General features: G+C 38.5%; 2 protein-coding genes across 2 annotated transcripts; both read right to left on the minus strand.

The window, feature by feature from the left end:
- Window positions 1-39,913: 39,913 nt before the first annotated feature.
- On the minus strand, window positions 39,914-228,757 carry LOC131038501 (RNA pseudouridine synthase 2, chloroplastic). Its single transcript, XM_057970948.2, has 7 exons — window positions 228,044-228,757; window positions 146,175-146,318; window positions 138,788-139,051; window positions 110,789-110,991; window positions 69,255-69,333; window positions 40,947-41,122; window positions 39,914-40,813 (listed from the first exon to the last, which is right to left on the minus strand). Exons 1-7 carry the CDS (start codon window positions 228,368-228,370, stop codon window positions 40,711-40,713), a joined length of 1,296 nt encoding a protein of 431 aa, XP_057826931.2. The 5' UTR covers window positions 228,371-228,757; the 3' UTR covers window positions 39,914-40,710.
- A 22,308-nt stretch (window positions 228,758-251,065) lies between these two features.
- LOC131859008 (uncharacterized) lies at window positions 251,066-251,746 on the minus strand. The gene has a single exon (XM_059212520.1). It carries the CDS (start codon window positions 251,744-251,746, stop codon window positions 251,066-251,068), a length of 681 nt encoding a protein of 226 aa, XP_059068503.1.
- Between the last annotated feature and the right edge of the window lie 36,612 nt (window positions 251,747-288,358).

Here is a 288,358-nt window from a genome sequence, read left to right on the forward strand (position 1 = left end):
AAAAAGCCTTGGTATGGACATCAGGCCTTCATGTCTTCATTTTTTAAGAGAAACTCAAAATTGACTACTTTTTACAATTTTGCAAGCCACATGACAACTTTTCTTGCTCCAAGATGCATTTTTCACCATCTGAACTTACCAACTTGTCTAAAAAACTTATACATGCCTAAAAACACCCACCAAACATGTTCCAGTGCTTTTGAAGACATTAAGAGACCTTTTTGGCAATTTTTCACATTTTGCCAGAAATTGTCAACTCAAGGCCTAAAATGCAAGATTTGATCTCTTAAGCCCAAAATGAGATCAAAGCCACTAAACATGATCCAAAACAACCTAAAGCAACAAAAAAAACCTAACACAAGACTTTAAAAACATAAAACATGAAATACCCAAAAATGGGAGTTTGACTCAACTAGGTGCTCCTGCACCAGTTTTGTTGTCTTAGATTACAAAATATTATTTTTTTGAGTCCTCATTTGGCCTTGGTGGTAAGGTGACTTGTAATAGTTTTCCTTTATAACAATATTAATATTTTATGTTAGTGGTCCTAGTTTGTTAGCATTAGTCTTGTCTTTTTGGGAAGGATTTGAAATAGGTGGCCCTTATAGTATTTTTCCTTGAATTTTTTCGATTCCTCTTTCCTTGACATTTCAATGTAAAGTCCTTTTTAAGTTCTATTGCCTTAGAAATATTTATTAATCTTCTTGGTGTTTATAATTCAACCAGAAACACAAACACAACCCCTTTTATAAATTACAAATGGCTTTGAATGTTATATTCTCCTATCCTTAGCTGTCATTCTTTAAGTAGTGAGGTATAAGTTTACATCCTTGAAGGACATATGCATTTCATGAAATTTGATTATAGCATAGAAGAGGCCTTTTAAGTTCATTAGGAAATGAATAGTAACTTTTTCAAAGCCTTTGTATTGGTCAATTGTTATATAAAAAATGCTTGTACACAATCTTTTAATTTTTGAATTTGGTATAGTATACCCATTAGTTGAGCTTCCCAAGGTCTAGATCTCTTGATAATAGTGTAAAAGACCTTTAAAACAATGTCTCACTGGTGTACGAGCATTCAACTATTGAGTGACCAATATTAACCAAAAAAAATTACTTCAATTTTCTTTTTAGTTCAATTTTGGTCATGTTTCATTCAATTTTTTTATGTTTTCCTTAGAAGGCATTTTTGGAAAAAAAAATCGGGAAAAGGCCTTAATGGTTACCTATAATTAAAATTTGGCAAAAAGAAAAGAAAAAAAATTGCCCTAGTCACAACATTTTGATAGTTTTCTAGGTTTATGAACTAGTTGGTTCACTAAAATTCATTACCAAATAATTTGCATGGTTGATTGTGTTGATGAACGAAAGACTTAAGATTTCCCACTTTCAATGTATTTTTAAGTTCGTGAACTCCTTACTTTGCCAAAAATGTGAGTTTGTTGAAAAAGGAAGTGGATGAGGTGAAAGGAAGGTTGGTTTGTGAGGAAGTGTATTTAAGTTCGTTGAAAAAGAAAGTGGATGAGGTGAAAGGAAGATTGGTTCATGAAGAAGTGTTTTGATAAAACGACATCAGCTACTTCTCAATTTGCCAAAACAACAAAACACTGAAACACTATTTCTTTTAACAACAAGGGTGCCTAAAGAGAGACGTTTTAGGGAGTTCAAAAAATTTAGTGATTTGTCAAAACATTGAACTATTGAATTTCCAAATTGGCTACGGAGGAAAGATAAATTTCACTAAAAAAATGAGAATATGCTTGACGTATCTAGAGATAGTGGTATAAGATGAAATAAGGAAATTGAAGTGATCGTTGAACTACAAAATATTAAATTTATTGCCACCATTTGGCACAAGGAGATTAAAGGTGATTGTTCAATTTCATAAATGGTGTGCGAATAGTTCAACTTTTACAAGAAAAAGGTATAAAAGGAAGAACGAAATGTTGAGTTGGGGTCTTTTTAGCCACAAAGAGAAGACAAAGACTAGGAAGGCTTTGGGAATTCGATTGTGAAAGTAGATTGCCAATAGTGAAGGGCAATATGGATAAGAAAGTGAAATTCAGAGAGAGGTAATAGTGAAGGGCAATAAAAGAAAGAAAGTAAAATTCTCATAGAGGTAAGGAAAATAAAGTGAAATAAAGAAGATGGCTATAAATAAAATAAAAGTACAACAGAAGATAGAAAATGAAAAACATTCCACTAGAGGATGTTGAAAAGATGTATGACAATGAGGTGGTGTGCATACAAGTAGCAGAAAACTTTTGGTGGAGAATGCCATTCTAATATGGCTTCATTTCATGAGGCAAAGAAGAGCAGTTGAAGAGAGCGAGTAGAATGGGAATGTTGTAAGGAGAGGTGTTTAGTGGAGAAGGTTGAGTAATAGTGGACGGGCCCATGAGGGGAAGAGTAAACGAAACACTTGGTGGAGGAGGGCAGTCTATGTCTTAGTCAAATGTTGAAGAAGCAACAACAAAAAAGTCTTTGATGTACTAGGTTGTTACAACTTGAAAGGGTAGTATTACTACTCAACTTCATTTGTGAATTATGCTCACAAACTTTTTACCAAATGTTTCTATTGAAGGAGCATCTAAATGCACAAGTGATCAAAATCAACCAAAAAAAATTACAAGTTCAAATTTTTTCAGTTCAATTTTGGTCATGTTTTAGTTGATTGTTTATTTTTACTTCAAGAGGCATTTTTGGGATGGTCTTTTTGGGGAATAATGAAAAATCCATCCAATGGGTACCTGTAGTTAAAATTTAGAAAAAAAAATGATGTTAATTAGCCAGGTCACATTGTTTTGATAGCTTTCCATAATTATGTACCAACCAATTCACCAAAATAGTTCATCATCTACTAGTTTGTTCCTTTGATTGAGTATCGATCAGGGGTATCCTTAAGTTTTTTTCATTTTCAACATATTTTTAAGTTTGTGAACTCCTTGATTCACTGAAAAGTGAGTTAACTAAAGAAGGAAGTGGATGTGATGAAAGGAAGGTCGGTTCACAGGGAAGTGTTTTTTATTAAAAAGGTATCGGCTAAACTTTTAGTTCGCAAAGAGTAGTTTAAGAGTTATATATCGAATTACAAAATATGACAATTGGAGGAATTTGTGTATAGTAGATAGGTCCTTGTGGTACAAGGTTTAATATTGCTTAAATAAGAGGAAAATTTATACATCTTTCTCTCTCAAAATCATAAACTATGTTCTTGGTTGCAATAGTGTATTAGGAGAATAAGCCGTCAAAGACATGCGAATTATTATATCTAAAATTTACCCATTGGTAAGCATACAAGTTGGTTACGTATGGTATGCATGTATGGATACAAGTTTTGACAATGAAGATAGAGTTGTTTCCTTAGACAAACCAATTATGAAAGAGCTAGGGCATTTTATTCATGCTTATTTATGCAAAAAAAAGAATGATAGCATTGATGGGTTTTGATTTCATTTTGTGTTACCTTATTACACCTTTTGAGAAACTTATAAAATCATTTGATTAGAGAAATGCGACACTTTTCCTTTCAATTGTTCTTGTAAGGTGATTTATAATAATTAGATGGAATATTATAGATTTGGGAGATAAAGAATGTAATGAGGATTCTATTACATAGGAAGATTAATACTAGACAAAATCTCTAATCCAAGAAGACTATAATTTGGGATCCAACATTTGAGTTCCCAATGGGCCTCGTCAAATCTTGATGACAGGGAAAGGAAATGTTTTAAAAAATTATCAATTTTCAAGATTGGGTGGTTTGACATCACGAAAACCTCCTCAAAATGATTACACCTATAACTTAAAACTTTGTTATCAAATAGAATTCCTTGGTGACATGAGAATATCCAGGGCAAGTGAACCTTCATTTAGGAATATACCTTAACATAGGGTCAAAAGAAAACATCCTAAAAAATAATTGAGAGAAAAATGATCATGTGCTTCCATATATGCAAATGCTCAATTACACAATAGGGTTATAAGACCTTAACTAACCTAAATATGTTGAACTAACAAGACATCCTAGTTTTCTAATTTTTAACCGATGGCTACCTTCTTTAGATGGTTGTAGTAGAATATCTTCTATAGGATTGATGAAATTTTAGTATGGATAGGTTTGTTAAGGATTTAAATGACACTAATTATAAATGAAATCACTTTTGACAATGGAATCATTATACCTCCTAGAAAGAGAAAAAAATACAATCATCTAGTCTAAAAGCATGCTTGCAAAGTTGAGGTAGAAGAGGATATGGTTTGTGTGTAATTGTAGAAATAGTGAAAAACAAGGAAGATAATATACACAACTTGTGGTTAAGGAAACCCTTAGAAAACCTAGGAATACTTATAAGTAATGGTCAATAAATGGATTTGTTGGTTGCAACCTAAGGAATGTGCTTTGATAGTCATCAACACTAAAAAAGTAACCCAAAGATTGATTGAGATGAGTTTTAGATGACTAATCAAGAAGTGATAAGTTCTGAATTGGTTGGGGTTGCCAATAGAAATGCCTAATTTTACTAATCCCAAAGATCATGACTAAAGCTAAGGTAGAAGACAATTAATTTGTAGTATTGGTCTCACATTTACACCTAATCATGGTGTTAGCAGCTTTGAGGTTTTGAATGTAATTTCATCATTATAAATAAGGGCTAACATAGCATGTTCCCATAAAGAAATTGATAGTTTTGTGATGTTTGGTTGTAGGAATAGGTGACAAATAGCTATCATCAATATTTGTGGCTAATACAAAACAAAAATATGAATATTGATGTCCTAGGAACTCCATGCTTTAGATCTATTTATATGCTTACATTGTCTTCAGAGAAGATTGCATAAGAAGTCCTAAAGAATGAAAAAATACCATCAGAGAATGGATTATATGTTATTCTACTATAGGGTGATTTAATCATGGATTATTGCTTCTATATTTGAGTTCAATTTATGGATTTAATGCTCTTATGTAGAATGTGCATGATTACATTGTTAATAGTTAATTGACATGGTTAATAGCTCATGTGCAAATTATAATCTCATTATTGTTTTTCTAACAAATGCTACTAAGGTTTTTGTGCCAAGATTATTTTGTGTTATGTATAGGTACTAGGAAAGGTGAACTAGGTCTTAGCATTAAAGGGTCTTGAAATGATCCAATTGTATGGAAATTAAATAATAAATTAATAATCCTCCTAATAGTATCATTTGAGATGGATTTTGAATCATCATTATCTATGACCTAGTTTGCCAAGTAGCCCACTAGATGGTTGATCTCTTAGTAGCAACAATTGAAGGAGTCTTCATTAAGATACTCCAATTTAGACCAACCTTGTTATGTCATGTTGTCAAGGTTCCAATTTTGGCATTTTGATAATGTGTGAAATATAATGAGAGAATTTATCCCTGAGGTAATCTTCCACATGCCCAATGGGATCATCATTTGGGTAGCCAAGGTGCCTGTCATTGGCTTAACCTCATTGTTTGTGTCATCTTGTAGCCTTTTGACCATTGTAATATGAAACCACCATTGGAAACACTAATGAATACTTTTATTAACATATCTAAATTATTTTTTATATTAAAATATAAAATATTTACACACACATACATACAGACATATCTATGTGTATATTCATATGTACTACATATATATACACACACACATGTGTGTGTACATGTATATGAATATATGTATGTATATATGTATATATACACACACATATGTGTGTGTATACATATGTGTACATATGTATATGTATGTGTGTGTATGTATATATGTATATATGTATATGTATGTGTATATGTATGCGTATATGTATATGTATATGTATATGTATATGTATATGTATATGTAAATGTCTATGTCTATGTCCATGTCTATGTCTATGTATATGTATTTGTCTATGTGTATGTGTATGTGTATGTGTATGTGTATGTATATGTATATGTATATGTCCTATGTATATATATATATGTATGTATATGTAGGTATATGTATATATGTATATGTCCTATGTATATATATATATGTATGTATATGTAGGTATATGTATATATGTATATATGTATATATGTATGTGCATGTGCATGTGTCTATGTCTATGTATATGTGTGTGTGTGTGTATGTATATGTATATGTATATGTATATGTATATGTATATGCCTATGTATATGTATATGTGTATGTGTATGTGTATGCGTGTGTGTATGTGTATGTCTATGTGTATGTCTATGTCTATGTCTATGTCTATGTCTATGTATATGCATATGTCTATGTCTTTATCTATTTATATATGTATATGTGTATATGTATATGTATATGTCTATGTCCTCTCTCTCTCTCTCTCTCTCTCTCTCTATATATATATATATATATATATATCTATATATATATATATATATATATATCTGTGTGTGTGTATGTGTATGTGCATGTGCATGTGCATGTGCATATGCATATGTCTATGTCTATGTCTATGTGTGTGTATATATATATCTATCTATCTATCTATATATATATATATATATATATATATATAAACTAGGGTTGGAAATAACAAAAATTGAAGATAATGGAGGATGAGAAGATGTCCCTAGATGTGCTGAGGTTGTAGGGGTGGATGTTGGAGAGTGTTGTTGTTGAAGATGTTGGTTGGCCACCAACTCTTTCTCTCGAGTTTCCTTCACCATGTAAGCAACCTCCATCAAGTATTTATTTGTCTTCTCTAGCTCATGTTTCTTCTACAATAACTTGATGTCCCTCTCTACTAATTGCCACTCACATTTACCAAGTTGGGTGGCCCTCTTTGTTAATTGTCTATCCCTCTCTGCTAGCTATCAATCCCTATCAGAAATTGTCTCCTCTAAAGCTACTACTTGTGTATGTCCTTAAGCCAATTGCTCCCAAGGCTTCATAATATGATGAGCCAAATCTCTCTGGGAATTCTCAACGTAGTGAAGGACCTAGTCTCTTGACTTGTGGCTTCCTCCATAAAATCCATAATATATGCAATCATTGGGAGTTCTTCATGTAGCACGTCCATTCTATGAAGTTCTCTTAGCACTCGGCCATGTCTGCCTCAAATGGTTGGTCATCGCGGGTGCTAGGTAGCCAACATATTAGGTGTCTCCATGCCCGACCATCCTCATGAGATGAAACATTTTAAGCTCACACCACACTTGCATGAATGCTATAATCTACTCTACCTCCCGTGCTAACAATAAATTATATGACCGATATCAAATTGGCCAACAATGTCCCCCACTGCATCTATAAACTTATTTATCAACTGCAGTTATCTAATGTAGCATTGCACTATGTCAATAGAATCATATGATTTGGTTAGCCAATCTCTAGAACAGTTGTCATATAACAACTCATGTGGCTAGCAACTATGTAGCGTTCAGAGGTGCTTATGGAACTATTACAGGGGTTGGATGTGTAGATGGCAATATTATCTCCATGGCAGGTGACTGAATAGATTGTGATTGTGAATGCTCAACCTCTTGAGTGTCAAATTTTGTATCAACCACCATATCATGTATCCCAACACTCTCTGTGAGTAATCCTGGTGACTCTACTACGACATTTGGTGGTACCCCTAACATGTCCAACCAATTGTTGATGGTGGTTTCCTTGGTTTCTGCAATACCTTCTGTATGTGGGAAAATGTGGTGATCAAAGCAAATAAATTGAGATCAAATGACCTACATACCAATGAGACTCTTAGTGCAAGTATAAACTAATTTAAACCAGTTTAACTTCCCAAGGGGTGTCCCATTGTTCTCTATCTCACAAGATCCCTAAAGTCAATGTTTTGCTCTCAGCTCATTGAGCAAATGACTTAGGAATGACAACTCCAAGAACAAGTGATATTGTGATCTATATGCATGAATGCATTCCAAGATCTATATGATATGTTAAAAGCTATGATGATTAAGCTAAGATGAAGATAGTGATATGATAAAGATATTGCTAAATTATCCTAACATGATATACTAGCATGGATATACTATTGATATGAAAATGCTTCTAAATGCTATGATGCTATTATAACAAAGAGAGGCTAAAATGCTTAATACAACTAGACTATAATGTAGATGCATGAAACTTTGATATGGAGAATGAAGAATGAGAGCTCTATTTATAGGGAAAATAGGGCAATGGATGGTTAAGATTGAATAATCTCAACAATGGCTAGGATTGAAAGTTACTCAATCCATGTTTACAATTTTCACCAATGAAATGGTGACAATTGTCAACAAGAGGTGGCTTGAGAGGAGATGCAAGAGGCATTAAATGCCTAAGGAGACATGAAGGTTACCTTAGGAGGTAAGGTTATGGTTAGGGTAGGGTCATCCATTGGATAAAGCTTTTACCCAAGGGGTAAACTCTTGTGCAAGGATTAATAGGATAACTAGGGTCAAAGCCATGAGTGCTTGATGAGACCCTTGGGTTAGATGAGGGTTAAGTTAGAGAGAAAGTCTCTAACCATGAGGGGAGGTTGAATTAACCATTAATGGTTTGGAAGACTTTGGGGACAAATTTGTAAGTGTCCTTCCAAATTTGGGAGAACTCGACAAGTTAGCTTGTTGAAGAAATAAAGTCTTTAATGCATTTAGAAGACTTTCTTCCAAATTTGAGAAGTGACCTCCTCAAATTTAGGGAAATGACATGATTAGAGGGATTAAAGATAAATGATTAAGATTAGATGGGTTCTAAAAGAATGATTAGGAGGCAAGTGAGAAATGTAGGAGAGGGCAAGTGGGAGAAAAATAATTTTAATTAAAATAAAATGTTTTATTTCAACTAAAATAGATGCAGCTTGCATAAATACAAGTGGGGGGATTTTTTATAAATAAATTAGATTTATTTATATGCAAGGGTCAATTTAATTAAATGTAAATTTAATTAAAAGGAATAAAGGGGGAATTAATTAAATAAAGTGATTTATTTAATTAAAGGCTAGAAAAGGTTTAGGTGAATTTAATTAAATAAATTGAGTAATTCACTTAATCAAATAGATGAAAATGAAGAAATTAATTAAATAGGATTTAATTAATAGGAGGGATGAGGTTAAAATAAATATTAAATATTTATTTAAGAAAGTGGTCAGATTTATACATCTACATTTTGCCCCTCTTTGAAGTGACGTGTGTGCACATGTTGATTCAAAGAAAATTGCTTGACATGCTGCCAAAATTTTATCGATACGCTATTGTGTGTCAAAATTGTTGATATGATGCCCCATATATGAATAATTGATTCAATATGAAAAGTTGATATGAGACTGATATGAAATTGATGTCGAGATTCTATATGATGCCCTAGATATGAAGAATTGATTTGATATAAAAAGTCGATTTGAAGTTGGTGTCGATATGAGACTGATATGAAATTGATGTCAAGGTTCGATATGATGCCCCAAATATGAAGAATTGATTTGATATGAAAAATTGATATGAAGTTGGTGTCGATATGAAACTGATATCAAATTGATATGGAGATTCATTATGATAATGCCCCCTCAGGAGATCATTCGTGCACTAAAGGCATGAATGATCTCTCGAAAGAAGAAGAAAGTTATTTGAAAGATAGAAGAGTGGATAGTCCATGACATGCATGGGTTTGACAAAATTGATTAGATTTATTGGATTGATAAGATTGATCAGATTGAGATTAAGTCTAGTTTCAAGAATGACACCTCCTGTTGTAGCGTCCTAAAATTGCGACACTTGCAATTTCGACTGCATTTGGGTCTTCACGATGGTGACGCAACACTAAACCTGAATGGAGACCCCGAAACTTGCTCATGACATCAAAAACTGCATTTTTCCAGCACCTTGGCCTGATCCTCCTTGCACCCTGCTGTCCCGGGAGGTGGGACCAGAGCACCCAGCGCCCTGGTCCCTGGCCCTATTTTGGGCCCGGTCTCCTATGGGACTTCGGGCCTTTTTGTTTGCAAATTGGAAAATAACATTTCCTGGTCGGCCTAAGGTCGGGAAAATTAGTCTTTTAACCCTAATTGGCAAGTATATAGACTACATTTCCTCTCCCATTTGAGGAGGAAGGACATAAGTGTACAAGACGTGGAAACGATATTCAAACATTCAAGCATTCAAGCATTCAAGCATTCCTTCAAGCAATTGATCATTCTAAGTCTCCATTCAAGGCTAAGTGTTGCATTCAAGACAAGGATTCAACCATTGAAGAGGAGATCACATACTACAACATACAACATACAACAAACAACAACATCTATACCTTCGCATATAAGGATACAAACATCCTTACAACAAGGTACTAGTACTTGTTTACATTACAGTCATTTACATTTACAAGCACTTCTCATTTCTTGGTTAATTCCAAAACCGGGGTTTGACCTAAGGGCAAACCCCTAATCCCTAACCCCCCCAATCGTCTTTGCTTTTCTGTGTGTAGGTTGTAGGTACACGGCTGAAATTGAAGATCTGGAATCCTTGTGCAGAGGCGAACGGATCCCCCTTCGTTTCGCGGATTTTTCGGAGGACCGTGTGCACGCCGGGCGCCATCCTCCCGTCAACTTTTGCTCAAATTTGCAGGACAGCGCCGTCTCGACATTTTACTGCTAATTCCAGGTCCACAGCTTCATATCATATCCCTATCTCTGTTTATAAGTGAATATTTCCCACTTTACATGCATTCCTAGTTCAATCTTTCTATCTACATTTCTTTACAAAAGAGGGTATCCTTGCTATCACAACCCTTGAAACTCATATAGAATCCAATCTCGCATTGCGTGGGATTGGATCTTGTGGGTTTCAACCCCTCTTTTGAATGTAAAGTCTCTCCTAAGTGAAAACCATCAACCCTAGTGAATCTCCCTTCTCTCTCCTCGGAGTTGGGGAGGGGAGAATGACTAGGGTTCGATTTTTCTGCTTTACACCTGTATAAGACAAAGATGATCAAAACGTCTGGTTTCAGGAAAGATACATCCTGTATAAGACATGATCAAAACGTCTAGTTTCAGGAAAGATGCATCCTGTATAAGACATGATAGAATGGATCAGATGAAATGGATTGATAGAATTGATAAGATTGAGATCAAGTCTGGTTTTAGGAATGACACCTCCTATATAAGACAAAGATGATCAAAACGTCTGGTTTCGGGAACAATATATCCTATATAAGACTTGATCAAAACACCTGGTTTCATGAAAGATACATCATGTATAAGACATGATAGATGAGAGTTGGAGGAACGATGAAGATATGAAAGTGAAGAAAGATTTCATGACGATGTGATAGATATGCATGAGAGGGATGCAATGATGAATGTGACTAGATGATGATGATAAGATGTATCTTGAAAATGAGAAGTATGATGTGAGATGTTTCTTGAAAATGAGATGTAAATGATAATGATAATGATATGAGATGTATAAATGTAGCTAAATGAATGCAACTGAGTATGAAATGCCAGTAAATGATCATTGTAATCTTGTTGTTATCATTCCTATTAGTCACTTTGTTTGTGCTCTTTTTGTCATCATTGAGCTTTTGATATGTTGAAATTTAATACAAGAATCATGGTATAATTAAACCATGATGACCTAAGTATAACTTGCATGATTTTTGGTATTGCAAGATGACACAAGCGTCGAGGTATAATTGAACCAAGACGACCTAAGTGTTGCTTGCATAAAACAGACAAGAGTCAACCATTTTTATGTGCAAAATGGAAAATGTCTTCAATGATATGTTTCCAATTATGTCTCGAGACAAATTTGCACCATACAAATGATCACCTCACAAACAGAAAACCAAAGAAAATATCAGATTCCTTCGTTTCTTCTCTAGTGCAATGTATCCTTGAGTAACTCGGGAGATCTAATGGTTCATAAATCAAGATACAAATAGTTAAAACTTCTTGCCAAATGTAAACAAATCATAATTCAGAATATATCATCCATCATGTGTGTTGCAGTTGTAGTTGGATAATGATCCTATTTTCTAGTCCGATAAGAAGGTTTGACATTGGTTTCCTTAGTATGTTGTGATCCTTGTTTGTTGCCTGAATGCTAAAGCGAAATGAGTTCTTCCCCCAGCTATGGACACTTGTCGATATGGATATATACATTGATCACCAAGCCATGGTAGGATATGATATGGATAACTGTTTAGATAATGAAGGACAATGACTACGCTAAGTATGTCCGGGATAATGTTGTGTGTATAAGTGTTCTAGGATGGCTATGGCTTAGATCAGATGGATTAAAGATATGATGTGAGTACCGATAGATAGAGGAGTTTCTCTCTCACAAATAGCACCTATTGCCAGGTTTTCACCATTTTTTTTTATTGCACTTTTTTATTTGTTTTTTCATTTTTTTGTGTTTTTCTGATTTTTTTTTTTTAAATTGTGTCACAAGGTGCCTGTTTGCCAGGTTTTCACCATAGTGATGATTTTTTATATTGTTTTGATTTTTTTGGTTTTTTGCTTGATCTGTGCATTGGACGACTCAAGTGTAGAAATTCTTCAGATGGATGTTGTTGGTTGGTTCATCGAGCACGTCCCCTTCTGAATTTGACAACTGATATGCTCTTGATCCGTAGGTTGATATGATGACAAATGGTCCCAACCAATTAGGTTCAAATTTCCCCTTCTTTTCCCGAGTTTGCTGATTTCTAAGATTTTCTTTTAGAACCAGATCACCGATTTTGAAAGCCCTTGGGATGAGCTTATGATTATAGATTTTGCACATTCTTTGTTGATATTCTTTGAGATGATCGAAGGCACATTGGCGATGTTCATCAAGCAACTCTAACTCTTGTAACCTGTTGACGTGATATTCCTCATCTGGAACGAGGCCTTTCAAGGATACCCGGAGTGACAGAATCTCTACCTCAATAGGTAGATTATATTCTGATCCATACACCAATGAATATGGTGTAGCTCCTGTAGGTGTGTGGATACTTGTTCTGTAGGCCCAAAGTGCAGGATTAAGTTGCACATGCCAATATTTTCCAACATCATTCACGGTTTTCTTGAGGATTTTCAAAATTGTTTTGTTTGAGGCCTCTTCTTGACCATTCCCTTGCGGATAATAAGGTGTCGAAAAGTGATGTTGGATATGGAATTGCTCACAAAGCTCTTGGACATCTTGATTTTTAAAGGGTCTTCCATTATCTGTAATAATGGAGCTAGGGATGTCGTACCGACAAATGAGGTAATTCAAGATGAAGGAAGCAATTTGTTTGCCAGTCACTGTAGACAATGAAACTGTTTCAATCCACTTGGTGAAGTACTCAGTGGCCGTGATGATGAACTTGTTCCCATTTGATGAGGAAGGATGGATTTTTCCCACTAGATCAAGTCCCCATTGACAGAAAGGCCAGGATGTGGTAAATGGTTGCAACTCTTGTGCTGGTGCATGTATGAGGTTGCCATGAATTTGACACTTAGGAAATTTTCTAGCAAACTGATAGGACTCTTTCTCCATTGCTGGCTAGTAACATCCCATCCTTAGGAGTTTCTTAGCAAGAGTAGGACCACTCAAATGCACACCATAAATAACTTCGTGAAGCTCATGTAAGCGGAGTCAGATTCATTATGATCGAGGCATCAAAGAAAAGTACCATCAAGACCTCGACGATAAAGTGTGTTAGCAATTAAAGTGTAGCTGGCTGCTTGTCGGATAAAGCTTATTTTTTGGTTGCGAGATAAGTTAGGTGGGAGGGTATTGTCTTTGAGATAATCATGGATTTTCCTGTATAGAGGGGAATTAGAATGGGCCAACGCACAGATAGCTTGGGATTCTAAATTGTCATAGGCCGAGGAAAATAATTTCTCCACCAGGAATTCATAATGATTTCTTTTATCTGGAAGTTGTAGGAGCAAGGCAATAGTGGCCATTGCATTAGCAGCTCTGTTATCAACCTTGGAATTTGCTCAAAGGTGATGTTCAAAAAATACTTCTTGAACCCGTCCACCATGCGTTTGTAGGGCATCAACTTGTCATCCTTTGTTTGATAATCATTGTTGACCTGATTGATGACTAATTGAGAATCTCCATAGACTTTCAATTCTGTGATTCTCCATTCCACAACTATTTTGATACCAATCACTAGGGCTTCATACTCGGCAATGTTATTGGTGTAGGAGAACATCAATCTGTAGGATCTTGGAAGTGTGTGTCCCTCTAGAGTGATGAACAAGATGCTGACACTTGATCCACGTTGGGTATAGGATCCATCAAAGTATAGGGTCCATTGCTTGGGTGTGGTAGTGAACACATTTGTATCTGGAAATTCCACCTGTAGTGGATTTTTGTCTGGTAAAGGTGCTTCTGCCAATTGATTTGCAATTTCTTGGCCTTTGATGGCTTGTCATTCCATGTATTCAATATCGAACTCACTTAGGATTATAACCCATTTAGCTAACCTCCTTGTAAGAGTGGCTTTGCTAAGTAGATATTTTAGTGGGTCAATTTTTGCTACTAGCTTGATTGTATGGGCTAGCATGTAGTAGTGAAACTTTTGAGAGGCAAACACCATTGCCAAACAAGACTTTTCAATTAATGTATATTTGAGTTCACATCCATTCAAAGTCCTATTGATGTAGTAGATAGCCCTTTCCTTTCCCGCTGGATCTTCTTGTGCCAATAGTGCCCCTAGTGACACTTTTATTGTTGATATATAGAGAATGAGTGGTTTTCCTTCTATTGGTGGTACCAAAACTAGTGGATTCATCAGATATTATTTGAGCTGGTGGAATGATTATGCACATTTGTCTTCCCATCTGAAATTTACATTCTTATGAAGTAGATGGTTGAATGGAAGACATTTATCTACTAACTGAGCAATGAATCAACGGATAGATTGTAGTTGTCCCTGTAGAGATCTCAATTGGCTGATATTTTTAGGAGGTGGCATTTCCATGATAGCTTGAACCTTTGTTGGATCCACCTCAATGCCCTTTTTTGATACTATGTATCCCAAAAGTTTGTCGGATGTTACCCCGAAGACACACCTCTTAGGGTTCACTCTGACATTGAATTGTTCCAGTCTTATAAAGATTTTATCCAAGATGTCCAGGTGTTTTGTTCTTGTGAATGACTTGGCTAGAAAATCATCCACATAATCTTCCATAAAAGTGTGCATCATGTCATGGAAGATTGTTTTTATGGCCCTCTGATAAGTTGCCCCAACATTTTTCAAGCCAAAAGGCATAACGTTCCAGCAGTATGTACCCCATGGACATGTGAATGCAATTTAATCTTGATCTTCAGGAACTATCTTGATTTGGTTATATCTAGAAAAGCCACCCATGAGGGATAACATAGCATGTCCTGTTGTTAGATCGATAATGCTGTCAATGCTTGGCAAAGGAAAGTCATCATTTGGATAAGCTTTGTTGAGATTTCTAAAGTTTGTACAGATGTTGATGCTTTTGTCCGGTTTAGACATTGGCACAATGTTAGAAATCCATTCTGCATAATCAATGGGTCAGATGAATCCTACATCTAGAAACTTCTTTAGCTCTGTTTTTACCAAGATGGCCACATGCGGATTCATCTTTCTTAATTTATGTTTTATAGGTTTATCTCCAAGAGCAATGGACAACTGATGCATGATAATATTTGGATCTACCCTGGCATGTTTGCATAAGACCAAGCAAAATTGATTTGCTTCTCCTTGAAGAACTAGACAAAGTTTGGTTTTTCCTTTTCTGTGAGTAATTCTACCAGATGTATGATTTACCTGTTGCTTCAGTGCCAATGTTTATTGATTGAGTTGGTTCAATCAATATTGGTGACCTATCCTAGTAATGTTCAGGAAGAGTGTCAAGTCTCCCATCCTTTGGTTCCTCAAAGAGGTTTTCACCATTAGATGCATCTTTTATTTTTACTTTTTTTGCGGTCTAATACTGCCAATAAATGGTTTTTCACTATTAGATCGATTATCAATTTTGTTTTTTTTTGTGACTGAGAGACTTGGCACTCCCCTGATTGCAGATATCATTATGTGATTCACTGGTGGAGCAAGTTTTCAGGTTAACAGAGCAGAGGTATTGAACAATGGCCTCATCATTTTGGAATATGGGTATATCATGTTCAGGTTCTTCCCACTCTACGAGGTTAGGATATATGAGCGGTAGGGAGTCATTTGGCGGGTCAAGATCAACCACTGTGAGGTTAATGATAGAGATATTTCCATAGTCGTCTATAGTAGCGGTAAGGTCTATAATAGTTTCAAGGTTTTTGATGGTACTCTCTCCGACATTGCTTCTTTCGTATCGAAGTTGTTCGTTCTCACTAGCCTCATAGATATGTTGTGGTCTGAAGTCAAACGATCTAGAGCTTGAGCCTTGTTCCTCAAAGGGAATGGGTGCATATGCATGGATTGTATCCACCTCAATATTCTCAATAATATCAGAACAAGTATACCACTCATACTCATTGGAACCTGTTTCAGAATCGCTATCCTAGGTGGCTCCATTGAATCTGATAGGTATGTTGTATGGTGAGAAAAGATCACTGATAATTGACACAAGTTTGGTAGCTTGTTCTAATTCGGGATCGATGCTTTCTTGTACTCTTTGAATTTATTCATACATGGTTTCCTTTCTTTGAGTAGCAATTTCCTCAAGTCATGGCTCGAACTCATCTTGATCAAGTTCTTGTGCATGATGTATTTTTTTATAAGAAGCTTCCTCCCTTTGGATAGCGAGTTCTTCTTATCTCTTCTCTTTTTCTTTGCGTTCTTGGTCTTTTCTTGTCTTTGTAGTTGCTTGATGTAGTGCTTCTTGCCATGATTCTTCGTTATGTTTTATCTTTTCTTTCCATTGAGGTTTTTGATGGTGATCTCACTTTTGCACAGGTGGAACATGTTGGCCATACCCAAGTCTTGTTTTGTCTTCTGCAAATTGTGAACGGGGTTGTATGGGTTCTATGATGCCTTCTTGATGCTTTCCAATGGGACCTTTTCCTTTGTACCCCATGTGTTGCATGATTATGAACCCATTGCCATACTGTTATGTTGGAACGACCACTTCTAGGGCAGCAACTTTGATTTTTTCCTCGTCTTTGTATAGCCAACTAAGGATGTCTTTGTCTTCTGACTCTTTTGCTAGTGTGCCTATTTGTATAAATTTACCATCAAACTTCTTGATGGGTTGTGCTGCCTAGTGTCTTGATGTGGAAGGTTGTCCATGAGACCTTGGTGAAGTTGGTAACTTAGATAGACACAGGGGTTCAAAAGAGCACTCCCCCATGCCTTGGTCCTTTATTTTCATCTTTTGCTCAAAGTTTATAGACAATGATTTGAGTTTTTCTTGATCTTGGGATGATGAGGAAGCTTAGGCCTCCCTGTTGTATGGAACCAGGCTATCTTAAGTTGCCCCCATAGCATTGCAGTACTGCAAAGGGTTAGTATCTGCAAATATTGAAATTTCTTGTCCACTATAGGGGAACTTGAGACATTGATGGTACGTGGAGGGTACCACTTTCATTTCATGGATCCAAGGATGACCCAATAGTATGTTGTATGTCAAGTCTATATCCAAGACTTGGCATAATGTGTCCTTTTGCGCAGGCCCTACCTGAATGGGTAGTACCATTGTTCCTTCAGATGACCTTTCTTCATCATCGGCCTTGATGGTGATCTTCTTTTTGGGATCAATGTCTTTCTCGGAGAATCCCAATACACGGATAATCTTTAGGGTACATATATTGAGACCAACTCCTCCATCTATGAGTACTCTTTTCACCTGATGTTTGTAGACTAGGACTTCAATATGGAGCGGGGTGTTATGTGGATGACTCAAAGAGACGTCATCGTGTTGAGAAAAGGATATGTTATGTGGCACCGTCATATGGGCCACCATGGCTTGGAATAGATTGACATCCAGATCATTTGGAACGGTTGTTTCGACAAGAGCTTGCTCCAAAATATCTTTGTGTTTTGGTGAGAGTTTGAGCAACTCAAGTATTGATATCTGAGCGAGTGTTCTCTGTAGTTGGTCGACCAAGTTATATTGAGTCTTGGGGAGGGTTGTTGTTGTTGATGTGTTCCCCTCCAAGACATATTTCTGAGCCCTTGTTGTCACATTTATCGACGGATGTTCTTGTTTATCTTTGATCTTTATGACATTTATTTGATTGTCATATGCCGATATGTGATTGATGGTGTTATCATATATGTGATTGATACGAGACCCTTTGTTGTTGTTTGACGTTGACGCTCCTCCCTTGCCATAATTAGGAAGAGGATTCTTGAAGGCTTCATGATCATCATGGGTTTTATGAACATCTATCATTATGTCACCATTATCGATAAGATCTTGAAACAAGTTCTTCAATCTTAGGCAATCATTTGTGGGATGCCCTTTGTTTCTATGATAATCACAATAGTGTGTATCGTTCCACCATGGTCGTTTGATTTGGGGGTCAAAATCTCTTGCATTTGGTAATGTAATGACCTTAATTTCCAATAGCTCTTGAAACACGGTTTCAAGGGTTTGTCCCAAAGGTGCAAACTTTCATCGATATGATGTTGGTTTCGAATTAGTGTTATTGTTATTCCCTTGGTTGATATTGCCTTTATTGTTTGTTCCTGGATTGTTGGTTCTTTGTTTGTTGTTTTGAGGATTTGTTGGTGGAGTAATGCCAGATAGGTTTAACACTGGTAGTTTTGTTTTAATGTTGTCTACCACACCATCATTAACAATGTTTTTATTCCGTGTCCAAAACTTGGACTTGTCTGAGTTGTTGTTGTTATTTTGGTTGTTGTAAGTGTTATTATTTGACGAACTAACACCTTCCTTGAAGAACTTCAAGGTCCCTTTCTTGATGGAGGCTTCCTCTACTTGGATGCCATTTTCAATCAACTTTGTAAAAGTAGGAAGACATTGCAATTTGAGTCGATAACTCATTTCACTATTTAAGTTGTCTATGAAGATCTCCATCTTTTCTTTTTCAGGTACATCGTGTGGGTACCTTGAGACCATACGTCTCCATCATTGCACGAATACCATGAATGTTTCATTGTTATTTTTCTTTGTGTTGCAAATGCCAAGCACGGTAATTTCATGTTGGATGTTGTAGGAGTATTGTGTAATGAATTCTCGGATGTGATCAGACTCATAGTACAGAATTCTCGGATGTGATCACGGGGATCACTTTTACCATTGTATTTATCATATTTTGGTATATTTGAATTTGGTAGGAAAGGTAACATGTTTAGCCTCCTGTCAAAAGGGTAAGGACAAATATCCTCCAAATAATACCTCGTTGTAGACCCTTGTTGCATATCTTGCATTTTTCGTTGGAGTGTTTAGAGTTGTTGTGTAAGAAGAGCTAGGGCCATATTTCCTTCTTCGGACCCTCGGTGAGGAACATCCCCTTGTTCACTAAGGTTGTCATGATCACGGGTATTGTCTTGGTTGCGTGTATTGTCTTGATCATGTGTGTCTTCCTCTCTCAAGTTCTCTTGATTTTCGGTATTGTAAGTATAGGTCCTTGACCTTGTTCATGAGATTCTCTCATTAGTATTCCTTAAATTGTCTATGTCAAAATCTGAAGGAATCCTGACTCCTTTACTAGTTAGCATGAGGAAATACTTTTGTTTATATGATTCTATAAGCCTTTCCATGAGTTTTTGGAAAGAGGCACTCTCGTGACATTGTTGGAGAAGGTCTTCGGTGATCTCTGTTTCCCCTACATTTGCATATTCATCAAAAGGATTGGACTCCATTTGTCGTGTACTTGATTTTGGTTGTGGATCATTTCCTTTGTTTCTCTAAGATCTAGTGATAGTGGGCATCAATATATCTCTATAGTAGTGAATTTCTCTTCTTCTATTGGGGTTCTTGGTGGGGTTGGTGGTTCAGGTCGAGCTTCGTTGTAGGTGATAAGAAATTTTGGAAACAAGACGAGATTGATCCTTCCTCCAATGTTAAGGAGTTGATTGAAGGCTTCCTTTTGAATGTAAGCCCTGCTTCTCAAAGGTTCTTTGTCAAACTCGTTGGTTTTTCCTTGGAGATACAACCGCATATGACGTAAGAAAACACGATGTGATTTAAAAAGTTGATAGTTGATATAGAGAAATTTACTCCTCTTGGTAAGTGCCTTAGAACTAGGTTGTCTCTTCTTCAACTTAGTCTTTTGATGAAGACTTTTTCTTCTCAAAATACGAGGAGTGGTCATACAAAATGATCAATGTTGATGTTGATGGTCTATATGGATACTTTGTTTTGGATACTCAAGCTTACTTGTCAAGTAGAGGTTTGGTTTGATTTGCCCCCACGACAAAGTGTGCCAAACGATATGAGTCAAGTTTCATGATATAGAAACTTAACTTGGCAACTTGTGAACCTAACTGGATATTGTTTTGATAAGATTCGTTGGATGGTGGAACCTTCGATCACTCTATTTGATACTCCTTAATTTTGTTGGATGAAATCTAATCTTAAGATAGTTGAAGATTTGATATCCCCTTCCAAGGTTGCTTTGTTGGATTTGGAAATTTCTCTCACTTATGATCTCTTTGTTTGCTACAAATTTTTCCTGTCTGTGTTGGATTTGTCAAAAGACCTAAAAGGGTATCCAAAACTATTGATAAAATTTTCAAAAAGTTGCTGGATTGCTCCTTGTTTTTTGCCAGTTTTGATCATGCGCTAAAGCAAAACCCTGATGCGCTAAAAGACGACCCCAAATCACTACAAAACTTTCCAGATGTGCTATGTTGTCCCTCAAATCTGCTATTTCTTATTGTCTAATAACATAAAAGTTGAATGTGTTATGCACTAGTATGTCTTTTAGAAGCGCTAATATTTGATCCGTATGCGCTATCTTATGGTTGAGATGCGCTAGGCTGATGCTCTGATGCGCTAAAATGATGTTTGCCAATGCTATCTGATTTTTACCAATGTTATACTGATCACACGCTATTTTGAGTCGAGAAAGCGTTAAGTTTTGGTTTGAATGTGCTATCTTATGGTTAAGATGCGCTATGCTGATGCTCCTATGCACTAACTGTCCTGATTCCTCTGTTTTGATGATTTTGTTGAAATTTTGAGAAATGATTTTTTGTGCTTGATGGATGATTTTCAAAAAAAGGACTTGAAAACATAGTAGACAATAGCAGTAACAATTAGCCTATGCTAACAAATAGTGTATGTTCTTGTGAGGATGTTTTCAAATCCCCGATGTTTTCACTGGTTTGGATTACAAAGAAGACATATCAAGCAGACTTTTTATTCAAAGGTCATCAACAATATCATATCCCACTAGTCTCGATACTCCGTCAGCTCAAGCAACCTTGTCACTCCATAGAGGGGGCCCATTTTTTTTCTTTTTTCTAGAAATTAACCCAAAGTGAATTGCTTCACAATCGAGTAGTTATCTTGGGAGATATATGGTGAGTAATCTTGGGGGTGGACCCTTGCACTACGATATTGCCAATGTTTGGCAACTGACTCAGCTCAAAGTTTCTAATGCTAAGGTTCTTAATCAGGCTTTCGTTCGGTCTTCAGTGATAAACTCCCTTGGGAGGCTTCCCAACCTTTAGAACAAAGGTTTTAAATATCTTAAAGATACTGGGGGAAAACTAATCACTGAGCAAAACCATTGGAAGGGATTTTCATGAGCCTCCACATTTGATTATAGTAGGATGGAATACTTGGCGATAAAGTCGTTTCCCACTTGGGTTGTACCCTTCTCACTAGCCTTTTCGAGGCTTCGGGAAGGCAGGCCCTCTAAAGGATTTAATTGCTTGAAAGTAAAAGAAAGCATAAAAAAGTGGTTTGGTTGTTTTGGTCACCCAATTAAGGGGAGAGCATATGCCTACCACTTCCGAGACACGGAATGCATACTTTCTTTTTATCCATTATTGCAGTTGTTTTCTAAAAAGCTATCTTGGATATGTTGCTCCAAAAATACATGTGGTTCTTTTTAACCCAAGATAGCAATGTGTGAAGGTAGTAAAACTTTGAACTTTTGAAAGTAAACCCTTGTCAACAAAATGAATCGCCAATGTAAACAACAAAGATCTTTAATTTTGAAAGTTTTTGAAATGGAAATGTGAAGGTCCCTTTTAACTTTCAAAACAAAGGTGAAGTTCATTTTAATAAGCACCAGAGGAATGTGATGTTCAATTTTAACTTGTACAAAAATTGGAAAGTTTGTTTTGTTCTTTTTAAATCTCAAAGAAAGATGATCATATCTTGCATAAAAGGAAAGATTTGAATTTGTTGTTCTTTTTATCTATGCAAGAAAGAAAGATGAGTTTTATTTTAGGCACCAAAAGAAAACATGAAGTTCATTTTAGGCATCAAAAAGAAAAGGTGAGATTCATTTTAAATTTTTGCAATAAAAGAAAAAGATGAGTTCTTTTTACTAACTTTTTAAAAGGAAGCAAAGAAAAACTAAACTAAATCCCCCTGTTCCTGCACTGAAAAATGTTAAAAACCTGCACACAGTTAGTCAAAAAAAATTAGATCCTGATGGTGGGCTTCACAAGCCTAAATTTCTGACTCGATTACAAAAATTTTGCCTCTGTTAGTACTATGTGCTAAACTGTGGACCGGATGCGCTAAAATGTGGTGCAGAAGCGCTAAAAGACAGAGCCTATGCGCTACACTATAGTCTAAATGCACTATACTTATACTCCTATGCACAAAAAAAGCAGAGAAGAATATGCACAAGAAGGAAAGTCAAATACGCTAAGGAATGGTTTCTATGCGCTAAAGAGTGCGATGGATGCGCTAAAGTTGACCACAGATGCACTGCAGAAACTCCTAGATGCGCTAAAAGAGTGTTCCAGCGTGATTGCAATCTTTACCTGCACAAAAAAATGATGTTATTTTCAAGTACGAGCCCCACGATGGGCGCCACAGATGTATGCGGGAAAATGTGGTGATCAAAATAAATAAATTGAGATCAAATGACCTACATACCAATGAGACTCCAAGTGCAAGTATAAACTAATTTAAACTAGTTTAACTTCCCAAGGAGTGTCTCATTGTTCTCTATCTCACAGGATCCCTAAAGTCAATGTTTTGCTCTCAGATCATTGAACAAATCACTTAGGAATGACAACTCCAAGAATGAGTGATATTGTGATCTATATGCATGAATGCATTCTAAGATCTATATGATATGTTAAATGTTATGATGATTAAGCTAAGATGAAGATAGTGATATGATAAATATATTGCTAAATTATCCTAGCATGATATATTAGCATGGATATACTATTGATATGGAAATGCTTCTAAATGCTATGATGATATTCTAACAAAGAGAGGAAAAATGCTTAATACAATTAGACTATAATGTAGATGCATGAAACTTGGATCTGGAGAATGAAGAATGAGAGCTCTATTTATACGGAAAATAGGGCAATGGATGGTTAAGATTGAATAATCTCAACAATGGCTAGGATTGAAAGTTACTCAATCCATGTTTACAATTTTTACCAATAAAATGGTGACAATTGTCATCAAGAGGTGGCTTGAGAGGAGATGCAAGAGGCATTAAATGCATAAGGAGACATGAAGGTTACCTTAGGAGGTAAGGTTATGGTTAGGTTAGGGTCATCCATTGGATAAAGCTTTTACCCAAGGGGTAAACTCTTGTGCAAGGGTTAATAGGATAACTAGGGTCAAAGCCATGAGTGCTTCATGAGACCTTTGGGTTAGATGAGGGTTAAGTTAGAGAGAAAGTCTCTAACCATGAGGGGAGGTTGAGTTAACCATGGTTTGGAAGACTTTAAGGACAAATTTTTAAGAGTCCTTCCAAATTTGGGGGAACTCAACAAGTTAGCTTGTTGAAGAAATAAAAAGCCTTTAATGCATTTAGAAGACTTTCTTCCAAATTTGAGAAGTGACCTCCTCAAATTTAGGGAAATGACATGATTAGAGGGATTAAGGCTAATTGATTAAGATTAGATGGGTTCTAAAAGAATGATTAGGAGGCAAGTGGGAAATGTAGGAGAGGGCAAGTGGGAGAAAAATAATTTTAATTAAAATAAAATGTTTTATTTCAACTAAAATAGATGCAACTTGCATAAATACAAGTGGGGGATTTTTTATAAATAAATTAGATTTATTTATATGCAAGGGTCAATTTAATTAACAGGAAGAAAGGGGGAATTAATTAGATAAAGTGATTTATTTAATTAAAGGCTAGAAAAGGTTTAGGTGAATTTAATTAAATAAATTGAGTAATTCACTTAATCAAATAGATGAAAATGAAGAAATTAATTAGGACTTAATTAATAGGATGGATGGGGTTTAAATAAATATTAAATATTTATTTAAGAAAGTGGTCAGATTTATATGTCTGCATCTTCCACCAAAGGTGTAAGTGTATTTGGAGGTGGTAGCATGGCCAGTATTAGTGGTTCCATGGATTGTGGTTAAACTATTGGTGGCAGTGGCATGGCTAATGGAGATTGGGCTATCACCGATGGGCCTGCCAATGATGCTCCTACTATTGTTGGTGATACGACTATGGTTGATACTACTAACTCCATATCCTGAACAAGGATGGCCTCCACATCCTCAAAACATGCCTCTATTGCGAATGACACCTCCTATGTACTCTCCCTCGCTCGAAGAAGATGGTTAAATTGCCTCACAGTTGTCTCTGCTCCTTGAATCCTCCCTTTACTTCCTAATTCTCTCTAATAGCATGCTTGCCCTATTGTACACATTCTCAATGCTCAATCCCACCATCAATTCTATCATCCAAATGGCAATGTCGGATGCCATAGTAACTCCAATGAGCAAGCACTTAATCAGATCAAGTATAGACCTCCATTCAATAGTGGCAAGGAAATTCTTCTTCAACCCCCTATTGCCACTACCTCCAGATGTTCTCATGTTCCTCCTTAGTGAGGTCTGATTGACACGCTTCAGGAAGGCCTCCTTATGTGGCCATGTCATCTTCCCATTGGGCTTAGTAGCTGAAGCTCCCCTCGAGGATATCCCTCATGAACTTTGCAAGAAAAAATGATATAGTCACCACATTGCCCATGTATTAGATGAATGACTTATGAGAATGTTGGTTATATTGGACTACCATAGCTCTAAGATACAACTCAAAATCTAAAGAATTGAAGAATGGCAACTAGGCCACTTTGTCTATTTGTGCATGGCGAAGCACCACCTTCAACATATAATTGTCCTTTGTGTCCTACCACTACATGCGACAATCATTACCACTTAAGCTCTCCTAGGTGATTGTGTTTGCAGTAATATTGTCATCTCTCACTGCCTTCATCGATGTAATGCAGGATCTGAATGACACTAGTCTCCTCCCTTTACTACTACTTGCCATGAAATTTTTTATTGATGCTACTCCCGACAATGAATAAAACAATGCCTAATGAACTTGAAATTTATATCTTCTTGGAAGGAAGTTATGATAATCGTCTTGTTGAGCATGAGGTCATACAATCACATCACATTCTATGAAGATATGCAATTTTGCTTATTTCTGTCAATGATGTCGTACTTGTATGCTAGAAACCTAATCACAACCTAGGGAATTGCAACCTTTGTACTATGTAAAACAGTGGTCAAACTATGTTGAAAAAAACATCTTCAGTACAATGCAATATTACAGAGTAAACAAAAATGTATATTTATCTATGTTCCACGATGTTTAAAGGATGGGGATGCATTTCCAAGACATCCCTTGGAGAGCCATTTTTAGGGGACGACAAGAGACGGTTACACACACACACACACACACATGTATATGTATATGTATGTATATGTGTATATGTATATCTATATATGTATATGTATATGTGTGTGTGTGTGTACGTATGTGCATATATATGTATATGTATATGTATATATATACATACATATATATATGTATGTATATTATACACACACACATATGTGTGTGTATATATATGTGTGTGTGTATATGTATATGTATGTATATGTATATATAATATACATACATATATATACATGTATATGTATGTATATATATCCATACATATATATATATATTATATATACATATACATACATATACATATATATATACACATATATATGTATATATACATATATATACATATATATATATGTGTGTGTATATATATACACACATATATATGTGTATATATATATACACACACACATATGTGTGTGTGTGTGTGTGTGTGTGTGTGTGTCAATAACTGATAACAACAATATCATTTGTAAATAAATCTTAAGGGAAGTAGTACAACACAATAAATTTCAATAAAGCATTATAACAGTAGCCTCAAAATCAAAAAATCATGGTCTATCAATATACAAAAGTCTCAAAACATGTATCCAGAATTCTCAAACATCAAAATACAACAATCTATGAAACTAAGCCTCGCTCGAGCTATCATTATGCAAAGACTTAGAACCGTCTGAGTCATTATCACCCTCTACTAGAAGTGGATCATCCAATAGTAGACCGGCTAGTCTTGAATGTTGGGTTAATGTTTTGTTTGGTTTTAACTCTTTATGTCATTTTAGGGTTCCTTTCTAGTTTAGAAGTCTTTGTGGGCCCCACACAGACCAATAGAAGCAAAGAAAATAAAATTAAAAAAACTATTTTTTTTGTTTTTGTAAGCCCAAAATCAGTCCCAGTCGCAAGGGACAACTAGCCATTTTGGGAACAGGGGAATGCCAAAGGGATGTCCCCTTACCATCTCGAGGACGACGAAACGTCCCCAAATGGTTTGGGGCATTGTTCGGGATTTTTGGTCAAGAAAAAATGACAAGGGGATGTCCCCTTAGCGTTCCCTGACCTTGAAACAGTAGAGGACGGGGACGTCGAGTTTTGAAGCAAGGGACGCATTCCCGTGTAACATAGATATTTATAGAACATAAGTATAATTCACTGCAATATTATCAAAAGATATATCTTTATTACCAATTCTCAGATGTACAATGAGCATAGTAACACCAGAGAGTTGTCCCGACTATAAATTACATATAAATAATATATCAAGTTGATTAAAGCTACCAACCATCGCTAACTACCAACTTCCAACTCACAGGTAGTTGAGAACTGCTCACCACAAATTAAAAAATAACAATTATTTATTTAGCTGATTATAGAAATGTAATTTTCTCAACTACATATATCCAAAATACCACGACAACCCTCCACATTGCAATAGGATATTGTTCTATTTTTAAAAAGTAAACAAGAAATTAAATAAACAATTTAAAAATAGAAAAAGAAGTTAGAAATCCATACCATCATAATACTCCTTGAGACCACATTTTGAGACATTGTATCAAATAATTCATGTGTGGTCTATGCTTCTATATTACTTGTGTCAACCAAGAGCTGCAACTTTAACATCTGATGCAATTTCTTGTTATTTATTTGTTGTAATATAAAAATATATATTAAAAAAATAAAAAATAATTAGGAGGCGTCATTTACCTTTTGGAAGATGCAACCCTACCATGAGAAGGTCGTGACTCCCATATTGTGAGGAATGTGCCCCTATGGGTGGTTGTGGCTATTAGAAGATTGAATCCCTTTCAAGAGTGCAGTTTTACTGGTGGACCTTGTTGTGAGGCATTCACACATGACCCCATTGCAAATGGGGACCCCCACTTTCTTTTTCTGCTCTCTAGGATAGTGTTAGAATCCATAGCTATTGGCCTTTTGTATTGAAGAGGTATAGATGGTTGAAAAGCCAGGAGTCATGTGGCTAGCCTTGAGTGGGGAGTGAAATGAAGAGTTTTGAGATGAGTAAGTGGTTGTCAACTCGAAATGGTAGAGAGGAGAAGTCAAATTGATCATACAGAGGAAGAGGTTTGATGGAGGAATTCTTAAAAAGTCTAAACCTAATCAGCAATGCAAGTGTTCCTTTTGTCATCTGAGTGACTTATATACATCCCGATGAAAGGTGACTTCTAGAGGAAAAATTTAACTAAGTATGCCAAAATTTCAAGTGCCCCTCTCTCAGAGCGAGTTTCACTTCTATTGCCCTAGGTTGAAGGTGAAGCCACAATCAAGGTAATTTTTTAAGGCTTTTGGTGTGAAGGAGAATAAAATAAGGCATAAAGTGATAAGATTCAACTCAAAAGTGCATTTTCAAGCTACTTCAAGTGCTCCCTAGTAGGAGCGAAATTCACTCCAATTGCTCTTGATTGAGAGCGAAGTTGACCCTAGAATGCACCATGAGCTTAGTTTGAAAAGCTTGAATGAATGGAATGAAGGAGAGTGAGTGAGAAATCACTAAGTGTCAAGTTTCAATCCACTTCATGTGCCTCTCTCTCAGAACGAAATTACTCCTAAGACCTCATGTTGAGCATGGTATGACGCATAGGATTTGAGAAAATGAGTGTAAGTGAGCGAAGGAGACTTGAAGTGTTGATTTGAAAGTAACTTCAAGTGCTCCTCTTGAGGAGCGAATTTTCGTATTAGGCCTTCTAGGAACTGAGTTTGACATGTTTTCATGACTGAGTGTTCGAAAAACCTAAGGTTTGAGTCAATGGAGCAACGTAAAGAGATTGAGAGCAAGTTTAATTTTGATTTGAAATTAACTTCAAGTGCATAGAATTAGGAGGGAACATAAAGGGCATAGCATTAGGAGCAAACCTCAAGAGCACACATTTAGGAGAGAACTTCAAGTGCATGGCTTTAGGATCGAACTTCAAGTGCATGGATCATGGAGCGAACTTCACTTCGGGTGCTCCTAGTTGAGAGCGAATTTGCCTCATTTTCCCAAGAGATGATGTGAGATTGCTTATAAGATCATTGCCTCAAGCCAATTTGATGCTTAGAAAGAATAATTTTGAGTTAACATGATGATGAAAGGTGAGATGTGAGAGTAACTTCCTGTGCATCCAATTTGGAGCAAACTTCATGTGCATCCACTTTGGAGCAAACTTCAAGTGCATCAAGGTTGGAGTGAACTTCAAGTGCTCCTTCCTTGGAGCGAAATCTACTTCAAATGCTCCTCTCTAGGAGCGAAAAATACTTCAATTGCTCCTTCATGAGAGCGAATTTTCTCTAAACGCTCTTATCAAACCTCTAAATCACATAAAATCAAAAATTATATCAAATTAAGAGGTTATAGAGGCTATATGTCATGTGTGTTTGATGCTCATTTGTTTGTTTTGTAGGAGATGAAGAAAGAAATCAAGGGGATCACGTTGGAGGAGGATCAGAACAAGTGTCGTAAGGAGGAAATTTCGATGTCAAGGTCAAGAAGATGTCCTCAAGAGGAAAACTTCATCAGCAATTACAAAAACATCAAGGATCGTGATTGCAAAGCAAAAGGAGGAAGATTGTAAGATCTACACCCCATGCAAAAGTGAAAACTTCATTTACAAGCACGAGAATACCCAAGAGGAACCTCAACTCTCACCGCACCATGGAGACATGAAGCATTGAAGAGATCAAAGGAGTGCGAAGGAGAAGTTATACAATCACCCCAAGGCAAGCAGGCGAGGATGGAGAAATGACTCAACTACATCAATGCTTCCCATCACCACTACTTTGAGTGAACTCGAAATGTTGAGTATCACGAGATACCTATCAACATCCCTTCACGGTGATGAATCAAGTCTACAAGTGCAAGCTGAAGTGGTGTCCTAGTCATCATCCCAGTCACTACTCCAATCAAAGAAGTTCCACATCGGCACGTCTAGATGCAATGTACTTGACTCGTCTATGATGGAACAAAATTTGAGGCACTTACCCCTATTATCTATTGGTTGTCTCAAGATGTTGTAATTATTTCATTGGCCAGAATTGAGTTTGTTGTAACAAACCCTAATTAGGGTTTCATTGTAAAATCTCAAATTGATCCGAGTCAATGAATTTTATTGAGATCATTATAAAATGCTCATGCTCTTCATTTGTAAGGGTTAATAGTGAATAGACAGTTTAGAAGAATAGTAATAGTAATAGAAGAGTTAGTAGCTCAAGAATAGTTTAGTGGCAGTTAGAAGTTAGAATAGATTAGGAGAAGAAGAAATTGTTGTTAAAGACTTATAAATGAGATACTCTTTTCATTGAAGTTGTGGTGAAATGTATTATTTCAACAAGTCTCATGGTTTCTACTTCTCATTTGCTTTCATGTTGATTAGATTGAATGGGGGAATTTGTTAATTGTATTTATGTGGAATTCGTTTAGTCCATACCACTAGCCTCTTGTTGATTGTAAGTGTGCCTTGTGTGGTCAACTGGAATGATATGAGCTTAAGTTCAAATTGTTATGCGCCCATTGTTTATGCATTAACTTGGATGGTAATCAACGTTTGATAATAATGATTTGAATATCTTTGAATTATCCCTTAGAAGATTGCACTAAGCTTGTGTCAAATTGTTCAAGTTGATGGTGATACCTTGCCTAGTAGGATTCTATTGAATCATTCACCCATTTTCTTGCATTCTTAAGATTAGAATAGGCTTCTTAAACCCGTTCCTTTTGCCCTTTTTTTAACTCAAGCTAGTTTAGGATAAAAAGCATTCCAAGATTACAACACCAGATGATCAAGTTCCAGGGATTCAAGCATTCAAAAATTCAGCGTAAGTCCCTTTGTGTTTTCAACATAATCACATCAACCAATGAGCTTATCCATATGTTGTGACCCGACATACCAGAACCTAGGAGTTATCTCTAGTGATCCTTAAGCTAATCTTCAACATTTGAGTAACTTTGTTCAAGAGAGGATATGATACTTTTGGGTATTTTATTTTGTGTTCACATGTGCATGAAAAACACATCAACAAAATTGGCGCTAGAAGGAGGGCAAACATTGAATTGTATATCAAAGAGGTCTCTTCAGAGTGAAGAGTCATTAAGTGGAGAAGCTGCCTCAAATCTCTCAAACTCGCATCCTCCTCTTCACGCTCAACAAAATTGAAGCAAAAGAAAGGCATGATTGTGGATACATGAATGTAGTAGATGATGTTGGAGTTTATCAAGTCATACTTTGAAGCAGGGCTCAACAGAATTTACTCAAGGAAGAGGGTGATTGCTAGATTATCAGTTGGACTTACAAAAGGAAAGAAGCACTTCATGCAGTTGAAACCAATTGAGCTTTCAATTTGAATTTGAGACTTGCAAGATCTCTCTTATTCCAAAAATAAAATTAAAAAAACAGAAATTTTTTTTTTAAAATCAAAAAATCAGAAAAGAAAGATTTCTCAATGGAGCAACAACAGTTTCCCAATGAGCAACAGGTTGATATTCCTCAACTTTGGTGGAGATTGAATATACAACTATACCCACGTCGCTTGTTCAATTTTGCAAGGCCAGGGCAGTGTAGGATCCATGAGACAAATGAACATGATGAAATGCATTGCTTAGCATACCTATCAAGGATGGAATCAGCAGTACAAGGAAAGGTCTTCTTTTGGGATGTTCCCAGGCCAGAAGTAGAAGAAGGCAATTTTAGTGTCCCAAAGAGAAGATCTCTTCCAGGCTTCTTATGGATGATCAAAAGTTAGCTTATTTTGAATGGTAAAATGCATTTAGAAAAAATATTGTTCCCATTGTGGTGTAGGATTCACAATTCACCCCCCTCTGAATTTACTTGCTGATTACGCAAAATGGCCATCAATCAAGTCAAATACCAATTTGGATTTCCAGCCTTATCTGAGGAAGAGTGTATTACAAATAGATCCTAGAGTGCATACTTAGTACTGAATTTAGAAGAACATATGAACAAGGCAACACTACATCACTCAACAGTGAAGAAATTCAATTGCAAGCAGATAACACAAATAAACTTGATGATCAATGTATTGCAGAGGAAAGCTCTCCCTACCTTGCACCTAGAGAAGAGTACAATGGAATGAAAGTTGAAGAAACGATTGAGAGTCTTGAATTAGTGACAGGTGATGATCAAAGTGTTGAAATACAAATCAAGGAAGAAGATGATTCCACAACCTTTCGAGAAGAAGAATTCCTTGAAGAATTTTCATTCCTACTACAAAAGGAGATCCTTGAGAATGAATTACAAGAAGTTTCAAATAGCAGCCTTTAAGGAGGAGACAATTATATAGAGATGTTGAATGAAGAAATGCAAATCATTATAAGTAAGCCCAAGTATGAAGAACTATTTAAGGGGACACTCAAAGATGTCACCACCATCATACTATTTGAGGGGGCGTTGAAATATCTCATGGAAGAAGCACAAGTGGACTCACTGTCAAGATTTTTTCCAGACAAACAAGTTTCTACAAAAGGCACAATACATCATCAACTTCAACCTCCCGAAATTTTATGGGATGAATTGCAAAAGGATAGTATAAATGAGACAAGTAGTCAAGGCATCACAATTGAAGATAACTTTGTGTCAAAGGAAAATGAATATATAGTGGAAGGCATTCAAGCAACCAAGATGCTAGTAGGTGAAGATCAATGTATGGAGACACCAAGGCATGAAAACTTACAAAACATGGATACTAGTGAGGATCATCAAGAGATTGAGAAGGAAAACGATGCTAGAGGTATATATGACTTGAGGGATTATCACACATTTGATGTTTCACCACCCCAAGAACAAGGAATTGAGTGTTATACAAATCAAGATGATGAAATCATTGGTGAGCATCCATCCTTACCACAAGAAAGGGAATCAAATGAAGAATGTCAAGCCATCCTAAAGGAAGAACTTTTAGGCATCCTTGAAGGTGAACAAATGGATCTAGAGAATGAAAGATACTTTGAGTTGGTGTTTCCATCAATGTCAGTATTTAAGCAACCACTAGAGGAAATTTTTGAAGATCAATCACTCATGGAAACTCTAATCTTTGAAGACATGCACATGGAATTACATGAGGGTGCATGGTTTATGCAAAATGTCACTATGAAAGTAAAGAATGTTAAGCTATTTGAAGGGGCACTAAGCTTATTCCAAGAAGAGATTACAAGTGAGGATCAACATGTTGTGTATGCTTGTGGAATGGTACATCACCAATGGCGACCTCCTGAAGCAGTTGATGATCTCGTTTTTGACAATGCATTGAATGACGAGAAAACACTTACATTCGAGCACGAACGACACCAGGTTGTCTCTTTCCCTGCTCTCAGTTTTGAATGATGAATTTGATTATGGGGGGTTAGGAAAAACAACTTGCATTTGGATTGATCATGGTCCTAATGAGTTGCCTCAATTGATTATCTTGTGTGAGGAGTTGATTGAGTATGAGAGTTGCCTTGTGAGAGCTTATTTTTCTATATTTAAGCATGAATTTTCTCAACTGCGAACTATCACTTTTGCCATGCTCATGTTGCATACCTTGAGAAATCATGTAAAGACATACATATTTCACTCCTTTGAGTCGTGTCAAGTCTAGGAGTCTTGTATATAGCGTTAGAGTAGTTTTTCCTTTCATGTGTTTTAGTTAAGGGTCTTGTTAAGCCATGTTCTTAATTTGCCTTGAGTCATTTGGCTCATGATTCTTAAGTGGTTCAAATAGTTAGTTGTTTGTTTGCTTTAGTTCAGGTGGGTTTGGTTTGCCTTAGTTTAGTTTTCTTTTGTGTGCTTTAGCCTAGTTTTAGTTTGCTTTGAGTCAATCAATTAGTCGTTTGCTTTATTTAGGTGTTCTAAGTGGGAACCTTCATTTGTGAGAAAGGTGTTTGTGTTGTTTTCTCACGCACTGGCACATTTTGGATCTTATGTTCGGTCCTTTTCTTGGATATCTATTCATGAAGTACTTTGAATATGAGGTTATTCCTCTCTAGCTTTATCATTAGGTTAGGACTTGTACCTGACGTGGAAAAGAATCACTTTTTGTATCTTGATACCGACATCTTTTGATTACTATATCTTTACACACTAATAAACTCTGAGCCATTATGGTTTTTAGGCGAAGCCGTGATTAGTGAAAAATCCAAAGTCTAGCTTCAATGGCACTGCAATCATCAAACCCTAGTAAGCTTTATTGCTTAAGTGCCAAAGGAATTGATGGAATATGGAAGAAAAGGAAAGTTATACTCAAAAGAGAGCAAAATGAGAAAAAAGAAAAATCAAGAAAAAGGAAAAATGAATGAAAATAAAATATCAAAATCAGCTATGGGAACATGTGAGTAACTTCATCGAGGCTATGGACGTCCGGCTAGCAATGGAGCAATATTCGTGAGATTGTGGCAATGACCTCGTCGGGGCTATAGACGTCCGACTGGCAATGAGGCTCTATCTAGGATACTTATGAAGTTGAGATAAACCATGTAGCTAATCATGAGGGAACCTGGAGGTCATAATTGTCTTGTTGAGAGGAATGAACTCAAGTGCACACACATGGGTAATCAAAGACAAAGTACCTTGATCCAGTTTGGGATTCTTCTTCCTTTCTGAGTATGTTTCCTAGTCTCTTGATAAGTTGGGTTGAATTTCCAGAGGTTCTAAGTATGGATTGAGTACTATCTTTGAAATATTTAGGAAAATTTATTCGAGGTGGCACTAGATGTTGTGAGGTATTCACACATCTCCCCATTGCAAATGGGTACCCCCACTTTCTTTTTCTGCTCTCTAGGATACTGTTAGAATCCTTAGCTATTAGCCTTTTGCATTGAAGAGGTATAGATGGTCGAGAAGCCATGGGTTAGGTGGATAGCCTTGTGTGAGGAGTGAAATGAAGAGTTTTGAGATGAGTAAGTAGTTGTTAGCTCGAAATGGTAGAGTCAAATTAGGCATACAGAGGAAGAGGTTTGATGGAGGAATCCATAAGAAGTCTAAACCTAATCAGCAATGCAAGTGTTCCTTTTGTCATCTGAGTGACTTATAATCATCCCGGTGAAAGGTGACTTCTAGAGGCAAAATTTAACTAAGCCAAAATTTCAATTGCTCCTCTCTCAGATCGAGTTTCACTTTTATTGCCCTAGGCTGAAGGTGAAGCCGCAATCAAGGTAAGTTTTGAAGACTTTTGGTGTGAAGGAGAAAAAACTAAGGCATAAAGTGATAAGATTCAACTCAAAAGTGCATTTTCAAGCTACTTAAAGTGCTCCCTAGCAGGGGCAAAATTATCTCCAATTGCTCTTGATTGAGAGCGAAGTTGACCCTAGAATGCACCATGAGCTTAGTTTGAAAAACTTGAATGAATGGAATGAAGGAGAGTGAGCGAGAAATCACTAAGTGTCAAGTTTCAATCCACTTCATGTGCCTCTCTCTCAGAGCGAAATTCCTCCTAAGACCTCATGTTGAGCATGGTATGACACATAGGATTTGAGAAAATGAGTGTAAGTGAGCGAAGGAAAGTTGAAGTGTTGATTTGAAAGTAACTTCAAGTGCTCCTCTTGAGGAGTGAATTCCACTTCAAGTGCTCCTCTTGAGGAGCGACTTTTCCTTTTAGGCCTTCTAGGAGGTGAGTTTGACATGTTTTCATGACTCAGTGTTCAAAAAACCTAAGGTTTGAGTCAATGGAGCAAGGTAAAATGATTGAGAGAGTTTATTTTTTATTTGAAATTAACTTCAAGTGCATTGCATTAGGAGCGAACTTCAAGTGCATAGCATTAGGAGCGAACTTCAGGTGCACACCTTTAGGAGCGAACTTCAAGTGCATGGCTTTAGGAGTGAACTTCAAGAGCATGGATCATGGAGCGAACTTCACTTCGGGTGCTCCTAGTTGAGAGCGAATTTGCCTCATTTGCCCAAGAGATGATGCAATATTTCTTGTAAGATTGTTGCCATGAGCTGATTTGATGCTTAGAAAGAATAATTTTGAGTTAAGATGATGATGAAAGGCGAAATGTGAGAGTAACTTCATGTGCATCCACTTTGGAGCGAACTTCATGTACATCAAGGTTGGAGCAAACTTCAAGTGCTTGTTCCTTGGAGCGAAATCTACTTCAAGTGCTCCTCTCTAGGAGCGAAAAACACTTCAATTGCTCCTTCATGAGAGCGAATTTTCTCTAAATGCTCTTATCAAACCTGCAAATCAAAAATTATATCAAATTAAGAGGCTATAGAGGCTATATGTCATGTGTGTTTGATGCTCATTTGTTTGTTTTGCAAGAGATAAAGAAAGAAATCAAGGGGCTCGCGTTGGAGGAGGATCAAAACAAGTGTCGTAAGGAGGAAGTTTCAATGTCAAGGTCAAGAAGACCTCCTCAAGAGGAAAACTTCATTAGCAAATAGAAAAACATCAAGGATGGTGATTGCAAAGAAAAAGGAGGAAGATTGTAAGATCTACACCACCATGCAAAAGGGAAAACTTCATTTACAAGCACAAGAATACCCAAGAGGAACCTCAACTCTCACCGCACCATAGAGACATGAAGAGATCAAGGAGTGTGAAGGAGAAGTTATATAATCACCCCAAGGAAATCAGGCGAGGATGGAGACATGACTCAGCTACATCAATGCTTCCCATCACCACTACTTTGAGTGAACTTGAAATGTTGAGTATCAAGAGATACCTCTCAACATCCCTTCACGATGATGAATCAAGTCTACAAGTTCAAGTTGAAGTGGCATCCTAGTCATCATCCCAGTCACTACTCTACCAATCAAAGAAGTTCCACATCAGCACGTTTAGATGCAATGAACTTGACTCATCTATGATGGCACAAACTTCGAGACACCTACCCCCTATTATCTATTGATTGTGTCAAAATGTTGTAATTATTTCATTGGCCAGAATTGAGTTTTTTGTAACAAATCCTAATTAGGGTTTTATTGTAAAATCTCAAACATTGATCTCAAATTGATCTAAGCCATTGAATTGTATTGCGAGCATTATAAAAGGCTCAAGCTCTTCATTTGTAAGGGTTAATAGTGAATAGACAGTTTAGAAGAATGGTAATAGTAATAGAAGAGTTAGTAGCTCAAGAATAGTTTAGTGGAAGTTAGAATAGATTAGAAGAAGAAATTGTTGTTAAAGACTTGTAAATGAGATACTCTTTTCATTGAAGTTATGGTGAAATATATTATTTCAACAAGTCTCATGGTTTCTACTTCTCATTTGCTTTAATGTTGATTAGATTGAATGGAGGAATTTGTTGGTTGTATTTATGTGAAATTCGTTTAATCCATACCACTAGCCTCTTATTGATTGTAAGTGTGTCTTGTGTGGTCAACTGGAATGATATGAACTTAGCTTCAAATTGTTATGCGTCCATTGTTTATGCAATAACTTGGATTGTAATCAATGTTTGATAATAATGATTTGAATATCTATGAATTATCCCTTAGAAGATTGCATTGAACTTGTGTCAAACTATTCAAGTTGATGGTGAGACCTCACCCAGTAGGATTCCATTGAATCATTCACCCATTTTCTTGCATTCTTAAGATTAGAATAAGCTTCTTAAATCCTTTCCTTTTGCCCTTTTTTTTAACTCAAGCTATTTTAGAATAAAAAGCATCCCAAGATTGCAACATCAGATGATCAAGTTCCAACGATTCAAGCATTCAACAATTCAAAGTAAGTTCCTTTGTGATTCTAGCATAATCACATGAACCAATGAGCTTATCCACACGTCGTAAACCGACATACCAGAACCTTGGAGTTATCTCAAGTGGTCCTTAATCTAATCTTCAACATTTGAGTAACTTTGTTCAAGATAGGATAAGATACTTTTGGTTATTTTATTCTGCATTCGCATGTGCATGAAAAACACATCAACAAACCCAACCCTCAAAAGGCACACCTTTACCATAGGCCACACAAAAAAAAATCCACCATTCTATGTTGTAATCTGCTCTATTTACTATGTCATCTAAATCTAATTTAAAAATTTATCAATAAAATAAATCCTTTCTCATCATAGCCACCGTTATTCTTGGATAGCGTGTCATTAATCTAATCTTTAGAAAACAAGAAAAAAAAAGAGATACAAATAAAACAATGAAACTCTATTTCTATATTATGGTTTTATCATTTCTATGTGAATAGAATTAACATATTAGGGTTTCATAATTAATAATTAATAAAAATAAACATCCAAATTACTTACATGTATAATATAATACAAATATATATTACATGCATAATATGGTACAAATATACATTCAATATATTTTAACTTAAATAAAAATTTATATAAATATTTTAATCTACTATTATAATTGCAAAGGTAAATTTTAATTATAAAGTATTCAGAAATATTTGAGTGGAGCATCTATTATTTAGGAAAAGGAAATAAGTTGTGAGAAAAAGGGGGGCTGGAAATAAATAACAACTGCATATTGTACATGCTTCACATATTTTTTTCCTTCTTTTTAATATTTTCTTTCTATTGTTTTTCCTCAAATTTTAATTACATAAATTATTATTAATACTATTAAATATTCATGGAGCCACCAGCTCCACAAATAATTCCTAAATAAGTTGAGCGGTGACTGCTAGCCAAAATAAGCTCAGCAGCTGCATGTGGTCCTTCCCTAAGGGAGATAAAGAGGGTCCCCACCCTTTACAAAAGCCTAACGACAAAAATCAAAATAGGTCTCCAAAATGGAGTTCACCAAAAAGATCATTACAGATGCATAAACAAAAAGGAGACAACCCGAACAACAAACAACATACAACACACAAATCAACAAACAACCGAACACTGAATTCAACACCAACACAAACTACCCTAAGGAAGAACGGCCCAGCCCTTGAAGACTTAGGTTTGTCTCCCTTCCCTCTAAAAGTTAGTGCAAAGCATCCTTCAGAGAATCCGTGTCATTGCTGGAATCATAAACGACCGATTTCTTTACCTTGTTCCTTTTGGTTCTAGTGAGTTCCTCCTCAAGAATTGCCATGCTGGAATCATTGTTCTCTAGACATTGTTTGCTTAAATTGATGACATTGGCCACCGATCCCTCCAGATCCCTAATCTTCCTTCTGAATGAGACCATCTTGTTGTGAATATCATTGATCATTTTATAGTTGGAGCAACAAGTAGTACAAGCATAATATTTATTATTAAATTTTCCTGTGAACAATGCTAATCTTTTCTTTACCAACCCCAATCAACTGATCATCCTTCCTCAACTCTTAGTCCTTTCTCTCATCTTTATTGTGCTTCTGAGGGGAGCTGTCAGTCTTTGTTTTTGCCTTTTTTAGGAATGGCCCTCTTTTCTTTTCACTTCAGCAGTGGTGGCCATATTTTTCTTCTCCCTCCCATAGGGACCCAATGAAGGTCTGCTACCACACAAAGTAACCTCATCATCCAACAGAGACTTTTGGGAAGGCACATATAACTCATCTTTGCTCTAATTTGAATCAAATACATAAAAATTATATTGTTTTGAAAAAATATAAAATGAAACAAAAATTATGGCCTCCATTAAGTGTCACTTATCTTTGTTGCTCCTTTTATTAAACTTGGAAAAGTGAAAAATCTTAGTAAGGTTAGATAAATTTCAACCAATATTGCCCAAGTGAATATTTGACATCAACGAAATGTTAATGGAATAGTCTGTCTCTCCTCTCTAATCTATCTCTCTCCCTAGTCATGTATTAATTGGATGTAAAACATTCAGCAACGTTGTTCATAATAACGTACTCTGTTTTGGAGTTGCTTTTTGCTGATTTGGAGCTGCTCTGTTCCATGTTACCCGACTGTTTTGAAGAAGAGTTTGGTCCTCTGTTGCTCTCAACGCCCCTCTTAACTGTTACAACAAACTTCGGATGTTGAATGCTTTAATTATCTCTGCTCTTTGTAACTGGTTTTTTGTATTTTCTGCATGTTAACAAAAAATTTTAAAAAGTTTATTCATAATGCGAACTTAATAAATTTGACGTTGATATACTTTTTAATCCATGTGCACTTATTTATGGTTTGTACAATTATGACCTTTAAATTAGATTTGTAAGAGCTTCACTTTTTTATTGCAATCTTAGGATAATATATTTAATAATATAGTATATACAATAATCCCATGTGACAATAAAACCATTTAAAGACTAGAGTACATTAGCCAATGTGAATATATTTAATAAAATACACCAACTCATAATGCCAATGTCCCGTCATCCTCTCTGGTTTTATGATATTTTGATCGTTTCTTAATACAAGCTGCAAATTGTTGGCACAAATTTTAATATCCAGAATTTTACAATGAGGATAATAAATTTCCCCTTAAAGTCATTAAATTATGTTTCCATATGACTATAATAACATTCTAATAGTCTCCAAACTGCATCATGTCTACGCATCCTAATCTTTTCCTGGTAAATGATTATATACCTATATGTATGCAAATTTAAATTCTTAATATTTCGTTCCCTACAGTAGCACAGATATCCGGACTCTTACACAGTGAATCCGTATTAGTTTAGGTTTATCATGTGCTAGATTACTATGCAGAGCTTGAAGCTTCGACAGAATATTTACTAGGCTGAGTTCAACTTTGATGCCTCCATCCACATATGCATACCCATTGATGCAAATCGGTTAATCTACAGTTTGCAGTGAAACTTCATCTCTGACACTGACCTTCAATAGGTACCGAATTCACAGTAGATCAGAGAATAGATGCTTTCAAATCGCTTCACATTGAAATTCAACAAGTTCATTCAAGCAATCACCTACAATGGAGGATGATTGAAACCAATACTTATATATTTTAGGGGATTTTTATTCCTAATCTAAGTTTTTCCATCACTTCATTTCGTTTGATGAATTAAACATATTTTTATAATGCATGCAGTAAAAGAACAAACCAACTTCCCTTATTCAAGATGTTTATCCCATAGTTTAAATAAAGAATGGGCTTGTAAATGTGAAAGCTTCAAAAGTTGAAAAATGTCATCATTTAGACTCCATGTTTCGAAGTTGGTGCAACACATCCATAAAATCAAGTGGAGGAGCGCATGAAAACTTCATTTCCTTTCCAGTTTGAGGATGTTCAAAGCTGCAATTGTAGGAGAAGGTCCAATCACTGATTAGCCAAATGTTAAAAACCAAATAGATTGTCCAGACACTGCTAAGTCTACCCATTAGTAATAATCTAATGGAGCTTCCAATTATGAAACAGCTACACTTACCCAAGAGACAAGGCGTGGAGACAAGGTCGCTGGAGATTGGAAATTAGTTTTGAAAGCCGACCATGATACTTTGAAGCCACTTTTGGTTTTAACCGAGATAATGCCATACCTGTTGTTCCTCCATACAAATCATCCCCAAGAAGTGGATAACCAAGGTATTGAGCATGAACCCTTATCTATAAAACACAAAAATGAAAATATAGATATAGATAAGAATAGAATTATTCCAAGCTGATTCCTGAGTATTACAGATCTATAATGAAAAGCAAACTAGAAAGAGATATCTAATACAGAATGAAACGTAGTTACTAGGCAAGAGGCATATATGTAATGCTGTTGTAAAAACACTATCCACTTGTAGTTGTTCCTTGCTTGGAAAGGTGGGGAAAGGCAAACAAATGAATCATAAGAATTGATCAAACCATAACTTAGAGGAAAAAAGTTAAAAAGATTTGAAATATCTTAAAAATTCTCTTTCTGGATAAATGTATTAGTTTCACGACTCAGATTATGAAAACATGAATTTAGAATGTACTTTACACCTGTGAAATAACCAAAATTTAGTAGTTATGATGTTTGTCTCCTTCTCGAAGTTTGAACATACAGAAGTCTTCTTCAGAACTCACTGACATTTTTTAATCTCCCATAAACTCAGAAAAGCTAATCCCTCCCGTCAGTCTCTTAAAGCTGGCTGCTGGAAGGACCAATTTCTAGAGCAATCTTCTTTCAAAATGGATTCACATGTACCTTCTTCCCAATCCCTTGGAAAAAGCATAGGTAAATGGGCTGTCATAGCCTTACTTCACATGTACTCAAAGCTGCCACAATATAACCATATAAAGTTATACTAACAGGATAGAAGAAAAAACTGTCATGTTGAGGAGGCAAGTCTAGACGTTAAGTTCTCTATGCACCGATAACACCCAAACCTTGCTTTCCTAGCAATTAAAGATGATAGATACATCAGGAGGCCGCGGCCTCCTCTTAGACCCTTTTCTTACTAAGTCCAAATCAAAATTTTATATTTGCATTCACCAAAGCCAACAAAGGTCTGTAAGGAGGAACTTAATTATTTCCTTCAATACAATGCACATACAACATTTCATAACTGGATTTTCCTAACAAAAAGAAAAAGGTTGCCACCCAAGTCACCAAGAGACTAGTAGCCTGATCCTTGGTACTTCTATCCTACTTAGGAAGTGGATCCCCATCTTGGAGACCCACGTGCAGATGTCTCCAGACATTAAGGATATTTTATATGAAGTTTCTTTGCATTTCTATACATCAGATATATCAAGTGTTGATACGCAGTTGACTAAAGCTAAAAAAACTAATAGACTAGTAATTTTCTGTTCATTACATACAAATTTACCAGAAAAGAAAAAAAATTGTAGCAAAAAGAAATTCTTATCAAATTGCAGAGAGATAATAGTATTAAGAGAATTTAGAAAAAATAATAAGGCTTAAGATGTGTACACACAGTAAAGTTTTATCATATGATTGAAAATGACCACCATAAAGGACCCCTTTTTTTTTTTTAAATAATGGCATTCCCTTACAAGTCTTTATTTGCCATTTCCACATGATTATGGTTTAAATTTTTAAATTATTTTTTCTCTATCATGATGATAATTATCAAATATCAATATAGTTAATCTTTGCCTTTTGTTAACATCTGGTTCAATACTATCAAAATTCAAATGTTAAGTCATTTTTTTTAATAATTTTTAAACATTTAAGTATTTTACATTCTTTAAAATTGCATATCCATTGTATGTTTTTACTTTTTTTCTAAATTAAAATTTAATATATATAGTATCCAGCATTTTTGGAAAACCGGTGTATCAACATCCATCCCCACCTCTTGATAAACTATGTTGCTAGCCCATGTTGGTGTGGACATGGTATATTACCTAACTAGTTTCATATTAGGTCTTACTCATACTTACATACTTAAGATTGCTTAAGCCATTTACTTTTTATGTCTCATCGTGGGATTAAGAAACTTCTTTTGATCTTATTATATATCCTAGGGTTTCATTCTTGTCTATATAACAAAGGTTTCTTCATTGTATATTACATCAATATCATTTTTATAATGAATTCTCTAGCTTCATAACATTTCCATTGCTTCTTTTTTGTGCGGAAACTTGTTTTGGTAGCAAATAATCTTTGGTTTAGTGTGGGGTTGATCAAAAACACTTAAATAGTATCATAACTCCAAATTTGTGATTCCATTCCCTCTTTTAAGAGAGTTTGGCCAAGATCTTTCACATGATGCATTTTGGTGCAACAGGGACTTCATAGTTGCACTCAAAACCCTACAAACCTATAAATCCATAAAGGCACAATAGAATTTGGAGTCAAAAATTTCAAACGTTTTTTGGGAAGGTCAGAAAAATGTTGCCTAAAAAATATGTATAATTGTACGGGTCTATTCAATTTCATACAGTCATTTAGTCAACAATTCCATACAATTATCTACAGTTATGTACAGTTGTATATTTGTCATACAATACTAGCTGCCATTGCTGTAGAAATCATAATCTAATACAGAATATTCCTTTATACTTTGTCCACCTCACATCTGGTACAATTTACAAAAAAGAGACTTTATTTTTTTAAATTGCCACTGTCAATGCAAAGCTAACATCTGCCAACATGGGCTTAGTGTGATGGTTAAGTTGTGGTGTTGTTCTTGCCATCAAGGTTCAAAACCCCCTGGTGTGTTGTTATTGAATATTCATTCCCCCATTTCTGACTTCATTGGCTCATAGCTCCGGGTCAAAAGCATTTACCTCTCTTAAAAAATTCAAAGATGACATCATCACCATGCCAGCCCCTAGTCTTAAGCATCTAGTCATGTGGCTAACAAGTGCCCAAAATATACCCTTGTTTCTTTCTTTAAGCCCCAAAAGAGTAATTTTATAAAAAAAATCCATAACTTGGGCATACGGTATTTAAAGTTTCGCAAAAAAATAGGCATTCAAAGCTAGTTCTAAGCACTACAAAGAAATCCACTTGATTTTCTTCATTTTTCCCCAAGTACATGTTATTTTAGTTTGATGCCCCTTTTTCTATTTTTACTTGTACTATAGATATCTTGCAAAATATATTACCATTTTTTATGCTGAGGGTTCCAATTTCATATATTTTAATCCCTCATCTATATACGAGGATTATATCATTGTAAAATCATGGGTTTTTCAATTAATCCTTTTGTAATCGCCCAAAACAAAGGGATCTATAAGTCTTGCCAAGACAACATCTTGAAAGATATTAGGTAGCTTCATCTCTTGCAACATCTCTATGGCCTTGTCTATGAACTAACTACACCTAATTAGAAGCAAACATGGGATATCAAGAACAATCATGTCCTTGGATTGATTGGTAGCAATGTTGATTTTGACAGTATGCAATCTATATCACATATTGAGTGCCTACGCACTCTTTGAACCAGAATTTGGGAGATCTTTGGAAACCCACATCTCTCTCCATTCCCAAATGGTCCTGTTATGGATTGTCTTCTACCCCTTAATGATTGTGATAACCTTGAGGCTTGATTATTTGGCCAGTCTTGATAGTTTTGATGATATCAAGGCTTAACTTGATGCTTCTCTTCCTACAGATGTATCCATTGGTTCTTAGGCTTCTATGACTTGTAATCCAAATTTAGAGGCTACATCTTCTTTTTCTCTAAGTCACTATCCTAAGGCTGAGGATTCTTACATTCCAACATTGGCACATACATCTTCAGGTGTTCATATTTAGACATCTTGTGTGGACATATCATCATGGGAAGGCCACAATAGTTGGATGACATACATCAAAATAACATCTCCATCTCTTATTGCTTCGAGTCATTCTTTGTAATAGGTACGTCATAGTCTTCCAAAATCTAATACATTGGGATGAGTACTTGACAAATATTATGAAATTGTTGTGTGTCCCAACATACAGATTCGACACACATATTGACATTTCATCTCCTCTTTGATGACAATCCCATCATCGTTGTTGTCACACCAATTTCATCTTTGGATCTTGTTCTTCATTTGTTTGCACATGGTCTTAGTTTGTCTCCTTCTTCATTTATTGAGCTTGTACTTGATTTGATTGGATTGTACTTTAATATTGACATAGAAACACCTGAGTAGAGTTCAATGACAACACCAACAACAACAATATCATCAAACATCCTACATCCATACTTGGTATTGTTTTTTTCCAAGGGGAGGAATGTTGTTCAACATTCATGGATCTTCATCATCATCCTTTGCCGAGCATTCACCATCAATGTAGAAGATAATACATTATGGGGGGGATACATGGTCTCTCTCTTTCTCTCCTATATGGGAGATATATATTGTACAGCCGTGACCTAAGTTACTAGTCTGGGTTCAGGTGCAGGTTCTAGTATGAGAACCTGGTTCGTGGCTACAGGCAAAAATTTTCTTGCCATTGGATTTGTGGGTTCGGGTTCGTCCATATACAAAAATTTAAAGAAATACACAGAATTATAAAACTAAATACATTATCAGAATTTCAATTGATAGTTCAGAATTTCAATATTATCATATTATATCATATGCCATTTAATATAATGTCTAGGTTCACGATTCAAATGAAAATCATTACAATTACAAAATTGACAATCAAAAATAATAACAAAAACAAGAATAAGGGCATTTCCATCGAAAGAATGAAACACCTGAGTAGATTGTACTTTAATATTGACATAGAAACACCTGAGTAGAGTTCAATGACAACACCAACAACAACAATATCATCAAACATCCTACATCCATACTTGGTATTGTTTTTTTCCAAGGGGAGGAATGTTGTTCAACATTCATGGATCTTCATCATCATCCTTTGCCAAGCATTCACCATCAATGTAGAAGATAATACATTATGGGGGGGATACATGGTCTCTCTCTTTCTCTCCTATATGGGAGATATATATTGTACAGCTGTGACCTAAGTTACTAGTCTGGGTTCAGGTGCAGGTTCTAGTATGAGAACCTGGTTCGTGGCTACAGGCAAAAATTTTCTTGCCATTGGATTTGTGGGTTCGGGTTCGTCCATATACAAAAATTTAAAGAAATACACAGAATTATAAAACTAAATACATTATCAGAATTTCAATTGATAGTTCAGAATTTCAATATTATCATATTATATCATATGCCATTTAATATAATGTCTAGGTTCACGATTCAAATGAAAATCATTACAATTACAAAATTGACAATCAAAAATAATAACAAAAACAAGAATAAGGGCATTTCCATCGAAAGAATGAATTCATCGTATGATGTCCAATATTGCTCGACAGGTTGCTGCAAAAATTATCAGGCTGTCAGGAAGTTCACATTCAACATAAAAAAGTACATCACAATTCTCTGTCTGACTTCCTTGCAAAGACTCCAATAAATCGACTCCTAGGATGTAACCCAAATATTTTGCAAAGATTCCAATGAATCAACTCCTGGGATGTAAGCCAAATGTTTTGCAAAGACTCCAGTAAATCAACTCCTGCAATATGAGCCAAATGTTTTACACAGACTCCAATAAATCAACTCATGGTATGTGAGCCAAATGATTTGCAAAGACTCCAATTATGTTAGTATTGGGTTGTTTTAATTCCACTAGATTTTCAAAATGAGGAGGAAGATCAGCTGATTAGAACCCTACCAAGGATGTTTACCTTGCAGACATGTTGGTCTATCTCACTTGATGCTCTAGATGGTTTTTGCACTTTGAGCTATATAAACGTTTCATGTTATATCTACAAAAATCAAACCTCCGTAATTGGTTCCACCTTGTTCAAGCAGACAAAACACAGTTGATAAAATTCTTACAGACTATATATTATGCCCAAAGCATACAAACAAAAACTAAATGAACTCAACAAATCAAATATTTACTAAAGCTACTATTCTTGTTCTTCCTTATCCTCGCTGGCATGTGCATAAGAATGCAATCACAATGGCCAAAGGCTGCTAGTACCATTGATCCGAATTATGGATTCGGATGACAACACCTGAGTGAGAACCTGCGGTATTGTGGATTTGTTTACACGAACAAGGTAAACACAAAATTGAAGCAAGCCAAAAAGTAATCCATTCAATTCGAAAATCCAACATATAACAGTTCAAGAGATTCCAAGGGTCACCCAAACCCCTTCAGAATCGAAACTCAACAGTCATATTTGTTTGTTACATAATAAAATGCAAAACTACGAAATTTTCAAAAAACTATATGAAATTTTGTCCTAACTTTAAGTAGACATAACTTTCTACTCAAAACTCAAAATTGCGAGCCGTTTCACTCGTTGGAAAGGTCTCCAAGGACAAGCCAAAGTTTCAAGGGCTGAAAATGCCCCGAAGACCTTCAAAATACCCAATTACTAACATATAGAAAAAAACTAGAAAAAATATGAAAATATTTTTTCAATATTTCAAAATTGTTTCTGATCATTACTTCCCCCTTGAAAAGCAATGGGCCCCATTGCATCAACACTCTCAATGAGATGAGGAAAACGGAGCTGAAGCTGCTCCCGGGTAAACCACTTTCCTTGTTGAGCAATCTGCCCTGCTCGAACCACTTTGTATAGATAGATCTGTTGTTGTTTGAGTGTTTACACCATGGTGTCTACAATCTGATCACATTGGAATGGAGAAGCTGCATCTGGATTCAATTCTGTAGTGGAAATTGTTTCTGCCACATCTGCAACATCTAATAGTGGAGGAAAATATGGCTTCAAGAGTTCTACATTGAGATTGGATGAAGACCCAAAAATGGGGGTAAATTGAGCTCAAAAGCATTATCACCAACTTGCTTGATGATTGTGTATGGCCCATAACGCAGAGGACGAAGCTTCCTATTGGCACCTTGCAATCGTTCCTTTTGGATATGCAACCACGCCTTGCCCCCGACTTGAAAATTATGAGGAGTACGATGCTCATCATGTCTCTCCTTATATTTATTATTGGTATGCTCCAAGATTTCATGAGTTTGTTGTTGCAAATGATGAATTCTATCAATGAACTGTGTTGCCTTATCTTCCTCCTTACCAACACGTGGAACCAGATCAAGTTGAATAAATGGTATGGCAACATCCATGGGTGCAAGTGGTTGATAACCAAGACAAACCTCAAATGGGTGAGGATGTGACCAGTAGAGCTGTGAATTGCCCTGTTGTAGCTATGTTGAACATATGGAAGACTTTCATCTCATGTGCGGGGATGTTTTGAGTGATACATGTGTAGGATGTGAATGATCATCCGATTCACTACCTCTGTTTGGCCATCTGTTTGAGGATGGAAAGCAGTAGACTTTGCTTATTTTGTGTCCATCTTCTCCCATAATGTAGACCAAAACTTACTAAGAAACCTGTTGTCCCTATCTGAAATAATAGCAAACCAAAATGAACCCAAACGTGTTCAAAGAAAAGCTTTGCAGTGTCCTATGTAGAAATTGTCTTTTTACAAGCCACTATTACTGCCATTTTTGAGAACCTATCTACCACAACATACACACAATCGTGGCCTCTTTTGGTGGCAGGAAGACTAGACATAAAGTCCATAGAAACTGAATGCCAAGGTTTTTCAAGAACAGGAAGTGGTGAATATAGTCCAAGTTTACGATTGGCAGGCTTAGCAATAGCACATGCGGTACAAGCTTGAATATATGAAATGACATCATTTCTCAACTTTGGCCAATAAAAATACCTTTGAAGTATAGCAATAGTCTTACCTATGCCAAAATGACCAACAACCTTACTATAGTGAGCTTCCCATATCAGCTTTTTGCGTTCTGCATTGGGCACACAGATTGGCCAAGGTGATAAAGCATTCCATCCTGCAAATAGAAGTCATTCACTTGATTTCCCCTCACCAATTGATTATAAACATCTGCAAACTCAACATCATTCTCGTACAAGCAAGCCCAGGCTTCAGTTTGATGACCACATGAGTCCAACACCATACTTATAGCTACAATCGGAGGCCTGCTCAAACAGTTTGCTACTTTGTTAGTGCTTCCCTTCTTGTGGTGAATATTGAGATGATATTGTTGAAGATAGGCTGACCATCTTTAATGTCGATCATTCTGCAACTTCCCTTGTGTTTGCAAAAATTGAAGAGGTTTGTGGTCTGTGTGGATGACAGTCTCCTTACCCAAAATATAATGTTTCCACTGCTTACAGGCTTGAACGATAGCATACAGTTCCTTGTCATAAGTGGCATACCGGCGCACTGTATTAGAAAAAGTCTCACTATGATATGCAACTGGGTGACCATGCTACATGAGGACTGCTCCTAGGGCATATTCTGATGCATCAGTTTGTATTTCAAATGACTGTTGCAGGTCAGGAAGAGATAAAACTAGTGCAGAACATAACCTTCGTTTTAACTCCTCAAATGCTTCTTGTTGAGCACCTGTCTATTTGAACTTTGCTTGTGTTCCCCCCCGTAATGAATGATTTAAAGGCCAAGACAAATGGGAAAATCCCAACACAAATCTGCGATAAAAGTTTGCCAACCCAAGGAAACTTCGTAACTCTGTGAGATTTCTAGGAGATGGCCAGTCCTTAATCACTTGTATCTTTTCAGGATCAACATGGACACCCTCACTGTCAATAACATACCCTAAGTATCTAATACTCTGCATACCAAAGGAGCACTTTTCTTTGTTTGCATAAAGCCCATGATCATGTAAAGTTGAGAGAATTTTTTCCACATGTTGCAAATGTTCCTCCCAAGTTTTGCTGAAGATGAGTATGTCATCCAGATATACCACCACAAAGGAATCAGTAAACGGTCTAAGTACATCATTCATCATTCATCATTCTCATGAAAGTCGTTGGGGCATTTGTTAGACCGAAAGGCATCACTAGCCATTCAAACAATCCCTCTTTAGATTTGAAAGTTGTCTTCCATACATCAGCTGAGTCAATTGGTACTTGATGGTATCCTGATTTCAAATCAATTTTTGTGAAGAATCGGGCCCCTCTAAGCTGGTCCAAAAGGTCATCTATCCAAGGAAGTGGATACCTTCTTTTGACTTCCACTATAAACAATAAAGTGCAGGGCTTTTCCTCCGACCCACATCTGTGAGTGGAACAATCTTTCCTCATCCTCTCGGGGCAATATCTTTGTAGTAGCTCTGTTGCATATGGATCAGCCTCAATGACCTATTCATGACTTTCTTCTATGCAAAATTCTGCCACCTTAGGTACTACCTTATCCTCATGTGTCTCCATCATTAAACTTTTTATGGTTCTGCAATCTTTTGTGTTATGAGAGGGACTTTTATGGAACTCACACCACATACCGTTCTCTTGTGCCTTCTTCATACCCCATGCCTTTTTCGGTGGTGAATTGGGAGAAGATTCCTTGGAGGTTTGTTTCCATGCAGTTTTGCCACCTTCACCCTTCCATTTGTTGTTTGCGAAGTTATCCCTCCTTCCTTTCTGTTTGAATTTCTAATCAATTTTTGTAGCAAATTTATATGCACTAGGTAAAGTCTCTATGTTCAGGAATTCCATTTCAGTTTGGATATACCTATGGAGCCTAGTTTGATATTTCAAAAATCGGTGCTTCTCACAATCTTTGATGCCAAGCTTTGTTGCTAAAGCCTGAAACATATTAGTATATTCCTGAACAGTTTGGTCCTTTTTCTGTCGAAGCAATTGCCACTGCATATATTTATGTTCATATGTATCTACAGGAAAATATTCTTCCTTTATGTGCTCCATGAATTCTCCCCATGTGGGTTTTTGATCAAAAATAAAAGTACTGCCAGTTTCTGCTGCCTTGGATACTAACTTTGCTTCCCGCAAATCTTTCACATGATTTTCAGCTTTGAGAAGAGCGAAAGTTATTTTCTCTTCATCTGAGAACTGGTTGACAGAGAAATACCTTTCCAGTTTTGAAACCCAATCATCAACAACATCCGCATCAATCTTTCCTTGAAACGTGGGTATATCGAAATTCACTTGCACCTTAAATGGTGTATACCCTGTGAATGGTGGGTTTGCTTGTGACCCACGACTTTCCAGCATTTGCTTGAACTGCTCCATCATTTCTTCACATTGTTTTGTTAATGCATCTGCAACCAACGCTTTAATGTCATCGTCGGTCTGCAACTTAGCCATCTGCGATCGTGTGCGTCTCAAAGGAAGGTAGTCTGAAGGATTTCTTGTTTCCAACCCCAATCTTTGATATGTTGATCGCGTGTGATATGACATACAGGAGCGAACTTGCTCTGATACCATTGATCCGAATTATGGATTCGGATGACAACACCTGAGTGAAAACCTGCGGTATTGTGGATTTGTTTACACGAACAAGGTAAACACAGAATTGAAGCAAGCCAAAAAGTAATCCATTCAATTCGAAAATCCAACATATAACAGTTCATGAGATTCCAAGGGTCACCAAAACCCCTTGAGAATCGAAACTCAACAGTCATATTTGTTTATTACATAATAAAATCCAAAACTACGAAATTTTCAAAAAAAATATATGAAATTTTGTCCTAACTTTAACTAGACATAACTTTCTACTCAGGACTCGAAATTGCGAGCCGTTTAACTCGTTGGAAAGGTCTCCAAGAGTTGAAAGCGAAGTCTTGAAAGAACGTGCCTACGACAACATTCTAAAGGACAGGCCAAAGTTTCAAGGGCTGAAAATGCCCCAAAGGCCTTCAAAATACCCAATTACTAACATGTAGAAAAAAACTAGAAAAAATATGAAAATATTTTTTCGATATTTCAAATTTGTTTCTGATCAAATTTTGATGGATGAAGAAACCACGGTTACAAACAAAAATGAAGATTGAAATGATCCAATGTCTCAGTAGTAATGCTACATGCTATCAAGCTTGCAAAAAACTTACCAACACACAACCATAATATGGTGTTTAGTCCTAAATGTATAGTTGGTGAATAATCAGATAACACAATATCTCCTACACGTACCAAGTATTCATGGAACAGAACAATTGTACATCATAACATAAATGACAAATGATAATAATTAGACCAAAAAGTTATATCTTTATTCCAATGTCAAGAATTGTCCATACATCATCTCCCCTGCCGAGGTTCCAACCAAACAATATAAAGACCCGACGGTTGGTCAAGTTGCCAACCGTCACCAACTCCTAACTACCCGACGGGAACCTCTCGGCGACAAACATAAACATAACACACTTATAAATATTATTCTTACTAACATACGTTATTTACCCCTAACATTAGCCCCTCCAAAAACGTAGTCGGCTTCCAGACGACTCAAACAAGAAAAACTGAATTATATAAAACATAGCTAAGATTGAGAAGAGGGAGGAGGCGTCCCAGTAGTGGCCGCACGAGGAGGTTGTTGTCCGGCTTGAAGTTTCAGGTTCTTTTCAGCCAGCAGCTGCTGTTCCCGTGCTTTCTTTACCATGTGAGCATCTTCCATTAGCTTTTTATCTTTCTGTTCCAACTGTAAGGTGAGCTCTGCCACTTGGGCTGCTAATGCCTCCCAGTCACCCGTACCAGTTTTTGCCTCCAAGTCACTCGTACCAATTTTTGTTGGTACCGTACCGGTTTTTGCTGGTACCGTACCGATTTCTGTTGGCACCATACCAATTCTTGTTGGCACCGTACAAGTTTCTTTCATACCAGTACATGTTGGCACTGTACCAGTACTTGTTGATGTTGTACCAGTACTTGTTGGTACCGTACAAATGTCTTCCGTACCAGAACCTGGATATGCGTACCAATTCCTTGCTCGGCCATTATGTCTTTTCCTGGTATTACCTCCCCTGCCCCTGTCTCGTCTACCGTACTGGTACCCTCCTTGGTTTCTGACGCAAGTACTGGTTTCTGTGGTAATGATACCCGCCGCTGCGCTGGTGGTTCCCCTGCATTGATTTTCCAGAACAACACCCCTACTGGTCGTACGTTCTCTACAGGGCTGACCACCGTAAGTGCTTCCTGTGGTACCAAGTGTGCCGAAGATAATTTCGAGGGTGTGAATTTTACCCTCGTATGAGCCCGCAATCCTCCCTGTTGCTCCTCCTCTTCCTCTTCTTCCTACTGCCACAACTTTGTTTCTTCTTCCTCCTCCACAGCTGTGTGTCCTGACAAATAGAACCCCTCATCAACGCTTTCCTGCTCTTCCATCTCTTCCACCTCCTCCGAATCCTCTGCGTTGCTAACCTCTTCAATCTCCATGGATGTGTCCAGTTTCCTCCTTTTTCTTGTCGGTTGCGCTGTGTAGTGTACCTACCAAATCAAATGGGGGTTTGGGGCAACGCCCCCAACGGGGTCAAGGGGCAGCGCCCCTTGCGGGGGTTTGGGGGCAGCGCATCAATTTTCTGCTTTTTTAAGACGTCAAGAACAAGGCCAAAGAAGTCAAAATTCTGATCAAGGTGCATTCTCCCATACAGGAATTGTGTTTTCTAACTTGTTCTTTCGTACAGACTTGTGCTTCTCTCTTGATTGTATGATGCATAGGTGTGTGGCTTGAGACTCCCTTCATCCAACTCAAAGCTGATGCCTTCGAGTTTTTGATATATTGCTTCCTTGACCATACGGTATTTCTCCTGTGGTTCGTACGGATTTCTCTTGGTTGTCATACGGCCTCCGCCTTTGGTTGTCGTACCTGTAGCGTGGTCGAACGACCTCTCCCTGATTGCATCCTTGTATACCGTACGATGCCTCATGTACGATGCCCGTACAGCAATCATGCATGTCGTACGATGTCTCTTGTGCCATATATGTCATACGGTTTCACCGTACACCGTACCCTTTTCTCTATGTAGTTTATGTCCTATGATGTACGGATCAAATGAACGAACTACACCGTACGAAATGGTTGGATGAGGTGCGTCGTACGGGTTGATGCTTTGTTGTGCGCCGTACGGAATGGTGCTCTGTCGTACGTCGTACGGACTCCTCGCCTTGTCGTATGGAATGGTGCTCCACGCCTGTGTTTCGACCGTACTTGTTGACCGTACAATGTACGGTATTTCTGCTTCTAACATTTTATTGATCTCCTCATTTACTTTGGCTGCGTAATTTTTGTTCATCCTATACGGCCTCCTTCGTACCGGTTGGGCTCTTGGTACGAGGGTTATGCGATGCACGCATAGCTCTAGCGGTACCCCCTTCAAGTCCTTGTAGGTCCAGGCAAAGACATCTTTATATTCCAGAAATATCTTGAAGGTTGCTGCCTTTATCATGGGATTCCAATCATCTCCTACAAGTATCATCTGTGGTTCTGCCTCATTGCCCAGATTAACCTTCTCCACACCCCGTTCCTCGTACTTGATGGGTTTATCCCGTTCAAACTGGTGGGTTGGCATGTCGTCCATCCGTGCCATTCCCTCTTGGTATCTACCGTACTCCGGGGGAAAAGATTGTTCTTCCATCCCGCCGCTTGATTCTCGTATCTCACATATTTGAAGCATGTGACACTCCGGGTGGAAGACCTCATTGTCCTCCATTTGCCAATGAAAAAGTCCCGCCAGTGAACTGGTTCCATCCTTGGAACATCCGTCCAGTTCCAACACTCCTTCCTCGTCGAGTTCTTTCCCTCCTCTGTCTCCCTTAGAACCCCACTCCCATCTATTTGAATCTTCTGAGTCGGAGTCCGATGACGCGAGCTCTTCGCTAACGGACTGGTTCCTTAGATCAATTACATACTTATGACTGTCACTCTCGATTGAGAGCGTATTCCTTTTCCAGTTATGATTAGCTTTGGCCATGATCAGCCACCCCCTTCCTAGAAGAGCGTCGTACGCTTTCCTTTCCAGCGGAATGACTACAAAATCCAGAAGGAATTGTTGCGTCCCAATTACCACCTTTTGTGCCATGAGGGTATTGAGGGGTTTGATATCGTGTTGATCTGCACCGACCAAGTGGAAGGTTGGTGGCCAGAGTGTAGGCTTGCCGAGGCTTCGCCAAGTTTCCTCTGGTAGTATGTTGACTCCAGACCCACCATCAACAATGGTGTTTGTAAGCTTTTGTCTCATTATATCCATCTCTACTACTGTTGGCTTCCGTCCGACGCCCACCGCGAGTAGCATAGGATTCATGGCATCCGTACCAAATTCCTTCACCGAATCCATACTACATGGTTCCGTCATCGTTAGGTGTTCCTAACTGAGGGTAGTATCCCGGGTTATATTTGTCATAGCCATCCTTAACTGTGGCATGGTCTGCAGAAGGTCAGACACCCGTACGAGTATTGTGGTTTGTAACATCTGCTTGATGATAGTTTTCTCCGGTTCCGACCGGACTGGTGCATCGGCAGCCAAGTGCGAGGCCCTCCGCTCTCCAGCCATCGCCCGCTCGATATCCACCCTTGCCTCCTGAAGCCTTTCTTTTTCTATGCGAGGGTCAAGGTACATGGCTTCCTTGTTTTGCAACCTTGTGATTGCCAGTATGTCTTCTCCTGATCCCTCCACATCGAGCATGTTCACCCCTTTTTGCCTTGGACAATCTATGTCCTCGTGATTTCCTGGACCACACCATCTGCACAGCAAACTTCCTGCATCACCTCCATTTGGGCATTCTCGGGCAAAGTGACCCCATTCGTTGCACTTTCTGCATTGAATCATGGGTTGCCCCTTCCCGTCGTATTGAATTCTGCTCCTTGGTGTGTTATTATTGGATCTATTGTTACCCCGCCGATTGTTTCTATACCCTCTAGGTGAGGCGTCAGAGTTTGTTGTTGGCTTCGACGGTGTGGCTTGGTCGGGTTGGGCGTAGAGCACTTGTGTGCTATGTGCTTTCAAGTTGTACGGACATTCCTTAGTGGAATGTCCCATTACTTGGCAGATGTCACAGAAAACTTTGTGGGGACAACTTCCTTTAGTGTGTCCTTCAATCTTGCAGTCAGTACACCATGGTTGTTTTCCTTCCCTACCACTTTCCTTGTCACCTTTTAACTCCTTCATCATCCTCATCATATCCTTCCGGAGTGCTTGCACGGTTTTGGATCCCCCATCGTTGTCTTCGTCCGTGCTGTCACCATCGCTGGCCCGTCGCTTCCCTTGGGATGTCTTGTTTTCACTTTCAATATCCATGGCGCGATTGTATGCTTCGTCGTACGATGGCGGAGGGACCACTTTCATCGTCCTTCTCAGGGATGGTACCAATCCTTCCATGAACCACCGCTTCTTAAGGCCATCCGCCGACTGGTTCTCCATTTTGTTAAGTAGTTCCCTCAGCCTTCTGTTATATGCGCGCACACTTTCGTTTTTTCCTTGTTTGGTGTTGTAAATTTCTGCCACAATTTCGTTGTCATCCCGTAGGAGTTTGAATTCTTCCTCGAAGGCCTTCTTCAGATTGCTCCAGGACGTTTTATGCTGAGCATCGAGGTCTGTGTACCAGTCAATAGCTCTTCCTCGCAGAGTGGCCGGAAATGCCTTCACCCAGTAGTCCTGGTCGTCCTCGCCATTTGCTTCCCAGATGGTGACGCATGTCTTGCAATGTCGTACGGGGTCCTCTAACCCGTCGCCCATGAATTTTGGGAGTTTCTGCTTCTCCAGAGTGTGTGCCATTTTCTATATGGTTTTATGCAGTGCTTGGAATTGGCTATATGTTGGGAAGGTACTATGTGTCCGGGAGGTACCATACGCTCCTGGTCTGGTCGGGCCCCTATCAATCGGGCTTTGGTCACCTTCACTTCTATAGTCCCTCCTTCCCGGGGTTTCCGGATCTGACCTTCCTATTTTGATGCCCTCTAACAAGGACAAATTTTTAATGCGAGACAACGTTGCTTCAAAAATAGTGGCAATTTCCTCGCACAAGTCTCGTACCGCCTCCTCTCCTTGTTCGGAAAATTCCAATTGGGTGCTTTGTGATTCGGCTCTGGAGTCTTCTTCACTTGACGTCAAGTGTGGGGCCTGGTCGGCGAGATCTTCTTCCGCTACGTCTGGAAGTGGCAGGTTCCTAGCGACCTCGGCCAACTACTTCCACGTACACGGTTTTTGCCTCTCCCGACTACGACTCCGACTCACACTCCGACTTCTATGGTGTTTCTCCGGACTCCTCGAGTCGGCAACCACCCTTAGTCGTCGTCTCCTGTCGGCCTGTTCTTTTATACGGAGAGATCTCCGTACCGTTCCCTCGTCTACTCATTCGATAGCAGTGGTACGTCTGTCTTTGTTCAGCCGTAGGGGCATCAAGTGCCATAGGTACGACGCCAACTTGCCTCGCTCTCCTCTTCCTCCCTACGACTTCGTTCCTCGTACCGTCGGAGAACTTGTTGCCGCCGAAGTTCCTTTGTCGTTTCCTCCCTTTGGTCTTGGAGTGCAATCAAATTTCTGGCGAGTAACCTTGGAATACTCCCGAGTAGGTCAAAGACGGGGTGCTGACGATGAGTTCACCACGTACCGTGCCTTCCGAGACGACTCTCTCCTGAGCCTCTCGCTGCACGTACTGTGTGACCGACACGTCCCACAACTCCACCAAGTCTGTCGTCAATTGATCCTCTCATTCCTCTTCCGTGGTACTCTCTTCGTGCGTGTCGCTGTCCACGACAATTAATTGTTGGTTAAATGGTCGGCCCATTAATTGCTTCCGCCTACCGCCATAGTTATCTCCAGGTTCGTTCAGGCAACGGCGCCAAAATGTTTAGTCCTAAATGTATAGTTGGTGAATAATCAGATAACACAGTATCTCCTGCACATACCAAGTATTCATGGAATAGAACAATTGTACATCATAACATAAATGACAAATGATAATAATTAGACCAGAAAGTTATATCTTTATTCCAATGTCCAGAATTGTCCATACATCATCTCCCCTACCGAGGTTCCAACCAAACAATATAAAGACCCGACAGTTGGCCAAGTTGCCAACCGTCACCAACTCCCAACTACCCGACGGGAACCTCTCGGCAACAAACATAAACATAACACACTTATAAATATTATTCTTACTAACATACGTTATTTAACCCTAACATATGGTAACACATTTAACATGTACATGTGTGTGTATGAAAGATCCCAATCCAATTTTTACCATGTCTGATCCAAAATTTAAGGTTATGTTCAATGTTTATCTGCTGATAAGTCTTTGGCCAGCGTATATTTGGATGTGTTTGATTGGTCTTTGTTTTTGTTTTGGTTGGTTTTGAAGTTTATGAAATTTTTTTAAATATTACATAAAAGAGATTGTTGATTTAACATAACAAAATGCATAACACATAAGGAAGATAATCAAGAAACTTTATTTTTGCTTAAAAGACCAATGAACATACCATTAACATGTGCCCATAGGTCTGATGTAAATTTCCAGCCAATACAAATATAGAAATCAGCTCCAAATAATGTTAAAACCCTAAATACACTCTAGGGTTTGAAATCATTCAACCCAAAATGGAGCGGTTGACTAAAATAGAGCTGGAAATAGATAAAAATGACCTCTAGAAGGTCTGCCCTGCAACCAATTATAGGAAACCTGCCCTCAAACTGATAGATCTGCTCATAAATCCCCAATGAAGGCTGCCATATGCACACTAAAGTTGTATTCTGATGGAAACTGATACCCGGAGAGATGGGTTTTCATCCAAATCCCCCAAATCTTCCAGAAGTTGGCGTTCCTGGAAACCCAAAGCTGCTGAAACCCTCATGCAAGCTGCTGATATGAAAATGGAGAGGTAAGAATGAGAGAAAATGTTATGAAAGTTACTTTTTATAACTCCCCAAGAAGTTCAATCCATGTGAGGGGTCACTTTTTGGCCTTAAAAACTTAAAATTGAACTTGAGGATCTATTTTCTCATTGGCAAAATGCCCCCCTTTAAAAAACAACTTGAGTTACTAGGTAGGGGGTCACTTTTCACTATTCATCCTTATGTTTTTCAGTTACTATTCACATAAGGCAAACATTAGAATTTCAATTTTAACCATAGAAATAACTTCCAAAAACCAACTGAAAGACCTGCGAAGCTCCCAAACTGGATCCCACAACCCCGGGTTGGGTCCCATATCACTCTACTAACCTATGGGACCCCAATAGCAGGTCAACCTCCACCAAAAAAAATCTGAGAGGAATAAGGAGGGGACATTACAGTCCTCCCTTCTCGGAATTGCTTGCCCTCAAGCAATTGCAGAGTTGGATGCTGAAGTATCCTCTCACTTTCCCATGTGGCATCCTCCAAAGGCAAGTCCTTCCATCGAACTAAATACTCCCCGCTGACTCTGTTCCTTAGCCGCCTCTCTCTCATGTCAAGAATCTCTGCATCAATTAGTATCAACCGGCCTTCTTCATCCAAGGGAGGCAAATCTGGTGATGAAGTAACATGTTGTCCCAAAGCCTCCTTCTTCAAACAAGACATATAGAAAACATTATGTATCTTGCTCTCTGAAGGTAGCTCAAGCTCCTAAGCAACCTCTCCAACCCTCCAGAGAACTCTGTATAGTCCATAAAATCTGGGCCTGAGCTTTTCAGCCCCACTCCTCTTGAGTGTACTCTGCCTGTAGGGTTGTAGAGGCAGGAAAACCATATCACCTACCTCAAAGGTCCTCTTTATCCGGTGTCTGTCAGCATAAAGCTTCTGTTGATTCTGAGCCTATTGAATGTTATCCTTAAGTTCCTCAAGGATATCTTGTCCTGAAGCCACTCATGAGCTCTAGGCGCTCTACTATCACCCAGTGCCAAATCCACAAACGATAGGGCATCATAATTGTATAATGCTCGGAAGGGAGTTATGCCCATAGACATATGATGCGTAGTATTATAACAATACTCGCCCAAGAATAACCATCACACCCATGCTCTCTGTTGGCTCGACACATAGTTACGTAAGTATCCCTCAACCCACTTGTTGACAACTTGTGTCTGCCCATCAGTCTGAGGATGGTAACCGGTACTGGGGGTCAACTCGGTACATAAAAGTCGGAATAGTTCCTGCAAAAATATACTCATAAATCTGCTATCCTGATCACTGACAAAGGTCCTCGGTAGTCCATGGAGACGGAATACCTCACAAAAGAATAACTCTGCCACCTGTGAGGCTATGAAGTCTACTGCAATAGGAAACAAGTGTGCATATTTTGTCAACCTCTCAACAACCACACATATGCTGTCCTTCCCCTAAACCCTTGGAAGACCTGTAATGATATTCATCGATATACATTCCCACTTCTGTTCTGGAATAGGCAATGGCTGCAGAAGTCCAGCTGGGAAAGTATGCTCTGACTTGTTCTGTTGATAAGTCACGCACTCTCGAAAATAACATAGGACATCATCCTTGAGTCCTTTCCATGAAAATCTCTCGCAAACCTGCCTGTAAGTTTTGAAGTACCTAGGATGTCTTGCTAGTGGAGTATCATGAATGGCACGTAGAATCTTTTCCTTCAACTTTGATCTAGGAACTAAGTAGATTATATTCTTATAGTATATCACATTATCAATCACCGCATACCTGTCATCCTGGACCTGCCCATCTATAATCTCACATGCAAACTGATTTTTGGAATACTCAACTGAAAGTTGAGACTTCCAATCAACTGAAATCTCACTTATGGAACAAAGGGCAGCAGCTGAAGGCCTCCTGGAAAGTGCATCGGCAACAACATTTTTCTTCCCCTTGACAAACTCAATGTCAAAATCATATGCCTGAATCTTACTGACCCATTTATGTTGGCACTCATTGAGTTCTCTCTATTCCAGGAAGTATTTCAAACTGTTGTGGTCGGTTCTCACAACAAACTTCCCAGCCACTAAATACTGTCGAAACTTCGCCAAAGCATGCATGATGGTGAGCATCTCCTTATCGTAGGAGGAGTACAATCTCTCATTGCCCCTCAATTTCCTGCTCTCGTATGCAATGGGATGGCGGTTCTACATAAGTACCGCCCCTATACCACCTCCTAAAGCATCAAACTCTAGAACAAAGGGCTGAAATAAATCTGGAAGAGCTAGGACGAGACATGTGCTCATAACCTACTTAAGCCTGCCAAATACACTCTGAGCCTCATCTATCAAGCAAAAAGCACCCTTCCGTGTAAGATCCATCAGAGGGCTGCTAGTTGTGAATACCCCTTCACAAACCTCCTGTAGTATGCACATAATCCAAGGAAACCCCACAACTCTGAAACATTCCTAGGTGGCGGCCAATCTAGCATTGCTTGTATCTTTTCCAGGTGAACCTTCACTCCATCTGCACCAATCACGTGACCGGAGTATAATATCTTTGTAAGTCCAAATTCACATTTGGACATTTTGGCAAACAAAGACTGAGCCTCCATAATACCAAGAACCTCATCCAAATATCTCATGTGCTCCTCCCAGGTTCTACTGTATATCAGGATGTCATCGAAGAATACAAGCACATACGCAACTGCTTATTGAATACATGATTCATGCATGACTGAAACATAGCAAGTGCGTTAGTGAGACCGAATGGCATCACTAAAAACTCATAATGTCCGTATTGGCATCTGAATGCGGTCTTATGGATGTCCTCCTCATGAATACGGATCTAATGATATCCTGATCGAAGATCAATCTTCGAAAAATACACTACCCATGGCGCTCATCTAGTAACTCATCTATGCGCAGAATCGGATACCTGTTCTTAATTGTTTTCTTATTGAGTGCAAGGTAATCAATGCACATGTGCATGGTGCCATCCTTCTTCACCAACACCACAGAAGAAGCAAAGGGGCTAGAACTAGGCCTGATGAATCCCATGTCCAGTAATTCTTGGATGGTCTTCTCTATCTCATCCTTAAATGCCTTAGGATGACGGTAAGGAACTGTAATCATGGGTTTGGCCCCCTCCTCTAGCTCTATCACATGCTCAAACCCACGATCAGGGGTTCTACCCGAAGGAAGATCTCCAAACACTATGTTGTGTCTGTCCAATATCGTTTGAACATCTCCATGCAATGCTGGTCTATCATCCGAAGAAGGTGACATGGACGAAATGAAACATTGTGTCACCCAAGAAACATCCCCATGCTTGAAGATAGACTCCATCCTGTGTGCCGAAACTACAATAGGTCCACCATCAGAGAGAGCTTTCAGCACAACCTTCTTGCCATCCGCTACGAACTCCAACTCCATCCGCCTAAAATCCTGAACATATCTGTCAAGCGACTGAAGCCACTGGATACCAAGCACTGTGTCAATCTCACCAAGACCCACCACATAGAAGTCATCGGTCAAAGTGTAATCACCCATATGAATACTGAGTTGTGGGACCCTCCTAGTGCAACGCATAGAAAATCCATCTGCCACTGTCACACTAAAACCCGAAAAATCCTCTGCCTGTAGCCCACGCTTAGCAACCAAACCCTCGTCAACAAAAATATGAGTGGCACCACTATCCACGAGGCAAATCACACGCTGTCCCTTAATCACTCCCTTTAAACGAAAGGGATGAATACTAGGGACTCCTGAAAGAGTGGCAATAGTGACCTTGGACGTATCCAAAGCCTCATCCTCTCCAATCTCAACCTGTGGAACCTCATGCTCGTCATCACTATGGCTGCCCTCAAATGTTGTATCCTGTGCGTGCTCATCATCTACATTTGAGTAAACCTCTATCAGATGTGCTTTGCCTTTCCCAAGGCATGTATGTCCAAGCTCCCAAGGTTCCTTATAGGAGAAGAAACGCTTCTTCCTCCTCAACTCATTTTGTGTCTCATGATCCATCCGAGGAGGTGGTGTACCCCTGTGTTGAGTAGAAGACCTTTGATTAGGCTTAGAGCCTCTGGAAAACTTCCTATCCGAGTGATAAGAAGTGGGTGGTGGTGGTGTGGTGTCTAGGTCCAAGGTAATTTGTATAGCCTTGTGAAGGGTACTAGGCTTAAGAGCCTTGACTGGTCCCCGTAGTCTGTCATGTAATCCCTCCACAAATAACATCACCACATGTCTAACTGGCATCTCAGGAACCATCATTGCAATGCGTTAAAACTCATTGATGTATGTTTCAACGTGGCTTGTCTGTCTCAATAGTGCTAGATCCTTGTAATATAACCCCACATCCTTGCAGTCAAATCTAGCAATCAGCCGCTCAATAAACTCAGTATAGGAGTGTACAAGTCCATGGTTTTGGGTGACCAAACCATGGTGCCACCAATCGTAGCCAACGCCCTCTAGATGCAACACTGCGAACTATATGGCCTCGTCCTCGGGCATAGGCTTGAGAGACAAGTATATATCCAACTTGTGCACCCAAGCTCATGCACTCATCGTCCCACTACCATCAAAAGTAGACAAAGAGAGCTTATCACTAACCCTCTGTAGGTCACCGTTACCCGGCTGACGAGGGCGTCTATCATCCCTCCTCATGATGTCTCTGCGTTTAGAACAATACTAGGGAAGAGGGAATGCCTCTCTCACACGAGCAGGTAGGCGACTCCACTCATCATCGATTGCCATCACCACATCCTGAAATGCAATGCCCTCCTGTGGGTGATCTGGAAGTGGCTCGTCTCTAGGAGGGAACTGAGGCTGCAGAGGTCTATCTATTGTCCGAGTGTGAGCCCTCTCATGTCTATGAGAACCACGTGCACTGTCAAATGATAATGGGGTTCTACTACTGCCACAGCTGCCAATTGCAGATACCGATCTGTCATGCCTGTCATGCCTATCCCTATGGCGCCCCAAGTCCAATGTGTCCAATGTATCCTGTAACATGTCAAGTGCCTACACAATCTTAGGCTGAGACTCCACAAGAGTTCTAAGTAGCTCATCGGGGTCTAGACGATTCTGCTTATGATTAGGGCTCCTACTACCCTCTTGATGATCACCCTTGTCTGCACCTGTTGGGACACCGAAATTAATGGCCAAATGACAGGGTCCTCTTCTGCGGGTGTAGTATCTGTAAGACCCAAATTGTCTGCGATGCATGTAAGAAGCCACAACACCCTTAGGCTCGCAGGGTCATCGCTTTGATACCACTGGAAGATCCCCAATCCAATTTTTACCTGGCCTGATCCAAAATTTGAGGTTATGTTCAATGTTTATCTGCTGATAAGTTTTTGTCCAGCATATATTTGGGTGGGTTTGATTGGTCTTAGTTTTTGTTTTGGTTGGTTTTGAAGTTTATGCAAGATTTTTGAATATTACATCAAAGAGATTGCTGATTTAACATAACACATAAGGAAGATAATCAAGAAACTTTATTTTTGCTTAAAAGAGCAATGAACATACCATTAACATGTGCCCATAGGTTTGATGTAAATTTCCAGCCAATAGAAATATAGAAATCAGCTCCAAATAATGTTAAAACCCTAAATACACTCTAGGGTTTGAAATCCTTCAACCCAAAATGGAGCGGCAGACTAAAATAGAGCTGGAAATACATAATAATGACCTCTAGAAGGTCTGCCCTGTAACCAATTGTAGGAAACCTGCCCTCAAACTAATAGATTTGCTCATAAACCCCCAAAGAAGGCTGCCATATGCACACTGAAGTTGTATTCAGACGGTAATTGATACCCGAAGAGATGGGTTTTCGTCCAAATCTCCCAAATCTTCCAGAAGTTGGCATTCCTGGAAGCCCAAAGCTACTAAAACCCTCATGCAAGCTGCTGATCTGAAAATGGAGAGGTAAGAATGAGAGAAAATGTTCTGAAAGTTACTTTTTATAACTCCCCAAGAAGTTCGATCCATGAGAGGGGTCACTTTTTGGCCTTAAACACTTAAAATTGAACTTGAGGGTCTATTTTCTCATTGGCAAAATGGCCTCCTTTTAAAAACAACTTGAGTTACTAGGTAGGGGGTCACTTTTCACTATTCATCCTTATGTTTTTCAGTTACTATTCACATAAGGCAAACATTAGAATTTCAATTTTAACCATAGAAATAACTTCCAAAACCCAACTGAAAGACCTGCGAAGCTCCCAAACTGAATCCCACAACCCCGAGTTGGGTCCCATACCACCCTACTGACCTACGGGACCCAAATAGTAGGTTAACCTCCACCAAAAAAATCTGAGAGGACTAAGGAGGGGACATTACAGTGTACACACGTATGTGTATATATGTATATGTATATGTATATTATATTATACAATGATTGTACGCTATGCCCTTATCCTACAGCATGTATTGGGATGTGATAACCTACTGTAGGCCACAATATCCTTAATTGAGTCTATTATGAGTCCATAAGGATAATTACTATAGGTAGGCTAAGTTGACCTCATTGGGATTAGGACACTAGAAAATCCCGATATTTCTATATATAGGAGGATGTAAGTAGTTGTTAATCGTCTTATTGTAAATTCTATTCATGTTGAAGAATTATGGAGGTTTGCCCCCTTGAAGTGGCTTATTGTTAGCAAATATTTGCAGCATATTTCCTATTACACTTTTCTCTTGTGTGAGTTATTTCATTACAAGTGATAGCAAACCAAGATGTTGGAATCCGGGAGGCAAAAAAATGGCATTTTTTCAGACTTGTGAAGTACATATCTCTCTCAAATTGGAATTCTTTTTCTTGATTTTTGTAGGGTTAATCAAGGACATACTGAAGCTGCTACAGTTCAGATTGGAGATCATTTGAAGCAATTTTGAATAAGTTATTGCAAAATAAGGGTTTTCACCAAATTCACTTCCAAGACTGCATCAACGGATATCTTGGGGATTTTGTTTTTGAAACTCACTGTCATGTCCCCTCTTGGATTGTTATATATATATATATATATATACGGAGAGAAACTATTATTATTAATTAATATAATAATTACCAATGAATGATTATTTAAAATTCATTAAATAAATATTATTTATGAACATGATTTAAATATTATATATTATCAACATAATTTATAACGAATACTAATACAATTAAAATACAAAGAAGAAAATAATAATAAAAAAAGTAAATATATACATATAATAATAATGATATAAATAATAATAAAATATAATATAAATGAGTCGAGATTATTTAAATACAACCCTTGGCTATACCATTACGTAGGCATGAAGAATGAAAGGAGTTGAAACGTCGATGTTTATTATTAATAATTAATAATTAACATAGAGACTATTCGGTGATAGGCGTCGTACAGTAATATGAAGAAATGAGCGATAACATGAAAGGAGGAAGAGACTATGCTTAAAATGTATTAAGCAATTCAGACAATGATTAGTCAAAGGGACGATAAATAGCTTGGAATGATAATTATATTAACAGCGACTATGATATAATAATTAAAGGAAGGAGCGGTATATACAAATCCATATTTGCAAATAGTAAAGGGGGTGACACCGATTAAGGGAATACAATAGTCATTTGTATATTAAAGAGATGCGATCTATTGTGGAGAGACACTGTTAGGGAAAGACATGTCTCTTACACATTTAAGGGTTACAGCCATTTGTATTACAAGATATATAATATGAATCGAATCCCATTTTGAAGTGGGGGGTGCTTAATACGTATGCTGGATATAGGAAGTTTGATAATGATATTATGCAGAATTTAATAATAATATTTATGTAGACTGCAATATGTATGACAGTCATTTAAGTTCCTTATTGTGGGAGACCAGATCTGACACATGTCAGGTTTGTCTACTCTTACAATCAGAATTATAATAACTAATGTTTTTAGGTAGTGGGATGTTAATAATGTATATAATAAGTTTTATATATATATATATATATATATATATATATATCAGAATAAGGAAAAATATAGATATTGTAAATATGGATATTGATAACAATAAATATTAATATCATAACTACTATTAATACAGTACTTTTAGAGATTAGTAATAATTCATATAACTAGTAAATAATAAATACGTAAATGATTTATAAATGAATCAAAACAAGATCAATTGTTTAGTATGGTAAGGGATGTCACAGAATATATATGTAAATAAATATAAGTAATAAATATTTTAATATATATATTAATGAATAAAAATAATGAATAGCTTAATATATATATTAATGAATATAAATAATGAACATCTGAATACATATGTTAATGTAAGGTTCTTAGATGTTAATGAATATATATGAACATAAGTGATTAATGCATATCAATGAATAGTAGGAATATATATGTTAAGAAATAAATGTGAATATTGGATAATGAACATTCTTATGAATATATGTTAGGAAATACATGTAAATCAGGAATATGTAAATGTGGATTGTGGAATGGAAAATAGTAATAAAATGCAAAAATGTATTATAAATGTGATTACATGATGGAGGCTATAGGGGGGAAACCCCCTTAGTCTAAGGGAGGGATTATGATAATCCCTAGGGCAGTATATATACTGAACATCTATATGCATATGTATGGCTTGGTTGACTAAATTCAACTAAGAAGAGACGGATCTGGCCGGTCCCCTCTGAGGACTTGGATGATGGGATGCATCATCCAAGGCGAGGAATTGACAAGGGTCTTCCTCGGATGGCTTGGATGTAAGACGTTACATCCAAGACAGGAATCGAATTAACCTTCGATTTCCTGGATGGCTTGGAACCAAGGTGGGTTCCAAGAAGGGCTTGGAATCAAGATGGGTTCCAAGAAGGGCTCCAAGAAGGCAAGCTTCATGGCCGCCTAAGGACATACTTTCGTATGGCATTCGTATCCTTTTTATTAGATAAAAATTATGATTATGTTAATTAAGTATTTTCAAGTTAGATTGCAATTCAGATCAGATATATATTTATATGTCTGTGGTATTCTAACAAATGTGTTTTGCAGGAACTTGATCTCTAACTAGTAGGGACATTACACTCACCATGGGAGATTTCATATTGGATTGTGTCCTTTTTTTGCTAATAGGGGAGATTATACAATAATTGAAAAATATATTGGATTAGAATTGAGGAGAGAATACAATAGTAGAGATTATCAAACTGACCACGGGAGATTACATATTGGATTGTCCTATTTTTGCCATCCCATAAAACTGGAATAGACATTGTTTTGGGAGTCCAATGGCTCAATACATTAGGAACAACTCGGATGAACTTCCAAAAGATTTTCATGCACTTTTACTCTTAGGGTGGGCAATTTGAATTAAGAGGATTGCATGCAAAGTGTCCACGACTAGTAAGCTTTCACCAAATGCAAAAGGCACTTAATAAGGGGGCAAACAAGGATGTGCCTCAATTGTTTTCACAAATTCCCATGATGCCCTCATAACATCTATCTTTTACACACGTTTATAGACATTGTACAAATGTTCTCAGATTTGTGATTTACAACTACTAAAGGAAACCCTTCCTATAATGGATTGAAACCCTACCTATTTTGCAAAAAAATATGCTTTTTAAGAACTTAAAGTGTTCTTTTAAGTTGCCAAGTTTTCACCGAGTACAAATTTTTTGGGTATGCTGAATCCAAGTGAAGTCCAAGTATGCAAACTATGAGTCAAACACACTCTAGGCCTATTGGAGAATTTGGGGCTGAGGGAATTATAGCAACACATGCATGCATTTACATACATGTGCAGTGCATACACAAATGCACACACACAGCAATGTTAGAGAGCGCACACACAAGTCATATTAGAGCATCTGTCAGCTCAGCCCCTCTGAATGATAATAAGATGACACCACATTGACTGAAATCACCAAATCAACAGAGGCTAAGGATTGCAAATGATAAGATAATCACATTATTACACTTACAAATTATGAAGTATACACATCCTGGAATTTGCAGCAGAGATCAGAACAGCTAGGAAAGGCAAATGACGATAATTCTCACTTCATTTGCAAGGAGCACCAAGATTAGATTGTTACTTATTATTTCATGGCCACATTTACGAAGGGATTGATCTCTCAATGTTCCTCAGACCCCAATAACCATCCATATTATAAATCAGAGCATTTGCATAGAACAAGACTAAAAAAGTTATTAAGTATACACATCCTGGGAATAGCAATAGAGATCAGGGACAATAATTCTCACTTCATTTGCAAGGACCACCAAGATTAGATTATTACTTATAATTTCATGGCCACATTTATGAAGGCATTTATCTCTGGTTCTCTCAAGGTTTCTCAGGCCTCTGTAACCATCCAATATCATAAATTGGAGTATTTGCAAAGCACAAGACTAAAACTTGATATGTGCTCAGAATGTGTGGCATACCTTTAAAAAATGTGTTAATTTACAGACAAACATAGCAATTTGTCCGTCAAAGCTCCAATTCATCAGATAGTATTACAAATTCCTTTTGTCGACCCAATACTCCTCATTATTCAGAATAATTCAAATCAAACAGAATCTTTAAGATATGAGTGCATACATAAACAGTCAACCTATCCAAACATGATACAAGATATTCCCTACCTGATGTGTTCGCCCAGTCTCCAATCGCCATTCCACAAGTGCAGCACCACCTCCACCAATAACTTCAATCACATTATACCTGTGTTTTTATATGAACAATCATAGTGGATCAACAATCTTGCTTATTTAGAAGTCAGCTTCTTTATTTTGATCCAACTTCAACACAAGATAACAAATGGCGCAGTCCACCAGACTTTTAATTTTTGCAAATGGTAAAGAAAAAAATGACATAAATGATTTAGGAGTGACAATCAGAAAAAACTACAGCATGATAACTGGACCACTCACAAGTTTATTATAACATATGTTTCTGAGTTTTTGAGATCAGATGTAAGGATACAGGGTACACCAAATATATAAAAAATATATATGAGAAAAAATTACAAAATTTATAGCTTTAAGCTTTCATTTACATATCTAAGCATCAGGTACATCCTAAAGAGCTGCAATGAATATATCAACATTGAACCTATGATACTGAAGAATGAAAATTGAGTTTGACAAATAAGAAAATGATATCTTAAAATACTCGGCTTATCATGATTAACAAGGGTTTAATTTTCAAAAGAGTCAATGACAAATGACAACTGAAAACATAAAACGAATGCATTTAAGCCATGACAAAATATTAAACTACAAGCAAGAATGGAGCAAAAAGCTCAATAGCTGTCATGTCAAATGATGAGTTCCCACATTTTTTGAGATGAAAATATTTCTAATGCTTGGTTTAAACTGACGTAGGCTTGTGGCGTATACCTCAAGCATCCCAGTGATGCCTAGGTGCCCTAGGGGGCAAAAAAATCCCAAAGAAAGCATGTCAAAATCTTGGAGGCTCACAACATCAAGGGATACCTCAGCCCCATCCCATGTCGCAAAATGTGAATGACATCACTTAAGGCTTCTGATGTCCACTCTAGATACATGTGGTTACAAGTTCAAATGGGTCCACATTCTCAGCATGATGTCTTCACTATGGTTTGCTACTTTCACCCTACTAAATCAGCATTCACCATTCAAGTTGATGGGAACCCATACTTAGACTCCATTTCAAGATATTAAAGTATTCCATAATTGGTCATGTCATTCTTGTGGGTGATTTCAATGTCCATATAGGGTACCTTCAAATGCCTATTCATGACCTTAGACAGGATGAGTTATGTCTTTGTGAGTTGGATCTTGATTTTTGGGTTTACATTGAGCCTCTATTGATAGGAATTCTACAAGTATGGCCTATAGGAGACACCTTCTCCAAATGGGTGAATGTTTAGAGCCTCTACATTCTCAATGAGCTCCCTCACTTCCCCCACTTTGGTAGTGTTAATGTGGCTAAAGTCGTGTTGCTACAACTCTCTCCAATCAACGCAGAATAGAATGCTAAGTATCCTATCCTCTCTTGAGATAAGGAAATCCCTAATGCTGTTTTAGTTGATCAGTGGGGACGACCCCAAGGTTTCGATTGTCAGGTCTTGACTGCAGGATAACTCAATAGTTTGATGTGTTTTGCTAGAAACACAAAGGGGACTTACGATTAGACAGAATTGGTTTTGGTTCGCACAGGTTCCCTAAGATTCTACAGTTTTGATTTCATCAGATTTTGCTTTAATACGATGCTGTTCGGACTTCAACTCTGGTAAAAAAGGGAAAAAGGAAGGGAAAAGAGGGAGAAAATGCCTAATTAATCTACCTAAAAATAACACCTTCAAGCTAATAGCTAGAAATCTTGCAATAATCAAATTTTTATTTCACCAGCAATTCGCACAACTACATAAAATTGATGCAATCTCCAAAGGGGAAACAGATTTTCAAGTTTTCAAACAAAAACACTGAATTTGAGATATTCATACATTCCATGTTCAAAAACCGAACTAAACATACTAATAAGTTCAGACTTACCATGCAGAGTAATTGGCAATCAGACAATCCTTAATGGTATGAACGAAGATTTCTATCAGATATCAACTTGCACATATTATTTTGTAAAGCAAAATGCATACATAAATTTAAAGAGTGAAGAAATAGACCATGCACTCACGTGAAACAGTAACAACTTTAATTTCCATTAATTTTGAATGTATTTTTGTAGAGCTTTTGCAACAATCCACAACTTCTTACCAAAAAGAAGGGACTATCCCTTATATAGATTTTCAAAATGGATGAATGGCCAGGATTTGATTCTACAAGTGACCCAGATTCATCCTATGAAACATGGCTTCCCATACCCATAAATGGAAAACAAAATATCACCACCAACCATAAAGTAACTAATAACTACCAACTACCAAACATAAAGCTGCTCCAAAAAGTGCACTTGCACGGAGCTCAAAAATTTACAATGACTTTGGTAGTTGGAAAGGAACTTTATGTTGAAAAAGTGCATTTAGAATTTAAAAGAAACAGATATTTTCAAGAAAGCACTTTTTCCTTCCCCGAAGTAGACTTTTTCTCCAAAAATTCAACTTCCTCACGCAAGTAACCTTTCCAGATGTCCCGGTGTGCTGCACGTTCTTCTCGAACATATTCCTAAAATTTTATACAAACATGGAACAATTCCTCATTAGAGGGAAAAGGAGGATTGCACATTTTGAACTGCGTGCCGTCAAGATGAGAGTCCGCTATCCCTAGCCGCTCGCGCCAATCCAATTGTTGATCTTCGAAGCGCAATATGTCTGTGTGCAGCTTGCTGATACACTCTATGTCCTCCACAGAGTATGCAGTTTTATCAGGCTTCAACCTGGCATTCCATCGTGACACTACATCAGCATCCTCCATGGTATCCATCCAGCCAATGGCCAATGCCTTATGGATATTTTCACTGCTATTTTCGATATTGGATAAGTCCTCGCATTCCTCCCGAATTTTCCTAACGATGTCTTCCATATCCATCTTCATGCTGACAATCTAATACCACTCTTTCAAAGTATTGACATCATAAGGATCCAGAATAGTGTAGTGTTTGAATCCGAGTGTGAGTCCAGAAAAGAGCCTTCACGAGTGGTTGAGCTAGGCCAACCGTTTCCAGAATTTTGGCGTACTCCCTTTGTACCTCCAACAACTTTATCCGTGTTGCTTGTATTTTGATTGTTACTTCAAACACAGCATTAATGATCTTCTTTCCTTTTACTTTAATGCCCCGGATCCATTCCTTGACGGTCGTGGCAATGTCACGCACCCCTTCAAATTCAGCTGTAGTCTTTTGTGCTAGTGCCAATGGGGGAACATGGGATTCAGCGGCATGCTGCAGCGGTCTCAATAGGTGATCGATGTACCCCTCAGCTTGCTCAGCACGAGCCCGGTACATATCTCTCTCAGCAGTCATTTCGTCGAGCTGTCTGAATATATTCTGCACGGAATCTTTGAATTCTTCCCTCTCCTGCTCTTTGGTTGCTCGCCATATTGGGATGGTCGTGACATTGTAATCAGCCAATGCAATCCGATCTGTTGGTTTGTCTGCATGTGGGGTAGCAATATGAATCGTGTGATTCCTTTGCTCATCTTTAGTGATCTTGGAGTAAGTCTTCGGCTTTTTCTTGCCTTTGGAATTTATTTCTCCTATTCGAGAGAAGATATCCTCCAGGTTAATTGGTGGTTTGACAGCCACTTTCCGTTGTGCACGAGCTATTAACCAGTCTTGAGGGATGGTCTGTCCAGATGTAATTGCTAGATTCCCACTCTGTTCTTTGAAGGCCTTTGCTGACTCACGGCTTATCCCTAACTGACCAAATATAGGAGGAATGGGAGCAATATCTAATCCTTTACTCACGGCTGAGTTCTCTCCCACTTCACTGAGCAACTATTGGGTATCCTCCAGTAATGGCTGCTCTTCAGTCCTAGTGGGTTCTTAAGTTCCACCTTCTTTCTGTTCTCCCTCAACCGTGGTGTCATCTTTGTTGTTGCCTTCCTGCTGCAACTCATGCTTGCTTTCTTGTGTGAGCTCTTGTTTACCAATCCCTTGACCAGGTGCAATCTCTCCCTCCTCGACCTCATTTCCAGGTCCATCCAAACCAATAATCCTCACCTCTGCTTCTTGCTCATTTTGTATTTGAGGGTCATTTGCCTCGAATGCAACAGGATCATTCTGCGAAGGTGGAGTGGGCATGTAATCAAGATCAACCACGTCTTCTTCCGAACTGGGGTCCTTGGATGAGGAAGTAACCTCTGGCCTCTTGATTGGGATCTTTTCTCTTCTTGTTCTTTTCGACGTTCGAGTCCCTCTATTGGCCCTTGCTTTCTTTCTCTTCTTTTCAGGTTTCTCAACCTCTTCCTTTGGCGCGCTTGAGGTGTTGTCGGGAATAATCAGTATGTTATGTTGTTATGTTTATGTTGTCGTCGGTAATAATGTGTTACGACAGTCAGTTAGTTAGCCGACGGGTAGGTAGTTGGAGTCGCGACGGTTGTGTCGCACCCCTTCGGCTGTCATATATTGTACCACCTCCGGGTGTTGGAGGACATGTAATGGTGACGACAGATTATAATATGAACATCCTTTGACATTAATGGCAAGCTTATTCTGGTACTTCTCTTGTATTTGCATTGTGCATTATTGTTCAGTTTCTGTATTCTTCCTGTTTACCCAGTGAGGTAAACATTTGGCGCCGTTGCCGACACGAATTCGGGAACAGGAGACACGGATGGCGCACAGACACAATGGGCCTACCCGTTGGTGAGGTGAACCCGGAAGTCGACGATGCCCAAACAGAACTCTACGTAGGAGAAGACACCGCGACGAGAGAATTTTCAATTCTACTCCAAGTAGCCATTCAGACCTACGTGCGACGAGAGGCGGCGGAGGCGGAAGTCCCACTAAGTGCCGTGTGGACAACGTTGGAAGTGAGTCCGGAGGTAAATCGGTTGATGAACCATCTCCCCCGATTGCTAGCACAAGCATCGTTGGCACAACAAGCTCGCATGGAGGAAATTGCCCGGGAGGAGCGACGCCAAGAAATTTTGCAACAGTACGAGGAACGGGAAGCAGAACGAGATGGTGCCAGGTCAGGGGCATTTGAACCGTGAGCCATACGGGGCGGAATAAGGAACACTTATTGTAATAATTATGTCATATTGTTGGCATAAACTTGTCTTCCACATTATGAATGAATAAAAGTGTTCTACTTTTTATGTCATTAAGTATATAGAAAGCGGTCTGGGAATTAATGCCCAATACACTGAATAAAGACAAAAATAAGCAACAATATATAGATGAACGTGCAGTAGCCCAACGTGCCTTGATCCTTGAACAGCAAGCGGAAAGGCGACAGAGGCATAAGCGAAGAGAGGAGGAACGCTCCGAAGGGGACGGTGAGGCCAGCGGCCACCCACGGAGTCGGGAGGAGTTACTTGCGGAAACCCGCCGTAGGATAGAGTGTACCAAAAATCAGTTGAGGGATTTGAGGGCCTTGCCACACACACCAGAGGCTAGGAAAACTCCAAGGAGTGGGGAGGAGGCAGAAGAGGGAGAAGACACCGGGGCTGCCAGGAGTGTCGGAGGGACACCGGGGCACGGCGGTCAAGCACCCCTTATAGGATCTGACCCATCCAGAGTAGGACAACAGCCACCAGTAGTAAAAAGGCAAGGTATGGCACAAAAACAAAAACTTCCAAAGTTCCATGGGGATGGGAAAGAAGACCCTGTCCGCCACTGTCGCACTTGTGAAACAATTTGGGGAGCGAATGGTGTTACCGATGAGGACGAGTGGGTAACACAGTTTCCCGCAACCCTGAGGGGCGTAGCCATCGACTGGTTTTCGGATACGGATAAGGCTAAAATTAGCACATGGGCAGACTTGAAGAAGGAATTTCAAGCAGAGTTTCGTCTCCTAAGAGACGATAATGAGATCGTAGCCGAAATCTACGGCACGAAACAGAGAAAGGACGAGACTGTTCGAACCTACAGTCGGCGGCTCAAAGAGCTGCTAGGAAAGATGGAGAACCAGCCGGCAGACGGACTGAAAAAACGGTGGTTCGTGGAAGGTCTAAAGAAATCCCTTAGACGAAAAATGAAGATAGTACCTCCTTCATACTCCGACGCCTATAACAGGGCAATGGATTTAGAAAGTGAACAGAAGACGTCCAAGAAGAAGAAAAATAAATCCTCCTCGGAGGATGATTCCTCTTCTGACAAAAGTGATAGCAGTGATGACGACTCTAATCGGAAGGTACGGGCTCTCCAGAAAGATATGGAGCGAATGATGAGAGAGATAAAGGCAACCAAAGGAAGCACAAGCAAAGGCGACGAAGGGGATTTATGGTGCACGGACTGCCGTACCGACGGACACACCAAGGGGTCTTGTCCGAAAAAAGCATTTTGCGATATTTGCCAGATTGCCGGACACCTTACCAAGGAGTGTCCGTACAATATGAGGACCCGTAACCAACAAGTTCTCTTTACAGAACCATCTGCGTCAGCCGGCACGTCCCAGCCTGCGAGCAACAACGCCTCGTCTGGCGGCTACCAAAACAACAGTCGAGGAAGAGGCAACAATAACAATAACAATAACGGAAGCCGTATCCAGTATGACGCCAAGGGTCGGCCAATTATCCAATGTAGGGCCTGTAATCAGTGGGGGCACTTCGCCCGGTGATTGCACGAAGGAAGCCACCCCTCAGCACCTCTGCCGTTGGTGTGGGCCAGGCAACCATGAGGACGCAAATTGCCCACAGGCAGGGGTTAATCTCCTCAACATTGAGAAGGCTGAGAAGACTGGTGAGAAAGAAGTACTGGCGATCACTCGCGCCCAAATGAAAAAAACCACTTATCCTGACCCCCGTATGGAGAACGAGAGATTACGGGAGGCAAAGGCCAATATTGAACGTGAGATGACGACCGAACGACGAGACAACAAGGTGGCGAGTACATCATCTCGTACGGAAGCGGAAAATAACATCATAAAATATCACAGAAATGATGCGCGCCATGGACTTTCGTGGGGTTCTGAAGGTTGTAAATTGGTGTTGGCGGCGGGGGCGCTGCCCCTCGACCCCGCCCTGTACTGCGACAGGGAGCGCACCTGGGGCGCTGCCCCAGGACCCCGCGAGGGGCGCTGCCCCTCGACCCCGCTGGGAGCGTTGCCCCCAAACCCCCAGTTTATTTTGAGCTACAGAAGACCAAGGGAAGTGTTGTGCCCGCAGCTAAGCATTGGCAGGGAAGCCATAAGCCGTAGAGGGAGACGGATTTGAAGGTTGGGAACAAACAGAGTTTGACGGAAGGCATTGCAAGTCCGTGCAGTTGTATGACACCAGGGAGTTATTCAGTTCAGTTTTTAGCCTTTAGGGAGTGTGATGGAGGATTTCAGGTGTCTCCTAGTATCTGTGCCAGCGGATTGTGGCCACCTCCAGGCATGACTGGTACGCTTTGAGGAACTCGGAGTATGTCTCGACTGGACGTGAGGTTGCCTTGGTGGATGCACAGAGGGCTCGGGAGGAGCTGACCACCAGGTTGGAGGCACTAGTCGCGTGAGACTTAGTTCAGCGTACCCAGGAGTTGGATGCCGAGAGAGCAGCACGGGTGGCTATCGAGGACAAATTGGCTAGGGAGACAGAATCATTTGAGTAGCAGTTGGTGGAAGCTGAGACTGAAAAACGTGTTTTGCAGACAAGTTTGGGTTAGGCCCAGGAGAACTGTGATGGCAAAGGAAGCAATATTGGTGAAATCCGCACTTGAGCATCAGATGGTAGCAGAAAAGGGTTTTCAGGCGAGGACGCAGCAAGTGTATAAGATCCGGGCCCGACTAGCGTCAGTAGTTCCTGCCGTTCATCTCTAATTTGTATTAAGTCGTCGGAGTCGACTTCTTTTCTTGGGGGGGATGATGTTGTCGGGAATAATCAATATGTTATGTTGTTATGTTTATGTTGTCGTCGGTAATAATGTGTTACGACAGTCAGTTAGTTAGCCGACGGGTAGGTAGTTGGAGTCGCGACGGTTGTGTCGCACCCCTTCGACTGTCATATATTGTACCACCTCCGGGTGTTGGAGGACATGTAATGGTGACGACAAATTATAATATGAACATCCTTTGACATTAATGGCAAGCTTATTCTGGTACTTCTCTTGTATTTGCATTGTGCATTACTGTTCAGTTTCTGTATTCTTCCTGTTTACCCAGTGAGGTAAACATGAGGTTCCTTCATCCTCTAAAGACTGGGAGTCGAGACTACCCATCAAATTGTATGTGAATTGGGTTCCTTCATGGGTCAGCCTCTCTATTTGTTGGGATAACCAGTTATCTGTGTACCTTCTTGGACCCTCCATGACTGCTTCAAAATCTGTGATTGGGTCCTGAGTCCAATCAATGGCTGGCAGGAGGTCCTTGACTACTTCAAATTCCTGGACTTGCAAGCAATTTCCATAGTCCGTTACTTGATCTGGGACCTAGCGGTACTCATAAAGTCGCATTTGTTGAACACTCAACCTTGAATATTCCTGCCGACGAACCTCAAAGTCATCTGAACAATTGCTCCAATAGTCCTCAATCGATACCTTGGCCCTGTAATGCTTGCCATAGGCCTTCTTTCCCAATCCATCATGGTCAAAGCATTTCCTGGGGGAATGCTCCTGTAAGCAATAGGATGCCAATTCAGCAAATGATTCTTCAGCTTGCACCGAATTCTGGAAGTGTGCATCAAGATAACCCAAAATCATGGGGAAGGTGAACCCTGATTGCTTTTTGTCTCTGAGTAAGCTACTTGCTGGGTGTGTCTGCCTTGCTACCTCCATGAGGACTAATATGTCTGATGGATAACGCGAAAGCCGGTATGGTATTCCCTCAAAGCCTGCTATTCTGATGTAGGTGAATCTAGGGAACTGGATGAACCATGCACCGTATTTCCGGATCAGGGTGGTAGCCTATTTTGACAACCTTATATGCAATCCTCCTTGCATTAATCTAACCAGGTGCATTGTAAAAGCATCATTAACACGCTCGTACTGACCAATTGCATATGCAATGTTATTCTTTTCTCTTTGGGCAATGCCATAGTAATGCAACTGAGGGTAGCAGTCGTATACTTTCACCTGATTCGGCCCGTTCCCAATCTCACCTTTCTTAATTAATCTCGGCAACGACTGGTGTCGAGCAAACATGTAGACCAAATAGGAAGTCATGGCAAAGTACCTTTTCTCTTCAAGCTCAACCAGTTGTGTCTGAATATTGTCGTTGATGATCTGAGCCCAGTAGAACCTAGACTTCCTAGCGAAGACTTGCTCAGTGAATTAGAACATCCATTCCTCAAAGAGATTGGATTGAGGAATTCCCATGACTCGACTGAGTAAGGTAACCATATCACCATACTCATCGTGGAAATCGCTTCTGAGGGTCTTTTTACTGATTCTAGTGCTTGGTGGTCTTCTCTCGCTGAACCATTCTTCGTTTATCAATGTTTTGCACTTATCAAGATTCATGTCATAAACAATTTGAGCCTCATCGATAGTTGTGGCAATGGGATCATCAGGAAATGGGATATCAAATGCTTCCCCAAGGGCTTCGGTCGTGAAGTCAGCCAGTACCATCCCTTTCAATACCACCAATCTAGTTTCCAGCTGATAATGTCAACCTCAACCACTAATTCATAATTCTGCATGGCCGGTGGGAAACCAGCTCCCTGAGCAATGCCACTCTCCATCATCCGTCTGGGCTTGCCATAGGCGTTAGGAGAGTACACTCTATTCCTGAAATCCTGAATATCAATATGTCCCAGGTCCGTATCACCTATGTTGTCCCACACACTCTGGACCTTTGACTCCTCCTCCCTGGTACTGGTACTTCATTTTTTCGACCTTGCGGGGAATACTAGCTTTGGAAATCCGTGATGTTCCAGTTGCGTCAGGTGCTTTTGAGGACTCTGTCGCTGATTTAAGCATTTATCTTGCACAATCGGACACAGATTACGAGATGAGATTAAGGCGGAAAAAACGGGTTAGCAAGGCCAGAAGACGGCGTTAGCATTAAAATCCTTAAATAGCCAGGTAATTTAAATCTTAAAAGCATTTCGAAGCAGGCTCTTTAAACAATTTAAATTTTGCGCTTGGGGAATAAATGCAATTTAAAGTTGTAAATCAGTTGGTTTGGCAAAGCGAATTTTCAAAATATCGCTGCTCCTTGTTTTGCTGATGTGGGAATTGTTGCAAACTTTTTGTCTTGCGCGACTCAGCTCTTCAAGCTTTTAGTTTTGTTTCGCACTAATAATTTTGAAGATGCTTCTGTGTTTGCAATCTCTGAAAGATGAGTTTATGTGTTTCGCAGTTTCGGACCAGAATTCGTAAATTTTACTAAATTGAACTTTGGCTGAATAATTGATTTTGACAATTGGTTGTTATTGACTTGCGTTGATATTTTCTCAAATTATAACTTTCAAAGTTTTTGCTCATTTATATTTTCATTCTAACCCTATGTTAACCATCATGACCATTTTGCTCAAATTTTAATCATTTGAGGGAGAAATTTAAACTTACCTAGCAATTTCGGTTTTTGAATGACTTCGCTCAATATATTCCCCCCGCACGATTATGAATCTGGAACAATCTTCAGCCAAAAGGATAATTTGGCGAATTTGAAACTTATTTTGCGCGATTTTTCTTCCTTTGAAATGGTTTCTTGGCTTGATGGTTAAAATACATGACTTGATTCTTTCAAGATTTTCGGCTTGATAAAGACCTTCTACGTGACTTGGGGATTTTACCGCTTTTGAAAAAAAAAAAACACACCTTCTGGACTTTCATTTCTTCTTATTTCATTTTCCGCCTTTCACTTTTTTGACGCGATCTGGTGTTATCATCTTCGGCTTGTTTGGGGATTTTGCGAATTTCGGCCCTTATGGAGATTCTACAAATTTGAAGCCTTCTCCTTTCTGGTTAAAAGTCTTTCCTTTGCGCGATTTTGAAGTATAATGCATAATGGAAGCTCTTTGTTTCATTTTCGGCTTACTGGTGAATAACGAGATCCAAAACCTTCGGAGTTTTCGGCCTTATAAATGATTTCGTGCGATTTCCACCCAATCTTCCTTTTTGGCCTTTAACGCGATTTTGTGAGATTTTACACTCAATGTCTTTTTCCTTATATTTTGGCCTATTGAGTCGATTTTGAACTTTTTGTTGTAACGTTTTGGTGTTTGGGGAAATATAGCACGATGAACTTTTGAAGTTCTCGGCTTGAAACAGAATTTTGCTTTCAACGACCTTGCGTTTTGGTCTGCAGGCCGATTTTAGGCCTTAGAGGTTTTGAACTCACATTCTAGCCTTAGAGGCCGATTTTGGCTCTCCAGAGGTCTTAAAGACATTTTCAACTCGGCTTTAGGATCATTTTGCAAACTTTGAATTTTCAAAACCCCCTCGGTAGCTTGATCATCTAACTTAGATGCAAAATTTTGCTTCTCATTTTCAAGATGTAAACACTTCAATACTCTCATCATTCAAATTCTTAGCTGTTGTATCACCTCTCTGTGAATTACCAGGCCTCCTACTCAGGACCTGAGTGAGGACGAGACGGAAAACCAAGAAAGGGGGGCCCTATCGGCGACGGGGAGTGTGTGCAAGACACGACAGGTAGATTCACATGTTTTTCTTGTGGCGGTGGTGTGAGTGTCATGGACTATGTTCACACTAGCAAGTTCCTCATACCCACTTTCTTTGACTTCCTTGTTTCTCAACTCCCCCTCACCAACCATGTTGTCTTGAGAATCACCCTCCATACTAGTTCTCACCCCAACTCCCTCTCCTATCCCACCCAGCCCACAAACATTAGACATACCATAATTCCCTTTGATGATGATTACACCATTCATTATGTTGCTTGTCTCTAACTTCTCATGTTTGGGTACTATTCCCTCCATTTTCCCACCACCAAATCCATGTAAGAATTCTTAGTCTAACCCTCTAGTACACTACCCTTGATTCTCATCCCCACACCACACATTACACAAGACCCCCTTCCCACCACAAATCCTATCCTATGAATTAATGGTATGGCAATGAGTGTAAATCCCTTCATTAGAGGCTTCAGCTTTTGCTAGGCCACGAAACTCCCTCCATATGAAGTATTATTATGTTGTTCGACGTAAGAAATAAGGGTTTCTTGCATCTAGATAGCCTCTACTCCTAACTGATCTCCACCACTCACCTAAGACCTTCTAGTGTACTATACTCTCAAGAAAAACCATTGTTTTCGACATCGCACCTAATAAATGGGTCTTCTATGCTAGTTCCCTCTATGATGTTCCCAACCATTTTGTTGTCACTCACCACACTACTCTACCATCCTCCTTTTTCTTCTCTACTTTTCTCAAAAGAGCTATTTTGAAGCTTTGCACTAGCAAGGCAACTAATTATGAAGGTCTCTGAGCTGAATTCAACAAATATGGTGTGGATTTGCTTGCCTTTTCCCTTGCAATCCTCTTTAATGATGTGGTGTGCTCAATTTTTCCTCAATTATGGTCCCAACACATCATTCACCCTATTCAAAAGACTAAGGATCTCTCTATCCCTAGCAACTAGAAGACCATTCTGATTGGGCATAAATTTGCTAAACTTTATGCCACAGTGTTGGACATGCAATTGTCAAGGTACTTGAAAATGAACAATATCAAAGCTAAGGGGCAAGCAGGCTTCCAAAAGGACTACTAGACTATTGATTGCATCTTTAGACTCCAAGCTATTATTGAGGGGACTCATCATAGATCTTCTAAAGTCTTTCATTGTTTTGTTGACATTAGAAAGGCCTTTGGCTCAATTATGAGACACCTACTTTTCAAGAAGTTGACAGATATCAACATCCCAAACTCTCTAATTACCAAACTTTGCAGGCTTTAGGAGACAATTACTAGGCAGTTTCATACTTCTCACAATCTCTCTAACTTTATAAAAAGTACCATTGGAGTCAAGCACAGTTATCCTCTCACCAACTTTATTTAGCATTTACATTGACGAGTTAAGAGAAATTTCTTCAATGGCATACCCATTTAGATGGCAACTGTATTACATGAGGCAGTTATAGCTATTCTTTTTGCCAACTATATTATCCTCCTCTCACATTTTGTTGAGGGATTACAATGACAACTTTATGCCCTTTCTCATTCCTATGAAATTTGACAACTAGTGGTCAACCTTAGTAACTAAGGTTATGATTTTCAATATCTCTAAGCGCTTTCTCTCTAGATTCCATTTTTCCTACAAAGGGGATCTTCTAGAGATCACATTGATTTACACATATTCAGAGGTCCAATTTTTGTTATATCCTTTAGTACTAAGTCAACCTCTCACTTGAGCCTTGGAAAGGAGTATGCCTCTCACTCTGTCTTAAAACATTAGTGTTTTCAAATCCACTTCCAAAACATCCCCTTGAAATTGCTTTTAACATCCTTGTGCCATTTTGACACAAGGAGTCATTTAGGAATTTCAGAAAAAAGTTCTACAACCTTTTTTTAATATAATTCCTAAAGGGACAAGCCATGTGAACTGAGAATCTTAGGCACCATTTTCTCAAAAAAATAAAAGTTATTCTTATTGTGTTATAATGCCAAGACATTGGGGAGTTAAGTTTTATTTGCATGCTGCAGACATTTGGAAGGAGATTTGGCATGTATTGTGGCACTGGAAAAGTTTCAGGCATTAATATTTCTACACCCACGTTGCAGGGTTACCCAGTTTTCTACATTTATCTGCCAGGTATGCCTTGAAACGTGTCTTCTGTTGTTTAAAATTTATTAAGGTGTTGAGACCCTTTAATGGCATGTGCGAAGTTCAAATCTATGAAGCTTAGTTCAATATCTCCAACCATATTGGCATAGAACAAGTCTCCTTGATGATAGAAAATTGTCATCTATGTTTTGGGTATTATGAAAGCCTATGCATATAATTGACAAAACCCAAATCCTTCTTATATTCTGCACCAATAGACATGACAGTGGCAAGGACTTTAAAAAATTACTTGTCGGGCAATAATGTATGGAGAATGCAGAATAGAACATTGAACAAGTCTTGAGGAAGCAATTTGTGAATGACTACCACGATAATGCTTCTGTATTTGATAGTCCGAGCACTTTGCTTTCCACTGACAGTGGGATTGAAAAGGAAAACAATATGAATGTTGAAACTACTGGCATAATTGTTAACAATTGTTTGCCTTTTGCCTAAAATAACCTTCACCGGGTTGCTTTTGTTGCTTTGTTATATCTTAGCTTTGCTCTAGAATTTCAACAGGGGCTTAAAAGGAGATATTTTGTAAAGAAAGGTGGTCACTCATAATGATGAACAAGCAGGGACTCAGAGGGTCACCCTATCTGAGCCCTCTGGTGGAGTGGAATCAGTGTCCATATTAAATTTGTTGATTGCTAGATTGCAAATTGAGGTTGTATTGTATCTGTGAATCCACTGTATTACTTACTCGGAAAACACATAAGCTCCAATGCAGTACAAAGGAATAGATATAGACTACAATGGTCGAAGACCTTTGACATGTCTAGCTTGTGTGGTACTCCTCGCCATTTTTGTGTCATGATCAAATGTCTGAATTCTCGGACAGAAACAACCATATCCACTGTACAGTTTTGTGAACAAAGGTGGATTCGTTGTTTGAGATCAGTTTTGGAAGGAGGATTTTTAATCTTCTCACTATGATTTTGGTGATGATTTCATAGGTCATGTTGCAGACAGTGATAGGTCCAAATTCATCAAGAATCTTGGCTTCGGCTAACATTGGGACTACAGCTGTTTTAGTGGCACTAAACTAGGCCAGCATTTTTTTTGTTAATTATCGACTCTTATGTCACCTACATGAGTTCACCTTTGATTAATTGCCAAACATGTTGAAAGAAGACAGCCAAGAAGCCATTGAGCCTACGTGCCTTGTCTTTTTCAAAAGAGAAAATAGTAGATTTGAGTTCTTTGTCTATGCCAGCAGCATTAATCATTCATTACCTATGATTGTAACAACCATGGTGATGTTAGGAAGAATCTCATCGTGGACATTTGAACTTAACTGTTGATGATTAGAAGGTTATACAAGGAGCTGTTCATATAAGTCAGTTGCATAATTCACCATCTCAAAGGGATTAGTGAGTAGATAACCCTCTAAGTGAAGCAGGCCCTAATGATTATTTATGAGCTTTTTATTCGGGACAGCTTTGCAAAAAGATTGTGTTCTGATCCCCACTTGTGATCCATTTATTTCTTATTCTCTATGTATAAAACAGTTCTTCCAGGTCATGTAGGAGGGAGAGCTCTTGTTCTCTTTATTTCATGCCTTTGCCCAGTTCTTTCTCAAGAATCTATCTTTCTAACATTCCAAAATCATTCATTGGCTTCATTGCTTTTGATAAAGATATTCCTAAAAATCAGATTTGTTCTATATAGAGATCTGGAGCTGGAAAACAACAAGCTTTTAGCTGAATTTAAATTAGCATGACCTAATATTCTAGGGGACTTCTTCTAGCATTCCACCATCCTCTCACTAAAACTAGAGTCCATAAACTACATTATTTCAAATCTAAAAGGACTTATTAGGCATTGGAGGGCTTTTTAGCACAAAGTGATTAACCAATAGTCCAATAGACTTGCATTTTGAACTAAGTTGCAGGGTTCGCAAGTTTGAGGGCCTAGTACTGGTCCGGTTCAGTTCGGGTCTGGGTCCTAGTCCGATACGCCTGTGGGTTCAGCCAGGGTTCATGCCAAGGCAAGCTGGTTCGTTTGGGGCGAACCTGGACACCTGGGCGCCCAAAGTTACCTTTTTTTTTGCAAAATTTTATAAACTTTTGATATTTGTCACTTGCAAAAAAGGAGTAAAAACCTAAAAGTCACTTTTAAAACACAAACTCTATTTTCTTATCCATTGAAATTCTCAGCCAAATATGGAGACATTCAGATCATGGACAGTATTTTTGTTTGCAAGCAGTGTCTTCAGATTTTAGTATTTAGAGCCACATAAGACAAAAAACTAGAATTAGACTAGGAGTTTGACACCATGTTGGTTGAAAATTGTGTACACCTCAATAGCTGTACAAAATTGTGGATTTCAGCCGCAGCATGTGAGTAAACACTCTCCTAATTCTAAGGGAAGGCTCCCCCTATCTAAACTAATTTAATACGGATGGGACAACAGTTTTCCTTCTTCTTTCAAGGAAAACTATATTCTTTCCTCTTCACAGAAAAGAATAGCAATTAAAGAAAATATTAGCAATAACTTGTACCATAAAATGAGAAACGAGAAATGAAGTTTCCTGAAAACCCAAAGATTTTCATCACTTCCTCCGGGACGGGAAAACAATATCAAGCACAAAGTCTTGAATATCTGCAATCCTATCAACCTTTTTGATGATAACTTTTCAGAATCAAATGCAATATATAGCAGCACAAAGTCTGCAAATAGAAAGCACTCTAAAACTAATCTATATGAGAATATATCCAAACACAAAGTCTTGAGATACTTCTCAACTCTAATTGTAATACTTAAACTAATTCCACTCCCAATAGCTGCAACACAAAGTCTGCAATTAGATGAAGTGAAGCTCTCTTTAGCAGCCTTCCACAATCTTCAAAGTAAGCACAAAGATATATCCCAAAATGACATAAGAACACAAAGGGATAGAGCAAGACTTCAACACAAAGTCTGAAATTCCTCACTTCTTTAATATTACTCAAAGATGGCAAATTTACAACTATAAAGCTCAAAGTCTTTATGAGTAGAAAATCCTGCAGAGTTTTCTTGCTTTCCAAAAAGATAAAAGATACAATAGACCCCCTCAAATATTTATAAGAGAGGGGCCTTGAGAAAAAGGTGGGAGGATCCCAGCTAACTTGAGAAATTCTCTCAACCACCATGACTTATTCCAACTACTAACTAAGAATTATTCAAAGTTACAGGTCCTATTCTAAATTGACTTGTAATCAGCTTACTTGTAATTACAAAAGTGCAGGTGATAAACTCGCAATTACAAAATTGCTTTTACAGGTGAGCTTGTCGAAAGGAAAACTACATTTCTGAAATATAAACTAAAGTGTTGAAAACACTTATACGGTAGCATGCTTGGCCATGTATCCTTCAAACTTCTGGATAATTCCTTTCAGCTCATCAGGATTTGGCTCATGGGTATTCTTATCAACAATCACTATTTTGACAATGGTATCACTGCAACTAAGAATCGTAGGACTATGTTTCTCGAGATTAGCTTGGATTTCGTACAGAAAGATTTGATACTTCACCAAGGCTTGTATTGATGTTACTGAAAATTGTTCATCCTTCCATTTCTGTTGAATCTTCCTTCTCAAATCTCAGAGAACATCTTCTTCTGACAACAACTCCCCACTCTGATTTACAATCTTACAAGAAACTTTCTCACAATGAGAAACAATATCTTGCAACACTTCCATGCGCAATCCCAAAGCATCATCAATATCTTCAATAAGCGCCTTCAGAACAAGGGATCTATTCTCCAAAAGTTCTCCAAATTCTAGATACATGGTTCTAGTAGGAATAATGTCACGCTCTTGTAGAGCACTCAGTTTTTCTTGTGGCATTCTGTGCCAAACTCTCAAGTTACTTTCAACCTTCTCTAGATTGTGTTTCAAAGCTTCAAAAGTCTGGTTCAATTTCTCTTTGATCATTTCCAGCTTAACCATTACCTGGAAAACTTCCTTCAAGACCTAAACACATAGATCAAAAATCTGATCTACCCAAGAATCTAGTGCTTGCACTTTCTAAGCAGCTCTTTCAAATTCCCGAACTGATTCTTTGGCATCGGAAGAAGTCGAAGGATTGGTCCCTTCTTCAGAAGACTTGATGATTTTCTCGATAACTGAGATGAGTTGCGAAGTTTCCTCCTCCATCTTCTCTTTCTTCGTTAAGAGTTCATCATACCGTTGCACTAATGAAGTTACTGAATGCTAAGCCTCATGCATGACAACTGCATGTGTTTGTTTACCTAGCTCTACCCTTGTGATTCTGTAGTTAGAAGCTTACATCTCTTCATGCGGCTTATCCACAATTGGTTCAATAATTTCTGCAATTTTCATCTTCTTGTTGTCAACTATCACTCTCAAAATGTCTTAGCTCTTTTAGCAGCCTTGGGTTTAGATCATTTAAGCTGCTGAAAATCAAAGATATTAGGAAAAATTTCCTGCTTCTTTCTTTTAGGAGTGAAAGAGCTTAGCCATGGAGGTAAAGCCATTGAATTTGCTTTAGAAGCAGCTAGCAATGAAGAAGAAGCAGATTTTGTTTGAACTATAGTGGTCACCATGGGAGAAGTTTATGTTTGAACAGCAACCATGGCCCGTTCAGTAACCAAAGGATGTGACGCTTGCAACATGAATTTGTCAAAACTGGAAGTAGAAGTATCAATCTCAGACAATGACAAACCAGGCAAGGAGACATGGGTAGGATTATCCTCAAAGATATTCAGCAAATCCCCCTGTGTGTGTTCAAGAGATGATTATGTTGTTGAAATTGGAATGACACTATGCATTCACAATTAATGGAACAGAATCAATGTGAATGGTGGAAAATGAATCCACGTCTGTGTCAAAAGGAGACATAGGTAAATCCAAAGGGATTTGAGGAGGAACCTCATGAGGTGCCTCCGAAGTTGTGGACCTAGGAGCAGCATCTTCTTGTTCTTCTTCTTCTGGATCTTCAAGATCAATGATGTGAATACGAAGCTGTGGTTTCTCTTTCCCTTTCACTGTCACTTCTTCAGGAGGAATTACCATTGCTCTGCTAACTCTCAATTTGATCCTTGTAGTAGAAGATGATGCACCTTCCTTGTAATCAACTCTAATTTCAGACTTGCATCCAATAGGCCCTCTAGAATCATCTTCTTTTCCAATCTTGATTTTGATGAGTCTAACACCATTACTTTTGAGCCAAGCATTGGTGTTAGCCAAGACGAGCTGAAATCTATCAAGAATGGAAGTGCATTCCTTTTGTGACCATTGAATCGATGGAAGTGGTGCTTCATCAACTCTTTTCTCAACATAGTTGGAATCAAGTACGTTTCCATCATCAACCGTTCCTTTGGGAATGCTTGCCAGGTTCAAATCAACAATTTGCTCAAGTGTGAGCCTGCAATAGTCCATCATACGAATCTCCTCTTCTCTACGAAGATCAATCTAGATGTCCTCTATGCGATGCACATGTATGAAGGATCTTTTAATCCTTTCTTTCATGCTCCTGTAATCAAAATCTGCCCTCATTTTGAACCTTTTAAGTTTGATCTCCTACATCTCAGTCTCCATCGCTCTGGCCTTTGTGGATGTTATGAGAGAATATCGACCAATCTGCAATAGGTTATTAGAAGATATCCCCATCCCGTCCTTATGTCAAATTGATTGTTGTACATGAACTGCCATGAGTTGTCTACCTAATTCCATAAGAATGATTTTATCGGTTGGATATCTTCGAAGCAAGTAGGGTTGCCCACTGTAGCATCCAACTCTCAAGTAAGTAAATGTTGGGAATTGAAAGAAAAGACACCCATATTCATTTACCTTCTCACATGCAGCATTTGACACTCTTCTATTCTTCAATATTTTGTCAAATAGACACATGTAGTGGCCATAGAAAGCATCATGAACTCTCCTGTAATGCAACCTGCTAGGTCTCAAAGGCAGCTGATCATAATAATCCCACACAAGCACAAGCAACCGATCACCCTTGGTAGAAAGACCAGGGAAATGTCTGAGTGATGCTGCTATATATGCCAAGTATGAATTCATGTAGAACGTCAAAGTGGTGGGAACTCTGGGAAACTGCTCACACAAAGTGTCACTAATTATTTCACCCCAAAAGATGTGTTGGGATTGTCTGATGAGTACAATGAACTGGTACATCCATGGTTCAAAGACATTTGAATGCTCTAAACCCATGATTCTGCTCAAAAGAGTAATTGCATCACCAATCTCTTCTTTGAAATCGCAGCAAAATAACTTAGCCCACCGGGTAAGACAGGTTCTTGGTTCCCAAATCCACTTGTTGATATGTCCCTTGCATTCCTTCTCACTCTTCATATAGTATTTTGTTGCACTTTCCTTTGAAATCTCCACGTAAACAGGAGCTGTAGGTATTTTGAAAATCTTTTCAATAGTTTCAGCATCAAGATGTATTTACCTCACCCTCTTCATCCCTAATAGTTTTGGTCTCTTGATCAAAGTGAGTGGCACAAGCAAGAACAAAATCTGGCTCTAGGGCAGCCACTGGGAAGGAAGAAGCAAGATGAATATGACTATCCAGTAAGTGTTGCATGTTGTGATCCACAGGGTTTTTAACCCTCTTGAGGAAATTTGACATATCTACATGTCCGATTTTTGTATCCTTAATCTCATCCAAGGAAGAAGAGACTTGAGAAGGAGAGATCTCATTCTGATATTTGTCGTATTTATACTTCATCTTCTTTTGGGAAGAGAATGCTGGCAAATCAATCATCGAACAAGAACTTGTAACGCTGCGATGAAAATCTAGAAGTGTTAACACAACATCACGATCAGTTGAAAAAGCCATATGATCTTCTTCAAATGGGGAAAAACTCAACCCTAGACCTAACGCTCTCGAGGATGGAATGATGAACAGACAAGAGGTTTTAAAGACTAAGTTTTTGACTAATTTCGGATCTTGGAAGACGTATTGCAAGTATGAACAAGGGAAAAACTTGTGGAAAGACATAACTGCAATTGGGTTTTTAAATCCCGATTGCAAGTAGACTTGTAATGGGAAAAAATGAGTGAATGTGTAATGAATGGTAAAAAATGGGGTTTTGACATGAGGGGAAATAATGGAAATGAAGCTTTCATCTTGACCACATGTAAAATGGGAAAAACTTTTACTTGTAATCAGGTTTATAAAACCCGATTTTGAGTGGGTAAGCTTTAAAACAACTTTTATTGAAATTTTGGCAAAAGAATATTAACTCTTTTCAACCAAAGGGGAAGACCAACAACTTACTTATACTTGTAGTCGGATTTTAAAAACCCGATTGCAAGTAAAGAAGAAAACTTGAAAGGTGGGAAAAACAATGCAATCTACAAATTGCATTCAAGAAACTAGGAATTTGGGAAGAACTTATACAAATCCGAATTCAAGCAAGAACAAGATATATACAAAGCATAAGCAAACTAGAAAAACAAAAACAAAACTGAAAATCACATACCTTGCTTGAAGAATGCCCTAGATCAAAGCAAATGAACTTGGGAGAAACCGAAATGCTCTTATAAATAGGTAAGGAAGCCACCACATTGGGATTGCAAACAGCAAAGAGATCAGTTTTGCATTTAAAAATCTCCACAAAAAACGGCTTGGAAAGTTAGATGCATTTGATTTCAAACACTCTTCAATGGATGAAGGATGCAAGACGTGTTCCAAACGTCGCAACTAAGGCGAAATTCATGCTCCCAAAACGTGGCAAGAACCTTAGCAAAAATAGATTCAAAAACGCCTCTCATGAATGCAAGACGTATTTCTCAAAACCGTTGAATATGAAAAACGTGGCAAGAACCAACGATCTCCAAAGCCATAGCCAAGATGAGGGACGGATTCAAGGGAGAAATGCCACAAAAATCGGGTTTCAGGAAGCAAGAATGCAGATCGGGTTCTTCAACTCCAACTTCAAGCAAAACGTGCCCTTCGAGGATGCAATAGGGTTTCTAAAACCCCTTTACAAGTTTTAAATCGCATTACTTTTCATTCACTTGGGCAAATTCGGGTTTCTAAGAGACAAAAGCCCCAAAAAGAAAGAGCAACACGACTTGTAATGGGGAAATAAAATCCCTATTACAACTAAAACATAAAAACTTGTAATAGGGAAATAAAATCCCCATTACAACTAAAAGACAAAATATAAAAGAATCAAAAACTTAAAAAGACTTGTAATAGGAAAATAAAATCCCTATTACAACTAAAAGCACAAAGTAGGAACTTTTATGAGAACTTACAAGTTCTTATTAAACTTGTATATTAAATTAACTTGTACTTTTTCTGAAAAGTTCCTTCAAACAACTTAAAAGACAAAAGGGGAAAGGGAAAATAAAAAAACAAGTTACAAGTTACAAGTTTTATAAAGTGCACTCGTAATTGCCAGAAAAAACCCCTACAACACAAAAACATAAAGAAAACTCTAAACTTGCGAAGGAAAGAAAATTTTCCACTTGCAATCCAGAGAATAAAACCCGATTTTGAAGGAAAGACATAGAAAACGAACCCAAAACGTATGAAATTTGAAACGCAAATCGAGGATGAACCGAAGATCAGTCCAATTCAATAAGAAGCAAAAAATTTGCCTCGAGAAGCATGCCTTAGAGTAAAAATTTTCATTTTTGAACAAAAATTTTAAAGGGGTTGTCCAATTTTGTGAATGCAAAAATACGGACAACACACCAGAAAACATAAAAGATCAGAGAACACCTATGGTCAATCTTAGCAGAAAAAATCTAGTGTAACTTTGAAGGGCATCGTGGGTTCTGTGAAGGGCATCACAGGTGGTGGGCAAACATAGCGGCTTCCTAGACTCTAGGACTTTGAGGGCACGTGGTCATTGTAAGCAACGCCGACAGAGAAGGTTCGAAGACATGCAGACAGGGTTCGCCTCTCTCGGGGAAATTTGTTGGTGGCTTTCCAACATGGAGGGGGCTAGTGGGGCCAAGGTCAACAGGGTCCACACCACACCACTCTACAGGATTCGAAGGCAAACACAGCTAGCAAGTGATTTTGTCTGGTCTATAGACACATCACAGGTGAGTCCCACCCGACACTTATTTTCAGTTTTGTTTTTTCTTTGTGTGTTGAAAGTCAAAAACAAAGCTAAAACCATTCTAGAAGCAAACTGAAACCATTCTAGAGGCAAGCTTTGTGAAAGGTGACACAAGGGTAAACCCAATGATGGAAAACAATTTGAATACCAAAGTTTTGACAGATCACGATGAAACGGATAAAACTAGGGCAGAAAATGAATCTAAAAAGGCAATAGATCAGATTGAGTTGGCAGTGTCAGAGGCAGATGTGGTAAAAACTAATGGCAACAGTATAATAGTCCAAGGTGAGCCAATAGGGCCAGCGGTAAGCACAAAGAGCAACCTTGAAGCGTCGGGCAAGATTCAAGTGATTTAGCAAGAACCAAAGCCAGGACCTATTCTGGGAACGGTAACCCATGGGGGTTACATAATCCCTTTCAACTTTCCCTCATGCTTTCCAGCAAACCCCTCAACCGTCATTACGAACCCCACGTTCAATGCCCTATTAGGGGAGGCAAATGGAACATGGGGAGGATGCATGCTGGGATACCCTCAAGTTCAACTAACAAATACAGTAGAAAAATGTGTGTATGTAAATGCAAAACAATACAAAGGAATCCTAAGATGTAGGAAAATCCGAAGAATGAGATATAGAAAAAGGGGAAAAATCACAGCTATTTTACCAAAAATAGCACCTGAAACATCAAATGCATTGGTGAACCATCAAGACCAAAGTAAAGAAAAATAGTACAAAGGTGAGGAAAGGTTGAGCCCAATGCATACAAAGCAACCTGAGGTTGAAGCTCAATGTCATGTCCCCCTGCTTGACCATTATATATATATATATATATATATATATATATATCCTAAATAAAACAATTATAAATTAATATAATAATTACCAAAGAATGATTATTTGATATTTATTTATATATTAAATATCATTATTTAATTAATATTTATTACTAATAAAATCTTAAAATATTCAAATAAAATAAATTAATATTATATCATAAACATATTTATATATTATAAATCATAAACATAGTTTACATATTCTTAATTGTAAACAACATTTATTTATTTAAAATAATACACATATAATTTACACAATCGATAATAAATAATAACAATACTATTTACAATAGAACAGACAATGACTAATAAGAAGCCTATTTAGGCATCACGTATATTGCGATCCAAATAAGACTCCCCTTGGGAAAGAAAAACCATATTATTAAACCCAAATCATTTTGTAGAGGATGTGATTTGTTTATATTATAGGGAGATGCGATCTGTTTGGAACGATGCAACCGTTTCTCTAGCAAGATATAATAAGTCCACAGCGGGGGGGGGAAAACTATGATGGGATAGCCGCCGATCAGATGAGAACTATTAAGTTACAGGCAGTAACATCCTTGTTTGGTGGTATGCATGGGAACATGCTTAATACGTAAGCTTAATATAGAGTCCGATAATGTTTTATGCAAAATTTAAGGGTAACATTAATATAAACTGCAATACACATGACAGCCACTCTTAATTTAATATATAATGGCAGACCAGATCTGACACATGTCAGATCTGTCTGTCCTTATAGTTATTAAATATAATTAATGTTGTTAAGAAGTGATGGTACTGATAATTTATATAATAGGTAATTAATAAATAGGTAACTAATAAATAATTAAATGATTTATAATGTAATATAATTATTTTATGTGTTTATTTATGTTCAAATCAGAATATATATATATATATATATATAACAATGATGTAATATCAATAAGGTGACATATGTATATACATACGCATATACTAATACATATATATACATATCCATATATAAAAATGTATACATAATGTCTTTAATCAGACAAGTACCAATATTAGATTGTAATTGTGAAAAGCTCATAGGATAATAAATGGTAAGAAGAATATGTTTACATGTATAATCCCTGTTACTGTTGTCTAAACCTAGTAGGGGACATTACACACACATATAGATATAATAGTATTTCTTTGATAGATCTGTCTCCAATCTCGTTTTGCTGAATTATATTATTATGTTATGTATATTATGGAAATATAGCATGATTATGATGTTGTATGTATGCAGTATATTCATATGTATGTAGGACTAATAATGGGAATGAAGATATATATAAAATGTAGACTTAATTTATGAAATTAATGACAATGTAACGATAGTAAGGCATACTTGATATATATATGTTAACGAATACATATTAACGAATAGCTGAGAATATATGTTAATAATGTAGATTATGAAATGGAAAATAATAATAAAATTGTCAAATGCAATATAAATATGATTAAATAATGGAGGCCATAGGGAGGAAACTCCCTTAGCCTAATGGAGGGATATGTGAATCCCTGGTTGGCAGTATATATATATATACTGATGGTCTATATGCATATATGAATGGCTTGGTTGACAAGTTCATCCAAGAAGAGACGGATCTGGTCGGTCCCCTCTAATGGACTTGGGTGATGAGATACATCACCCAAGGCAAAGAATTGACTTATGGTCTTCCTTGGATGGCTTGGATGTAAGAAATTACACTCAAGACAGGGATCGAATTAACCTTCGATTTCCTGGATGGCTTGGGTGTAAGAAATTACACTCAAGACAGGGATCGAATTAACCTTCAATTTCCTGGATGGCTTGGGTGTAAGAAATTACACTCAAGACAGGAATCAAATTAAACCTTGGTTTCCTGGATGGCTTGGAACCAAGAGGGGTTCCAAGAAGGCGAGCTTCACAGCCGCCTAAGGACATACCTTTGTATGGCATTCGTATCCTTTTCATAGATGAGAATTGTGATTAGTGTTAATTAAGTATTTTAAAGTAAAATTGCAAGTTGATTTAGTTAGAAGTTGATATATATGTTATATTCTAACAATTTGTTTTGCAGGACGGTGATCCCTAACTAGTAGGGACATTACACTCAACTAATAGATAAGGGGAAAAATGTTGAATATGATGCCGCAAGTCTATATAGCCTAGCCTCAACACCGTTAACATGGTGTCCAGAGTTATACGTAAGGGAGCTATTGGACATGAAAGAAAGACTACAGTCTCTAGAAATAAGGGGACATTTTGAAGACATTAAGATAAAAGAAATCACCGAAGTCAATTGGAAACTAGCAAGGGAAAACAAATCACTTAGAGAGCAAATACAATATCTACAAAGTAACATGGAAAAAGGGGAACAAGAGCTGATTTCAATAAAAAAGACATTAGAGCAAATGATAACAGCAGATGAAGACAAGGCAAAAATGAAAGAAGGGAGTAGTGACTCACAAATTAAAGTGATTCAATCAACAATGGTAATCATGGAGATAAAAGAAAACCAACTAAGGGAACAAATCGAAGAGGCCAAATCTTGGATTCGAGTGGTGAAAGGTCTAGCAAGAGTGCAAAGTGAAATCAAAGAAAAGCAAGTCAGAAGGCAGATAAGAGAGGAAAAGGACAAAAGTGATAGAGCGGTGAATATCATCATTAAAGGGCTGAAAGATTATGGGGAAAAGGAAAACACAAAAGAACTAACAAGGGACTTTTTCAAAGATCAACTACAATGGTCCGGAGTCATTCAACAAGCACAAAGGATCAGAAAATAGATGAGAGATAGCAGGGGCAGACATGTAAGGGTTACTTTAAAGAATATAAGAGATAAAAATATGATACTAAGGAACAAAAGGTTCCTTAAAGGGACACAAATATATCTCGATGAGGACCTAACAATTATGCAACAAGAAGAAAGACAAAAAGAGTGGGATGAAGTAAAGGTAGCAAGAGACATCGGAAAATGGGCTTGGTTACAAAATGGAAAAGCCCAAATCAGCGATAGGGTGACACACAAGAAATAGGAATTCGGGCCCCCCCAGGAATACTTGACAATGGTAAGTTGGAACTGCAGAGGCTTCCCATGGAGAAGAGGACCTAGTTTAGGGCCCATAGCAGCAGATAAGGACATTATCGTCCTTACAGAGACACATGAACATGAAGGGTGTAAAGTTCCAAAGTTTGAGGGTTACACAAAAGCTTCGGTGTGGAATGAACGAACAGACAGTGGTAAAGGACATGGAGGAATTACTGTTCTAATTAAAGAAACTTGGGGGCAGATTTGTAAAGGTAGAAAAAGAAGACCCAAACAAACAATATCTATGGTTGAAAATTACGGAAAATCAAGTAACAATAAGGCTAGCAGCATGCTATTTTGCTCCAAAAGGCTCAAAATCATAAAAGAAAAGGAACCTAGATCGTGAAGATCCATATTCTTCACTAAAAAAAGACATTTCTGTTTATAACACCATGGGGGAAGTCCTAATAATAGGAGACTTTAATGCTAGGACAGCGAACAACCAAGCCCTTAATTTGGAAAGGAGCTGAAAACAAAAAGGTGATCCACTATGGTTAGTAGAAGAGAGTGATCAAAGCTGGGAAAGAATTTCACAGGATAGTAACGGCAATGTTACACATTTTGGGGCAGAATTGCTGAGTTTATACAGCTTGTACAACATGGTCATATGCAATCGTATGAAGGCATGGCCAAAATCAGGAAACATCACTTGTAAAACTTACAATGGTCAAAGTGTTGTAGACTATGTTATTTGCTCACAAGATCACATCTCAAGGGTAATGGAGGTAAATATAGGGGACTGCCCGATAGGGTTAAAGTTAGATCATAACCCTATATACCTAAAACTGGCCATTCACATAAGCATACAGCAAGAAGAACAAACATTCTCTAAACAAAAGAAAGCATTCTCACAGGGGAGAATTCTCATGACTCAAGAGAATCAGAAACTCTTCAAGGCTGCCCTCAAACAGTCTATTAAGGAATAAGAAAATATCTAAGATCATCTTGTGAGCAAGGATATGCTAGTCCCCTTGATTCACAAAGCTTTAGTCGAGTGTAAGAGAGCTAGACCCAAAAGACAAGCTAAAAACACTTTTCCGGCAAATCCTTGGTTTGATGACGAGTGCAAGTTAGCAAAAAGAAATCTGCGAGAAGGCGGGATGAACAAGGAAAGTAAAAAAGAGTACGAAAAACTACTAAGGTATAAAAAAGAAAAATAAGTGAATATAAGAAGGGTGGAACTGATTACTCTTGGAAAACAAAACCCCAAAAGGTTCTAGAAAGAGCTGCAACAAAAGAGAAAACAAATAAAGAACAATATCATGGGATGCCGATGGCTTGAATATGCAAAGTTGTTATATAAGCGTGACCAAGATAAACAGGAACCCCGGGTAATCAATGTCAATTCTAAACTCTTTGGCATTGAAGATATCAGACAGGGCATAATAAGGCTTGCAAGAGGAAAGGCACAAGACATAGATGGGCTAGAAGGAGAATACCTAAAGTGGGGCATTGAGGTCCTTGCACCTCATATCAAACGCATCTTCAACAATGTAACTCAAGAGGGTTTCCTAGAAAATTGGACAACCAGCGTTGTGATCCCTCTTCACAAAAGCGGCAATCTAAACAATCCATCAAATTACCGCACTATTATGATCAAGCCACTTCTTGGGAAGTTGTTTGGAAGCATGATTGAACGCAGGATTAGCAGCTGGGCAGAAATTAGAGGGAAAAGAGCCAAGAGACAGGCGGGTTTTAAATCAAAACACTCTACTATAGACCATGGTGTTACACTTAGGTTTTTGGTTGAAAAAAATTGGAATACTCAAGGGGGCGAGGCTTTTTGCTTCTTTTTAGACTTCAGAAAAGCCTTTGATACAGTTGCACGGGATAAACTATGGCATAGGATGGAGGAATTGGGAGTTCCAAATGAGCTTAGGCCTGCTGTCCATGGGCTTTATGAGCAGGTCAAGGCTAAAATCAGAACATCGGAGGGAATGTCAAAGTGTTTTGGCAGTGATATTGGTGTCAAACAAGGTTGCCCCCTTTCTCCAACGTTATTTGGGTTATATATTGATAAGTTGGAAGAGTGGCTAAACAATCATAGCAGCGAAGGAGTCCACTTGGCTAATTATGTAATAAAGCTACTTCTATATGCGGATAATCTCATCTTAATAGTTAAATCTGCAAAGGGTTTGAGAGAACACTTGAAGAAGCTTGAAGTCTTTTGTCATGAAGTTGGAATGCAAGTGAATATTAGCAAGACCAAAGTTATGATCTTCTCTTTGAGAAGAAATAAAAAGATACAAGACGATTGTCTTTTTGAAGGCAGCCCGCTGGAAGTAGCGAATGAGTACAAATATCTTGGACCTGATTTTCACAACAAGCTTAATTGGGAAACATGTACAGCAAAAAGGATTCAAGGTGGATGGAAGGCATTGTACGCACTCCAAAATAGACGTAGAAATGTTGAACTGTGGGATTGGAAAAGCAAGAGAATGCTTTTTGGTTTGCTGGTCACTCCAGTGATTCTATATGGATGTGAAATTTGGGACAGCGTTATGTCAGATCAGAAATGGAGACAATTGGAAAGAATCCAAAAACATCTAATCACAAGTACTTTCAAAATTAGAACTATTGTTCCATATGAGATTCTTTTGACTAAAACCGGTACCTATCCTCTGGAAGCTTTAGCAATGGTTCATTTAGTAAACTATCTAAAGAAGATTCAAAAGATGGAAAATCATCGTTGGCCTAAGCTGATTATGGGGGAAAGACTAGATAGAAGGAAGAACACATGGATGAAACAAAATGACAAGTGGATGAACAAATGGGACATTAGTATACAAGAATGCCCAAACACCAATGAAGAAATAAAAAAAATTGTGAAGGAAAAATTCAGGAGCAGTTTATGGACAAAACAAGATGGATGTAAAAAAGCCTATTATATCACAAAATTCAACCCCACAGGAGATCATGAAAAAAAAGCCTACATAGGAGCAGATATTAAATGGAAACCTAAAATGCTAATGGCTCAATTATCATCACTTGAGATGTGAAACAGGTAGATGGATGATGCCTAAAGAAGAGTGAGAAAAGAGGATATGCTTATTTTGCAACACAAGAGTAGTAGAGACGGAGCGACATTTTGTTCTGGAATGCCCGGCTTATAGTGACATCCGAGTCATTTATGAAGACATTTTGAAAACAGACAATTTAAACACTTTGTTTGAAGAAACAAAACTCGAAAAAACAGCGAATTTGTTGATAAAAATTCACTGCAGAAGAGCAGTTCTTGAAAAGATGTTACAAGTAGATTAGGATCGTGGTGCCCTAACTTTGTGGTAAGCGTTGTCCGTGGGTCCCATAGGCTGCTTTGGTCTCGTGGACGTTATTAAAATCCTTCATTTCATTTCATTTCTATAAAAGGAACTCATATTTATACCCAATGATCTTGCTTAGATTCATCCAAGCAGATGACATTTGTCCCAATCCTTTTGCACAAGATTTCCAACATGTCATCATCTTTCAAGTATACAGTCATTCTTAAATTTGTTGCAACAAATTTTCCCAAAACTTGGTTCCATTTTGTACAGCTGCAACTAGGCCTTCAAATCACAATAGGTCAAATAGTGCATTCTATCAAGCTTGAATAAAAAATTCAATGCTTGCCAAGAGCCCAACTAACATGATGCCCAAACTCAAGCAAACTCATACTTCATGATCAATTGCTTCGGCATGCTAGTGGATGCCTAAGGTGCATACCGTATAAATTACTGGTATACTGCTATCGATCAGAACATGCCATGCATCTTCTTCAATTATATGAGAACATCATTTGCATTTACCTGCCTGATTGTTATATGAGAACTCGATATTATTATTTTGATATTGAACTTGATGTATATGATGCTATGATTACAAGTTTATGGTGGTTTTATTGTTTGTATGATGCTATGTGACATTCTAATCTTGATTCATGCTTCTTGGCTGCATATATATATATATATGGAATCTTGATTGAATCCACTCTTGTGAAATCATCACTTCATCAATTTTTTCTGCTCTATGATTTTTGCCAATTCTCTTGTAAATCCATGTGAAGGTATCATTCCCAAAATCCAGAACCAAAAGCCATGTATCAACAATAGAATGCTTGAGGCTGTTAGCTGTGTGGTTGTTGAATCTAATACTTGCTCTTTTTTAAGCAAGCTCTTTAACGGTGCTAAATCTCCCATGAGAATGAGAGGAATAACTTTAATCATTATGAGTTATGACCCATATCTTTAATAGATCAATGGTTGTTACGCAATGATTTCCTGTTGGTGTAACAGAGACATTGACAATACAAATTTGTATTTTGAATTCAAATGAAAAGAAGACATTAGCAACATCCCAAGGATTAGTATGGAATATTGGGTTATACCTTTGTCAATTCTATAGAAATATAATTTTTACCCATGACCCTCTAAATTTTGCTTTTGTAAGGTCCTCAAGTTTGGTGTTCTTTTGGATTAGTATGAGATCCTTGTTGTGATCTTTTACTTCACTATGGAGTAGATGATGTTTACTGGGGGTACCTAGTACCATTATATTCCATGAAAGAATGCTTCTTGACTTTTCAAGTCAGGCTCAGAAATGCCTATGTTTTCCTTCTTTGTGGACAATGTAACCTTGGGTGTCTATTTTGAAAGATGTTAAAATTGTTGAGGAATATAAATCATAGATAGAGAATACAGCAGTCTGGTAATACACAGTGAAGACAGATTTTAATATAATTACTGCAGTGAGTATGTGTTAATTCTGATGAGCATATATAATAATCAACGTTCAATGTTATATCGACAGTGTTGCTGGTCTTTGAACTGCCACGGTAATTGGTTCGTTCCCAGCAAGTGTCGATGGACATATATGTAGACCAACGGAGGGTCATGTCCACGTAGGGGCATGACCTCTACGTGGCATAAGCCACGTAGAGGTCATGTCCCTACGGGGACATGGCCCTTCGTTCCAATGATCACCATTTGTTAACAGCGATGATGCTTCGACTTGCTAACCACCCGATAAGTATCAGGATTATCCCGTTTTATTATTCTTCGAATCATGTCAATTATATATATGTGTGTGTGTGTGTGTGTGTATATATGGTAATCACTTCAATCCGAATGAAGCTATTTCTTAACACTCCCTGTTAGCAAAAGAGGATTGAATTTATGATCAAGTTTAAGAAGCAACAAATTCTAGATATACATATTCGTTTGACATGATCATTCACTCAGTAACACTTACTAGTGAAATGCTTCATATCTTAAGGAGATATGGGATATCTGATATCCAGCACACTGGGACAACAACTACTTGAAGTCTTATCAAATTACAACCTTGATTCTATTGACAATTGTAACATTTGTCATAATCACAGGTGAAATAATTTCAGTATCATGATATCCGGCACATTCCAAGACAACAATTTAATGTAGTCAATCATGACACGATTGTTATCATAATTTATGACATATGATAACAATTCAATCACAGCAAATTTAGTATCAAGATTTCCGGCACATTCTGGGACAGCAATTTAACGTAGTCAATCTTGATAACTGATCAGGCTATTGTGAAGGTCGTCACCTTACAATAGTGATCATTACATCACATGGAAGATCGTCACCTTCCATAACACATACATGCAATATTGCGTTCAACATATTCATGAATATATCAATTACATATGATTTAAAATTGATGTTTAGAAATTTCCATTATAATTTAGTCATACCAGGTTAACCTCTAAAGTACTCTACTTTCAACTTTGCGAGAGGTTTGGTGAATATGTCGACACTTTGCTCTTCAGTGCTGATGTAGGTCAATTTGATGACATCTTTGTCTACCATATCTCTTATGTAGTGATATGGGATTTCTATATGCTTGGATCGATTGTGAAAAACAGGATTTACAGAAAGTTTGATGCAGCTTTGATTATCACAGTGAATCACAGTGGGTTTTAGGGGCTTCTCAAATAGTCCAACTAGTAATTTCCTTAACCATACTGCCTCGCGTGCTCCCATGGAAGTAGCTATATATTCGGCTTCAATGGAACTTTGAGCAACTGCTGGCTATTTTCTGCTAAACCAGGATATCATAGCTGATCCAAGACTAAAGCAACAACCTGTTGTACTTTTACGATCAATGGAACTTCCTGCCCAGTCGGAATCCGAATACCCTTGGAGTTGTAGCTCAACATTTTTATACTTCAGGCCAAGTCCAATAGTGCCACGCAAGTATCTCAGCATATGTTTAGCAGCCATTAGGTGAATTTTCTTAGGTTCACACATGAATTGACTCAACACATTGGTAGCATAACAAATATCAGGGCGAGTATTTACCAGATACATGAGAGATCCAATAATCTGCCTATAGTATGTAGGATCTATAGGTTCTGAGTCTAGTGCTTCACTTTTGAGCTTATGAAGATTTGTTTCCATTGGGATAGATAGAGGCTTACAATCTATCATACCAAATCTGGTCAGGATATCAGTGGTATATTTTCCTTGATTTAGGAAAATGTAGTTCTCTTTTTGCCATACTTCTAGGCCCAAAAAATAGTGTAGTAGACCTAGATCCTTCATATCGAATTCAGCCACAAGATCTTGTTTGCATTTTGCAATGAGGTGATCTTCTCTTGTTATTAATAAGTCATCAACATAAAGAGCAAGTATTAACATGTCACCATCCGATATTTTGAAGTATGTGTTGGAGTCTACTTCATTTTTTGAATATCCTAGTTTGGATAAATAACTATCTATTCTTTCGTACCATGCCCTAGGAACTTGCTTAAGGCCGTAGAGAGCCTTTTTTAGTCTACACACAGAGATTTTTATCATGTGTAGCAAAGCCTTCAAGTTGTTCTATATGAACTTCTTCCTCAAGAATTCCATTCAAAAAAGCGGTCTTCACGTCCATTTGGTGTATCTTCCACCCTTTGGAAGCTGCAATGGCAATGATGGTTCTTACAGAAGTATATCGGGCAACTGGAGCAAAAGTCTCTTCATAATCAATTCCTACCTTTTGAGAGAACCCCCTGCCAACGAATTTGGCTTTGTGTTTTTCAATACTACCATCTGGTGCATATTTGATTTTGAATAACCACCTTGATGAGACAACTGATTTGTCTCTTGGTCTAGGTACAATCTCCCAGACATCATTTTTTAAGATAGATTGGTATTCTTCAATCATTGCATCTTTCCAAGCTTGACAGGTTGAGGCTTCTTCAACATTTGATGGTTCGGATTTTGTGAGTTCAGTCATGAGTGCAACATAGCATGATTGACTTCTTGTTTTCTTATTCTCTTTGAAGATTTCATCGGGTTCCACATTATTTTCTTCAATCATCTTCCTTGCCCATAGTGGTCTTTTCTTGTTGTTAGGATTTCCAACATTCTCGACATTAGGTGATTGAAGTTCATGATTTTCTATGCTATTCTCCCTCTGATTTTCAATTGTAGAATTTTCATTTGATTCTGCGATTAGATCATCTTTTGCACTTAGAGATAGTTTATAAGCAACATCTTCTTCAAATTTGACATCTCTACTGATTTCAATAGATCTTCATCTTGGAATGTAAACTCTGTATCCTTTAGTGGTTTCACTGTAGCCAAAAAATATGCCTTTCTTCCCGGAGGGTTCTAGTTTGGTTCTCTTTTCTTTAGGAATGTGAATATACACCTGACAACCAAAAATTCTTAGATGGCTTAAATCTGGTTTATTTCCTGTAAATGCTTCTTCAGGTGTTATATTCTCTAGGATTGAATGAGGGCATCTGTTTTGAATATATACAACAGTATTTGAGGCTTCGGCCCAAAATCAGATATGTAGATTTTGATCATGCACCATTGCTTTAGCAGCTTCGATGATGGTTTTGTTTTTTCTTTCTGCGACTCCATTCTGTTGAGGATTATAAGGTACAGTACACTCCCTCTTAATCCCAACAGAAATGCAGAATTCTTTAAAATTTTCAAAGATGTATTCACCCCCATTATCTGATCTTAGAGTCTTTATTTTCTTCCCAGTTTGATTTTCCAGTAAGGCTTTAAATTCTTTCAATTTTGATAATACTTCATTTGATTCCTTGAGTTTTATGAAATAGATCCAAGTTTTTCTAGAGTAGTCATCAACAAATATCACGTAATACAAGAAACTCCCTAGTGATGGTAATGACATTGGACCACACAAATCAGTGTGGACAAGTTCTAGTACAACTTTTGATTTGTGCTCACTTGAGGGAAAGGACCCTTTCGAGTTCTTCCCTAGAGCACATCCTTTACAAGTTCCAACAGGATCAGAATTAAGATTTCGTAATCCTGTGGTAATCTTTCCTATAGAAGGTAGGGCACTAAATCGAAGATGTCGTAATCTTCTATGCCAAATTTCATTAGAGTTTGATACTTCCAGATTTAGTGTTTGTTTTTTAATATTACATAATTTGTATAAACTACCATCTCTAGATCCTATAGGAATAGCATTCTTTATATTAGAATTTTTAGGCCAGAGTAGGACTTTATCTTCATGGAAGGTAACACGATATCCTTGATCAGCTAGTCCTGAAATGGAGACCAAATTCCTTTTGATACCTGGTACAAAAAGAACATCTTTCAATTGAAGGGTAACTCCTGTTCTTAATTGAATTGAGCAGGTCCCATTTCCTTTCACTGGATAGGTAGAATTGTCTCCTATTGTAACTTCTTCTGTTGAGTGGCCTTCAAAGGTTTCGAATTGCTCTCGAAATCCGGTTATGTGTCGAGAGGCTCCACTGTCGATGATCCACATATGCTTGTTTGAGTTTAGTTCACTTGATAAGGCTAGGAAAAATAGAGGATTCTCTACTTCCTTGACTTCAGCTATGGTTGCTTGAGCTTTCTTTCTTTCTGGACAGAATTTGTGAGTGTGTCCAAATTTATCACACTTGTAGCATTGAATCTTGGAGAAATCTCTGCTTTTGTGGTTATTTCCTCTCTTCCGTTTGAACTTCCTTTTATTTTCTTTGTTGCTTGTATTAGCATGTAGTGCCTGAATTTCTCCCTCTTTGTTTGGACCGAATCCTCTTGTGATTAGCCGAGATTCTTCTTGAGTGCAATCATTCTTGAGTTCATCGAATTTGGTAGTGTCGGATGAGCACTAATGCCTTGAATAAAAGATTCCCAACTACATGGTAATCCCTTAAGTGCTATTAGAGATAGCTCCAAGTCATCTACATTATTTCCAATAGTTGATAATTGGTCTTTTAACTCTGAAATCCTCATGAAATAGGAAGTAATTGATTCTCCTTTGTTCATGTAGATATGCATTAATTGCTGCTTTAAGGTGAGCAACCTACTTGCATTATTTATTTCATATGAGTTTGAAATGGTCTTGAACATACCATAAGCTGTAGTAAGTTTTGAGATGGTGGGAAGAATGTGATCTTTAACAGCATCAATTATGATTTTCTTAGCTTTGCTATTGTGTCTTTTCCAGGTTGTTTTCTCTGGCTCGTCTTCAGGCATCTTAGTATCTTCTTCTATGTATGTATCTAATTCGAGTTCTTGAAGAATTGTTGTTATTCGAATTCTCCAAGAGAAAAAGTTGGATGCGCCTTCAAGTCTATCCTCCACTCTAACGCTGTTCACCATGATTGCTTTCCTTTGATTCTTAATGCAAGTCAGAAAAGAGTTGTGTTTTATTTTTATTTATTTTTTATTGTTTCTCTACCAACGTGGCTCTGATACCATGTTAAGGAATATAAATCATAGATAGAGAATACAGCAGTCTGGTAATACGCAGTGAAGACAGATTTTAATATTATTACTGCAGTGAGTATGTGTTAATTCTGATGAGCATATATAATAATCAATGTTCAATGTTATATCGACAGTGTTGCTGGTCTTTGAACTGCCACGGTAATTGGTTCGTTCCCAGCAAGTGTCGATGGACATATATGTAGACCAACGGAGGGTCAAATCCACGTAGGGGCATGACCTTATGCCACGTAGAGTCATGTCCCTACGGGGACATGGCCCTTCGTTCCAATGATCACCGTTTGTTAACAGCGATGATGCTTCGACTTGCAAACCACCCGATAAGTATCGGGATTATCCCGTTTTATTCTTCGAATCATGTCAGTTATATTTATATATATATGTATATGGTAATCGCTTCAATCCGAATGAAGCTATTTCTTAACAAAAATTTCTGCTGCCTTCTCTTCATATATCTTGTGGTTCAAATTCTGCACTAGACTTTTATTTATTTTTTGCAGCATACATTTTGTTCTTGTGTTTTTGTCTCCTGGAGAAGTGAGAGAGTTTTCATTATTCCTACCTTTTACTGACCCTTTGCCTTGTGCTTTGAAAATTCGTGAGGGATGATCCCTCTTCTTGTTGTATTCTGCTGATTTATTTTTGACTTTCTCCTCTGGTGTTTCCTAAAGATCTAAAACTTACAGGATTTCCGACAAGGCAAAATAGGTTGTTTGTGGGTTCCCCAAGAAGTCATCAGATTTTTCTTTTCTTTTTTCTGACAAAAGCTTTAGTGATTCTATTCTCCTGATTTGGCTAAAGAAGAGAGTTGTTTTAGCAAACTGAATGTGGTCTTGCTCTTTACTATTTAGAACCTGCTGGCTCCAAAGTAGCCTTTTTCTAGCCAAGGGTTTTCCTTACTAGCTTCTGGTGGGCAGGCCCTGGCTAACAATCATATTAATCACAGATCTCACACCTAAAGGAGGTATTCTAGTAATCATGGGCTTGTCCCACTTGGTCCTGGCCAGATCAAGAATGACCCTATCCAAACATGGTTTCTCGAGATTTAACTGACAGAAATGCAGGCATAATTTAAGACTCTTGGGTTTCCAGGCAGATCTGAGAAAGCAATGTATCTTCCAATTATTGAGCCAATTCTTTTCAAAGAATGTTCTTACCAGATTTCACTAGGAAGAAGGGGGAACTTGACCCAGACTGGTATCACACTAGGTTAACCCTCCATTGGATTGAAAAATTAAAGCTCAATGCTTCATGAAAAAAGAAGCCTTATTGAAGAGCCATAGTCCACCTTAGAATATTTTTTCCCTTTCTTACTTGGATATGAAATAGGCCAAGAGATGTCCTTTGGACATCATCAAGGTTTCAATTGTTCCCATCAGCTTCCAGTTTCTTGGATATAAGTTTTCAGTGTTTAGTGTTTGCCTTGAGCGTCCCAACCCTGCCTTCCATTTCTTCCAAGGAGAATGAGATCCTAGAAAACTCAAACATTCAAAGGAACCATCCATTTTTTGCCATGCAGGGAAGCTGGATTGATGTGTTGTTCTCTTCGCCTGGTGTTGGAGAAACCCCTTAAAATCCAAGCTTCTTGGTTGTGCTCATGCCAAGGCTTCTGCATTTTAATAAGATAGCTGTTTGACAAGATCACGTTCCATGGCAGACAGGTCTCCCACAATAGTAGAGAGCAAGTAGATCAGCAGTAATGTGTTTTCAAGACGCGTGGTAAGAGGGAGTTTGTAGGAGGAGAAACATGTTCAGCAAGTGGTAGAGATCAGGACAGTAATAGAGCCTGTTAAATCTTTTACTAATTGATTTCTTTTAAAAGAAATGAATACAAAGATTTGGAGTTTCCTGCCTTATAAAAATGCACATACTATAGATGCACACATTCCAAGAGTCATGACAGCTATAACTTTCTTGCTATAGATAAGTGGGTGTTATATTCAATAATAATAAATATTGTATTAAAAAGAATTTATGATCATATAATATTGAAATGATGTGGACCTCAGCATGTGGTCAATGGAAGGTGTTTCATAATCAATGCAGTCTTCAACAAAATATATCACATTGATAGGAAATATTTATTTATGGTCATCGCATAGGTTTTTGAGTGCAATAATTGTCCATCAATGAACCCAACTCCAGCATAGAACAATATATATCACCCAAATGGTAATATAGTCAATTGTCCACCAAAAGCTTGGGTCCAAAAAGCCCTTCAAAAAAAGGCCACTGATAGGTTGAGTATATTTACAGAAAGACCTGTCAAGATCTAGAGAATCCATTTATTGAATCCGTCAAAATATATTAATTAATCAATTAATTGGGGAGCTGTAATGTCCCCTTATGTTATCATTTAGAAAGAATGGAACAATTAACTTCTAAATCAATTGCAAGAGACTTCTTTCTTATCAAAACACAAAATCCTTATGAATGCCGATAATAAATACTTGATAGAATGTCACTGTATCAATTCTGAAACATAAGATCAATATGTGATAATACAAGTATTATAAGATTTGTAAATAGTAACTTGATTGATTAGATGAAATATCTCCACTCTTTGATATAACTTGAGGAAATATGAAATGGTAAGATGTTCCAATCTGTAAATATAGAGATCTCTTCTCTTCCTGATGTATCGATGTGAGTTATGCAATGAACCTCCTTCTAATGATAGCAATAATGCTATATAGTGCTGTGTCTGATATGGCAATAACAATACGCTGATAATCTTTCTCCTATCGCTTATAGCGATAAAGGGTGATTGCTGTTTCTGATTTTACCCGGGGACGCATCCCCGGTTTTTTTTTCAAGTGTCCCTGTCCCGGGGACGTCCCAAGGACAGGGGACTCCTAGGGAATGTCCCCATAAATTCTGCATATTGACAATGAATTTGGAAAATGAAATCTATAAGCAATTTGACTTTGACTCTCAATTTAGCACAAATTTGCCATAAGAACTCTGCTAGTTCTTATATGTTAAGGTTATAATCTGTATATGTGCATGTTTTATGCATGTTTTCATAAGAATATTTTAAATTTCCCTATTTATTTTAATTTTCACTATTTTTATATTGCCGTCCCCTAGGCGTCCCCAAAATTGGCAAAAAAAATCACCGTCCCGGAAACACATACCCCTGTCCCTTGCTGTCCCCGTCCTGGAAACTCGGGGTAACATAGGTCTTGGGAAATATACAATATGATTGGTGCTGTCTCTGAATATTACATTCGAACTATGCAACTTGAATATGCCAAAAGGCTGTTACTCAAATGAGCAGATCCAATAATGGATACAAATAAGAAATAAAGACAAAACCGATGCTTTCTTCAAATGATTATTGATACCATTTTAATATCAATTCTAAGATTGAAGTGGTGACTCTACATCGCAACCTTACTATAAGACTCTTCTTCGCACCCCTTTTGGTTAACTATTCAATAATTTGTTAGTTGTTGATCTTCAGCCTCTCTTTGGCGGTGATATTGGTATTTGCTTAGGTGAGTTGATCCGCTAAGACTTAACTAATGATTTAATCATTCTTTACAACATGATATGTAATCTGTTTACTTGCTGATCACTGTAACATTTACTTGGAGCGATTATGTTTGTTTGTTGCTGATTGGTAAGTATATCACTGAAGACATTGAATCCGCATCATGATATTGATATGTCATATTTGCCACTAAGGATTACTTGTTCACTGTACCACTGATGAACATATCGATGTTATAGAAGATCCTCCATTACCAGCTATTATAGATAACTTTGTTGTTTACTAAGTTGATCATGATGTAATCGATGGTTCTTCTTCTGTTGCCAAATATCAAAGAACTGTGCGCTGATAGAGGTTCTGTTCTGTTCAAAGCTCCCATGCCAAATAACAACTTCCACCTGATCCATTCAAGTACCAATATGGCTCAGAAATGGTTCACAACTTTGGGACTGAAGGTTCGCACCATTTTTTCTAACAGCAAGAATATATCAACGTGCAATGAATGTGGCAGTGAGAATTGAATCTACTCATTTTTGTTTTAATACCGCCATATGAATTGATCATGATTCATTCTGACACTTGAATATATTTCATAAAACCTTCCAGCATGAACAGGATACTGCTCATGTGGCTATAAATTTTGTCATAGTTGTTTTGATTTTTGATGGGGACATCACAGGAGCCTGCCCAAGTAGCTCAATTCTATTAAACTCCTAACTAACCACATGCATTTATTGGTATGTGATCTGGTGTGGAAGCTCGAGATTGCATGTAATGTTCCAGTAGATAGGACCACAAGAAAGGTAGGAACCTAGGAGTAGAAACCATACAATAGTGATTGATAATCTTCTACTTTCTAATGGGGTGAATCTATTCACCCAAGAGAAGTTTTAATAAACTCAACCAAATTTTGTATTATGTTGCCAAATTTGGCTACCATGGTATTGGCATACAAGAGTCAAACTATCACCTAATTTAAAACAAGCTGAGTGCCCACCTGAGCTTAAGGAACGACACAAACTGTAGGCATCCTAAAATTGGTCAGAATACAGAATAGAAATAATTTTCTGTGGGGTCTATGGATACATCCAGTTGCAGCCATTCAGAAAGTTGCTGTAAGAGTTTCCAAAGTAAATTGTGGTTCATGTTACACTGAAAGATATAGATACCTACATGCCTACATCATTAAGAACCTACATAGTTGGACACTAGAAATCTTCAGTTAAAGCCAAAGATGAATTCACATTAAAGTAGCATTTGAGGGGCAGTTCTGTTATAATTAAGCTTAAACTCAATAACATTAACAATTCTCCATAAAAGGAAAATAATAGGAAGAACGACACAAACTGTAGGCATCCTAAAATTGGTCAGAATACAGAATAGAAATAATTTTCTGTGGGGTCTATGGATACATCCAGTTGCAGCCATTCAGAAAGTTGCTGTAAGAGTTTCCAAAGTAAATTGTGGTTCATATTACACTGAAAGATATAGATACCTACATGCCTACATCATTAAGAACCTACATAGTTGGACACTAGAAATCTTCAGTTAAAGCCAAAGATGAATTCACATTAAAGTAGCATTTGAGGGACAGTTCTGTTATAATTAAGCTTAAACTCAATAATATTAACAATTCCCCATAAAAGGAAAATAATAGGAATCACCTACTGGCAGCAAGGCGTGCCCTCCTATTGGGAGTTGGATTTTGAACTGAAGCCATCCGGATTCTGTTATTTAAATCACGGCCAATGGGGATCTCAATATAACCATTACTTGAATGAGGAACACCACATGTAAGGCTAATATATCTTCTATGAACAGTGTGTCTTTTGAATTGATCAGATAACTGGGCATGAGCATTTTCATCCTGCAGTGAAAATGGAAAAGGTCAAATGAGAAAACTCTAAAGAACATGGTATTTAGTCACCTATTCAGAGCATAAACAAACTAGAATGCATTGATAGCAGAAAGCTCCAGCAAATGGTATTTAAAAGGAAGAGTAAAGTTCAAGATAAAAAGAGATAATTAGAAGCTTATTTGTAAATAGACTGAAGTAAAGTAACTCAATGCTATATGCTATGATGCTGATGTGGGTTCAGAGTCAAAAAAATTTAACTGGGTTCATATATGTGTATATATATATATATATATATATATATATCTGTCTGTGTGTCTATATATATATATTTATATCTGTGTGTGTGCGTGCATATATGCTAAGTTGCTGAATCAGGTACGGGTACGTGGATACAGTACGTCAGTACGACATTTTTTTTTCATGGGGTTGGGTACATTTTGGGTACCTCTGTATTAAAAAACATATTAAAGTTTATAATTGTATATATATTCATTTTCCATAAATAGTATATAAACATTTATTTATTTATTCAAATAAATAATATATATAATGAATTTAATAATTTATATATAATAATATAAATATATATATATATATGGAAATTGAATATATAATAATAATATAAATATAAATATCTATAATAATAAATATTCATTTTTCATAAATATTATATGAACATTTATTTATTAATTTAATAAATATAAACATATATAATTTATTTTAATAAATAAACATTTGCTTATTTAAATAGATTAAAAATTGAAATCCAAAAGTAAAAATAAATAATAAATCAAACAAAAATGAAAAACAAAAGACAGCGGAAAAAACGAAAAAAATGAAGCACTTGTGACCGGATCGGTGAATGAAACCCATGGAAGAAATGAAATCTGCAACAATGTCTTCATTTGCTGGTTTTTATCTTCTTTTACATAGTAAACACCTTCTCACAATCCCGCGCACAGTCGCATCTCTCTGTTCGCTTGCCATCGACTAATCAATTTCGCCAGAAAACAATTTATGTTTCCCTTTAATGGTTCCTTCCATAGCTACAGCTTAAACCCGTGTGGTGTATTCGGCGTTCAAGCGGTTGATATAAACAAAATGATTAGGTCAAAATAATCGAACAAAAACCCTTTGAAAATTTTATACATTGTTTGAAATGCTCGAGATTAGCTCTTGAATCGTCACCTTGTCATTAGTCGGTCGGAATTGCCACATTAAAGTTGGGAACGTTTCAGGTGGGAAAAATTCGAACCCTAGTCAAATCCATAGGTGATTTGAACAAAGATCCAATTCTGGGACGTTTCGTACCCAGAATCGGCTAGTATATGTGCTGATTCAGCAACCTAACATATATATATATATATATATGTATATATATTAAAAAGCATGCACAAAACTGAATTTAGCAAGAGAATTCATAAGTAATTTTCCTTCATTCATAGATTAGAAAACAAGTTCAATACACATCATCAGTCAGAGTTATTAGAAACAAGGGTCATATGATCATAAATCTCAAATATCATAGTGTCCACTATCATTTCAGCTGCAATCAGATTCATAATAGCATCTACTACTGCTCATTCCGTTGCTTCTCATATGAAGAAAGGAGAGATATAAGCTCTCATATAGCATCAGGCTCTACTTTATTACAAAGAAGAACATTTATTCTGCAGATCAATGTAAGATGATATTTGAGGCCATATGCTTTTCATTTTCTTCCCAGAATAATTGCACACTACTTGTCATGTTTCTCCCTTTGGGGTTCCACGTTTCCAAACAAGATGCTCCAGGTTGTCACTCAATGTCATCTCAAACAAAAAACTGAATTTGAAACCCTAACATAACCCCCAAAAATAAAGAGAATTCAAGATAAAAAAATGCAAGATAGTAAGATAGTCAAGCTTAGCAGCTAGCTAAATAATAAGAAAATACTAAAAAAGGGAATAATAAAACTCTAGAATGAGAAAGGAAAACAAAACAAAAATCTGAAAAATAAAAAACACATGCCCAAACATTGTTACATACTTTTCAAATGGTGCCAAAAAACTCACCAAATCAACCCAAGATCACACAAAATCCATTGATATTACCTAAAAAATTCACTAAATGTCATCAAAATGTGGTAAATGAAGTGTTTTGATGTTTTTCTAGCCACAACCTGTTATGAGGCATTCTTCAAGTTTATTATCGATATCACTAATAGTGGCAAGTTTACATAAAAATGACTTGCCCAAAAATCACCTAAAAATCACAACCAGGTTTACTTGCAAGTGACGCACTGAGAAATTGCCAAAAATCATAGGTGAGTGACTTGCCAAGTGTATTGCCTTGTGAGTCAACAAGTTTTTAAATGTACACGTGTGTGTGTGCACATGTGTATGTGTGGGCGCATGCGTGTGTGCATATGTGTGTGTGTATATATGTCTAAATCACTTTTAACAATTAGCTGAGATTTGAAACTCTCATATCATCATGGCTTTCTTCCATTCCTCGTTTCCCTACCAATATTGAATATTTGAAAACCCTAATCCCCAGCCTCTTGCTCCCTTATGGTTTGTGGATCTACAAATTTTCACTTCCCCATGCACTTGGTATTGCCAACCCCCAATCCTCACTCCCTACAACCATTGCATCCTTTTGCTATGACAATCTTCAAACCACCATAGTATTGCATCCTTTAGACATGTGGATTCCCAAACTCCTAGTGTGGACCTTGGGAGTATCCTCCACTCAATTTGTTGGCAAGTGTTTACTTGTACCCTTGCCTTCTCCCATGCTCTTTCACGAAAGCTCACCGTTCAAAAAAAGGAATTCACCAATCATTAGGGCATACCAATGACACCATTAGTGGCTCAAATTTGAATCTAAAATGGCAAAAAACTCTCAACATGAGTGGGCCCATGCTAGTCCTCCAACATCTATATAAGCTAGGCAATTTCATCGATTTGGATCATCTTTGGACATCTTATTAACAAACCCTAATTGCAAAGTCAAGCACTTGTATTCACTTTGTTGCCCTCATTTTTGAATTTTCAAAAGTGTGACAACCCTTACAAAATTTTGATTTAAATGTGTTGTTTTTGTCTCCAAAGCACGTATTACGAGGTATAGAACTCACATTTGTTAGTGTCAAATCATTGGGGGTGTCTTTGCCATCATTGTCCAAGTTTTGGTGAGTTTTGGTCTTCTTTTTCCTAGCTTTTTGTGCAATTTCGGGTTTCAGAGCAATCAATGTAGGTTGAAGATTTTACTCTTAAGGCACACTTCCCGAGGCAAAAATTTTGCTTCTTGTTGAACAGGGTTGATCTTTGGTTCATCCTCGATCTGTGTTTCAAATTTCATCGCGTTCTAAGTTTGTTTGCTATGTTTTTCCTTCAAAATCGGGTTTTATTCTCTGGACTACAAGTGGAAAATTTTCTTTCCTTTGCAAGTTTAGAGTTTCCTTTATGTTTTAGTGTTGAAAGGGTTTTTCCTAGCAATTACAAGTCCACTGTTTCCCCCTGGGGTGTCAGGTTAAGACATTGCATAAATGACAGAAGTACACATAATATATGGAACTCACAAGTGTTCTATTGATTCATAATAAGCCAGTACATACAATGATAGCAATATGTTCGACTACAATAGCATGTCCAAAGACTGGAAACAGATACAATATAAAGGAGTCTGGTCAGTTACCCGGTGCCAACTGCCGACAACCGACGGGTTAACTGCCGACGCTAACACAATTTACCTTAATGCTTAATTACCCGACAACATCATCCCCCCCAAAAAGAAACGTCATCTCCGGACGACAGACAACCAAAATGGGAATGATGTACAAGCAAAACTGAAACCCCAAAACAACAAATTACTGGGATTGGGGTAGAGATGGCGTCCCTGATGGTCCCGTGGATGAGGAAGAGGCCAACTGCTCCCGGAGCTGCAACGCCTGCTCTGTGCGGTGGCGAAGATCCCTCTCAGCCACCAGCTGGCGCTCCCGAGACCGTTGCACTCTGAATACGGCCTCCATCAACTCAGTATGCTTCTTATCCAGCTCTGCCCTCGTACTACTCAAACTGACCTCCAACAAAGCCCTATCTGCCACCTGTGCGGCTGAGGTTGCTGCTAACTCAGTGCGGACACGAGCCAACTCCTCCTCCATACTCCCTGTCTGGACTCTCTGCTGAGCCAACTCCAACTCCAATGTCTCCCTAGTGATATCTGCCTCCTGCTGAGCACGACGATGCGCCAAATGACTATCCCGTATGGCCTGCTCGATCCTCCTGAGTAGGCTCTGCACCTGACTCTCTCCAGTCTGTCCAGGGTGTTGCCACTCCTCCAACATCACAGGAAGATCCACGCGAGGCCATCTCCTGTCAACAAAGCACCGCTGAAACGCCTCAGCAACTCCTCCGGTAGCAAATGCCAGGAGACCCTCCAACGCTAGCTGCCCTAGGGTCCCTTCCTCCATCAAGGCCAAAAGTCTGCGTGCCTCACTCTCTACTACTGCCAAAAACTAAGTCAAGGCAGTGGGCTGGTTCTCTATAGAACCAGGCATCGGAATGTCTACCTGTGGCACCGTATCCTCCGCACCACCCATGTGTTGGAGTAGGTCCGTAGGTTCCCCCTGTGCACGCATCTCATGAGGAGAGTCACTGCCCTCTAAATCAACCACCTCTTGACGGTGAAGTGTGGCAGGAGGGGGTCCTACTGGGGCTTTCGATTGCGCTGAGTATTGCTCCAACCATGAGTTTGTATCATCTCCCTCAACGTCACCCCTGTCTAACCTGATCTCTCCACCTCCATCCACTAGCTCTGTCCGAATAAGGGCTGTGTCCCTCGGCTGAACTACACTGCTGCTAGGGACCTGTGAAATCTGCCCGAGGGGGGGACGAGGATGCAGTTGACCAAACCCCGGCACAGGGATTGCTAATATGGCTCCCACTGTCACTCCTGCAGCTCGTAATGGTGTCACGGTCCCATCTGTAGTCAACACAACGGGTGCATATACTAGCCTCCCTATCTGAACACCCGTAGGTCGGACCACTCTTCCTCCTGGCAGTCCCCACATCCCCTTCGATATCTGACCGAGGGCAACCGTACCACCTGCGCCTTCTTTCATACCCAACTCTGGATACGGTACCTTTGTGTGTGAGAGGCGAAATCCAGTATCCCCACCCGAACAACGAGAAGATGCCTCCTCCGACTCTGCCCCTGAACTACTCTTAGTGGCCGAATCCGACTCGCTAGCAGAGACTACCTGTATCTAGGGCTTCCGCTTCCTGCTAGATGGTGCATACCCTCTGTGTGTATCCAAATGAGTCCAGTAAAAAATGGAGGGCGCGGTAGGGTCAATGTTGTCCCGCGGCTGCCACCCTCGCCTTTCTTCCGGCACCTGTATACAGACTGCGTCCAAGAATAACCCAATGGCGTGGTAGGGCATATAGAATGCCTTGTGCTTTAGTGTGAGGAACTCATGAATGCGGTCTGACAGCACAGTAGCCCAGTTGTACACCGTCCCATTTCGGAGCCCGTTCATCAATGCAATCATGGGCACGGCTGTGTCGGAGGCCCTACTGGCTCCTGCGAGATGACTCTTCATCAAGTCGAGCAATCACTGCCATGCACCAAGTACTATGTAAGATTTTTTCAGTCCTCGCCCCTTGGGTGCTGTAATCCTGTCCCACTCTGCTCTGGTCAGGTTATCCCGACATATTTGTTGTAGCAGCTGATTTTTCCTCTCGGCAGATATCTTCATCGCCTGCTTGTCCACCTTCTTCCCTTCATCAGGAATGCCAAAAACCCTCGCAAAGTCATCCGGAGCAAAAGACACGGTAACGTCTGTGTGCTGATACTTGAACGAGAAACTGCGCAACTCATCATTGTACGATTTTATCATCATGCGCAGGCAAGGCTCAAAATCCCGAATGGCGAATATCGGCATTTGAATGGTGCAATGCACCCGTGCCCTTCCTAACTGTGTTTTCACCAAAATGTCATCTAGGGACTGCGCCTCCAACCACAATTGCCTGCACACATTGTCGTTCAACCCCTCGAAAGTGATTGTGTCCGCTGTGACTTTAGGCTGCCTTTCTTTCTTGCCTGTATTCGGTACAACAACCTTCCCTTTATCCATAGGACAGTCTGTAAACGGTTTCCTGGTTGTCTTCTCTGAATCCTGTAGTCTCCTCCTCCAATCCAGTTTTTTCAACTGCCTGGCGCTAGACGCCATCAAATGATTTTTTATTTTTTTTATTTTTCCAAACTTATAGCTTTCCTCTCCTGGGCACCTTCACATGTTCTTTCTTCCGATTGCAATCTCTTATTCCCCTTGTCTCAATGGTACTTTTAGTTTGCTTCCGTGGTCCGTACGGCCAGTATTTTACTTCTTGGAAAATTTGTTTTCCTCTGGCACCCCTGAATCCGTACGGACTTTTTCTTGACTATAGCAGCCCCTTGGTTCGTATGGAATTTGTCACGCCAAATCCAGTTACTGGCGAAGGTTGTACGGACTTTGCGTCTGAATTCCGTACGGAATTCTAGTTCTCCACTTTCCGTACAGAAATCTTTGGCACTGTCGCCAAAAAAATTTCGTACAGTTTTGTTCCTCTCCTAGCCACTTTAATTTCGTGCGGACTTTTCCCTTCACTGTTTCTAATTTCCGTACGGAAGGTTTGCCTCCCCGCCGTACCAGATTCTGTACGGAATTCGCTTTTCCTTTGTTGGCACTCCTTCCCGTACTCTAATTTCCGTACGGATTTTTCTTCTAAGATTCGTGGAGTGTTATTTATTGACCGTACGGTATTTCCTTTACTTGTGGAATCCGTACAGATCTCTGTCTTTCAGTTTCGTACGGACTTACTATGAACGAGTCCCCCTTTAATTCTTCGGCACTTAACATTCTTTTAAATTTTTCCGACTTGTAAAAATTTTTTTTTTTTTTTTTTTGCTCACCACTTGCAATTTCCCTTCATTTTCACAAAAATAATAAAGACAAGTTCCTGCAAAAAATAATGAAAACGGTGTGCGCCATGAAGTTTCGTGTGGTTCTGAAGGTTGTGCTGCCCCTTGACCCCACTCGGGTGTTGCCATCGAACCTCCATTTGATTTGGTAGGTACACTGCAAGTTGGGCAGTTTTTTTTTTTTTTTCTTTGTGTTTCTTACTTGTGCCGTCGGTTGGGTCCTTCTCGCTCATGGTACACCTTCAATTTAGAGCCATTCACTGTGTCCTGCACCTCCTGCCCGTCCAGTGTCCATAGCTTGATCGCGCCGACCTCGCGAACATTGAAAGGGCCCAACCACTTTACCTTGAATTTTCCGAGCTTGATCTCGTTGCGCCCATTAAACTTTAATACAAGTTGCCCTGGGTTAAACCGCATTCTTCGCAAATGCTTGTCGTGCCAACTCTTCCGCCTTTGTTGTGCCGTCTCTGTCACCCATTGAGCCATCATTCGTCGCTCATCCAATTTGTTCAAAGCGTACAGTCTCTTTCTCAGGCTTTCCATGTCGCCAAGTCGATTGTCGATGGCGATTCGGAGACTCGGCACCATGAATTCAACTGGCACCACGACTTCTTGTCCATACATTAGCTGGAAGGGAGTCTGTCCTGTAGTTACCTTATAAGTCGTTCGGTATGCCCAAAGTACTGACGGTAGGCGCTCCTCCCAATCATCCTTCTCCACTCTGCAAGACTTATAAATCACTGACACGATTATTTTATTGGTCGCCTCGGCTTGCCCGTTCGTCCGCAGATAGTAGGGGCTTGATAAGGAGTAGAAGATTTTGAACTCCGTTGTTAGCAACCGGATTATATGATTTACAAAACGTCCTCCTCTATCACTCGTCAGTTGGATTGGAATCCCATACCGCGTAATGATTTGTTCATAGATAAATTTTGCTGTAATGACCGTCGAGTTGTCTAGCAAAGCCCGTGCCTTGACCCACTTGGTCAAGTAATCTGTCGCCACTACAATGTATTCGCATCGTCGAGCTCTACTTGGTTTTAATGGTCCGATGAAATCCAATCCCCATCTCTCAAACAGTTCCTGGGCATTCAATGGGTTGAGGGGCATAAAATCCCTTTTCAATGGCCGTCCGACCCGTTGGCATGTATCACAGCTCGTCACCCACTCTCTGGCGTCATTATGTAGTGTTGGCCACCACAGTCCTGCCAACAAAACTTTCCTGGCCGTGGTGTCGGGCCCCATGTGTCCACCTACGGGCCCTTCCTGTGCTTCCCTTAGGACACCCTGAATTTCCTCTTCCAGGACGCATCGTCGTAGGACCTGGTTGGGTCCCATTTTGTACAAGAAGCCATTAATGAGTTGGAATGTTCTGCTCCTCAGTACCAGTTTCCTTCTTTCTCCTGGTGGCATCTCCCTCGGAAACCGTGATGTCGACAAGTATTCCACAACGCTTGTGTACCAGGCGGGGAGAACGGCGATGCGAAATAAGTGAACGTCTGGAAAATCTTCATTCACTCCTTCGGCTGGTTCTCCTGACTGGATTCTCGATAGTTGGTCAGCTATCACATGGCTCTTCCCGAGTCTTACAATAATGTTGAATGTAAACTCCTGAAGCAGTAGCAGCCATCGGCTGATTCGTCCTTGGATAATTGGCTTGTTTACCAGGTACATCAACGCCTAGTGGTCCACATAAAATGTGAATGGGGTGGCCAATAAGTAATGTCGAAATTTCTGGACAGAGTACACCATCCCGAGGGCTTCCCTCTCTGTGGTGCTATAATGTTTCTCTGCCTTCGACAAGAGTCTGCTTGCAAAGTAGACCAGGTGATCTAGCCCGTGATCGCCAACCTGGGCCAGTGTGGCCCCTATGGCGAAATTGGATGCGTCAACGTGTACACGGAACTCTTTGTCCCAGTCAGGATATGTCAGGATTGGCGCACCCACCAACCGTGACTTCAATTCTTGGAAGGCCTCTTCCTGAGCCATCCCCCATGCGTACCGTTCACCTCTCCTTGTTAGCTTGTCCAGAGGGCAAGATACTTAAGCAAAATTTTTGATAAACCGCCTATAATACCCTATGTGTCCTAGGAAGGATTTGACTCTCGTGACATCTGTCGGTGCCTCCATTTCCACTATCACCCTAATCTTGTCTGGGTCAGTCTTGAGTCCGGCCTTACACACTATGTGTCCTAACAGCTTCCCTTGAGGCACCATGAATCTGCATTTTTGGGATTGAGTGCTAGGCGGGCTCACCTACATCTCTCCATGCATTCGCCAAGTGCGGCCAGATGTGCATCCTGGTTACTTTAGATGGACCAGTCGTCAAGGAACGCCCTGAAGTTCTCTACTGACATCTTGTCAAATATGTGAAGGATTATCTGTTGGAATGTCGCTAACGCGTTGCATAACCCAAACGGCATTCGGTTATACGCGTACACGCCATCTTCCACTATGAAGGTCGTTTTTAATTTGTCCTCTTCGGCAATGGATATCTGGTTATACCCAGAAAATCCATCCATAAATGAATAAATTTCATGACCGGCCACTTCCTCCAAGATGCTATCCGTAAATGGTATTGGAAACGGGTCCTTTATGGTGATCGCGTTAAGGCATCTGAAATCCACGTAGATTCGGATCTGGTTTGCCTCCTTTTTAAGGGATATCACTATGGGCGATACCCACTCGCTGGTCTGCACTTTGAAAATAATCCCGACTTCAAGCATACGCTCGATTTCATCATTCACTCTCGCAGCATAGTTTTTATTCATTCTGTACGGCCTCTTCTGTACATGTACGGCCCCGGGTACGAGTGAAATTTGATGTACGCACAGTTCTAGCGGCACCCCTTTGAGGTCCTTGTACATCCAGGCGAATACATCCTTGTATTCCATGAATATTTTAAACGCGGTGGCTTTCAGGACTGGATTCCAGTCATCGCCAACCAGGATGTTCCTTGGCTCTGCTTCCATGCCGAGGTTTGTAGGTTTTACGGACTCTTCGTACCGGATTGGTTTCGTCATGTCAAACCTATGTGCTGGTGTCTCATTGACAGGAGCATCCTCTTCCGTGTATTCCCCGTACGCTGGCGGAAATTCATTTCCGTCCGGCTCCTCGTCAACCTCCAACATGTTGCACCCATACAGCAGCTCATAGTCTTCCATTTGCCAGTGGAAGAGCCCATTAAGGGAATCGGTCTCATCTTCCGAACATCCTTGGATTCCCAGGACACCTTCCTCATCCGGTTCCCTTCCGTACTTTCCTTTGTCAACTCCGCCCTCGCCATCCGATTCCGATTCCAACGCAAGTTCTTCACTTACGAGTTGTGTTTACAAGTCGATAATAAATTTTTGCCCGGCTTTCTCCATGGACAGCGTGTTATGCTTCCAGTTGTGATTCGCTCTGGCCGCCACCAACCACCCTCTACCAAGAATGGCATCATATCCTTTCTTGGCGAGCGGAATCACCACGAAGTCAAGGACAAATGGTTGTGTCCCGATGGTCACTTGTTGCGCCATGAGCGTTCCAAGAGGTTTGATACCATGTTGATCCACTCCCAGTAAGTTGAAGGTTGACGGCCATAGTGTCGGCTTGCCAAGCTTCTTCCAGGTTTCTTCCGGAAGCACATTCACTCCCGGCCCGCCGTCAACAATGGTATCAGTCAAAATGGTGCCGAGTGTTCCCATTTCTACCACCGCCGGGTGCCGACCACTGTATAGTGTCAAGACCAATGGGTCTGTTGGTGTTCCGCAGGGAACATCCGTATTCCGGGTCACCCGACTCTGTGGAGTTAGTTGCACCGTACGTAGGAGTGTCGTACGTAATTGCGGCATCATTTATAGGAGGTCCTTCATCTTCACAGGTACTTCAATCTGCAGCATTTGCTTCAAGATATTTTCCTCAGCCTCAGAGCAGGAAGTACTTGCCGCTTCCTGAGTGTTCCCTTGTGCCAACATTTCCTTCGCCTCTAGCGCCCGCTGCTTCTCCGTGCGAGGGTCCGAGTATGTGGCCTTCTTTGCCTGTGACCATGTGATTGCCAATACCCGTTCCTCCATCCTATCCATGTTGAGCAAGTTCACTCCAGACTTTGGGCAAGTTCCATCATCGTGGTCTCCAGGCCCACACCATTTGCATAGTTTTTGTGGAGTTTCTTCTGAGGTGCATTCCCTGGCAAAGTGGCCCCATTGATTGCAGGCTTGGCACTGGATCATTGGCCGTCCCTTCGCATCATATTGGATCCGGCTCCTATTATTATTGTTATTATTGGTCTTCCCCCCTCGCCGATTGTTCCGATATCCGCCAGATGATGCATTATTGTTGGCGGTTTGCGAAGTTCCAACGACCGGTTGCTCTTGCGTGAAGAGAACTTGTTGGCTCCTGGTTTTCATATTGTAGGGACATTCTTTTGTCAAATGTCCGGCAATCTAACAAATGTCGTAGAAAGCCTTCTTGGGGCAGGACCCCTTGGTGTGTCCGTCACTCCTACAGTCCGTACACCACACGTCGTTTGCTTCAGTCTTACTTGTACTCCCCTTCATGGCTTTGAATTCTTACAGCATTCGTTCCATGTCCTTTTGGAGCACGTGCACCTTTTTACTCGATTTACCACCGCTGTTGCTTTCCCTGTCAGAGTCTTCATCATCGTCAGATGAGTATTTATTACTTTTCTTCTTCTTTGACATTTTGTGTTCGCTCTCTAGGTCCATCGCCCTATTATAGGCATCATCATATGACATCGGGGGTACAATTTTCATCTTCTTCCGTTGGGAGGATTTCAACCCTTCAACGAACCATCGTTTCTTCAATCCATCTGCGGGTTGGCTTTCCATTTTACCCAGCAATTCTTTCAGCCTCCTGCTATATGCCCGTACTATCTCCTTGGTACCTTGTTTGGTACTGTATATCTCGGCTACGATTTCATTGTCATCATGGAGCAACCGAAACTCCTCCTTGAATTCTTTTTGTAGATTGGCCCACGTGGCCACTTTTTGCTTGTCAACATCGGAGTACCAATCTATGGCAACTCCATGTCATGTGGCTGGGAACTGCTGTACCCAGTCATCCTGGTCCGTCACTCTGTTGGCGGACCAAATAGTTTCACATGTACGGCAGTGGCATACAGGGTCTTCCTTGCCGTCCCCTGTGAACTTTGGCAATTTTTGTTTACTTGCCATCCCACCGCTGGGTCTCGGTCCTCTGATGCCTTGTGTGCTTGTACCTGGTGATCCTCCGCCTCGGCCTCCTACACCTGACCCTCCACTCGTGGGTCCTCTAGAGAAGGTTGATCCCGAACCCAACAAATTGCCTCCCGTACGGTACCCTTGTGCTCCTCCGGCACCTTCGGCCGTACCGTCACCTTCGGTCGTCTCTCTCCGGTTGGTTGTCTCCCTCTGGTTGTCCTCCGAAATGGACAAGTTCTTTAGTAGGTCTCTGGTAGAGTCGATCAGGTTTAGATTTCGCCTTGTTTGTTCCACCAACTCTTCGCGACTTCTTATCTTATGGTGGTATTCTGGCGAACTGTAGAGTTCTCCTTCGGCACCCTTCGTGACTTCTTTTAGGTTCCCTTCAGGCAACCCTACAACAGTGTAGAGAGTGTAATTCTCTCCGTCTATCTCTGCCTCCGCAACCTCCGTGACACCTCCTGGGTTCCCTTCGAGCAACCCCTCGGCCAGTCGTCCATCGGCAAGCTGCCTTAGCCTACACCTTCGTTCTATCTGTTGTCTGAGATTCAGCGCTCTTTGTGCCACTTCCCATTCGTCACTTTGTATCTTTTTATTTTTGTCCTTATTTAGTATATTGGGCATAAATCACTTCCGTACACAGCAAGCACACACCATGTACACAAAACACAATTTTTCTTTTTTTATTACTTCATCCCTCGTACATAACGTATGTCACTGACATACTTATTACAATGGGGGCGTTCTTATTTATTCTCCCTGGCCGTCAGAGTTCATGTATTGCGCTCATCTTCTTGGCGCTCCCTAAATTCCCGTAGAATTTGCTGCCGTTGGTTCTCTCGGTAGATGTCTTCCCTTCGGTTTTGGAGAGCCAAAAATCCTTGTGCCAAAAGGTTAGGCAGTTTGCTCATCAACCGATTCACAGCGGGGCTTACTCTGAGCGAATTCCACACAGCATCTTCTTGGACATCTTCGGCTGTGGCTTCCCTCCTTACGTGCATTTCAATTGCTGCCTGTAGGATACAGGAGAAATCATTCGTGAGTGTCTTTTCCCCCTCGAACAATTCTTCAGGTTCTCTGTCAGGGTCACTCGTTCCTTCAGATAATGGTTGTCCCATTATCTATGTAGTACGTCCTTTTCACCGTTGCTCCCAAGTTTTTACTTAGGCAATGACGTCAAATGTTTCCCCCTGGGGTGTCAGGTTGAGACATTGCATAAATGACAGAAGTACACAGAATATATGGAACTCACAAGTGTTCTATTGATTCATAATAAGCCAGTACATACAATGATAGCAATATGTTCGACTACAATAGCATGTCCAAAGACTGGAAACAGATACAATATAAAGGAGTCTGGTCAGTTACCCGGTGCCAACTGCCAACAACCGACGGGTTAACTGCCGATGCTAACACAATTTACCTTAATGCTTAATTACCCGACAACATCCACTTTATAAAAACTTGTAACTTGTAACTTTCTTTTTAGTTCCCTTTTTCCTCTTTTGTCTTTTAAATTGTTTGTAGCAACTTTTTGGACAAATTACAAGTTAATTTAAAATACAAGTTTAATGAGAACTTGTAACTTCTAATAAAAGTTCCTAATTTGTGCTTTTAAGTTGTAATAGATGTTTTATTTCCTTATTACAAGTCTTTTAAGTCAAAGTGATTTTATGTCTTGTGTCTTATGTAATAGGTGACTTGATTTTATGTCTTGTGTCTTATGTAATAGGTGAGACAATTAACTAACACTTGAATCATAGGTGACTTCTTTCTAAAATAATTAACCCAATCTTTGAGGAAATACCACAACCTGTTGTATGAGTATGTCTATTTTTCCCTAAATGTAATAATTATCTGAAACAGTATATATATAATCCGCGACTATTATCTGCTATAATGGGTATGATGGTTCGAAATCTAAAATATGATGCAGAATCTTTCGTATGTCTGATATTACCATAGGTACTATGCAATGGCAGTATACTACGAAATTCCCTCCTGTTGTTTCTGATATATATATCAGGGGTGTTGTGCCTGACGTAGAGTCAGGTGCTTGTGACAGGCTTATACATAAGAAGGCAAAGACTCGATAGAGGCAAATCCAAATGGATTGAATTAAGATAATTCGTAGGTGACTTCCTCCCCCCTTCCATGGTTGAAAATACCTTCTTATATCTTGATAGTGAATATGAGGGGTTGCATCTCCAAAAGATACGACTGGTGCCTATTTATTAATGCTTAGTCTTGTATGCTGATCGCACCTTCCCATATTATAATTGATAACTAATTAAGTAATAGTCCTTCAGTATTAAGCATCTTCATATTAGGGATGTGTCATCGACTGGTAGTAGCTGATGTGCTTAACCGTATCGTGGCCTTGAGTTATTCCAATAACTAGTTTCTACCTCCCCGTCATTGTCGTATATGCTATGGTCAATTATATTATTTAGTCACTGCTTTGGTCAATGCTGCACTCTTAATGTCCTGTCTTCTCCTGGGTGGTAGACACGGACTGGTATCGTGAAGATACAGGGACGGACAAATATGCTTCTAAGATTGTGACCATCTGTACAGCGGATATAATAATTTAGAGGTATGATATCTCTAATGCCCATTAGCTATTAATAATCATTTGTCAAAGAGGTCATAGGATTTCTCCGTTGGTCAATCACTAAAGGCAGACAAATCTGACATGCATCAGATTTGGCCTACCACTATGTTTTCATTTAATAAATATTTAATAATAATTAATATTGATTGTAAATTAATATGTAAATTAATATTTTATTTAATAATTTATTATTATAAAGATAAATGGTTATTCATTGTTTAATAATATATTGCTGATAAATGGATGATTAACCAGTACTAAATAAGTGTATTGATATTTAATTTTTATGTTTATTTTTTGTATTTTAATTTTATTATCATTATTTATTATTAAATTGTATTTCAAAGTGGGTTTTATTCTCGTGGAAAATTTTCTTTCCTTTGCAAGTTTAGAGTTTCCTTTATTTATTAGTGTTGAAGGGGTTTGTCCTAGCAATTACAAGTCCACTTTATAAAAACTTGTAACTTGTAACTTGCTTTTTATTTCCCTTTTTCCTCTTTTGTCTTTTAAGTTGTTTGTAGCAACTTTATGGACAGATTACAAGTTAATTTAAAATACAAGTTTAATGAGAACTTGTAACTTCTCATAAAAGTTCCTACTTTGTGCTTTTAAGTTGTAATAGATGTTTTATTTCCCTATTACGAGTCTTTTAAAGTTTTTAAAGTGATTTTGTGTCTTGTCTTACTTGTAATGGGAATTTGATTTCCCTATTACAAGTTTTTACGTTTTTATGTCTTTTAGTTGTTGTAGGGGTTTTATTTTCCCATTGCAAGTCGATTTGTTTTTTATTTTTGTGCTCTTCTTCCCTAGAAACCCGAAATTGCTCATGTGAAGGAAAAGTAATGCAATTTAAAACTTGTAAAGGGGGTTTTTAAAACCCAATTGCATCTTTGGAGAGCACATTTGCTTATAGTTTGAAAGGAAGAACCTGACCTGCATTTTTGCTCCCACAAATCCGATTTTGGTGGCATTCTTCCCCTAAATCCGTTCCACATTCATGCTATGCTGTTAGGAATCATTACTTGTTGCCACGTTTATCAACAAAAATGGCTTTATGAAACACGTTAGGCATTTTTGAAGGCATTTTGCTGGTTCTTACCACGTCTTGGAGCATGAGATTCGCCCTTCTTGCCACATTGCAAACACATCTTGTACGTCCCCCATTAATGAGTGTTTGAAGTAAAATCTTTCTCTCTTTCATAGCCGTTTTTTGTGGAACTGTTTAAAGGCAAAACCGATTCTGTTTGCTGATTGCAATCATAATATGGTGGCTTCCTTATTTATTTAAAGAGCATTTCAGTTCCTTTCAAGTTCATTTTCTTTGCCTAGGGCATTCTTCAAGCAAGATTTTGGGTTTCTATATGTTCTTCCCAATTGATAAGTCATTTGCAATGCAAGTTGTGAATGTGTATGATTTTCCCCTCTTCATTTTTTCCCTATTTACTTGCAATCGGGATTTTAAAACCCGATTACAAGTGCAAGTTGTAATATTCTCTTACTTGTAGTCAGCCTTCCAGAACCCGAAATTGGTCCAAAATGCACTCAAAAACACTTGAAAATGAGTCTCTAACGTCCAATTACAAGTGCAAACTTGTAGTTACCCATTACACACATGAAGTTGCATGTTTGTTCTCCATATTTGCAAGTCAATGCTCTTGTTTTTCCACACATGTAATGCACTTTCCAGAACCCGAAATTCACTTGTGAGCCCATTTTTGCTTCAATTTATCCCTTCCTATGTTAGTCTTGTTTGCACGCATGACCTACCAAATCAATAAATTAAGGCATGGGCCTTATTTTGCAAGCAGATTTCAAGATTGGAGGATGATACAAAGAAGAGATACAACAACAATTCATGGATGCAAATTATAGAATGCTTTCAAGACAGAGATGGTCATGACATGAAAAGAGGAAGGCAGCCCCTTCCCTCCCGAATGAATGGTACTACCCCAAGCAAGAAAATAAGATTGAAGTTTGTTGGCATAAGACATAAAGACTATCAAGGGTGCAAGTTCTTCTTCCGATTCGAGATGTCTTCACCGATCGAGAATACTTCAAGTTCTAACATCTTGTAGCAGCATGAAGATCATCACAAACAAAGAATGATGTAGTTAGAGTCTGTTGGCATTGAGTTGTCATTGATGTCAACCGGTATTGCAGGTTACGAATACAAAGTGTAAACCGGTATGAAGAAGATTGAACCGGCATAAAGAAGACAGGAACAGTGGAAGAGAAGTATGTTCTGAGTTGACAGATGATATCACCGGTATGAGGTGAGATGCAGGAGTGTGTTGGCACGCTTGAGTGATAACCGGTAAGGCATAAACCGGTATGAAGGTTAGCTGCTTGTTTGTGATGAAGAGGCGGAATATTATATGAATCACAACAACACCCGGTAGGCAAAACAGAAAGAATGACATGAAGACATGCCGAAAGGCAAGATGAATTGTCAGGAGGATGTGTTGCCGGTAACAATGATTGTTCAGTGCGTTGGACATACCAGTAAGGCTTTGTACCGGTAGAAGGACTTGTCGGATGTTCTAGTTTGAACCGACCTTATGTCGGTGAGTTGAATGTATGCTGATGTGTGCCTTGGGGAGCTGAGGTGGAAAACATGCAGAGGTCGGTGAAATGTTCATCGACATGGTTGTCTGTGTAGTAGGTGGTCATTAAATGATAAAACCACAAATCACAGGTTGATAACAGACTAATACGGCTCGAGGAAGAATGGACGACAGAGAATGATCAAACAATTGAGGGATTGTGATCCAAGCATGAAATACGATTGCAGATTGACCTCGAGAAAGAAACTGTTGGATCATAAATGTGTCGACAGATTTCAAGACCGAAAAACAAGGTTAGGTTTGCTATTTTAGGCAAACATGCCTTGGACAGATGAAAAACGCAAGATGTTTTATCCCTTCAAAGCAGGTGAGTGATCCAAGGCAGATCGGATCAGATTGGATACAGATTTGATCAAAGGAGGGAAACCCTAACCGTCCTAAGTTTGAATTAGTTTTTGGCGGGAAGCCTCAAGTTTAAAAGATGTCGACCTGCGACTAATATTGGATGATGTTAGAGAATGAAGGTGTGTGGGCAAAGTCTGTTTGAGTGAAATATAAGAAAAATCTGAAATGTTTGTGTACCGGTGAGAAGGAACAAGAAAAGAGTGTAAAGGACAAACCGGCAAAGTAAGTGAAGAACACAGAGGTGTCAAAACCGACAGAGGTAGAATCTGGCAAAGTGTGGTCAAGTGTGAATTGAATCCAAAAGTCAGAGGGAGAGAAGTTTTTAGCAGAGTAAAAATCTACATAAAGGCATTGTTGCAGGGTGTGTGGAGTTTTCACAGACCGGTAAGATTGAAACCAGTAGTGCAGAGTATTGAAGCGTTGCAAAACTTCATTAGCAACAGGGAATTTATTTGTGTATTCGAATCTTCATATTGTCTTCACTAAGTAGGTGCTTAGTGCAGGGGTTGTAGCTCCTTTAGGTTGTAGCCTATAAATTGATCAAGGGTTGGTGCTCCTTTGAGTTGTTACTCATAAATCAGGGGTTGGTGCCCTAAAATTGTAATCAAATCATTTTGATTGTGAGGCTGGATTGGAGCAGAAGATCTCCAGCAGTTATTCTCACAAAGGTTTTTCCCACATTGGGTTTTCCTCGTATATCTGGTGTTATGTGATGCATTCTTGTGTATGTGTCATAATGATTTTATAGCAAATCCTTTCACACACTTAGTTTGCATTGTTTGGTTTATTGGTCAGCACTCTGTTTATTTTATATTCTACCGATATATCCCTGATTAGGAAAGAAGTGTTTAAATCATTGATTCGCCCCCCTCTCAGTGATCCATTGTATCCAACAGAGTCGTGTCTTCGAACACAAAATAATTTCAATTATGCATTTGTAATTTTGTTTTGACAAGTTACATGAAAAAAAAACTTTGTAATTGCAAGTTAACTCATCACTTGCACTTTTGTAATTAAACGTAAAGCAACTACAAGTTGAGTTCAATTAGGACTGTAGTTGGAATAAGTCATGGTGGTTGAGAGAATTTCTCAAGTTAGTTAGGATCCTCCCACCTTTTTCTCAAGGTTCCTCTCCTATAAATACTTGAGGGGATCTAATGTAATTTTTATCTTTTTGCAATGCAACAAAATTCTGCCAGTTTGTACGTGCACTCTAAGACTTTGAGCTTAGATGTAAATCAAATTGCTTTCAATAAAAGAGGCAAGTTGTGTTGAGACTTTGTGCCAATTCAAGTTGTTATGTGACAACAAATTGCTTTCAATAAAAGAGGCAAGTTGTGTTGAGACTTTGTGCCAATTCAAGTTGTTATGTGACAACATTTTCTGAAGTTGATTCTGAGTTTTGTTCTATTGTTCAAGAGGGATTTAAATTCAATCTTGCAGACTTTGAACTGCTAATTGTATTTAAAGTTATATGTTTGGTTTTCAGATTTGGTCTTGCAGACTTTGAGCTTCTTATCATATTTGAAGCTAGTGTGGAAAGCTCAAGTGGGAAGATAGCTTGTAGACTTTATGTTGCTTCTATTTTTAAGACTTGTGCATATAAGGTGAAGTGCATCATGTTGTTAGACTTTGAGCTGCTACATACTGTGCTTAGTTAGCAGAAAATCATCTAAAAAGGTTGATAGGAGAACAGATAGTTGACGACTTTGAGCTTTCTTTTTGTTTTCCTGTCCCGGGGAAGTGACGGAGGTCTTTGTGCTTTCATGGAAACTTTGCTTCCCTTTATGTTCCAAATCCTACAAAAAAGTCTCATTTCTATATTTGTTATTATTTATTTCCAATTGCTATTACTTTTCTGTGAAGAGAAAAGAGTATAGTTTTTCTTGAAAGAAGAAGGACTGTCTATACAATTATGTCGGTGTGACTGGGAGACCGAACTTGTCGAGGAATGCGTCCTTTAGCAGTTCCTATGACGTGATGGATCCTATAGGTAAGTGAATGAACCAAGCAAGTGCCTCATCTCCCAAGGAGTAGGGGAAGAGTCTGCATGCTACATCTCCATATCAGATCGATCCATTCCTTAAATGATCCTCAAATAACTTGATGCGATCCTCTGCAATCTGCTTTGGATCTTTAGCATGATACTTGGCACAAAAATTCTTTGGGTTCTTTGGCATATCGTTATAATTTGCAAACTGTAGTGGAGATGGATTATTGACCATCCACGTCACACCATTTGGTGGAGGGGGAGTGGGAGGTGGATTATGAGACATTGTGCTTTCACTTGGTTGAGAACTTGATTGGGTACTTGACTGACTAGCTACTTGCACAACCAGCTGAACTATGGTAACTTGACTAGTCCCTTGATCTTGACCCGCCCCTTGGTCTTGGTCTTGATACTGATGTGGCGGAGTTGTGAACAATCCCAAGATGTCTTCACCACTGGGTATGTCTTGGTTGGACGAAGTATCTCTCTTTCCACGTCTAGGCTTAGGGCTATATCTCAATTCCTGATAATCTCTTTCCCCTGGAGTAGATCTTAGAATTCTTTGAAAACTTTCTGGTGAGAACGAGTTAATGCGCTCCAGCGTGTAGTCTTAAATTTCTTCAAGGGTATGGGGGAGGAAGCGGAAACCTCTAATCAAGGAGTGCTCTTTCAATAGCAATGCCAATCTCAATAACCTTCTCTTTTTCTTCGTCTAAGACAAAATGCACTTCAATATACTTGTCGTCAGTTCTTCTTTCACTCCAAGCAAGATCTTTTAATCCTGAAATAATGTCCTAATGGTTGTCGTATCCTAAATTTAGTTGTAGCACTGGAAATAGACCTCTATGTAGTAGCACCATTGTGATTCATAATAGATTGATTTCATTGATTGGTTGCTCTAGAAATAACGACTGTTGGAGGTTGTCTTCCCAATTCTTCTTCCTTGTCAATGACATTCCTCACTTGTCTAAATTCAGCCGCACTACTTTGATTTCTCCAGGCAAGAGTGTTAAACTGTGAAATGATGTCTTCTTGTTCACCCAAAAGTAACTCTTCTTCTATCAAAACCATATAATCTGAAACGCTATTATTTTGCTCAATGCCCTCCTTCTAGCACCAATTTTGTTAATGGTGTTTTTATGCACAATCGAACACAAAATAAAGTATTGAATACTCTATCCTCTCTTGAACAAACACTTCTCAAATGCTGAAGATTAGCAAAAAAGGATAACTTGAGATGACTCCAAGGTTCTCGATGTCGGGTCTTGACGTGTTGGATAGCTTCAATGCTATGACGTGATTTGTTGTACCTGCGAGGGGACCTACATAAAAATTTGATTCAAGCTTAATGGTATGACGTTCTTCGAATGATATTGTGATTTTGCTCTCTTCTACTTCTACTAATCTTTGATAAGAAAAAATGAAAAAAAGGAGTAAGGTTTAGAAATGATATACTAATGCTAGGAGTGTAAGATAATGGACAATCTCAAGTGAGCTCAACAAAGATTTGCTTCGACATATAGTTCTCCACAATGCTAGTGCAATTTTCTAGGGATAGCTTGCTGATTTTCAAATCACTATCACAAGCATAGATACCTTCAAGATGAAGCATATCAATGATGGAATAGCAATTGAAGTTAAGCTTTTGCTAAAATGGATTTTGTTGACTACATGGGGCACTTTACCAACGGCAAGGTGTTAGTAATATGGATAACGAGCTTCACTTTCAATCATGCACATGCATCTTTCACTCATCTAAAATTCTTAAAGCAAATTCTATTCTAATTTTTCTTTTCTTTTAAATATTAGCTCTCATAAAAGGATGAAGAAACAAGCAAATGCTCCAAAACTCAATAAGTCACGAACACTTCAATGATTTTATTAACTTTTGTAGCATCGAGCAACAATTCTTCATAACTCTTCTAATCGATCCTTACAAATGAAATGAGTTCAGTTTATATAGAGCTCCCAATTACAATGAATGGCCAAGATTAAACTAAAATTGAGGGTCGAGATCTTGCCACCTAAACCCTAATTAGGGTTTGTAACAACCAAAATACCTAATTATTGCAAAATATTAAATGCCAACCAATGGGAATGTGACATCCATTTGACACAAAATATGAGGAAAAATCCTCCAATAGGAAAATTTGATGCCACATAGGATCATAAAAAACTATCTTCTAGAATCTTGTTGCCCTTATCCTTTTCCCTTATGGCAAATTCAACGAATCTAGACGTTATTGATTCAATCTTAGTTATTGGAACTACAGGGAAGTTCTTCAATTGTTCTTCCAAGTAGCTGACCTCATCCAAGCTTGAGACGAACGTTGCTTCCCAATCTAGCCTGAAATCTCATCTTTTTGGCGAGTACAGCGAATGAGTGAATAGTCTTCACCCACTCAGTTAGCTGATCGGCATCAATATCAATTCCTTCACTCTTCTCCTTCTTAAGAGTGATCTCGGCTACTTCCAAGATCTTGTTATGTATTAAATTGATAGCCTAGTCCACTTGAATGCATCCTCCACTAATATCTTTGAATATGAGTCTTCTCATGCAAAGCAAATTACACCACTGTTGAAAATCAGGTGACTGTCCTTCTCTCAATATCCATTCATTCACCAATGTTTGTCTTGGTGCATTCTTCATTACTTGCAATATGGGTATCGTGAAATCTTTAGTGTATACAAAGGTATCATATGTCACCATGAGTGTTTGAGTTCTTTCGAGGATTGCCATAGCTCTTTCAAATATTCCTACTAACTCCTTATGAATGCATTTGCCCTCTTGAAAGTTTTGTTGATCCAAGCATACATTAGTTGTGTCGATGCCTTCATCTTTTCAAAATCATCAAGTAAGCTTGGAGGAGGCAATGGTGGTGGAGTGGCCAAAGGATTATGTTGTCTTAGCGGTATCTTGAACTGATAAAGATGACTTCTCAATACACTATTTTCCTTTTCTTAACTTCTTATTCTTCTCCACCTCCAACTTGAGCATATCATGAACTGTCTTCATGGTGTCATTCATATCTTCCAATGCTTGATTAGTGATGGGAGGACCTAGGTCGATAGTCTCCAAATCATATTCTTCTGTTGTGATCTCACCTTCAGGCTTATCTACTCTCGGAGTGGCAATCCGAATTATCCAAGATCCTTCACCATCTCTCTACCCTCAAGCATCACTATCATTCTCATGCTTGTATCATAGTGCCTAGCGCACTCGACGATCAATTCAATGCACTGCATTGCTGGAGGGAAGCCTGCCGCTGGTATTATTCCACTCTCGATCATCTTCTTAGAATACCCAGAAAGCTTGATGGTGTAAAGCGATCCTTGGAATTTCTTCATGTTGAATTGACCTAGGTTGATATCCCCTACATTGCTCCAAAAATGAAACAATCCTAGATTCCATTGCATCTGCCTTTAAGTCCTCCTTGATGAGAGTTTGTCATGCTCCGACCATGCCCTACCTGTGAGAGTTGTCTAAGTTAGCCTTGTGGTATAATATGAATGCTTGCAAAGTAAAATCAATAACCTAAGATGAGAATTTCAATATCTAAAACCCTTGGGCTCATATACAAAACCCTATTTTGTAAAATTTAAACATAATCATCTAATCAATAAATTATGTCTTAGAACACAGTTAGATGATTGAAATGCTTTGAAGTAAAGCCTCCTATACTGAAAATCTCATAGAAGCAGTAAGCAATAAGCTGGATCAGTCTTAAACAAAGTCTGATTCTGTGTAAAAATCATTAAATGAGCCCTATTCCAGACCTGTGAATTGTTTTAAAACAGCTTAGGAACTTCAATTTGGTTGTTTCTTTGACAAAATTGCCCTTCTAACTGAATACACCTGAGGTCAATTGCTGGAGTTTGCAAGGTTACTGATATGAATTGGATACTTATGCTTCCAGAATTCGCAGATTCAAAAGTTCGCTTGCTGTAGGTAATGATCAGGTTTGTTGTCTTCTCAGTCCTTGTCAAAATCACCCTTCAATCCAATTGAATTCACCGTGGTTAACAATGATAACCTTGGAAATACTTGATCAGAATTAAATCGCACTCCTTGGAGACGAATTCACTGTGAAAAATGATCAATGCAGATGACTTCACCCTGTCTTTGATTAAAATCACTTTGCTTCAGGATGAATTTGTTGTATCAGATCAATGGCTTCAATGAGAAATCACTTTAGTTCGATCAAATGAAATGATCAAGCTAACCTTTAAAGGCATTTGAATGGGTGTCATAACTCATCACAAGGCCAACCTCATTAAATGTTTTGCAATAAGACTAAAGGCCGACTTGGGTTTCTAAATTCAAATTTAAATCAGACGTTTTTTTTTCTTCAAGTTGTGGGTCCCATGCAAACATAATTTCTTAAAGCGCTGATCTTAGAAGGCAAAAGTTGAGCGCTGATCCTTAGCGTGCACATCTTGGGGATCAAAGGAAATAACTAAAACCTTAAGGTGCACATCTAACCTAGCAAAGCAAATCACTTGATTCCTTAAGGCGCGCATCTGACCTAGCAAAGGAAATCACTTGATTCCTTAAGCCGCACATCTGACGTAGCAATGACCGAGCCTAAAAGCTTAGGGCACACATTTGAGAGGGCAAAGGAAATCATCAAACCTTAAAGCGCACTTTGAAGAAGGCAAAGGAATTCGTTGCACTCCTTAAGGCGCACATTCTGCATAGCGAACAAAGTAGTGCAATCCTTAAGGCGCACATCTTGGAGGACAAAGGAAGTGCCTTTTCATTGCAATCGTTTAGCTTGCTGATCTTGTTCAGCGAATAAGATCCTTAAGTCGCTGAGTGAGGAGGTCAAAGGAAATGGCTAAAAGACCTTAAGTTATTGAATTGACTATATACTTGAAGTAACCAATTTCCTCCACTTGATATCACTTGATCTTATCTTTGTCAAACAATGATGATTTTCGTTCAAAAGTGTTGTTATGCAAGACTAAGGCAAGGAAGCATCTAAAATGCTTAAGGTGCACATTCAAGGTAGCAATGACAGAGTGTGGATGCTTAAGGTGCACATTTGAGAAGTCAATGACTGAGCTCCAAAGTGCAAACATAGAATGTTGATCCTCCAAAAGCGACTTGTCTTAACCAAATTTGAGTCCAATTTCTATCAAAACCAATGAAGTGATGTGAATTCCTAACCCTTTGAAATGCCAACTATGAGATCAACTCAAAAACTACATAATGCCCAAAGGATCATTCTAACAATCTAACCTAACAAACACCTAAAACTACAAACAAAAAGGGGTCCCCATTTGCGATGAGGCGATGTGTGAAATGGTAACAAGACCTCCCAAAGATCTCGAAGGTCAATGAAGTTTTCTGCCAACAGCCTTGGGAGTCTTCAAAGAAGGTGGTCGACCGCATCATTCACTGTCAAGTCGTCATGGATGACACTCTCAAGGACCTTTCGTTGGAGAGCCCCCCTTTGAACATACTGATTGACGGATACTTCCCACAAGTATACCAGATCCTATGTCAATCTGCCCTCGATTGTGTCTTCCTCTTCTTCAATAGTTTCCGATACTTATTGGTCAAACAATTAGCCCATTACATTGCCAAACTACTTGTCACCATGTTGCTTCTCTATGGTTTAGATCTCCAAGTTTCGTATTGGCAACGACACAAAATGTTTACTCACGTAGGCCTGTAGGGAACTAGTTAAGATTATGCAAAGTAAACAGAATTAGAAATCATATTATACAGCAACGCAACATAACAATATCAAATACGAGAATATGGCTAGAAAGATATATCATTTATTGCCGGAATGTAATGTGTACATAAGCATAACTAGTTTTCGAGGCAACAATGGAGTACATATATGGCGGTTGGTTAAGATTGCCAACCGTTAGGAACCACCAACAACTACTTAGAAACAAATGTCATTACATGGCAATTATAACATTATTTATTAACTAACAACAATTTATTTATGAACTACGGCAAAACTGCCGACTACACCTTGCCAATGACATATAACAACAATACAACGCTGGAAAACCTGCTATAAAGTTTGATGAAACTCCTCCAATGTCACTTCAATGGCACTTCAATCCTTATCCAACCCACTGAAAATCACTCCCATCTCACTGAAAATCAATCCCACCCTTGTAAATAGAGAGTTTTGAATAAAGAATGAAAGCAATAAGCAACCAAAACACAATTGTGTCCTTCCAAGGAATGGAGCGCCTCCTTTTTCTTTTGAATTTGATCCAATGGCCACACAAACCACACCTAAACAATCCCAATAATGCTTTTTTTTCATTTTGCTAAATATTTGCAAACTCTTGTAGGATCATGTAATCCTATATTCATTGTCCCTTTGTTGTGTTTTATTAACTTTGGGTGTAACCATGAGCTCAGCCATGCTTCATGAAAGGCCTACCTTGTTTAGTTTTTCAACTTTTGACACACTTCTTGGACTAAGGCACAATTTAGATATATTCACCCATTTTATGTTTTAGCAATTTTTTAGCACCATAATAGAGAGACTCTAGCTTATTGAAGCCCTACCTGCTTTAAGATTTTACTAACTTTTGACCAAACAACAGAAAGATGCACAATTTGCTTTATTTGCCCATTTTTGTGTTTTGGTAAAATTTGACACTGCTATGAAGAGGCACATGCTTCAGAAAGGAGATGTATGTTTTCACTTAAAAGTTGATATTGAATGCCTCTATGGTAGAACATGCCTTCACCAAGGAGGCATCACTTTGGCACTTAAGCCACATTTTTGGCAGTCTAGAAACATGCATCATCATTTGCAAACGATTTATCATGCCCTGGATAATTTTCAACATAGCTTTTGTGTCCGAGTTCCAATTTTTGTCTTGTTTGATGCCTATGAAAGTGCTTATCATTGGCTACAAAATGACACTAATTAGAGTTCATAAACACACCAAGCATGAACATGGGAGACAAATATTCCTCAATAACCCACTAGATGGGAAAAGACAATGTTCCCACGTGAAAAAACACTCAACGGGAAAAAAATTAGTCAGGGTATAGCACATGTTTCATGTCTCAATTATAGTATTCCTGTGTACCCATGTTATTTGGGCCTAACCCTACAATATCTAACCTGCCTACCCATGTTTTGGGAGTTCACACATGCCACAAACCCATAGCATACATACCCCTGTACCCTTGCATAAATGTAACAATTAGAAAATTCTAGGTTAAGTATATTTTATTTCAAAACATTGATGGATGGGGCCATGTTGATAGTTTATAAGACTTGATGCCTACATCTGGAGACTATGGACAATTGTGGAAAAACAGATAAAGTGTTTGAGATCAACCACCATGAAAACAGGGATGTGGTTTAGTAATGTGTAGGTGGTAAGGTAATGAAGAATAAATTCATTTGCAGGGATGAGTTGCATTGCAATGAAACCCTGAACAACCATGTTAGAAACAATAGGAAGGAAAACAGCTGGAAAGAAACAGCAGAATGTTGCAAGATGAAGACGGTGACGACAAACCGACAAGATAGACTGAAACAATAAACAAAACTACAGTCAGCGGTTTAGGCGAGGAGAAAGCATGTGTTTGAAGAAATTGGATGCATATAAAATGCAAGATTGGAAGGAAACATGAAAAAAAAGGCATAATATGATGACCTGAATTCTACCTATTGAAACATATCAATTCGTTTAGTGTATCATAAAAAGAATGCGTGTATATAAGTTATAAATATGCGTACATGACTATGGATCGTGACTTTATGTAACTATTATTTACTAATTGTCATATGTTATTATTCATCAATTGGTTATACAAAGTAAATTTCATCATTATATGGAATGTTTTGTGCTTTTGAAAGCTCTTTTTGCAACCCAATAGCTCCTATCCCCAAATAATGTTGCCAATTTTCATTAAAATGAAGTTACTTTCCATTATACTTGGCCTATACTATAACTTTTCCATTATTTCCCTTGTCTCTTGTATCTTAAATACTGAACATGAATAAAATGCATAATAGTTTTTCCTAGCTTCTTGCAGCAAACATGAATCAATAAGCATGTTGATATTTTTGTGTCTATGTGGACATGTGAAAGAAACAAAATTCACCTTAGCTACAACAAGCAAGCCACTTGTTCCTTTATCCAACCTATGCACAATTCCTGGTCGCACTATGGACTCAGAATTCATAGATGATAAAGTTGAGTGTCGATCATCACAATCTAGAGGATGGATCTGAAGCTCTGTATCACCATCTTCTTCAACTTCATCTGCATTAGGCTCACTTGAGCATCCTGCTGATGGAAGCCCACAATGATGAAGGATTCCATTAACAAGTGTGCCATGAGCATTACCAGGAGCTGGATGAACAACCTGTAAGTCATCATATACAAGGATAAGATGCTAATACTGCTCAGTTTTCATGACGCTAAAGAAACAAAATAAACATATAATCCATGCTAACTTATTTGGTGAGCATTCCTATTGAACATGAAGAAGATAAAATGACTAAGTATTAAAAATAAAGATACATGAATCTCCCCATAACTAAAGAGTCGACATCTTCATGGCTAAATATTAGAACCAAAAATACATGAATCAAAGTTCAAAACACAACTAAATTCTGTAATATTTTTAGAAACTACTATTTTACAAAAAGCACATCTTTTCCCAATACATCTATGCTTAAGATTTGAGTACACTAACAAAAAATAATTGTATTTGATTTCATTCTGCATATATATGACATCCAAGAAGTGAGGTGGGTATAATCTAGCATTGTTTTCAAAAAGCAAGCAAAAACAGAAATTGAACATACCTCAAAGAAATGTATTGTGAAAGGAAAAGAAATCAAAACTTTTGCTATGTTTTGTATCCATGCAAAATTTTGCAGAAGTGTCAAGTTCAAAGCTAACATTGTTGTTTCCCAACTACAATTCGTGTTTCAGGTCTTGTCTATTTTGCTTTATCTTATCGCCCTTCATTCTTATTAGCCTTTGCAGCATTGTGAAATAGAGACTCATGAAAACATTCATCGTGGAGGAAGAAATAAGTTTTTAAGCAAAGAAGTTTCTTAAGATTGAGATCAAGAGTGCACTTGGATACAAACAAGTGAGAATCAGAAATAGCACTTAGAGGTACACATCTCATATAGACAGGCATACTTTAATGGGTAATTTGATTCAAATTTCAAAAGACAATGTATAGGTGTGCAGTTGGGCAGAAGGGTGCCTCTCATCAAAGACCCAAATTTCACTTTCAAATCCAAATTTAAAATCTAAACTCAAGGTTAAATACCTTTACTTTACAAGGGCAACCATGTAGTAGAAAACACACTCATAAGTGTAAAATTGAAATTACAATACAAGTGCATATGCATAGGCATAGAGCACACCTTATACACAAGTCAAATTCAAAAGTTTAAGAATCAAACAAGGCTATTGATAGTCGGGCACCTGGAACAGCGTCATGCACCTCACAATGAAGAACCTGAAGTTTTGGGCATGATCAAGGATGCCTCTAAAAGGATTCAACATGTTTGATAACAGGAGATATGTCAAAATACACTTGCATTTCCAAGTATGTTGTGCATGCTTGAAAGAGGAAAGTAAATTTCAATATGGAAGTTTGAAGGAAAAACATGTTGGAACTGTCCAGTGTTTCCCCTTGGGATTTGTGACATGGTTTAACAGCCTCCTATGAGATCCTTAACTAGGATGGTAGCCATTTCTTGAACAGTTGCACCTTTTGGGAAAAACTGCCAGCCAAACTTCCTACAAGAGGTATCAGAGCAGGGTCGGAGGTTTGAAACCCCTCGAGTAACACTGAAAGGGAGATTGTTGAAACGTGTCTAAAGTCACCCCTCACAATTTGTGACATGGTTTAACAACCTCTTGTGAGATCCTCAACTGGGATGGTAGTGGTTTCTTGAATAGGTGAGCCTTTTGGGAAAAACAGCCAGCTCAACTCCCCACAAAACAAAGGGATGTATACAAGCACATACCTAGGAGTGACACATGAACCTGATAGAGAATGATTCGTTATTTTTGAAATCTAAGGCATTGTAAGGTGCATGTAGCAGGGACTAGTGTGCATTTCAAAATGCAAGTGTACTTCTCAAAAGATTAAAATATCAAATGCTTGTATATAGCCACGCATGGAGATAAGTGTGCAAAATGCAAATATATAGAATAATTTAAATAGAAGTTGGCTAATATGTTATAGGGTGTGCATGGCATAGGGAGGGATGCAACTCATAAAGCTAGTTTTATTTCAAGGTGCATAGGATAAAGACAGATGACTTGACATACAACTTTGAAAATTCTTCATTAATAGATAATGTAATTTGCCTATATCCAGCTAACTCAGCCCAAATAAGTCAAATCTTCTATTTATAAAGGGTTGCCACTTCAACAAGGCATATGACTTTTCAAAATTCAATTAAATGCTCCTCTAAATATAAAAACAGTCCCAAATAAGATTCAATCCCTAGTTCACTGATTTGTCCTCTGAGAAAAAGCAGGCACTCATATTTTTAAAGGATCAGCTATTTATAAACAAAGGAGTCACCTTGTTTTGGAAGCAAATTTGTGCTTAATTTAGCCTTCTCTTCATCATCTTCTGTAGCAGCTGGTGCTTAGCAATATAGCTGCAGTATTTTCTTAAATTCAAGTAGATTTAACAGCAGGTACAGCAGGTATGACCGCAGTATCTTCTTTGTTTTTGCAGTGTATACAGTCATAACAGCAGTTATAGGAGATCAATTTTGAAGAAAAATAGTCCTCATGTTGGATATATCAGACATATGAACCTCAGATCTTCCTTGAATTCTTCCATTTTGCTCTCAAATATCTGCAAAATCAAGTTGAAATCAATCTAAAAGGGTCAGATATTGCCATAACAGCAGTGAAGGACATTCAAAAGAAGAGATCAGTGATTTCATACTCACAAGATGCAACACTCTTCTCTTTCCTTGGAAGTGTCTTCCATCCTAATGCATAAATATCCCAAGGTAGGGGGGACTGATTTATGTCATGTTTTCCCAGAAGGATCCAATCTCAAGAAGACGATAAAATATGTAAGTAAGGTGGCCAAATTGTTGATGGATAGCAGCCTCATCCAAGCAGGATCATTCTCAATTACCATGCAAAGTCTAGAACTCATTCTAGCTTGTGTTAAACATTATAATCCTAAAAGAGGGAGATCTAATCAGTAAAAGGACAAATCTTAAGCAACCCCGACTTTGGACAAACCCTAATTCATTTCAAACCATCAAAGAACATCTAGGAGAAAATCATGAGGGCAATCAAGATACATTTATAGCATCATAAGAGCATCAACTAACATCAACACCCTAGGCATCACTACATGTTTGCTTGTTGTCTTTGATCATTGTACCAAATAGTTGAGTAGGTAATAGGGGTTTGATCAAAGGAGAGCAATCATAGCCTAGCAAACTCCTACACAATGTCTATTCACACCACCCCTTTGCAAGAACAGGTCACTAATATCAAAGCAAGTATATTACAAGTATTGATTCCTGCGAAGACCATTTCCATGCACAGAGTTGAAATTTGTGAGAACAATTTAGATCATCATGCACGCCTCTCAATTTCGCAAGCATAGAACCAAACCAAAATACCAAACAGGAAAATCAGTGACACAAAGATGTTTGTTTGATTTTGTAGAGTTCTAAAACATTGCTGAATCAATTGGCAACATCTATCATAGGGAATCTACATCCAATTTGAGCTAAGCATTGTTCTTTTAGTTTAAATTCTGCACATTTGTTTCAATAAAATTATCAATCCCAGGATCCCACCTCATTACAAAACTCTGGTTATCTGCTTTCTTGTGGCGAGTACAATTCTTTACCTTAGCCTATTTGAAAAGGTAATTTTTTTTTTCTTTTCAACTAAAAAGAACATAATTAAATGACATCAATAAGCTCCTCTTATAGAAATTCTCTCTCATTAGCTCCTAGATGAACTCCTCATTCGGAGATTATCTCATAAAATATCTTCTGACATTCATGTTACCTAAAGGGAGGAAACATGGTTAAGTCTAACTGGCTCACTTGCATAGCTGCCTGCAATTTCCAAATTCCTTATTGCTCAAAATAGTTAGATAACTAATACCTTTTACTTAGGGTAAACTAACTGTCTAAGTAAAGTAAAATGGTATGTACATGACTACACCAAATGTAATCTTATATTTTCATGCTACATCCAAGCACCCACCATAATATCTAAATACATTTCATATTATCATGTTACACTAAGGATATTTTTACAAAATGCAGACCCTTTGTATGATCAACTCTCACTACCTCCCTTGTGTTTTTGGAAGATGATAAAGTTATAAGAGAAACAAAATTGCAATTTGTTCTTGTAGAATTAGTTAGATTTTATGATGATGAATGGTGAAAGAACATGACATTCAAAAGACCATTTAAACCCCTTTTCTAGCATATAATGCTTTCTAGAGTTTATCTGGCACAAATTTTGCTTTACAAATTGACTTATGTTTTGGCACCTTTCGACCAGGAGAAATGTCATGTTCCCTTCTCAAAAATGAAGGACTTATTGCAGACGTATAGCCTATTTCTATCTCCCATAAGCTAAGAGGCAAAATAAGGAAATAATTTCATAATAGCATTGCAATTTGGGCGGAATCATCTTTTCCAAATGGGCAGTTTAAATGTTATTATTGACAGCCATTTAAATGAGACAATATAAGCCATGTATTACGTTATTTAAAAAGTATTTTTTAATTTAACATAGAGTGGAAAAAGTAAATTAATAAAGGGCCCAGAGAGAGGGTGCCTCTATAGGAGAGGCAAGCAACAAAGTTAGACATCCATTTTGTCATCTTTAAATTCAAATTTTCAAATTGCAAACTCTCAAGGATGAAAACCCTTGTTTGTGAAATTCTAGAGGACAAAAAACCTCTTGGCTTTGATTGTGGATTTGAGGGAAAAAACCTTTTTATCCGATTGGTGGCAATTCCATTCCAGAATTACAACTGAGCTTATTGTATCACTTATTTTCAGCTGGAACAATTTATGATTGCAAGAAAATCAGCATTGTCATTTTTTGTTGAATTTGTGGAAGTGTCAACTGCTGCACCTATTTTTGGCGATAATTACATTTTATATTTCAATATTATATTGTTTATGTTGTTGTGATTGTTAACAGCAACTCTCTACTGTTACAAATCTTTCTTTTTTTTTGTTACCCGCAGGAGGTATCCCCGCGACCCAGCCCAGCGCAAAACCTGCCTTATCTTAGTCAAGGCGGGGAGAGCTGAGGCGAGACTAATCCTTCGGGGCCACACTGAGCTCCGCAAGGGACCCAACCTGGGCGTGGCTGAGTTAACCGGGTGGGGTACCGAACAAGGCTTGAACTTGCATTGATCGTTTGTGTCTTTCAACGGCTCGACCAACCGGTCTACACCCCGGGGTTGTTACAAATCTTGGCCAGCCACACCAAATTGAAGGATTTATTCGGCTGCCATACTTGCTGGCAGCTGACCACAGCATCATTAGGCTTGCCGAACATTTATTGTTAATGCCTGTGAAAATCATTGGTGGCTGCCACTTCACAAACTTGGGCACTAAGGTCATACATATCACCCAAATTACACATATAGGATTGCATTTATTTTCCAAGCTGCCACCCCTCACAAGTCCATATCATTTACTGTTTGCATATTGAGCTGGAACAAACTTTTAAGGGTTTAATTTATAATCAGAATCTGATTTGTGATTTTTGTTCAAGGGAAAATTAGGCCTATAATGCTAATTTAATTATTGCTAGTTAAGGATTTGAATCTGATAGATTTATTTAATGATCAATGGTTTTAAGGAAATGCTATTCACTGTCATTTCTAATCAAATCTGAAGTTTATAGTTACTAGACTAATTTATCAACCAATTGTTTCTAACTTGACTTGCAAATATTTGAATTAAATTCTGAAAAGTTTATAGCTAATTACAGCAGGGTAGGGTTTAAATTATTTTGAATTTTTTTCAGTCTTCTATAATCAGAAAAATACAAAACAAAATGAATACTTTCCTAGGGTTCCTGATTGGGAACATTACAAGAAACCAGCGATCATGGAGTGTTTTGTACCACGCTTTTGTTCGTACCTCAATAATCATCAGTTTACTTATGATTTTGTACTCTTCTTGACTTGACTCACCAGCATTGCCCGGAGAGTGTGTTATCCTTATGATTTATTTTCTTATCATTAACAATTTCTATCGTTTGCTATATATTTTTCATTTGATCTAAGCAGTTCAAATATCTAATAAACTAATCTTGCCTCTTCAGATCTATATTTTAAGCCTTCGTATTCTTTGTGTTTTTCAAAGCTGGCTGGAAGTGAAAAAAGAAGACATAATATATGTGATACTATTTAACATAACATTTCTTAAAATATTCAGGAATAAGTATAATCTCAAACATGTTTCATCGCCCTAAAAGAGTTAACCAAATGACAAAAGAACAAGAGGTTCACAAAAAAGTATTTCAAATGTGCTCAGACCCTAGTAAACTTTGGAAAGCAAAATATAATAAAATTCAACAAAAGAAATCATAACTCTAAAACACAAAAATTGCAAAAATATTTTCCATGAATGAAGTCCCATCAGAAATAACACTATGAATTTTGTGGTTAACCATGCTTACACAAGGAAAACAAAACACTAGAAAAGTAACAGGACCTGAATTTGCTCAAGTATCATTATATGAGAAGTTGATAGAGCAGCTGTTGCTTGGAGCATCTATGGTGGAATGCATCCTCAAACTTTTAAAGTTAATACACAATAATAGAGACAAGATCCTGGCAACATGCAACAAATTCGTTTTACAGCAGGACAGTACTGAAAACCATGTTACAGACATTTATTTCTGAAAATAACAAGACTGGATAAGCACTCTGAGGAGTTCGACTGCATATTGGGCAAGCCACACATGAATATTATTGTAAATCTACAATCAAATTCAATAAAAAAGCACTAAAGGAATTCTAAAAATAAGAACAGCCACCCATTAGCATAAGACAGAAATATACTTCATGGAAAACAAAAGATGCTTCTCTATAGAAAAACAGATTAATGAGTCAAAGCTTTATTATGTGGTTAATGTCCAATAGCTTTCGTTTCTTAAAAGTATTACATCTTAGACCCACTGCATGAGAAGAGCATAAAATAGGCTTAAATGGATTTTAGCAATTACTGATAATCTGAAACAAATATAAACATTAGGTATAAGATGTCGATTGATATAGCCTGCTGCATTCAAGCTCTCAGCAGGAAAGAATTAGAAACAATATTAAAACAAGCTTCACATATGATCCCAATAAAGTTCCAAACTCAGATGTAGTTGAAAGTGAATCTATTCATTTCTGATAGCAAAGATGATTGTGCAAGAAATGTCCTTAATAAAAAAAATTCCATACAAATTTAAATAGTCTATTAAGAATGGCAATTTACCATATGAGCTGATTTGTTTATAACAATAACATGATCATCTTCGTAGACAATATCCAGTGGAATATCCTCTGGGTCAGCTCTCAAAGGAGGCAATGTAGAAACAGTGCAGTTAATAGTATCCCCTGCCCGAATAACATGTGAAGCCTGATACATCATAAAATAGGAATCACAAAATGTTATAAGAACCTTCAATAATCCAATAACTACTTACAATGCAGAAGAAAGGGTGTGCATTTGGATGCCTAAATCAAACCGGTTGTTTGATTAAGGGCATAAACTTTTCAAAATGCATCATTGAGACCTTGGAAACTACTAATAAAACTATCCAAGTTATGAAAACATACAATTAGACATAAAATAGTAAATTTCCTCCGCTTGAACAACACACAAAGCCTGATAATCATTCAATAAAAATCACCACATTGTCATAAGATCCTTCAATAATCTGATAGATATTTACAATGCAGAAGATACGGTGTGCACTTAAATGTCTATGTCATGATAGTTGTTTGATTAGAGGAATAGAATATTTCATATCCATCAAAACAATCTTGAGAACCAAATAAAATTATCCAGATTTTGTACCGGTGTATGGACACGTACAGTTAGACATCAAAAACAATCTTCTGGAACAACTACTTTCACATCACTTAATATAGGTACCAAAGGAAAACAGTTTCAAAGGTCAGACTTTAAATCTCGAAAACCAAAAGTATGAACATCATAGGCAAGATATAATAATTTTCAACCACCAATTCACATTAAAATAGAGAAGATAAGAATGCCTCGGGCCTACATTAGCAGAGCCTTAATTGAATTGATATGTGACCATATCTCTTACAGATAATAAATGAGGAGTGATTGTAAGAAAAATCAAAGATTCGAATCACGGTTTTAACACTCACGACTGGCAAAACTCAGCAGACAATTAGGAATTGGAGTTGGCAACTCGGCAAAAATTCTGCCAAACTCTGCAAATAAATAAAAGTACTTGAATTCATTAACTCAGTAAAACTTGGAGAGTTAATGGAGAGTTTCTTGGCTAGAATATTTCCTCATGAATACTCTTTTGTCATTCAAACACTACGCAAGTTTTTAGATCTATGATTGAAACATTAGCAAAGCACATAAAAACTAATACTAATAAAAGCGTTGTTAAGAAAGGAGCATTAGAAAAGCGCTTCATTAGTCCAAGGAATTATTATGTAATGGTAATGTGGGTCACATATAGGGGCATAATCCAACTTCAAATTACCCTCACCATGATAACGCAGCCCATAACTCCAGTCAACATGTTGTGAAGTAGTTGTAAGGCCTAGCCTTCTTGTGATTAGTATTACTCCTTTCTTCTTTCATGGGTTCCATTGTTGCAAATTGATCTAATCCAATGAATAATTGGGTTAAAGTAATTTGGTTTAGTTGTGATTGATAACAGTGATCTTACTAGGAGTTAGATATATTATTTTCATTCAATTCATATGTCATGAATATGGCCCTAAATTGTATCAATTATATATATTTGGATTAAATTGGAAATGATTCAGCTTTCTAATGGTATTGTAACAAAAAGGAATCTCTAAGTTATTCTGCTTTCAATTCTCATATGGCAAAAGTGGGTTCTGAACTGTATTAATTATCTGTTATTTAATTGGAGAAGATTCATTTATCTAGTTGTTTTGTTATAAAAGGAAATATCTATATTAGGTGGATTAGAATATTGGACATACAATATGAAATAGAATTTTATTAATTGCATGCATTTGGATGAGTAAATTTAAAATTGAGTTACTATTTGCACTATGAATATATAATATTATGTTGATCGTATTTCAAGTTGCTTTGGCTATATGTGGAACATATTAATGAGTGCAATCAAATGTGCAAGTAACAACATGGTGAATGGAAAAATCAGAGGTCACTTCAAAACCCCAATTGTGAATAACCAATACAACCTAACCCTAGTCCATATGGAGAGACTAAAGTCTTTGTAATGTGAACCTATTTTCGTGATGTGAAAGTTGTCCTTCTATGTCGTGAAGTATATTGTTTTGTGATGAGGAATATGTCTATTAGATGTTGTGTTGGGTGAGCCCAAAATGGAAGAGAACGTTCAGTGTCAATTTTGAATTTACATTTTCCAAAGTTTTTGAGTGGTCCTAAATTGTTATTTTAATCTTATTTGACTTCTCTAAAGGTCTTAAGTTATAGAACTAGGGGTTAGTACCTTTTTGAAGGATACAAATTAAACCATGCCTGATTTTTTATCCACTTTCCACGTCCATTTGTAAATGTGACGAAATTTGAATATTTTAGTCAAGTCTAGGTTGTGAGCATGCTTTGGTGGGACACATGGAAGATCTTGGAGAAGGAATCTTCCCCCACTAATTTGCTCACACAATTGAGAGATCAAATTTGAAAAAGCGGTGGTCACATAAAGATTGCTTACACATTACTAAGAAAAAAGTTTAGGGATGTTTTTGGAGATTAATTATGAAGGTGACAAGAGTCACTTTCACATTAAGAGCTGAGGATATTGAAGTTTCTATTTAACTTCCACTTGGGAATGGGAGAGGGAATTTTTGGGATTTTTTTCAATTTTTATCTTGGCTTGTAAAAGGGAAAGAAAAGGAAAGAGTGGAAAAAGGATGAAAAGCTTGGATTGTAGAAGGGAGTCCTAGAATGAGATGTTTGTGGATCTTCACCATTCTTCCTCAAGTGATTTGGAAGCTTGATAGAGGTAGGCATCCTTGTTGCAATATCATAGTAATGTTTTGAGTGTGATGTGAATGGATGATATCAAAATATATGTGAAAATGTTTGTGGATTGTTTCCATTTCTTTTGTGTTTTTTAGTTTTGGTTGAATTGGGTTGTGAAGGGAGAGGGAGGTCTCCTCTTCTCTCCATATATTGAATCTTGAAGAAGATTTAAATTTTCTTAAATCCCTTGGTTTTTATGGGATTGTTTGGTAATGATTTATGTTACATCATATTGTTTGAGTGTAACAACCGGAGTTCCAAAGGTCCTCCTAGCTTGGGGGTGACTTGTTAGCAAGCCTAAAGCTGGGAGGTGAGGTTCCCTTTGGCACATGGGTGCTTTGCTGTGTTAATTTGTGCAGATTTGGTGAATACATTGTGGAGTAAACTTAGCTATGGAATGGCAATATTTTTCTCTTTATTCTCTCCTCTTGTGTAGATGCATGGTGGGAAGCCAGTCAAGAAGTATACCTTAAAAGAATTTTGTAAAATGATCTTTGCAAATTTATAAACCATATTGCTGTAATGTATATGAATGCATCTGTAAATTACTTGCAGATTAATTATTCAGTCTTGTGTTTACAAGACATAAGTTATAATATTGTGTTTGAGAAAAAGAAAAAAAAAGTTATACACTCGTTAGTGTCTTCAAATGTCATGTTGTCTTTAATATGTAGTTGATCTGCTTTGCAAATATTATTAGAAATAGTATATGCTATTGCAGGCCTTTTTGGGTTGGCTTGAATACTTAGCAAACAAAGAAAACAGATGTATATTTTATTCTTGCAAGCCTAGATGAGACAATTCTTAATTAACTTTAAACTTGAAAGGCATATATATCCTTGTAAGAAAATGCAACAGATGTCTATGAAATTCTTTTATAATGAAATAAAGTTGTTTAAGAATTCGCGTAATACTTCTTAACCTGCATACTTACTTTTGCTGATAGAAAATAAAACCAATGAATGTGTTTATATCTTTTCAAAATTTTGAAATGCAGATCTATGAACTACTTCAATTGTGGTAACACAATCCATAGTCCCATTCATATAGTTCCTTATAAAACTTGTTGTATGCAATTGCTATTAAAATTTAAATGGTTATATTTTAGCGATTATAAATATGTAATATAAAATTTATTTACAGAATGGTAAATTAAATGATTATATTTAAAAGTGAAAATTGAGTTCCTTATAGTATATAGTATATATCTGCTTTTTTATTTAACATAAATAAATTAATAAATAATGGAAAAAGGAAACAAAAAAAAGGAGAAGAATGATTAACTTTTTTTTTTAAATATATACACAGTTATCTATAATATATGCATATTTTATTTTAAAGCAAAATTTGGGGGTGCCCTAATAGCGGGGCCAAACACCCATAGTTACCAATATTATATGCATATATACAAGAGCTCCAAAACCACCAAACAAGGTATCCAAAGAAAGCTCTTCGTTCCAAAAGACCCCAACCCTTGATTGCCTCCATGGAATCGAAAGAACACCGGTTTTGGCTCCAATACTATCCCTCCAACTTGGGTGCCCAAGCATCGAAAATGAATATTACATTAAATGTTAATTATAATGGAATACCAAGAGACACGTGCTGCTTCTTCAAAGCACCCACTTGAAAAGCCCACAGATTACTCATTTGTCCACTTCTCATGTAATTTATTATCCCATTCTAGGCGTCCACATGTGGGGAAAACAATTTTAAATGATTGTGTTTGGAACCCACCTTTACCGCTACTAGTGGAACAAGTCACTCATTATGAATGTATAATAAACAATAGTGAGAATAAATATTACAAAATATTTTCTAAATACACCCTAAGTGCCTTAGGACACTTTCCAAGGATGTTGGAACCATGTCATAGGATTTACAAGGTAAAAGGTACCTTAACACTTGTCTAAACCGAATGGCATGCAGACCTTGTGAGAGATGCCTTACCAAAAATCTACAAGAAAGGGAGAATGTAAACAAAAGAAAAAGAAAGAAGAACAAAGGGTTAAGTATAAGCGATTAGGGTTTTCTTATGGTTGTGTAGCATAATACACAAGTTGTCACGCAATGAAACAAGAGTATAAACCCTCATTCAACAAATAAACAAAAAGAAATGTATATATACAATAGAAAATAAAATATCCCCTCTATGCTAGATATTTGATTTCTGCCCTTTTTTAGTGTGTTTTGCAATTTTCTGAATTTTTTGTTTTTGATATATAAATGATGAAATATAAATACTTGGAAACAAAACTATAAACAAGAGACGCATTGCATCAAGTTCCTGCCTATAAGTGTTATAAAAATTATTGTTAGGGAAAGTAGTTGATTATTGTACTTAGATTAGTGGAAACAAAGAGCATTCATGTACATTTTTAATCATCTAGCTAATTGCTCTATTTTGATGCTCTATATTAGCCACATGGCTTATCAGGTTCAAAATTGCGTGCAAATAGTCACGTTAAAATTAAAAAATAGAACCACATATTTCAATAAATGGCTTGTTGATTTCATGTATGAATCATCTTCAACGTAAAAGTAATTAGTAACATAAATTAAGTATAATTAGTAAAAAGTTGTTATTAATTAGAGTTACTATATATAGATTTAAAATATTTGTATCTATTTATTTTTATACAATAATAATGTATTGTAAAATATGCAAATAACAGACAATAAAAAATAACAAAGTATTAAAAACAATCAAAACATTAAATATGATTATATGAAAAAAAAAAAAAAAGATAGTTGTTGCATAGACAATACATAAAGTAGGTAGGTATTTTATAAATTACAATGTCTAAGATTTTTTTTAAATTGTACATTTAATTGGATAGATATGGATGACATCACAAATATCATTCAAGGAGACAACATAATGTTAAAGTCAACAATGAATATTTTATGTCATTCAAGTCATTAATTGAACTCACAAAATTTAAGAAAAATAATAATTTGATTTTTGCAATAACTATTCCCAACATAAACCAATAGAGAGAAAGATAAATGACATTTTTTTAATTATTAAATGAACAAATAATTATAGGCTATAGAATTGTTGCTCAGAATTTTTAATTCTATACAATGATTGGTTGAACTAATTAAAAAGTTGGATGCAATGAATGAATGGATTAGTATCCTACCTATGGCAAAGAACTAATAACAATTCCAAACAATACAACAAACAATTTCTTCAATCCCTGAATTCCAGATTGCATTTAAATGAATTAACAAACATACCAAATCAGCTACAGGCAAGGATAATAATTCTGAAAATGCAGATCTAGTGCACAAAACCCTACGCCTCAAATCAGCCTAGCAACCAAACTCCAAACATCCCAATAAAAATAGTTGCAACGAAGAGGAAGAGAGGCAGCTAGTTGTAGCAGCCTAATGCAGCCTAAAATGAGCCCACAAATGATCTGAATATTGCCTCCAACAAACCAACGCGGCCTTTATTTCATGTGCAGCTTGCCCTTGAAGAAGTATGACCCAGCTTGGAAAGTGTGTGGCCTGCCTATGGAGATCTCTATTAGATTTGTCTGAATGTTGTCATTGATGTCAAACCCAGTGATCCGGTTAGGACCCGATGTAGCACATTGAGCAGAGCAATGATAATGAATAGATAATGTATGCAGTAAGCAAAGCAGTGATATTGAACAGATACTAAGCAGCTAAGTTTGTATGATCTACTAGAGTTATTTCCGGAAGATCCTCTTCTCCGGAATCTTGTGTTTTGGTTTGTATCAAGTCCCGGTATCAGTTGTGTCTATTGCATTGCCGAATGTTTGTATTGCATTTTGATTTATGCTCCAGAATCTATGGCACCTATATCATGAAAATAGGAGTTGTTATGCTTGGAATTTGTGCTTATGGGTCTGTATCTTTGGGTCTGCTAGACCTTTGTTTTGCTCCGGTAATTGAGGCGTGTGTTTCGGTAGTTGAAGCATGTAAAAGATCTGTAAAGGCCGACTTGGTTACCCTTTGCTTTGATCAAAACATATTTTGGTATCGTGTTGATTCGAGAAAGGTATTATTGTGTAATTCATTTGTGCTTGGCCGACATATTATCTCGGTGTATGTGCTTACCGGTATATATATATATATATATAGAAGATATGTGGGTGTGTAGTATGTGATGGATAGCAAAGCATGAAGTGTGCAAGCATTAGAGTAGTGGTATGCAAGGTATGCGAATAAGGAGAGCAGTAACAGCATGCAAGCAATGTGCAGTGTGAACAGTAGAGTATGATGTATGAGCGAAGGCGTATGTGGAAAAGTGCAAGTACAGATAGTGTTGCAGTAATCCCTCATAGGATCTGCTACACATAGTTGAATTGACAAAGTGCAGATAGTGTTGCAGTAATCCCTTACCGGATCTATTGCAGGCAGTTGTGGATAGGTTGGAGAGATCCCTTACCGAATCTGCTGTGAGTTGTTGTGAGTTGTTATCTGAGCTTATCTTGGAACTAACTTCATGCATTTGGAAATGCAAATTTTCTCTATTCATTTATTTCTATTGCAATGAGCATTTTGGCAATGAGCCACATTGTAATCAGGCAGTGAGCCATCCGGCAATGAGCCACCCCTTTTGTAAACACCATATAACTAGTTATATTATCTTGAGAGTTAACCCTCTCTGTGGTTTTTCCCATTTGGGGTTTCCATGTATAAAAATCTGATGTTCATTTTGTGGCTATGTTGTTACTTGTTCTGCATTTGTTGATTCATGTTGATGAAATTAATTACTTAAGTTTATTTATTATAAAAAGTTTTATAAGTGTGGGAATACTGATTCAGCCCCCCTCTCAATATTCCGGTCCATTCAACCATTCAACAATCTCCACATCTCAAATTTGCTACTTATTCCTCAAATCAGCTTGTCTTTGTTCTCTAGTAATTCTTAATCAGATTTATTTGATATTTTGATTTCAATGAAGCACGGATTTAATTCCAGAATGAGATTATCAATCAAGTGTTCTTGGGTGATCTTCCACACCTACAAACACTATCCTTCCTCAAGGATTCCGTCTTCACAAAGCCATGGTTTCCAATCAGCAAACCCTTGTCTCAGCTTTTCTCCCAAAATGTGTGTTCAAGAATGAATCAATAACTCTCCAAAATAAACTTTTATTTTCTCCAAATCCCAACGCACCTTTTTGGCTCCATTAAACATAAAATTTATTAATTTATTCCTTTATTGAATTTGTCCAAAGTGGGCACCCAATATGACTTTATAAAGTCAGTTTATTATTATTTTATAAAGTAACTTTATAATTTATTTAAAAAGTAGCTTTATTTTATATAGTCACTTTATAATAAAGTAACATTAATTTAAGCCTGTTAATGGGCCTACTCGGGTTAATCCAGGAATGGAGAAGGAAAGGAGGGTGGAATGGTCTAGACCACCAGAAGTGTGGATCAAAATTAATTTTGATGGTGCTTTGTAAGGCAACCCTGGCCCTTCGAGTGCTAGGTGGGTGGTTCAAGATTGGGAGGGACACATTCTCGCCTTTGGAGCTAGCAAATTATCAGATGCAACGAATAACAACGCTGAAGTTCAGGCAGCCATCAGGGCTCTCGAAGTGGAAAAGAAGCTGGGTTTTTCAAGAATTCAACTTGAAGGCAACTCGTTAATTAATATTAATGCCATTAAAAAGGGCAAACAAATGCATGGCATTTGAATAATTTTTTATTGGTTGCCAAACAAATAATCTCCTCCTTCAAAGATTTTCAAATCATGCATGTGGTATGGTCTGGGAATGAGATGGCAGATGCCCTGTCCAAATGGGCAACCTCATTTAATGCAGAAGGTGGTGAAAATGTCTTTGAAGATTATCGAGATCTTGCTCTCGATTCATGGCAGTGATCGTATGCCACCGTTATAGGGATGCAATTAATTCACAGCAAGGTTGTAAGGTGGTGGGAGGTAGATTTAAAGGGACCAAGTGATACCTAGAGATGAATGCATGTAAAATCATTGAAGGTGACGGGTGGCAATTTGAGCTCCATATGGAGGCAACTTTCTCACTTTATACTCTAAAACAGCAACTTGCATTTTTAGGGAGGATCTCTGAGAAGAGACTGAAATCAATCTTGAAATATGAGGACAAGGATTTCCTGAAAGCCCTAGAAATGCTCTTGGGGAAGGTGTTTATGCAGACGCAACACAGATATCACACGAATGTGGATATCGTGTTCATGGTCGTGGCCTGGGGTCTAGAGATAGGGAGGAAAGAGGAGATTGAGTGGGTGATGAAGGCGTGCGTGAGGGAGGATTGGTTGTATGGCCTTTAACCTGTGCTTGTGAGGATTGTTCCAGGTATTGGCTTTGATCTCAAAGACGAGGAGGTATCGGAAGAAGGAATATGTTTATTGATGCCATTTATTAGGTGGCAAATTGGAGAGGACAGAGATTTGAGACAGGCAGAATCGACGATGGGCTGGAAAGTACTAGTGCAGTTTCTGCGTTCGAAAAAAGTGGACGTGGAGAGCATGCAAAGGCATGGAAAACAACTAGTGGGATCAACAAGTGGGTAAGCTGTGGAGGAGCTATGGCCGGTGGGAGGTAAATTTTCTCTAGAGGACCATTGGGTGAATGGCCCTATGGGGGGCAATGGGGTTTGATGTTTTTTGGTTAAATGGATGTAAATTTTTGAGTCAATTTTGCAAATTGTCCGATTTTGAGTCAATGCAGAGTCATTTTGATCTTTGTTTTCGAGGGTAGTATAAATGTTACTTTTGAATGTAATTGGAGATGGGGGTTCGTTTGAAAGCAAGTATGGGGCCTAGGGTTTCATGGGAGGTGGTGGTTCGAGGATGGCACTGGTCTTTTTTTAAAATCGACTAGACATTTTTGTTGGACCATGTAAAAAATTTTGTAAACTTCCGATTTTAAATATTAATAAAATCGATATTACTGACCAAAAAAAATAGTAACATTAATTTATTTAAATAGAACATTAAAATTAACTTTATAATAACTTTAATATTTAAATATTTATTCATAATCATCTCCTAGCCACTGAAACTAACAATGGATGCTACACCTGTGGCCAACCAATGACGCCTAAAAATAGCAGTACCTCCTAAAAAATAGGAAGTTGACTCTGAGCTCCCATAATGCCCCCAAAACCCCCTGCAAGGTCCACTAGTCCTCAAATGGATTCCCTATCCATTGTATTAGCCTATGGGAACCACTGTTGATAGGCTAACCCCTGCTAAAATAGAAAGTGCCTAGGAAGGGGACATTATAGAAAACAGCAATTCTATAAATAAAACTCAAACAAAATAAATGTGAGAGATTGTCTTCTTCCCAGCAAAAATTGTTTGACGTACCAAAAAAAAGAACTACGCAATCGTAGCTTCTAGATGCCTTTGAGAACTAAGACACATTTTAGGGTTTCACTATGGCTATTAGTAATAGGGCTCACTTGTGTTATTTTCTTTGGGCATTGAAAGCCATTTCACAAGTGGGACAAGTGTTTTTAAGGGTTATGATAATGTCACATAATATGATTCTTGGGATGTATGTCAACATTATAACACCATGTTAATTTCTACATCAAAATATCCTAAATTTTATTTAAGAATTAACAATTAAGCATGGATGTGATATTTGAAAGAATAATGTGAACACCGAAAAATATTCATAGTTAGAAAGTTTTTTAAATGTAACAAATGGAATTAGTAATTTTAAAGATCCACTAATGTGGGGCATAATGTTAATTTTTATCAAGAGTATATGGAGTAAGCTAAGATGAACTAAGGATGACTAGTACCAGCCATTTAATGTATAATTTTAGAAATATATTATGGGTAGCTTTGGGATTTGGAGAATATTTAAGTTGCCATAATGAATAGCTGCCATCTCAAGAAGGATAAATATCAAACCTTCAATCCATGCATTTCAAAGAGTATAAACACCTTAGTTTATGGGTCGAAGATGGGAATTGTCATTTACCATCATCCTTGGCTAAAGATCCTATCACCATATGCAAGATCTCCATGTTCTTTCTTCCACATCATAGAGTACTGTTATGCCTAACTTGCATTCTGTTATGCTTTACTTGCTCGACTTCCAACCATAGAAGAAATTGTAACAATCAACTCGACTTCCAAATGCAAAAGATTTAGAACAATGTTTAGACTTGCCATGAGCAGTATTTTACGAAAAGTAGGTTGAAAACCCTAGAAAATATTTTTGAAAACCTTAAAAAAGCTGACGCGTTTTTCCTTATAATATAAGACTGAAAATTAAAGGAATTTTATAGAAAGATTTGAAATTCACAAAAATTTGAATTTCATGGTTGAAGTTTGGTGAATACTGTGACACAAGGTATAACTTGCATTTGAAAATGTGTATCTTCTAGGTGTAATTTCTCTATGTAAACATGTACCTTGTAAATATAACTTGTATCTATCTTGGCATTAAAGCAAGGTTATCGAAACACAAGGGTACTTAGAGACTCCAAAGACTGGAACGGCTAATTTTCAAATATAGGAGACAGGGTACTTGGAGATGCCAATTTTTTTAATATAATTTAATAATGTCCAAAAAATAACATGACATAGAACTTTGAAAACAAGAACAGTGATATAGCTTAACATTAACTTTAAAATTAAAAAAAAAATTGAACAAAAATTGAAATTAAAATTGCTTATACTGTTGGTACCATAGCCAGTCTAAATGGTTTAGTGAAAGTAAGGTAATATAGGTGTGCAGCACACTCAATACTGTCGGCTAAATAGTAAAAGCAATTTCTCTTTAGACCATTACAATGACAAAAAATCAGTTATACAACTGCTCATGTCACTCTCAAAAAGTCTACGCTGTCAATAGATCCAATAACTATAACTTTGTATGGATTTTTGTCTCCCCACGATGTCATTTCCTTATTAGTTATTTCCCTACGACTTTGCTTTTTTGTAGGTTTATTTTATTTATTTGCCTTTTACAACAATTTTCCCTAAGTTTTCTAGCGAGAGTTGTCAATTTCTGGTCGGGAGACTTCGAAGATGGCAAGAGATGACAACCAAAAGCACTTTACGCATCAGGAAGTTTCCAGAGACGTGTCTCTATCTCAGAGACGCATTTCAAGGGGTAGGAGATGGGTCTTCCGGTAACCATGCATTAAAGGCATAATGTGTCATCCTACCCATCACTTACATATTGAATGGTGTATAGACAAAGGCTATGCCTCCCACCATATTAAGGGAGATTCATATGCGTAGTCTCAGTCTTCCTATTATATGATGAGTTATATTATTTGATGTCTCTCAACGCCACCAACATATCAGTGTCCTATCCTATGCTTGTGAAATTTATTTTATATTTAATTATGGGTGTGTCATAAATCTCAATGTGTGTGAAGTGGTTCGAAAATTTCAAAACCATAATAAAAAGAGCAATAATACCTTTCAAAAAAAGTCATGCTAGAAAAAAACAAGACTCACTACAAACTGAAACAAAGCTTTATACATAATTGAAATCAGATTAGCCTTTGTAGCTGATATTCGTACCATTGAGGCTGGGCAAATGTTTCATCATTAGCAAAATTGTTGAACCACAGAGAATATAGTTATTGATGCATATCACAGCAGAAATCATTTCCTTGAGGATTTCAATTTGGCCCTTCATTTATAGGATGGTTGCTAGACCTGTCAGCTTCCAGAGGAAGGTATTGCCAAACAAGAATGACAGGCATTGCATGGGATTTGTAAATAGGAGTTGCCCAATTGGAGCCTATCATAATTGCTTCCACCAAAATTTCAGCACCCATAGCTTGCCTCTTGTGTTGGTGTCGACAGTACCTTGTTCACCGATAATCTTAGCCACTCCTTGTTGAGGATCAGAATATAAGCAGCTTTTCAATGGCATCAAATTTCTTAGAGGTTGTTGATCGCGTACACCATGCAATTGTCCACAGCTATTTGGTTTTGCCATTGATTGATAACAGACCTGATTGGCAATGTATTTTTCTACGAATGGATTTGAAGCTCCTTTTCCACAATGTTCCCATTCACAATTTACATCTATGTTGTCAATGCTAGTACCTATGGCAGTTATAAGCTAAGGTCCAAGAATAGAGGTTCCAGATAACTCTAGGGCTAGGGCATTTGCAGTGCCAGCAAGACGATCAAATTAAGGACTTTACCCTTCTTCTTGGTCTTGAAAGTTGCAACACTCAGGAAGAGTTGTTGGCATAGGTGTTCAATGAGCTTGGGAAGGTTGACCAGAATGTCTCCCAATAAATCATGACTGGAATAATCTGAGCTTTGAAAAATGGACCAAAGGAGTCAAAAAGGCTTGCAGCATTTTTACAAGCCTAGTAAAATACCCCTTTTGTAAGTGCCTCCTATTGGTCCAGATCATGATTGGAAGCACTCACTGCCTTCCATGTCTTCATCCAAACAAAGCCCAAGTGTTTTCTCAAAAGAAAATCCATGTATTCCAGGCTGAGCCCCTCTTTTCCATTAAAATCCCATCCAAGGGTTTCAAAAAACCCCTATGCAAGCAAGTACTGGGAAAAGCCTTCCACCAAGCACAAACAATTGTCTTGCCATCTCCATCATCAGTAGCTCCATCACCATCACCTATGCAAGAATTTGCCATGGCTGCAATTTTTGTCACTCCCATCTTCACCATAACAAACTCAATAATACTATACATACATACATACATACAGATATTACTATTATTTGGCTTCTTAATTTATATTATATTATACTATACATACATGCATGCAGATATTAATATATACATGTGTCTGTGCATACAAGAACATATACAAAAAGTAATGTCTATTGTCCAAAGAGTTGAGCTTAATTGGTTAAAGCATTGAGTTCTCAATGCAAAAACTCAAGTTCAAATCCCAAGGGGACATCTAAAATGAAATTCTAAGTTGTGATTCTTGCTCTTCCATAGTTGGCTTCTAATGTGAAGGTGGTTTCTAAATAAGTAGATTTCTAAATTGCAACTCTTGGTCTTCCATAGGTGGTTTCTAGTGACATTGCTCCGAAGGAGCTGGCATTAGTCTCATGTTGATACTCATATGACCAAAAAAATTGTAAATGATTAGCAATATAAAAAAAAGTGTGTATGTATATAGGCACATGTATAATTGTATATGCATATGTGTGTGTATATATTTATTTATTTTTATGTCTATAGATAATTGTATGCATACTAAAGCTAGTATTACAAACATAGCATATAAGTTATTAGTGCAAGCCACTATCAAGGAGTATCTATTTCCCATCTCAATTAATTGAAAAAACATTAGTGTGCCAAAACATCTTAAAGTTTTTTATTGTGTCTCCTTATTATGCCTCTTTCAGGTTTGCTAAGAAAATTTTATGCACCAAGCAAACTTATAAGTTTATGCCTGTTAACACCACCAACATATTGGTGTCCTCTCCTATGCTTGTGGAATTTATTTTATATTTGATTATAGTTCTGTCATTAATCTTAGAGTGTAAGAAGTTATTGGAAAATTTCAAAATCGTACTAAAAAGAGGAATAATACTTTCAAAAAAGTCATGCTAGAAAGAACAAGACTCAATACAGATTGAAACAAAGCTTTATACGTAATTGGATTCCGATTAGCCTTTTAGCTGAAATTAGTATTGTTGTGACAGACTGAATACTTCATCATTAGTAAAATTGCTGAATCACAGAGAATATAAGTACCAACGCATATCACTACAGTGATCCTTTCCTTGAAAAATTCAATTTGGCTCTCCTTTTGTAGGATGGTTACCAGATCCATCAGCTTCAACAGGAAGGAATTGCCAAACAAGAATGACAGGCATTTCATGGGATTTGTAAATAGCAATTGCCTGAGTAGAGCCTCTCATAATTGCTTCCGCTGAATTTTCAGCACGCATAGCTTGCCTCTTGTGTTGGTTGTGGACAATATCTTGTTCAATGATAATCTCAGCCACTCCTTGCTGAGGATCAGAATTTAAGCAAATTCTCAATGGCATCAAGTTTATTGAAGGTTGTTGATCATGTGTAGGAACTCCTACTGGATCTCACCCAGATTTTTCACTTTTTCCCTCTGATTAATTTGTCAAACAGTTTGCTTGAATGTATGGTTTCAGATGCAAATGAAATGACAATTGTTTGATATGAGTTTTGGCAGCTTTCTTGCTCAGAAATGTATGCACAAACAATGACTAAATAATAAGCATTCCAATATACAGATTGAACTAAAGAGTATTCCATTAACTTAGCAAAGAATGATACAAGTTTGTTTGAACAGAATTTTTTCTCTGAAATTTTCACTTGTCTCAAAGTGAAACTGTATATGGTAAGATTCCAAGAATGCACAGCAGAACCCAGAGTTCAAATATCGCCTCACCAATCTGCCCACCTCAGAATAATAGCTGCATTTATTTTCCAGGGGAAAGGCAGATAGGTGTTTATTTTATCAATTCTGAAGCAACATGGCAATGCCCAGCACCTCCAATCTGAGATAAATAAACTTGTAAATACAATAATATCGGTTTAGCACTGGCCACATCCAAAGAACTGAGATATCACCATGCACTGAGCAAAACATGAACAGATACAAATCACCCCAAACTCCCATGCAGGTATGAGCAATCGCCCTTCAGCAGATAAAGATAAATATATGTGTATGCACAGCAAGAAAATGTTGATTGCTGCTGGTGAAGGTGATACAGGTCCAACTGGAAGGTTATTTTTTAAACAAGGATCCCATGAGTAGCTGTTCATACCCACACCAAGCCAATGCACAAACTCCAGCAACTGATCTCTTCTTTCTAACACCCGCATTCACTCCAAATCGGGGTGGGATGGCACTAAGAGAGGCCACGACCCAAGGGAAGGTATTCATGCAGCCATGGGAGGAGGTGCGTGCAGGAAGTAGGGCTTTTTACTCTCTATGTGATCCATGTTTTGCCTCCCCAACCTCAGATTGCAAGTTTACCCCCAAACCACGGGGCCTTCTATAACTCCTCACTCTTGTAACTAATGTTGTCAGCCTGTTCTAAGGGGATTCACATCCTGATTATAACCACGACCTACATAAACTTTAGCAGTCAGAACTAGAGGAAAAAACCTTCCAAACGTCCAAGTGATTATCTAAATAAAATCTTCTAATCCTTGCTCGGCGTCCGAATACATCACATCAAGTCTATTCTTCATCCCTTTTATTCAAATAATGTTTCTTTTAATCACCATGGCCAAATAATGATTTCGGCAACCAATCTTTCTCGATGCCTATCCTCCAAAATCACAAACTCCATTAAAGGTGTCCAAAGCAAATAAGAATTTTTCCTCTCTCTCTCTCTCTCTCTCTCTCTGTGCAAGAGACTTAACAAATTCTGATGAACTTATATATAGAATGTCCTATAAGATTTCTAGATGAAACCTCCAACAAATTGAACAATGATGTGCAACTGTGTGAATCCTGATAGGAATCCACTCTAAAGATGGAATTGGGTTATCATCCAACATAGCAAAAGCCAAGGGTTTCCATCCTCAAGCTTGTTGAATTGAAAGCCAGAAGCTCTCAAAGCTCTTCAGAAGAAAATTATAAACCAAGCATATATCCAATGTGTCCCTCACTACCCTTTAATAACCATTTGAGGAAGCTTCTAGAATACTTTTCAAATTTCCCTCTCTTTTTAATTTTTAACTTTAGCCTAGGAAATAATACAGCGACCCTCTTATAATTCTCCATTGACACAAAATAAGTCACTTGATAAACAACAATAATTCAACACCAAATTAATTGAATACGAATGATCCTGAAAAGCATAGTTTGCCAACTCTGTGAGTACTCACAAAGTCAGAGAATACTTGCAAGTTTTTTTGCCTTGCGAGCGACTCGCAAGCATAGGGTTTCGGAAAACTCGCGAAAAATTGCACCAAAACCCACGAAAAACTCGCCCTAACTCGCAGGAAAATCGTGAGCCAGCCCATGCGTGGGAAAAGGACAGCCATCAATGAAGAAATGCAAGCTTTTTTGCTATAAAAGCCCTCACTCAACACTTGTAGGCAGGGCAACGCAAGCAAAGCCTTCGAATGTGCAAGCACAACCTTCCACGACACGACCAAAGACTCCCAGGATGCAACAAAAGATTTCCGACTTTCTGTGAGTTTCATTTTTTTAATTTTTTTCCCCCTAGTTTTTCATATATTTATTAAAACTTAACATAAAAACTTTTTTATTGTTATATTCGGTTTCACAGCTTTTTAGTCTTTTCCCTAGTTTTTCATATATTTTTAAAAACTTTATATTATATTTATTACTTACAATTTATTAAATTTAAGTCATTTGTTATTTAAAATAATATATTTATCGCAATAATATATTATTATTCACAATTATTTTTTATATTAAAATTTAAAATAGTATTCAAATAGTATTTTTGAACAAAAATTAATGTATTTTATAATTCATTTTTATATACCTTTTATTATTTAATAACTGAAATTAGATATTTGATATAGATAAATTAAAAAAATTCTTATTCATACATTATTAGATTATTTTTTTTTACAACTTCAGCTCTATGCTTATGTCTATGTTTTTATTTGTTGCTATTGATGTTGTAGGTTGATAAATCATCACAATGGATCCAGATCTACATCAAGTGCAAGTGCAAGTCAAACTGCTGAAAGGAAACTCGGTAGCCATGACCCCGCTTGGAAATATGCCATAGTTGGACTGGTACCAAGGGCTGTTATTTGTCTCCAGTGCACGAAGAAGCATAGCGGAGGCATCAATTGCCTCAAACAACATCTTGCAGGTGTTCCTTGCAATGGCGTCAGGCCATGTACAAAAGCTCCTGAAGAGGTCAAACAAGAGATGATAACTCTTCTTACAGCACTAAATGAAAAGAAATCAAAGAGGGCAAGGCAACAAGCAGCCATACAAGAAGCCATTGCTCCTAACTTGTAATGTCTAAGTTGCCTAGATATGAAATTAATGATGATGATTTTCAAATACAATCATCACAAATTCATAATAGTTATCTTATTAGTTAGTAGCTAGCTCTTGTATCTATTTCCACTATCCGGCTTCGTACAATGATGCCATTTTGTAATCCATATGTATTGAACAATCACATTTAATAGAAAACACTTTCTCATGGTTTTTAGACTCATTTGATACATTTTTTAATTGAATTTTGCTAAAAAATATGTTTTTATAAGAAATTTTAGTACTTTTTAAGTTGTTGAGTTTTTGCCGCGTCAAAAATTTTGGGCTTGCCGAGTACTCTCCAAGTCCAAGTATGTGATCTATGTCATAAAGCTTAAGACCATTCAATATTTAATTAATTAATGACCTTTTTAAATAATTACAATTAGTCATCATTAAATTTATTTATTTTCAGCAACATAAATTTAATCATTCAATTATATTCCAAGGTCAAATAAAAGGGGATGTTACAATCCTCCCTTCCCAAAGATTGCTTGTCCTTGAGCAATGATGACTCAAACCCCGCGTCATGATGCTAATTCAAATTGGAGCCAAATATGATCCCAAGGTTCCAAGTCAACCTAGGATATCTACAACACTATCTACTCAAAGCATTGTCCTATTGGAGGCCTATACAAAAGACCTCCTGAAAACCACCTATAAGAAGAGCAACCCAATACTATAAAAACTTAGTCAACTCCTTACAGAATTGTCCTTCGAAGAACCCAAACCTAGGCACCACATGAGTAATCTCAAGAAAGGCATTGAAAACTAACTCAATCCCAACACCTTGCACTCCCCATAAAAATTGTCACTGAAATCTAATATTTTGCCCCAAAAATAAGTGCAAGCTGAATATAAGCAATAACATTGGTCTAGCACCCACTCATCCCTTCAACACCAAAACTGATTAATCAAACCAATCATTCTCTGCAGCTGAGGCCCAAAATTAACTCTAACAACAAGCTGATTGGACTGAAATAGCTCAAATCTACAGCTAAGCAAGTAAAAATTTCAAAATACAACATTTTACCAAAGAAACAATCACTGCAAAATTAAATAATCTTGGCCAAAATGAAATTTTTGTTTGTGCCCTTGGCTAGGCGTGTCTTCCCCAAAGTCACCAACTCAGTAGGAGACCAATCTCTACTCATAATCTCTCTCCAGTCCACTTGCAATATCTCAAATGGACTCCTATAAAATCTGTAATAAGACGAAACAACAACAACATTATCACCTTTAAGGTCCATAACTTCCCATGGAATGTTTCTTCCATCATCATTAGTCACCAGTAACCCCTAAGAAAGACCTTAAAGAGTATCTCCACCATGTTGACACTGCGCTACTCTAATTTTCATGTGTACCCCACCAAGAGTGCATTTGATGACGCTTGTAAAAACATCAATGGTATCCACCCCATTAATTTGAGTATACCATGATACTACTCCCTTCCTTGTGATGACCCCACAAGGTCAACGGTCATGTTGTCCTTATTTTTGGTTTTCAAAAATGTGGGCAACCCCTTTCGAATTTTTCGTAAAATTCACGCTTTTGCATTCTTATGCACGCTTTTCACGGTTGAAATTTATCTTGTATAATGTGTTTGCCACATACGGTAAACGATTAAATGCAGAAAGTAAATGCTGAACATAATGGAAATATATAAAAGAACCAGTCTCTGTATTAATTCAACAGTCCATGTACATCAAGTGCTCATAACATCACACCCAGATATGACCATATTCCCCCACTTCGAAGGAAAGGTATGCAATATATAATGCCCGAAGGGGTGCGACCAACCGTCGAGTCCAATTGCCCTTCGGGAAAACTAACTGATTGCCGTAACCCACAATTACCGACGACAACATAACATAATGATTATTCTCGACAACATTATTGATCAGGATTAAATTGGGAAAATATTGAAATCTAATTTTTCCAAAATTTTATATGTTTTAGTAAATTGCAATTTTGAGGGTCTTCGGTGCATTTTTGGAGGAAACATGATGAGACATCATTGATGTTTCCGAAATTTGGTTCTAGATTATTTGAGTACCTTTCCAACGCATCAAACGGTTTGTAATTCGGAGCTAGGATGAGAAAGTTATGCCTTCTCAAAGTGGACTGAAATTTTATATTTAGTTTTTTTGATAATTTTGATAGTTTTAATAGTTTAATTGTAATAAACATTATGATGACTCTTCATTTCAAATTCCAAGGGATTTGTGTGACCCTTGGGATACATTCGACTTGTATAAACTCCAATTTTGAATAGAATGGAGACAGTTTTTGGTTTGCAATCTTCTTGTTGTCAATTTCTTTTTGTGTTGAAATCTACAATACCGCAAGTATCACACTAGGTATTGTAATCTGGTTTTCATAAATCAGATCAGTGGTATCAGAGCGGGAACGCTCCTTTATGCCAATTTACACAAGGTCTTCCTACCAAAGATTAGGATTGGATACACAAGATTTGTCAAAATACCCACCTTTGAGACGCACACAATCGAAGATGTCAGACAATGATGTTAAGAAGTTGGTCGAGGAAGCTTTAAATAAGCAACGAGAGGAGATGATGAGTCAATTTTCATACCTCCTACAGAAGCAAAAACCCTCTGAATCTGAAACACCATTTCGTGGAAATACCCCTTTCAAAGTGCAGGTCAATTTCGACATCCCAAATTTTGAAGGAAAGGTCGATGCTGAAGCTGTTGATAACTGGTTATCAAAGTTGGATAGGTACTTTTCTGTAAATAATTTCTCAGATGCTGAAAAGATAACATTTGCTCTCCTCAAAGCTGAAACCCATGTGAAATTAGCATGGGAAACCAAAGTAGCAAATAAAGAACAAGAATCAGTTGCTGAAGATGGTTTTATACTATCTCTTGATAAGAAGCCCACATGGGGAGAATTTGTGGAATATATCAAAGAAGCCTACCTCCCGGAGGATGTATATGAACAAAAATACATAGAATGGCAGCTTCTTCGCCAAAGGAGGGATCAGTCTGTGCAAGATTACACCAATACATTCCATTCACTTTCAGCAAAACTCGGTATTAATGATTCAGAGAAGCATAGAATTTTGAAATATCGGAGTGGACTTCTCAGGTATATTCAAACAGAGATGGATTTTTTAAATATTGAGACATTGGCAACTGCCTATAAATATGCTACAAAAATTGAAGAAAAATCCAAGCAAAGAGGGAAGAGGGACTACTTTGCAAACAACAAGCCAAGGGCTGAAGGTGGCAATAAATTTGCAGGGAAACAGGTGACCAAGGAACCTCATTCAAATTCACCCAAGAACACATGGTGGTCTACTAAAAAGACAGACACAGGCATGTGGTGCGAGATGCATAGGTCCCCAACCCATAATACAAAGGATTGTCGAAGTATTAAAAATTTGATGACAGAAATACGAGGGGAGGAAGCTGAACCTGAATCGTCACCAATAGATAATTCTAAGAAAGAGGAGAATGATTCCATCATAGAAGCAAACCCATATGCCGTAGTTGGAACTGCTAAAGTATTTCCCCGTGAAGATGAAGAGAGACTTTTTCATTCACAGATGTGGGTTGATGGAAAGCCTCTACATTTTATTGTTGACAGTGGGAGTCAAAAGAATTTGATCTCTAGGGAGGCAGTCAAAAGATTAAATTTGAAAGTGACAAGACACCCACAACCATACTCTATGGGATGGGTGAATGAGGGACAAGATATTCAAATCAATCAACAATGTCGTTTGCCATATTCAATCAAGCCTTTCAAGGATGAAGTGATATGTGATGTAGCACCATTGGATGTATGCGATGTCTTGCTGGGGCAGCCATACATGTATCAGAGGCATGGGGTGTATGAGTCAAGGCCACATAGTGTTACAATCAAGCTTGGTGAGAAGAGGTACCGAATACCAGAGGTATGTCCAACACAAACTACATCTTTAATTAGTGCTAAACAATGTAAACGCTTGATTGCTCAAACTGGAGCTTTTATTGTACTCATGATTCGCCCTGAACAAACAAAGTCAGTTGTTCTTAATACACATGCTAAGGTAACAGAGAATCAACAAAATCAAATAGATAAAATTTTGAAAGAATATCACAGTGTGTTTACACCACCAGTGGGAGTACCAACACACTGTCAAGTCAAGCACTCTATTGATTTAATTCCAGGCACACCGCTACCACATGAGCCAATATATAGGAGGTCAGTTTTGGAAAATAATGAGATTAAGAGACAAATTCAGGAGTTGATTCAGAAAGGACACATTCGTCCAAGTGCTTCACCTCGTGGAAGTCCAATTGTCCTTGCTAAAAAGAAAGATGGGACATGGAGGCTTTGTATTGATTATAGAGCATTAAACAAAATCTCTGTTAAAAATAGATATCCAATCCCTCGAATTGATGATTTGTTGGACCAACTTAGGGGGGCTAAATTCTTTACAAAAGTTGACTTGAAGTCTGGATACCACCAAGTACCAATTGATCTAGCAGATGTGTGGAAGACTGCATTTAAATCTAAGGAAGGTTTGTTTGAATGGTTGGTCATGCCTTTTGGCCTAACAAATGCCCCAGCCACATTTATGAGATTGATGAATGATGTGCTTAGACCATTCATTGATTCCTTTGTAGTTGTTTATTTGGATGACATACTCATCTTTAGCAGAACTTGGTCTGAGCATTTGCAGCATGTTGAACAAGTTCTTTCAACTCTGCAAAAACACAAACTTTATGCCAACATTGAGAAGTGTTATTTTGGTATGCAGAGTATTCAATACTTAGGGTATATCATTGACGATGAGGGTGTTCATGTTGATCCAGCAAAGATTCAAATAATTCAAGATTGGCCATCCCCTAAAAATTTCACAGAGCTTCGCAGCTTCTTGGGCTTAGCCAACTTCTATCGTAGATTTGTGTTTGGTTTCTCACACATATCATGGCCTCTTAATCAATCACTCAGGGGTGGAGCACAAGCAAAATTTCAGTGGACAGAGGCACAACAACAAGCATTTGAGGAGTTAAAGAAAAGACTATGTTCAGCACCAGTATTGGTCCTTCCAGATCTACACCAAGCATTTGAGATCGAAACAGATGCATCAGATTATGCTCTTGGTGCGGTACTCACACAAAATGGGCATCCTGTTGCCTATCACAGTGAAACTTTTTCTGATACAGTACATAAGTATCCCACCTATGATAAGGAGTTGTATGCCATTGTTCAAGCTTGCAAACAATGGAAACACTATATACTGGGAAAAGAAATTGTTATACATACAGACCATAAACCACTCCAATTCTTGCAAACACAAGGAAAGCTACAGAATGATAGACATCAACGGTGGTCAGTCTATTTACAACAATTTCACCTCAACATTCGTCATAAAAAAGGAAGCAGTAACAAGGTGGCAGATTGTTTGAGTAGGCCTCCAATTGCAGGTTTGACAATAGTGTTGGATTCATGCAGTCATCAATCATCCACTTGGGAACAACTATATAGTACTGACCCTGATTTTGCTAACATCTATAGTAATTTGGTAGGAGGAAAATCTGTCTCTGATTTTCACTTGCAGGATGGGTTTCTTTGCCATAATGGTCACATATGTGTACCCACCGAAGAACGGAAGAAAATGATATGGGAAGCTCACTACAGTCGTGTTGCAGGACATTTTGGTATTGGTAAGACTACTGCTATCCTTCAAAAGTATTTCTATTGGCCAAAAATGAAGCAAGATGTCATTTCACATATACAAGCTTGTGCAGCCTGTGCGATTGCAAAACCAGCAAACCGTAAGTTGGGTCTATACTTACCATTACCTATTCCTGATAAGCCATGGCAGTCTATTTCAATGGATTTTATGTCTGGGCTTCCAACTACCAGGCGGGGGCATGATTGTGTATATGTTGTGGTAGATAGGTTTTCTAAAATGGCTATCATGGTGGCATGTAAAAAGATGATTTCTGCAGAAGATACTGCCAAGCTATTTTTTGAACATGTGTGGGTTCATTTTGGTTTGCCAAAAACCATTATTTCTGATAGGGATAGCAGGTTCATCAGCAAATTTTGGTCTGCACTATGGGCTAAAATGGACACGAAACTGACAAAGTCCACAGCATTCCATCCCCAAACAGATGGGCAGACAGAAGTGGTGAATCGAATGATTATTCATATTTTACGGATGTATCATTCAAAACATCCTCGCACGTGGGATGAAAGCTTACCCTATGTGCAACACAGCTACAACCGTGCACTCCATAGTACTACAGGGCACAATCCATTTGAGGTTTCTCTTGGGTACCAACCATTGGCACCTATGGATGTAGCAATACCATCTCTACAGTCTAGTAGTCCATTGAATGGTGACAAGGAGGTAGATAAAGCAGAAAAATTCATTGATAACATTAGACACCTACAACAACAAGTTTATGAGATATTGGAGCAGAGTAATCAGAAGTATAAGGAAAGACATGATAAACATAGAACTCCCCATCAGTTTCAGGTTGGTGACAAGGTATGGTTACATCTTCAAAAAGAGCGCCTGCATGGACCAAATAGGAAGCTTCGACCTCTTCGTTATGGACCATACACTATTGTGAAACAAGTTGGTGAGAATGCTTTTGAACTTAATTTGCCATCCTTTTTGGGACTACATCCAGTTTTCAATGTGGAGTTGTTGAGACCCTATTTTCCTCCTTTATTGGATATCTCTCAAGCTACTGAATACATTCAAGCTGCAGAGTTAAACCCCTCTACTACTGCTCCAGTCCAGTGTGACCATGTTACTGAAGCCATTTTCAAGACTTTGAGAAATCAGAAAATCCCTTTGTATCGGGTGGTTCGAGCTGGTCAGCATTCTCATCAAGGCAAGTGGCTTACTAAGGAACAAATTGAAGAACAATTTCCTCATCTGTTGCAGCAGATTAGTGCAATGGGGCCCATTGCCTCTTAAGGGGGGAGGAATGATCAGGATTAAATTGGGAAAATATTGAAATCTAATTTTTCCAAAATTTTATATGTTTTAGTAAATTGCAATTTTGAGGGTCTTCGGTGCATTTTTGGAGGAAACATGATGAGACATCATTGATGTTTTCGAAATTTGGTTCTAGATTATTTGAGTACCTTTCCAACGCATCAAACGGTTTGTAATTCGGAGCTAGGATGAGAAAGTTATGCCTTCTCAAAGTGGACTGAAATTTTATATTTAATTTTTTGATAATTTTGATAGTTTTAATAGTTTAATTGTAATAAACATTATGATGACTCTTCATTTCAAATTCCAAGGGATTTGTGTGACCCTTGGGATACATTCGACTTGTATAAACTCCAATTTTGAATAGAATGGAGACAGTTTTTGGTTTGCAATCTTCTTGTTGTCAATTTCTTTTTGTGTTGAAATCTACAATACCGCAAGTATCACACTAGGTATTGTAATCTGGTTTTCATAAATCAGATCAATTATCCTCCCAAGAAAAGAAGTCGTCTCCTGATGACTTAATACAAAATAGAGATGATGTACAGAATCAAGGTACAAAAGAAGAAGGGGGCTGAGGGGGCGTCCCTGAAGCAGCAGGTGGTAGGGCTAATGATGATGCTGGTGTTAGTCGTGCTCGCAGATCGTACCTTGTTGTGTCCGCACCTTTAGGTCCCGCTCAGCAACCTTTCTGTGCTCAATTGTTGACTTAAGCATCCGAGCAGCCTCCAGGAGCTTTTTCTCCTTGGCATCCACCATCTCTCGCTCCAGTACCAGACTAGTGCTCAGGGTCTCCTGCTCTACCCTTGCGTCCTCCAACTCTGCAGCTAACTGTGCCTTCTTAGCAGCTAACTGAGCCCTCTCGGCTTCCCATGCCACCTCCTGGCGATCCAAGTCTCTCTGCACAGCCTCAACCTGGGTGGCCAACTCCTCCCGAGCTCTCTCCACGGCCACCCTCGCAATCAAATGTCCTTCAGACACGGACTCCGTTCGGCGAAGAGTGTAATACTCTTCCCTGAAGGTCTACTCAATCTGCCTCCCGAGAGACTCCACTCTACTCTCCACTACTGGCTTTCTCACTGCCCATGCGGCCAACATCTCCGCCGTCTCAGTTTCTGGCCATCCGCCTCTCTCAAAACAGGCAGCAAATGCCTGCGGACAACCCTCCCGCATAATCCTGAGCAGCCGCTCCAACTCCTGAGCAGTGCTACCAAGGCCCTCCAACTGAAGAGAGGCTATAACCTCTCGCCCTCGGCATACCTCCTCCTGCAGATAAGTTTGTACCAGCTCCTAAAAGTAAGTCAGACCTCGGCACACCATATCTTGGAGGTAAGCCTCCACGTCTACCCGGCTTGGCTGCCTGTTCTCTGTGTGGATCTCTACCCTGTCTCACTGGCTATCCACATGGACCTCCGCCATCTGCTCAAGTGCCAACTCCCTACCCTGCACCTCCGTCGAGTGTGTCATATCTCTGGGAGAACCTTCGCCATCTAAGTTCACAACCTCTGCGTCTAAGTCCTCCCGAGGGTCCCTGCGCACGGGTGTAGCCCGTGAAGGAGAAATGGTAGTAACCGGCCTAGGCAACATGGGTGTCATCTCGAACTCCCTGCTCAACCAACTGTCCTCGAGGGTGTGTAGTATCCCCCCACCTCGTGTTCCTGATGTCGCTGTCTGATCATGCCCCTACACTTTCCCTGTGGGTGCGGATTCACCCACTTCTTCTGATGAAACTATCTCTGTCCTCTTGTAATGTCCCCAACTTGGTTCAAGACAGTTTTAACCGTAATTAATCGATTTCCAATATATTTATAACTTAACTAAATCGATTAAGAGACAAAAACTATCTTAACATGAATCCAACCTGGGTTGTTCTACCTTTTCTTTAGTCTATCAAGTACTAGCTATCTTACCATGCTAAATAATTAATCCTATTTTTTATTTATAAATCATTTACGCATTTATTAATTTTTAATTAATAAATACTTATTATTATCAATTAATTAATAAATACTTTGTTTTGGTGATTTAATAAATATTTATTAATTTACTAATTAATAATTAGTTTTTACTGTATTAATATTAACTATAATTATTATATTAATATTTATTATTATCCATCTTTATGTTATCCCTCATTGATCATTCTAATTATATAGATACGTAAATAAGTAAATATAGTAATGTGGCAGACAGATCTGACACATAACAGATCTGGTCTGCCATTCTTATGTTCTTATATATTGGCTTTACATATATTTCACTCTTATGCTAATATTATGTAATTTGCCTATCTGGGAATTTCCTTTATAAGTCTGCTGAAGATCAGTCTAAAGAATAATTTCTGAGTTATATTCCCACATAATATCATTAACACTATATAAAAATTAAAATTACAGCTTTATTATTATTATTATTAAAACTATATTATTACTATTATTAAGTTTATTAAATCCTACATAAGGATGACATCGGGCTCCATATATTATGCATATATATATTAAGCACATTCCTATGCATACCACAAAGAACAAAGATGCTACTGCCTGTAACTAAATAACAGTTTTGTTCTGATCCAATCCATTATTAATATCTCCTTGCAAATCTGTTAACAATTGTAATGTAACCCATACGTATTGCAATCTATAATAATATTTCTATTGAGTACTGCATATAGACATTGTATCGGGTTTTATATATAGGGCATACGTATCACGCACTTCCCCTATGCGTACCCCAGAACAAACGGTTATTGCCTGTCCTCCTCTTATGAGCATACACTATATAATCATTGCCGCTTTCTTTTTTTCCTAACGTCAGCCTGAATGACTTATTATATGTATTTTATGAAGTGAAGAGTCATATGGTCCTAGATACGTCTCCTCCTTATCCTTAACGATTATCTTAATGACTCCATCGCATAACAATTATTCCTTGGCATTATTTAACGTACCCTTCTATATATATGGTAATTGCTGATCTTTGTAAATGGATTGCTATTATTTCAAGTGACATTGCAGCCTTTGATATGATTCTTAATAAACAATTTGTATTAATCATTGTCTCTTAATCGATTAATGATGTGTATCTATCATCTTCTTTGTTATTACTTAACCCATCGATGCTTGATAATAGTAATCAATTCGTTTCCATTATATCGCTAATCTATAGTGATTATTCTTGTGTCATTTTCTCATCGGTAATGGAGATATCATTGAGCATTATCTTTATTATTAGATGTTAAGGTCTTACTTATGATACTTTGCATCTGGCCACTATTTAAATATTAGCATTTAATAATCTTACTCGATGCTGTTTACCTTGTGTAACAAACAAAGGTTTCAATACAATCGTTGCTTTGAGCCAAGTGAGAATTAATTTTATTTTTATATTAATGAATGATTAATACTACTATTAACAACAATAATTAATTACATAATAAATGATAATTTATTATTATGATGAAGAATCACAAAAACTAGTATTAATTACATCACCAGGATGTGGGGTTATAACAACCCTCTCACTTTAGAGGAAAATCATGAAGTCTCATAAATGAGACAATTTTCCAATATTATTAAATGTTAATTAATAAATGTTTTAATTATCGTATTTATTTAATCACAATAATCCAATGTCCAAAGAGGGGTTATGACACCTCTCTTCCTCGGTCCATGATGGCAGCCTCATTACTACCCCGACGGTCTCTGCTCCCTGAAGGCCGGGATGGACGCAATGCCACCCGTAGGCGGACTCAAATGCGCTGAGGCGGTCAACATCGGTGTGGCGAACAAGACTTGGGGTGGGGGTGTGGATGCTGGTACGGCCTCGACTAAGCTCGCCTCACTATCTCCGTCTGAATCACTCGAGGCTTCTGAGGTTTCTTCCCGCCCGCTATCAAAGTCATCAAACTCGAAAACATCTTGCCTTCGCCTTTTCTGCCCTACCATAGGTGTCAGCCCTACATCCAAATGTCGCCAATAGAAGATGGGTGGCTCACCCGGTGCCAAACTACCTACCGGTTTAATGTCTACTTCATCCCCCGGCAGCTGGGAACGCATGGCCTCCAAGAACAACCCAATGGCATAGTGCGGCATGTAGAAGGTGCGGTGATGTAGAGTCATGAACTCATACATCCTGTCAGCAAGTACTGTAGCCACGTCGTACTGGCGCCGTTGGTGATGTAGAGTCATGAACTCATACATTCCCGACAACATAATGTTCGTTTGAGTGTGTGTTTTCTTTGGTTTTTCCTTTCTGAGTTTTAGTTGTTTTGAGTCTTCTTTTTTCGCCTCCTAGTGCAATTTCGGGTTTTTGAGGTCTCAGTGCAAATTGGCGAGCTTTTAAAGTGCATTACAAGTGAAATTTATTCACTTGTAGTCGAGTCTTTAAGATCCGATTACAAGTGGAGAGGGTTTTTATTAAGTGTTTTGTTATGTGCAATCGAAACCTTAGGTCCCGATTGCAGATAAAGTACATTCTTTTATCAAGACATTGATATTTCACAAATACTTGTAATCGGAGGAAAATGACCCGATAACAAGTTTTTTCACAAGATGAAATCTTTAATATTTTATAACAGACTTGTAATCAGGGGTTTGTAACCCGATTACAAGTCTCTTTTGGCCATGTGTAATTGGAGGTTTGTGACCCGATTACAAGTGCTCTTTTTGCTCAACAAATACCGATTTTCATTGTAAGACTATTAAAGCTTCCTATGGCCCGATTTCCATGTTCTATGTCTGCGTTTTTAAAGGAGATCCATTAATGCGCTCGTCTTTGTGTCTAAAAATGAGTGTCTCGCTCTTTCCAAAACGCTTATTTGAGGATCTCGCAAGGGTTTTTAAGCTCCATTCATCCCCTTCAAGCTTACATTGGCAGTTCAGTTGAACCTCGCAAGGGTTTTTCGCTTTCAGGTATGGTTCTTTGTTGTGGATTTTATTTTCTTGGCTTAGTTTGTCTTTTCCGTTTTGAATCTCTCCTTATCAGTATTTGATTGTTTGTTAAGGCGTTGTGGAGTTTGTTTGATGCTTTTTACCATAGCAAATGGAAGAGGAGATGTATCTATTGCTTTTAAGTTTGTCCATTATCGCTTGTAGTCGGGCCTGGAAAACCCAACTACAAGTATCCATACGCTATCAGTCATGTGCAACGAATCGCCTTTATTTAATATTCGTCTTTCAAATTGCAGGTTTTTACTTGTAATCGGGTCTTTATGACCCGATTCCAAGTAAAGAGTCTTGAGTTATGTACTAAGGTTGCAATTGGGTTTTTGGAACCCGATTGCAAGTACTTATTCATATGGTTTTACCTTTATTTCTTCCCCATGTTGCTTGGAATCAGTTTTCAAGATAAGGATGGCAAGTTTGTGCTTTCAAGTCCTTGTGACTAAACTTGCAGTTGGGTCTTGGGGACCCAATTGCAAGTTGATGTATTTCATATTATGCATCATGAACTACTTGCGGTTTTTCCCCTTTGAAGTCTCAAATGCAACTTGCAATTGGATCCTCATGATCCGATGTGAAAAGCAACCAGTAATTTACTTTACCATATGCAAGCATTCTTTACTTGCAGTCAGGTCTTCAAGACCCGACTACAAATAAAGGATTATCATACCCCAAGTTGCATGTCTCATGTTCACTCCATTTGCAGTCATATCCCCTCATGCTCAATATGCTTTCCAAGAGGCCATGTCACATATTAGCCACTTGTAATCGTGTCCTCAAGACCCAATTACAACTATCCATCATAATTTACCTTTAACCTTTACCATGCCACTTGCAGTCGGGTCTTGGAGACCCAATAACAAGTGTGAGATGTAAAGGTTCTTTCACTTGCAGTCACCCCCATGAGATCCAATTTTCCTTCCCATTGCTGTCCAAAGCATATCCATAAAGCATCTTTGAGTCAGTCCAAGTTGTTTCATGATAAAATCCTTCCCAAGTTATGATGTGAACATTGGTTTTCAAGGTTTGAGGACTATGGAATCCCCGATTGCTGTTGAAAATATTCTTACCCTCTTAAGTTTTCATCACAGTGTTGCAGATTCTTGTTCGATGACAAAAGAGTCAGCATCTCCTCCAAACAAGAAAATGAAATGTAAGTATGACAAATACCAAAATGAGATTGCTCCCACTCAGGTGGTCTGTCTCATTGATGAGATCAGAGACACAGAGATCGGGTATGTGGACATGTCTGAATTCTTGGAAAGACTAGAAAGTTTACCAACACATGGGATGCAGTTGCTCTTAAACAGTCATATTCATTTGTTCTCATCTTTCCCAGTGGCTGCCTTGGAACCTGAGTTCGTGCTTGCATGTGCATCTCATTTTGATTAAGAGACTAGAACAATCAGAGATGACGATGGGAACGTCCTTATTAGGTTGGATGCAGAGACCATTGATAACATTTTCGAAGTCCCCGCAGCTCTTGTGTATGCAGACATCACAATGAAAAGTGCCCTGGATCATTATAACCACAGAAGATCTGATTATATTAGACATATCAATGCCAAGTGGCTTAATACTCCCAGGGATTGCTTTTCCAAATGGCCCAAGTTGTATAGCTGCAATTTCATTGAAGAAGTTAGTGACATTATCACTCTTCTCAACAGGATAATGGGTTTGAGACACTCTAACGTGTTTGAAATCTGGATGTACAAGTATATTGTGATCATGAGGAAGGGGCAATCTCACATTTTTTGGGGAGAAGTCATCAGCGACAACCTGTGTGAGCAGCTCTCACAAATTCCCACTACCCTCACTTTCTATATGAATTCATACTTGGTGTATATCGCAGCGTCACTCAAACAATAACCTGGTCTTTCTACTAAGGGTGACAGATTGCCGGTGCCAGTGTAGAAGTACTATGAGCAGCTGACTCTAAGGCCCAGCAAAATTCATTATAGAAGGGTGCAAGATGCGTTATTTGGACACTTCATGTGTCTTTTTGACAAAACACTCAAGAACAAAAGAGTCTTTGAGGTACCTCGGAAGAAGGTGAATGAGTATGGGTGCTTATTTCTGCAGTTCCCAACTTTCACCTATATGAGAGTTGGATGCTTTGAAGGTCAACTGTACATGCTGCCAAGATACCCTATAGATAAGATCATCCTGATGGAGTTGGCAAGACAGCTAATGGCAGTTCATGCAATACAACTTGCCAACCACAAGCTAGGTATCAACATTTCCTCCCATAATCCATTGCAGATTGGTCGGTATTCTTTGAACACCTCAACAAGAGCCAAGGCAATGGAGTCCGAACTTCAAGAAATCAAATTAAGGAAGTTCAAAGAGAGGAGAGATTTTGATTATCGAGGGATGAAGGACAAAATCAAGAGGGCCTTCACTCACGTTCATCGCCTCAAAGATGTATGGGTTGACCTTTGTACTGAAGAAGATATCAGAAGGATGGATTACATTAGGCTCACCTTGGAGTAGATTGTAGATCTTGATTTGAGCAAGATCCTAGAAGGAATGGTGGATGATGGTAAAATCCTTGACCCAGAATACATAGAGCAAAGAGTTGCTGAAGCCCCTCTTCCTTCTCAATGGTCATCGAAGGAATGTGACTATCTTTGATAGATTCCAGCCCATTCTCGCAAACACCAATGCCTAGTTGAAGAGCAATAATGTCAAGGCTATTAAGGTCAAAGGTGGAGCGGAAGTTGATTCAGCAAGACCTGTTGGGTGAAGATCTGAGGTCAGGATCAAGTCTAAAGAAGGTGCTTCCTCTTCCGGCACTAGAATCAAGCTAAGGGTCAACAGGGCTTTAGTTATTCCTCCACCAGAAGTGTCACTGAAAGGGAAGGAAAAGCCAGAAGTGCAAATACAGGTTAATGATGCTGACAATGACACTCACAAGGACAATACAGCGGGAACACCTCCTTCTATAGGTTCAGAGTCTCCTCATACAGCCCTTACCCAATTATCATTGGATGAACCCATGTCTCCAATTGATACGGATGTAGATTCTTTCTCCACCGATCATGTGGAACCTGTGGAACCAAGTACATTTCCCTATACGAGGATAGAAGTCCTGTTGAGACCTCTTACAGTGGCTTGGAGAATGTCTTCGATGTGAATCCCTCATATGCCATCTTGTCCAATGTTTCTCTTCTGGAGATTGATACTTCTACCATGAGTTTTGATAAGTTCGTGACAGAAGCAAGTCATCATTTGTCATCCGAACAGACGCTTGTTGCTGTTCAGACCGAGGCTCCTCCTAGAGTGACAGTTGTGGTACAAGTTGAGCCTATTTCTTCACAAACCACAGTTGCTATCTCAGATGTGAACTCATTAGAACTACCCCCCTGGTTGAGTTCAAACATACCCAAAAGGAAGAAGCAGGAGATCTCTCCAGATATATTTGATTTCCAACGACTCAGGAGACCAAAGCCAAGGGCCAGTAAGAAAGCGAAGACAATTTCGCGAGTGGTGGTAGACAGTACCAAAATGAAATATGCAGAAGTAGCAGACTCTCTAGTTGACAAACCACCAGAAGAAATGCAGCTGTCAGACTACAGGCTCACGAGGGTGGAACTTGGGAAACAGACACATTCTGGTCTCATGCATGATGCCCAAGATTTTGTAGCTTCGCTGGTCCAAAGCTACGATGAGCTGCTAGCAAAGAAGAATGAGCTCAAAAAAAAAATTCACAGCTCATCACAGTGATCCAAAAGATCACAAATTCTTCAGAGCAGGTTGATCCTTTGACCTCCTCTACCTCTGAAGAATCTATAAAACAATTAGAGAAAGCTGCTCAAAAGGCCAAGGCAGTTGATTCTTGGGTAGATCAGCTGACTAATCAGAGTACTCAAGTGGTGAAGAAAGCATTGCACATGTTGAGCAATGTAAGAGCAGCGAAATTGAAACTAAATCAGACCTTGGAAACTTTCAACCAGAGTCTAGTTTCGGTTGAGAAAGACTTGAAGATCTGGCATGAGATGGATCAAATCAAACAAAAAATTCTATGCAACAATATGGTAATTCTGAACAGGGAAAGACACAGAGAATTTGAAGAACTCATGACAAATAAGTCATTGGTTATCAAGGATCTCATCAAAGATGTGCAAGCCACCCTTGAAATGAGTGATGTGATGAAGCTAAGTCGGATATCATCTCCAATTTTGACAAAATATCTTGTAAAATTTTAAGTCATGATGGAGAGTTGCTCACTGAAAATTTGATTCTTGCTGACTTAGTGTCGAGCCTTCGTCAAGAGTTGGAATCGGAGCAGTTTGTTGTAGCTTCGATCCACAAGTTCGTGAATTACCAGGTGTTCTTTGATAAAATGCAGACCACTCTTGAGGAACGCAGAAAGGAAACAGTTAGATATTCTGATGTCATCATCAAGACTATTACAATTGCTAGGAATACAGCTGGTCCGGATCCTAATGAGTTGCAGAAATCTATCAGCAGTTTCCAGTCCCTCATAGCTAGAAAAGAAAAAGAATAAAAGTGTCTTTCAACACTTACTTTTTGTATATGCATTTTGTTTTCGACAAATTACATGTAATGTCAAAATTCATGTTTACTAGTGAATTATCACTTGTAATTTTGTAAAATGTAATTACATGTAAACAAATTACAAGTTGGTTAGCAATAGAACTGTTATTTTAATAAGTCATAGTTAGTTAGTTAGTTGTGGAAAAAGTCTTAGTTAGTTAGACTTCTCCCACATTTTTCTCTCAGCCCCTCTCCTATATATACCCGAGGGTGCTCTATGTAATTTTTTATCTTTTTGGCAAGCAAGAAAACTCTGCAAAATTTTGCACTCATAAAGACTTTGAGCTTTGTAGTTGTAAATTGTTTTCTTTCAAGTAATATCAAAGCGTTGGAATTTCAAACTGTGTTGAAACCATACTTTGTGTCCTTTGTGTTCTTATGTCATATTGGAACATTCCTTTGTACATGCTTGAAGTTGTGGAGAATTGTTGAGATGAGCTTCACTTGAAATATCTGTAGACTTTGTGTTGCAAATATCAAAGGTTGAATTAGTTTAGTTTATGATTAGGAGTGGAGAAGAGTTGCAAGACTTTGTGCTTGTAGTAATTCTCATTTAAAGTGACTCGAAGGTGCATCATACTCGCAGACTTTGCGCTGCCATATGTTGTACGCTGTTCTTATTTCATCATTCTAAAAAGGGTAGATAGGAATTTAGAAAGTCAAGACTTTGTGCTTGTTTGTTGTTTTCCCGTCCCGGAGGAAGTGACGGAAGTCTTTGTGCTTTCAAGAAACTTCATTTACTCTCTTGATTTTATTTTAAATTGCTGTTATTATTCTTTCAAAGTTGTTTCTTTTTTGTGAAGAGAAAAGAACATAATCTTTTCTTAAACAAGAGAAAAGGTTGTTGTCTAACCCATAATAGATTAAATTAGTTTTAGTAAAGTGTTAGATAAGGGGGAGCTTCCCTAGCTTATGAGAGTTTATACTCACGCGCTATGGTTGAAACCACAATTTTGCACATCCTACCGAGTGTACAAAATTTTCAACCAACACATCAACCCAAGATGATCAATAGTCCACTACAAGAAGTGAACCATCAACAATCCAGGGTGGCCCAATAGACAATTCAGCTGGATTCACCTCATCACCATACACCACAACTAGATCACATATCCTCAAAATGAAAGAAGACACATAACTCATCAAATCATCAACATCAACAATCCCACACCAAGGGCTGAAGTGACAATTTTGTGCACACAAATCCATGCAATCAGCTGCTAACATCAATGCAAGGTCTGCAAATTTTGTGACTGGCATTGTAGAATAGCAACTAATCATTGCACACAGAAACCTTTTGAACCAAGTTTGAAAATTTGTCCATTTGCTGCATACTGATGGAATTATGCCAACTCAGCAATCTAGGAGTACGAAATATTTGATCATTGGATAAAAACAGATGAAGAACAGCTGGTTCAAAGCTCAAATTCATCAATGTCTCATTGATAACCCCTCAAAAAGATGTCTCCAATGCAATCTCAACATTCTTATTGAATCCTGGATAACCAAATTTTTGCATACCTTATGTCCCTCCAATGTATTAAGTAGTGTTGTCCTTGAGAAGGGCATAATAGTTCCAACATGGATTATCATACCTTATGTGTGCCAAGGAACTACCAGCTCTATCTCACCCTTGGTTGTTAAATCATGAATATGAAAAAGATATTGCTCCTTGACAAAGTCACTCACACAGAACTTGTCTATCACCTTATGATTATCAAGATCAAACAAAAATAATAGACTGCTCTTTATACTCATAGAGTCCTTATTTTCTTCATCCTTTTCAATGGTATCTTCATGCACACCTTCTTCCAATTTCGGATGCTCATCATTAGCTGTTGATCCAACAAGTATACAACTCTGAAAATTGCCTGCATAGCCTGTTGTAGCAGCTATCTCATGGCTGCAAATTGCATCTTCATACTCCAATATTAATAACCACAATATTTAACTTCGGATTATTAATGTTTTTTCTGGGGCAATATTATTGTTTTTTTCACACATCGCCTCATTGCAAATGGGGACCCCCAGTTTTTTGTTTTTTAGGGTTTTTAGCCGCCAATCCCCACAAGTCTAAAGTTAGGGGTTTTTCCGAGAGTTTTCCAATATTCCTCAGGTCAATTGGACCAATTATGATCAAAGGAACATTTTGACATCTTAGAAGTGCTAAAGTAGGCCAAACGACGAAGAACGTGTTGATGTGTTTTTCATGCACATGCAAACACAGAATAAACTACCCAAAAGTATCTTATCCTCTCTTGAACAAAGCTTCTCGAATGCTGAAGATTGGCTTAAGGATCACTTGAGACAACTCCAAGGTTTTGGTATGTCGGGTCACGACGTGTGGATAAACACAGTTGGTTGATGTGATTGATGGTATCACATGGGGACTTACATTGAATTGTCGAATGCTTGAATCGCTAGATCAACATGAAAGCAAAATGAGAAGTAGAACCATGAGGCTTGTAGAAATAACAAATTTCACCACAACTTCAATGAAAAGAGTATCTCATTTACAAGTCATAACAACAATTCTTCCTTCCCCTAATCTACTCTAATTTCTATTCTATTTCTATTCACTAATTCCTCTGCTACTAACTATTAACCTTTACAAATGAAGAGGTTGAGCATTTTATAATGCTCTCAATACAATTCAATGGCTCAGATCAATTCGAGATCAATGGCCGAGATTTTACAATGAAAACCCTAATTAGGGTTTGTTACAACAAACTCAATTTTGGCCAATGAAATAATTACACACTTTGTCATGACCAATATATGATAAGGGTAGGTGCCTCAAAGTTTGTGCCTTCATGGACGGGTCGGGTTCAATGAATCGAGACATGCTGAGGTGGAACTTTTCTGATTGGCGAGTGGTGACTAGGACGATGACTAGGATTCCACCTTCAACTTGCACTTGTAGGCTTGATAGATCGTCATGAAGGAATATTTCTTGATACTCAACATTATCCAGCTTCAATGATGATTATGATGATCTTCTAACTTTGATTAACTCTTCTGAAACTATCCTCTGGAATGCCTTAGAATGAACTCTTGATGTCACCACTGTCTCTCTCCTTCAGAATTCCTTCTCTTGTGACTTCCTCCATGTCGTTGATGTTGTAGATTATGTCTTTGTGTAAGTGAATGCTTCTTGTGTGATCTCCTTATTTCTTTCTTCATCTCCAGCAAGAAAAACAAGCAAGTATCAAATACACATAATATATATCTTCCATATAATCTCCTAGTTTGATGTAATTTTGTGATTTCATGTGGTTTGCAGGTTTAATAAGAGCAAATAAAGAGAATTCACCTTCATGAAGGGGCACTTGGAGTTGTTTTTCGCTCGTAGAAAGGGGCTCTTGAAGTTTACTCCACCCTGGATGTTCACGAAGTTGTCCTTGTCTTTGAACTTACTCTCCTTCATTTTCTCTCAACTTTTAAGTTTTTTTTTATGACAACATGAAGAACTGCCTTTAGGAGAGGCCTTTATAGGAATTTCGCTTTGGGAGTGTTGCTCATGAAATTTGCCTTGACATTGCTTCACATGAAGTGATCTTTGAACTTCTATCTTCATCTTCTTAACTCAAAATGACTCTTCCAAACCTCAAATTAATCTTGCAACTTCGCCTTCTATTAAGAATACGTGGAGTAGAGTTCACTCATTTAAAATTCGCTCTTGAAGCTCAATTTGTGGAATTCGCTCATATCCTTCAAATTGTGAAGTTCGCTCATCTAAGTTGATTCTTGAAGTTCACTCATGTCTTAAGTTGTGAAGTTCACTCATATAGGTCAAATCATGAAGTTCGCTCATATGTACTAATTCTTTAAGTTCATTCATATCCCTTGGTTTGTGAAGTTGAAATTCGCCCTTGAAGCTCCCTACATGAAGTTCACTCATCTCATTGAGTTCATGAAGTTCGCTCATCTAAGATTAAACATGAAGATTGCTGATGTAGCTTTGAAGATGAAGATCGCTCTAAGTGGTGTGCACATGAAGTTTATCACGAAATTCGCTCCTCTTGTCCAATTCATGAAGTTCTCTCTTGATTTCTAACTCATGAAGTTCGCTCTCGATCTCGAACTCATGAAGTGCGCTTGTCTTCCTTAACTCATGAAGTGTGCTTGTCTTGTTGAGTTTGTGAAATTCGTTTCAAATTGAATTCATTCAAGGTTAATGCTATCAAATATCCTTTGCTCCTCTTCTTCCAATTTCGCTCATGTAGGTGACTTTATGAAGTTCGTGCTCATTCATGAAATTCGCTCTTGTAGGTTGAAACATGAAGTTCGTTTTTATGCCTTAACTCATGAAGTTCGCTCCGAATCTCCAACTCATGAAGTTCGCTCCAAATCTCCAACTCATGAAGTTTGCTCCAAATCTTCAAGTCATGAAGTTCGCTCCAAATCCTCAAGTCATGAAGTTCGCTCCAAATCCTCAAGTCATGAAGTTCGCTCCAATTCCTCGAGTCATGAAGTTCGCTCCAACCTTCTAAGTCATGAAGTTCGCTCCAACCTTCTAAGTCATGAAGTTTGCTCCAAATCTCCAAGTCATGAAGTTCACTCCAATCTTCCAAGTCATGAAGTTCGCTCCAAATCTCCAAGTCATGAAGTTGAAGTTCACTCTTGATCTCTAAGATGAAGTCTCTCCTGAGGTTGAGCCTATGAAGTGGATTTCAAATCAAGACTAAACTCTCCTTTGCTCACATTCGCTTACTCACTCAACTTCAATACGTGATAACATGAACAACATGAGGTCTTAGAGTGAATTTTCACTCTGTGGGAGAAGTGCAAGAAGTTCACTACATAAGGAGTGTACATGAAGTGAAGTTCGCTCCTCAAGAGAAGCATTCGAAGTGACCCTCTAATTATCAATCCTTCTTTACTCATGATTGAACTCTTGATATCTAGACTTTGCAAACTTACTTCACACTCATGCAAGACTATCCACCTGACTCCTAGCCTTTTGAGTGCCTATACCTCCCTAATGCAAAGGCTAATAGCTAAGGACATCAAACACTACCTAGAAACCAGGAAAAAAAAAGTGGGGGTCCCCATTTGCGATGGGGCGATGTGTGAATACCTCACAACAGAACGCTATTGCTTAGGGTCAATTCTAAGAGCTTCCTATTTTTGTGGGATTCTTCTTTTTGCTTTTTGCTTTTTCATTTTTGGCATTTTGGAACCAATCCGAGAAGCAGCTTTTTCGTCTGCTTTTTTGCTTTTTGCCTTTTGTTTTTTTCAGCTTTTTGAAAGTTGACCTAGGATTGGGTCACTCAGGTCATGGCAACAAGGTTCATGTCTTCGAAATACAAAGTTTGTATCTCCAAGAATGAAAAGCAAGAAAAAATCTCTAGACAGGGTGTTGATCAAAAAGTTCCAGACAACCATGAAGTGTTTAGCAAGAAAATCCATTAAGTGTCTATGGCAAAGAGGAAGTTTCTAAATGGAGAAAGCCATGTCTTGTGCAATGCCAAACTCCGCCCAAGGAAAGGATGATTATGATTTGCAAAGGCATGAACTCCGCCCAACATCTAGCCACAATGGCATGACAAGGCATGAAGTCCGCCATGTCTAAGATGGGAATAGCTTGAGCCATAGGAAAGTCCACCAAGGTCAAGATAAGCAAAGGCATGACAACACACAAACTCCGCCTTGCACAAAGCATTAAAATGGCTTGCCGACATGCAAAGCCTGCCATCATGCAGAAAGCAATGACTTGTGCAATGCCTAACTCCGCCCAAGGCAAAGATGAAAATGTCTTAACTACAGATGAGCTCTGCCCAAGGAAAAGATGAAAATGTCTTAACTACACATGAGTTCCCCCCAAGGCAAAAATGAAAATGTCTTAACTGCACATGAGTTTTGTTGTGCCTTGCACACACTCCCCGCCGTTGATAGGGTCCCCCCTTCTTTGGTTTTTGTCGCGTGCTCACTGAGGTCCCTAGTAGGCGTTTTGGTAAATTCGCAGAGAGGAGTTGCAACAATTAGGAATTTGAGGCATTACGGGGATGATCCTTCTCAAGACTGAGCCAGCCTGAGTCCTAAGTCCTAGAGAATTCACCTTGAAAGATGAGCGTGATTCTGTTCACAAAGGAAAGTTGAATAAAGAACCTAAGGTGAAATCGCAAAACATTTACAAGTCGACATCACTCATGGACAAGTTTAAAGCCTGAAGTCGGTCAAGATAAGTGAACAGACCAACTCAAAAGACAAATCAGCCCCTAAGGCCAAAATGCAAAACATAAGTCGGCCTAAAAAGCAGAAATTCAGGTCGAAGTGCAACTTAACATAGCTAAAGTCGGCCTAAAGGGTCGAAGTGAGAGAAAGTTCACAAATCGGCCTCCATAGCAAAAATGAGAGGAAAAATCGTCAAAATCGACCTAAAAGGCCAAAATATAAGCTCAAAACTTTAAAATCGGCATGAAAAGCCAAAGTGCAAATTCAAACAAGAAAGCTAATATCGGCCAAATAGGCCAAAACACAAATTGTAAAGTCATCTCCAAAGCCAAAATGACACTTAATGGAAAAATCAGCCTAAAAAGTCGAAATGAAAGAAAAGGCTTACAAATCGGCCTCCTAGGCCGAAATGGGAGACAAAAATCGCAAAGAAGACTCTGAGGCCACAAGAAAACAACTTAAGTTTGCAAAATTGGCCAGTAGGCCGAAATTGAGGAAAACGACTTAAAATTTGCAAAATCGGCTTTCAGGCCGAAATTGGCAAAAAAGGGAACAAACTCGTGAAGAAGTCTATTTAGCCAAAAAAGAGACAAGTTCAAAAATCTCGCAATCAAGCCAAAAGACCCGAAAAGGTAAAAATGAAAATCGGCCTCCAGGGCCAAAATTCAAAGCAATGAAGGAAATTGGCCCAAAAACAAAATTGCAAGGTCAAACTGTCAAAATCGGCCTATTAACCCGAATTGCTAAGTTGAGGTTCAAAAGTCGGTGTTTTTATTGAGAAGGTGAAAATCGCGCCTAAGGGTCCAAATGCCCGAAAATGAAGCAAGCAAACTCGATTCCACCAAAAGTACCCGAATTTCATAAACATTTCAAAGAGCCGAAAAAGGGGTCACTTGAAACGTAAAAAATGTCGAAATTACACGACTAAGTATAAAGGCCCAAATGGCCGAAAAGATAAAAGACATCAAAGTCGCGCATTCCACCTTCATAAGCCGAAATTCTCCAAAAAGCACAAAATATTTAACACGCGCAAAGGAGGGAGGTCTTTTAGCCAAAAGGGTAAACACATCGCAATTTGGCTCAATTGGCCGAATTTTAAAGACAAAAAGAAAGTTCCAAAATTACGCATTATGGTCAAAAAGGCCGAAAAGCTAAAGCAAAACAAAATCGTGCAAATTCCTCTCAGAGCCCAAGTTAAACCTTGAATCACGCATTTCAACCAAATCCCAAAGTCGTGGTGGTCGAGTTCGCCAATGCGCCTTCATTTTGCAAGAGTATCCCGATATCAAGCAAAGTTCGACATTTTCTGTTGTTTTGCAAGTCATAGATCGCACGATTTGCCCCTTAAATGACCTAATTTCATACCATGCAAGAAGGCGTGTAGAGCCAAAGTTCCGTATTATGACTAAATTTGCAAGATTAAAACGCAAAGAGGAATCACACGTTTCCTAATAGCTGCGAAATACATAGAAAGAGGGAGAGCATTTTGATAAGAAAGTGGCGCAAATAGCGTAAAGAAAACGCAATCTTGCAAATCGTCTCTCAAGCTTGAAGGCGTTTGAAAAATCGGACTTTGGCATTCCTTTTTTGAAAGAGGGTTTACATTCTTTACCAACAGGACGAGTTATGCCAAGGTGTTTAAAGTTAAAATGCAAGAACAAGTTTGCATTTCGATCAAGAGGCCGAGTTTTTCATCTCACACATTGGAAACTCGTTACTTTCTTTTTGCTCCCAAAGGCCGAAATTTTACTCCATCCAGGAGTATAAAGCATCTACATCAAGTGAACCATTCTACGATTGCCAGGTAGGATTGATATGGTTTTGAACTTTCCCATTTGATGTGATCACGTTGTGGTTGGGGTTTATGTAAAAAGGGGAAATAAATAGAGCAAATAAAAGATTTTAACCCAAGCATCCCTCATTCACCAGAATCGACCATTCAGCCGATAATCCAAAACTAGGGCAAATTTAGGAATTCTGGTCTGAAACCGTAAACATAGAGTCATCTTTTCGAAACATGTATTCAAAACAATCAGCACACAATTATCGAAAATTTAAACCCTGAGTTGCACCAACCATAACATTGGCAACTTTTATCGTCGGCATCATAAAAAGCAACATTTTGAAATTTGTTCAAATTGGCAGCTAACCAAACCGACTAATTTTCAACTTCAAATTGAATTAAATCCCCAACGCTCAGAATTAAAATTGTTTAAAAAGCCTGTTTCAAAACGCTTTCAAATTTTAAAATTATCTGGCTACTTAACAATTTTTATACTAACGCCATTTTCTGGCACTGCTAACCCATATTTTCGCATTAAGGCCTATCTCGTAATTCGTGTTCGGCTATGCAGGATAAATGCCTAAATCAGCGACAATCTTCAAAGGCACCTGACGCAAGCGGAGCATCACGGACTTCCAAAGCTGACATTCCCCGCTACTTTGAGAAATTAAAGTATCAATACCAAGGAGGAGTCAAGGAGTCAAAGGTCCAAAGTGTGTGGGACAATATAGGAGATACAGACCTGGGACATATCAATATTCAAGATTTCAGGAACAGGGTATACTCTCCTAACGCCTATGGCAAGCCCAGACGGATGTTGGAGAGTGGTATTGCTCAGGTTGTTGGTTTCCCACCGGCCGCGCAGAATTATGAACTAGTTGTTGAAGCCGCTAATCATTATCAGTCGGAAACCAGATTAGTGGTGTTGAAAGGAATGGTAATGGCCGACTTCATACCTGAACCCATTGGGGAAGCATTTGATATCCCGCTTCCTGATAGTCCTAGTGCCGTGACCATTGACGAAGACCAAATTGCTTATGACGAGAATCCTATTCCATGCAAAACACTGATAAACGAAGAATGGTTTGAAGAAAGAAGACCCCCAAGCACTAGGATTGGTAAAAAGACCCACAGAAGTGACTTCCACAATGAGTACGGTGATATGGTTACCTTGCTTAGCGGGGTCATGGGACTTCCGCAATCCAATCTCTTTGAGGAATTGATGTTCTACTTTACCGAGCAAGTCTTCGCTGGGAAATCTAAGTTTGACTCGGCTCAAATCATCAGCGATAACATTCATACACAGTTGGTTGAGCTCGATGAGAAAAAGTATTTTGCCATGACCTCCTACATGGTCTACATGTTTGCTCGGCACCAGCCACTCCAAAGATTAATCAAGAGATGTGAGATTGGGAACAGACCGAATTAGTGAAAGTATATGACTGCTACCCTCAACTACATTACTATGACGTAGCTCAAAGGGAAAAGAACAACATTGCATATGCGATTGGTCAGTATGAGCGTGTGAATGACGCCTTTACAATGCGCATGGTCAAATTAATGCAAGGGGGGTTGCACATAAGGCTGTCAAAGCAGGCTACCACCCTGATTCGGAGATACGGTGCATGGTTCATCCAGTTTCCCATATTCACCTACATCAGAATATCAGGTTTAAGGGAACACCATATCGGCTTCCGCGTTACCCATCAGATATATTAGTCCTCATGGAGGTAGCAAGGCAGGCACACCCAGCCGGCAGCATACTCAGCGACAAAAAGCAGTCAGGATTTACCTTCCCTATGATCTTAGGTAACCTTGATGTGCACTTCAAGGATTTGGTGCAGGCCGAGGAATCATTCGACGAGCTGGCGTCATATTGCTTATAGGAGCATTTCCCCAGGAAATGCTTTGATCCTGCTGGATTGGGAAAGAAGGCCTACGGCAAGCATTACAGGGCCAAGGCATCAATTGAGGACTACTGGAGCAAGTATTCAGATGACTTTGAAGTCCACCGGCGGGAATATTCAAGGTTGAGTGTTCAACAAATGCGACTTTATGAGTACCGCCAAGTCCCAGATCAGGTAACAGATTATGGAAATTGCTTGCAAGTCCAGGAATTGAATTTGAGGCAGTCAAGGACCTCCCGCCAGCCATTGATTGGACTCAAGACCCTATCACAGATTTTGAAGCTGTCATGGAGGGTCTAAGAAGATACACAGATAATTGCCTATCCCAATAGATAGAGGGGCTAACCCATGAGGAAACCCAATTTACATATAATTTGATGGGTAGTCTCGATTCCCAGTCTTGAGAAGAGGAAGGGACATCAAGCGTGCCAAAAGAGGAGGTTGAGAAACCCGAAAAAAAGAGAAAGAAGGCAAGAGCCAATAGGGGGACTCGAACATCAAAAAGGACAAGAAGAGAAAATATGTCGATCAGGAGGCCAGAGGTTACTTCCTCATCCAAGGACCCCACTTCAGAGGATGATGTGGTTGAACTTGACCACCTACCAACTCCACCTTCACAGGATGATCCTATTGCATCAGGGGCAAATGATCCACAAATACAAAGTCAGCAAGAAATGGAGGCAAGGATCATTGGTTTGGATGGACCTGAAATTCAGGTCGGTCGAGGAAGGAGAGATTGTACCGGATCAAGGAGCTGACAAACAAGAGCCCACACAGGGGAGTAGGCATGAGTTGTAGCAGGGAGGCGGCAACAAGGATGACACCACGGTTGAAGGAGAAAGGGAAGAAGATAGAACCCAGCAGAACTGAAGAGCAGCCGCCACTAGAAAATACCCATCAATTGCTTAGTGAGGTGGGAGAGAACTCAACCGTGAGTAAAGGATTAGATACTGCACCCATTCCTCCTTCTGTGTCCGATCAATTACGGATAGGCAGTGAATCAGCTGGGACAACCAAAGAGCAGATTGGGGATTTAGTAGTCACATCTGGACAAACCATCCCTCAGGACTGGTTAATAGCTCGGGCACAGCGAAAGGTGACTGTCAAGTCACCAATTAACCTGGAGGATATTTTCTCTCGGATAGGAGAAATAAAAGCTAAAGGAAAGAAAAAGCTGAAGACTTACTCCAGAATCACTAGGGATGACCAAAGGAATCGTACAATTCATATTGTTGCTCCACCTGCAGACAAACCAAAAGATCACGTTGCATTGGCTAACTATAGCGTCATGTCCATCCCAATAGGGCAAGCAACCAAAGAGCAAGAGAGGGAAGAATTCAAGGATTACGTACAGAATGTGCTCAGGCAGCTAGATGAAATAACTGCTGAGAGGGATGCATACCGAGCTCGTGCTAAACAAGTCGAAGGATACATAGACCACCTGTTAAGACTGTTGCAACATACCGTTGAGTCCCACGTTCCTCCATTGGCGTTGGCACAAAGGACTATAGCTGAATTTGAGGGAGTGTGTGACACCGCCAAGGCCGTCAAAAAATGGATCCAGGACATTAAAAGAAAAGGAGAGAAAATCATTATGGAGTGCGAAAAATGGCCCACGACCGAGAGACCATTCACGTTAAGGTGTTTGAGGTAAAGAAAGAATGTTTCAATGTTCATGAGATGGTTGGTATGGTCTTGCCCCTCATGAGGTCTCTTTTCTGGACCCACACTCAGATTCCCACATTGCATACTATCCTAGATCCCTACGACATCAACACTTTCAAGGAGTGGTATTGTATTGTCAACATGAAAAATGATATGAGGGACACCATAAATAAAGAGCAGAAGGTGTGCGAAGATGATTTGGCTGACATTAAGAATGTAGGTGAAAAAAATCCTCAACGCGTTAGTTCCTACTTGGAATAGTAACATGAAAGAGAACGATATAAGATTGCAGTGGGAGGATAAACTAAGAATTGATAAAACCACGTACTTTACAGAGGACCTGGAATTTGCCAATGAGCTGCATGTAGACATATTGGGTTTTGAAGCTCATCGGTCGGTCTGGAACAAAGAGCTAAAACATGTGGATCGGCACCGAGAGGGTATGCAGTACAAAATACGCAATCCTCCTATGCCTCCCAGCAAAGAATTGTTCCAATTGTGCATAAGATATCAGGATTACGTTCGGATAGAACGTGCAGCAGGTCAAGACATCTGAAAGGACTACTTGCAAGAAGTTGAATTCTTGGAGAAAGAGTCTACCTCGAGGAAAGAAAAAGTGCTTTCTTGAAATATTTGTTTCTTTTAGGTTCTAAATGCACTTTTCAGGATAAAGTTTCTTTCCAACTACCAAAATCATTGCAGATTTTGAGCTCCGTGCAAGTGCACTTTTTGGAGCAACTTTATGTTTGGTAGTTGGTAGTTATTAGTTAGTTGATGGTTGGTGGTGATATTTTGTTCTTCATCAATGGGTATGGGCAGCCATGTTTTATAGCATGAATCTAGGCCACTTGTAAGATTAAATCTTGGCCATTCATCCATTTTTGAATGTCTATAAAAGGGATAGTTTCTCCCTCGTTTTGTAAGAAGTTTTTTCAGATTGTTGTTGAAACTCTAGCGAAATTTATGCAGATTTAATGGATATTAAAGCTGTCTGGTTTCTTTGTGAGTGCATGGTCTCCTTCTTCATCTTTCATTTTTCCTGTTATGCAGTTTAATTTCAGATGGTATTTTTTAGGATTATATCTGATAGAAACCTTAATGTTCACACCATTAAGGATTGACTAATTGTCATTTCCTCTTACATGGTTAATCTGAACCAGTTTTATGCTCTTGTTCGGTTATTAAACAATAAATGAATGAATATCTGATTATGTGTTTATGTTTAATAGCATGAAAATCTAACTCCCATTGAAGATTGCACCAGTTTTTAAAGAGTTGTGCTTCATTAGCTGATGATGTTTAGTCCGGTTTTTCAAGGTTTCTGTCTATTTTCTAATCATATTGTCTTAGGTAGATTAATTAGACATTATCTCTCTTTTCCGTTCCCTTATTCTCTTTTTTTAATCAAGTGGAAGTTGAAACAGCATCGTGTTAAATTAAAATCTGATGAAATCATAACCGTAGAATCCTAAGGAACCCGTATGAACAGAACTGATTCTGCCTAACCGTAAGTCCCCTTTGTGTATCCAGCAAAGCACATCATACCGTTGAGTTATCCTGCAGTCAAGACCTAACAACCGAAACATTGAGGTCACGCCCACATGATCAAGCTAAACAGCATTAGGGATTTCCTTATTTCAAGAGAGGATAGGATACTCGACTAGAAAATTCTATTATGTGTTGGCCAAAAGAGAGTTGTGGCGACACGACTTTAGACGCGTCAACCAGTTCCCCCCAAGGCAAAGATGAAAATGTCTTAACTGCACGAGTTCCCCCCAAGGTTGAAAGAAAACTGTCTTGAGATATGCTAAAGTCCGCCAAACTTCAAGTGCAATGACTTGTGCAATGGCAAACTCCGCCCATATCCTGTGCTATAGCAAAGTCAGCCTAAGGAAGGGTTGGATATGACATGCCAACACACAAACTCCACCTTGCACAAAGCATTAAAATGTCTTGCCAACATGCAAAGTCTGCCAAGGTTGAATGAAAAATGACTTGCAAACACTTCAACTCCGCCCAAGTATGAAGGAGAAATGGCATAACAAATGGTCAACTCCACCCAAGGCATGATGGAAAATGTCTAACCATGTGCAAACTCTACCCAACACAAAGCAAGACATGACTTGCTAATGCATCAACTCCGCCATGGCTAGAAAGGAGATGTTTTAGGACATACAAAGTCCGCCCAGCATAAAAATGTCTTGACAACACCTCAACTCCGCCCAAGGTCTAATGAACATGGCATGAAAACACTTCAACTCCGTGCAAACATGACAAAGAAATGACTTGATACCACATGAAGACTGCCCAAAAGGTTGGAAATGGCATTAATATCTTATGAATTCAGATGTATTAACTTAATTTCCTTGTCTTTTTTAGGCAATAAATGACCACTCAAGGAGGACTTTCAAGAAAGGTTGAAACGAAGTTTGCAAACAAAGGAACGCAGCCCGAGTCCAAAATCACTTCAAAATGGAGAAAGGTTGGAGACACCAACCTTGGTCACATTGATTTCAAAGAATTCGGAAGAAGAATGTACGGACATGAAGGATATTTACCAACAGCAATAGCTCAAAGGATGATGATTAATGCTATTGTGCAGGCAGTCGAGTTTCCACCAATAGTGGAGTGCAGTGAGCTAATTGTAGAATGTGCAATGCACTACAATTTCCAAGAAAGGCAGATTATTGCACCTAACGGGAGTGTATTGACATATCTTGGAGAACTGGCTATCCAGGAGGCATTAGGAATTCCAAAATACAACAGAACCTCATTCAAAACCAATGAGGAAACCACCAGGATCTATGAAGAACAGCTTGAACCTTGTGTGACAAATATCAACAAACTATGGCTGGAGAAGCCCAAGCCTACCTATAAGAGGATGTCAAAGAACCTTCTTTGCACAGATTTCAAAGAAGATTATGAAGATATAATCTTGCTCCTTAATAGAGTAATGAGCAGCCCTCAAGGTGCGCCATTTAAGGCCTAGATGTATTATTTTATTGATGAAAATGCCTCGGGAGTAAAGATGTTCAATTGGGCTAAGATAATTAGCAATAACCTAGATGAACAATTGAGAAACTTAGAGAAAACAAGATCTTTCTACATGAGTTCTTACATTATTTACCTACTAGCCAAAAACTATAGGTACACTAGATTAATTTGCAAGGGTGTACTGGGTAATGGTGAAAATGAATTCAAGGCATATGACTATTACCCGCAGTTGTAGCTTCATGAGAAATCTCATTTCAAGCGAGTGAATGATGCATTTTTAATGTATATCACTAGAATATTGCAGGGAGGGACTCATAAAAGACTTACTCAAGAAGCTAAGGACTTGGTAGGCAGATTTGGATCTTGGTTCATTCAATATCCAAGATTCACATATGGAAGGGTTTAGGGATTCACTGGTTGTCCATACAGACTTCCAATTTATCCCACCAATAGAATGACATTGCTTGAAGTTCTGAGGCAATTGGAAACATATGAAAGCTTCCAGAGAGCAAAGCACAAGACTGCAATTTCTTTTCCATTTTTTATTGGAAAAATGATTGAATCTTGTTCAACAGCACAAACAGCTAAAAGTGCAAGGCTGAAGATGAAATGGTTGTTTGCCCTCTCGGGTGAATACTTGAAGCATAAAGTACGTAATGCAGAATAATGCCATAGATATCAGACAAGTATCACATATGTTATTCCATTCATAATTCGTCGTTCTTCACAAGTTACATTCGGAAGTATATAAAGATACCGAGGGGGTGCGAGCGCCAACCGTCGCAGCACAACTGCCACCCCTCGGTTGCCAACTAACAAACCCAATTACGACTTAATTAACTATTCTTATTCCTGGATACAATAATACCACTAACATCATCCCCCCCAAAAAGAAAAGTCATCTCCAGGCAACTTACAACAAAATGGAGAATACATGGAGCTCGCAAAAATTCAGAAGAAGAAAAAAACTAAGTTAGTGCAGAAGGCGTCCCTGATGAAGGTGGTGCCGGTGGTGGTGTAGCAGTGGACGCCAAGCACCCACGAAGCTCATACACCTGCTCCGTCCTCCTCTTGAGATCCCGTTCCACGACCATCTGCCGCTCCATAGCAGTCTTTACCATATAGGTTGCCTCGAGCACCTCCTTATCCTTCTTGTCCACACTTTCCAGGGCACTGACCAACCGAGTCTCCAACAGCTCCCTCGAGGCCCTCTCCTCTTCCAACTATATCAGCAAGGCAAACTTCTCTGCTACTAAAGTGTCCACCACTGCCTGGTTTTGTGCCATGGTAGCCTCTAGCTCACGAAACCTGGTAGCCAGCTCCTCCCGAGCTGTTACTGCTGCCACCCTCAAAGCCTCAACTGTAGTTGTCGTCTGTTGTGATCTCCAAAGCTCCAGATAACCTTCACGGAAGGCCTACTCTACCTCTCTCGCCAACGACTGCATCCGGGTCTCGCCAACCCCCTCAGTGAGGCGCCAAACCTCCAGCATCACCAAGCTCTCCGTGTCCGGCCACCCGGCACACTCAAAACACCTCTCAAACTCAGCTTGGCATCCGGTGCAAGCAAAGGTCAACAACCCTTCCATCCGCTCAACCATGATCGCATCGACCTGGAGCGTGGCAGATGACACAAGCCGCTGTGCTCCCAGAGTCATCTCGGTAATAAACTGCTCCAACTATGCACCCTGCTGACTTCCCACAGGCACCCCCTCTGTTCTGTACGGACTGGTTACTACCACTGCAGGGGGTGAGGCAACCCTCTGGACTGCCCTGCTGCTCGGGGAACTCCCTTCCTCGAGATCAATGACATCCAAGGAATACATGGTCCGCCCTGGGGATAGTGAGGTCATCATGAAGAGTGCCTGCTGCCGTCATTGCCTCCTGCATATATCCGAGCAACCCTGGCACATCCTGTCCTGTCACATCCGGCACCTCGTGCACCATGGAAGCCTCTAGCACATCGTGGGCCATGGAAGTCTCTGCACTCGCCAAGGGCTCCACCCGTGGTGGTGTCATGGCTATCGTCACCCGAGGCTGCCCGAAGCTAGGAACTGGTACCGTGGTGACTACACTCACTGTCCCGAAGGACAGCGGCACCGCCAATTGACAAGTCTCTGGTAAGCGGGCTGGTGTAAAGTGGACCTGCACCTGTGATGCTAAAGTAGACCCTACTATACCTGCAGACTCCACTACCCCCTCTTCAGGCAACTGGTCGCCTCTTCTCCCTGTCAGTCGGAAGCTTCCTCCACTTACCTGGGAGGTGTCTGCGGATTCCTCCCTGCCACTTTCTGCATCATCAGCCTCAAACTCTTCTGTGTTGGACTCTGTATCAGACATGGCGGCCTTCTTTCTTTTTGTGCCCAAACGTGCCTCCGTGCCATGTGCCAAGACGTCCAAGTGTGACCAATAGAATATGGGCGACTGGTCTGGTGCAACACGCCCCTGCGGCTCCAATGGCTGTGAGCCCGGGGTGATCTGCGTGCGGACTGCGTCGAGGAATAATCCAATGGCGTGATGCGGCATGTAGAACTTTTTGTATTGCAGCGTCATGAACTCGTCCATCCTATCCGCCAATAGTGACACCCAGTCGTATACCACTCCATTGTGCAACCCGTTCATCAACACTATCTGTGCAATGGCTATGTCCGACACACGCATGGCACCTGTGAGGCGACTCTTCACCACCGACAACAAGCATCGCCATACTCCCTTGGCGAAAAATTGTTTCTTCACCCCCCGACTCTTGCCTGCACTCTTGAGGCTCTCTTTCTCGCCTTGGGTAAGGTTATCGCGCAACATCAACTGCAGCAGTGTGGCACGATTTTCTGGGGATATTTTCTGTGAAGTGTCTATTTTCTTTCCTTTTATCCCCGGTATGCCAAATACCCTAGTGAACTCGCCTGCCGTGAATGACACTGTTATCTTCTGATGTTGTTAATCAAATACCGACTGGTGGCGATGTCTGTCATAGCTGCCAATCATGGCACGCAAAACCACCTCAAAGTCCTTTATCGAAAAAACTGGCATCTGGACGGCCCAGTGTACCTGTGCCTGGCGAAGGCTTTTCTTAATTAAATCATCCTAAGGTGTCTTTGCCCACCAGTTCCGACAGTCGATTCCATTCAATCCCTCGAACATAATATTATCTGCCGTTATTTCATCTTCATCCTTTGTCGCCAAGGGTTTGGGACGATGCTTCTTGCTTTTTTGACTGGTGCTCATACCGAGACTACCTGCAATGCGCACCCCAGATGGCAAAATCCGTTTGCCTGTGTCTGCACTGGTTTCTTTTTGCCCTCCCTACAACTTGTCTTCTAACGGCTGCAACCGTTTCCGCCAATCTGCCTTGCTCTTGTTTATGTCCATTAGTCCCAGATTACTTCTTCAATTCCACCTTTATAACTTTTTTTAAAATAAAAACCCATCTGCCGCTTTCCAAATAACCTTCCCCAGCAGACTTGTGCGGCTTTCTGCGGCTGTTGCGGACTTGTGTGGCTTTGTGCAGCTGTTGCGGACTTCTGCGGTTGTGCGTGTGCGGGCTGCGGCGTTTGTGCGGCTTGTGCGGGCTGCGGGCGTGTGCGGGCTGCGGGAGTGTGCAGTTGTGTTTATGTGTGCAGCAGCGGGAGTGTGCGGGCACGTTTTATTTGTGCAGTTGGCGGTGTGCGGTGACCACCACACGGTGGCATCCACCGTCGGTGGCCCCACCGCACGGTGGGTGCACTTTCGTGTTTTTTTTTTGTTTTTTTTTTTTTTAATACTCCGTACGATACGGACAGCATACGTTTTTGGTTTTTTTTTGGTTTTTTTTTTAGTCTATTAAGCATCCTGACTGGATGGTCCGGGCTCCCTCCGTTCATGGTAAATTTTTAATTTCAACCCATTGACGATATCTGGTATCTCTTCCCCATCCAGCGTCCACAACTTAATTGCCCCGTTGGTATTGACCTCATGTACCTTCAAGGGCCCTAGCCAACGCACTTTGAATTTCCCAGGTTTGATTTCATTCCTTCCGTTGAATTTCAACACCAACTGCCCAGGAGTAAACTTCATTCGCCGGAGATGCTTGTCGTGCCAAACCTTCCGTCTTTGCTGGGTTGTCTCTGTCGCCCACTGAGCCATCATCCTTCGTTCGTCCAATTTGTTCAAAGCGTACAGTCTCTCCCTTTGGCTTTCCATGTCGCCAAGTCGATTATCGATGGCGATCCGGAGACTCGGCACCATGAATTCAACTAGCACCACGGCTTCTTGTCCATACATTAGCTGGAAGGGAGTTTGTACAGTAGTTACCTTGTAAGTTGTTCGGTATGCCCAAAGAACTGACGGTAGGCGCTCCTCCCAGTCATCCTTCTCCACTCCGCAAGACTTATAAATCACCGACATGATTATTTTCTTGGTCACCTCGGCCTGCCCATTCGCCCGTGGATAGTAGGGGCTTGATAAGGAGTGGAAGATTTTGAACTCCGTTGTTAGCAATCGGATTATGTGATTTACGAAATGGCCTCCTCTCTCACTCGTCAGTTGGATTGGAATCCCATACCTCGTAATGATGTGTTCATAGATGAATTTTGCTGTATTGACCGCCGAATTGTCTAGTAACGCCCGTGCCTCCACCCACTTGGTCAAGTATTCTGTTGCCACTACAGTGTATCTGCATCGTCGGGCTCTACTTGGTTTTAATGGTCCGACGAAATCCAATCCCCATCTCTCAAACAGTTCCTGGGCATTCGATGGGTTGAGGGGCATAAAATCCCTCTTTAATGGCCGTCTGGCCCGTTGGCATGTATCACAGCTCGTCACCCACTCTCTGGCGTCATTATGTAGTGTCGGCCACCACAGTCCTGCCAACAGAACTTTCCTGGCCGTGGTGTCGGGCCCCATGTGTCCACCTGCGGGCCTTCATGTGCTTCCCTTAGGACACCCGGAATTTCCTCTTCTAGGACGCATCGCCTTAGGATCTGGTCGGGCCCCATCTTATACAAGAGGCCATTAATGAGTTGGAATGTCCTGCTCCTCAATACCAGTTTCCTTCTTTCTCCTGGTGGCATCTCCCTCGGGAACCGTGATGTCGACAAGTATTCCCCCACGCTTGCGTACCAGGCGGGGAGAACCGCGATGCGAAATAAGTGAGCGTCTGGAAAATCTTCATTCACTCCTTCAGCTGGTTCTCCTGACTGAATTCTCGACAGCTGGTCGGCTATCACGTGGCTCTTCCCAGGTCTTACTATAATGTTGAATGTAAATTCCTGCAGCAGGAGCAGCCATCGGCTGATTCGTCCTTGGATAATTGGCTTGTTTACCAGATACATTAAAACCTGGTGGTCCACATAAAATGTGAATGGGGTGGCGAGCAAGTAATGTCGAAATTTCTGGACAGAGTACACCATCCCGAGGGCTTCCCTTTCTGTGGTGCTATAATTTTTCTCTGCCTTCAATAGGAGTCTGCTTGCAAAGTAGACCGGGTGATCTAGCCCGTGGTCGCCAACCTGCGCCAGTGTGGCCCCTATGGCAAAGTTGGATGCGTCAACGTGTACATGGAACTCTTTGTCCCAGTCAGGATATGTTAGGATTGGCGCACCCACCAACCGTGACTTCAGTTCTTGGAAGGCCTCCTCCTGAGCCGTCCCCCATATATACCGTTCACCTTTCCTTGTCAGCTTGTCCAAAGGGCAAGATACTCGGGCAAAATTTTTGATAAATCGCCTGTAATACCCTATATGTCCTAGGAAGGATTTGACTCCCGTGACATCTGTGGGTGCCTCCATTTCTACTATCACCCGAATCTTGTCTGGGTCAGTCTTGAGTCCAGCCTTACACACTATGTGTCCTAACAGCTTCCCTTGAGGCACCATGAATCTGCATTTCTTCGGGTTGAGTGCTAGGCGAGCTCGCTAGCATCTCTCCATGCATTCGCCAAGTGCGGCCAAATGTGTATCTTGGTTGCTGCAGATGGACCAGTCGTCCAGGAACGCCCTGAAGTTCCCTATTGACATCTTTTCAAATATGTGAAGGATTATCCGTTGAAAGGTCGCTGGTGCGTTGCAAAATCCGAACAGCATTCGATTATATGCGTACACGCCATCCTCCACTATGAAGGTGGTTTTTAATTTGTCTTCTTCGGCGATGGATATCTGGTTATACCCAGAAAATCCATCCATGAATGAATAAATTTCATGACCGGCCACTTCTTCCAAGATGTTATCCGTAAATGGTATTGGAAACGGGTCTTTTATGGTGACCGCGTTAAGGCATCTGAAATCCAGGAAGATTCGGATCTGGTTTGCCTCCTTTTTAAGCGATATCACTATGCGCGACACCCACTCGCTGGTCTGCACTTTAAAAATAATCCCGGCTTCGAGCATACGTTGAATTTCATCATTCACTCTCGCCGCATAGTTTTTATTCATTCTGTACGGCCTCTTCCGTAAAGGTACGGCCCCAGGTACGAGTGAAATTTGGTGTACGCACAGTTCTGGCGACACCCCTTTAAGGTCCTTATACGTCCAAGTGAATAAATCCTTGTATTCCATGAATATTTTAAACGCGGCGGCTTTCAGGATTGGATTCCAGTCGTCGCCAACCAGGATGTTCCTTGGCTCTGCTTCCGTGCAGAGGTTTGTAGGTTTTACGGACTCTTCGTACCGAATTGGTTTTGTCATGTCAAACCTATGTGCTGGTACTTCATTGACCGGGGCATCCCCTTCGGTGTATTCCCCGTACGCTAGCGAAAATTCATTCTCATCCCGATCCTCGTCAACCTGCAACATGTTACAACCATACAGCAGCTCGTAGTCCTCCATTTGCCAGTGGAAGAGCCCATTAAGGGAATCGGTCTCGTCCTCAGAACATCCTTGGATTCCGAGGACGCCTTCCTCGTTCGGTTCCCTTCCGTACTTTCCTCCGTCAACTCCGCCTTCGCCGTCTGATTTCGACCCTGACGCGAGTTCTTCACTCACAAGTTGTGTTTCCAGGTCGATAATAAATTTTCTCCCGGCGTTCTCCATTGACAACGTGTTACGCTTCCAGTTGTGATTCACTCTGGCTGCCACCAACCACCCTCTGCCCAGAATGGCGTCGTATCCTTTCTTGGCGAGCGAAATCACCACGAAGTCGAGGACAAATGGTTGTGTCCTAATGGTCACTTGTTGCGCCATGAGCATTCCAAGGGGTTTGATACCATGTTGATCCGCTTCCAGTAAGTTGAAGGTTGACGGCCATAGTGTCGGCTTGCCAAGCTGCTTCCAGGTTTCTTCCGGAAGCACATTCACTCCGGACCCGCCGTCGACGATAGTGTCAGTCAGAATGGTGCCCAGTATTCCCATTTCTACCACCGCCGGGTGTCGACCACTGTATAGTGTCAAGACCAATGGGTCTGTAGGTGTTTTGTCGGAACCATCCGTATTTCGGGTTGCCTGACTGTGCGGGGTTACTTGGACCGTACGTAGGAGTGTCGTACGTAATTGCGGCATCGTTTCCAGGAGGTCCTTCATCTTCACCGGCACTTCAATCTGCAGCATTTGCTTCAGGGTATTTTCCTCCGCCTCAGAGCAGGAAGTACTTACCGCTTCCTAGGTACTCCCTTGTGCCAACATTTCCTTCGCCACTTCAGCCTTGGCCTCCAGCGCCCGCTGCTTCTCCGTGCGAGGGTCCGGGTATGTGGCCTTCTTTGCTTGTGACAGTGTGATTGCCAATACCCGTTCCTCCGTCCTGTCGATGTTGAGCAGGTTCACTCCTGACTTTGGGCAAGTTCCATCATCGTGGTCTCCAGGCCCACACCATTTGCATAGTTTTTGTGGAGTTTCTTCTGAGGTGCATTCCCTGGCAAAGTGGCCCCATTGATTGCAGGCTCGGCACTGGATCATTGGCCGTCCCTTTGCATCATATTGGATTCGGCTCCTATTATTATTATTGGTCCTCCCCCCTCGCCAGTTGTTCCGGTATCCGCCAGATGATGCATTATTATTGGCGGTTTGCAAAGTTCCGACGACCGGCGGCTCTTGCGTGAAGAGAATTTGTTGGTTCCTGGTTTTCATATTGTAGGGACATTCCTTTGTCAAATGTCCCGCAATCTGACAAATGTCGCAGAAAGCCTTCTTAGGGCAGGACCCCTTGGTGTATCCGTCACTCCTACAGTCGGTACACTACACGTCATTTTCTTCAGTCTTACTTGTACTCCCTTTCATGGCTTTGAATTCTTTCAACATTCGTTCCATGTCCTTTTGGAGAGCGTGCACCTTTTTACTCGATTCACCACCGTTGTTGCTTTCCCCGTCAGAGTCTTCATCATCGTCAGATGAATATTTATTACTTTTCTTCTTCCTTGATGTTTTGTATTCGCTCTCTAGGTCCATCGCCCTATTATAGGCGTCGTCATATGACATCGGGGGTACAATTTTCATTTTTTTTCGTAGGGAGGATTTTAATCCTTCAACAAACCATCGTTTTTTCAAGCCCTCTGCCGGTTGGCTTTCCATTTTACCCAACAATTCCTTTAGTCTCCTGCTGTATGCCCGTACTGTCTCCTTGGTACCTTGTTTGGTACTGTATATCTCCGTTACAATTTCGTTGTCATCACGGAGCAACCGAAACTCCTCCGTGAATTCCTTTTGTAGGTTGGCCCACGTGGCCACTTTTTGCTTATCTACATCGGCATACCAATCTATGGCAACTCCACATAACGTGGCTGGGAACAGATGTACCCAGTCATCCTGGTCTGTCACTCCATTGGCGGACCAAATGGTTTCACATGTACGGCAGTGCCATAAGGGGTCTTCCTTGTCGTCCCCTGTGAAATTTGGCAATTTTTGTTTACTCGCCATCCCGGGTCGTCTTCCTGGGGTTGGCTGTGCCTATGTCTGTGGCTCTGCGCTGCTTCCTCGGGCATCGGTGGTGTGTCTTGCGTGGGCGACTAGGGGTACAGTGTTTTGCCTGTCGTGTGTGGCACCTACACCCGTACAGTTGCCCTCGCCTTCGCTCTCACCTGCGCCCACTCCTGGTTCCCGTTGGTGATCTTCACTTCGTGGTGTAAGGGATAAGTTTCTAAACTGATCCCGAGTCTCCTCGACTAGATTTAGCTTTTGCACCCTCCGTGACACCTCTTTGGTTCCCCTCGGGCCACCCTTCGGCAGGTCGTCCTTCGGCAAGTTGCCTCAGCCTCTGTCTACGTTCTACTTGCTGCTCCAGAATCAAGGCCCTCTGCGCAGCCTCCCACTCGTCTGTTTCTGCTTTTTTATTTCTATCTTTATTCAATAGGTTTGGCATTAATTGTCACACATTTCCATAACTCACAATACATAAATCAAAACACGTCTTTATTAATTCATCTGCTCAAATACAACTCGTGTCAATGACACTTTTATTTGAATATAAAAAGTTCAAGGTTCAATTCCCTCCTGGCCTGGCGCCATCCCGTTCCATTTCCTGTCGGCTGTTTTCTTCGTAGTGTTGAAGGATCTGTTGGCGTCACTCTTCCTGGGCAATCTCCTCCAAATGAGCCTGTTGTGCCAGCGATGCCTGTGCAAGCAACCGAGGAAGGTGGTTCATCAACCGGTTTACTGTCGGGCTAACTTCCAGAGCTGTCCACACGGCACTTGGTGGGATTTCCGCCTCCGCCGCCTCTCATCGGACGTAGGTCTGGATGGCTACCTAGAGCAGAATTGAAAATTCTCTCGTTGCCATGTCTTCTCCTGTGTACAGTTATGTTCGCGCGTCGTCGGCCTTTGGGTTTATTTCACCAACGGGTAGGCCCATCGTGTCCGTGCGCCATCCGTGTCTTCCGTTCCCGAGTACGTCTAGGCAGCGACGCCAAATGTTTGCCCTCTCGGGTGAATACTTAAAGCATAAAGTACGTAATGCAGAATAATGCCATAGATATCAGACAAGTATCACATGTTATTCCATTCATAATTCGTCGTTCTTCACAAGTTACATTCGGAAGTATATAAAGATACCAAGGGGGTACGAGCGCCAACCGTCGAACCGCAACTGCCACCCCTCGGTTGCCAACTAACAAACCCAATTACGACTTAATTAACTATTCTTATTCCCGTATACAATAATGCGGCTAACAATGGTATCCATTTATCTTCTACCAATCCAGAGCTAATTTCGATCCCCATAATCATATTGGATTGGTAAATGGAGAAAAGTAAAAGCACAGGATGGATCTTGAGGACTTTTGGGCGAATGTTGCAGATGAATTTGATACTAGGAAAAGGCTATGGTCCAGATTACCTGTAAATTTAATTAGAACAGCTAAGATTTTCAATGTGCCTAACCAACTAGAGGATGATGGAGAATACACACGACCACGTTATGATGAGAATAGACCTCTCTCTCCGCTAAGATGGTCTAATGCAGATTTAGCCACCCTGATGCAGCCAGTTGTCAAATATACACAATGGTGGGTTGATCAACAAGTCCAAGTGTTGAAACGAAGAAATATGTCTCTTACTTACAATTTGATGGGCGTCATGGAGTCATACTCTTCTCATCATTAAGAAGCATCTCAAAGTGTTGAACCACTGGAAAGTGCAAATTCGATGAAAAGAAAAGAAACAGCTGAAAGTTCTACGAAGTTAAAAGGAAAGAAAATTGTAAATGAGGGAACTGCTAGAAAGAAACAAAAATCAAGACCATCTTACTCCTCCATTAGTGCCACATCCAGAAATGTAAACAATACATCAATTCCCAAGGATGAACCATTAGCTGAGATGAAGATCCCTTCCCCAATTCATGAAGAAAGAAATGTGGAGTTAGTTCAGCAGGAGGATCAAGAACCACCATCTCCTTCAAATACAGAAATAATTGAATCAAAAAATGAGGAGATAGATATCTTAGATGGGGAATTCCAAGGGGGAATGATTTCTGCTCTTTGGGGAGTTGAAGATAATCTAGGTGAAGAGAGCAATCAAGAAGACGAAGGCATTGAACATCCCAAAATTCCTCATTGGTTAAAAGAGAGAATGAAAGTCAAGGCACTTGTGGAAGTTCAGCAAGAAGATGATACAGCAGATTTCCTGGCCAGGTTGGAAAAGGTTATAGTAAAGAAGACAGCCAAGAAGTTTTCTTCGATTCAAAGGGATGAAGCAAGCTGTCGTTTAGTTCAAATAGCTGTGCCAAAAGTTGATAAGGCAAAAGAGCATATTACTCCTAAGAAGTATGAAATAACAACTATCAACTTAGGTCCAATCACCAAGGGGCAGGAAGTTGAGGACTTGGATAATTCAATCACTTCCATTAAGGCAAGATTGGAGAAGGAAATAGGAAAGAAATGGGAGTACAAAAAGGAAGTTGAGGAGTTGAAGAAGTATATCCAACACTTGACCAAACCCATTAATCAAGGAGATGCATCAGCTCCTCCACTCTTGACTCTTCCACAACAAAAAGTTGGGGACTTCGAAGGAGGGAAAGTGACAGCTGAAGAGACTAAAGAATGGATGGCAAGCAGCAGTAAAGAAGTTGTCATATTCGTGGAAAGGTTGATGTTAGCATATGGACAAGCTTCTTCATTTCTCTCTAGAATTCAAGACATGTCAGAAGTGTAGGAAGATCTTCATGATATTCAAGATAGCATAGAATAATCTCATGCTTAAAGGTGTTGAAAGGAATTCCCAAGCAGGAATTAGTAGATGGATAGGTGATTGCAGCTGGAGCTGTATATGATTCCAACACATGGTATTGGGCATTAATTGCGAGAAGCAAAATTCTGGAAATAGTAAAAGTTGATGGTGTCAAAATTGAGGAGCTGATCAAAGAGATTCAAAACAAGATTTTCCTTGTGGCTGCTGATATACTTGGGAAAGAAGCAATTCGGGAAAATGAAATGCACATGGAAAATCTAAGAATCAAAGCTCAGAAGAATTTCTTCACTGTCACAAGGCCAGTCCTTAAGCAGAATTTGACTAAGGCATCAACTTTCTTTTCCATCAAGGATGCCTTTCAGAAACAGGAATCGGAATGGGAGAATGCTTTTGCTGCATATGCTGATGACTTGGACGTAATGGAATTCAAGATAAACATGCTGCCACATGTCACTATGGAAGAGGTCAATCCTCTTATGTCCAAGTTCATCAAACATGCTACTGTAAAAAGAGGATAAGGATGTGTTGATGTGTTTTTTACGCACATGCGAACACAGAATAAAATACCCAAAAGTATCTTATCCTCTCTTGAACAAAGTCACTCAAATGTTGAAGATTAGCTTAAGGATCACTTGAGACAACTCCAAGGTTCTGGTATGTCGGATCACGACGTGTGGATAAGCACAGTTGGTTGATGTGATTGCTGGTATCACAAAGGGACTTACGTTGAATTGTCGAGTGCTTGAATCGCTGGAACTTGATCTTCTGATGTTGCAATATGGTGATGCTTTTTGTCCTAGACTAGCTTGAGTTTGAAAAAAGAGCAAAAGATGAAGGGTTGAGAAAGTCTATTCTAAGGCCGAGAATGTAAGAAGATGGATGAATGATTAGATGAATCCTACTGAGCGAGGTCTCACCATCAAACGAACAATTTGACACAAGCTCAGTGCAATCTTCTAAGGACTTTTTAAAGATGTTCAAATTATTACCATCGAACATTGCTCACCATTCAAGTTAATGCATAAACAATGGACGCATAACAATTCGAAGTTAAGCTCATATCGCTCTAGTTGACCACGCAAGGCACACTTACAATCAGCAAGAGGCTAATGGTATGGACTAAACGGATTCCACATAAATGCATTCAACAAATTTCTCCATTCAATCTAATTAACATGAAAGCAAATTGAGAAGTAAAGACCATGCAAGTTGTTGAAGTAACAAATCAAATTCACCATAACTTCAATGAAATCAATTTACAACAAGGTTTGGCAACAATCTTTGCCTTCTCCTAATCTAACTTCTACTCTAATTGCTATTCTATTCTTCTCCAGCTACTAACTATTCACTACTCACTATTAACCCTTACAAATGAAGAGTTTGAGCCTTTTATGATGCTCTCAATACAATTCAATGGCTCAGATCAATTTAAAATTAATGGCCGAGGTCTTACAATGAAAACCCTAATTAGGGTTTGTTACAACAAACTCAATTTGGTCAATGAAATGATTATTTGGCATGACCAATAGATAATAAGGGTAGGTGCCTCGAAGTTTGTGCCATCACGAGTGAGTTGGGTACATTGCATCTAGACATGCTGATGTGGAACTTCTTCGATTGGTGAGTAGAGACTGGGATGATGACTAGGAATACACCTTTAACTTGCACTTTGTAGACTTGATAGATCATCATGAAGGAATATTGAACTCAACATTGTCTAGCTTCAGCAAAGATGATGATGATCTTCTAACTTTGATTAACTCTTCTGAAACTATCGTCTTGAATGCCTTGATCATGGAAGTGCAAGGTATAAATCTTGGTTTTGAAGTATTGATGTGCCTTAGAACGAACTCTTGATGTCACCACTACTTTTCTTCTTTGGAATTCCTTCTCTGTGACTCCCTGGTGCTCTGAGAGTTGAGATTCATCTTGCGCATTCTATGCTTGTAAATGAAGTTTTCTTCCTTGCATGGTGATGTAGATCTTACAATCTTTCTCCTTACGCTTTGCAATCACCATCCTCTCTCATCTACAAAACAAAACAAACATGATATCAAATACATAATATATAACTTTGATAGTCCTTCTTAACTTGATATATCCCTTGATTTTATGTGTTTAGCAAGTTTGATAAGAGGATTTAGAGAGAATTCACCTTCATGAAGGAGTTATTGAAGTTGTTTTTCGCTCCTAGAGAGGAGCTTTTGAAGTTCACTCTACCCCCTGATGTTCATGAAATTACCCTTAACTTGCCTTTGAACTCACTTTCATTCATTTACCTTCATTGTTGAGCCATTCCACCATTTATTGATGCAAATATGATGAATTGCCCTTAGGGAAGGCAACTAGAAGAAATTTGCTCCCCCTGCTCAATTTATGAAGTTCGCTTTCCACTCAAAATCACTATTTCTTTGCATATGAAGTTCTCTCTTGGAGATCATCACATGAAATTCTCTCTCAAACTCATTCTCATGAAGTTCACTTTCCATTCACACGACATGAATTTCAATCATATACCTCCAAACATGAAGTTTGCTCATATACCTTGATTTGTGAAGTTCGCTCATGTACTCCAATTTGTGAAGTTCGCTCATATACCTTGATTCTTGAAGTTCGCTCATGTACCTTGATCTGTGAAGTTCGCTCATATACCTCCAAACATGATGATCGCTCATGTACCTCCAAACATGAAGTTTGTTCATTCCTTCTAGTTCATGAAGCCAACTTCTTACTCGCCTTTCATCATTCAAAATCGTTCTCTCTTAGGCATGCTAAAGTATCAAATTAGCTCTAGGAAAAGATCTATTAGCTGCCTTGTATCTTGTCTTGGGCAAATTCGCTCATCTATGCTGATCCTTGAAGTTCGCTAATGTGCTTGAGTTCATGAAGTTCACTTTCAACTAAAGATTAGATTGACTCAAGGTAAATACTCTTATATCACCTCTTGGGCAAATGGAGGACATTCGCTCATCTCCCTCCAAAGATGACATTCGCTCATCTCCCTCCAAACATGAAGTTCGCTCATGTAGTCCAAATTGTGAAGTTCGCTCATCTCTCTTCATTTGTGAAGTTTATTTCAAATTGAATGCTTTCAAATCTCCTTCGCTCTTCCATCATGAATTTTGCTCATCTACCTCAAATCATGAAGTTCGCTCATCTCCCTTCATTCTTGAAGTTCGCTCATCCATCACATTTTGTGAAGCTCGCTCATATGCTTGAGTTTATGAAGTTCGCTCATGTGTGCCAATTCATGAAGTAAACCTCTTGAGGGCTTGGAGATGAAGTGGATTTCAAACGAACTTGCCTTCAATCACAATGTTGCTTATTGATCCAATCCTTAGGTTTTTGCTCAAACTCACACTCAAACAAAGCTTTCCACCTGACTCCTAGCTTTTGACCACCTATACCCCTCTAATGCAAAGGCTAATAGCTAAGGATTCTAACACTACCTAGAAAGCAGGAAAAAGTGGGGGTCCCCATTTGAAATGGGGCGATGTGTAAATACCTCACAACAGGATGCATCCTTCTAGAAGAAGGCTCCCCATGCCACTTGTCTTTACTTTATTTGTTCTTATCGGATAACTATTGGAAACCCTAATTAGGGTATTTATGCTTTAATCTTGATCATTGATCTTTGTTTGATATGGGCCTTTCATTTGTTTTCAAAACTCTATATAAGCCCCTCTTCTCTCATTTGTATGGGAGAGATTTGTGAAATTGTTCCTAAGAACTACTTTGATAATAAAAGTTCATTTGCATTGTTTTGAATCACTATTGTTATCACATGGTTGCATGGTTTCATATTTTCTTCAACTTAGAGTAGAATTTGCTTTATAAGTTGTTAAATGAATACAAGATTTGATAGTATTGATTGGTGAAATTGTTGCTCATACTTTTGATGAACAGATGATTTTTGTTCATTGTGCAAAGTTAGCCTAAAGCATATTTTGTGGATGTTTAACTTCTGCTTTGGATAAATATTGTTCATTTTGATGGTATTATTCTCAGTATGAAAACCTTGAGCACAACCCTTGAAGATTGCACCTACTTTGTGTAGTTGTCCCAATGTGGCGAAGCAAAGCGTGGTTATTAATTTCACCTAATCATTGTCGTCTCTTAAATTCCTAGGAGTAGTATAGAATTCCTATAGCCCTTTCCCTTTTACCTTTTTTTAAGTCTAAATTGAGAAAATCCCAAAAAAAAGACAAAGCAGAAAGTTTTCATTGTGATTGAAATCCACAAGTCCCCCTTGGATTACTAGCATACATAACCAAACGAGCTATATTCAATATTAAAGTCGCTAATTCGCAGTATAAACATTGGAATCGCCATATAATCTTTGCAATCTTAGCATACGCAATGATTTTATTCAAGAGAGAATAGTGTGTCTTTTGGGCATCTTTATTCTGTGTTCAGTGTGTCATAAAACACACACCATCAGGACTTCATCAATCCCTTCAACTATTTGTTTGATCTCGTTAACCCTTGTATTAGTTTCTTGTTCCTTGGTTGTGGCTGCAACGGATAACTGACTATTAAAGTGACCCTCTTATAATTCTCCATTGAGATATCACCATGCACAGAGCCAAACATGAAGAGGCAGAAATCATCCCAAACTCCCATACAGGACTGAGCAATCACCCTTCAGCAGATGAAGATAAATATGTGTGTATGGACAGCAAGGAAATGTTGATTGCTGCTAGTGAAGGTTATACAGGTACAACTGAAGGTTATTTTTTAAGCAAGGATCCCACGAGTAGCTTCTTATACACATGCCAAGCCAATGCATGAACTCCAGCAATTAATCTCTTCTTTCTAACACCTGCATTCACTCCAAATAGGAGCAGAATGGCACTAAGAGAGGCCACGACCAAAGGGAAGTTCTTCACGCAACCATGAGAGGAGGTGTGTGCAGGAAGCAGAGATTTTTACCCTCCACACGATCCATGTTTTGCATTCCCGACCTCAAACTGCAGGTTTACCCCAAGCCACGGGATGTTCAATAACTCCTCACTCTTGCAACTAATGCCGTCAGCCTGATCTAAGGGGATTCACAACCTGTGATGATGAAGATATTGGTGATGAAAGTGGAAAAGATATTTACTTTTACTTTGTCCTACACTACTCCTTTGATGAAGTCCATTCCCAAAACTTCCTGGATTCCTTTCAAAATGTTGCCACCTTGATAGAAATAAACCTGCCACATTCTTGCCTCCTTCATCTCACCTAGGAAAGCCATTTGTTGAAAATTTCCTCCCACCTAAAGAATTGGCTCTATGAGCTTTAAAGCAAAGAGGCATAAACTGAAATTTCTAATGTCTAAATATTAATGAAAATATGGCATTTGATGTCAGCATAGGAACTATCTTGATGTAAATAGAGGTACCTCACTAATTAAGAGCATTGCTAAATAATGATGAAAACAACCTTATCCTTACTCCCTCACATGGTTTTTCCATAATGTTGAGTAATCCAATATTACTGCCATCTTTACTCTGCATGATTTTAATAATTGAATGTGTTTATGCTTTAAATGGATTTCTCATCTTCCAAATGCTTTTGCAGGCATGACCAACCATTCATGTTATTACTAATGGTTATTTCATTATGATTATTGATGACCTGCTTCAAGACATAATCAACAATTTTATTTCCTTCACGATAGCAATGATTTATCATGAAGGAGGGTAATGTTATCCAATATCTCCACAGGCTTTATTAAGGATATTGTTGATTCTCTAATTTGTTGAATGTTTTTCCTTGTACATAGGGCAATAACCATGGAATTGCCCTCAATTAAAATCTTGTCAATGTACTATGATTTTATTGGCTGGAGGCCAAGGAGTAAAGCTTTTGCTTCTGCTGTTTTGTTCATTTCTGTTCTTGACCTTTTCAAGACAACTTTGACCATGTTGTCTTAAGAGTCTTTGATGATCCCTTTCAATGTTGCTAGTTTTTTGACCAAAAAGTACATCTTGGTTCCTTTTTTACTTTCGTAAACCCTTCCACCATTTCTTGATTAAATCCATAAAGTTGGTCATGAAACCACATATTCTCAAAACTTGAATAGACTCTTGGGATTTGGAGAGTCATCCAAGATCTTGAGGGTATAGGGCAGTGATCTGAGCTTGAGCATGAGACATCTCACATTCTGCAATCAAGTTTTTGTTGGGTCATTTGGGGGATGGTAGATATCGACCCAACCTTCCTACTAAGTTGTTGAAGTCTGATCTTTTGTTGGTCCATGTGTAGGAACCTTTTTTTGGTTCAACATCAGTGAGAGAATTTTGTTAAACAAAGATGATAAAATCTATCTATGTCTATGTTACTCTTCTTTTACCTCCTGGCTTATCATTTATACTTAGCACAAAATTGAAGTCATCATAGACTATAAATAATTACTCTTTGATAAGATTTACAACAGAGGAGATTGCAGCCCAAAGATTTCTGTTTAGGATGATGTACTTAGGACCATAAAAATTGAAAAGAAAAAATTGGAAAGCCGAGGCTGTGCAGATTACCTAGCCTAATTGCCAACTGGTTTCTTGATTCAAGATGTTGATTCTGACTAAGTTCTTGAACAAAAGAATACCCAATCCTCCTAGAGCACCTTCTACATTGACGAAAGTCCCCCCTTGACTCAAGCAATTGTTGAATGAGTCTATCTCTTCCTCAATATTTAATTTGGTTTCTTGTACTAGGGTGATGTCTGGTCCTTGGAGATCCAATTGACGCTTTATTAAGCATCTTTTGTTAGGAGAGTTTAAGCCCTGTTGTGACCTTTTCACACATCGCCCCATTGCAAACGGGGACCCCCTCTTTTTCCTGCTTTCCGTGTTGGTTAGTTTAGGTTTTTGGCAGCATAGTGCGCAATTTTGAGTTTCCTGTGCCCAAGTCTCGGAATTTTTTATCATGCCTAATTGTCATTTAGGGTTTTTGAAGTTAATAGGATCAGGCACGTAAAGTTGAGATTTTAAATGATCAGATGAGTTTCGCTCAAATTTTGGTGAATTTGCCTAAGTCCATATGAGTTTTAATGAGTTTTGAAGTTTCCTAGTGATTTTGAGTGGAAAAATCATAATTTTAAAGATGAAAATCCATATTCTAAGGGTTATAAGGTCAAAATTCCACACTAGAGGATCTTTTCCCCTCATATTCCTAACTACCCATGATTTTCCCCACTCAAAATCCAAACTGGACATGGATTTCCCTTGGAATCCAGACATGCCTTGTTTTTCCCCCATTCAGAATCCATACTAGGATCGATTTTCCACCAGATGACTGAGAATTTGACTAAGTGTTGGGATTTTTCCCGACTACCTTCGTTTTTCCACTGGGAGTGTGGATAAGGTTACGGATGACTTTTATGATGATTCCTAACATGAATTGATTTTCCACCAGGACGTTTGTGACTAGATTTTGTGGATTTTTATGCGGATAATCATTCCAGACCCTAGGCGAATTTCCACTGCAGATATTTTGATGATTTTTGTGTCCAAATGAATGTCCAGACAAGGGTCGATTTTCCCCTAGGAGGATTTTTGTGCTAAGTGATGAAGTTTAAGTTGGAATTTTCATTCCAGACCCAAATCGATTTTCCCCTAGACCCATTTTTTGTGCAAATTGATGAATTTTGATAGGGATTTTTATCCCTACTTGGGGCGATTTTCCCCCAAAGGGGATATTTAATGATATTTTAATGATTTTGTTGGGATTTTTATCCCAATTGAAATCGTTTTTCCCCTATTGGTCATTTTTTATCTAAATTTTAAAATCTTTCAATAAAGTGACCCCAAATTTAATTGTTTTTACGAAGTGCAAACGATTTTTTGACAAAAAAAACAATTAATAAATGATTTGCAATAAACATTTAGTGATTTTACCTTCTAGAAGCAAATCGGTTTTTTGCGAGGCAAGTATAAGTACAAGTTTTTTATCCCACATTGCTTGTGTGGTGAAAGTTCAAGGTGAAAACAAGTTTAAAAGGGGGGGACCAGCATTATAATATTATTATATTTGCCAAGTGTGTGCTTGCTAAATCGATTTTTCCTCCAGCTGGCGAATTTTGGTGAAGTGTCAAGCTGACACATAGGATTGTTGCTCATTTTTCCTCATTTCCAGCCCAAGGCGATTTTTATTGGCTGCCATTGGAGTGTGTTGAAGCTTCATTTTTCAGACTTAGGCGATTTTCCTAAGAGGTGGCGCCATTTTGGGGGGAGGGGCAATTTTGGTTTGGGGGTGATTTGCCTTCATTTTTGAGAGAATTTCTTCATCATTTGTGACGCCTTGTCTAGGAGATTGTTGTCAAACAATTTCAGACCTGAGTTGTGATGCCATTATTGAGATTTTCTACTTCCATTGCTAGTTGGAAAATTGATTTTCAGACATACATTTATTTCCAGCTCAATTCTAGCCTAGGCGATTTTGTCTAAAGGCTGATTGGAGGCATTTTCAGTCAATTTTCAGAGCTTTTCTGAGTTGTTGAAGGTCTGAAACTTCATTGTAGGGTGGTTGTCCTCATAAAAACTCCATTTCCAGCCACTTGTCATTTTTGGCGATCTTGTTTGGAAGGCATTTTTTGATCATTTTTAGGGATTTTTACTACTTTGCAAGGTGCTAGTAAGTCTGAAACAATTCATTTTTAGACTTGTCCTCAGAAAATATTATTTTTACCAGCCATACTTACATTCCCGAGATTGATTGTTTTCACCATTGAAATCGATTTTCATCAAGTTTGTGCACATTTGGGAGATTGCAAAATGTTTTTTAGAGATTAATTTGTGAAGTTGCAAGTTGTCTTCAGATTTGCTGGCAGCCATTGTTGACTTTGGAAGGTGTCTTCAGACATAGTTTTGTGTGAAAACACAACCTTTCACACCTTTCCTTAGTCATTGTTTGATCCGATATACTCCTTTGCACTATAATTTGAATATAAAGTATAAAGAGGTGTTTTCAGACTTTGGTCTGAAAATTATTGATTGTAATGAATTTCATGAGGGTTTTATACCCCAATCTTGTCACATTTTGCATTCTATTGTGAAATCTATTGAGTGTGGATTATTTTCTTGATTTCCATACCCAAATTTGTCTAAATCATTAGGAAATCAGAATTTTTGTCAGGAATATTTTCCTAAGTTCTAACTTCTAGCTTCATATTGGTGCGATGTCAAAGTCCGGACTCAAGGAAAGGAGAGAACAACAGAGGATTGTTGAGAGTGGATTCTATGCAAAATCCAAGATGTCATCCAGATGAAAGGAGATTACAGACACAAACATGCATTTATTGAACATGAGCCAGATGCGACAGCGTATGTTCGGAATTGGGAGCCAGATTCCTTCCCAGCTTATGTGAACATTATGAAGAGTGGCATTTATCAGGCCGCTGGATTTCCGCAATCCATACAATGCAGTGAGCTTATCCTGGAGTGTGCATGATGTTATGATCCTCGCTCCCGAATGATCAAGACTCCTAAGGGTGCCATCATTGCCTACCTTGTTGAGAATATGATTGTTGAGGTGTTTGGAATTCCACGTGGAGCGGACATGAATGATATAACTAAGGATGAATATAAAGACCGATATAAGAAGAAGATGGATGTGTTGAGACATGGACCAACTAGGACTCGAACCTAGGACCTTCCATACATTGCTGGAGTGCTCTACCACTAAGCTACTGGCCCCTCTTGGACCAGTCCATCGTCGGTTTGGGTGTGGCTTATTTCCAACACCAACACCCCCCCTTAAGCCACACCTCTAGTGTGCTTGGGGCTCCTAGCCTGGACTTGGCTCTGATACCATGTTGAGACATGGACCAACTAGGACTCGAACCTAGGACCTTCCATACGTTGCTGGAGTGCTCTACCACTAATCTACTAGCCCCTCTTGGACCAGTCCATCGTCGGTCTGGATGTGGCTTATTTCCAACACCAACAAGATGTACTGTCCCTACTAGTTAGGGATCACTGTCCTGCAAAACAGATTGTTAGAATACAACAAATATATATATATATATATATATATATATATATATATATATATATATATATATATATATATATATAAAACTGATCTAATTTGCAATTAAACTTCCATTACTTAATTAACACTAATCTCAATTCCTATTTAATAAAAAGGATACGAGTGCAATACTAGGACATGTCCATAGGCGGCTGTGAAGCTCGCCTTCTTGGGACCCATCTTGGTTCCAAGCCATACCAGGAAATCGAAGGTTAATTTGATTCCTATCTTAGATGTAATTTCTTACACCCAAGCCATCCAGGAAATCGAAGGTTAATTCAATTCCTGTCTTGGATGTAATTTCTTACACCCAAGCCATACCAAGGAAAACCATCATATATGATCGATTCCTTGCCTTGGATGATGCATGTCACCATCCAAGTCCATCAGAGCAGACCGGCCAGATCCGTCTCTTCTTGGATGACTTTGTCAACCAAGCCATTACATATATGCATATAGAAATTCAGTATATACTGCCTACCAGGGATTATCATAATCCCTGAATTAGGCTACGGGGATTTCCTCCCAATAGCCTCCATCATATAATCATATTATTGCCATTCATTGATATACAACATTTCGTAACAATTCATATTATCAATGTCATTATAATTCCTATTATCATTATTACTTAAATTATAATCTTGTGACATACTATTATCATTATCACTTAAATTATAATCTTGTGACATACAATATTATGCTAAAATTTTGTAACATACAACATTGTAATAATGATGACATAATTTTGTACATACATATTATAATAATTATGTCATAACTATTGAAAAACATATTATAATAATTCTGTAACTACACATTATAATAATAATGATATAACTATTAAAAACTACACGTATATTTATATGTGTGTGTGTGGTACACACATCCACACACATATACGTACCTGTGGCGCCTCTGCTGTTTCCTTCCTTTACTCTTTCCTCTGTCTACGCAGCAGTAACTCCTATCTTTTCCTATGTTCTCCAATCTGCACTTATAATTCTGTCATAAACTCTACAAATCGACCTTTATATCTGCATATTCTTCTTCTATATCTGCTGTAATATACTCAGACATATGCCTTTAAATTTTCTATTACTTACATACTTTCCTATATCTGCATTTTCAACATTTTAATAATTTTCTTTTAATTCTTTAACTGCGGATCTGAATATTTATTTTATCTTCTATTCCTCACGTCTTCACCACATCTACTCTTATACAGCACACTTTTTAATATGGTCTGTACATTAAATATTTTATCTGGTTGACTCGATACACACAGCACATATGCACAGGTTGTCCTGTTTAAATCACAATTTCTGCATTACACATTATAACCTCACCTCACACATACACTTATATATTTCTTGCCCCTCCCCATACACCTCACTCTCTTTATGATTTTATCTGTCCTTTATCAAGAAGACATGTCTCTTCACAAGAAAACTTAAACTCCAAGTAAACAAATCGCACCCTTTCATTATCACAGCTTTTTATGATTTTTATTCTTAACAAATCGTACCTTTTCCTCTTCTCATACTAATCATTGTTTATTACAAACTGCTGTGTACACAAACTGCCGCCATGTTTTGATTAAATATTGAACGCTGCTTTTGCTTCATATAAACAAATCTTTAATAGAACCAGCCATCCTTGCTAACAATTATATTTTGATGAAATTGCTGACACCACTATATGTAAATCAATGTCTCTTTAGCCTTAGTCGATGTTCTAACCATAACCACAACCTTTAATATCAGATTTGCTACTGACTAATCGTATTTTATTACCTTGCTGTTCAGGACTTAGTACGTTATTTTCCAAGAGACTAGTCTCTTCCTAAACTGGTGCCACTTCCCAATTAACTGATTTGTTTATATAGCAAATCATGGCTGTTAAAATATTGATTTATATTTTCGGTTTGTTAATCACATATTGTTTAATGTTTGATCAGTATTCTATTCATTCTATATGCATCGGTCATTAAGTCTTGATACTAATCACTGTCTTTTATACCAAGCGCTGCCTTTTATAGTTATTGACTTTAATAATAAAGGAAATATGAGATATTAATAAATAATATAAATATTAATATTTAAGATATGAAATACAATAATAATATTAATACTTAATAAATATGAAATATAAATCTTATTAGTCATTAATGGGATTTATTATTGATCATCACTAATATGTATCTTATTTATTATATTATTATATAAGATTTGATTATATCATTCATTTATATATTATAATTATACTATTCCATTATTATCCTGAGATCCGCTTTCAATGTAACCATCACCTCTACTCATGATTCTTCTGAGACATTCTTTTTTTTATTCTTCATGCCCACGTAATGCTATAGCCGAGAGTTGTATTTAACTAATAATCTCGAACTCATTTATATTATATTTTATTATTATTTTTATTATTATTATTATTATATATATATATATATATATATATATATATATATAAATTTTTATTATTTTTTCCCTCTTTTATATTTTAATTGTATTATTATTTATTATTGAATATATACATTATGTTGATAATATATAATATTTAAATCATGTTCATAAATAATATTTAATTAATGAATTTTAAATAATCATTCATTGGTAATTATTATATTAATTAATAATAATAATTTCTTCATTTAGGGTCTCTCTCTTTCTCTCCGTATATATATATATATAACGATCCAGGAGGGGACATGACAATGGATGCGTGCAAAACCGTAGTGAACAAGGAATGGATGATCGAGCCTAGGACTCATCATTCCAAGGCTCCCAAGACACTCATGTGCACAAACTTCAAAGAGAAATATAGTGATTTAGTATTCCTGCTTAACCGAATGATGGGGATGCCGCAGGGTGCAATATACGATGGATGGATGTTCTATTTCATCCAGGATTGTCTAAAAGGAACATTAATAAATTGGTCTAGAATCATAAGTGACAATCTGGATTTTCAGCTAAGGAATGTGGAGCGATCCAGGTCATTCGCCATGACTTCCTATTTGGTGTACTTGCTTGCACGATTTGTTAAATACAAGGGATTGATATGCAGAGGTGAAGTAGGGAATGGACAAGGACAATTCAGGAGTTATGAGTGTTATCCACAGCTGAACATGTATCGAATTGAAGATTATAAGAGAGTGAATGATGTATTCACAATGTACATAACACGGATGTTGCAAGGTGGAGTCCACAGGAGGTTGTCCAAGGAGGCAACAGAGCTGATAGAGAAATATGGATCGTGGTATATACAGTTTCCCACTTTCACATACCTGAGAATTCATGGATTTCAATCCGAACCCTACAAGCTTCCTAGGTATCCTTCAAACAGAGTGATCTTGTTGGACGTGGTGAGACAGCTTCTGGAGTTTGATTCTATCCCGAAGGAAAAGCACAGAACGGGCACGTCATTTCATATTTCAGTTGGAGAGACATTAGAGTTTTGTCAATCCGCCTTAGCAGCCAGCACAGCAAGTGAGGAACTTGCATTCTATCAATTTGTAACATATAAGAAAAGAGAAAGGTTTGATCCAGATAAGAAAGTTGGAAGGATCAGGGGAGAAAAGTTCATCCACAAGGTAGACATAGAAGATTATTGGGCCTACCTGATGGACGAGCAGGCAGTAAAGAGAAGAATGTGGTCCAAAATGTTAGTGGATTTCATGAGGAAGTGTGGACTTTTCCTCATTCCTGACCAAGTGTTAGATGACAGGGATCATACGTATCCACAATATGAAAATGAAATGAAGAAGGCGATTCTATTGCCTAATTGGTCAGAACCAGAAGAAATAGATTTGAATGTATTGATGAGAGAGGTAATGAGTTTCTCCTGAGCATGGGTGGATATTCAGATGAACAGATTAGTTGATATGGGTTTTACCTTCACTTATGAAAAGATGAAACCAAAGGAATCCTCTTCCGAAGATGATCAGAGGACTATCAGTGATATCAGGATTCATGCGGATGAGGAGAGTCAAGCTCCCAAGAGAAGGAAGAACACACCAGGAGAAGTCAAGGCTAGAGGGAAGAACATCGAGGAGGTTAAGAAGAAGAAGAAAAAGACTATCATTCCTTCACCACCCGTCAGTGTCTCATCAATCAAGGAAGTTGAAGTGCCAGAACAAAACAAAGGGACTGAGCAATGTTCCAACACAGTGATACTACCAAAGAATGTTTAGGATTTACATGCCACAACGACATCTACTCCACCTAATGAGGATGATGATCAACCGGGATCCCCTATTGTCCTTTTGGAGGTTAGTTTGGGAAAGAATGTATACGATTTGACCAAGGATAATCCTGATGATGATGATGATGTTATCTCAGCATTGAGAGGACTTGATCGAGAGATGTGTCTCGATGATGGTATGGAGATGGCCGCTATTTCTTATTGGTTGATGAAGAGTATGGAGAAAAGTAAGAAGATGATAGAGGCTCAGCCTATTGATGACATTGATGACTACTTAGCTAGGAGCAATAAGGAGAGAGAACCTAAGAGAGCTGATATTTTGTCACACATAGCTAGAGATGAGACAAGGATGTGGATTGCGCAGGTGGTTGTTCCTATTGGAGGTGTGACGGCGGACATTGCTACTCCCATGGATTTCCAGATTACTTCAATTGCCCTTGGACGTACTACACAAGAGCAGGAATTTCAGGAGGTTGGTGATAACCTTAAGGCTATCAGTGCGAGATTGGATAGAGAAATTGAAGAAAAAGAGAAGTACAAAGAAGAGAATATCATACTTAGAGTGTACATTGCAGGGATAAGGCGTGAGAATCCCACGCTTATTTCTCCTATTGCAATTGATCGTGGACTACATTCACATTATGAGGCAACGAAAGATACACTCTCGGAGGTGGAGAAATGGATTGAAAATACAAAGAGACAGGCGGATGATTTCTTTACTCAGTTTGTCCAGGCATTTGACAGGACAATCGGGCTCATATTCAGAATACAGTATTTGGAGGGAGTTTGGGAAGAGTTCCGACCTATTCAGGAGAAGACTATTCCATGCCTCAAAGCTTTGAAGAAGATTTCTAAGTCCACATTGGTCAGGGAGAATATTGTGCACAATGGAGATAGTTACAATTTCCATGGCTGGTATTGTTCATTAGCCATGAAGAAATCAACTTATGAGAGCGCACAACTGAGTTATGTAGAGATGGAAGGATCAATTCATGATATTCAATTGAAGATCCTTTCCTCGATTGGAGTTATTGGGGGTTGATGTCAGTGAGGCCAGTGGTTTACACTTAGCAGAAATAAGAGACAAAATGAAATTCATGTATTTCAATCAATTGGACTCTTTGAAGAAGAGTCAAATAGATGATTTGGTCTCTTTGTTGATTCATGTTCATAATTCGCAGAAGCTTATGCCAGATTGGGAGAACACTTTGGATGCTTACTCGGATGCTTTGGACATGATTGATTTACAGCAGGATACCTTACCCAACATTTCCATGGAGGAGTTAGATTCTGTATTGGCTAGATTCTTGGAGTATGCTAGGAGAGAGAGAGATGCAGGACGAAATCTTATAAAAGATTCCCTATTTGATGACTAGGTGTCTTTCTATTGGGCCATATGTTGGTGGCTCCATTTTTTAAGTAAACCCTAATTAGGGCAACTCTAGAGTTTTGTTGGCATAATCTTGGCCCTTGATTTAGTTTTAATCTTGGCCATCCATTTTGTATGAGACTCTATATATACCTCATTGCCTCTCATTTGTAAAAGAGAGTTTTTGTACAATTGTTGGTATATGCTGCAACTTTTGAATATAAATCATTGTTCGACTTGATGGTGATTTTGTCTTTCAAGTGTTGTTTTGCATTCAAGGTTATCAATTCCTCCAAGTTAGATAAGAATGTTAGATTAGAATTTGCTTTCAATGTTTGTTAGATTAAATGAAAGAATTGTTGAGTATATTTGTGTGGAATCTATGAATCCATACCACTAGCCTCTTGCTAATTGTAAGTGCGCCTTGTGTGGTCAACTGGAAATTTATGCAAGCTTAACTTCAATTATTATACATCCATTGTTATGCATCAACTTGGATGGTCTCAATGTTTGATGGTAGTAATTTGAAAATCTATGAAGTATACCTTAGATGATTGCACTAAGCTCGTGTCAAGATCTGTTCGATTTGATGGTGAGACCTTGCCTAGTTTGATTCCACTAAATTTGTTCATCATTTCCTACATTCCTAGGCTTAGAATAGATTTCCTGAACCCTATTCCCTTTTGTCATTTTTTAGTAAGTCTTGTTAGAATTAGGTCCAGAACTACATTGCCAAATCCTAAGTTATCAGCACACCCATTCCATATCATGATCAATGAAGTTAATTTGAACAATTGTGTAAGTCCCCAAGTGAAAACAGCAATTCACATCGACCATTGAGTTACCCACTCGTCAAGACCTGACTGTAGAAACCTTGGAATCATTTTAGTTGATCTTATCCTTAGCATCTGAGGTGATTTTGTTCAAGAGAGGGTAAAGTACTTTGGTATTTTATTCTGAATGTTATGTGCATAAAACACACATCAACAAGCCCCTAACCACAAAAAGATCCTCACTGCAATTGAGGGGGGCTCTTCCCCCCGACTTTGCCCTTTGGAAACCTCCTTCAATTTCTTCTAATGTGTCTTCCTCTGTTGTTTTCCTGTCTTTACTTGTTGTAGGACCATAGTTTGCCCTAGTCTTGATTGTCTATTGTCAGGACATTGTACATACAGCTGTAGAGACCAGCCTATCCAACTCCTCTTCCAAGTTATTTACATTCGTTTCCTCTAATTTGACCTCATAGACTTCATTTTCTTCCAGATTATCGACAATTAGACTCTTTCTGCCCTGGTAAGCCTCCTTCAGAATTCCTTCTTTGTCCTTTGTTACTAAGGAAAGGATCTTAAGCTGGAGTGGTCAAGTTGTGCTCAATAGACTTGTTTGCCCCTCCACATTTACAGTCTCTTAAGTGAACAATTCCTTCATTGTTTGTTATCCTTTACCCCCAAACTTTCACCCATTTTTAGTGGCTTAGGTTTGCAATTTGTAGAGTAACGAGTTTCCATTTTATAGAATATTGCATTCATCTCAAGTTCGATTGCCTGTTTCAAGTTCTAGATTCTAATTCAAGGGAGATACAGTTTGAAAGGGACTTGAATGAGTCTTTCAGAATACATATCCTTGCATATATTTTTGAGTCGCCCTTCGTTACTATCTCATCACAGCACTGAAATTTTCCTAATGAGTTCCCTATCTGTTCAAAAATGGTACGATCCAATATTTTTCAGGTAGGTTGTACATCCAGATGCATGCCATAGATTTTGGGACTTGGAATTGGGTTGAACTGAAGTTTGGCATCCATTTCTTTAGATAGAGCCCTATACCCTCTAGCATCCATGGGCCACTTTGCAGTACTTTGTCCCTTTCAGCTTCATTAGGGCAGCTTGATATGAAAAAACCTTTTGGCAGGAATTTTAAAAAGATAAAGAGTCTCACTATTTGGCTTCAACTGTCATTCAATTTTTTCCCTTGTTGGTCAATTGCCACTAACTTTTCCAGTTCGGGCTTCCTGTGAAAGAGCTGATTTATGTGTGTCTAATGTTGTTTTGTCGAGGAGAGGATTTTATGCCTTGGACGTGTTCTTGGAAGCTTAATTCTATTCTTATTTCAAGTCTCTGTGTGGGGGAAAAAGTGACGCCAAGCAAACATGCCCTAATCTCACTTTCAATCACACACTTGTGGAATACGAAAGAGCCTAGAGGTATCACACAATTGGCTACTTCTTTTTGTGGAAGAGAGAGCCACGGGCTACCTATTAGGATTTCTATTCCTTTGTTGCAAATGATAGATAAAATGATGCAAGTTCAACTATTAACCCTAAAATGTAAGTATGAACTAGTAACAAGATTGCAAGATTGAGATTAAGTGATGAAAAGTTGTAAACACAAGAATAAGAGGAGAATGCAGATGTGTACCCGGAGCCAAAATCTGAGTGAAAATGTTCGGGACGGGGGCGCGGGCGCCACTGTCCTGATTCTGCCCCTGAAACTGCTCCTGAAACTACTGTTTTACAACCTGGAAAACTGTCGGAAATGCTAAAAATTGCTATCTGACAGAAGGACCAGGGCGCCCAGCGCCCCTATCCCAGGGACCAGGGCGCCCAACGCCCCTGTCCCAGGGACCAGGGCGCCTAGCGCCCCTGTCCTGGCAGGACCAGGGCGCCCCACGCCCCTGTCCGGGTCTTCTGCTCCGAAACTTGGTGTGTGGTTCCGTCTCCGTCTGCTTCTTTCGGATCTGCAACTTGCGGCGTCGTCTGAATCCCGAAATCTGCACTTATATCTGAAAAAGGTGTTTGGGCGGCTATATAGGGTTTTGCCTTAGTCAAACCCCCGCTTCGGTGATTTCCACCTCCACGAATAGCCAAGTTGTATTGTAAAAGTAATGTGTGTGCAGACCTTGTGTGTGTGCAAGATCTAAAATGCAAGTAAGCAAACTAAAGCAACCTAGAAAGTAAACCCTAATTGCTTGTAAATGACAATGTAAATGCTCCAAATCAAGATGCCAAGTGATCTAAAGCATGAATACAAATGATATAATGAGGCTTATGCAAAGACATGAAAACAACATGAAATCATACCCAACCCCAAGGGAGGGGTACAAGCCAATCTTCAGTCGGTAATCCCCTATTGCTCTTCAATGTCTTCAAAGCCCTAAATGGATGAATGAAATTGATGAATGCTTGATGGATGGATGTTGAATGTTGTTGAAGTCTTCAAAGATCTGCTCTTTCGCTGCATATGAGGTTCCTGAAAAACAAATTTGGATCCCTTCCAATGAAGAAAGAGAGCTCTTATGTAGGAAACCCTAGGTCTTAATTCCAACTTTTGGCCGACCTAGAGATTGAATATCCCGCCAATTTCTTGGGGTTAAGCTTTATTTTATGATTGGATCGTGCTCCTAAAATTTCGGGAAAAATGTCTGGGACCATGTGCACACCGGGCGCCATGGTCTCGACAACTTTTCACCAAATTTTCAGGGTCGTCGGATATGATGATTTTAGAGCGAATCCCGAAGTTACAGCTGATTCCGAGATGTTTTGACCCCCGAAATCAAGCCCCCAAGTTCAAAATAGGACCTAATTAGGGTTTTTGATTAAATGATGTATTGGAAGAATAAAATGAAAGGGGCACACTTTAATGAAAGGGCCCAACTTTATAATGTGGAAGATGATGAAATAGGACCTTAGACCTAATTAATTTGATTAATTAAGTGCTAAAGAGGAAATGCAATGCAAAATGCAAAATGCGCCAAGGCGGGTGCTAAACTAGGTGTGAAATTGTACCACCCTAGCAAGTGCGTACAATTTACGACGCTACAGTCTCTAATCCTGAAACCTTTTGACCACTTGCAAAGGCAAACTATGCCTACCATTGTTGCCCAAGAATTGAGGTTCCTATAGAATGGTTTTTTTTATTTCCATCAACCATGAACCTTGCTTCATCAGCTTTCTCTTTGAGTAGAATTCTCCTGATAGCAAGGTTCATCGTGGTTTCCATGATCTTCTTTGACCATGTCCATCTAGCTTCTCCTAGATCTGCTTCCCCAACACGGTCAAGATGTTATTTGTGATGGTTCTCCTCTTTTTCTGATTGGGCTTCTTCCTTTTTGCTCATGAGTCGTATCTTTACATGGTCCCTGCTTTCTTTCCATTCTGGCCATTGGATCCTTGTTTGATTAGAAGGGAAGAAATATTCGCTTGTGACCCACCGCATGTTTGATAGAATCTTGTTTCCCATTTAAGTCCCTAACAGGACACTACTCATATGGAGTTTCATTTCTAGTCAATATACGTTGTATAAAATTTCAATGCTGACTAGAAGGATTTTTAATTGGCAAATACACATGTATACTTATAGATGATGTCCTAAACCTTTTCTGAAAATCTTGTATGGAAAGACGTATTAGTACTAGTGGATGGCCACTGATTGTTTTGTTGGTTACTTTGAGAGGATGCCCCATTAACAGCTTGTGCGATCAAGGTAAGTTACACTCAAGGTCTTTATTAAGATTACCCAGATATCCACATCTTAAGATGGGTGTTCTCCTGGCATAAAAGAGACATTCAATCTTGTACTTTTACTTTCGTAGTTTTGGATAAATGATATGATTGAACTTTCTGGGTGACCATTAAGGTATGATGGGCGGAAAAACCATGTGACTTGAGATTTCATAGGCCCAGCATGCATAATACAGCATAAATGTACAGTTCATGCTAAAATTACTTTAAAATATAATATTCAATAAACAATAATGTACTGGCAATCAGTAATTGATGATCCTGATGCTTATGATGGTTGATTTTGGAAGGAAAAGGGGAAAATATGGACAATAAGGCAGGGGTCCCATGGGAGGGACTTAAGCTCTATTTTTAAAGAAGAAGTGGTTCCATGAATAAAAAAAATTTGTGCTACGGGATTATTTAAAATCTTTTCCAAAATAAATAGAAGCCCCTACTTTTTAGGCCTGCAAATTTGAGCCGGTGAAAAAGGGGTGGGGCTAAAAATTGCCCCACCAGCTTAGGATGCTATCTGCCACTTGTCAAACATTTAAATTTAATTTCTATGAAAACATAGTTTTGGAGGGAAATGAATTATTTTTACTTGTTTTTATTATGCACATACAAAAAATTTATATTCATGAGACCACAGCTTCCTTAAATTTCAGAGCTTAAATTTTTAAACTGAACTACAATACAAAATTCATGGAACCACCAGCTTTAAAATTTTCCTAAAAAATCTCAACAGCTCCAGCTCTATTTTTGAGGAAGCCCCTTCCATGAGACCCCAGCCTAAGAGGACTGGCAATCAAATTATAAGCTTAGCGACATTAATGAATGAAAGAAATTCTACTAGGCCCGTGATTTCAACCTGCCACTAAATTCCGCATCTTGTTATACACTCGCTGTGGCTTATCCTACTTTCGTACATCTACTCGATCTCCCATCCGTCTTGAAGAAATGCATGACACATCCATGCACTTGCATGGACATTTTAAATATTGCTAAGACAAAAAAAAATGCTGATTACCCAAAAGAATTTTCATATACATTCTTTAAAATTTATGCTAGAGCACAATCCTGCAAGACGGCACCTCTGTTGGATAGGACTCGCAGTGTATTGAAAAGAATTCATCAGAATGGTATAAACTCTTAAAATTAGGGTTGTAGGATTTGTAGAAAATTATCAACCTTACTCTTACATGTATAAATTTAAGTTGGCATCCAAAAGAATTTGTAAGTTGTGCAAATTCAATGCAATAAGAGATGAAACAAGTTTCCATTGAAAATGCCAGGCGTAATATTAGTTGCAGATACCCGGGTGTTTGCAATCATAATCTCATAAACCAAGACAATGCTATGAGAATTTATTCTTCAGATTAATGCCATCTCATATTTCTGCGGATAACGCACAAAAATAGTGTGAAGCAACCTATGCATTAGGATGTAAGACATACGAAGTAAGAATAGAATACCTTGGTGACAGAGCGACCATTCACTTGAACAAGGCCCTGACGAAGAGTGGATTGTATACGTGCTCTGCTCACCCCTTGAATTTGTGTAGCAAGCCAAGCGTCAAGTCTCAATTTTGAAGAGCCATCCTCCTTCGATACACTACCCTCGAAATTCATACCCCCATAACTATTACTATTTGCCTTCTCTGTACTTTCTGCTGTAAAACATCTTACCCTGTTTTTTGAAAATCTGCAAGAGTCAAGTTTGCCATGTAATCTAGTTGACGAGAAAGATGGGGACTGTAGAGGTTTCAAGGGCATGGTAATGGCTACTCCTACTCTACTCATTCCCTCTTCCCTTTGTTCAAACTTAATCAGACGTGACGCTCAATCTCTCATAGACTGGTTTGACTAGCCTCGGGGAAAAAACCCAGGCAGGCCTCCACTGTCAAACTGTACTAATACAGAAGTTTAGATAAAAATCGTCAGCGGTATTCAAAAGCAGATTCATGGAATGATGCTCAAAAATCAATTTAGAAAAAGGGATTCGAGAAGAAATGCAGATAAACCAATTCACATAAAGAGAGGAAAAAGGAGCAAAATAAAACAATTAACGAGGCCTCAAAGAACTTGAGCTAGTGTCCAATGGAGGGGCTACAAAAAAATTGCAGCAGTTTTTTGAAAGTTTAGCAGAGTTTTATACATGGATGGTTCAATGAATTTTATAGGAATTAAGGATCAAATAGATCTAAATGAAATTTGGAGAAAGATTTTGAGCCATGATTTGTGTAGAGTAAGGTTTTATGTTTTTATTTTTTTTATTGGAAAGATGTAGGCAAAGAATTAGTATAGATATCAATTTTTTTTTAATAAAATATTTTTGTGTTAATATAAATAATTATTAAATTTTTATATTACGGATTTTGATATCTATACATTTTGTAAAGATAAATTTTAAAAGAAATGTTTTAAAAAATGAAAAGAAATTTTAAAAAGGAAAGGAAGAAAAAATGTGTTCTATTTTACAATTTTTAGTTACCTAATAAAAATTTAATTTTTAAATTATAATTATTACACCATTTTAGAAGAAAAATTCATAATATACACTAGCAATCGCGTCTTGGTGTGCAATGGGTAGGCCGAAGAGGTGTGTGTAGACACACAAAATTTGTTATCCTAATCTCGAGTGGATCCACTTCATTTTCATGCATTATTTCATTTATTATTCATCATCAATATTATCCATTGATATTATCATTTATCCATCATTAATTCATTAATATTATTATATATCATCAATAATATCTATATTATCATTTATTCGTTATTAATATTATTATTATCTCATATTCCATTAATATATTTAATAATATTATTATTCTATAATTTATTTATCATCTATCATCTATATATTTAATAGCGTTATCCTCAATTTTAGTTTTGCGAAAATTTGAGGTAAACCCACAAATTTTAGCCCATTTGTGGTTTTGAAGTTCTATGCACGCTTTACAAGACATCTTCGTCATCGCGAGCTCGTTTTTCCCCTAGTTGTTCCCTTTTTCACTAAGTGTGAAACCCAAGTGCAAATCAAGTTTATAAGTTCGATTTACACTAAGTTTGTTTTCAAGATGCAAATTGGGTTTATAAACCTGATTTACACCTCCTTGTCTCTTTTTGCCCCCAAAGTGCAAATCGGGTTTGTAAACCCGAAATGCACCTTGACAAGTGCAAATAGGATTTATAAACTTGATTTGCACCTATTTATGACACTTGAGTTATTAATTATCTCTTTGTGCAAATCAGTTAGGAGTCTTTTTCTTGGCTTTTAATATATTTTCTCTACAATTTGGGCTTTGTTTTTCCTTTTCTATTTGATATGAGGTCGTGGGGAGAGAAGTTTCAATTCAAATTTTTACCAAAGATCTTTGTCATCTTTTCAGGTAAGATTTTCTTTCTTTTCCCTTGTTCTTCTCTGGTATGTTTCGTAGGGTACGAAAACCCCATTTTATCTCTTGATATCGATTATAACGTTTATACGATTATACTTTCATGCATTTTGATTGATAGATTTACTCATTTGTAGTGGTGTCGCCCAGGTTCATAGGCCCGAGCAACACCATGTTTATGATGAATGGGTCTATGGACCTGGGCAACATTCATTATTATCGACTCTTTATTTTTGGCATCGTTTTTTACTGAAGCCCTAAGCTTTGGTGGAGTTTGAGTTCAGTGGTCCGCACTCCACCACCTCCTTTATCATGCCTTATTGTTATGTGGTGTCTGGTGGGGTCGTATGCCCATCATGCATCACATATGGCAATGGTGTGTGGTGGCTCTACGATCCTGCCTTGCACCATGTTATCATCGCATTATCCCTTTGCACCATTACCTTTGGCTAACGTGGTGCTTGGCGGGGCCATAGGCTCGCCATGCATCAAAGCCTTTGCTTGGTGCATGGCAGGTTTGTGACCCCGCCAAGCACCATGGTTTCATGTGTTTTTCCATCACATGTATGGCGGGTGTATAAACCCGCCCTACACCAAAATTGTAATGAGTCCCTATATGGTGTATGGTAGGTTTGTAAGCCCGCCTTGCACCTTGTTTTGAGATTTGGCCTTTCCCAAGGTGCAATTCAAGGTTATGAACCCGAATTACACCTGAAATCCACACTTTCTCAAAAATGTAATTCGGGCCTATGAACCTGAATTACACTAATGCACACATGTAAATAGGGTTCATAAGCCCGATTTGCCTTTGAACAATCAAGATACAATGAGGGTTTTTGGAAACCCTAATGGCTTCAAATGCATCACATTTAGAAGTTTTCAATTTAATTAGACAAAATGGTTGATCGATCGCACTTCTACAGTACTGATAATGTTTCATGTTATAGTGTTGTCATTGTACAAATGACAGAAGCTTCTCCCAGCAAGAAAGCGATGAAGTTCAAAAATAAGACCCACATCCAATCATCCCGCCTTCTTCTGTTTCATCAAACATAGACTATATAAGGGACACAAAGATAGGTCATGTTGACCCAGCTGAGTTCCCAAAGAGAATTGAGCAGCCTCCTTCATACTACAAAATGGAATCCATCATCAAAAATGGTATCCATTTAATTGCGGCTTTCCCTATGTCTGCTCAAGATCTTGAATTCATCATGGCAGTTGCGAGTCACTTTGATCCAGCTAGCAAAAGTATAAAGGATGAAACTAGTAAGAAATTGATCAGGCTAGATGAGGATTTATTCGACACTATCTGTAAGTGTCCCAACATTGAAAAGTACTTAGACACCACAATGCAATCAGCTCAAGCCTACTATGATAGAAATTCTGACAAATGTAGGAGAAACATGAATGATTATTGGTTGAATACCCCGAGGCCTACAATTGCCAAATGGTCGAAAACTCTTCCTAGAAGTGATTTCATTGAAGAGGTAAATGATTTGATAACTCTCCTAAGTAGGGTGAAAGGTCTTCCCATTTCTAACACTTATTATAAATGGATGTATCAATATATTCATGTTATTAGACAAAACAAGAAGAAGATATTTTGGAGAAAACAAATCAATGATTCAATTTGTGAGCAGCTTACTAAGGTGCCTACCACTCTTAAGTTCTACATGATCTCCTACTTGGTGTATGTTGCAACTTCAAAGAGACATTTCCCTATGACTGTCTACAATAGGAGACAAGAGACAAGTTGTTTTACACGAGTACTACTCCCAATTAATATTGAAGGATAGTCTCAATCATCTCCGAAGAGTGAATGATGCTTTCTTTGGACATCACATGTGTATGTTGAATAATAATTTGTATAGTAGAAGAGTATTAGATCATGCTTGGGAGGTGGTAAATGAATATGGATGTATATTCCTTCAATTCCCTACCTTCACATATCTCAGGGTCAGATGTTTCAATGGTGAGCCCTTTATGCTCTCGAGGTATCCATCAGACAAAATTGTTTTGATGGAGTTGGCTCGTCAGATGGTGGTAGTTCATGAGGCCCAATCAGGTTCCCACAAAACAAGTTTGAATTTTACCTTGACCATTGGTAGATATTCTATCAACTCAATATTCAAAGCTAGAGTAATGGAAGAAGAGATAAGAAGAGTAACTATGAGGTTCTTCAAGGCCAGGAAAGACTTTGACTACAGAGCAACGAGAAATAAGTTGAAAAAGGCTTATATTCATGTTCACTGTATCGAAGATGTTTGGGTTGATTGCAGGACCAAACATGATATCAGGAAGCTTTATTATTGTCTTTTGATAGTGGATCAAATTAGGGAGTTTGATCTTGCAAATATCCCAGATCACCTTGAAGAAGATGGTAATGTCTTGGACCTTACTTATGCTGAAAAATCTCATCAACTCCTTTACCTCTCATCCAATGGTCACAAAAGGAATCGACTTCAATTAGAGACAGGTTTCAAAGTATTCTCATGAATACAAAACATGTGTCTTTCAAATAGGGGTATCCCATTGAAACCCTTCTCCTTTGGCTCTGGTGATGACATAGCTATACCTGTTAGAAGGAGATCGAAAGTCGGAACCAAGAACAAACAAGATCTTGCCACTCCTATAAAGGCTCCTACGTTTAGCTTTCACGATTGTCAATAACCTCGATGTCCAAAGGATAGAAGTGGACAACACCATAGAATCTTTCTCCCAAGAACATGAATCACAAGAGGAAGACTTTGAAGTGAAGAGGGGAAAATGGAATAAGAGGTTAAATGATCAAAAACACAATGAAATGAGCAAGAAAACACTAAAACATCAAAAGATCATTTATACGTTACTATTTTACCTCTCCCTCATATTGAGCCTTCGGTGAAGTTGAATAGCGTCTCTCTTCAACTTGATTGGATGGGCTCCTTCTTGATGGATGTGGAATGATCTCCAAATGCTCAACAAGGTAAGTGGAATGTTGGATTGGATTTGGATGATGGATAGAAGGATTTGATAATGGAGGAATATGAGGACATGATAGAGGGGTGATTAGAAGAGAATGAGAGGAGAAAAGAGCAGCATAAGAATGCCATAAAAGATGTTGATTTGGATCAAGGAGAAATAGGCAGCATGACAATGCATGAGAAGTGGATGATTTGTGAGGAGAAGAGGCTCCAATTTATAGATCGAAGGAGGCCAATGGAGGGCCAAGATTGATTTGATCATGAAGGGTTGAGATTGATTTGAAATAGAAGGCATGGATCAAGGGTGCCTTGGGAAAATAAATAGAAATATAAAATTCCTTGGGAAAAGGGTGGAGAAATTTGAATTTCAAACATGAGGAATTAAAAATTCTAAAATAAGGATGCAGTGAGGGATTCAATGAAATTTGAATTTCTTTGAGAGGCTTGATGTTGATGTGACATGAGTGGGAATTAAAAATTGAGGGATAGTGATAAGCATGATTATGAGAGATTATAGAAGCATTAATTAGGTTGAATGGGATTAGGAAAAGTGATTTGTAGGAATCACCTGACTAGGTTAATTAATTATAATTAATTAACTGAGTGGGTTTAGAGGAAATAATTATTGGAGGGGATTTTAGAAGAATAGGGGAATAATTAATTTATTTGATAAATCAATTATTGGACAATAGTGACAGGATTAATTAAATTAGATTTGATTGATTCTGAGAGGAATGTGGATAGCACAATTAAATTAATTAATTATGTCTTAAATTAATTAAATATTAATTTTAGGTGTCTATATTTTGCCCCTCTTTGATATAGTGTCGTGAAATGATGTTATATCAAAGAAGAATAAAACATGGTGGAAGAAAAGGATAAGGACTAGTAGCATGATGCCCCCGTCATGAGATGAAGAAAAGGATAAGGACTAGTAGCATGATGTCCCAATCATGAGATGAGGAAGAATGATGAGGAGGAAGGATGACGAGGAAGCAGTGGTATGCCCCCTTGAAAGGACATGCAGGTTCGAAGAACACGGGTGTGCTCTCGCAAGAAATTAGAATAATAAGTGATGAAAGGATGAAGATAATGAAAGAGGGAACTAGGATGGGTTGGAGTGTTGTGAATGGAATGAGATGAAGAAATGATAAATGGATTGGATTTCTTGTTGAGAAAGTATAGAGAGTAAACCTAGATTTAATATTGCCATGGATAGTCTACACCACTAATTATAAGAACTAGGATGATATGAAGATCTGAGGCATGGACGGACGCTCAGTCAAATAGGAATACCTTGCACACAATCATGCAAGTGTTGATAAACACTAATGCAGGGTTGTCGGTTCGTACAAGGAAAACCTTCAAACAAACCATGCCATGAAAATTATGACCCATTATACACCATCCAAGACATACCAAGATATAGGATGATCAAGGTGGTCCTGAACAAGTGTAGTCCTAGGACACAAGATGAAAACAAAGCGAAAAGCTCAAGCATGCAAACAACATGCACATTACCAACCATGATCTCTTGCCGAGAGTAGGATATGGATTTGGATAAATTGTCGGACTAGGGAAGGAGACATCCCAATGGGCAAATGATGGATTTGGATAAACTGCCAAACATGGGAAGGATTCATCCCGATGGGCAAAGTGATGGATGACATAAGACAAGTTGGATGTGTAAGGTCTGCAGATGAGAGGATTGCCACTTGGATTTTATTAGAAAAGTATGGATAGGTGCTTGGATTAAGCACAAATCAGTGTGAGCTTGGGTAGATGGGAAAATTTCAGTTTGATGGATTGGATAGGATTGGAAGAAAGATAAATGATTAGCTAGGACGAAAAAGGGGGACGAATGAGTGAGTAGGATCGAATTGAGGATGGGATTAATGATTGAATTGGAAGAGATGGAGAATATGATTGGATGAGATAGGATTGGATTAGAAATTGGATAGGCTGGGGTGGATTGGTGAATAGGGTTTGATTGAATGGAACCAATGACAAGGGAGAACCAAGGATTGTGATGGAGACCCAAGGACTATGCTGCAAAGGAGTGCAATTCCCCACAATAGAGGTAGTGGAATTAAGGATGTAAGGATGGTAGATAAATATGTATGAGGTGGAAGTGTAATGGATATGGATGGTAGAGGATTAAGGCTTGAATTCTCCAAAGCATACATGCATATACCTTATTTTGCCTCTATATGATCAAGACGAAAGATAGGAATGGAGGATTCATTTTGATAGGATGAGGGATATGGATAGGATAGTCAAGATCAAAGATAGGAAAGGAGAATGGACTTAGATATGATGTAGATGGATGGGCCGATTGTATGGATGAAGCTTGCCCCCAAGTGTAGAGTGCAAGAGGATGAGGGGATTACACATGACGCTTGTTTGCCAAGTTTTCATCATGGCACTTACCCAAGGCGCCACAAGAAGTGGTTTTCGCCATTGGATGAAATGATTTTTCTTTACTTTTTTTTCTTTTTTTTGTATTTTTCTTGATTTATTTATTTTTATTTTTTTTTGAATTTTTAGAATAGTTTGGATGGATAAATATGAGGATGAGTGGATATGGAAGATAGTGGATGCATGAAAGAGGAAGGGAGGACTCAAGCATCTAGTTCCATAGATGGTATCCCTTAGTATTTATTTGAATTGGAGGTATTCTCATAGATGTTAGTAACAATAATTGGGGAGATGAAATGGATGTGGGATGGAAGATAAGGATTTGGAAAGGATTAGACTAACGAAATGGGATTGTGAAAAATGGATGGTGGATAATGGATGGGGTTTTGAAGAATTTGTGGAAGATCAACATTGGCACACACCTTGAAGGGTGGTGGAGTAGTGGGGGAGAGTGTTTTGAATTAGGTGGGGGATAGAGTGTGGATTTTGGGAAATGACGACCCAAAATAGAATAAGGGGATGATGGAGTTGGGATGGTGGATTTTGGGACATAAGGACCTAAAATGGATTTTGAAGATGGAGGACTGTTAGATGGAGGATTGGAGGACTTGTGAATGGATGGAGCTTTTGGATTAGCAAGTTTGGATGCCAATTTTGATTTTGCTTTGGGATGCATTGCTTCTTTGGGAATCCACATAGTTCTTGAATTTTTCTTTTGGGACATTTGTGGCCTTTTTTATTTTTCTTTCTTTCGGATCACATTTTTCTTTTGAGCATGTCGTTTTGAGGGGACATGTTGATCCTTTGATTTTTGTGGATTTTGAGCTTTATGCTTTTTAGATTGGGCATTCAAATTGCTTCCAATAGCAATGGGATGGGTGCATGAGGATGAATGACTTAAGGATTTTATGGACGGTGGGATGATGGAAGGAGTGTGTTGGGAGGCATTCAATGACGTGTGCCTTTGTTGATCATGCTTAAGGATTATTTGAGGTGATAGGGTAGCAGATGTAGGGATGTAAGGACCCAAAATGGATGTGGATGATGGGGTATAATGGGATTTTGATTTGTATGAAGGAATTTTGGATTTGAGAGGAATAGAGGATGTACCAACATCTTGAGCGTTAGCTTGAGGACACCTATTATTTAGAAAACAAGGTGTGAGCCCATTTTGAAGGGGATGAGACATGGAAGGAGGATTAGGAGTTTTAGATGTATTGGGATCATGACATGGAGATGAAGGGATACTTTGATCTTGACTAGGGAGGGTATCATGAGATGGAGTGGGAGGGGTGATTGGATCATGAGATGGAAGAGGATCATGCGATGGAGAGAGAGGGTTATATAGAGGAATCATATGATCATGAGAGGAAGTGGAGGGAATGATATCATTAGATGGAGTGGAGGGAGATGCACCATGAAGTGGAGAGAATCCTATGCTAGCATGCTTTGGAACAAACTTTTGACATGTTTGGAGTTGTGGGGATCGTGTGATGGAGGAGGATATGGAAGCTTTGATGTGAGCAGATGGGGAAATGGGGGTATCATGAAGTGCGAGGGATTGGGATTTGTTTTGAGGTGAAGGTGATTGGGGTGGATGGAGGACTTGAGGAGACTTGGACACTTTGCTTCAAGGTGAGGATTTTGTCTCCTTTGCTAGCATGTCTTGGATAAGATTATGGATGATGGATTTGGAGGAAGTGGACAATATGGATTTTGGAGGATTAGGATTAGATGGAGAATTGGGATTAGATGAGGGATTGGAATTGGGATTGGGATTGGATGGAGGATTAGGATAATGGATTGGGGAATTAGGATTCATGCTTGGAGGAATATGGAGTAAAGCATTTGGATGGGGAGTAGAGGTAATGAATGCATTGTAGAAGGATTGGGATTTGTATGTAGATGCGGGTGGAGATGAAGGTATACATATTGGATTAGAGGAGTATGTGGGTGAGGGATAATATGGAGATACGGATGGGGAATAAGATGGATTTCCCTTGTCAAAGGTAGAGGAAGGATAAGAGATATGGTATATATTGGGATTAGGTACAATGTGTTGAGGTGAGATGGATGAAGGTATGATAGGTGGATGAGAGATTAAGGGATTGACTTGGTAGGTAGGTTCATGAACTTCCATGAGCATCTTCTCATACCAAGACTTGAAATTTTGGGTAGTCATATTGAGAGTGAAGGATTAGATTGGATTTGGATGAATATGAGGATTAGGACTTGGCTTCAAATGATGATGGATTAGATTTGGATTGGATTTGATTTGATTGGATTAGTCCTTGGATTATGACTTAATTTGATTGGATTGGTCCTTGGATTAGGACTTGATTGGGCTAGATTGGTCCTTGGATTAGGACTTGATTGGATTGGATGATTGATTGATGAGGAAATGGATAACCAAATTACAAAGATGGATTAATTTGATTGATTGGAATTTTGGAGATTTTATTAGATTAGAGGGAGAATGATTATGGAAGAACAGATAGATAATAGGAAGAATAAAGGGGGAGGCTACCCAAAGTCGGATGAATGATTTGGACAAAAATATTGGTTGAGGGAGGATGATTATTTGAGTGGATGAAAGTGGATTGGGGATTGGAGAATTTCTTGGATAGATAGAAATGGATTAAAGATTTGATGATGACAAGATGGAATTTGGAAAGAGGGATGATTGATTGGTTGTGGGGGATGGACTTGGCAAGAGATGTCAAGTAAAGAAAACACAATGGTCAAAAGAAGTTAGACTCAAAAGACACTCATGCTTTGTCATAACATATCCTATGGCGAGAAAAGACAGTAGTCAATGGGTCCCAATTGGTTTCCCAGCTACGCTTACCCAGAGTGGACACTTAGATGCTTGACCCCACTGGCTCCCCTCCACAACACTCACTTCTCTGGGGCAGCCAAGCATCAATTCCCATGAAAAGTCCTCGTGACAAACTTTGTGTCTCTACTAAGGGCCGTAAAAATATGGGCGGCTTCGGAGGTCCGACCTCCTGCACCAATGACTAGAAGGTTTTTGGCCACTATGCACAAGGTGTTTAATATGGCTTCCCGTTAGGAGCTACCGTTCGCAGTTGCGCAAGCGCAATTGAGGCCTATAGCCCAACGAAGCACCAAGAACTTAGTAGTCATGCAAATGTGATTGAGATCTCTAGGATCCTACTAAGAACCCAATGTGAGAGTGAACTCTCAAATAGCCCCAACCATTAAGACTTTCATTCTCAATGGCCTATTTATTATAGTGAGTTGGGAACCCTAGGTCTAGGTGTACTCACTTGGGTCGTTCCCCTCTCACCAGCTCTAAGAGCAACTCGGGAGGGCAGGCCCGCTAAGGGTAACACAAGCAATATTCCTAGAAAAGACCAAAGGGGTCTAGATTTCTGACTTCCTAGATAGGCAAGAGCATACTCTCCTACCCTTTGACTCTTCAAGACAAAGAAAACACAAGATTATTTTACCCCCTAATTATATCTAGGTGCTTAATAAAAGAAACAGAATGTTTGTTTGAACCTCCTAGGCAACCTGCAAAACCACTTGATTAGTAGTTTGAAAATGAAGTCTTCGACAAGCGTCCTACAAAAGACAAAGGAATGACAAATTTTTAATTTAATATTAATTTTTGGGAATGAGTATAAAAACTTTTCTACTAAAGAAAAATGTGGATTTGGGGGAAAATTTGATGGGTAATTGGGGTTTGAATAGGTTTTTGACATTTTCTAAGGGATAGGAAAGCATAAGATGAGGATTTTAGAAGCGAGGTGAAGGAATGGAAAAAATTGTCCAAGAGGAACAAAGGAGCAAAAATTGGAGATAAATACTATGGCAAAATTTGGAGGTGATTGGACAAAACAGGAAGAAGTTATGGTAGACCCTAAAAATAGAGAAATGTGGGATTTTGGGCTTCAAAAAGTGGAAATTGGGATAAGGTCCTCAAAGAAGGAAATGTACAAAATGAAATTGTGGTGGATCTAGTGAAGTTTGGAGGAAAACAGAGTGAAGATAAAGAAGATATGGCCAAAAATAAATTAAAAAAATTACGGGTTTTTTTATTATTCCTGCGGCCGCGTTTTTTTTTGGGTTTTTTTATTATTCCTATGGTCGTGTTGATTAGTAGACAGTCGTGCTAAATGACAGAGTATTAGCGCAAAACAGATAGCAGATAACAGAAGCAGAAGAAAAAAAATTGCAGTTGCGCTATTGCACAGGCGCTCGCATCGAAACAACAGGAGTTAGCGCCCAAAAATTCAAATTAAAATTTTCAACAAAACGCTCGCGCTAATCGCAGAGCGGTCGCGCTGAAGCGACAATTGAAAACGAAAAACACAGCTAATCTAGTGTATTTTTTTTTTATTAGATTTTACAAAACAGAGATAAAAGTGAGAGGAATGGAAAGAATCAAGAGGAGATAGATGAATTTGGGTGGCGGTTGCGTTGAAGCCAAGGCGGTTGCGCTGAAGCACAGTGAGGCGCCAGAAAAAATTTCAAATTTGATGCGGTCATGCCAAAGCAGCGACGATCACGCTAATCAGCAGGCGGTCGCGTTGATCTAGCAAGCAGTCGCACCAATGCGCGTGCGTTCACGCTAAAGCATGAACCTTCGAGAAACCTTCACAAAAAAACTCAATTTTTCTTGTTAAATTTAGGACGTGGGTCCGACCGGGCGTGCCAAAATGAAGAGGGGAAAATGGAATAAGAGGTTAAATGATAAAAAACACAATGAAATGAGCAAGAAAACACTAAAACATCAAAAGATCATTTATACCTTACTATTTTACCTCTCCCTCGGATTGAGCCTTCGGTGAAGTTGAATAGCGCCTCTCTTCAACTTGATTGGATGAGCTCCTTCTTGATGGATGTGGAATGCTCTCCAAATGCTCAACAAGGTAAGTGGAATATTGGATTGGATTTGGATGATGGATAGAAGGATTTGATAATGGAGGATTATGAGGACATGATAGAGAGATGATTAGAAGAGGATGAAAGGAGAAAAGAGCAACATAAGAATGCCATAGAAGATGTTGATTTGGATCAAGGAGAAATAGGCAGCATGACAATGCATGAGAAGTGGATGATTTGTGAGGAGAAGAGGCTCCAATTTATAGATCGGAGGAGGCCAATGGAGGGCCAAGATTGATTTGATCATGAAGGGTTGAGATTGATTTGAGATAGAAGGCATGGATCAAGGGTGCCTTGGGAAAATAAACAAGAATATAAAATTCCTTGGGAAAAGGGGGGAGAAATTTGAATTTCAAACATGAGGAATTAAAAATTCCAAAATAAAGATGCATTGAGGGATTCAAAGAAATTTGAATTTCTTTGAGAGGCTCAATGTTGATGTGACATGAGTGGGAATTAAAAATTGAGGGATAATGATAAGCATGATTATGAGAGATTCTAGAAGGATTAATTAGGTTAAGTGGGATTAAGAAAAGTGATTTGTAGGAACCACATGACTAGGTTAATTAATTAGAATTAATTAACTGGGTGGGTTTAGAGGAAATAATTATTGGAGGGGACTTTAGAAGAATAGGGGAATAATTAATTTATTTGATAAATTAATTATTGGACAATAGTGACAAGATTAATTAAATTAGATTTAATTGATTCTGAGAGGAATGAGGATAACACAATTAAATTAATTAATTATGTCTTAAATTAATTAAATATTAATTTTAGGTGCCTACATGAAGCATGGTTGAAACTTGAAGATGTTGATCTAGATGATCTCATATAGGATGGTGTTATTCCTTCACGACGTATGTATGTTGAGAAATGAGATGCGTTGGAACATCAAATGAACATTCTAGAACATCTAGTTAAGGACATGAGGAAAGCCCAAAAAGAATGTGCTAACAAGAAGAAAGAGATTTTTTGATAAGATCTTTGTAATTCCATGTGCTTCCCTTCATGAAAATGAAAAAGTTCTTGATGTTGATGAGGTTATTAAAGAGTTTAGCTTGCTTGTGATTGGAAAAATTGATATGGATGATTTCTATTTGTCCTTAATTGATAAATTGGTTGACCTTCAATTCATCCTAGATTTTTTGGATTCACTTTTAAAGAAACTCAAGAAGTGTTGCACTGACTTGGAGGATTCCATCACAGGGATCAAGATCATCACCAGTCATGCCCAGGGACCCGATTGAGTTCAGATGAAGAATCTCTTGCAAAAATTTGAAGAGTTCCAAAAATTAGATTCAACATGAAGAAATGACACTTAGTCATTTTTGTGTTATCCTAGTGGCATTTTGTTATGTCAATCGATACCTCAGGTGTCATTTTGTATATGCTCATGTGCACGTGTTGGGTGCACAAGTCCTAATTCAAATCAAACTCTTCCTTTGACTTAGTCTTAAAGTTAGTTGTAGTTTCCTATTTTCATGTTGCGCCTCTCCTCTATATATATGAAAGTTTTTATTGTAATAAGGATCTTTTTTCCATCATTGTTTATGCAACAAAACTCTGCCAAAGTGAAGGGCAAATTGAGACTTGGTGTTCATTTTATAAATTTGCAATTTAATCAAATAGAAGACAAGTTTGGCTTTCAATTTTTGTGTTGAGATCAATCTTGTGTATGGTATAAATGTCCTTATGTCTTTTATGTCATATTTTCTTGAAAGATTAAAGTTGAGTATAGTTGTTGATGTAAAATATTGAAAAGTTGTTTGAGTTTTTACAAGTAATCTTTGTGTTACTTAAAAAAATCAAGGATTGGAAATAGGTTGAGATGATTGTTTAAAGTCTTTGATCTTTTACAAGTTATCTCCAAAGTTTATATTGAGAAGATTTGATTTCTGCAATGATGAAAGTCTATACAATTAGGTTGAAATAGTTAAAACAAGATACACTCAAAACAAAGTTGTCGAAAAGGCCTTCAAAACTTTCAAGAAAAAGCAATTGGTAGGATGTCTATGATTGTAACTTTGATGTTAGAATAGTGAATATTTACAAGAAATAAATAATTTTAGAAGTCAGTAGAACCTACATAAAGAAATAAAGTCTTTGTGTTCTGCTAATTATTTGGTTAGAGTAGAAGATCTTTCAATATATCTATGTCTTTGAGCTAGTAGTATATTGATATTTGGGTTATAGTGGTTGATAGGACTTAGATATTCAAAAGAATCTTTGAGTTCTTGGTGTACACAAGCCCCCTCCCCAGGTCATTTTTTCAAAAAAGGGGAAGTAGCGGAAGACTTTGTTCTTTCACGGACACTTTACTTCCTAATTAGCTAAGTTTTTAATATTACTGCAAGATTTGAGTTATTTTAGTTAACAATAAATCTGTTCTGAAAAGAGAATTAGATATAACCCATTCTAAAAAAAGAGGACTAAGTTGTTGTGCCATCCTGGAATAGTTTAAAGTTAGTAGGTAGATAGAATAGAAAGTAATTGTAGTAGAAAGGGGAAGCCTTCCCTTACAATTAGGAGAGATCATATCTTGTCTTCTGGGAGATATTATCTCATGTGCTATTATGAAAAACACATTTTGTAAACCTTCATCAGTTACAAAATTTTCACACGACAAATAATAATATTATTCATTCATATTTAAAAACATATGCATAAGTATTTACATTACTCATTTATGCTTTCTCCTCTACCCATTTACATCTATCTCACACATGTGGGATTAAAATCTCAAACCCTATTCTTTATCCCACATTCATACCATAAAATGGATTCACATGGAGAATGCTTATAAAAGAAGAGTCCCTCTCCCATTTTGGCATCCATGAATTTGCATTCAAAATCCGTAATCTGGCATTAAGGAGCTATTTGCATCTCAATCTAGTGCTATCAATCTTTCATTCTAGTTTAGTTTGTGTTAGCATCTTGTTTTATGGGTTCTCATCTTTCATTTTCATATATATTTGAATATCTCTCATAGTGCGTTTCTTCATAGCATCTTGCGCAAGTGTTTCTAAGTGCACCCGTCTTGCAAATACAAGACCTTGAAGAATAGGACAACAATGGATTTAGCTTGGTTTCCATGCATGTGTATGAGTTTCATTTAGATTAATTATTTGAATGTTTGCATGTATGTGTAAGGGCCTGATCTTCATTCTGGGATGTTGGAATGCTCTAGAATCTGAGATTCTGATAGCACATTTCCTCCGTCTACAGTATGAAAGATGAAAAAGGCAAATTTTTTATCTATATTTTGCATATAGGTGGATTGGATGTTGAAGAATTGTAGGTAGAGGGCTTGATCTGTATGAAATGAACTGAAAATAGGCTTACCCTTTTTAATTTTAGAAAAATAGAAACCCTTCACATGAGGATGTGTTTTTAAAAATCCTAATTCTCACAACTAATTGGCATGGAGAGCACTTAAACGTGTAAATTAAAGAGACTAATGGCAACAATATTTGACAAAGTGACATATTGCAAGTCGTAAATGTTAATAGCTTTCACAAATAAAATAATTTACAATATAGAGAGAAATTATGTATGTCCAATATCAAATAATTCAAATGAAAATTTAACTAATGTCAAATAGATCACTACATTAGAAGCAATTGTCTATAAGGCAATTGTTTGAAACATGTTGATCACTAAAATTGCTTCTAGGAAAACAAACTTATGGGAAACTCAGTGATTGGGAACCTGTGCGTTTTCACTTAATAACCTCAGAGATTTTAGAAGTCGACTCTTCATTCATTGGGTGAATAAAGGGGAAGAAGGAAACATAAAAGTAAATTGAATCTAAAGCGATGCACTAAATTGATATTTTTGTCAAATTGAATGGCACAGAGAACTTTATATACATGTCATTCTAAGGCCCATTCAACAATCTACATGCCCTGAATGTTAATCAGGATACATTCAAAGATTTCCTTAACATGAAGTAGCATACATAGAGTATTTACTTGATAAAGAGTTTTAAACATGATTTAATCAATAGAGTTTTAAGCATACATTACCAAAATCATGCCAGAATTTGAAATTGTACATAAAAGTTATCAATGCATATTGAACAAAGTAATCCCAGAGGCCACTAGCACAGTTTGATTATCTTAATCCAGAAGTACAACAACAGTCTCAAGGCTGAAATTATGCCTAGAAATCCTATTTTATATCACTCCTAATGAAAACAAAGTTTAGAACCCTTTGCAATACAAAAATATTCTACTTATAGAGGAAGGCCTAACCGCCTGGTAACAAAAACGAGAAGGCATCATGACTATAGACTAGCTGGTGCCTTGTCCTCATCTTGCCTATTCATCAAATGTCATGCTTTAGCGATGACTTCTTTGGCTTTTGCACAAGCAAGCACACTTTTTTGTTAATTGGCTCGAGAAAAGCATCCTCACTGTTCCCATGCAACAAAACTCCTTGGACTTATCCAGAATGAAAACCCAAAAATGGTTTGCAGCTAATCATTCAACAATTCGTAACATGGAAAATAGCCTGCCTCTAAAAAATGAGCACGTGGAGATCTTCAACAACCAATCCAGATGGACATGTGGCAGCAGGAGGGGGAGCCTCACCTTTTAGTAAAATTGTGACCCAAGAGGTCCTGAGAAGCTGCCACCTATCTTGCGATATGTGCCTTGCTTATAAGCGAGTGATTCCCTGCAGGGAAGAAAAATCGATGCCACATGGCAGTAGGATGAAGCCTCACGAGCAAAGGAAAAATGAGACCTTCCAAAGGATGAGACATGCCAACATGTGGCAACGTGCACGAGCAGCATCTAGAACGCCTCGCTCGAAGAAAATACATACTTAGGCAAAAAGAAAACTACATGGACATGATGTGAATATTAATTCATAGTTCTTGGCGACTTCTGGGGAAATCCTGCCTGCAGGAAGCCGATACCCAAAATTTATGGTTCCGCAAACTAGGCCTATGCCTCCATTTTGAAAAGATTGTTGAAGCCCTACTGCACAGGAAGCCAATCATCTTTTGAGGGTAGGGTTCGAGTCTTGAGGGCATAATAATTTTGATCCAACTCAATGATTTCCTTGAAAGGCAAATCATTTAGCTCCTCATGGGTTAACTCAAATAGAGTGAGGAGATGAGCCAAGGGATGGATCAAATTCTCTACTTCACTTGCCTCAAGTGGATTGCTCAAAGCCTGGAGGAATGATTGACTTTGTTGCTACTGCACTATCAAGTTCAAAACTTGCTCAACACCCATGATTGAACTATCAGAAAAGAAAGGCGAAGGCAGGTCGAGACTCGTGAAACTTTCAAAATGCTCCTTTAGGAGCATGGCCAAGGATCTCAATGTTGACAATCTTGATGCAACTTGTACTACTACCTTATTACAATTTAGAACCTCATTGGCCCTTCGAGCAACTTCTTTGTGATCTTCAATTCCTGCAGCAACTAACTCTTGTTTAGAAAGAACATATAACAAATTTACTAGCTTATGAGCATCGGGGAATTTAGGTGCAATGGATTGCACTATTTTCTCAATAGTAGTACCCGCTTCAATGCATAATGAGTGGGAGTCCACTAGGAACTTTAAAGATGACTCCAAGGAAGGAATGAATTGCTTTATTTTCTCCCAATATGAGATGTAAAGTTCTTGATTATGGGAGTGAAATTTGTGATAGGAGCAGGGAGAGGTGTTGAAGGTTTCGAAAGGAGCTCCACTTCGGCTTCTTTCAACTCTATTTTCTCATGCAATTCCTTCATTTTTCTAGCTGAATCAGACACTTGATGTTGTAGGACTACCATCCTAGTGCTTTTATCTTGTACTTCTACCTGCAACTAATTATTGCTTGCTCGCTCATTTTCTAGAGCCATCTTTGAATCTCGAAGCTCTTTCTCGAACTAGGCTTGTTTTTCTTGTAATTCTTGAAGGGCCTGATCTTTTACCTTCCTTTCTTCCACCAAGAGGGTTTCCACATTAGTTAGCTCCTGATAATATTGCTCTTTCCCCTTAATAGTCATTTGCAATGAGGCCTGGATCTGAGTTACATCCGGGTAATTTGCTTAGACCTGCAAAAGCTCATGCTCTTTGTCATTAAATTCTTTGGTTAGCTTATTCTTCATGGATTTCTCTGCTTGCAACTGGGTTGTTGTAAATTCAATGCACTCCAAAGGTTGTCTTTTTTGGCCTTCTCTTGCTATAGTGTCGACTGAAGGTGAGTGATTTATGCTTCTCTGTCTCTTCCCTTTCTCTATAGTCATTCAATTGTAGCTATAACTGCATTCAACTCAGTTGTAGCATTTTGTCAGTGTTGGGTACACTTCAGGTAATCAGATGACACTACTTTTTGGGTCTCTTCCATGAACTCCGAGCCCTTTTTAAATCAATGTCAACGACATGTATTACATAATCCTTTGGCTGCATTTGACCTGTTGGCTTAATGACATTAGGCGTCATAACTATGAACAACAGTTTCTCATGATCTTCACTGTAAAGTGTTTGTATGTTGGGTTGGGCATATTTCTAAGAATCTTTTGCTTTTCTTTTTTGTGCCCTTTGAGCTCGAGTGAGCTTGGTGGAATCTGCATGCTACATGAATTATGACAGGCAAGGAATCATTTGTCCTGCAAAAGGAGCCCTAGGTGGAAGAACAAAAGGAATTGGTACTATAGGGGCTTGCAAGAGTATGGGCTAACAAAGTAAGAGAAACAAGGGAAAAAGAAGGAATTCCTTGCAAAGTGCTAGCAAGGGAGGAAAACAATGGGCCAACACTTAATGATGTCAGAGGTGTATAACTCATAAACCCTAAAGCGTGCACTACAAAAGACATGTCCGCTGATTGGCTTGGGGTTTGAGCAGAAAGAAAAGTGCTTATTATTGTGTTGAATGAGGTTATGCCAAGTGGGGAGGATGCTACAAGGCTAGCGGATATTGAGACTGATTGGGATTGCACAACGATCACAAAAGATACAACTATGGTTGGGGAACTAGATACAACAACAGGGGCAAGCGAAGACGAGGACGCAAGCGAGATAAGAGATTGAGAAGAGAGAAGAGGGGGAGAAATGTGTACCTAATTCGAAGATGTTACTGGTACAACTGGTGTTTGGATTGTTACAAGTACTTGTGTCTGAGTACTCCTAGGAATATTAGCTACATTCTACTTCTTCTTTTGGGGGGCCATGCCAATGCTTGGAGGACTCTACGACTAGGATGCCTCGCTAGGCCACTTCCTTGAGACTTGGGAGTGAGGCCTACTAACAGGTTTCTTTATAGCTCTATATGAAGCCAAAGGTCTAGTGTCCTGCGAAGGTGGTATTATCTCAATCTATTTTCCCTTTCCCCCAAGTGCTACAATTTCTTGTAAAATAGCTACCTCATTAGTGTTGCTTGGGGGAGGCTCGTATTCTTCTTCAATATCATCATCACCATTGTACTTCTGCCATTCTTTTCAAAAACATCATCTGAAGGAAGGTTAACTGATCCCACTCGGGTTCGCTACACATCTTGCCTGTATATCCAAAATGCTTTCCTTTTATCTTCGGGCCAAACATCCTCCTCCATTATCTCAAATAGAATAGCTGGCAACTTCTTCAGAATATCAACCTTCCCTATTGGTTGATAGAAATTCAACCATGGCAGATGCTCCTCTTTAGAAACGAGGGCCAGATTCACATACAACGCTAGGTCATCTTCCTGCGGGTTTACCCAAGATTCCCAGATAGGACCGTATGGTATGTGTACTGTAGGTAGCTTTCTTTGGGAAAGGTAGTCGTCTATGTCATAGCTTCATTTGTCATCAATAATGACTAGGCCCAATTGAACTAACTTTGAGGTGAGCACACCCTTGCCTGGAGTCTTTTGGAGAGAACGATGGGCCCTATGATCTTGTTGTCTAGCGTTATAGCAGTTTCATGTCTCCCTATGCCTATACAGCTCTCAATTATAGCCTACTGCCTAAACATTTATAGGGCTAGGGTGTGGTCAGGGATAAACTATGGGAGGCGAAAAGGTTCTTCTGTGAACCCATGGACTCTGATGAAAGAAAAATCTCGACCCAAGAACCAATCACATGGGGGTTGATTTGCAACTATCCAACCAATTTGATTTTTAGAGAAACGAACAATAGAGTTTGGGGCTTGCTTACTTAAATATTGCATGGCAAGAGCTAAGAAAGCATCACAAAATGCATACGCTCCATGTGTAGTAGACAAAATGTGGGTCCACATAGTTATAGGTTTCTTCCTTTTATGATTATGAAAAATTGAAAGGTCCATATGTTGATGAAAGAAATCTATGTTTTGATGCAAAAACATATGTACTAGAAATGAGGTGTACTTGAACCTATAATGTTTTGGGAAATTTATCAATTGTTCCACAATCCCATGGGCAAGGACATCCGCAAAATCAAACCGAATAGGCTCTTTCTGCTTTCAGAACTTGAACAAGAAACCAATCTAAAAAAGGATAGACATTTTATCGCTATCAAAACTGAAAATATATGCCAACATAGATGCACCATCCTTCAGATCCTTCTATTTGAGATCACTATATGACAATGGAAACTGAGGGGGATCTTCAATACTTTTGTCTCTGTCCATTGCGTCATTACAAAAACTCACAACATCGTTTCTTCCTCGCCAATATACCTCCAGAGCTTTTCTGCAGAAAATCTTTGTATTGGAATCAATTAGGGGAATACACAACATGTCCCTGATAGCATCCACACTTAGTGAGTTTCCTTGAATTATTGGCAGGTTTGGATTGAAATTCATAATGCATGCATTAATAAACTCTGGGCAATGAGGAACCATAGGGACCATATATTTTGGAAGGACAAAATTCCAAAGCTTGAAAACGGGTGCTTTTGACCTACCCTTCTTGCTCAACATCCTTTGGTAGGTGCCTTCTCAAAGAGTCTTTGGATTCTCATGAAGTATTGGATCATATACTTCCTCATACCTATCTCCTACTACAACAAGGTTTTTGGTCATGGTTTTTGCCTTCGATCTTGTCTTCGGATCAATAGGTTTTGGGGGCATGACATCAGAGGCATAGGATATGTCCCTGAATATGTTCACAAATGGATTGGCTGAGGAAGATTTTGCAACAACATCCACAAAACCTACTTCTAAATCCATTACTCTATTATTTCACTTTCAAAATTCTACCTCAGCGTGAAGAGAAGTTCTTTTGGAAAACTATACTTGCATGCACTTTTTCACCTTGTTAATATTTCTCAAGAAGCTGAAAACCTTGATTTTTGAGTTGAACGGTGCATTAATCATGCACTTTGCTCGATGTATACACCACCTCACACATTCATGCAAAATTAATATGCAGGACACCCACATGAATGCAAACTCATTGCGATGAAATACTACTATACCTTTTCTGCTATCATTTAAAAGTTTGAACATCTTTCTTGGGAAGAGCACATTCTCCTGGCTATTCATATTTATGACAACTTGCCGAACATATATGAGTGAGGGGATACTTAGGATCTGCCACGATAAAGAAATAATACGGAGGAACGCGTGGCTTAAGCTCGTTCACTGCACACTCTCCAAGCCTTTGTACAACTAGATTATAATCTTTTTAACTCCCTTCACTTGCTATGAAATGAATTAGCATTAAGTATCAACTTGCACTAATGGATGGGCTATTAATTGTGCTTCATCATTTCGTTTCTATAAAAATCCCTTAGAAGAATGATTACATTCACATTGAGCCTTTGGTTTTAGCTACTAAGAATAGAAGCTATGGATACCCCTATTAGGTTAGTGATTGTTGGAACTCAGATTGCCTTCTTGGGAAATATCTTTGACCGCCGCCTGCAAAGGATAACTGGTCGAAAAATGAAGTGCTTATTGCGTCCATAAAATGGGTATTAGGCGAGGATTTTGTGAGTTCGGAGGACAGGTACCATGTAAACACAGTTTTTGTTTCTCTCTTTGTCACCTCACTGCTTGATATCAACTTGTCGCGTCGCCTCATTATTCACCTCACTTAAGTGCTTTTCCCTAAAAAGTATCTAGGCAAGTTGGAGGAGTTGGTTGAATTCGCAGTTCTCGATGCGGGGATTCTAATAGCATCAGAATTGAGGTGCTTTGTTGATAATAGCGAGGTGGTCCCATGGCTTCCTTTTATTTTTGTCTTCAAAACCATGTCCCTGGCACAACATCGGGACCGGGTGTGGTGCGCCTTTGACTTTTTGTTGTGGCTACACTACTTGGTGGAAACAGATGGAGTTGCTTGGTACTCTAATTTTTGGGATAATATCTTCTCGAGGATTTTGACCCCTAATGATCCTCTAGTGCTCCAAGTTATCATGCTCTTCTCTGATTCCAACTCGGACTAGATGGAGGAGGAATATTATGAAGATTTAAATGAAGAAGAAGATTGGAAAGAAGAAGAAGAAGAAGAATAAACTTCCTCTCAGCTATTACTTTTACTCCTTTTACGAGCTACGAGGCCTAAGAGCCAATTTTGTTATGTAATTATGTAAAGAAAGACCTCAGTACATAATACAGTATAATAGTATTATTACAATTGTGTCGTATGGCTCTTTTTCTTGGAATGTATGGCTTTCATTTCTGCTCTTTGTTTTATATCATTCAAAAAAATTCAAAGGCTTGAGAATTTAAAAAATGGACTTTAGGCTAGGACAAAAATATGGCCTAAAAGAAAACAAAAGGAAAACACACGCTATATACAATATTTACATGCTTAATCGAAAAGGAATTAATTGAAATGCTTGAGGTGGATTTCGTTGATAGGAATCCCCAGTGCTTTGCCTTGCATGTTTTCTAATTCTTAAGCATTAAATTCCTTATAGTCATAGATGCGGAAAGAGCCTTCCCATGAGCTATCGAACCTTGCATGTTGGCCTGGCTTGGCACCCCACTCATTGTATTTTACAACAAGATCCCCACACTTGAAACCAGAGTTTGAGCTCTTCTTGTCAAACCATTTCTCGACAATCCGTTGTCTGTTATTTAAAGAATTAAAGGCTTTCTCATTTTTTTCTTGTAATTCTTGAAGCTCTGCCAAACGGACCTCCATAGGATCGTTCTCCTCCAATTCTAGTGACTTGAGCAATTGCAGGGCTAGGATTTTGATGTAAATCAAAAATTGGGCCTCTTTTCCATAAACTAGCTCATATGGGGAGATCTTCAATATTTGCTTGGAGGTTATATGGTCTACCCAGAGCGTATTTTGCAAGTGCTTATGCCATTTTCTTTTGTGCTCCGCCCCTTTCCTCTTAATGAGTTTGATCAAGTTCTTATTTGTTGACTCTGCTAGACCATTCCCTAGCAGATAACAATTAGAAGATGTTTTTAGGAATATATCATGATCAAGGGAAAAATGTGTGACTCGGGAGCCCATAAATTCGCTAGCGTTGTCTAAAATAATAGTCTTTGGGGAACCAAATCTAGTCACAAGATCTTCTAGAAGTCCTAGAATCTTTGTATCTGTTGCATTGTTTAGGGGCATCGCTTTCGTCCACCTTGTGATGTAGTCTGTTGTAGTGAGAATCCATTTATGACTGGCTGAGGATGTCGAGTTGATCATTCCTATGAAGTCCAAACCCCATTGAGAAAAGGGTTCATCTACCACAATAGGTATTAATGGCATTGTTGCATTTCGATGCTTACCAACATAAAATTGGCATTCCTTACATGCTCGAACCAAGATGTGTGCATCTTTAAAAAGGGAGGGCCAAAAAATACCCTGCACGGGTGATCTTGATGGCTGTTGTCTGGGCTAAAAAATGGCCTCCTGCGGAGCCATCACGAAAATAATACAAATTCTTTTCTGCCTGTTGTTTGTTTACACAACAAAGAAACACTCTATTAAAGTTCCTTTTGAACAAAACCCCATCAATCAGGTGATATCCACTGTTCAGTAATATGTAGAATCTTCGTTTAATGGTGGGCAGGCCAGATGGGTATTTTCTATTCTACATAAATGCTACTCTATCTATTATCCAACTAGCTTCATCTATGGACATGTTTAAAAAGACTATTTCACTTGGCTTCCCTTCAGGAGCCTCTATTTCTTGGGCTATGTATTCACAAAGACCTTTACCTTGGATTAATTTTGTTGTTTTTACGTTTGTTACCCCATTATTTTGTCGATAGTTAAAGTCTTTGTCTGGAGCAAAATAATGTGTCATTAATGTTGCCTCCTCCATTCGGCTTGATCCATCCTTGGCTATGTACCTTTTTCTTTATGATTCACTTTTTTTGTCCCAATGAACCCATGTGTTGAACTTGTGCCTTGGTTCAAGGTTTAACCGATGCCTTCGTGTGTGTTGCAACTTTGTTTTGTTGTTAAGCGGCCGAGTGTCGATGTGTTAAGTCGCTTTTGAACTTGAACCTTTGAACCATTCTTAAAGTTGTTCAAGGTTCAAAGTTCAAGGTCCTCCTTTATGTTTGTTAGAAGTCTTTGCTCGTTCCCAGTTTAGTTGTATTGAGCCGCAAGGTAGAAGTCCTTTTGTTCTCTCATGTTGAACTTGAACCATCGAACTTCTTGTTAAATGGTTCATGGTTCAAAATTTCATTTCAAGTTGGCCCCAAGGACATTAATAAAGAAAAGGTGGTGCGACAAAAGGAATATTCTAAGCATATCATGTTTTAAAATTCTAATTATGGAAAGAAATCATGAAAACTCAAGCCGTTTGTGTGGAGTTGATATGTAATAAAGAAATTTGTCAGAATCCTATCAAATCATGGGTTATTTCACACGCTCGAATGAATTATCATGAGGCGTGCGTAGGTATTACTCAGTTTTTCCGCCTCTTAATATGTAAGTTCTCAAATTGTGAAATTGGTAGATGTTATTGTTGGAGAAGCGAAGGACGTCAAAGGTAATTTCAGCTCAATACTTTGAGGGTTTCACATATTTTATGGTGGCAACAGGTGAGTTTTGATAATTTCTTCTCCGCTGTGTTACTAGCTTAGAAAGTCAACATAATGAAATTCTTTGCTTTGGAATAGAATTTTGCACTTTCTAGAAATTGTTTGATGAATGCAAAAGCGGCTATCATGAGGCTGACTCTTCCAAATCTTGGCCACAAATCATGCTTAGTCAGTACACTTCCTGAACCGGGTGACACTTCTTTAGCCCAAGCTGACTTAGGAGATTTTTTGGAAAGAGCTAGAAACCCTGAAGCTAACTCAATGATGAAAAGAATTGTTAAAAGTGGCTTGATTGAAGCTGTTGCATTCCCAACTGTCGCCCGTTGCCCAGAATTGGTGATCGCATGTATGAACAAGTATTAAGCCGGTAACAGGTGCATTAGGACCAGCAGTGGTGAATTGTTAGTAGAGATCAATAGGGAAATAGTGATGGTTGCAATTGGGATTCCTCGTAAGGAGTCGTATGAAGATTGGTCCATTGGTACTTCATACGCATTCTTCTCTGAGAAGAAAAGCTCTTATAAGAGCGTCATTGCTAGGAACTGGCTCCTAAAAGTTCACAAAGGGGGTTCCCGATTACCCAAACCTCTTACAAGAGAGCATTTCACAACGGAGGTGTGGGATATTGTGATTTTGTTAAATAGACTCAAAGGGAATTCACACACTTTCTATTGGGAAGACTGTATGTATTTTTACATTCAGGTATTGTTAGCTGGTGAGAAATATCTTGACTGGGTGCAGGTTATTGTTGAAAGGCTTCATGAGGGTTTGAGTAATTTTGTTGGAATGTCTAGTTTTTATATGTCCTCATATTTATTTTATATACTGGCTTGTACCAAAGAGTGGCAAGGGTTACATCATGAGCCTTGGGTGGATGGTATGAAGGTTTACGATTATTATCGACACCTGCAACAACATAGATATGCTAAAAATGTTACAAGATGGAATGATGTTTTTGCAGACAGTCTTGTCTTTGAACTGCAGGGAGACACAAATAAAAGAATGTCAGCCGAAGTTATGGAGCTGGTCAGTTATATATGGAAGGTATTTTATCCAATTTCCTAGATTTACTTACATTAGAGTAGGGGGCTTTGAAGGTGAACCATTCAAATTTCCCAGGTATGCCTTCGATAGCTATATATTGATTGAAGTTTGCAGACAACTTGCCCACATTGATAAAAAATTTAGGGGCAAAGAGTAAATCTGGAGTTACCTTCCCAATTGAACTTGGATATTACAGTTGCAAATTTGTTTCTAATGCTTTAAACCTAGAATTAGAGTTCAAGAAACTGAATTTATAGCCCTACATTGCTCGACGTAAGTTTGATAGTAGAGGCTATGTTGTGGAACGTTTAAATGTTGATGCCAATTTATTTCATGAACCCCAATTAGAAGATTATTGGGAAAATTGTTGCGATGAATTTGAAGTAAGAAGGAGATTGTGGTCAAGGTTCACTTTTCAGAAGATTGTTACAATGAGATTGTCAATAAATGTGGCAGGAATACAAGAAGAAGAGGGAGAAGATGTGTTAGATCTTGAATTCAATGTAAGGGTTCAAGGGAAAGACATCCCTGAAATTGATTGGGACAAGAGAGAAGAAGAAAGTATCCAGGACAAGTCCTTCAATGTATAAGAAGAACGGAGAAGTGGTTAAGGGACCGCAAATTTAGAAAGGAGCCAATCATTACTCCTAGAGAGATAATAGTTGGTCCACTTCATGCTGCACCATAAATTCCCACTTCCTCGTCTAATACAATCGTTGATATTGCAGGTGTCACAAAGCTGATAATTGGAGAAGTTCAAACCAAGAGGTCAAAGAAATCCCCATTGAATTCCTCAGTGGTTTGAGTCACCCATTCTAGGAGTAGAAAGAGAAACAGGAAACCAGCAGTGGACCAGATTGTTGTGGACTTAGATTCAAGTGAGGAAACCCAGGTGGCCATGGATGAGCAAGTGTCAAATTTTCCTTTAGTTCAGGATGCAGAAACAGAGAAAGAATCAAAAGAAAATCGAAACCCAATAACACCATGATTTTTGTCGATCCACTTTATTATTAGACACCTCCGCCCAAAGAAACTTCTAGTGTTTCTCGATGGCTTGGAGCTTCTATTGGCAAGAAACGCAATGTGGTTCCTATTACCATTCCCATGGAAGATATGGTTAGTAAGTGTCTTGGAAAAATATCCAAACCCAAAAAGCTTAAAACAAAGGCTGTGATGGAGGTTGATGATGATACAGGGCACTGGGTTGCAGAAGTGACAAAGCCTATCTCAAATAAGGACCCAGAAAATGCCACTGAAAAATATTTTATTGTTGATAAAATTGACCTAGGAGTTGCTTCAAGAGTCGTGGATGCCAAACATTTGGAATCCTCCACCAAAAGAATGATATCCAGAACCTAGAAAGATGAGAGGGACAAGCGGGAATTGAAATAGGTTGTTACACAAATGACATAATATATCAATGCCATACATCACCCAAGTCCTCAGCCTCTATCGCAGATATCATTGTCTTTTGACCCTAAATCACCAATAAACCAGAAACTATTGGATCTGGTTCAAAGAAGTCATCTGATAGCTGACATTTTTGATGAATGGCTTGACTCCATAGTGCAGAAAGGCACAAATTACATTACTAGCTTAATCAAGGTATATGATAATGCTATAGCCATGAGTAAAGAGATGGAGTTGGAAGCTACAACACGGGACAAAGAAAGAAAGAAATGGGTAGCGGTTCTGGCACAAATGAATGATGTACAAAAATTTGGGATCATGAAATTTCTTGCCAAGAAGCCTGTGGATAACTTGGATGATAATGTATCGTATGTATCAAGGAAAAACGTTGAGTGGAGAAACTCAATCATCAAACAAGGTCACGAAGAATCCATCAAATTATTAAAAGGATTGAAAGAGCTCATTGATACGATGCTGACAGATTTAAAATGCATCGATATACAGCTCCTGAAAGATGATGGACAGACAATCGAGCATGCAACAAACATGGTCAAAACTTTCAAGGAGAGAGTGCAGCTCATTAAAGAAACAAAGTCTCTAACTACAAATGACTTCTCCAAGGTGGCTAGGATCGAGTCAATGTTGGTAGTTTGCTTTGATCATCTGGAAATGCATAAAATAAAAGTCATGTAGGTAAACATGGATAAAGAAGTCTGGAAACAACAGATTCTGTATATTGGGCTTCCGCATTATCGGGTCATCCTCAACTTCTCAACAACACACTTGGAGTGGCAGAATGTACGTGGCACTATGACAAAACATGATAAACTAGTCGTTTCCTCTACCACGTTGGAATCTTGATCGGGTTATGAATGAGCTGTCATTATGTCCATGGCTCTTGGACACTTAAAGTTCTATTCAGTTTTAAACAAGACAATTTCTTTAACTCTAGGATAGAGTTTAAAATGAACTTTGGTTATTTTTTAGAAACGATTAGCCTGGAGGCTATATATGTAATTAAGCAAGGTTTTATGAGGGTCCGAAAAACTTTGATTTGGATTAGCAGACTTAGTTTTCTTTTGGAATTTTCAGTGAAGACATTTTATCTATGAATGAAACAATATATTTTGCACAACCTTCAAATCTGTGTGTTTGAATGAAAGAACAAATCTTTGTTGGGATATATGTTTGTGTGCAGAATATTTTACTTCTTTGATTATCCGCTTATTATAAGTCTGTGAATTCATTTGATTAAGGAATTAAGTTTTTTGTTGTTGTTTGAATGATTTTGTTCTCCCTTGTCCTTTGAGGCATGAGTGAGTCTCGATCAGAATTTATAATACATTGAGTATACTTTGTGAAATAAGTTTTATAAGAGTGAAAGATTCAAAGTTCAAGTCTGTGGGCTTTACATTTATGAATAATTATTTCATAGCATTCATATTGTGTTGACAAATGGATGTGAAAGCCTTTCTCACTTTCTGGTAAAAAGTGCATTTCTTTGTGATTACTTTGCATAAAAATTCATTGAATATCATACGGGGAGCTGCACCCTTATGCAGAGGGTAAACCAATAATCGGTTCACCCAACTGTTGGTTTCTTTTTCTTTTCAATAGGGGTATGCATGAGTCATTATAAAAAATATTAGAGAAAGGCAAATCTGTTAACCAACAGATTTTTGGCGACTCTGTTGGGGAGTCGAACAAGAAGATTGGTCGCCTGGTTACCGGATATATAGAACTGTCTTGTGAGCTATTTAAAGTTTGTCTAGTTTTATCGAAACTGTGCATTGTGAATAGGATCGAGCCAAGAAGATACACTAGGTCTCAGAGGCGTGAGGGGATATTTGACTCAGTTTTACCTGTTGTTTTGAAGTGAGGTTACCAGTCACTTTTTCATCTTCCAGCAGTTCAACATACTTTATCTCATCTCTGGTAATAGAAGTATGAGTGGCTTCAAAATTAACCATGACTTCATCATTTGTATGCTCTGTATGTAGGGGTTCAGATAATATTTTCAACTTAGCTATGTGCTTGGTTCTAAGAATCAGGTGAGACCAATCTAGGGACATGTACCCTCTTATTTTGGCAATAAAATCTCTAGATACGCATAAGCCAAAAATAGGCGGAATATCAATTAACACTACTTCCTGAAGCACAATAATGCTTGTACAAGAAAATAGGGTCAGTGAGAGGGTTTTAATCAAACCTTTGGGCCAAAATTTATTCCCGTCGAGTTGCATGACTCCTCTGTTCAAGCATTCATATTCCAATATTAAAACTTTAGCTATATGCTTAGGCATTGTTGTGGTGTTGGCTCTTGAGTCTATTGTAGAATTATGAAGCAGTTTATCTTTTACTAGAAGAGTCAAATAGAATGGAGTTGGTTTTGGTTTACCTACTTTTCCATTGTTAGGGATCTCTCCTTCATTAGTAAGCATTGTGGATTCTTTGATTGCTTCCCGAGTTCAATATCTTTGCCTGTTCTATTTGATGAACTTGTGGCTAATTTCATAGAGGGATTATCTATTTCGCCCAACGCTTCTTTCAAGAGGATCTTTTGCTTTGGGATAGCGAGGATGTCCCATAAGCACACTTTCGTTGGGGCTTTCATAAATTTCTCCACCATGTCCAAAACCATAGGAATAGAATCCTTTGAGTCCTTAGACTTGTATGGTATGAATTCTTTAGACTTTGTAACAACGGTAACCTCATAAGGCTTCTCTTGTTGCTTATCTGGACTCAGTTTTGGTTGTTGTGCAATGATCTCTCCTATAAACCGATGCTTAAAGTGAAGATTATAGTCACACTGCACTTGGAGCACTTTTGAGGATAACATGAAAGCATCATTTGTAAACACTATCTCTTCACCCTCCATCCATGAAAAAGGGGCATGGTCTGGGGCTATGTCCGCCTCTTTCTCCAAGGACATACTCTGCTTCTAGGCAGTAAGCATAACATCCTACATCCCCAAACAAGTATAATCCAACATTAGGAATTACTTCTTGATTTCTCTACTCTGCAACCTTCTGTTGTAAATTTCCTTGCGGGCAATTTCGTGGCATGTAAGCGTCATTGCAGGGAAAACACCAAGAGTTAGTATCATCTGCTAAGTTGTTTTGTCCTGCAACCATCTCCCTATTTTGGCTAGGCAGAATAGCTTGTAAAGGAGTTGGTACAGGTACAATCTGGTTATTAGACTGTGTCTGGGTTGCCTTCGCACCTCCTTGGAATTGATTTTGTTGGTATGAGGATCTTCCTCCCTGATAATTCTAAAAAGGGGGCATAGTTAGAGTAGCTTATTTCCTTTTGAGGTTAATTATTTCATTAGAGAAATTCCTCAACAAGTTTTTCATATCACTCATTTCAGCAACCAAGGATGAAGAAGCAAAAGCACTAGTTTGTTGGGCATTTGGGTAAACATACATGGATTGCAGAGCAGATGTGCTTGGAGGATTTTGTTTAGGCATTTGGCTTGACAACTCAGGAAAGATTGACATAGGTGGCCATGGAGGGAGCTTCCCTTCATCAATAAGATTATTCTATGCATATATTGCAAGTTCATAAGCATCAAGGTGGGTGTTTCCACTGAGGGATTGGATCATGACGGATATATTAGAATTTAAAACTTTGGGATAAAAAACAAGTCATGTCTGCAGGAGGGCGGGCGCTGACAAGGATTGTTTGCCAATTTTTGTGAAACCTTGTGTTGAAATTAGTAATAGCTTCTCGAGGACCACATTTTATGGTTATCAGCTGCTACAACAATAAATATCTATCTCCTATTTTTGTGAAACGCTCAAAAAAATGCTCTCCCAACTAGTCCCAGTCACCTATTGAATTTGGCGTGAGAGATCTATACCAATCTTGAGCCTTTCCCTTGAAAGAAGATGTGAGCAGCCTTAAGGCCACATTTTGTTGTGTGACATTGTGCACAGTACAAACATCAACAATGACTTGCAAATGTTCTTGGGGTGTCTTTGAATCCTTTCCGGTGAATTTAGGAAAATATTTTAATGCAGAGGTCGAGATGACATCCCATTGGTTAGGAGGAGTAGATGGAATGAGGGGACTCCCACTGTTCCATGTGACAAAATTTCTAGGAGGAGGAATTTCCATTGACAAAGGAGCTTGAATTTGCTCTTGTATACCTCTTCCTAAACTTCTAGCTTGTAATGTTACTAGAGGTGGAACTAACAGGTTCGGATTTAGAGCAGACTGGCTTCTAGTAATAGGTCTATGGCTCATACACCCACTTATAATGATAGAAATTAGGTCCCACCGAGCATGACAAAAAAAGAATTGTTGATCACTAAAATTGCTTCTAGGAAAATAGCCTTATGGGAAACTCAATGATGGGGAACCTGTGCATTTTCACTTAGTAACCTTCGAGATTTTAGAAGCCATCTCTTCATTCATTGGGTGAGAAAAAGGGAAGAAGGAAACAAAAAAGTAAATCTAATCTAAAGTGATCGTTGAATTGATATTTCTATCAAACTAAATGGAACAAAGAACTTCATATACATGTCATTCTAAGGCCCATTCAACAATCTACATGCCTTGAATGTTAATCAAGATACATTCAAAGATTTCCTTAACATAAAGTAACATACACGAAGTATCTACTAGATAAATAGTTTGAAACATGATTTAATTAGTAGAGTTTTAAGCATATGTTACTAAAGTCATGCCAGAATTTGAAATTGCACATAAAACTTATCAATGCATATTGAACAAAGTAATCCCAGAGGCCACTAGCATAGTTTGATTATCTTAATCAAGAAGTACAACAACAGTCTCGAGGCTGAAATTCTACCTAGAAATCATATTTTATATCTCTCCTAATGAAAAAAAAGTTCAGAACCCTTTGCAATACAAAAATCCTCCACTTATAGAGGAAGGCCTAACCGCCTACTAACAAAAATAGGAAGGCATCATGACTATAGACCAGCTGATGCCTTGTCCTCATCTTGCACATTCATCAAATACTGTGAAATTGATGACTTCTTTGGCTTTTGCATAGGCAAGCACACTTTTCTATTAATCGGCTTGAGAAAATCATCCTCATCGTTCCCCTACAACAAAACTCCTTGGACTTATCTGGAATGAAAACCCAAAAATGGTTCGCAGCTAATTATTCAACCGTCCACTACATGGAAAACACCCCGCCTCTGAAAAATGAGCGTGTGGATATCTTCAACAACCACTCTGGATGGACACGTAGTAGTAGGAGGGGGAGCCTCACCTTTTAGTGAAACTGCGACCCAATAGGTCCCAAGAATTTGCCACCTATCTTGCGATATGAGCTCCGCTTATAAGCGAGCGAATCCTTGTGGGAAAGAAAAATCGACGCCATGTAATAGTAGGGTGGAGCTTCACGAGCAAAGGAAAAATGAAACCCTCAAAAGGATGAGACATGCCAACACATTGCAGCCCGCACAAGCTGCATCCAAAATGCCCCCCCCCCGAAGAAAATACATAGTTAGGCAAAAAGAAAACTATGCGGATGCAATGTGAATATTAATTTAGAAAACACTTCATACATTATGATGAGATATGAGGAAAATAAATATTTGTTAGTATTCAAAAATACATGGTTGGTAAGTTTTAAAGCATGGCTAGTTTGAAATGAACCACATAAAGAGAATAACAGTTAACTAAATATGTGTATTGTTTTGAACATCTTGAATAAGGAATATATACATGAAATTCATATATTAAAGATGTAAATTATTTGAAATTTGTATCATTCAAGTGAAAATGTAAATTAGGCCATAGAGATATTAAAATTAAAATGTATTATGGGTTTTTTGGCATATGTGAAATTTGCAGACTATAGAAATTTGCAAGCAATAATTAAATATTAAAATGATTCAAAAATAAAATTGTGTACCAATTGAGCTTGGTGTGTGTCATTGTACGTAGATTTAATACCTATGTTGTTAGTTAGATAAATAAAATGAACCTAAAGACAATAGAAATCTTGAAGAAATAAATTAGGGAACAAACTTGGAGTGCTTGCAACTATTTTGATTGTTTGAAGAGTTTGCATTTGATAATGTTGTCAAGCATGCCTCCTCTTCTTTTTGATGAGAAATATATGGGCTTTGTTGTATGTGTGCATATCTTTCAAATGTCAAGGCAAGGTGTATGTGAAGACTTGCATGTTCACAAACCCTTGAAATAGCTATGAATGTCAACCCTTGTCAGTCAATGTTGTCAATGTTGATTGTTGCTCTTTGAAGCGTAAGCCCTTGTGATTTGTGTATTGTTAAGGACCATGCTATTTTAAATGGTATTTGATGGCGAATACCACAACTCTTTGGCATTATAGGGATATTTTTGGGGGTTGTTGTGATTCCATGTTGGTCTTGTGTAATATTTGAATTGAACAACATAAAAAAGGTAAGTTGAGGTGGTTTTTTGCCATTATTGTATACAATTGCTTTAACCTATCCAAGTGTGCCATTCATAAGTCATGCTTCCACCCACAAATTTGTACATAGTATGACCTCTTGGCCAATACATAAGAGGATCGTATATTAAAGTTGTTCTTCATCTAGATTTGAGCATGTTAATCTCCTAAGCTACTCTACAATGGATAGGCAATTGGCTTTGCTAAAGATAGTGACATGTGTTTATCATAGAGTGACACCATTTCCTTTGTTGCAAATATATGTATGGATGATCCAAGAAAATAGATTTATATTTAGAGATGAGTGTGGAACTTGATCGTGATATTAGAAGATGCTAATCTACAATTGTAGGTTTTGTATTTCGTAAATTTGAGAGAAGTGCACAAAATTCAGTTTGGGTAGGTTCCTCTCCAATTTAATAAAATATTTTGTTTAGTGTTATAATTTTTGTGCAACTACACCGTAGTATTCCCCCGTGGGAAGTTGAATCATACATTAAAATGTCTTTGACTAGTGGTAGTTATCCCAAGACATAAAAGAGACTGATTAAGCATCCTCCAAATGGGATGTGGTTGTGGGTAGGGAATGTTTCATGCAACCTAATGCCAATTCATTCTAGCAATGGACCAATGAAGTTCATTTCATGTATTAGAATGTATCAAATGAAGTACATGTTTTCTTAAAACGTCGCAAGTGTTTGCCCTTGTAGGGGTCATTTCTTTTATTGGTATTCAGAGGGCAGAATGAATTGTCGATGCTTGTATGTTAAATGTTGTGATGCATGTTGGTGTAAGAAGTAGTAAAGGTGATTGTCCATTTGGTGTTGACCTCATGAATGTGGACTTTATGCTTATAATTAGGCGATATTTTCATGTACTTGCAATTCCCTAAATAATTATTTTTTTGTGGTGGTTGTAAAGTAATGGCATATAGATATGAATTGACTATATCATATGCCTTTTATTTTTGAATAGATAGGTTATTTTGGGTGTGTTGATTAAGAACATGGTAGAATTGAAATGTTGGGTGTTGGAGTTTATAAAAGTTGTAGCTATTATTTTATTTTTATTGGATTCAACAATAAGGATAAGATCTGAATATACTTCTCCCTTGTGGGAATTACCTTGTTTTCAACCAGGACATCTATCCTAAAATCCTCCATTTTGCTCCAAAGGGTAGTGCTTTCCACAACTTCCTCAATTTCCTGGGATAAAGAGGTTTTGAGCCCTTGTATCCAACTCTGGATCACTTCATAATCAGACAATAACTCCACTGTTGAACTCAGGAGATGAGAGCCTTTTGACCTTGGCCACGAGATCCATTCGTCCATTACTCGGCCCTTAGCTCCTACCTGCTCAATCTTTTTGATAACTTCAATGTCTATTGATGATCCTATAGGTTCAACCTCTTGAGAAGATTGTGTTACCTTTAGGAGGACGTTGGTCAACTGCTCACACTTCTGCTTCAGGATATTTTTCTCATCCCTTTCCTGATCCAGTCTTCTTAACAAAGAATTAAGGGTTGTTTGAGAATCTAATTTCACACTTTCATGTGTCTCTACTCTGAGCTCCACAACCTGCATGGTATAATCTTCTGATCGTATGCTGCCTTTGTCCTTATCTAACGATGGCACCATAACTTCAGCATATTTTCTTTTGGAAGCCGGGTCTACTACCACCCGAGATACTGTCTTTGGCTTCTTTGTTCCCTTAGGATTTGGAGGAACCAAAAGTTCAAAGTCAAATTCATCAGGAGATATTACCTGTTTCTTTCTTTTAGGGGCCACTACTTCCATCCAAGGGGGTAGTTCTGGATTGGATGATGGAGTAGTGGCATCTTGCTGACTTGGGATTGAAGATTTTGGAATAGGTTGACTAGAAGTTGGAGCTGTTGCAAGTGTAACTGATGGTGTTGATATTGAAGCATCTAATGGAACATCTGTTGCTGGTACCTCTTCAATTATTGGTGGAAGGGTTGAGGGTGCCGTCAATGTAACTTCAGAGCTCACTAATGAAGGGATGGTTGTGACAGTGGTAGTAATGACTGGTAAATCCACCGACACCTGTTCTGCAAGTGCATCTTGCAAAGTTTCATTATAATCCATCATGGTAGATTCAAAAGTAGATGAAGGGATATCATCTAAAGTAGAAAAGTTGGTTATTGTAAAAAATTGACCAGCAGTCTCTGATTGTGGCATGCCCATACTTAGATCTCCATCTTCATGAACATCTTCATCTTCTTGATTAGAATCAGAGTCATAATCAATAGAGTGAATGACTACTTGTGAAGTAGTTGTCGTATCTACCTCAACTGAATGTGGTACTTCTTCTACCCGAACTTCCTCTTGTTGAGGAATTTCGCCTTCTTTGACCTCTTTACCCTTTCCAGCTTCACTGATAGGTGGTTGTTCTGGCTCTTTTGCCGCTACCTCTTGTGATACTGATGATGATTCACCTTGTTTTGACCCTTTAACTATAAATTTGATTTTAGGCCCTTTATCTTTTGATTGTACCACTAGAGCTGAAGATAGTGCTTGTGAGTCTGCCCTGTTCTTGGTTCTAGTTTCAGCTGTCGTTGTCTTGCCCAATGGACCATCACTATTGTCATCATCTCCCGAACTGGTGGAAAACTGTTTCATCCTGAGATGACTCTTTAGAAACCAAGCATTGGTGTTCGCTATAATAGGAGAGATCCTTTGAGTAATGGACTTACTTTCCTTCTTTGACCATTGCACAAGTAGAAGTGGGGATTTTAAGCAATCTTCTTCTCATAGTAAATAGGATCTACTATGTCATCTATGTCTTCCATAGCCATTGGGATCTTAGCTAGATCCAAATTCTCAATTTGTTCTAGAGTAAGGCGGCTGAAGTCCATCCTTCTTATATCCTCCTCATCCTGACAGTCTGCCCAAACATCTTCAAACCTATAGACATGAGTGTATGTCCTTTTGAGCTTTCTCTTTATGCCCCAAAAATCAAAATCGGTTCGAGCTTTGAATCTTCGCATGGTATTCCACTGCATCTCCTCCTCCATATTTTTGGCTTTGGGGTTAGTTAGCACGGAATACCTACCAATTGACTCTGGGAATTTCAGCCTAGTCTTGTGTGCTTGTGATTGTTTCTCATGCACACTAATTAGTTGTCTGCACAGCTCCATAAGGATAATTTTATCTGAAGGGAACCTTGGAAGAATAAAGGGCTCACCTGAGAAGCATCCAATCCAGATATAGGTGAATGCGGGGAATTGAAGGAAGACACAACCAAAGTGGGAAACCCTGCTGTAAGCGGCCTCTGATATTCTTCTCTTATACAGGCCTTTATAAAAAATGTACTTCCAAATAGCAAAGAAAGCATCATTAACCCTCCTGTAATGATTACCTTGATTTTTGATAGTGAGTTGATCATAGTATTCCCAAACAAGCACTATTCTTCTGTCCCCCTTAGTTGGCAAGCCTGGATATTGCCTCATAGAGGCAGCTGCGTAAACCAGGTATGAGGTCATATAAAACTTTAGTGTTACCTTGACCTCTTTCAGTTGGGCGCAAAGTGCATCACTGATTTGTTCTCCCCAATCAATTCTTGCAGCTCCGTTTCTGATTATATTCATATAGTAAATCATCCAGCTTTGGAAATAATGAGAGTCTTTTAATCCTCTCACTCTGGATAACATGGTGACCATGTCATTATATTCTTCATTAAAATCACTCCTGTGAAAAGACTTAGGCCACCGGGAAGTGAGGGAGGATCTAGCAGTTGAAAGATAAACAATATTGATTACCTTCTTGCATTTATCTTCGTGTTTCTCATAGTACTCTTGAGTACTCTCTTGAGAAATGTCAGCCACTTCTTCTGCCAATGAGCCTTTGAAGATACTATTGAAAAATACACTGTCTAAAGTCATTATGACCTTTTGATCATCATCCCTTACCTGTCTTGTGCTTGGATCAAAATGATCAGCCACTGCTAATACAAATTCAGGATCATGAGCTGCAACTGGGAAGGATGCATACTTATGCAACTCAGACTTGATCAAACTGGTCAGGTGTGCAGGAGCCTTCTGAACCCGATCAAGAAATTCTTGCATGTCAACCTGGCCAATTTCAATGTCCCTGATCTCTTTAATGTTAGAATCCACTGAACTTTCAGGGTACATATTCAAGTACCTATCGTACTTGTATTTCATCTTTTTTGATGATGCCTTACTCGGAGAAGGTTGTCCCGAGGAAGACTCGGGCTTGCTGTGGGAGAGCTTTGACATTCGTGCACAATGACTGCATTCAACACTGATGATTAGTGATTCATCATTATCGAAAATCAATTTTTTTCTCAAACGGATCGAAAAACGGGGCTCAAAACAGGCTAAGGAGTAAAAACTGCCAAAACAGCAGGTCGGAGAAAAAAGTCCGACCTACTTCTTTACCAACAAAAATTTGCACATCGGACTTTAAAGTCCAAAGTGTAACTTTGGGGAAAGACATTTACATATCGAACTTTAAAGTCTGATATGTAAAGAAAAAAATTCACATGAGCACATCAGATTTTAAAGTCCGATGTGCTAACTGGAAAAATTTAGGGGCACATCAGACTTTAAAGTCTGATGTGCTTCTAAGGGGAAGGACAGCCAGCCGGCATGTCGGGTTTTAAAACCCGACATGCCGACCTATACCTCTCTGCATATCGGACTTTAAAGTCCGATATGCGAAGGATAAAAGGTTGCATATTGGACTTTAAAGTCCGATATGCGGAGGATACAACTGTTCGGCTGTTTACCAGAGTTTAAACTCCGATATGCAGCTTAGAATAGGGGAGGTTTAGGAGAATGGTCGGGTTTTGAAATCCGATTGTTTCTCCAAAGCTAAGGAGGCAATCAGAGTTCAAAACCCGACCGTTCTCCTTAAGCGAAAACCAGAAACAAGAAAGACAAAGAAAAAGGAAAAAATGAAAGTAAAAACATTTAAACAACAAAAACCCAAAAACGAGCACATACCTATTCCACAGTGGAGATTCGCGAAATCCGGATATGGGCAATTTGATCAATCAATGAAGAGAAGAAATTTGGGTTGCAACGAGGAAAAAAAATGAGGGAGAAGTGCGCGATAAAAACCAGAAATGCGAATTAAAAAGCAAGATTATCATTAAAAAGCAACATTAAACCAAAAACCCTAATTAGCAATAAATGCTAATTAATACAACCTGTAGTTGCATTTCGGGTTTTAATGTCCGACATGCGACCTAGGAGTACTTGCATGTCGGACTTTAAAACCCGACATGCAACTAACATAAAAATCAAATGCAGTTTGGAGAAAAAAGTCCGAACTGCAATCCAAAACTAACTGCAGTTTGGACTTTAAAGTCCGAACTGCAATCTTGAGCTAACTGCAATTCGGACTTTAAAGTCCGAACTGCAGTCAAAACTAAATGCAGTTCGGACTTTTTTCTCCGAACTGCTGACTACAACAAAACTCAAATACACTTTGGACTTTAAAGTCCGAAGTGTATTTATTTACCAAGACCCTTGCAGTTCGGACTTTTAATTAATATTAGATGTATACAATATTTTATTTTATTTTTTTAAAATAGAAAACAAATAATATAATATTATATTATTTTTAAATTTTCCTTAAATTACTTTATCTAACTAGCAATTGCCTTTGGTGTGAAATTGGTACATCGAAGAAGCGTGGAAGATCAATTAGGGAAAATTATTGTGTATTTTGCATACAACTCTTTAGTATGTAGGATCAATTGGCATGCTAGTTTAAAAAAAGATGGTGTGTGTGAATCCAAAGTCTAAATCTAGATGTTATAGCTTAAAATCAACTATGCATCTTGTTAGAGGGATCCAAACATGACTAAAACAAAACTTTGAATCAAGAAGATAACCAGGTTCTGTTACCAACATGATCATGTCATATTTGCAATAGGTGGACACCTAAAATTGTCTAGTCTAATTAAATAAATACTTTATTTATTTAATTATCTTTAGCCTAATTCTTCTATTAATTAAATAAATCTTTATTTATTTAATTAATTCATTTATCCTCTTCTAGCCTTATTTCTCATTTAAATAAATACCTTTATTTATTTAAATTATCCCTTTTTTCTAAATTAAATAAATATCTTATTTATTTAATTGATCCCACTTCCTCTATTAATTAAATAAATCTTTATTTATTTAATTAATTCATTAGCCTTTTCTACCTATGACACAAGTCATCCATCTCTTAATTCCTACACTACATACCCTCTCATTATTTTCTTTACCTACCCTCCAATCATAGCCGACCATTTATCTTTTACATTTCTCAATCTTATCCCTCCATTTCATATAGTGTCTTCTATATAAGGAGATGCTTCCTTCATTATCAAACCCTAACTCAATTACGCATTCGACTACACTACGCCTTTGCACTTTCATATGCGATCCTACTTGCAACCACATTTCCGTTCTTTGTTGAGCTCTTGTGCACATAAAATCTGAGAGCAAATATATCAAGCAAGATCAATGGAGATAGGAAGAATGGAGATCCAAACCCTATTAGACATGTGATGGTATAATCTTTGTGATTTCATTTGATTTGCATTGTCTTAGGTAATCTTCATATGTTATGGTGGATCTTTGTTGTTGTTAGGCTAGGGTTTTGTGGTTGAATCCATTTAGTCTTTCAATATTGTCATTGTTGTTATCCACTTTCACCATATACATTTTGGCACGCCCGGTGGGACACTTGTCCCTTTTGCATTTAACATCTTTTGTTGCAGATTTTGTGTTTTGAAGTTGCAGATCTGACATTTTCGACAACATTTTGATATTTTCGCGTCTGCGTACTTTCGGATCGCATTTTTGATTTTCTGTCGCGTCTGCGACATCTGGAATCGCGTTTGTGTCCTCGATAGTATTTTATTTTTCTGTAGATTCTGAAAGCCGCGTCTGTGTTCCCTAGTCACGTCTGTGGAGTTTTTAGGCGTGTCTACGTCTAGGAGCCGCGTCTATGTTCTGGAATCGCGTCTGCGAAATTGTATAGCGTTTGTGTTTCTGATAACCGCGTCTGTGTGAATTTGTTACATTTTGGGTTTTCTTTGATTCGGTTTTGTGTCATTTAGATTTCAGATTTGGTTTATTTTGAGCTAACATCTTCAAATCTAGCTAACGAAATTGGTGCAACTTGTCTTGAGAGCAAAATCGTTTTGTCGAAGGCCCCTATTTCACAAAGTCTTTTGGATCTAAAATTTACCTAACTTGTGTGCTTGCAAGAGGGGTATTATTGCAAAACTACTAACAGATCTTTGTTGCAGGACCTTGGCAAGGGTTTTTGATCTTTCATTGTGTGCTTTGTTTTCATAGATTAGCAAACACTTCAATTGGTGCACTAAAATTGAACCAGTGTCCTTTGTGTCTTGGGCAATAGGTTTTTTTTGTTTCATCTTTAGAGGACCTGTCTCCCTGTGTGGTCATTAGGACTACTAGTGAGGAGAGAATGACCCAAGTGGTAGTGAGGAAAACCCACCTCTTCCGAACCACTATAAACAACTGTATCCATGGTGAAAACTATGGATAACGTGTGCTGATTAGTTCATACCGACACTATGTCTCCCCATAAACCCGTTTGACCAAATTTATTTGATTAGTTGTAGGGCGTAACCCCTACCGGCTGGGAGCCTTCTATATTTACAAAGCTAAAAGTGCCACATGTATGGTCACACAAGCGGATGCCCTTACTAGCACCTTTTTGTTTTAGAAGCCAAAATCCTTCTAGTTGTTGGGTCAGGAGGTCGGACCTCTCGAGCGGCCCACACACATACGGTTCTTAGTAGAGATACAAAGTTCACCACGAGGATTTTTCGTGGGGACTGATGCTTGGCTGTCCCAAGAAGTGAGTGCTGAGGGTGGAGCCAGTGGGGTCAAGCATCTAAGTATCCGCTCTGAATAGCATAGCCTCGAGGGAAACTCCATGTGGGATCAACAACTATTGTCTTGGCCAGCCATAAGAATTATGCTTGACTTATTTTGAACAATCAAACATTCAAGACCAAACATCAAAACATTGTATCTTTTGTGTCTTCAAGTGTATGCAAAACAATTTTACATCAAACAACACACTTTTTTTGGAGTCATTTTGGAGTCTAAACACTTGCAAATATTGAGTCTTCATCAACACTGTGTTCTCTTGTCACGATAAAAAGTCAAACATTCAGATTTGGTCACAATAAAACAACTTCACAGATTGGAAAAATTGCACAAAGTTTGCAGAAACGCATCTGTGTCTGACAGAACCACGTCTGTGTCATCTAAACGCGTCTGTGAAGGGTAGAAACACGTCTGTGTCTCTTGAGCAACATTGCATTTACAACATCTCAGAAACGCGTCTGTGTCTGACAGAACCCTGTCTGTGTCATTTAAGTGCATGTGTCTGACAAAATAGCGTCTGTGTCCTTTAAGCGTGTCTGTGAAGTATATAGGCATGTCTGTGTTCAGAATTGAAAACTTTCATAATCCAGCAAACAAGGAACAATCAGTTTCAGACTTATTGAGCTTCCTAGGTATCTCTTTGGGTTTTCATCTAGAGTTCAACCTATCTTTGGGTCTCACAAAGTTCATCATTGCTTTACACCTTACATTGCATTCACATTTGTCTAAACTTGAGTCAAAAGGTCACTTGCTTATCCTCATCATACTTTGTCAACACACTACATACAACAACATTTTGCTAAGTGGTCCCTCATCAAGGTCTATCACCTTTGGGTCTCATTTGGTCTTACTTAGAGTCAAGGTCAACTTACCTCATCAAGATAAACTATCATCTCTTTGGAAGCCACACCTACTCTACTACATACATACTTGGTCTTACACTTTGGATATTGCAAGTAAACCTTAGATTCATTTACATTCCATCCAACTCTTGGTCTTCCATACTCTTTCCATTTTCATCTAGTCTCACACATCTTGGTCAATACCTAGTTCATGGTTGAAACCCGTTTCCAAAAATCTAGGAGAGAAGCTAAAGAGGCTCAAGAGTCCATAAACATGAGTTCCTATGAGTATGACAATGATATCTTTTTCAATTCTGATCATACTATATTACCTGACATGGATGCTTATAGAAACATTCCAAATGTTGAGAACATGAATACTACAAACAACAATGACACACACAATGACAATATGGACAACTTTTTAGTACATTCAGCAGAAGTGGAAGACACTATTATGGATCCCCATTTCAATATATTGGTCGAGGAAATAATGAAGAGAGATAGACAATATTTCTTACAAGTGATGGCACATAGTGGGGCCAAGATTCCTCATGATTTTAACATGTCTCAAATAATGGAAAATTGACCTTTGCAACAACCTCACTCCAACATGGATTAAAGGAGGCCTAATAGTGGAGGCACTAGAGGACCACATATGGTGCCTGAATCACCATCATCTTTGTTTCAAAAACCTGAGGTCCCATACACACATGGTCAAGCATATGACACTCATCTTTGCAGACCAACATGGAAGTCTTATGCAGAAAAATATACTCAATCACATACCAATGCTAAGGATCAACCACCAAGGCAATTGGATATCCAAAGGCGTGATCAAAATTTGGACACAAGGAAATCCCGCGTCAAATTTGGGGGCAACACACTAGAAAAAACTCATGAAATTCCTATAGAGTATGGTATACATGGAAAAAGCAGATATTCCATTCCTCACCATGACTCTATACCAAGTGGTCCATATACGCAGCATCATTATAGACCTCCTCCATATGAACATGTGTATGATAAATACCATCCATATATGCAACATGCTCCTCCTCCACCTGGTCCTTCAAGCTTGGGATATGATCTAAGAAGTCGGTCTCCACCTAAGAACAATTTGGAACAGCAAATTAAGGACTTACAAAAGAAAATGGAGGACATAAATACACCGAAGCCAACTTACACAATGAGAGACATATGTCCCTATCCATTTGACAAAAGCATTCTAATGCCTCCATTTCTTACACACTTTGTGACACCTAAGTTTGATAAGTACAAAGGAAAAGGGGATCCTAAGGCACATATAAGACAGTTTTTCACAGCTTGCATTGAGGTAGCAGCAGAAGAGACATATTTGATGAGATTATTCCCACAGAGCTTAGGTGATCAAGATATGGAATGGTTCTCCCAACTCCCACCTGGAATTAAGTCATGGGGTGATCTAGCAGAGGCATTTATCGAACATTTCTCATACAACATAGAGACAGACATATCAGTCACTACCTTGTGCAACACCAAGCAAAAGGATGGAGAATCTTTTTCATCATTTTTACAAAGATGGAGAAATATAGCCAGTAGATGCTCTTGTGAAATTCCCCAAAAAACAATGGTAGAGATGTTCACCCAAAATGTTAACAAGGACATTGGTTATGACCTGAGAAAAGCTTGTTTGTCCACCTTCAAGGACGTCATTGAAAAAGGCTTAGCAGTAGAGATGGTCCTAATTGAGCAAGGCATCGTCAAAATATTCAAATGAAATAAAGAGGACTACAAAGGAAAAGACAAGCCAAGATTTTGGAATAAAAACAAGAACACAGTCAATGATGGTGTTGTTGATGCCAATACAATGCGACCCAAAATCGTTTTTCTGGATCAAGTTCTACAAACAATCAAGTGAATACTCAAACAACTTCCAAATCACGAAGGAAGTACACCCCATTGGGAGAACCACTTGAGTCCATTTTCAAAAAGCTAGTGGCAAACAAGATAATCACAATTCCAGATTTGCCTCCATATGAGCCAAAGGTTAAACCAAATTGGTGGAATGATGATTAATATTGTAAATTTCATAAGAGAAAGGGCCACAAGACAGGAAATTGCCATCAATTGAAGAGCATCATACAAGATCTCATTGATAGAGGTGACATTGAGATTGAAGGACACTCATCCAATCAAGAGCATGAAATGTTTAAGGAACCATTACTAAAGCATGACAAAGGAAAAGCTAAAGCCACAGACGACCAAACCAACTATACCAGAGCATCTTATAACTATGATTCAACTATCAATCACATTTCAATGGATAATTATGTCTCTACCATTATCATCGAGGACAAAATGCCTGAGAATTCTACCCAAAGACCCAAGATTGTCCTAAAAGGCATTGGATCTTCTTCCGAACCTACCTCTGAATGTAAGGTCACTACTCATCGAGGTAAATTCGCTTTGCAAGGTGCTCCAGCTAAAAACACCGCTTCCTCATCAACCAAGCCTGAGTATGACCTTGTAGAACAGTTAGGGAAGACACCCGCACTTATCTCCATCCTTGAGCTCTTACGCATATCCCCCACACATAAAGCCATTCTTGATAAAATCTTGAGAGACACTGATGTTCCTACTGATTTGAACATGGACCAGTTTCAAGCCATGGTGTGATACCTGTCCATTCAACACTCCCTTACATTCACAGAAGCCGATGACACCTCCGTAAGTCAGCCACATAATGCACCACTACACATTGAAGCCTTCATACACAAACATCGAATAAAACGAGTCCTGATAGATGGAGGAAATGGTCTAAACATTTGTACATTGAGCACTATTAAACAATTGGGATATTCAGATAAAGCTATGAATTCTACAAAAAACATTACCATCAAGGCATATGATGATGAAGAGCGTTCATCCAAAGGCACAGTTACCTTACCTCTCAGAGTTGGGCCAATTAATAAGAATGTAGTTTGTCAAGTCCTAGACCTTGATCTCACATACAACATATTGCTAGGACGTCCATGGATTCATGATATGAGCGCAATCCCATCTACATATCATCGATGCATCAAGTTTCCACACAATGGAGTTGAAGTGACCGTCAAAGCTGACTTAAATCCATTCATATATTGCAACAATCTGCGACCTAGATCATAAATAACAATCCCAACCAATCGAGAGGTTGTTCCATCTTCAACATATGTGGATCTTGAATCCTTGAAAGCTTCTACGTCAAAACAAGCAGAGCTAAAAGAAAAGTTCAAGTTTAAAGACATGGGATGTGGTGAGTATATCTTTCATGTTGATCAACTCCCACTATCTCCTAAGGTATTCAGTCAACAAAAACAACCTAAAAACAATTTTCAATGCCAAGGAATTGGGTATGAACCACCTAGTGTTGTGGCTACTAAGTCTGAATGCAAATCTCCTCTAGTGGTGCAACATCTCTTGATATCAATAGTCCTAAGAGTGGTTCCTGCGAAGAAACTATTGAGCATATCGTCAACCCTCTTTAGAATTCACATAGCTTTATCATTTCATCCACTCATTCCATTTCCACTCAGCTCCTAGACTTGGATCAACAAGAATTAGAAAAGCCCTTACTAATTGGGGATAAAAAATCAAGCTTTGAAAAGAAAAATCTAAAAGTAAAAAATAAAGAGAAGTCCTTTAGTCCAAATCAAAATCAAAAGCTATTGGACTCTAAAAAAATCAAAGTCAAGGATAAAAATCCTATGAAAGAAAAGGAACATGAGTTGATCTCCCCTAATATCAAAATAACTGGGGGCAAAAGTTCTACAATTTCAAGTAAAAAAGAACACTTGTTGATCCTAAGTCTCCATCATGCTATCCTACTTTCACTTCTTTTCACAGTCATAAGCCTTCATAATTCATCCACTTGTTCCACAAATCCATCCCCTTTTGGCGATACATCATGGACCTTTAATAGACCTTCATTGAAGGACTTTGTTATCAGGGATGCCCAAACTTCTTTAGGTGACACGCATACGGGCTTGTGTAGTCCACACACTAGTAATTCTATCTCAGTTCCTTCATCAAGGAAGACAGTCACTCGAGCTACACATCATTCAATCAAGGAACAATGCAACTACAATTATAAGATAAAGCCTCACACATTCGAGGTGGGTGACTTAGTTCTCAAAAAAAATCTTAAAAATCAGCAAGACAGAGAGAAGAAGGGCAAGTTCGAACCAAATTGGCTTGGTCCTTACATCATCATAACAGCCTATGGATCCGGTGCATATCAGCTCTCAACCACAAAGGGTGAACCTTTGGAGGATCCTATCAACAACATGCACCTTTGCAGGTTTTACACATAGCTCTTTGGAATATCCTAATTCAAAAATACAAAAAAAATCAAAAAAATAAAAAAAATCATAAAATAAAAAATCGTTACTTGGTGAAAACCTGGCAAACAGGCACCTTGTGACACAAAAAAAAAATGGAAAATAGAAAAACATTTCGTCCAACAGTAAAAACCACTTCGATGGCACCTTGGGCAAGTACCATGGTGAAAACTGGGTCACCGGTGCCGTGCGTAGAGACATTGCTCCTCCCTCCTTCAGGATTCCATCTCATCCTTTCACTTTGCACACACTCACAACCTATCCATTCATAATAAACTTACCCATTCCCATCATGGCTTGTTATTGATCTACCCAAGATTGGTTAGCCATTCATAATAACCCCCTTTTCCCCCTCTTTCCATCCATAATAAATCAGCTCCTATCTGTGGCTAAGGCAAATCCTATGTCTAGTGATGGGTGTGGAACTAAAAGCATCGCCTGTTCTGAGGAGTATAGTTTCTTCTACTTTTCTTCAGTCTATCCGTGCACAATCCGCAATAAAGCAGCATTTGCAATGTCAATCCACAATAAAGTTCTGTCTTCTCCGCAATAAAGTATCAGTTGCATGGATTCAGTCAGTTTCAGATGAGACACAACAGTAACAATGGGCTTCAACAAATCAAATCTTTCAACAGACTCAGACAACATATGGTTCAATGCTATCTATCCTTTTTGTGAAAGTAAACATTGTGACCACAATCAAATAGATTTATACAAGTGACAAGAGACACTAAACTTGAGGACTACAGTGGATGTTGGTGTCGAGTCTTGGTTTTCTTTTGATTTTATCTTTCTGGTGACATGTCTTTTAGCTTTTCCAGGATGTCTCTGACTAGAGATTATATCTCCAGGATGTCTTTGACTAGAAAGGCGAGGATGGGGTATCGTCACCTATTTGTATTTGCTGTTTGTGGATTGTCTCTTAGTAATGCTATGACTTGTTCAAGGATATGAGGACACTGTGAGTCTAGTATGAATTGGGGCATTCCTTGTTTGCAACTGTCTTATCTCCATGCAAACAGGTACAATAACTTTCTGGGTCGAACATATGCCTCGATTGTTATAACCTATTTTGCCATAATAAAGCTCAATGATGATAACACACAAGAAGCTCTTCCACTTTCATATCTTCTATCTTTCATCCCCCTTTCTTGATTAACTTCCATCTTCCTTCTCGAGTCCGTGTAGCTCGCTATAACACAACTGAGTATAATGACACGCCAAAAACATTTGCATTCCATGTAGTTTGCACCTGCATTACCACATATTAGCATTTCATACATATATATAGATATCACAATTGCATCACATCCTGCACACAACACGTTAGTACATTTTACATTCTCATCATGTATATAGTCATTTGCATTCATTTGCATTTCATACATTTACATTCACATAGGCATAACATATTAAAAACATAAAAAATAAAAAATATTGCATTTCATCATGTACATATTTGCATCCATAACATAAGCATCACGCAGAAACATACAACATGAAACATCTCATCACATAGGTACACATGCATATAGCTGTCGCAAAGATGAATCATCTCATATATATATCTCAAAAATCATAAGTGTCATGATACAATGATGTCAAAATCATATGGCTACAATCACCCAAAGGTGTCTACATCATAATACAAAATGGTACAAAACTGATACATAGGGAGCCCTCTATGGCTATGATGAACTCCCTCCCTTGGAGTCACCTAGCCTCGACGGAGTCTGAGCCCTAGAAGGACCCACCCCAAGATCATCTCTCCTGCCCCCTTTATCTAGTGGTGGCGGCGGACCCATAACCCCACCGTTGGATGCCTGTCTACTCTAACTCCCTCCAGTACCCGTCGCTGTCTACGATGGTCTATGGAAGCTCCTCGTCCGCTACTCTGGTGGCACTGACCTGTAGTATAGGTCTCGCCAATAGCCTATCTCCTCCCCTGCCCATAGAAAATAGGCGTATCCAGCCCCTGTGTCCTCTGCCACCTGTCTACCAGCCCTCAGTGCTGTCTCAGCCTCAGTGTAACGCTGAATAGCCTGATCTCGCTCCCGCTCAGTGTCCCTGAGCTATCTCTTGAGCTGGTCCCTCTCCCTCTCCAGCTCCTGGATCTCATCTACCTATCCCTAGCAGATTTACCTCAGCTCTAATAGCTCATCCTCCTCCTCCTCGACCCCCTGTGCCTGTGGCTCCCCCTGTACTGGTGGTTGTGCCTGTGCCTGTGCCTGTACCTGCACCTACCTCTGTCCTTGTCCCTGCACCTATCTAGGACCCTGTGCTACTGGCACCTGTAATGGTAATCCACCGTGACCCCTCACCAACCGAGCCCGCCTCTCCTCTCCACCCTCTCTCTATGGAGCCACCCTCCTCTCTCCTACTGCACCTCGCCTCCTCCGTCGGCCTCTACCCCCACCATCTCCATCATCATCCTCATCCCCTTCGTCATCTCCATCTATCAGCTCTCCTGGATCTGTCAGGCGTGGAAATAGATGCTCTGCCCACTATGCAGTATACTCTACATCCATCCCTACATCCTCAATCTCAAGACACATATCCCATGGCATGGGCACCATCTCTACTAGCTGCATCACGACCTGATCATATGATAACAATGGCCCAAAGTGTGCCTAATCTCGCACTGTCCGCGCATACATATCGGAACCTCGTGGCATCCACTGGATCCTGCCAAACTGCCTGCATACTCTGTCTACCAGCTACCTCTCCAGTACATAGGGCATCTGCCCAATCAGATATCTGCTCCTGAAGGTATAGGGTAGCTCCACTGCATCATCCTCCCACTACTTGCACTCGCGGTACGACCTCCATATCACAGTGTCAATCTCATCGATCACTCGGCACTAGTGCTCCAACCTGCCAATCTATGCCTGTGATGTAATCATATCATACAAGTGCATAAAGCTGCGTCCATGACCCCTGCCTCTGAAATGTATTGGTCGTGTCACTGACAGATGCTCATATGCCCACACCTGCAATAATGTAATTCCGCAGCCCAATCCTATGGATCCATGATAAACAAATTGATGAAGCTCATAGTATAAGTGTGCCAGCACGCACGGTCCCCAGGCATGTCCGGTCTGCTGTGTAACCAGTGTCTCCAAGGTGCTCCCCCAGCCACAACCAACCCTCGTGTCGCCCTATCTGGACACAGGAATCCACTGATCACTCCTCCTAGCACTGCTAGTAGCGCCAGTCCTGTCGCTGTCATCATGTCCCATGCCACGTGTCCAACCCTCATCTCCAGTCCCGGATCCCGGAACACTCATCTCAGGGCCTCCCTGTCTCCATCTCGATAATAGGATATCAGCTCCCCATCGATCGGTATCCTCAGTATCCTGTATACATCCTCTAAGGTGACTGTCATCTCACCCATCGGCAAATGGAATGTGCATGTCTCAGAATGCCACCTCTCAGCCAGCGCAGTCAGCAACCCCATGTTCGCCCGAAACTCAGGCACATACAGAATGAATTGCAAACCCATAACCTCAATCACAACTCTGTCCTTAAATGTTAGCTCTGGTCATAACCTCTGAGTCGATGAGAATCTCTCCCGTGACTCCAGCATAGGTAGGTACTCCTACAGTCAAGCAAATCAACCATGTCAGTCAAAGTGGCATTCCCTATTCATCACAAAATGCTGCTCTTTATCCTAGTCACACTAACTATTCATCACAAAATGTTAATTCTATCTTAGTGACACTCATTGTTCATCACAAAGTGTTACTTCTATCCTAGTGGTACTCCCTGTTCATCACAAAGTACTACGTGTTTTTGCACTCCCTGTTCATCACAAAGTGTCTCGATCTATCCTATCCTAGGGCCTCTGCTTAAGTGTATCCTCTTGAGTAGTTTCTTAATTGGCAACGTATGTTCTATCATAGAATTGTCAATCCTAGCCCTATCTGCTATTCTAGTCTTCCCTAGAGGACCTGCTTGAGTGTATCCTCTCAGCAACTTATCCAATCGATAACGTATGTTCATCACAGAACTGCCGATTTGCCCTAGAAGACATAAATGCACATTTTAGACACAAACGCGCCTTCATGACATAAACGCGCTTACATACTGCATAAACGTGCCTGCTCTGCACAGACGCGCTTGAAATACACAGACGTGCCTATGCTCTGCACAGACGTGCCTGCTCTGCACAAACGTGCCCACATTGCACAAACGCACCTGCACAACGCAGACGCGCTCGCATTTGACATAGACGCTTTTTCCGATACAGACGCGCTTGGCACAAATGCAAACGCGCCTAGTCAACCTAGACGCGCCTGTCACTAGCACAGACGCGCCCCGACATTTTTTTGACCTTGTTTGACATACCTAACGTGCATTAAATGTGCTACCTAACATGCATTTATGACAACAATTAATGTGACAAAGTACAAAGAGGTTTTGTGGTACTCACCGACTCTCCTGCGTCTGCTGGCCTCTGAAATCGGCGAACACGATCGAATCTATGCACCAATGCCATCATTGCTGACTGCTGCTGCTCTATTCTCTCTCTGCACTCTAATCTCTTGGATGTGTGGATGACAATGAGGATGTTTTCCCCTCATGGTCTATTTTATAGACTGCCCTAGCCCTATCCCTAGCCCTCGTTTCCCGAGTCAGTCTTCTTTATCCCGTGACTCTATCACTGTATCCAATCAGTCCATTCTACCCTTTATTTCTTATCGAGAGATTGTCTGCGATCTTTCTAGACATTTTCATCCAATCTCTCGAGGGGGCATATCATTCCCATCTTGGGGCAACTTTGTATCAGTTAATCTTATCTTCTTTGAAACAACGCGACAAGCTGCATTGTCTCAAAGAGGGGCAAAATGTAGACACCTAAAATTGTCCAGTCTAATTAAATAAATACTTTATTTATTTAATTATCTTTAGCCTAATTTTTCTATTAATTAAATAAATCTTTATTTATTTAATTAATTCATTTATCCTCTTCTAGCCTTATTTCTCATTTAAATAAATACCTTTATTTATTTAAATTATCCCTTTTTTCTAAACTAAATAGATATCTTATTTATTTAATTGATCCCACTTCCTCTATTAATTAAATAAATATTTATTTATTTAATTAATTCATTAGCCTTTTCTACCTATGACACAAGTCATTCATCTCTTAATTCCTACACTACATACCCTCTCATTATTTTCTTTACCTACCCTCTAATCATAGCCGACCATTTATCTTTTACACCTCTCAAATCTTATCCCTCCATTTCATATAGTGTCTTCTATATAAGGAGATGCTTCCTTCATTATCAAACCCTAACTCAATTATGCACTCGACTACACTACACCTTTGCACTTTCATATGCAATCCTACTTGCAACCACATTTCCGTTCTTTGTTGAGCTCTTGTGCACATAAAATCTGAGAGCAAATATATCAAGCAAGATCAATGGAGATAGGAAGAATGGAGATCCAAGCCCTATTGGACATGTGATGGTATAATCTTTGTGATTTCATTTGATTTGCATTGTCTTAGGTAATCTTCATATGTTATGGTGGATTTTTGTTGTTGTTAGGCTAGGGTTTTGTGGTTGAATCCATTTAGTCTTTCAATATTGTCATTGTTGTTATCCATTTTCACTATATACAGGTAGAAAGATATAGGTAGAGAGGGAGGGAGAGGAAAGGAGAGAAGTAGAGAGGAGAGAGAACTAGAGAGAGATATAAAAGGAGGGAGTGATAGCAAGAGAGAGGGAGAGAGAAATATGGATAAAGAGAGGGGAGATAGGGATATAAAGGAGAGAGATAAATAAACAAAACTTGTAAAAGATTGAGGTTAGGAGAGAGAATTATATAGAAAGGGAGAGATGGAAGGATAGAGGAAGAGGGGGAGGAGAAATAAAGATATAAAAAGGGAGACAATGAGAGGGGGAGATAGAGGGAGGGAGAGAAAAATAGAGAAATAGAGAGGAAAGAGAAGTAGAGAGATATAAAAGGAGGGAGTGATAGCAAGAGAGGGAGAGATAGGGATATAAAGGAGAGATAGAGAAATAAATATAAGTTGGAAAATATCGGGGGTGAGAGAGAGAAGGGGGGAGATAAATATAAAGAAAGGGAGAGTTGGAAGAGGGTGAGGGAGAAATAGAGATAGAACTAGGGAGACAATGAGAGGGGGAGATGGAGACATAGAAAGATAAATATACTAGAAGTGATATATAGAGACAGGTAGAAAGATAGATAGAGAGAGAGTAGGAGAGATGAAGTTAATAAAAGAGATAGAGAAAATGAGATATAGATAGAGAGGGAGAGGGAGAGATGGGAAGATATAGCTAGAGGGAGCAAGAGAGATATAAAGGAGGTAATCTGATAGAAGAAGGGTGAGATAGAGATAGAGATAGGAAGAGAGAAACAACCTGAGTGTGTGTGAAAATGTGAGACATGTTGAGATAGAGGCTGGGAGGAGTAACAAGGAGTGTGTGAGTGAGAAAGAGAGAGATGGATAGATGAGAGAAGAAATAAAGAGATATAGAAAGAGGGAGTGACATAAATAGATGGAGAGAAAGGGAGACAGGGAGAGACAACGAGAGATAAAAATAGAAAGAGGGAGTGTGTGTGTGTGTGTGTGTGTGTGTGAGAGAGAGAGAGAGAGAGAGAGAGAGAGAGAGAGAGAGAGAGAGAGAAATTAAATGTATTATATAGATTAAAATAGAAATTCAAAATATAATTGTTCTACAATAAATTTATTTTTTAATAAGATTAGCCCTCTGCTATATAAATTTATTATTATTAATAATATATACTTTACAACTTCAACCTTTTATTGAGCAAAAAAAAAATTAATAAGATAAATAATTATTAATTATTAATTTTATTCTAAAAACTTTTAATTTTTATTTGTAATTTCATAAAAAAAAAATAATTAAAAATAAATTTTAAACTTACATCTAAATTAAAATAGAATAAACTAAATGCAAAAGTCAAAATATATGAAAATTTAAATATTAATAAAAACAATAATTTTAAAAATTTATAATCAACAATTATTATTTTAAATTAAAAAATAATTAAATAAATATTAAACTAATTTTTAAATTTATTAGAATTGAAATATTAATAAAATATATACCTAAAAAATATAATTAATAAATTACAAACAACATTAATATTAATTGAATCAAAATCCAAATTCCAACCCTAAGATTTATCATATCTTGAATGATGTATTATATAGTTAGTTAGGGTATGTTCTCACATTATTTATATCAAATCTTTACATATTGTATTGTGTCTAATAACCTAACTATAAGTGTGTGTTTTTTTTTTCAATTGGTTCTTCCATTTCTTTTGGAACTTCTTATGTGCAGCTTGGGTTATAATTAAACCAGTTAAGTATTATAAGGGTTATGGCTAAAATTATTAATGTTAATATAAATTTATAAATTTGGCATTAATAATAATATATATTTTTTAAATAAGTATTTTTTAAGTACAACTCTATTTCTATGTGGGATTAAGTATTATTAGATTTAAAATTATTAATCAAATCACTACAATATTTTTAAAGCTTACAATTAATTCTAAAATTATAAAAAACTATAATTTTAATACAATTAAATTAATTTTAAAAATAAAATCAACGATGACTAATTATAATTTTAGAAAAAGTTAAAGAGTAAAATGTAGATTTAAAACTAACTTTATATTCTATCTTATTAGTACTAACTATTGCATTCACTTAAGCCTAATAACTCTATTAGTTTGACCAATAAAAAGTGATTATTATTTTTGTTTTCAAAACAAACTTCATTTTTATAAAGTTGAGATTTATATTTTTAAATTAGAAGTTATTTATCGACAATATGATTGGATGAAAATAATTGGTGTTATAGGAGCAAATTTATAGGAATGCTAGATTTTATAGGTGTTTATCAGTAAAATTCATCATAGCTAACTAGAAATAACAAGGAAATCACGAATCTCTATTCTAGCTAACGAATTCTAATAAATCAATGAAAGTATGCATGCATAACAACAAGGATGTAAAATAATCAAGTAAAACCCCTTGCTGCACAGATGCAAATTGCTTCCATTGTCCTTCTCTTCCTTGAGTAATACTGGCTCTTAGATACTATGCTGTCAACCTACATAAAGATGACACAAAGATTCGAAGTTCGTGATTGTTGAAAATGGAGAATTGATGTTGAATTTATAGATCTTAGGAGGAGATTGATTGAGAGGTGGAAGTCAAGTGAGCTCTCATGCTGATTGATAATTGAACTATAGATTGAGAGGTGGAACTCAATAGATTGAATTGTTAACATGATAGATTGAATAGATGAATGAGTTAACTAATCGATGACTAATTGAGAAAAATCTGATTGAAAGATAGAAAAAGAATGTTTGGAGAGTACTGATGGAATTCTTTTTGGGAACAAAATCTAACCGGAAGATAGAAAAAGAATGATTGGAGAAAATTAAAGAAATGATTTAATTAATCAATTAATTGAATTGATCAATTAGTTATAAATTAAGCATGTGTTGTAGGATATTTAATTTGAAATTCAATTCCATTTGCATGTGAGTTGAACTTGATTTAGGAATTCAATTTGAATTTTATATGACATTGATGTGATTTAGAAATTCATTTTGATTTTAATTTAGATTTTTGAAATCATGAAATTGAAATTAGATAAAATTGGAATTAGAAGGAAATTTGAATTTGAATTAGAATTAGAAGAATATTGAAATTAGACGAAATTAGAATTTGGGGATTTGGAATTGAAGAATTAATTAACTAATTAAATGATTTAAAGAAATTATTTAATTATTTAGAAATTGAATTTAACTAAATAATAAAGATTATTCAGTTAAAGGATTTAAATCATAATTAATTAAATAATCAATATTTAATTAATATTTAAGAAAAAGGATTAAATGATTAATTGATAATAAAAATTGAATAATTTGTAAGATGATGAAGAAATATGAATTTTGAATAATTTAAGATTAATTAACTTAATTAAATAGTTAAAGAATTATTTAATCAATTAAACGGATAAGTAGTACATGATTAATGAGGTGTTTTTAGGTGTCTACATTTGCCCCTCCTTGAGACAATGTTGGAGTGATATTGTTCAAAGATAACGAGAAATTTCATGCCCTAGTGTGCCCCGACGACGCTTAGGGTGTAAATATGTCCCCTCGAAAAAGTGGTCGAAAAATTATGGAATTGAGACCAATTTAACGATACCATGGTACAGTGACCCATAGAAGAATTGTTAGTACCACTTGACTCAATTAATAAGAAGAGATGTTGGTAAGAATTAGAGAGAAATGATGAAAGATGGGAGAGAATTGATGGAATTGATTCGAAAAGAGATGTGCTTGATGAGAGCATGATAAGATGAGAAAATGAAATGAAAAGTATGATGATAGATTCACAAACTTGTGTGCCTTTATTCATAGTGAAATATATATTCATCACTGAGCCTTCTTATGTAACAATGGAGATTTGCACACTAGGGTATAAGGAACCAAGATGTAAAGATATCTCATTGTAGAAACAAACACATTGCAAACAAGGAGCACGAACCCTGCATTTTGGTTGTAGCGCCAAGGGTCGAGGTATGTGTGATAGTCACAAGCATAACTATCCTTGAATTTTGCATAAGATATTTGTCAAATGATTGTACCAACACAGACACCCTAGGCACCATTGCCCCATAACTTCATTGGTTCACACCACAAATAACAAACAAAGAAAATGATCATACCCATCCCAACTCCTCTAGTCACTTGTGGATATCCTTGAGTAGCATAGAAACTTGACCTGTCGCCAAATGATAAAAGATAAAGACTAACTAGAACAAAATTTAGTAGCCATACTAATATGTGCCTTTGCTTTGATTGTTTGATGTGATGGGTGATAATGTCTGATCTCAGAAAGTGTGGACCCCGTTTAAGACCGACCTGTCTGATTTCAAGTGTATCCTCTTCTATTTAAGACAAGATAATGATCACTTGATATGGATAGTTGATACGATTGATTGGACAACTTGATTAGTTTGATTGCAATTGTTGATTAGATAGTTGTATCAATTGTTAACTTCGTGCAAAGCGTTCGCTTGATATTTGCTAGGGTGTTTGATTCTTGCGAGATATTTTATTGTAAGTTTTTTTGATTGATTTTGATTGTTTTTTAATTTTTAGCTCTTTTTCGAGAGCTTTCTCGATATTTTTTGTGCTTTTTTTAGGATCATATTTGAATGTTTTTAATTGATTTTTCAGGATCGTATTTGAATGTTTTTGGTATAATTTTTTAGGACTTTATTTGAATGTTTTTGGTATGATTTTTTTAGGACTTTATTTGAATGTTTTTGGTATGATTTTTTCAAGACTTTTTATGCTTTAGGGATTTTTTAGGACTTTTTATGCTTTTAGGGATTTTTTAAAGACTTTTAAAGGATTTTTCAGGACTTTTTATGTTTTTAAAGGATTTTTTCTACTATGCCCCCAATATCAGACCTGTTATGATATGATGATCTACAAAGTGCACATGGAAACAATGTAATTTTTCACATGAGACTATGCTTAATGCAATGATGTGTAGGATGAAAATGCATTTCCTATTTGGACAAGGATGATTGTCTGCATTTATCACTGTGTTATACATTGATTGTTTTGAAGGTATAAAAGATTTCAGAGATAGGCGTTCATTCGATTGTTGAGAACCCTTGGACTACCCACCTTAACACACTGAGTGACTAAGATTTGTAAATGTAGACATGGAAAAATTCCCCACTGATTCCTGAAACTTTTGGTCTTCTTTTGCCTATGTGTGCGCAATTGAATTTATTCCAGCTCTTATGATCATTAGAGACCCTTAGCATCCTATGTGACTAGCTACGTAGTTTATTCTGACTTCAAAAGCATCTTGGATTGAGCCTCGCTGGCAACAAACGTCTATAGCCCTAACAAGGTTATCACTATAATCTCTTGAATATTGCTCAATTGCGAACAAGCGTCCATAGCCTTTGTTGGTGTAAATAATTATTCATCATGGATATTATTACACTTACTTAAGTTTACTTAGGATAATGCATTTCATAGTAGTTTGGGTATGAGACACTTGGGTGTTTGTGCCACATTGGGATAGTGTGTGTAGGAGAAATTCCACCTTTTATGGTGTTGATTTTGTTGTTACACTCCACTCTTGTTGTTACACTCCACATTCAGTGGGTGGTCCACCTCATGTGGACTATTATATTATTTCTCCTACCTACCCACACCTATTTCCTACCTACCCTTGTTTCTTATTGAGCCACATGTCATGTTTGTGTGCTCACATATCCCTAGCCTTGCCTATATAAGCAAGCTCATCTACATTGTATGTAACTATTGAATCATTATTATTGATCATTTTCTATTGATGAGAATACAGTTTATTCTTGTCCCATATTATGTCTCTATTTTGTACATTTCATTGAGCTCTTGATCTTGGCAAAATCTCACATGGTATCAGAGCCATTGGAGCTTCATTGATTCGTCTTGAAGAGGCATTATTGCGACGTCAAGAGGTAGATCTGAGGAGCAGCATCTTTTGGAGGCGTCCTAGACCAGATCCGACCCCGCCATTGCGTCCAGAAGGCCGTTTCCATGAATTTTGGTTATAAAGTTGGCCTATTTTGGTGAGAAATTTTTTTTCTCCAATTTTGCTAGTATTGTACGGATTTCAAAAATTTTTAATTATTTTTCAGAAAAAAAAAAAAAATTTCTTTTTCTGAAAATATTTTTCAAAAATCTAAAAATAAATTTTATTTTTTTTGAAAAGTCAGAAGAAAATTAAAAAAAAATAAAAAATTTGTGTTTGGGGGTCCGCAGACCCCCATACCCCGTACCCGCGTGTGCAGCGTTTTGTAGGGCCGCCGTACCTCCGAGCAGTCTAAGACATGTGCCGAGATCCGTGCTCCCACCGCCAACCGCTTCATCTCCCGCCGCCAACGTCTCGGCGGTCGCCACGCTGCCGTCGCCTCGCTCCGCTCTACATCTCCTCGCCGCCCGCGCCCGCCGAAGCCTGCAGTCGTAGCCCGCCGCTGTCCAGACTACGTCTTCTCTTCGGCGCCCAGGTCCAGCCACCAGCTGCCTTCCTCCCGCCGGTCTCTCTCCATCCGCCGGTGACCACCAACACAGGCGAACCCGCGTTCGCCACGTGGCAGGCGGCCACTGGCCCGCGGGTTAAACCGTACCTTTTGTACACACAGTCATCTGCCACATCATCTGCCACGTGGCTCACACAGTCAGCTTTCCGTACGCACTGTACACTGCACAGTCAGCAAATCCGTACGGTACGGACTGCGTAGTCAATTGCCACGTCATTTGTCAGTACAGTACGGACGCAGAGTCAGCAGGGTGCGAAGTTTTTGTGACGGTCATACGGCCGTCAAATTTAACACTGACATGCTGACGTCAGCGCCATGTCAGCATTTAAAAAAAAAAATTGGCAGGCCCCTCTCATTTGCATTTTTGATTTTGCAGTTCAACTTCAAATGGCCATAACTTGCTCTTTTTTGCTCCTTTTTGGGTGCAATTTTGTTTTGAAATGGGCTAGAATTTCGTGCTCTTCGCAGTGGTGAAGAAATTTTTTGATTTTGATGCACGGATTTTTCAGAAAATGCAGTTTTTGGTGACTGTACCTGAGTAATCCTAGTTTTTGCAACTTGAGAGGCTTCGTTTGGGGTCATACGACCTCCTTTTCAGGTGCCGTTTTTTTTGAAAGTGCGTATTTTTTTGTCTACTTTCACATAATGCTATCAGATTGATGCCATTGTAAGTAGAAATTGTACTTTCAGATTTTGGCCATTTTTGGCTCTCTTGGTACTTGTATATTTGCTTGAATCTCAGTTAGATTCATTGCACTATTAATTGAAGTCTCTTGTATCTCATTTGAGAAGTTGTAAAATTTGCATCATAAGCCCACTTTGCCTTGTTTTGTAAGTGGCTCATTGTAATTGCACTAAGTATAAAGTGCCAAAATCATCACTTTGGGGGGGGGGGGGTACTTTGATTGAGTGAATTTGGGGGGGTGTCTCTTGTGCTTTTGTGCTCTTGTGTTCCTTCCTTTTTGCTGCTATGGGTTCTTCTAAGTTTCCTCTCTTAACTCCTCATAATTATGCTACTTGGAAAATTGATGCATGGAGTAAACTTATGGAAAAAGGACTCACTC

This window comes from Cryptomeria japonica, chromosome 10 (assembly GCF_030272615.1).
Source record: "Cryptomeria japonica chromosome 10, Sugi_1.0, whole genome shotgun sequence".
Classification (NCBI taxonomy): domain Eukaryota; kingdom Viridiplantae; phylum Streptophyta; class Pinopsida; order Cupressales; family Cupressaceae; genus Cryptomeria; species Cryptomeria japonica.

Excerpts from the sequence above, each read along its gene's own strand:
- LOC131038501 (XM_057970948.2), bottom strand. The coding sequence starts at position 228,370 with ATGAGTAGAGTAGGAGTAGCCATTACCATGCCCTTGAAACCTCTACAG. Across the intron at positions 139,052-146,174 it reads TAAACAAATCAGCTCATATG|GTTGTTCATCCAGCTCCTGG; the intron begins GTAAATTGCCAT and ends GATGACTTACAG. Across the intron at positions 41,123-69,254 it reads AGACTGGGCGAACACATCAG|ATAAGGGTTCATGCTCAATA; the intron begins GTAGGGAATATC and ends TGTGTTTTATAG.
- LOC131859008 (XM_059212520.1), bottom strand. The coding sequence starts at position 251,746 with ATGCCCCTAAACAATGCAACAGATACAAAGATTCTAGGACTTCTAGAA.